Source organism: Streptopelia decaocto (genome assembly GCF_964273445.1).
Source record: "Streptopelia decaocto genome assembly, chromosome: 5".
In the NCBI taxonomy this organism is placed as follows: Eukaryota; Metazoa; Chordata; class Aves; order Columbiformes; family Columbidae; genus Streptopelia; species Streptopelia decaocto.
The window spans coordinates 17,966,121-18,209,913 of NC_138659.1; the positions used below are offsets into that span (position 1 = coordinate 17,966,121).

The 243,793-nt window shown below is 35.5% G+C and overlaps 1 protein-coding gene across 1 annotated transcript; it reads right to left on the minus strand.

Annotated features, from left to right (window-relative positions):
- Positions 1-110,930: 110,930 nt before the first annotated feature.
- KCNT2 (potassium sodium-activated channel subfamily T member 2) lies at positions 110,931-242,294 on the minus strand. Its single transcript, XM_082052817.1, has 29 exons — positions 242,121-242,294; positions 209,003-209,082; positions 203,067-203,166; positions 200,606-200,662; positions 199,683-199,731; positions 198,980-199,039; positions 194,650-194,724; positions 194,079-194,162; positions 193,385-193,479; positions 170,011-170,191; positions 167,676-167,840; positions 166,001-166,137; positions 162,902-162,965; positions 155,555-155,663; positions 148,764-148,872; positions 146,283-146,339; positions 144,997-145,146; positions 143,687-143,916; positions 142,762-142,978; positions 141,326-141,431; positions 140,879-141,051; positions 135,506-135,640; positions 130,320-130,431; positions 126,227-126,328; positions 123,257-123,340; positions 121,827-121,955; positions 120,884-121,184; positions 119,255-119,339; positions 110,931-114,478 (listed from the first exon to the last, which is right to left on the minus strand). Exons 1-29 carry the CDS (start codon positions 242,213-242,215, stop codon positions 114,367-114,369), a joined length of 3,453 nt encoding a protein of 1,150 aa, XP_081908943.1. The 5' UTR covers positions 242,216-242,294; the 3' UTR covers positions 110,931-114,366.
- Positions 242,295-243,793: the final 1,499 nt, after the last annotated feature.

Below are 243,793 nucleotides of genomic sequence, written 5' to 3' on the forward strand. Positions count from 1 at the left end.
ATCTTATTGGACTTCTACAGTAGATTCATATTTCTGATAAGCTAATATTTGGTGAGTCAATGGCTGTAGCATTTTGACAGCTTAAAAAGATGTTGGATAAAATACTGGATGTGTTAAAATCAATGACAACCTTCTCTGTTCCCAGATTTAATCAGTAGGGTCATCTGAGTTACTCCTTTGGGCACACTCAATACTGTAGGTACATCTGGATGCATCTGCTTGAGGGTGTCACCTTGTTGGTGTTTAACAAAGACCTGAAACAGAATGGAACAAGGCCAAACCGTAATAAGCATGGTAAAAAGAAGCGAGTTCCTACTTTGTTTCTTGTAACAATGAGGAAAGCTATGAAAAACCTTATCCAAGAAATTCACTAGTTCTAATCCTGCCCAAATAATCATGGAAGTTGAAATAGTAATGGATTTTATATTGTTGTAATACACTGGAAATAAGTATCAATTAGAATGACATTTCTTTACTTGCTTCACAGTGTGTATGATAGGAAATGCTTTACAATCTTATGTATTTTTACAAATAGGGATTGCAAGTGTATTTTCACGTTGATATGAATTAGAGGCTGTCCCACTGAAGTGTGTGAAAACCAGTGTATATCAAATGGGAATTAGTTTTGAACAACAGAATGAAAACCTTACAAAAGAGCCTGCTTACTTGCAGGTAATATGAAGCAGTAGGTTATTTTAATTACATTCCTTTTATATGGTCAGTGAGAGACAAGGGAAATTTTGCTGCCCACCCTCTGGAGTTGTTTCTGAGCTTCAGCAACCAGTCAGTTTTTAATAAATTGATATTGAAAAATTTTGCTTTTAACAAATATACAGTGACATAGAAATATTAACTTGTTTAAGATAAGCACATCAACAGAGCAACAATTTTCTCTTTGATCAACTTTCCATTCCTGTAAGTATATTAGGAATAGTTTTGTGTGATGTTAACTACTTTAGATTCAGATGTTTTGCTTTATTGTTTGGCTTATTTTGGAATATCACATTTGCCTTTGGTTGTCAATTTATTTGCACTTAAGAATATCAAGCAGTCCAGGTCACTTAGTTCTGAGCTGAAACAGGGCCAGACAGTAGCTATGACTATATATATGTTTTGCTGTTTTTTTGGTTTTTTTTGTTTTTTTTTCTAATCAGGGATATACTCCTTCTCCCCTTTCCTAAATAGGATAAAAGCTCAGTCACTACAATTCCAAATGTAAATTCGTGCATTCCGTTTCAATCTAGGGTAAATTAATGAGGATCCGGTGTTAACACTATTTATGAATCCTTAGTTCTCAACCTTCTTGGAGTTCAGACAAACTGAGTATACCCAAGGCTGTACTAAAGGGTATGACAAATTGAAGTCCTCACTAACAGCTCTTCCTCTGACAGTTTTCCCTTTGTTATTTTCTTAATGAAAGTAGAACTAGTTAAACTTTCTGAAAAATATCTTCGATTTAAACTGCATTTTTAATAAGAACAGGAGTTTACATCCTTGATATTCATGACTGAAAATGAGCAGTGAACAAGAATGGCTTAATCAAAAATTAATTTTTCATTGCATGTGACCAGATTTATCTCTTATTTTACAGTAACTATAACTAGCAGAAATTAGGGCAGGAAAAAAAGAAAAATGTATTTCCATAACACTTTGATGACTTAGCGATATATATGAACTTCTGAGTAGATTTTACTCAGTGAAGGACAGCTGTTCCTGAGTCAATCAGGCAAGTTGCATGTGTGACTTTTTGGAAGAAGAAAGTACACAAGCAAAATCCAGTGTTCGCTTACAATGTTACTTCTAATTTCATCTACTGCCAATCCATTGCTTTGACTGTGTACAAGCACTGACTTTCTCACTTCTGACCTTAGGTTGTCTTTATTGATTTTCTTTTGACTTGTCTGCTTAGTTGACTGTCACTCACTGCTGAGAAGAGAAGTGGTTTTTAAGAGCTTCTTTTAATCTTCAAAATAGTTACAATAGTAAATAAGTTATCACATCCTACAGATTAAAAAAAAAAACAAAACAAAAACACTCAAAAATCTTCAAGAGGGGCTAGTACTGTCTAAACGTCCATTAGCTCACAGAAATGTTATTGCATTGATAAAGGTAAGACTTGCCATTGACAAATAAAGCTTTCAGGGAGCTTCTAGTGTCCTTTCAACATCAAGAACAGTTGAATGAAAATTGTTTGCCGCCACATCCGAACATGCAATTTAGCAAAAAAGGTACATTTTTAGAATAAATTATTTTTATGTAAAATGCTTAGGTTTTTTGCTACTAATGTTAATGGTTTCCTAAGGTTCAGAACGATGAAGAACTTGGATCAGTGAATTAAAACTAAATATGAGTTCAGCTTTTGTTATGTAAATATTTAGTCTTTGCTTCACCATATGTGTGTATTCTTTGGCACTTTCTGTCAATGAAACAAAATGGTTGCAAAGCATTTGAAATGTGATTTAGCTTATTATTAGAAGAACGTTTTCGGAGAAAATCCTGCTAAATATGTCTGTAAGGACAGCTATAGAAATCTTAGGGAAAGTGTTGTCTGATAGGATCTGATGTTCCAACAAGTACAAAGACACATACTCCAGTGTTTGATTCTTAAATTTCAATTTGCCTTGCTTTATATAACTGACGTGATGTTCCTAATGACTTGCTAATGGCTAATGACTTGCTTTGTAAATGGGTTTCATATGTGTGTCTATACATCTCTATGTCTATATAGTATAGGAAAAAAAAAGTACAATCTCTTCCTTACAGATCTGTGCCTATCTCCCTTGCTGTCCAAATCCAACTATTGCAGCATTGTTACTGTACACTCTTTGCAGATTTACTTCTGTCAGCCCTCAAGAAAAAGGGTGGAGGGCAGGACGGTGTGGAGTCAAATTGTCACTGTGGTGCTGCTGATAGTAATTACTGAAGGGGATCAAAGAAGAAGGTCTCAGACAGCTCTTTACATTGTGTTTTTGTCTTCTGGGTTGTTTCTGTGATATTCTTATCAAGTTATTCAGGTGGACATACACCTCAGTTCAGAGCATCACTAGAGCTTTCGAACTGCTTGTTTCATAAACAGCTCTCATGACACTGCTGAACTAACTTCTTTTTGTTCCAAAACATTGTTAGAAATAAAAAGAATCAGCAATAAATCACATGTAATAACTATAACTTTTCTTTATAGCGCAGGTATCTAGTTTGTTTTGAGGAAAAAGTTTGGGAGGTGGCAATTTCCACAGCTAATCTTGCAAGATTTACTTTTAGATTCTTGGGATCAAATGTGTGAAGAAAAACCTGAGTTGACAGTTGCACACTTAACATGTGCATCTTACATTAGAGCCATTAATAGTCTATTTATGACTATTTCATGCCAAAAGGAATGTTGTTACTGTAGTCTGTGGCATCTGTGACTCACTTCTGTTTTTCTAAAACCTTCTTTATTCTGTTGCTCTCTGTACCTGTGTATCCTTGACTCTTCACTACTTTGTCAAGTTTCAGAGTTTCAAAGCACAAATGTGATACCTGAGTTAGATCTGTTGTCCCCTAACATAGTTTTGCTTTGAATATTGGCTAAGTATGTGATGATAACAACAATTGACTAGATTTTCAAGGTCCTGATGAATCAAAGGTTTTTGACAAACACTCATTAAATGATCCTGAAAATAAGCTTTAGGCTTGGATAACTGAATTTACAGTATTTGGTTTTGTACCTTAGTACTTCTCAAAGTTTCAGTTGAACATTTAAGTATGTAGCAAGAGCTTAAATCATAAAAGTCTGCAGAACAAACGCTTTGTTAACTAATGCTTAATTTGAGAAGTACCTTCTCAGTTAATGGCAAGTGAAATAAGCCTGAATGGTGCTATTTCATTCCACCAGAAGCCTGAATGGTCCATTTTCTCTGCACCTTACAGTAAATGACACAATTACTATTGCTAGCCCTGAACTAGTAGTACAGAGTGTTAGCAGCAATTTGCAAGCCTTAATAAAGCTCATGAATGTTCACAACAGTCCAGCCAAAGTCCCAAGACTACATTTGCAGTATTTATGCAATACAAATTGTTAAAGAGGAAGATTTTACTTCAGTCCATTGACAATTCTTTTGTTGCAGGGGGCCTTCTTGCTGGCAATGGAGCAAATTCACTATTTCCAAATGTGCTCTGTAGACATGTTTTGTTTAATCCAGGGGGCTTTAAAAAGAAGCTTCAGCATAATGGGGTGATATAAAATGGCAAGTCTATAGCTGGTATAGTTCTATTGCTGAATGTCAACTTGGAAATGTAGCAGTTGTATCACTGGAGAATATGGCACTAATACACTAAGGCCCTGAGTTGCAGTGAACATTAAATGTGTGATAATTCAACAGTCTATGTTCTCTACAGTTGGACAAGGCAGCAGGAAATAGAATTTGGGCCAGCTTTTCCTGTCAATTACACCAGTGTTTTATTGTCTTACGTATGCCTTAAGCCAGCTGACTTGTTACTATGGCCAAGTCTGAATTCTAAAAGGTTACAATAATCCACATGCCTTGTCTGTCCCTTTGTTAGGCTTACTCCTGTGGTAACAGAGCAGGCTTAGAGCATAATGTCTGTATCTGAGCTACTCTGATTCCATTTAGCATATTAACTCACAGTCATTGAAAGCATACACCTCTGTAGAATACGAAAAAGTGTGTTGTAATTTGCAGACTTGGGTAATGCAACAATAAAGAGCCAGGATCACTAATGCATTCTGTGACTGACTGTGAATGTGAGTCAACCTTCAGAATAGAACTTATCCACTATTCTACAAGTTACACAAATTTTGTTGCTATACAATCAAATGTTACAGAAGAATGGGATTTGATAGATGTCTAAACATCATTACAAAAAAGAGACAAGGAGAGATGAATGCTGGAAAACTGTACAAACAGGTGGAAAAGATTGAGATTGGAAACTAAAAGGTGCCATAGATGAATGAAGAAAAGAGCACTTGTAAGAATGGTGGAAATGAAATGAGAGAGGAAAAGGGATTTGGTAAACAATTACATGTGATTACTGTAAAGCTGGGCAGGTTATATTCTCTCAGATATGTAATGATATAAGAGTACTACTTCAGTGTATTCTGTTTACAAAGCACTAAACGTTGAAAAGATATACATATCTTCTAGGCAAATGTTCTAAAATGGCAGTAATGTAATCAAATAACAGCATGATGTGCTATAAGAAGCATCAATGATATACTAATCCCATGCATGAATTGTGATAATAAAATAATTTGTCTGAACTAGAGACTGACAATTGAAAGAAGAAAAAATATTATAGAACTTGAAGGTTCTATAAACTGTTCCAAGTTTCCAGTGAAAAGAAACAAGCTCCTCCCCCTGCTAATTGCCAAGTGACACCTAGTTTTCTCATAAGTAACAGCGTGGGGAAAAAGTACTCTAGTTTTGTAATAGTTTCACTCACAAGAATTCCAACTTTATAAACTCTAAGTATTTCTTTTCTTCCCCAAATTTATAGTTTGTGAAATGGATGCAAATACTGCTTATTGCTATTAGTTTACTTCTTCCTAGGTATTCCTGTGTCACATTTTGGTGAACATTGCTGCGTAATTCAGGTTTGTCACTGGTGATGGACTTCTTAGGCTCCCTCTAACCTCGATTGAATCTTGAATGGTTTATGTATGCAAATACTGTTCTTGCGTTTATAGTCTTTGTTTGAATTGAAGCTTTCCCCAAAGCTTACTCATGTCCTTTTTTTGTTGCTGGTGTTGGTCTTAATATGATTCATGAGTTTATTTTGCAAGAGTTCAATTACATTTCATGTCCACAGCTTACCTAACATTATGTGTAGTGAATTCACACCCGTTTGTCTTTTATTTCTGACTTAAGGATTTTTTCTTTTAGATTTCTCTCCAGCCCACCCCCCTGCTGCTACCACCCCAAATTTTGCAGTCTTAAAGAGCCAGACTGGTATTTCAAGCATTCTCCTTTCTTTTGCACTGCTTGTGTTGGTTGCCTTGCAAGCCTGCAGCAACATGAGATGTTCTGCATGAAGTTGTGAGCTGTGTTGTTCTGAGACTTTCTTCTTGTTCCACTAGTTGCATTTAGGTTCATGTGTTCAAACTGATCTTTCCTTGTGCAGTACAACCTGTGCTCCAGAATGAATATGCAGATTACTGTGCACAGTGTTTTTCTGTATTCTTGTTAGAGTTGTGATTTTAATGCTATTCTGCAAACTTTGTATGCAACAGATCAGTCCCTAATAAAAGCCTTACTATAATATGATAGTACATTATTAACTGGCTTTGAGGAAGTGGAATTCAGAGTACCTATGTAGTGGGCAAGTTACTTTTTAGAAATTTGTTTTATCTATGCAAAGTTTGAAAAACTTTGAGTGGGAACTGGAATCTGCATTCCATAGAGAAGATGCTATTAAAGCTGTCTAATAAGTTTTGATTCTCTTTTGTTGATAATTTCCACATTAACCAGTGTCTTAATTATCAAAATGGTGATTATTTGCCCCTTTTCTTCCACACCTGAACTCAAAATCAAGTTAGCACGTGTTCCAGAATGCAACCCAAAGAAAGTCTGAAGGTTGGGAGGCAATGCCATTTTTGAGAGGGCTTCTAAGGAAATGAAAATGCATAAGTTGTGAACCCCTGATGGAATAGCAAAATGCCCTGCAGTATTTTTTTTAAGCCAGCAGTGTGCTAAATACAGAATTTAATTATATCTTTGGCAGTCACAGTCACTTGATTTGAAATACCAACCTCCCAAAAGGCTTCTTCGAACTATATTTCTTTGGCCTTGTGTATTTTTTTGTTCTTCACTCAGAGTGAAGAAGGTACTGTATACATGATTCTCTTTTTGCCTCATAAATATTTTCATTCATTGAAAATGTATGTTAACTTGAACTATTTTATCTTTTTTTTTTTTTAATAATAATAGCACTTGCCTTTTGAAAGGTATAATTTTAGCATCTGTAGGGCTACAGAATTGCACTTACATTGCACCGAGTGCATAAATGAAAATTGTAAATTAATGAGATAGATAAATGGAGGACTAAGAGGAAAACCTGATGTGCAGTATGAGAAATGACCACTTAAAAAGATGGTTAAGAAATCTGTATTGTTTATTACATGCCTTGCAAACACATAGTATAGGGAATGTTACACTGATACACGAAAGAAATGAAGACATATTTTCATTTATACAGAGACAATGCATAAAAAAACAAGTTCTAATTTCACATGATTTATTTAAAACTCAAATGTAAAACTCTATAATCTGAACTATTTTGATTTTTTTTTTTTTTTGGAATGGTAGAAATTGTAAAACATAAAAAATAGGATATTAGGATGCAGAGTAAGTAATTCATGCAGACTGTTGAATTTTTCCAGTTCAAAACTTCTTTCCCCAAAACTTATCTGCCTTTTATGAATAGTCTACATCATGCAAAAATTAGTATTGTTGTCTCTTCATTTATCCTAACCTTCCCATTATCTTGTCTGTCCTTGCAGCACTTCTGAGAAATTACTAAAGCCTGTGAAGCACAGACTAGACTCCCACATCAGATTATTTTTATGTTAATTGTCTTTATTAGACAATCCCATTAGAGCCTTGCCAGTGACAAAGGAGAGAATGCTTAGAATGCTACACTCGCCAAAAGTTACTGGCATTAGTAAACTCATCTTACTGCCAAAACATTTTAAAACAGTCTACACAGTAATTTCATTGACTTATAGAACTATTTGTACTAAGCAATTCATTTTACGTTATGCACTGAGAAACAAATTCTACCTTACATTGAAGATGACTGCATTGCTGTGATACTACCCTGAGCTAACTTTCTGTCTATTTTTGTGCCCCATAAGGATCTCATTAACATAGTGGAGCAGTCTCAATCAAATATTCATAACCTGTAGTAAACTGAAGTCACATTCTCCTGTTCATTGTAGTTCGACACAGATGCATGTTCACAGCTGGCATCACACGCACAGATCCAAAAATTCCATTTTTACCAGTTGGAATTCTGCTTCATAATATTTCAGGTATCGCTGTTTTTTTCTAAATTTTTGCCTAATACAAAGACTCGGTTTTATAAAAACGAGCATCTTCCCAAACAGCAGCATGTGATTACATATATTCATACATATGTTTTCTGCACTTTCTTAACTATTTTTTTTCTATTCCAAGATCTTTGTGGAAATATAATGTCATATTACTTCACCTATAACTCAGGATTATTTGTCAGGGATACAGAAACCTATGATCTTGTGAGAAGTCCAGAAACATGAAAAATGACATGGTTATAAGAAATAGCCCCAAATAACCATACCTGGAACTTGAGTATAAGGCAGTACCTCTCTAGTGCTTCGTAAAGACAGTAAAAATCTGGAATTCAGTTGTGTACTCAACTACATTTCAGACTACAATTTCAGGAGTAGGCTCTTTGAAGTAGGTGTATCTGATTCTCATTTGCATTTTGTATATAAAGGTGACATAATGCAAATAAATCAAGCTGGCCTACTTCTATGTTTGAAGTTAGGTGGGTGTTCCTGCATCTTGCTTAGTAAGATCCTCACTCAGCAGTTCATTGACTTCAAAGCCCTTCTTCTGAATCACTCAGAGTTTTTCAGCTTCTGCACTGTTTTCAGCCTCTACCAGTTGTGAGTTGTGATCTGAGTTGTCATTGTATTCCTTCAGGTTTATGTTGTGACTCACCTGAACTCTAAAATGTGCTAGCACAGAACTTGAATAAGATGAGGAAGGACCATATGTTGTATAAATAGTTGGTTTCCAAATTGTCAGAATGTATTATACATTATAGTATGCGTGTCTCACAGAAGTTTACGATGATGTTTCTTTATAATATTTAGGATTTTCTCATTAAGAGTTATGGTTTGTTACATGAGAGCAGTGTTGCACCTGAGGCCAGAACCTCGGTCAGCTCAGTGTTTTTCAAAGAGCTGTACATATGTGAATGATAGGATAACTATCACCAAGAGAATTTAGTTTTGCTCCCAAGAATTAATGAAGAAATTTATATCTGTTTTTATTGTATTTAGATATTTCTATAACTTATTTACACTGTGCAGTATGCTATATCTGTTCAAAAACCTAGAGATGAAATGTGACTTGTGGAAACTGCCAAGTTAGCTCCTTTGAGTTATCCAGGAGACTAGCTGTAAAAGTGAAAATTAATGTAGGAAGAAAGGTTCAATATGTCGTATATAAATCAAAGTAAGCACTGTAGTATCCATAAAAACTACGTGCTTTCCAATAAACAGGTATTTTTAAGCTGTGCTTGTCTTGACTCATGACAAAATTGGTAGTGTGGAGACTAGATGTAGCTGACACAATGTTTTAATCCCAGGTATGCTTACACAGTATAATAAATAACTTCCCAGTTCTGCAGAGGGGATGGTGCACTTTGGAAGGAAGGTTAAGCAGGTCAGCAGTGGTTGCAGCTCTGCTACACAGAGACAGTGGGTTGCAGGGTTCCCTCTGTGTATACTCTGCTACTCAAGATCTCTCTTAGGGTCTCTTTTGAGTTTCTCTCAGAGTTACTCCTGAATACATCAGGTATAGGATGAGGTACAAAATACTAAATTCTGACTTGTTTATTTTTTTGCTCCTTAAATCTGAGACATAACTGATGGAGATGGTTGTAATGTTGATTGGTAAGATAACACATCTGTACTAAAAAAAAAAAAATAAATCCTCAAACCAGTCAACCAACAAAACTCCCAAACTGAAGCAGCATAAATAAATAACTGGCTAATTTCTGGCAGATTTGCAGTGCTTTTTTCCTTATTTCCTACATATTCTACACATGGTTAAATCCAAAGCACTGTAAAATGGTACAAATTTCAAATTTCTGTTTTATGCTGAATTATGAGATACCTACATAAGAAAATGCCTCTTATTTCTATCACAAATCAATATTTGCGTAAATATGCAGAGGATAATGTCCAAAGTCTTGAACTAAATGAACTCAACAGACATTTAGAGGGATGGCACATAGACTAAAGGAATTATATCTGTGTATAGAGACTGGAAAAAGGGTGGTGATTAATTGGAATGCATCGGAGAGTGTGGGACCTAGGCATGATGTAGATGGTATAGAATAAGGGGTGGATGCAGTCCTGGTTTTGGCTGTGATAGAGTTAATTTTCTTCCTAGTAGCTGGTATAGCGCTGTGTTTGGATTTAGTATGAGAACAATACATTGAAAATTACAAAATGTCCAAGTAGCAGAATTTAAATACCAGAAAGTAATTGTTGCTTACTTTAATAAAATAATAATAAATACTCCTATTATGGTAAAAAAAAAGTAATTGTTCTGCTTGTAGGCACAGGCAGTGTTGAGCTTTGTGACTGTTCACCCCAACGCTGCCCGTGTTTCGCTGAGCCGGTGACGGGCGGTGCCACTGGGCGGCAGGGGAGCAGCACGCAGGCAGGGCGGGAAGGAGCCCAAGGGCCGTTGTTACCACCTGTGACCGCTGGCAGCCATTTTCTGTGGGCTGGCAGTCTCGTCTGGGACCACTAACTTACGGAAGTGCTATTGACCCAACCTCCAAGGTGGAAGTTGGGGAAGGTATAAAACATCAGTTTACCCAAAAAGCTTTCGAAGTGGATTCAACAGCAGCTGGAGTGCTGCAATGAAAAAGAAATGGTGTGTAAGGAGAGCAGGAGAGATGCCTTTGTTTGTTTGCTTGTTTGTTGAGGAACACTGTTACAGGTTTGGGAATCACGGGGAGATGAAAGAATAACATATCAGGGTTTTGTAGGAAAACAGCTTTAAAGACATCTTACTAATAGGTGTACTTTATATACCAATGCAAGTGAAGTGCCTCAGGAATATAACATTGAAGATAGATATTGACTGTTCCATATATCATTTGCATCAGCAGTGACACAGATGTGCCTTGAATTAGGACTGATGCATTTTCTAGTTTTTCTACTGAACAGCTATCAGAAATAACATATGAGTCTGCCTTTTGAAATGAAGGCAATAAAAAGTGTCTTTATTTCAGAAACAATATGTTTCATTTAGGACAATACAGTAGTGTAAGGTTAATACTTATACTCTCCAGGGTTTCAGCATATGAAATATGCTCATCTGCTTATGCCCAGAGTCTCTAAAGCAGTGCTAGTGGGAGAATGGCAACAAGAAAGTGTGGCAGATGCTGTCTATTAACCCCCACCCTTCCCACTAAGGAAAGGGAATAGGAGGGAAAGAGAGACAAGTTGGAAAGTTAAACAAACACAAACAAACACACACACAAAAAAACACAACAAAAACACAAACCAAACAAACAAAAAAAAACAGACACCAAAACACATACACACAAACACACACACAAAACAAACAAACAAACAAAAAACTTGAGCCAACTATACACAAATAATGAAAGAAAATCATGCAAAATAGGGAAAACCAATATTGAATTTCCCAGAGTAGAGCGGTGGCTGTGGCAATCTCTGGAGCTAACACTGTCTGAAAAAAAAAAAACATGTAGCCAACTTCAAGGAAATGCAGTTACTTAGAAGAACCGAGGTGAAAGGAAAATCCACTAACAGATAATTGGCCCTGTTTTAGCCCAAACCAGGACAGGTAGTTTCATCAGTGTACCTTGAATGTTATTTTTACCATCTTCCATTTCACTTTTTCTGTCTTTTATGTTTGTTCCTGTAGCACTACTCTGTCTAATGACATCAAGACTATTGTTAAGTGTTAAGACCATCAAAGAAATTAGAATTGTGACTCAGAAAAACATGGGCCACTACTGCAGGAAAAATCCATCCCAAGTTAGTTGCCAAGAAGCAACTTGTTGGTTCTGGGCCCCAAACAAGAACTGTGTTTGTCACAAGCCTTGCCCAGTCTTCCCAGCTGTACCTCTGTGTGCTTGGAAATGGCTGGGTTCTTTGGGAAGACGGCAGTTGGAGTTCTGCCTGTTCTGTTTCCAGCACAGACCATTATTACTGCTTCAATTTCACTCCAGCTAACTGTGGCAACAACAGCCAGCCTTCCTCCTATGCAGAAACAAGACAAAAAGGGAAGAAAGGCAGCAGGATGAGACCACGTGTCAGTTGTACTTAACAAGTACTGCTTGCGAAAGCCTTCAGCTGTGAGGGTATTTGTGGTCTGTGGTACATTTTTCACCATGTTGTATCAGCACTTTTCCATTCATAATTACAAGTTATCCCAAATGTTGTTTCAAAGTGCTGGTTATTTAGACTAGTATCAGCTTTTAGGTTTAAAATGCTAAAAATCTTTTCTATTCAGAACTGCCTCTGCCTCTGGAAGGTTGAAATCTATCACTTGATAATTCCCACTCTCTAGCACACTCTATTCTCTTTAGGAGTAGTCACCAGCATACGACTTCCTGTAGATTAAAGAAAAAAAAAAAGGGTACAAAAATATAATTTTCTTCTTCTTTTCGTAGGTGCTCTGTACTTAATTTAGTAAATCTTTCTTCCTGGACATGCAAGTCTCCCCAGACTATCATAAGCTCTAATTATTGCCATCTATTATTCCTTTATTTTCATTGAAATTTCCTTTTCTATAGTAATAGTTGCACTGTACATACAGCTGCAAGATTATGGTGCTTATCTCTCTCTGTGGACCATGCAATTGCCACTTAAAGCATCTACTTTCAAGGAGACATCTGTGAGTGATACAGCCACCTCTCTCCTGAGTCTGCATACTTTGTCATTAAGAATCTCAGGGTTGATTTGCAATGTAATAGTAGTGAAGTCACTCGGTGTAATACACCTCTTCATTACATACAAGATTTTATCCCTACAAAATGTCTCAGTGTTGTTAGTATACTCATCTAAGAATACCAGAGTGTATTAAAGTGATGGAAAGAAAATAACAATCCATTTGATTATAGTATTCTGTCAGACATTGGGAATTTTGTAGGGGAGAAAAGAGTTGCCAAGTACTTCTGTGTACACAGAAACATCATAGAAAACTCAGAACACACTTTGACAGTATTTATGTTTTTTCTTGTACCTTATGTAAATTTTCCTCTTCCTAGGGCTTTAATGTATTTTTTTCCAATTCTGTTTGAAGAACTCAAAAAGGAGCAAAGTTATTTGACGTATATAAAACATGGGAGTGAAAAATATAATAATCCACCTATAGTATAGGAAAGTGGTGATATTCCCTTTACTGTTTTCTAATTATCTTTGCATAACTACATAGTCTATTACAAAATTATTTCCCTGGGAGAGCTGTTAGAGACAAAACAATGCAAGAGAAGGCCAGAAGCTCAGCAGTTACACTCTGAGCAACTTCATCAGTTTAAGTTTATGGCAACTTGTACACATTGGTGAAAAATACCAGCTTCTTTCTCCTTTTAACTTATGTCACATTAAACCTTCATCCATAGTGATTCTTTGAGTCTACTGAGAAATTGTTGCCCAATGGTTTGGACATGATCAGTCATAAATTTTAACTAAGATCCTAAAAGCAAAAGTTACTAGTAATAACTAAGGTGAAGGTCTCTGCATTACCTGTGTAGCTTAACTGTAGACACATTATCTTTGTTTTTCTCAGTTCTGTTAGTTTTCCAACAGTCAATGTCTTATGGATAGGGATTAGCTTTGATTTGTATTAAGTTAGGAGAACTAGTCTTTTGTATTCAGCAAATTGGGTAGATATCTTTGACTACAGAGTTTTAAAGCAAAAACAATCAAATAACAAACTGCGACCTAAGTCATAACTCTTGGAGATCTTAATCTAGAGGTAAATGCCTGGGCATTCCTAAATTAATGCTTCACTACATTTCTGAGTCGGATCCATAGAATACTAATGGATTAACCAGTCTTATTAACAGAGACAGATATGCTATTGTTATAGGTGATTTGGTCAGCCTTGTATCTGATCTTCTGTTATTTTGTCTTGTCAAGTTCATTTCTACTAAGTGGTACAAAAAGGTAGCAGTGTGATTTGGCAGCGTTTGTACTCATGGAGTTCTCATGTTAATGGCTTGGAAGATATAAGGAAACAGAGAAGGGGACTTAGTGTCTCTCCTCTTTCTTTGCTCTCTCTACTCTGTGCTTTACAATGCCCTTCTCTCTCTTTTATTTTTTTTTTGTTTTTTTTAAATCTCTTTTGGTCATTATGTGCCTACAAAGAAAATTGCACTCAGCATTATATGAAATGACACAAAGCATTAAAAAGTTAATAGAGAAATATTTTGTGCTATTGACAGTGACAGCAAATATGACACGTTGCAATACAGTATTGTAATGGATGTAAAACAAAGCAACAAAACAACAACTAAACAAAAAAAACCAAAACCCAGCACCACCAAAAAAAGCTTCTTCTTTTCTGGTGACCTCACTGACTATAGGATCCAATCCAAAGATTGTTAGACGCAGAGAATCTTCTGCCTGCCTGTGTAACCTCATCTAGGTGTTCCTGCTCCGGCAGGGGGATTGGACTAGATGATCTTTCGAGGTCCCTTCCAATCCTTAACATTCTGTGATTCTGTGTGATAAAACACAATTTTACAACAAACAACTGACAAATCCAACTGGCAGAGATGGAATACACATTCAGATTTTACTGGTCATAAGCACTTCCTATATTTCCCAGTTTACTTTTGTCTGCAAATTTTATCTATTTAGGACTCTCTGAAGCAAAAACTGCTAATCAACACTACTTCAGTTTCAGAAAACTTAACTAATGTTATTTTTAGTTTATGACCAGGAATGCCTTGTTGGGAAAGTAAAATGTCAAAGAGGTTCAGTAAACTTGGAATTTTACTTGACTGTTTTAAAATTACATGTGAAATTGTTTATCAAATTTTGGTTTCTCAGGCAACCTATTCAAGCCATTCTCATACCTCTAATATTTTTTTCCAACTATTAAGTGTAATTTTATAGCTATTTACATGCCATTCTCAGTGGAACACTTGAATACTTCCAACAGGTCCCTTAACAAATTTGTAGAATAAGTGTCATGAAATGCACAGCTTTTTGCCTGACATGTCCAAAATATTGTATTTTTGTGGATTAGAACTGTATATGAACTCTTAAGTATATCTCTCTCTCTTTTTTTTTTTTTAATTAATTTGTAATCTCACTTTTTTTTTTTTTTTTCAAACCACAGTCATTGGATATGTTCTTGAAGCAAACCTTCTGTGAGCTGAAGAATTAAAGCTCCATTCTCTTTGTTCTACTTATGAATCTAAATGCAAAAGTAGTTCAATGCTTGACATGCTCAAAAACACTTGAGAATTGATTGTCATATATGGAATATACGCACACAGAATATGTCTGGAACTACAAGTATATTCAGAGATAAATATAATGCAAGTTCTAATTTGGATAAATGATTCTCAAAGGAGATTGCTTAGATTGCTTGGAAATGTGCAGATATGGCTAAAACAAGTCAGAGGCAAGTAGATCATGTATTATGTAGATATCCATACTCTAGTCACGCAACACCAGTTAAGTCACACAGCAGTTTGCCCTTTTTTTTCAGGTCATTTTAAAAAAAAGCCCAACCAACCAAACAAAGGGTCAAAACGTGACACTTTATTTATCCATCAGTTTTGTTATTTGGTGGCTTGTCTTCAGGTCTGATGAGAGTACTGAGAGAAATGACAAAGATGCAGAGATTTGGCTCAGTTTAGATGGTTTGTTTAATGTACTCAGACTAAATTACTCAGCTTTTTCTTTTACGTATAGCTCCCCCATTTTTCACTGTGCTCTCTTTGCTGGTGCATATATATGCTGTATGTTTCAAAGGTAGCATAAAAAGCCTGTAATAAATCTGACCAATTAGTTCCTGTGTGTTGATGAACAGGAGATGTTTCCCCATTGTTAAAGGAAAATGTGAAAACATCTATATGGCTATGACAATGGTAATTTACTACTACTTATTAAAATGATCAAGTCCTCAATATATGTTCCTAACTTATTAACGAGGGCAGGAAGAATAACTGGGTGACTTGTTATACGGCTGGTCACAGCCTCATCAAAGCTGGGTTTTCTTTGGTTGGTTTTGGTTTGTGTGTGTGTGTGTGTTTTGGTTTTTTTGTAAGTGTTTCTGGACAGAATTACACATTTGATATTTTGAGTATTGGGCTTTTATCCTAGCTTTTACACCTTACCTTCTGATTTACTTGCCTAATTCATTGTAGATGAACATCATAACATTTCACTTTAAGATATACAGAAATTACTTTAGATATTTTCAAAAATACACACCCAACAGTTTAAATAAGGTGCTTCCATTTGCTTCTCTTAATCTGATTTTGCTTTCAATTTGACAGCTTTCAACTGTTACTTTCTACTGCAGTATACAGGCAGAGTTTCACGGTAGGCATAGCAAAAAAAAAAAGAAAAGAGTGGTGAAGTTGGATATGTGCATTATATTATGTTAAAATATAATTATAAGTGTGACTGACACATTTGCAATGTTCTGTATATTATTTGCTGAACATTTCCTATTTATTTAATCTGCAAATCTCAACACAAAAGTTTTTAGAAGTATTTTTTCTAAAGTGATATAATTTTCCTCCTTTTAAAGAAAGACAAGAAGTGCAAAAGCTATGCTGTTTAGCATGTCACAATATTTTCCAACAGTGCAGAAACAATTTGTCATACAGACTGTCAATATTCCTAACTCTGAAGGAGCATATTATACATTCCTCATATTGTGACTTTATTGATCTTTTGTCATTCCCATAGAGTGAAACTGATATTTTCTAACAAAATGTAATTTGCTGGAACAAACAAGCAGTCAAGTGCTGATGAAAAGAATTCTAGGAAACAGTCACTCTTTCTACAAATGAGTTATGTTGGCTGATTCTGCGTGGTTGACATCTGCTTTGTATGCACTTTCTGATGCTCATGGTCCTTAGTAGCACTGTGCCTTTTAATTAAAAATAACTACATTTACACTTATTAGCCTCAATGTTCCCCAGCTTGTTAGTTGGAATTTTCTGAAGTTCTGATAGGAATTAGTCACTAACTTCCACTGAATTTTAATGATCTTTTGATGCCTGCCTGCAGGCAACAAATATTTCCTGAGACTGTGAACTGATGGACCTGTTTGTGTCAAGTGTGTGAGTTCTTTGTGCTGCTCAGGCATGAACTGCATTAAGGACACTAGATTTTCAAATCTGATAGTGGACTATTAGTCCAAATAATTTATAAATTTCTGGTTTGTAGGAAAATTGGGGTATTTATTCTAAAAACTGAGACTGCATGCCTTTGACCTTTGCCTAACAGCTTAGTGAGAAAGATGCAAAACCCACACTGCTGGTTTTATATTAATAAGCTGGCACAGATCATACAAAATGTTTTCTTTGCATCAGTCTTTGCAGTACTAAACTGTCCTGTGCACTTCTTTTAGATTATCTTGCATGCATGATCAAAAGAGAGGGAAGGCACTGGATGTGGCATCCTGCTTTGCCCTTCTGCATGCAGCTCTGAGAACAGGAGGAAATGGCCACGCTGGGTTCTGGACAAAGGGGGTTTTTACCATAATTCATACATCATTTTAAATTTGTTTCTGAACTAGATCTGGTACAAATTGCTCTGATAGCTTTTTCCTGGCAAACTTGTTCTGCTGATGAGATGTCATAGGAATGAGAAGTAAGAAAACAGTAGGGAGAGGGTTATTTGATTCTTCTCTTGAAAGAAGTAAAAATGGAAAATGGCTGGTATGTCTTAAAATTGGTACAGATAAGATACGACAAAAGTTAAGATAGTATAAAGCTGAAAAAAAGTGCAAGTAATGAAAAAGTTTGCTCATTTAACTGCTATAACCTAAAGACCCAAATATTGAAGCCTGCCTTAAAAAAAAAAAAAAAAAAAGAAAGAGAGAGAGAAAAAAAAAAAAAAGTATTTTATGCTCATATTCATTAAGGGTTTTGAGTATTTAAGTCAAACTAAAGAGAGAGGGGAAAAAAAACCAAAACACCACAAACATTTTTACAGGAATAATTCCACTGGTTTCTGTAAAGTACTATAGTGTGATAACTCCTGTTAGTTGACTTGAAGAATATTGAGCAAATTTTCCATTTGCCCTGAACAGAAAAACTAAACAAATATAAGAGAAGAACATTTTTTTTTTGGCCTTTGGGCCCTTTTTATTAATTGTATTACTGTGTTTTATTCCATCATTACCTTTATTTGAGTCCTTTTCAGGCTTCTTTAGCATTATTAGTTTCATTTGTAGTCCTACATTATATTTGTATTGCCTTTTGTCATTTATCATGAAACACCTTGAATTTTTAGAAATGGCAACCGACTGGTTTCTCTGCTAGATTTTCTTGGTTCTCCTCCGTATCTACAACATTATTGTCTCTCTTAAAGATTTTAAATACCTGACAGCAGAAATAAGACCATTAAGCCTCATCTCTTTGTAACTGCTACTAAGCCCACTGTAATTGATGATAAGGTTTGATTTTACATTAGTTACTCATTAATCTAAGGTTAAAGAAGCCTCAGCTTTGCACAGGCAAACTCGAGACTCGCAGCCTGTTTCTGTTTTCATTTATCGCTGTTGGAGATCTCTGCAATGTTAAAAAAAATCTTGCCATCTTCTTTTCTTTCCATAAAATGACTGAGGATAAGAGGGGACCTAGGGAGGTCACCTGGTCTCCGTATGTCACTTGTTCAAGCCAAGCCTCTAACCATCTCTTCTTTCTTAGATCAAGTAGCCATTGCTCTTACCCTATGTAAGTTCTCTGTAAAGATAAATGTAAGGCCAGGTCTGGCATCCATTTGTGTCTGATGTCTTTGATGTAACTCTTGTAAACACAAAGGATCATGATGGAGAAGAATGTAAAACATTGACCTGTTGCTTGTACCTTCCTAAACTGAAAATTTGTGAGATTATATTCTTCCATATAAAATAGAAAGGAAGTAGGAATTTGTGGTTTGGTTTGGTTTGTTTTTTTTGGGGGGAGGGGTATTTATTTTTGTCTTACTTCCCTGTATATACCTGTTACATTTAATTTCATACAGTGGGGGCAAACAGGTATTGCTTTAGGCTTCTCTGAGACCACAGGTACCAGTTGGAACAAACAAAAATGAATTGTCACTTCCCATTTGTACTATCTCACCTACTCCCACATTTGCTTAGTTAATATTTACATATCATTCCAAAGCAGGTTGTGAGTTTTGCTGTTGTATTTCTACAGATTTCTCTATTTGATATGCAAGTTAAGCAATATCACTTTCAATAAACAAACATGTTTACTTCAGGCAAACTGCAGCAAGGAGATAAAAATCAGCTATGGCTTGATTAGATTTTGTTTTAAGCTGAAAGCTGAGATGTGATTGAGTCACAGCAGGGCCAACTTGAAGCATCACAGCACGCAAGGAAAATGTGGGGATTTGATTGGATTTTTAAATAAGTGTTATTCATGCAAAAGTGATTTAAATAATCCTCCTTTTCAGAGGTTAAAAGAGCTTTAATGACAAACAAAAATACCTACTTCCCCTCCCCCTCTCCCAAACACCTTGAAACCCCAGAAATAATCAGTGGGTATTTACTGTCAAGCCTAAAATCATTCTCTGGGCCAAGTACAGTGTGTCCTGCCATAAATATCATCCTTAGTGAGTTCTGAATGAAATATGCAATGGTGTCACCATGGTGTCCTGTCCCTTTCTACATTTTTCATCTTCTTGTCTTTGCTTCTTAGTGGTACATTCTAGAATCCAGTCCTGTTGCAGGTTGAACTAACGTATTACTGATGTATTTACTCAAATTTGAAGTTAAACAAAACAAAACAAACCACACACAACTTAAAATCTAAAGTTGATTTAAATTACTATTTATCTTGCAAATAATAAGAATTCCAGGAAAGACGACAACTATTTTAACTGACTCAACAAATGAAGTCAGCAATTTGCCACAGTGATTGCACTGTGAACTTAAGAAAAATCTCAAAAAAATCATACCCAAGAATTGTGTCACCAAGTCAGAGAAGTGCTGTTGAATTTCTTCAGTGAAGGATGGGGGGGGGAACCATAGTGCTTGCCTAACTATATCCCTGGTGGTCTGTTAAGTTAGGAATATGATTCTGATTTTGAAGCAATTAAAATCTGATGAACAGATTTTTATTTTTTTTTTTAAACTTAGACTTCCAGTAAAGCAAAACTTGAGGAAATTGTGACTCAAGTGGAAGTTTGTTTGTTTGGGTTTTTTTCCTACTTTCTAGGAAGCCATGAGTTCATCTTTAACCCTTTTTTTTTTTTTTTTAAGAGGAGCTCTACAAATGTTCTCATGTAATCTGTCTTCTCAGGCTTGTGTTTTTGTCAATACCCTAGCTATACAGAAACTGGAGAAGTGGAGAGAAAGCAGCTGGAATGAGGGCACATAGTCTGACTTAAGGATGTGGAGAAAGTGTTCAATAGGAAGTACCTGACAGGAAATACTCGAGAATGGAGAGAGATGGAATTTTCCAACGCGACCTAGTTCAGCAAGGGACAGGACTTTTTATGTTGTAGCAACTTGTTTTGACCAGAGAAAGACTAACATAGTGAAATGTTTTTGGTAGTATGGTACAAACTCGTTAAATGCTTTACAAGGATTACACACATCAGTATATTAGATATAGAGTTCTGTAACTTTTTTGTGATAAATACAGATCCTATCTTATAGTCTTTGTTGCTTTTTTTTTTTTTTGATTCACCCATCTGTTGTAGGACAACAATGTATGAAAATGTCAGCAGAAAGAGCAGAGTGTTGGTTTTGGCATGTTTATGAATTACAAACGCATGTTTGACTTGAAAGTGGTCAAAGTCATCTTTTACAAAGTTAATTAAGAAAAAAAAAAGCTCCCTAATGAATCAGAGACAAAGCATTAAAGCATTAAATTAAATTTGCATACTTTGTCACAGTTGGCATTCTCCACACAAGAAGGTGAAAAGGAGCATGTAGCTGCAAATATCCTCAGAAAGAAGAGTTCATACATTGCCACTTTTGCTGCTCCCGAGTGCAATACCACTAAACATAGATAAATGAAGTATCATTTGCATTCAGAGTAGTAGGAGTTCAGTCCAAGGTAGTCACCTACACTCTTTCTTCCCTTAGAGCACAATCCATACTAGAATTATGATAGCATAGCTTCAGCATAGGAACTTACTGGAAATTTAATCAAAAGAGGGTTTTCCCGTGTTGACCTCGGAGAAGGAGTGCCCTTGCCAAAAGCCTACCCAGCTTATGTGAACAGAAAAATAGAAGTCATATTCAAATGTAACAAGCAACAATGTCAAAACTGGACTTCTGTGGGGAAAAAAACAAAACCAAAAAAAACACAACACACACAAACCTCTCTATGCAGTACTTTCCTGATCCTCCAGTTCGGGAGTAAAAGGATCTGATTGGTTTCATAATAATGCAGCTTCATACGTGATAGGTCCTAATTTAATCAAAAATCTCAAAGTCTGTTGACCCCTTAAGTAATCCTGAATATTACTTTTTATTGACACTTCTTTTGGCAGCTCAATATTATATCTAACGCTTCTGGTAGAATACTTTCTTTCAGTGGTTCTGTGCTTTTTGTACGAGCTGTTATCTATTCAGAGCTCAATCTATTTCTATTAGAATTAAAAAAAAGATAGACTCAAAATTAATCCGTGTCTTATCAGTACAGTTTTATAGCCACAGGAAGGACTAAGTCTACTTAAAAACGTTCTGTTAGTTAATGCTTGAAATGGCAGTTGCAAAAAAATTGCTGCAGATAATTTGATTGCATGGGAATGGCTGCTATCTATATGAGCATACTGTGTCAGAAAGAGTAAATAAAAGAAATTTGTGACCAGATATGCCTTAATATGCATCAAGTTTGCCCCCTATGGAAATTTCAAATGCAACTGAATAGAAAAGGTTTTAAATATTGGACACTAAGACAACAGATGTTTCTGTACTTTTTATTAGAATAAGCAACATCAGCATTTCTTTAAAAAGTTGCCAAATGGTTTCAAATCCTGCATACAATAGAGACACCAAAAACTGGGTGCATTTGATGTATACATATTACAGGAATTATATTGTTTTAAAGAGTATTAGTCAGAAAAAAATTGAATCAATGCCCTGGTGATTCAGAGCTGCTTGTTCTCTTCATACATGTGCACAGATTTGTGTTCAGGCAGCGGAGGCACCAGTCTAGACATAATTCATTTATGCATACATTCCTGTTCAGCAAGACTTTAAAATATCTTAGAAGTCCTGGTGAAGATTTTTTTTTTTTTTTGTAACCATAAAGTGATCACTGCTCAATGTAGTGACTTTGAGTATAGTTGTTGTTTATAGATTGTAATTTTTTAATTCAGAATACAAAGCCCATACACTGGAGTTGTTGCCTAAGTTATTTGGCTACTGTTGTTTTCTTTATTACCTAAGTCTCAGTTATATTTACTTTATAATAATGTTATTTTTTTTGCTTTCTTAATACTGATTTTTAGGATCTTATTTTTAATAGAGCCTCGATTTCAAAGCATTCATAAGTGTATGTTTAATGTCTGATCTTTGAAACTTCTTCAGAGAAGTGTGGCACATTGCATATAATTTTCAGAATTTGCACTCATATTGGAAATCCGAGTCCGTTTTCTTTTGTTGTCAAATAAGGCATATAATTTTTTTTCTCTGTTTGTGACTGAAAAAAACTCTTCTCAGAGCTTGCATGATAATTTTTTTCACACCATAGAAACAGCTTCTAATCTATGATTGTGCACCTTACAATGAGAAAGATTTATTTATGAAAATCTGATGAAATACACTTTTATTACAGATTTTATAGAATAAAGACATGTAAAATTATCTTTGAATAGAAAAGATTTAATAAGCCATCATGTTGTCTGCTGTTAAGCCTTTAATGTTCTCTTTTGTAATCTGACTTGAAAAAATTTTCTATTCTGATTTGTTTTGTGAGCCTTACTAAATGTTGGGACATCAGATACAGCCTAGCATTTTTGGGGGGTATCTCATCAGTATTTATGTTTTACCTTCCGAATGAGAAAAAGATCCTGAGGTGTTTTCAGGAAATGCCCCTTCCCTTTTGCATGACTGAGCTGTGTTTGGTGCATTGTATGAATGCAAATGAAATGACATTTGGGAAAAGTGGATGACTGAACTGTGAAAGTTACCGAGAAAATCTATAGCACTTACATCTGACTTGCACTTGTGTGCCAGTTTATCAAAATGTTAGTGTCTGGTTTCATTCATGACTTAAGCATGAATTGCTTTCATTTAAAAAAAAAAATAAAATATTGTGTCTTTGACATTATTTGATAACTGAAAATGTAATTTCAGTCTTGGAATACAATTTTAAAAGGTAGCACTAGTAATTTTTCAGTAACAATGAAACAACATTCTTAATTCATAGGTGAAATGCCCCAAGGCCTCTAGTTTTTATGAACAGAAGTAAACAGAAAACCATAATTTATTTTTTTTTTCCTGCAAATTAATTATTAGAGAGACCTAGTTTCATGTTTTAGTATTCCATCAACTACAAGAATAAGCTTATGGCATGCTTTGCTGCAGCGCTAAAGGCCTATCGTTTAGTCAACTGATGATATTGTCTTTTGAGAAGAAGAGGTAAAACCTATTGATTGTGCTAGAGTGAAACCACTTTAAAAGGGTCTGAGAACACAGAAGTAACGTAAACAATGCAGCTTTCAGGAAAAAAATTTAAATGCATGAGTAGTTCTTATTTATGTGACTAGTTCAGCTGACTGCATTAATACTACCTATGTGAAAAAGAGTTATTTAAAGAATCTCAATAACTGAAGTAGTAAAACCTCATTCCATTAAAAGCATGTATTCTTTTCTGCTTTTTTTAGGTAGTCCATGAGTTATGCTTTTTGTTATAGTTCAATGCGATTCAGTCTCCTTAACAAACAGTCATTTTTCTATTGATGACTTGGGGTTGGAATCAGTACTTGAATTAACATATCTACTGGGTCCTTCTCTAAGCATCACATCAGCTTTATGGAAATTCACCAAAGTCCATGGAAATTTGATTATCTAGGCTTAGAAGAATGAGTCCCCCAGAACAGCTTGGCTGAGTAAGGAAACAGGAGGTCTGAACAGCAACTTCCTTACACTGGGGAGCACCCTAGATTTGAATGGCATGAGAAAGGATTGAGTGTAACTCAGCTTTTTACCGGATTGCATGCTTGCTCTGTGTTCTCTAATCCATGTGTATCATTTTTATTGTCTAAGACTTTTAAACTAGAGAAGGAGGAGAGAGGGGAAAAAAACAAGCCTTATCTAGAGGAAATCAGGAAATCACTTTTTAGGCAGCTTGGAACCATGAGTTTTGTCCTTGAGAGCAGTGGAGGTTTTTTGGACTGTAAAGACAAAATTACCTGTAACAGAAAGTGTTTTTAAACACATGTTATTCCAAGCTAGGCAGCTGCTCACTGCATGAGTCCTTCACTCACTGCTGTGCTCAGCAGTTAACTTTGACTACTTAAAGGCAGTAGGAAATGGAAGATAACTTCAACACATTGTTTTTCTGTTCTTCTTTACTCTCTACTCAGTATTATCAAAGTGACCATATTTTAATAGCAAGAAACCCAACATAATGTAACTGAGTGGATAAAGTTTAATCTCCAAGGAAACACTTATTTTGTAGATTAATGTTAATACAAACCACACTGGAAGAAAACTCAGGGGCTGTTATTTGGAACAAGAATGACCACCTTTCTGGGATATGTAACAGTATCCTTTTTTTAGTTAGTGTATTAACTTCCTTCTTTTAACATGCTCTTTCAGTTCCATGGAATGCCAACATACTGTTGTAATAATAACAAGTACATATTATTTCCAGTAACATTTCTAGTTACAGAATTCTAGTCTGGCAGTCTACTTGAATTTTCTTAACTAACAAAATAAGCACAATTTAAAATGCCATCTAAGCAGGGGTTAGTGAGGGAAATTCGGAATACTGAGACTGAGGGAACAGCTAAAAATATCTCTGAGGTAACAAAAAAAAATAGAAAACTAAGTATACTTTATAAATACCACATACCTATGTAAGCTACTGTGCACTCTTGTTAAATATGATTAAACTGCAGAGGTCAGCAGTCTTTTACTTTTTTCTATCTAAACTTAGAGGGAAAAAAGTGATTGTAAAAAATTTTCTCAAGTCAGTATTGTTTCCAAGTGATAAACTTGCAGCATTCTTCTTGGTATCATCTTCAGAAACCCACTATAGGTTGCTGACTTCTGTTCTAATTGCCAAGCCTTACATTTGATTGCCTAGTTCTTAGATTTACCAAAAATATATGGGTTTTGTATATTGAGTAATGCAGGTTTGTTCCCTTAAGGAAATTAAATAGATTTTTAATATATAAAATAATTTTGTAATCAACATGGTATCTTAAAATTTTACAAAAACATTCATATAGCATTCAAATTAAGAAACATGAAAAATTTTCAAGTAATATATTTATCACAATGTTGATGTCATGACCAAGACTCAGTTCCAGAGAAATGTTTCAGTCATTTAGTGGACAATGTATTATTGAATTGTATCATCACCCATTAATAATTGTAGTGTTTCTCATCTAGGAAGTTGAATGATCTCTTCAAGAAGTTTGTATGTTCATTTTAGAGAGCAAACAATATTTATTTTTTTTTTTTTTAATAAACTGTCTCTTAAAGACCAGGAATATGCTCTTGAATAAATCAATATCTTCTAAAATTTTTAGCACACCATCAGCCTGATTTCTGAGAACTTTCCAAACACTTATAAGTAAATATTATCTCATTTCTTTTCCAGTTTTAGATGTTGGTGGTTGTTTTTTTTTTGATTGAACAGTACAGAGTGCTCATAAGTAGCGTGTCTAATACAGTTTCTCAAGGGAAGGCCGAGTTCAAGAAATGTCTATGCATTCCATGGTTTCTGTGGTCATTCATAGTTCTTCCATAATTGAAACACTGAGCTTTAGTTTTGTCCAGTTTTCATCTCTTTGTGGCTGCTATGAATATTCCATCAGAAGTTAACAATCTTGTAAGTCATATGGAGTACACCTTCTTAAAGATCATGCTTACATAAGAGGTAATATTTAGTCCAGTGCAGCCTGCTCTAGGTGACTTTTCTTGAGCAGGAGGGTTGGACAGGATGACCTCCAGACGTCCCTTTCAACCCCAACTATTCTCCAATTTTGTGATTCTATTTAGAATTCTAAATAGAATCACAGAATTGTTTGGGTTAGAAAGGACCTTCAAAGCTCATCTTGTCCAACTTCCTGCAATAAGCAGGGACATCTTCAACACAACCAGGTTGCTCAGAGCCCTGTCCAGCCTGGCCCCTCAAATGTTTCCAGCGATGAGACATCTACCACCTCTCTGGGCAACCTGTTCCAGTGTTTCACCACCCACATCGCAAAAAAAAATCTTATATCTAGCCTGAATTTCCCCTCTTTTAGCTTAAAACCATCACCCCTTGTCCCATTGCAATGGGCCCTGCTAAAAAGTCTCTCCCCATTCTTATAAGCCCTGTTTAAGTACTTAAAGACCACAATAAGGTCTCCCTGGAGCCTTCTCCAGGCTGAACTGCAACTCTCTCAGCCAATCCTCACAGGAGAGCTGTTCCAGCCCTCTGATCATTTTTGTGGCCTGCTCTGGACCCTCTCCAACAGGTCCATGTCCTTCCTCTCCTGAGGGCTGGATGCAGTAGTCCAGGCGGGGTCTCATGCTCAGATCTAATTCACTTTACAAAAGTAAGATTCTTTTCCTGCCTCGCTTCTGCAGTGAGGCAAACAGCCATTTGACTTGAAGAAGAAAAATGATTGTGATTATTTTTAAAATTTCATCTTCAGTTATTTGTGAATTTTTTACTTAAAGATCTGGTAAATTAAGAAGTAATTAATTTTTATTTTAAAATAACCTGAATGATCAGTCTTCCAGAAGTGTGTTCTTGTTTTCTGGGAAATGTTGCATATTTACAAGAGAATTTGTTCTACTTGTTTACTGAGTAAGTTGGGAAAATATATTCTGTGTTCTTTTTTTTCTTTTTAATTGCAAGTCTGTAATACTTACAGCCTCAAGTTTGGAACAGTTAAAATACATGTGCTGTTGTATTTCTTTGTTTCTTTGATACTTACAAGAATGTTAAGTTAAATAGTATTTACATGTTCTTAGATTTTTATGCCAAGAGAACAAAAGGTGAAGGGGTGTCTAAAAACAGTTGAGCTGACTAAGAATGTAGTGAAGTCATGAAGTCAACACAAAAACACAAAAGAAAGTGCTAAAAATTACTTCTTTTTCATTTACATCTTTTGACTTCTGAAAGATTGTGAAACATTTTCGTTACAGAAATAATAAAAATGCTACACCTTTACCATCTCTGAATTAGAATACCTGAATTGACAGTCAGGCCATTTGAATTTTGGAGGTGACAGACTAAATGCTCAGCTGAATGAGTGCTTTGTCCAGTGTGCCCAGCATGCTCATTAAATAACTGTACATCTTTGTTTTTGGAAAGAATATATTTTCTCTATTTCTGAGTATAACAGAATAACATTAAAATTTTACCTCGCCTTGTCCATGCTGATAAGCACTACTTTTCTCAGTGGTAAACAGTGGAAAAGGAACAAATAGCTACTAAACCAGGAAAGCTTCAAACAGGCAGCTTGTAATATAAATGTATTTGGGTTTTACTAGTAGGAAAATGTTTGTTGTGAAGGAACTGACTAATTCTCAAGTGTAGTAAAGAATTCTGGAGGCTATGGAATTACTTAAATATGTGGTATGTCCCAGGCAAAGGAAAACACTTCATGTAAAACTTCTGTATGCTTAGGACCTGAAGCTTCCATCCATTCACAGGCAAAAGAAAGGTAGAAAGTTACGGGTGGCCAGATGAAGGTGATCCTAAGGTGGTGCCATAGACTTTGAAAAAGAAGAGATAAGTTTCTTAATGCAGGTACTTGTAAAACAGGATTAAAATAAGTAAATAAAAGTTCTACACACCTTTGATCTATAAGTGTAAGGTTAATTGGACAAGTGGGATTTTCAGGTAGTCTAAAAGTTATGGAACTCTCTCACCTGTTACACTCAACAATTTTAATTGATATGACTAAGAGAGTGGTCTAAGAGATGCTGAGAACCACTATTTTAACAATGCAGTAGCCTCCCAGCTTCTGATCTTTGAAGATGGCTTTTAAACAGCTTGCAAAGTATATATCATATTCTCATCAATTCTTTCATGTTTACCTAACATGCTACATATTTTGAAAGAAATTTAATACAAGCTATGGCTAGATATAAGGCAACAGGGCAAAGTTGAATTTCATCCTTATATTACAGTTAAACTTAAATTCCATAGATTGTGCCACAACTTTATTATAGCTCAGTGAAGCGCCTCTCCCCGACAGCAAAGCATCTAAATTATTACCTTTCAGATAATTTGTCAGACAAGTGGAAATTTCAGATTATAGTTTAGTGCAATTTTATCAAATCCTATATAATCAAAATAACCTCTTCTAATCAAAATATCTACTAGTCTTTTCAAGATTAATTTAGTCCTCATCAAAGATTTTGCATTGATAGCTATTGAAACACTCCTGCTCTCTTATTATTCAGTACAGTTTTTTCTAGAGCTTCTTCTAGTGCTTTTCTTTCTTGCTTCAGGTTGACCAAGTGAGATTAGCCCTGAGATAGGGAAGCATGGTGCATATAGGTGCTGAGACTTGGAGATTTGACTCACAAAGGTATTACACAGTATCTCAGTGACAGTTTGTATGAAACTGTCAAGGAATTTGCCTTGATACAAACGAAAAAAGTTTATACACAGTCACAATTTTATAAACTCTAGACTCTTTTTACAAGTGATTAAACCAGAAAGCATATTTTTCCTTTAGCTTTTTGACAACTCCAAAATTTATTTCATGTAAGCTATTGTCAATTTTTTAAGATTCAATGAGTTAAATTTTAGCTTTTATCAAAAAGTGAAAGGATCTGTGATGCTTTGTTTTGGGGGTTTTTGTTTGTTTGTAGTTTTTTGGTGTTTTGTTTGTTTTGTTGGTTTTAGTTTGGTTTTTTGGTGTGGGGTTTTTTTTGTTTTGTTTGTTTGTTTGTTTTCTTTTTTACTTCTCCCTTTCTGTGATACTGTTTGAAATTAATTACATAATTCAACAGGATGAATCATCTACTCTTAGCTTTATGATGTTAAAATTAGAGTTTTCTCATTTGATTAAATGTCTGTTAAATTTCCTTTTTTTGTATCAGTAGGCTTAGGTTGTGAAGTACATAATTTTTACAGGCTTACTGGAAACTTTAGATGTAGTTAATTCTCCTTGAAATAACAGTGACTGAAAAAGAACACAGACCTTCCTGAAGTTAGTAAAATATATTTTCTTATGGTAATACAAAATATTTCCTGAAAATGTTTACTGTTATTTTTTTCTGAAACTGTGTGTCACACATAGTCCAGCTAGAAAAATTTTATTTGTCGGCTTTGAAATGCCAATAATTTCTGCACTAGTGTCCTACATAATTGAGCATAGGACTATGAATAGTGGTACTGTCCTAAAATCTGTATTCTAAATATTTACAGTCAGGATTACGTTTGACATCTCAGAGGTAGATTATATAACCCTTACAACATAGCAGTTTCTTTTCCCACTAGTCCTACTGAGACACCTACTTGAGTTATTATACAATTAACATTCTTATAAAATCAGGCACTTTTTTTAGCTTTTCAAGTAATATATACAATGATTTTGCCTAGTACTAATGCAATAGGATGTGTACTTGAAATGTCATTAAAATTGATTGATTAAACAAGATATTAAACTTGTGAGCAGGTTTCTCATAATTTGATGTTTGTATTGCAGTAGCTATGGGAACTAAAACTCCAACCGAGATCTGATCCTTGTATCTCATCTCCACAAATAAATCTGCTAGGATCATAAGAGCCTTGACATTACCTACAACAAAATGCATTAGAAACAATCATAGGATATTGAGAGCTTGTGTCTCTCCATATAGTTGTAATTTCTGAATTTTGACTCCCACACATTTGCTGACAGCATTTTCCGGTGCTAGCTCTACGTACTACCTAGTACTTCATTGAGCTTTAAAAAAAAAAAAAAAAGGCATGAAAAATAGTTTTTACTGAAGTGTGTCTTTTTCTGCTGAGCTGTTTTTCAACCACTTATCCCTCATCATGGACTGGTGCACAGGGATATTTCTTGCTGGGTGCTGGACTTTGTATTTCTCTTTGACCTTTATGAGTTCCTGTTTGCCCCTTTCTCCAGATTGTTGAGGCCCTCTGAATGGCAGCATAACCATGTGGTGTATCAACCACTTCTCTCAATTTTGTTTCATCTACAAACTCCAAAGGTGCACTCCATCCCATTGTGTGGGCCATTACTGATTATTACACAGTACTGGATGCAATACTGGTGTACACCACTTGTGACTGGACTTCATGTCACTGGTCGCAACTGTTTGAGATCAGCAAGTCAGCCATTTTTTGGTCCACCTTACTCATATTTGAACCACAAATACCAGTGTCCGTGAAGCTGTGATAATGGATTTTATGTGATTTCAAACCCATAATGCATTTCCATGTCACAGGAAATAGGAGCTTATTTATTGTGGCTCTACAAGGGCAAGTCCTGCATCTGGTAGCACTGTGCACTCCAAGGGCTTACAGACACTGCATGTATTGTAGTTCCCTTTGGCTGCAACAAGTATTTGAATACCACAGTGTGCTTCTTCCAGCACGAGTCACACATAGGTTGTAACTGCAAAGCTATATGTATGTTACACAGTCTTTTTCACCCTTCATAGAGAATGCTGCATAGTCACTTTTGTAACTGCTTAGATGTGCATCTTCTTTACATGGAGAGGGTGCCTGAAAGAGAGGCAAATTTGACATACTTCCTATACACAGCTGAGTTTATAGTTGTTTGGATGTGAATCAGAGCATGTAAAAGTTGCTGGGGTTTCAGATTTATTTTTTCTGCCTCTGATTGTAAGCTCATGATTTTAATTAATTGCTTCTCTTTTCCTCAGTAATTAGTTCTTTCTCTTCATTTTATGACCTAAGAGTCTCATCCCCTATTTTTAGTTTCTTGTAGTACATATATAATTTTATCCTCTGCGATGTGCATACACAATTTGTAATTTTGGTACTGGTCCAAACCCTCAATTAGGTAAGCCATGTGTTCTGTAAAGCAGCTTCAGAGTACAACAGATTGAGAAATCAGAATCCTGAACTAGCATTAAGCATACACAGTTGTTGTTGCTGCCTGTCCTTCCTTTATTTGGATACAGTGAAGTCCAGGACAACTGTGGGTACCTGATAAATTCTTCTGCACAGTCCCAAAAACCTTAATCTCTGTAGCTAGTAAAACTGTGCACTCAGCCAATAGGCATTTATTATTATTTATTATTTGAAGGTTGTTACACGTACTTAACCAACTACAGTTATGTCTGTCTTGGTGGTGACTAACCCCCTGCATTGGAAGTCAGTTCCCTAAATACGAAACTGTCTGGACCGTTAAAAGTATTTTTAATATTTTTCTACATGATTCAATTTTCAGTAAAAAATTGTATGAACAAATGTTTATTTCCATGTATAACAAAGAACAGAAATGAGCCAGAGACCCGTGTACCTGAAATATCATTAAAATTGGTTGATTAAATAAGATATTAAACTTGTGAACAGGAAAACAGCTATTTTATCATTGCATGACAAAGTTTAACTTAATTAGCAGTCGGTCTTGGGTAAACGCTCTTAAAGAATCATTCCTTAGCATGGGTTATGTAAATTATTGGGTTTTTATTGCATAATTTCTGTTGTTCTTGTCAAAGTTGCTCTGACAAGCTTTTTTTACTGAAGTAATGGCCATCAATAAGTATTTCTGACATAGAAAAAGCAGAGAAACTCTTGTGGTGTGCTGAGCAGTTTCAGCTTCCTGGGACATCAGTAGCCTTGATTAAATATTTTACTGACTACCCAGATGTTGAATAACACCTCTCTTTTTAAAATGCAACAATATTACCTAGTATATAAGTGCCTTGTAAAACAGAGTGCTTGCCCTTTGATCTCCCACACTAGCATTGTGCATGGTAGAGAATACTTGGGCTCTCCTTGCTGCCAGAGATAACAGATGTATCACAGAGCCCAGTATATGGAGTGTAACTGGGATATATCTTAGCAGTGCTGACTCCATCCTTTGCAGTTTTCAGAACACGTAACTGAATGATGGATGTGATATCTTTATTATACACTCTGGTGGGTGACTGTCCAACAGCATAAAGATGGAAAATCTTATATATTGTCTGGTCTTATGTTGTTTCCTTGGGGAATTTTAATGAATAAAATGAATGTACAACCAAGAACAAATGGATATAACTAATCTCTCTTCCAATCCCAGAGCAGCAGTGATTTCTGTAATTTTTCAGAAACCAAGCTGAGGTTCTTTAGCAGAAATTTCACTATGTCCTGTCAATTAAATGAAAGAAAAGGCCTACATCTTGATATTTTACAGCTGTTATATCTGCTCAAAGTGTACAAACAATAGTACTATCTTCATTTTATTGCAAAAATGCATTCATTTTACACTCAAGTTATTGACTAAAATAAACAAGATAAAGAGAGAGTGAGTTTTAAGACACCATCTCATGAAGCAGGGAGCAGTTAGATTTTTCCAGCCAAGGGCAGACCCTTTTGCAGATTCTGCACATTTTTAATATGTTATATCTCCTTTAGTCTCCTGTCTGCCTTGTAAACTGAAGCAGAACTCTCACGATTGCAGTGATTTTGAGCAAGGTGACTGCTAATCTTTTTTTTTTTCTCTTCAGTTCATTTTTCATTGTCCCATCCACAGTTATCACAGGAGAGGAAAATGTGACTGCAAGTTGTCATACTACTGTTGTAATTTTGAACCGGTCCTCAGTACAGCGTTCTGATAATATTAAAACAGGACAGTGACGGAAGTTCTAAACTTAGGCTCATGAGAAAGCCTAATCAGCCTGACATCTCTCTGCCAAAGATGTGCAGCTGCAGAAGGTAATGCAGATCTTGACTGCAGAAAGAACTACGATCATCAGCTCTAAAATTTTGTTACCTATCCAAATGTAGTTGGACTGAAGGCAGCTCATACAACCTAAGTAGACCTTCACTTTCTCAGTGATCTCTAGATGTGGAATGAATCCAGTGGTGTTTCTGTGTGGATGAAGTATAATAATTATTAACTTGCTTATGTGTTAGGAGCTTTTCAGTAATGTGCAACACCATTTGGTCGCATGTAGTTTCTCTAGACGAATCAGCAAACAAAATGTTGGGGAATAAGTGTTCAATGAAAAAATATAGATTATGTGTGATGTGTTAAATCTCACAATTTAATAATTGCAGTTCTGACATAAAGACAAACAGAAGTCCAAAAAGCAGCTCTCTAAGGACACCTCTTTACCCATGAAAGAGAAGTCATATTTGAACTAAAGGGTGCCTCATTAGTATACTTAAATAGACAAAGAGGATAAATAAAGGCTGTACATAATATTACAGGACATTTCAGTTTATAAGGATATTAAGGGATCTTGAAGCATCTTTGGCTGTATTTGCATTGAAAACCAACAAGAAAACTTCAGGAAAAGGAGCAAAAGGTTATCCCTGTAAGAAACAGAATACTCTTAAGTTGCTCCCTGGAGTGTTATTATGGCTACTAAATGCCCTGGCAAGTTTCTGAATGGTGGCAAGGGCAAGAATTCGATTTAATGTTGGTTCCAGTTTTATTTACATATATTTTTCTTATATAATTTAGTTTCCAGTTTTGTAATCAAGAATCACAACCATTGTTTGATAGAATAAGATGTTAAATTTGTTCACAATTGGGACACTTGCACACGGTTTTCTACAGTTATGCATCTGCTACTCTAGAAAATGCTACTGAAGTAACTGGTGTTAAAGAAAACTTCTTGGGCAGTCTAAAGCCCATGGAAATCTTGGAAATCTTATGTATGGAAAAGGGGACGTGGAAGAGATGTTGATCTGCAAAGATCACTTTGGAAGTAATGGCATGAAGTGCCTGGACTAGTCTCCCTGGGTTCTTGGTTTCCGATAGGAAATGGAGAAAAACTTTCTTCACTGAAAGTGTTGTCAGGTGTTGGAACAGGCTGCCCAGGGAGGTGGTCGAGTCACCATCCCTGAAGGTATTTAAAAGACGTGTACATGTGACACTTAGAGACATGCTTTAGTGTGGTGGATTTGGCACTGTTAGGCTTACAGTTGTACTCCATGATCTTCGGGATCTTTTCCAACCTAAATGATTCCATGTGATTCTCTTATGCAGGACCAGTGTCATTGAGTCAGCGCAGGATTTTTATTACATGTTGCATAAAAGCATTCAACAGCATTTGTCTTCTACAGCATATCCTGTGCTTCACTTGCATTCTGTGTGAATATGCTATTTATGATTGTATATTCTAGAAAGAGATGTGGGGTTTTTCCCAGTACAACTGGATAAAGAAGATTATACTTATCTTTTTTGTGCAAACATAAAAGAATTTCTATTATTAATTCTATTTTTTGGGGGAGGAAGAAAAAGGACATTCTGTAGAGTGCAGCTTATGTCAGTAAACTAGAAAGGTAGAAGTTTGACTTCTTTATCTTATGGAGTATTTTAGATAATGACATTCTTTAAATTCCTCTAAAATTATGAGCTTTAAATGATCTATCAAATAATTTCTTTTCAGAAACAGTATTTTATATGTCTGCCTGGTATAATTTGTTCCTCTTTTAACCTCATTAAAATCCAAGGAGATCTTCTTTTTATGGCCAAGGGAATAGTTAGTGAAGGACAAAGTAATTTCTTATCTTTTCAATAAAGGAAAGCAAAAGAACCCTGCAAGTCATTTCTACTGGGAGATCTAATTGGTATATAGTAGGTGTCATGAGTTACCATTGTTGTGAGAATTAAAGGATATTGGATCAGCTAATTAGGATTTATACAAAAGTCTTTCTGACAGAATAACCCAAAAAATTAATTGGAAAAATATCTATACGATAATGTAATACTAGCATATTCACAGGTCTTCTACTTACTTCCTTCACTCACTTTTTTTTTCTTTTTTTTTTTTTTTTTTTTTTTTGCTTCCTCAGCAACGGAGTTTTCAATTGCGGTTTATTCGTGCCATTTCTAAAAGGTGCTGATGACATGGACACAGGTGTGTTGTATTCAGGATGGCCATATTTTACTGTTAAAATTTAAAATGTGAACTTCTTTTATAGGGAAGTTATATCCATTATTGGAATACAGAGATGGAACTTAAAACTCCTTGATATAAATGTTTTTGTGGATTAAAAATAAATATGCAAAGGTACTGTGCTTTATTTGGTTTTGGTTTTGTGCCTCATTGCATAATTTAAATTAAACTCTTAAACAACTTCAGAATTCAAACTCTTCATGTCTCTTCTATTTCTTTTAAAAGGAACCTAGTATTAATGAAAATGAAAAATACAACAGACAGTTAAAGTTGCTAAGTGAGAACAGTACACGTATTTGTCATATAAGCATAAGCACTTAAAAGAAAGACAAGTTTTTTATTATCAAGTATTTGAATTAATACTTTGTCAAAACACAGTAATCTTAACTTCAGCTTGCATTTTGCAGTTATTATTTATAGAATATTAATACAAATATATAGTGTTTGATACTGGATAGGACAAGCCAAAAAATCAATTAAGGTGTGTTTTTTTGGAGGGGAAAAAAAAAAAAAAAGCAAGCAGCTATATATACAGCATACCCATCAAGCTGTGTCAGTGTGTACTCCAAGCTTGAAGAAATCTGTGAGCAGGTTGAACTCGGGTATTTTACTGCCACCAAGAAATAAGGCAAATAATGCAGGATTGGTTGGTGATGGCAGCAAGGATTGACATTGAGATGGGAGAAGCTAATTGGAGAAGTAAAATGAGAGCAAATACAGAGTGCCCTGCACTTTTGCAGTTGGTATCACTACCTTTCCTAAAACAGTTTAACTTATTAACTTTTCTGTCAACTGTAACAGGTAATACTTGTTTTTATTTGTTTACAGGGATTGTTATGCTGTGCTCTTGGAAGAACTATGGCTGGCTGGCCAAGAGGGTGGGAACTGCCTCTGCATTGCTCTTGGTGCCTTCGTGGGAGAACCTGGAGACAGGCAGACTGCAAAGCTGCTGCCACGTGTGGTGTGGCTGGGTGAGTGAGCTGAAAAGGCAGATGAAGGAGGGAGCTTGCAGTGTGAGTTGTTGCATTCTGTCACAGAGTTGTTGCAACCTGCAACAACAGGGGTACACTGCAAGGACTTTCTGCAAGGACTTTCCTTGGTTCTTGGGTAGACTGTGTTGTTCTGCAATTCCAGTGTTAAATGAGGAAATCTGAAAGGAAGGGCTTGTTCCAGGGTCACAGCATTGCCAGAGTGTTTCCCTCCCCACCTTTTTGTTTCATTCCAGGTGGTTTGTGTCGAGTGTTTGTGTGTGTTTTTGTTGTTTGGTTGGTTTCTTTGTTTGCTTGTTATTTTTCTCTCTATTTCAAGAAGTTCATACCTCAAGTTTGTCATTGTGAAACTAAGCTTTAGATTTTCAGCTTTGGTTGCTCTTATATACTAAGGAGAAAAGTGAAGGCACAGAATATCAACATTAGAGATTACTTAAAGTTGCATCAGAGAGACTTTCTCCCATATTAATAATTGTTTGAAGTTACCTATAATTGTTGCTTTTTTATAAAGGTCAAGAGGTTGATTCAGCTTACAACAGTTTTTCATTTAGTACTGTTTACTGTGTATATATTTACAGAATCAATTTTAGAGTGTTAAACTGTGACCTCAGTCTAAAAGTGTAGCTGTGCACTTGCTTAATTTTAGCTGTGTAAGTACTTTTTAAGACTTAAGTGGCAATATATAGCCGTTTAAAGCATGCAATTAGGAATAATTAATGTAGCATAGTGATTAATGAAAAGTCTGCATCAGAAGCTTATAAATCTTATGAGACTTTAAAAAACAAAAGTTAATTTAACAAAAAAAAAAAAAAAACCACAAAATCCTACTAGGGAGATGGATTTCTAAGTATGCTTTGTCGATATGCTGCAGCTGGTTATTAGGGAACCTAACAAATTAAAAGGCTAATACAGTCTAAAAACATTGTGTGTGTTAGTCTGATAACATGTGAGGAAAAGAAAAGCAGAAAAAAAAAAACCAAAAACAACAAACAAACAAAACTACCAAAACCAACACAAAACACAACCAACCCTCCATCCTCTTAGCTCGGGGCCAATAGACTTATGTTGGGTCAGGTACTGTGTTTTTTTGGATTTTTTTCCAAAGTCTGACCTGCTGCCCACAGCTTTCTTACTGGTTTCTTTGACCCCGCATCACAGGCTGTGGGTTGGAGTAGTGTCTCTCTTAAATGAAGGTTTGCAGCCCAGTCTATGTACTTTCTCTTTGAATATTCTCTGCAACCGGATCTTTCTTTCCAAGCCATTGAGTCTGTATCCCATTGTGCATTTAGTGCTTCGAGTGCTTTAGACTTCCTTTCTTTAAATTGTTCTATGCCATTTTGCAGAAGGCTTCTGTCTCGGACCTTTGCCATGTCTTGCTGTGGCCGTGGCATCCAACTGCTGATGTGACAGCGTGATCCTGTCACCAAGCCTGAAACAGGCCTTAAGTCAAGTTGTGTAACTCTGTCACTCTCCCAGCACTTAGTTCTAGTGAACACTGGAGACACCCCAAATGTTCTTTGCATGTTGTTTCTCAGCCCAAAGCACTTATTAGGCCATTTATCCTAACATTCAGTTCCTTTCTGTTGTTTTAAGAAGTTTAAAAACATTGAAGGCATTTTTTGAAGTCTAGCATTCTGGCCTGGCCCTCCCTTTGGGAAGTTATTATTTCCTAAGAATCATCCATGCATTTGATTTTGCACAAGACGAGGGAGTTGATGATCATCTTGTTTAATGGTCAAGGAAATACAAAGCCTGATAGCTTCAGAAACCTGAGAAAAGCCCTGCGTCAGAGAACACATACTATTTTTCACTTGTTGAGCAGTAGGCATAGAACCCTTTTTTACTTTTTATTTTCTACCTGGTTTTTACATTGTCATATATTTGGACACTGCTGAAAGAACCTGTTTGGCATGTTCTGAAATGCACAGTAGTTTACACAAGATGCCATAATGCAATGGATTGTTTTGCAAAACTTAATTTCTGTGATCTCATTTATAATAGGAATCTTGCATGTTTGTTGTCCATGCAGGCTATTGGCATTTAAAGAATGGTCTAAGAAATTTGAATATTTATTTTCTTGGCAGTGCACTGATCTGTCACTTGTTGTCAGCTCGGGGAGCCATTTTGTGAGCTTGTGACAATTTTATCTGTTATACTTCAGTTGGCAAGAAGTCTTGCTGGGCCACATTATGATTCCCTTGTGTGTCACCTTGTCATCTTAGAGTATCACATAATAATGCAACTCCCCATGTTCTTTTCCTGTGACAGCCAGCTGAAAACTCCTTTAATCTGAAAGATGACTTCTACAGTGCAAACGGTCAGCTTAGTAGGCAAAACAGTTTGCATTTCCTTTAACAACTTTTTTGTTTTCTACTAATTTAAAATTTATTTTGTGTTTTGACTAGGAAAATATCCTGAGTAACAGTCACTGTTGAAACGTTTATACCATTTAACCTATGGAACCATATTTTAAGTAAGTTCACCAATTTATATTTGACTTTACTAAATGAATATTATTCAGTAATACAAGCTGGTACATGCTGCTTACAAAAAAAAAAAAAAAAAAAAAAAAAAAGAAAGTAGGTTTCTCAAAGCTTTCGAAGTATATCTGGGTGCCTGTGTACCTCTGTCCAGACTCTGAACTATGCCTCTAGACTCCTTGTATGTAAAAGGTAAGGGGAAAAGTGACTGAACTACCCTCACGTCACAACTTAAGTTGCACATAAAGCTTGCATATTGCCTTGTCCCAGCCTGCTGGGGTTTGGCTTTCAAGGCTGTTCGGATGATATGTTGAAAGATGTGAGAGACAGTGAAGACAACTCTGGTAATTGTCCTACAAGTGTCAGTGTTACGTGCTTCAAGGACAGATTGGGTTTCCATACAAAATTACAACCAAGAGAAGCACTGATGATTGTGTTCATCATGCACTTGCAGTACAGTTACTATTCCTGTACTGCTCCTGTGTGTAGAAGGTACCAATTATTCCACATTACCTAGAAGTGCAGAAGAACCAGTGTTGTTATTTTTGTGTAGTACGATGCAAAGCAGCAAAGCTTTCCATGTGCTCAGGAGGTGAAGGTTGTGCAAGTCTACTGGGTAATCTGAGTTCCTACCTGCCTGCCTGGCAGCCCTAAGAAAGAACGCTGATACTATACAAGCCAGTGTGAAGTATAGTGTGCTCTTGAAACAGTACTTCTGTATTCATATGAATAATAACAACTCTCATGAGCAAGGATTTATTGGATCAGAATTAAAAACTGCAGGTGTAACCTTTTTCGCTAGGGAACACCTATCTGTGTTATTCCCAAAACTAAATACGTTAATAATGTGATTTTTTTTTTTTTTTTATTTGCATCAACATATAAAGATGTGTCTACATCATTTCCAAGTAATACATAACAGATGGTCTTGATCTTTTAAATTGCTTGAGGCTAGAACATCCCTGTGTTTTTATACAAGCAATTGGTAGCTAGGGAGAAAGGAAGCCCATTTGGTTAGGAAATGCATCTCCAGATAAAACTAAATTGCATTTAACTTGGCTCCTTGAATGCCAGTAACAAACGAAACAAAAGACAACAATAAGAAATAGATTATTTGTGCACATATTTTTGGTGGAAAAGAGAGAAGGAAATGGTTTTGGAATTGTTCTTTATCTGCAGTGTTGCTGTAGCTCAATGGAGAGTAAAATCAGATACAACTTTAAGAGAACCTTCGTACTTGTAAAAGTTTTATTGAAGATGAATAGACAGAAAATGCTAATCAAAATACACAGTTTTTAGCAGAAACATGCCATAGCATGATTGTATACTGAAGTGCTATTGAGGAATTTTTTTCACATACCCCATAAAAAAAGTGATACCAGGTAACAAAAACCTCTGTTAAATTACTTCTCTGTCCTAGATACAGATTCTAGGAAAACAATTTTGGTCATTTCCAAACTAAGAATTAGGACACAAAGTGAGGGCAAAAGAACAATGGCTTCTATTCTCTCTCCTGCTGTGATTCAAAAAGATGTCACACCATTTCCCTATCACAGGTGTGAATCTAGTTTATTGAGACACAAGAGATGTCTACAAAAGAGGGACATATGTTTGACATCAATTTCCCAGTCTACAGTCAGGGGACACCAGGCACCAGTCTGATACAAAATAGCCACTGGATCAGGAAAACAAACTCAAAAGAACAAAAGTTTGCTAAAGTAATTTTTAAGTTTCAGCTTCTTAAATGATTGGAGCACTTCTCAGCAAGTCCCAAAGACTTGTTCTTCTCATTCTATTCCTAAATGAGGTAATTAAAAAAAAAAGAGCAAGAAGAGCAGATAATAACATGGTGCATTTTATATTTTTGTATTTCAGTTGAAATTCTGCACTGACCATTACCAGTCAGTGATAGTTTGGTTACATGCTGGTTTTTGAACACCAAAAAATAGTAGTTAAGTCCATACACATACTTTTACACTCTCTTAAGATCAGAATATATTTATTTCCAACAGTTATACCATGTTTTCCATTGTATAAATAAAGAATGACTCACTAAAGCTGGGATTTTTCAAAAATAATGAGTTAAAATCTCATGGAAATTCACTGAGTTGAGTACCAAACTCTTATATCTGTTTCTATATACATTACAGCCTGATTGACCAAACAGACCATAATAAACTTGGACTGTTACAGTGATTTGTTCCGATCAGGTATATCTTAGAGTCCCTGAATACTCCTTAGATATTAAATGTCTAAATGAAATTCCAGATTTGTATGGTAGGTTGGTATAGAGCTAAAGGAGATATTATAGCCTTTTTGTTGTTGTTAAGATTGGTTAATAGTACTTGCCTCTATAATTGAATGATTGACCATGTTATAGGAAGAGCCAATCAGCCCTGCATTTAGGCCTTGAAACAAGCCCTGTAGAAAGCTAAGAAAAAGACCTCTCAGTGACTTTTGTGGGCCTTCAGGTTCCTTTTCACTCTCAAACAATATGCAGAATGTTCTGAAATTCGATAGATGTATAATTATTTCTCATTTTGTGCCTCCAAAGTTAACCTGGGAGAAAGAAAATCATTTAATTCCTTCATATCACAATTGTGCTAGAAGATACACTTATAGGAATGTATTAATTGATGTAACAAAATAGATTTTTGGATGTATAAATATCTTCCAATATGCGTCTTGAGAGGTGCAGTTATTTCACAAAATTAGCCATGCGTAAGGCATTGCCTGTCCAGCCTTGGACTGAACTGGGTGAATTAAGAAGTGATTGTTGTGATGAACAGAGTCCTTACTTTCCCAGAGTTCAGAGAGAATACACTGTGGTACAATGCATATTTTCCTCAAATACACAGGTAATGAACCCTGAAGGAGCGATTACATATAAGCAGATACTCTATGGTTAGGTATGCCCATAACAGAGTACCAATTTTGTAAATTGTATGATAGTTTTGTTCTCTACATTACTGTGTACTTGACATTGAAAGGAGATAAAACATAATTTACTTGTTGCCTGAGGCAAATTCAGCTAAGCTCCCTATAAAGTAAAAATTCAGTACAATGTTGCCATTGTTCCTGTGCTTTAGATGTAATGAAGTATATTCACCTCTTAGAGTTCTGTTGTGGCAGACAAAGTCACTTCAATGCTTTGTTTCAAACTGATGATGCAGTATAAGCAGCTATTTTAATGGGTGTGGATATCTTCATACAGAACTGTTTCCCATATTGTTGAGGCTTCTTTTTTATTTAATATTTACATATATTCCATATATGGAGTTTCCTTGATTGTACCCAGGAGGGGAAAAATGTTTTCAGAGAAACTGATGGTCTTTTTTTGGTAATTTTATTCAAATTGATATTTTCTTCATCCTGAAACAGTGACAAGAACAGATATTGACAATAGGTACTGGGAAGTAGGACTATGAAAAAGGCAGAAGTATGAAGAAAAATAGGAGCACTGGTCAAAAAAGGTCAGCTGTCTCTTCCAGTTTTAATCATAACTCAAAGAACTAGATTGTAGATAATAACAAAACATGTACAGGGAACCTACTGCTAAGAGAATACTCTGTGTACCCAACAGGGCTGCTGCAAAATAGGGCGGCAGGTGAACTGATTTGTTATTGGGAAATAAGCCCTCTGAAGCAGTAGAGTTAGTCAGGGAGCTGGAATATAATGGACATTGGGGTACAGTAAAATCTGAGAAAACAGAACTTTCTAAAGTTAGAAATTAGTTTTCTCACTATGCCTGTTGTCAGGGTAAGACATGTTTCCCTAGTAAGGAAGAATATGCATGCAATCAAAAGGGTAATTTTCGCTTTTTCACTTCTGCTGAAACAAAGACTCAACCTCAAATTTCTATCCACAGAAAGTAACAAGGCAAGATTGGATTGTCCAGTCACCTTGAAGTTGGCTGCTCTTAATGTTCTTAGCTGTTCGACTTATCCTTTGTACCTCTACTACCTCTGGGACAATTAATTAACATCACCCAATATGCTACCCTGTTCTCTTCCTTCTCATGCTGTAGCTGGTTTCAGCCTAATTCAACAAAAGATTCATGACAGGATAGCTATCATTATATAAGGTCTGTGTCCAGTTTGAATGTAGTAGTTGGAAAACTGAAGCAGACTTAACAAAGTGCTGTGCCTTTTCTCTTGACAGCTGACTCCTGATTAAATGTTGCAGTCCTTATGCCAGGTAGCTTTGAGTCAGGCTAGGATGAAGGAAAAACCTAAATAATAAACATTAAACTTGAGTTCTTTTTCCTACTTGCAATGTCCACTGTATTTTTCACCATGCCTTAGAACATAGACAACATAGAAAGCAAGGTCATGATGCATTTTTCTCTACATTGAGTAATGTTTTTAAATGGTGTAATGACAAGAAAGTGGGGGGAATCAACTGACAAAAAACGAGTGACAAAAGTGCTTAGTGATATTCCTATAGTAAGGGCAAGTGCATCAGCAATACCATGAAAAATATTGCTGTCATTAACATCACAGTGTGGGAAGATACGAAAATGCTCAGAATCTTAGAGCTTTGGAAATAAATACATCATTGTGGCATTGGACTGATAATTCATTTTTTATTCACCAAGGAAAATTATTTTTTTATTGTTTAAATAATGAGACAAAAATTTCTCCCTTTAATCATAAAATCCTCATTCTAATCTGAAAAATTCTTGATGCTGTGCCAGGGTATAGTACCATCTCTCTGCAATCTGCAGTGCTGGATCTGATGGAACTTTGTGTGGTCACTTCCATAAGAAGGATTTCCCACACATCTTTATGTTAAATTAATATGCCTCAAATCAATTTGCATGCAACCAGCAAAGATACAGACGATCCACCTGATCCTTCCCAGTCCTGCCTGCTTTATGTAGCTATTTAGATAAACGTCCTGTCGCTGCATCTTTGTTCAACTTAGGGGCTAAATCTTTAAGTCTTTTAAATAATGAATTTTCTTTGAAAGGTGAACTGTGACTCCAAGGCCCAAAACTTGGGGATTGTTTAATACATTTCAGGAATTCATTTACAATAGTTATCTTTGTGTCCCATGTGCCCTAAATATATGAGCTTAAGCATAATGAGAGCTAAATGAAGAAAACAGAACTGAAATAAGCATACCTGTGAAACAGGATATACTAATTTGGTAATAGTAAATGTAATTCCTAAAGATGTACCTGCAGCAAGCTGGGGAGCACACATTTCAAAAGGAACGGGCTTCTTGTACATGAGGATGTTGAAAGACCACAGTGAAAAATGCTGTTGAAAGTATAAAGAAGTACATCTACAGTTAATTCTGCGTGGTGATACCATTAACTAATAAAAAAGCCCATAGTCTATTGATGATATATAATTATTAAATAACCCCTAGCATTGCTTGCATTCTTACTTTTGAGGAGATTCTGAAAGAAGGAAATACTGTATTTGTTTTTGTTTCATAAGTCACTGATAGAAAGAAACAGTCCTCAAATGATTAGGACCTAAGAAGGGAGTGGGAATTAGTTACTTCTTTTTTTTCCTTTGGATATAATAATAAATAACTAATGCTGAAAAGTTCTAATTTCTTGGATAGGTTTTATGGAGTTCTGATATAGAACTGGCAATATTTTAATCTGATTTTCTTGTATTGTGAATTCTTTATCTTCCTTGTTATTTTAAAATTCCAGGACATTCCTGAGAATCAAATGCCAACACCTTGATAAAGAAAGAGCTTCTGTGACCCAAAAATTATGATTTAACATGATTTGATGAGATGCTTTGCTGGTGTACTTTCAGTAGGAATGATTCTGCCTTGTTGATGCACAAAACTTTTGTACTCATCACTTCACAGTAGCAAATTTCAGCAGTATCTAGAGTGTTATAGCCCTGGAAGTAACAGTTGGGACATGCTGTTCCCAAGTAACTGATGCTTTTTGGCAAAAAGTTTCTCCATTGGTTTAGAGTAGCAAAGAACAGAGACAGAAATTGCTGTGGGCAAAACCCAGGAAGTTGTCAGAAAGGTTTTGGAAAAAAACAGAGAAGTGTCTGTATTGCCTTCAGGATGCTGCGACCATAGGGCAGATGTGACTGCAGAATGAAATGGATTAGTCACTTGCATCCCGGCTGCTTTCAAAAATTATGGTAATGCTTCCTCTGTCAACATGGAGGTGGAACAAAATAATTTGTTAGTATTTTTTTTTAATTATTCATTTCATAGTAAATATTTTCCAAATATTTTCTTAATGTGCAAGTTTTCAGGCCATTAGTCCTGATTCCTATAAATATATCCATTAATTCACTAGTTAGTTCAGACAAACATCAGGATAAAAATTACCTGTTACAATTTTCCTCAGCCATCAGTTACCCATGCAACTGAACTGGGTGGTGTTCTTGCTGTAAGCTCAGTGCAAGGCTGATAATGTTTTTAGGCAAAAATACCCCAGGCATTCACTTTATCAGAGAATGCTCAGATTATTTTATTCATTTACATAACTGAAAAGATACAAGATGGGCAAATATTTTCAGATACTACACAGGTAGCAGTATTCACAAACATTAAGTTATAGACAGTTTATTGTTTAGAGGTAAACACCGCACTCCCACAACAAAATATGTTATGTAGATATATTTACTGAAGATACAGTTTAAATTTTGTATTAATTTTAAGTCAAAAAATCTAAACTTTTAAAAATATCCTCTGAGCAACCTCTGTTATCAATTGAGTAGAAAGAAAATGTTTTCACTGCTTTCTGTTGCCAAGATTTTTGTAAAATTTTCTATAAGTGCTATTTCATGATCATTTGGGTGTTACCCCCTAGGCAGCAGATAGTAGTGTAGATAGTCTGGTTTTCGTTAACATTTTCAAGGCAGAGGCAGGAGGTAGATGGGGCTTGCAAAGGACTTCTCCCTAATAGTTAGATATATTACATTGTAATAAATACACTCAAAAAAGTAAATGAGTACCTTGCATGAAGGATGGAATGGAAGAGATGATTCCCGTAGGTTTTCTCTAAAGGAAAGGGAATTTTTTAGAGGTGAATTCGAATAAATATTTATATAGTCCGGATTGCAGTCTTGTAAAGACAAATATCTGACCAGGAGACAATGATTGTGCACATTGCACAATGATTAAACATCTTGGATATCCATCACAGTGAAGTATTCTTTTTCACTCTGATGCCTCTGTTCATCATCATTCAATTTATTGCTATTTTATTTATGAAAAAAAAATAGTGGTTTATGATGAGTCTTAAGATTTTGGTGGCTACAGTGTCTGTGTCTGCACGATCAGACAGAACAGTTATAGAATGTGCCTAAAAAGATGGAACATTAAAATAAGTATGAGGTTTGATTGTATGTTACATCAGAAAATATGACTGAAACGGGCATAAAACCAGCTGTGGCTGCTGGGCGTTCTACATGGGACTGAACTTCTTTCTTGTGCTGTTATCTCTGGAATTCTTTAGAGATTTGTATACAGTACTTTAACAGCTTGACAATAGGTTCTTTCCTTCTTTCTTCAATAGACTGATTTTTGACAAAGCTGGATCACTTTCTGTTTTCTGGTAACAGCTTTGTGCTACAATCAAAGACTGAACATTTACCTTCTCTAAGTTCTCTCAAAATACATTCTATTTAAAAACCTTAAAATCCTATAGCTTTGGTTAAGTTGTTTACACTGGTATTGCTATAAGTGATGTGCAGCCCGTCTGATCACAGGTGTTTCATTTACATTCACCTGACTTGCTTGCCTGTAGTATCTGTGGCTATCACACAGTTGTGTGCTGAAAAGCATTTACATTTTGAAGAGCTACATAGTGAAATTCTGCAGCTTTTTTTGTTGTTCTTACAAATTGCTACTCTATGAATAGATAATAATTTCTACAAGTAGGACAACCTGAAAACAAATGCTAAAATCTGTGCCTGAAGAAAAAGAGGTTCACTAGAAAGAAAAAAGAGACATAACCAAAATAATTACATCTGTGTCCACTTTTTGTAGTTAATACTAGGATGAGCTGGAAAAGACAAACTCCTGTTAAATATGCAGATCATCCAGAATTTTATTATTTTGGTGCTTAATTCACTATTCAAAACTGAGCAACAGCAAGTGCACCATCTGGATAGTTAATGATTATAATCTTTTCTGAGTTCTGTTACCATACTTCCCAGAGTATATTTTTCTCATTTATGTTCTGTTGTCAGTCAGTGTTAAAGTTGAACAGTCGTGTGGTTACTTAGGACTTCATTTTGGTGAGGAAAATTATAGATAACGTTGCTCACTTGCAGAAAATTTGTAAGGCTGTGTCTCTTCTGTCCATTGTTAACATTTCAGTATGTGCCACTTAAGTTTTTTCAAGATCTTCCAGAAACTATTGAAAAAATGAGAACAGAACTGGGCTATGTATGAATCTCTCATTGAAAGCTCTGGAAATGAGCTATGATGATTCCAGTACTGGTTCATGACCCGTTGTGTTGTGTTCACTTGGTTCAATTGCAGTGATATCTCTAATTTGCCGGGGGGAAAGGATAACTGGTAAACCTCACTGAGAGCACCACATGCAGAATATGATGCATTTTGATATATTTTCCTTGGCCAGAGGCAGGTTAAAATTGTTCTCTAACAGCAATGGTAAACAGCATAAGCCAGGTGACTGACACACTGAACAAATAAGAAATATGTAAAACAAAAAGATACATAATCAGAAGGTGGCATCTTTACCAGTGGCAGTGTCTTTTCAGACTTTATATATGACAACATAAAATAGATCTTGAAGATAAGGTCCATGACTTCTGGATGCTGCTTCCAGGATTGTGTGATTCACATTTAAAACTTCCCTAGAAATGGAACTCAAGTGTGCAAAGAAATCACAGTATCACAGTATGTTAGGGATTGGAAGGGACCTCACAAGATCTTCTAGTCCAATCCCCCTGCTGGAGCAGGAATGCCTGGGTGAGGTCGCACAGGAATATGTCCAGGCGGGTTTTGAGTGTCTCCAGAGAAGGAGACTCCACAACCTCCCTGGGCAGCCTGTTCCAGTGCTCTGTCACCCTTACTGAGAAGAAGTTTTTTCTCAAATTTAAGTGGAACTTCTTGTGTTCCAGCTTGATCCCATTACCCCTTGTCCTATCATTGTTTGCCATCAAGAAGAGCCTGGCTCCATCCTCGTGGCACTCACCCTTTATATATTTATAAACATTAATAAGATCACCCTGAAGTCTCCTCTTCTCCAAACTAAAGAGACCCAGCTCCCTCAGCCTTTCTTCATAAGGGAGGTGCTCTACTCCCTTGATCACCTTTGTTGCCCCAAATTGGATTGATTGGAGCCATAGGTAGAGATAGCATGGAGAATTAGATGCAAGGTTTGTCCTGGAGTCAATTCACATTTAAAGACTTTCTAAAAATGAGTTTCTGAAAGCATACCTTTTATGGTACTTTATTTTGTGTGGAGAATGGTATTCTGGATCGACCTGTGTAAGCCACTACACTTGACAGAATTATTCTGTGAATCTCATTTAGCTTTCCCTGATCTCTGAAGTGTTTGTGATCCATGTGCAGTACATTTTGGCTGCTGTGCAAACATTAAGACTGTTGCTTGCATACAGATTATGTATTGTATGTTACCTGCACACTGGGGTTTCCGTTGATCTCTGCTGGTTACTTGTTTGGGTGTGTTAGGAATGAAAATTTCCTTCATTCTCTGAGTACAGTTGTCAGTACTTTTTTACTAGTCTAGTCTATGGGTCTAATAATAATTCAAGAAGTTATGTTCTTTGGATTAAAGAGAAATTAATAGAAAGGTCTGACAGTTTATGTAATTTCAGTTTTTTAGGAAAGGAGCTTGCTCTGTCATTTCAGACCTATTAATTACTTTGGGTGCTAGCTCCTAGGCACTTAGATTGTTTGGCTCTGGAAGATTATGAGAATAAGAAAAATAAAGGATCTTTTCTGCCTACCAGTTGTAATTTTCTTTGCTTCAAGTAAGCAAACATTGTGAAATGTTTGAGCTAACTCTCTATTGTGCAGAAAGGTCACATGTGACTGATGGAGAGACAGGACTGATTATATCACAGTTTAAAAATATAATTAAAATTGAGGATTTTCAAGCCTGCTGGCATTTTACTGATACCTACAGAAGCAGAAAAAAACATATTTGCTGCTAACATGTAATTTTTACATGAGAAATTAAACCTGTTTGACTGTGGCCTCTGTCTGATTTTGCTAATATAATTTCAAGCTGAAGGAGGAAAAATCAATAATTGTTTCTTTTTTTTTTTTTTTTTTAAGATACATGTTTGCCAAAGCCTATGCAGGTATTTAACATATGGTGTTGTGGGCTTCCTTTTTTCTCTTTTTTTTCTTTAAGGCTTTTACCATTTCTGCTAATAGTAAATGTACAATCCCTTAGCCACCAATCCTTTAAATAAGTCAATAACCTGAAATTGAAACATCAGAGTGTACCTAATACTTTCAGCTACCATTATAATCTGCAAGATAGTAGTTTTCATGAAGAATCTTTCAGCAGGACCTAGTGCCCGAATCTGGTAACATTTCCTCTCCTGCATCTATGAACATCAACAAAAAAGTATGTGAAAACATGAAGGATTGTGAGAGTGTTGTTGCATGAGGTCCTCTTATTACAGAGTAGATTATATATTTATGTACACATATTCTGAAATATGTTACACCACAGCGTGTTTATGAAAGCCGGAAACACTGTAACATTCTAGAGGTAGAAGCAGAATTAAATATCATCAGATGTGATATGCGCAGTTTTGACTGAAAATATTGAGATGGTTGACTAACTGGACAAAATGCTGATTTAGACTGTCAGCCTTCTGTGAGATTTCAACTACTTAGTCATTTTTCTAGCTTGTATTGTTGGCTTTGCAGGCCTCTAGAGATTAACTAAATCAAAGACAAACTGAAGTCTCTGAAGTACTCTTCTATTTCTACTATCCCAGACTTATATAATAGTTTTACAAACAAGCCTTTTCTTTTTTTCTTTTTCTCTCTCCCCTTGAGGGAGGCATTGTTCAAGACTGTGTGGGGAATCTAGCTTTTCCAATTAAAGCTGTGTTTCCTCCAAACCATTTGACAGCTAGCCAGAGACTTGAACTGCTTTGCAGGATTTTACCAGTTCTAGCGATAACCCCTTTGCCTTTAATGTGAAAAGATCCATCAAAGTCTTTCGAAATATTAGGTGTTCTTAGAATCACCAGTATAGATTTCCTTCTACCAAATGACATGCACTATACGGACTTAAGCTTCAGTGAGGAAATCATAAGTTGCCATGCATTAATGAAAACCAGAGCAAGAAGCAAGGATGGAGGTTGTCAGCAGAAGTAGCAATAAAGTTCTCGAAAGAACTATAGTGGCCTTTTTTTTTTTTTTCTTCTATCCATAGTAGAGACACTCAGTTTTTCATGTAACCATTCATCCAGGTATGCAAACAAAACCTTGTATTGTACACATGGCTTAAGGCCAAGAATATAGGTAGGGCAGACTGCAGAAATACCAGGATTGTGTTCATGGGATATAAATTTGTTATCCTAAACTTGTGCTGACTCTTTATCGGGCAGCTCCGACACCAGCAGTCTGGGACAAGCTTGGAACTAATTCAAGCAATACAAAAATTTAAGATAATCTTCTAATGCCAAAATATGTATAATAGATCAGGGTTCTTCAAATGGTGGTACTCTGTATGCAGACCACCAGGACATTTTACCAGTGATTTCTGACATGTTTCTGAGGGGCTTTCTAATTTTTGGTGTTCCCCTGAGAAAACAGCTGCAGTACTGAGGAAAAGAGGCCATGCAGAATGCAAAGGTATGTTGATACAGGGTGACATGGAATGGGACTTCTTTATAAATCTTGGTAAAATTACTCTGTGGACCTTTGTAAAAGTGATCTTGGTAGCCTGATTTAAATGAAATGCCAACCATTTGAAATGCCTCTGAAGTAACTAATGGATTCAGTTGGTTACAGACTAAGAGTGAATAGTGGAGTAAGTTTGATTTGCTGTTCCCTGGTAGGTGCCTTGGAACGATCTGTGGGGAAAGACAAACTATGATACTGAGAGGCAGTCTAGAGCACATACTAGATTAATGAAATAAGCAGAACTTAATAAATGGAAAATTCTTCTGCTATTAGATAGAACTGACAGTTATTGGAATCATATAGTAAAGCTATTCAGTTGGAAAGAAAATCATAAATAGCCTACTGTTGCCTCTAGCATTTGTTGCATTGGATTGAAATGGTTCCTCAGAAAATTATAAAATATATTAAAGCATAGAAATGACCACACACAGAAACTATTTTACTTGGCATGCTGTTTATAGCCTGAAAAAAAAAGAAACTAATGAGTTTGGTGAGCTAAGTGACATCTGTATTTTAAATATTGTTGTTCCTGTAATTTTTTTCCATTTGCCACAATCCTTTGTTACTTAGGAGAAACTAGAAATGAATACTAATGAGGTACACAATGATTATTTCATGTGTACTATTCTTTTCCTTTTAAGACATCTTTGTGTGTTTTTTCTTTTTCCCAGATGTGATATTTTCTCACAATAGCTTATATTGTTTGTTATGACTAAAAGTAGTAGTATTTTTTGACAATACCTCCCTTAAAACCAGGCTAACACGTACTGTCATACTGAGCCTCATAAGCCCTCTTCCTTTTTTTTATAAGATATTTTGCCCCCCTGAAGGACACGTGAATCATCATAAAAGAAAAAAAAAATACACCAACACACCACAACATGCAAAACAAAACATCTGTAAAACATGTAAGAAAGTTAGTAGTGACAAATGAAAGGCAATGCACTTGAACAGGAGTAATCAGCTTCACAGATGCAGTTTGAGGAGGAACCATCTAGGTTGCTTTTCAACCTTGTTAGCTCCGTAGGATTTTTTTCCCATTCTTTAAAAGCCTAAAACATTGTAGCATCTGTCACAGGTTTTTATTGCCATGCTTTATTTTAACAATTGGAAAATTCAGAATCCATAGCATTATTATTAAAATTTTGGGAGGCAATGAAAAGAAGGATAGCAATTTTCACTAATAGTGTGTTAGCTAAGTTTTATGCTTAGGTTTCCATTACAAAACCTTTTAAAAAGTTTTATTCAGCCATGAAAATATTAGATGATGAAATTCTTTCTACATGCTCTCAGCCTAGGTTTATTTAAAAAATCTATTTAGCAATATTGCATGTTTGGTTTGGGGTTTTTTTGTTTGGTTGGTTGGGTTTTTTTTGTTTGTTTTTTATTTGTTTTGGTCTGGTTTTTTTTAGCAAAGCAACAATCATCATAAGCTGTAGTGTAGTATGCACTTTGTGATCTCATGACATCACTATTTTAAGAGAGGTTCAGTATTCTGTCAAATAGTATTCTGCTTGGAAAAACTGGTTGTAAAAAATTATCCATTTTTGCATATTCCCATAGAAAAGTGGGGGTTTGGTTTTGTTTTGTCTTGTTTTTTAATTACTTTGGTTTTACTCACTGACTGCTGTATGAGATGTGGGAAGGAAGCTGCTGTGCCTTTCTGGTAGGTATACTGAAATGCAAAAAAGAACTGTTAGTCTTCTTCATGTTTTTAACCTGAACTTGGTTAGGAAAATGGAAGAATATTGGCGCAAGCTGGAAATGACCTAAAAATGTATGAGCATTTTGGGCCTTCTAATTTTGGTAGTTACAAATATGAGCTTATTACACTTTCTTGCTCTGATTTGTGATATAAGCTTAAAGCAAGATCCATAGCTTGTGTTCTGGTGACTTCACTCTGTGCCGTCTTTGGAAATAAAAAGAGAAAAGGTAATGAATGAGGACAGCCTCACTTCAGATGAAGGATGACTAGTGCCTCTCCCCATCCCAGCGTACAGAACTGTGAAAGTCAGGGAAGTAAAAGGCATTTTTTGGACTATGTTGTGTCCAAGAATCACTTTCTTCACAGTCTCTATATCAGACTTGTTTATTTGCTTATAATTTAGAGTTGAATTCACCTTATCACTCTATACAATTACCTGAAAGGAGGTTATAGCAAGGTGGGTGTCAGTCTTTTTTCCCAAGTAACAAGTGACAGCATGAGAGGAAATGGCATCAAGTTGCAGCAGGGAGGTTTAGATTGGGTATTAGGAAAAATTTCTATGAGTTTATGTCTTTACACCTGAATATCTCTAAGTAATCCCTGCTAACCTATAAGGCAAACTTTCTCCTTGGCAGATGAAGAGGTTTGAGTGTTAATTTTATTTGGTAGTATACGTTTACTCTAAAGTTGTTAATAATACACTTTATGTAACCTTAAATTGCATGCAATTGCTCAGTGTGAGTGATTTTTTACAATAAAAACATTAGCAGGAGAACTTTCCAAGCGAGCTAGTTTTATGAGGTCAATAAATTCTTAACCTTGTCAGACTTTCCTTGGTAAAGTAAGGATTTCAGTACTTCACAGGAATATGTCTTGAGTGAGTTGAAAAAGCTGAGTTAACATTAAAGATTTGCAACACCATTTGTAGGAAGGAGAAATGTTGGGTAGCAAGTTTAAAAGATTTTTTTTTTCTCAAACAACAATATTTTTCTTCTATTTTTTAAAGAAAAACTTCTTTTTCACCCCCACTGTTTAAAAAAAAAAAAAAAAAAAAGCAATAACTACTGTTTCAGGTAACAGTTCACTTATTTCAAATTCCAGTTCTATCATTGATCAAAATATTGGTCAATGCGTATTACTTGGTATTAAAAATTAAAATGAAAAAATAGAAGAAAACTATGACAACTTCTGTTTATTTGAAAAGCTATTTTAGTTGAACAAAAGTGGTAAGTGCCTTCACTTAAGTGTCTGTAGAAATATGTAGTTTCCAATATATAATTTCTCAAGAACTTTAGTAGAGGCAAGTGATACAGTGAGGAAAGAGCTTAGAATTAGGTAAATATAACCTTTAAAATCACAGAATCATAGAATCATCTGAGAAATCTGAGCACAGACCAACCTTGCTTTGTCTGCTGTGTCACTGTTTTATTACAGCACCTGCTGATGAAGCCAGACTGTTCGGCAGGATCTGATAGAGTCTTTTTTCTTTGTTATTACACACTGGATTACTGTCACACTCCTCAGTAAGACCAAAAGGTTGTGTTAGAGTACTGCATTTTGAAAGGCCTAATCTATGAATTGTCCATCCTTGCAGGACAAAAGCACTGAGCAAAACCAAAATGTTCTAAAACTGACTTATACAACAAACAGGAGCAGCCTTGTGTGGAACCATGTGTAAGTGCTAAACCAGCCATAGTGACAATAAAGAACACAGGGCAGAATCAACTTTTCTTCAGGACAAACTTACAAGCTTTTTCTTTTGTTGAGCAGGTTTTTTCGTGGTAGCTATTGCTAATGCTGTGTTGCAGTGCTGCAACATACTTTTTCACCTAAACACGTGCTCCTCAGTCATATGTTAACTATGTCCCTACTAATTCTGCCACGGTATGTTGATATGTGGGCAAGTGCAGCTTTGATGGACCTGCCGTTACTCTGGGGACAATTGCTTATCATCCCATTTATCTTCAGATTGCTGTCCTGTAATAGGAAATGTAGCTTTGTTCTTGTGGAATCCTTGCCAGAAGAAATAAATTCTTCGTATTTCTCTGCTTCTTTGGGACACACTCTGTTAAATAAATAAAACTGTAGATAACAACTAATTACTGAAGTGTTTCAAGGCACATGTTTTATTTAACTATGGGCATTACTTGTTAAGTCCAATAGGAACAGTATTTCTCCCAGTTACATAAGAATAATCAAATAGTATCTACTTTAGATAATTAAGTCAAATCGTACCTGGGTGCTTGGGATCAAAATACTTCTATCAGTCTTTTCAACTTATATCATAAAATCTCACTTCTCTAGGAACTGCTGTCAGAAGTAAAATTTTTACAAGGCTGTTTCACTCAGGACCCTTACTTTTAAAGGGCATATGGAGGTCTGGTAGTAGAAGTGATTGCTACAGTTCTTCAAAATATAAAATCCCTAAAGCATAAGGAACAGAAAGTCTCCACCTTCTTGCAAACCTTTTTATGCAGTGTTCATAGGTAAAAAGGAGCCTTTAAAACCAAAAATAATGTACCTATTCTAAATGGCACACACATTTTTTTCCATTAAATTGTGTTCTGTATAATGGCATTTTCCAGTTGACGTTCAAGCTCATATTTTTATGAATTAATGCAAAAATCACATTATTGATTAAAAAACAATTGCCTTATATCTCATACTTTATCCAGTTTTAAGTTAAAATCTAAGTACAGAATGAAGAAAGAGGTGAAAAATTAATGGAAGAATGAACTACTGATTTAAGTTAATACATATGAAATTTCATGAAAGTAAAAATCAGTCTTACTGATTTGAGGAAGTACAGGACATTTGAACCAGCCTTTATTTCTGTCTCAAATTAGCATTATGTTGCCAATATTTTATGAAAAGTAAACTTCTGTCACATCTATATTTAACTCCACCAGTGAATCTTCGAGAATTTGTGAGAAATTATAGAAAAAATAACGAATATGATTCTTTAGTAATAGTAAGTCCTGCCCTGTTTTTATCTTCTGTCTCTTCTGGCTCTCTCCTGTGAAATTAAATATTTTGCTGTCACTGATACAACTATTTATTTTAAAATTGATAAATGCTACATATATTTACCAACATAGTGAATCCATAGAGATATATAGATAGATATATGTATTGTGTTGGTATGTATTTTCACTTAGGGCCAAGAACCATCCAGAATAATTAGGTGACTATTAGAAAACCATTAGTTCAAATTTGTGTGTCATACTATCACTTAAGCCTGAGTGTCCTAATTACAATATTTATGGGAAATAAATTCAACTGAATACAAAACCTGATGACCATGTCAGCTCCAAGCCATCATCTTAGTGCTTGTGTTCCTGCTAACTCTGATATTTGCTGTAAACCCAAAACAACCACTGCGTACATGTTAATCTAATTATATCACAAATAGGCAATTAAAGTGTAATTAAACACAGCTCGGCCCTGTGTTCACAATGCAATATTCACAGGCCTAGAATCAACTCCCGCAGCCAGAAGGAAAGGAGCTCAAAGTCAGTTCACTCTGCTTAATGTCTCTTCTGCTTTGTGTTTTCAGTTCTTACTGATATATTCACAGCAATACTGCTTAATTTGTGTTGAAGAAGTGTCCTGAAAATATCTTTCTTCTTAGATCTTCTTGGGTAGATCATGATAAGTCATGTGAGAGAAGTTTATTGCACTGAAGAGCTTACAATCTAGATAAAGATAACCTTTAAAATAATTCAGAGTATAAAACCTGGAGTCTATAGATCAGCTCCTTCTCTTCGTTCAGATCCTTATATTTTCAAGGAGAGTTGACAAAAGTGGTGGCTACCTTGTGTGATTAATAGGGAGCATGTTAAGTGTTTTGTTTATTTTGTGCTAAAGTCTTAGAATAGACAGATAAGAAAAGGTTGTTTACAAGCTGTTGGAGAATGGCCAAGAGAGAAAGGGCATGAGACCCTCTCTACGGAGAGGATCTCTTCTAGTTAGCATGAGTAGGCCTCAGTTAGCATAAGCTGAACAAGGGTGGGTGAGAAGGTATTGCCTGGGAAAGGCCTGCATAAACAAGTCTCACAGTCTCAGGAGGCAGCTCCTGGGAAAGGCCGTAATAAACAAGTCCCAGGAGGCAGCTCCGAGATAATGAGGGAATTCACATACCAGGGGGGCCACAGAAGGGGATGGACTCATTATGTATGTTGGGATGGGCTCATTACGTATGCTATCAAATTGGTGTTTGACGAGTAGGCATAATTAATAGAACCACTATAAAGGTCTGTGCTCTGTATCAATAAATTGAAGCATGTTTATCATCCGCATCGGATGGCCGCATTTCTTCCTCCGTCGCCGTAGGCCCGAACCCATGCTGGGGTCTTGACCCCCGACAACAAGCAACTTTATAACTTTGCTAATTTATGACGTATTCCCTTTTGGGTCTTAATAGTAGTGTCTTAAATTAGAGGTTTGAACATACAGCATTTGTTGAGCTATATCTAATTTCAGTTGAAATGGATGTGAAATTAATATATAGTCTTATTATAAGGGAAATGGAAAATTAAATTTTACATGGAATGGAAAACATCCTTGGAAGTAACTAGTATATCTTGATATGTGATTTCCTTTCTTCACTTTTCAGTTTTAGATTTCGATGTGATTTTATCTGTGTTATTGCTATGTTTATTGAGAGCATTATAATTTCATTTTTCACTTGGCTGATAAAGGTGTTACATCTCATCCTCCTTTATCGAATGTCTTGTATTCTCTTGGACATTTCATTCCAGTCTCTTTTTTAAAATGCCATACCTTTCATTTGTCACCTTTCTTACTAACTTCAGCATTATCCATCCCTTTGATGAAGTTTGTCAACAATTTAACTCTGTTTCCCTCACTTTTTGGTTTCCTGGTGGCTTTGATTCTTGTCTACTCAACCGCTTTTGATTATTTTCTTTTTATTATTCTGTATCCTCCTGCATCAACAGTGTCTTCCTCCTGTTTCGAACTCTATAGCTATTTGCAATATTGAATAATGACCTGTTGCAGGGACAGGTTCCTTTGAGATACTATTTTCAGCACTCTGGTGTTTTCTGTGTTTATTACAGATAATGGTTTGGTATTCCTGAGATCCAGATGATTTCTTTTTGCTAAGTATTGATCAATTGAGAATTTAGTGAAAAAATTCCCTTTTGTTACCATCTTACTGTAGTCACTACTGTGCTTTGCTCTTTGATTTTTCTGTAGCCTAAATCTTCAAGGTGATGAAAATCAGTGCAATAGGGAAGATCCATTGTGTCTTGTAGGAATGGAAACACTCCAGTCCTTTACAGGACAGTTTGATTGATTGTTCATATATTTTCAGTTACAGAATGGTGGAAAATCGAACTGTCCCTTTGTCATCATATGTGTGATAATGTTATGCATATGCCATTTTTGTTAGAAAAAATGAGCATAATATTTCCAACTGAAAGTCATTAGAGTTAATTGTTAATTGCCAATTGCCAATTATTACAGAGTCGTATTATTGTCTTTCCTACCCTGGGGCTGATTTTAAAATCTTGATTTTTATATACAGTGTATATTTCCTCGAGCACAGAAATCTCTCTTGGCAGTTGAGTGTTCCTCTTATTTATTTTCTTAACATATAGTGTGTGACACACTCACTGAAATGCATTCCTCCCTAGCGAATTCTTGTAAATTCCTGCCTTCACAAATAACAATATTATTTATACATTTGCTTATGCCAATGAACTTTATTATATTTTTCCATAAGGTGGAAAAATCATTATCAGTTTTCCATATCTTTTCACTCAGAAACTCTCTTGATGCTGGTTAAGTCCTTGAGATCTTAAAATGTGATGTATTTATTTGTAATAGACAGGTGTATGTTCTGTGCTGATCAGCCTATTTTTTTGCCTAGTCCTTATCAGTATCTGGGCTTTTCTCATGGGACAGGCAGGATTTAGGCTGATTAAAACACCTGATACTATAATATTTGTTTAGTACTTAAAGACAAAATATCAAGCGCTTCCATGTTGAGTAGATTCTATACTTATCTCTATTGATATACTTGAAAGTTTAAAAAAAAAAAGGTAAAACTGCAGGCATTTAATTTTAGAAGAGGAAAAAGCCTACTTAAAACTGTATTAGCAGCTATGCAAATCTGTGTTTCTTCAGAATAGGAAATTAATGGTTATTTCCAGAAAGGTCAGCAAATGCTGTGGAGATAAATAGGTAATGCATAGATTTTCCTGACTGACCAGAAGTCTGTCTGTTGCATCAGACTTCAAAGGACCGTTGCAAGGTTATCAATTCCTTATCCTTGGCACTACTTTTTCTCACTGTAGGGAGTGTCATTATGTCTTCTCATCCCTCTGCTCTACAGTGACCCCATGATGATGATGTTCCAAATTGAGGATGATACTATGAGGAATTATTAGACAAGGTTCATTCACGTAGCCCTTTGAACATATGGAACTTCATTTGTATGAGGATAACTCTTCCAAGCTGGTCTCAGCCCAGTTCTCAGTGGACAGGTGTCTGCAGTCTGTAAATAGCAATGACGGTGCTTAATAACCCATAGCAATAGTCTCAGCAAGATGACCTCATTTAATAAAGACAGTGAATCCATTGATTAGTTCATTGAAACTCATGCATATGATTGTGCTTGTTTTATGATTTTTTTCTATTTCTTATTTCCATTTGGGTTTTTCCCATGCCACTGCAATAATTTTCAGTTTAATCTTTTAAGTGGCAGCTGCCTTGCATTTTTAGAACTTAAGAATGACAAATTGTACAGCGTACAAAATTTTAGGATTGTGGTTTTCATCATATATGGGAAAGATATCTTTTAAAAGTACATTTTTCCTTGAAATAAAAATGATTATAGATATGCCCCCATACACAAAAATGCACCATAAACTAGTTATATAACTACTTGTTTGCTGCCTTTAACATAATGATAGATGGAAAAAAAAAAAACCAAAAACAACATAGGCGCAATATTTTAAAATGTTTTGTGCATATGCTTCTTTCCACTTAAGTAAGCCTACCTGTAAATCAGCAGTGCACTGTTGGAATTTTTTTGCATGAAGATGGTATCTTCTGCCCCAGATAATGAAATATTACCTTCTACCATCACAGGTAATTCATACCTAGCCCAGTGAGCTCCAGAGAACAGTAGTACATAGAGCAGCTATAGTAAGAGACCAAAAGCAGAGATGGGGGAGAGATGGACAATATAGCCAGGGAGATTAAGGAAGGTCTAGGACATTTTCAGTGTCCTGGCACCCTTTAGCAAGTACCTGGCTTGAACTACACCAGTTTCATCTGAAAATGTAGCCGTAGGTTTGTATCTTCTGGTGTTTATTTTCACCTAAAATAATGTGATTTGGTGTAGTGTTCACAAATAGTTGCTGGATGTGTACACTGCTTTGTGCATCATTTTATTTTGCATCCATGTGTGTGTTTAGAAGTACAGTTCAGTAGTAGTTTGTGACAGATGTCCTTTACAAGCAAAAGTAGTTTGCTGTTTTCAAAGATGATCTCAAATTTGCCTGTGGAATCATTTTTATTATTATTATTATTGTCTAGCAATCTGGATTTAATTGTTCTTTGGTTTTCCTGCTTCAGAGACTGAACTTAAATGTTTTTATGAAAATCAGTGAGGCTTTTAACTTGAGTAAAATATAGAACTATGATTAAATGTTTATAAGGTAAGTGAAACATTTTAATGAAAAAAATACCTCAGAGCTCATTTGGAAGGCTTATTTTCCAAATAAGAGGCCTAATTCTAAAATGTTTTATTTTTTTCCCCAAAAAAGTGGAATGCTTCTCTAAAAGCATTGGCTAGATTCAGGTAGAGTCTTTAGTTTGATATTAGGTATTTGCTTTTTAAGTGCTTTCAAAGTTTGTCTCCTTAGAGTAAAATTGGAAAAAAACACAGACTTTTTACTGAGCAGAAAACCACTGAGAAAGAATTAAAAAGAAGACTGTGAAGACTGAAATGTACTCTGTATCATGCCCCAGCAGGATGGCATCTGTTTCCAGTCATATTTTACGTCTAGAACTGTCTCCTGAAGGAGACACCTAAAAACAAGTTTGTCCTTTGAAGGGACTCTAGAAAAGTTACTCTTTTAAGCAATATGTTTGGAACTTCTTTATGAAGTAGGAGAGAATAATTGAACTGCAGTTCTTCTCTCCTATAGCTGTACACCTTGGAAGAGAAGAAAAGGAAAAAAGAAAAAAGATTCCTTCAGATGGAGATAATGGAAATGTGCAATCACATGTTGCCTAACTTTAGAGCCTTAATGTTTGAAACTGTCCCTTGAGTGGGAAGTTGCATGACTCCACCCCTACCCCAGCTTATCATGTCTTTTATTTAGTGATTGTTTAATGTAAAATACATTTTTTAAATTACTAGCAGAGGAACAGTGTCCTCATTCACAGAACAGTGTTCAGTCTGCTCATGCAAATGAGTCATAAATGTTTTTACTTGCCTACTGCTACTATTGAATAGATTTAAAGGAAGATGGAGAGTGTCACTTTTGCAGAATGGCCTAAAGAGTTTGTGATACTCTCAAGTCTCCTCGGAGATCTGTGGTTTTTTGTGCCTGGGTATGTGCATGAATGAAACCAAAGTACTCTGAGTATTATTTGTTTTATAGGACAGCTTTTACCTTTTCTTCTTACCTTTCTTTTCTATCCCCACACCGTGTATTTCTGAGAAAGAGTTGAGCAATTTAAGCAATTTTTTGAGCAATTAAAGAATTCTAGAGCAATTCAGTGTGACAGGTTGATAGAACCTGACCGGTCTTAAGCACTGAGTTATTTCGCCATGTCAAGATTTAAAGGTTACCGGGAAGTAGAATTTTAGTTGTTGGAAGATATTTAAGACATATTCCTGAAGTACTTTAGGTACCTCTGAGGCTTAAATGGCAGCTGAAGGAGGACTTGCAACAGTGGTTTTGAATTTAAGAGTTTAGATTCTTTTTTTAATCCCTTTTTAAGTGCTGAAATCCTATTTTTGCATTTAGCAGAATATGAAGATACGGGCTTGTATAATGCCTAGTTCTTACATTTATCCATTAACTATAAAAGCAGTAAAGCAATACTGACTGTATCCCATTCTACTGTTTAGATGATTTGTCCCTGAGCTAGAGACATTTGGTTTCTTGCTCTACTAGGAAAAATAATTTACTTCATTTTTATGGCCCTTTTATTTTTTTCACCAAATTGTATTCAATTTGTGAAAGCAGGATTTTTTTGTAATGTAGAGATCTATATTCAGTATGTATGTAGGACTTAAAATCCAGAGAAGGGTCCTTTTATTTTGACTTCTGCTGATTGCTTTTGATCTGGTGCAACTCTAAGAAAACACTAAAATTAATCAGGATTACATATTGGCAGCATTGAATTTGACAGGATTACACTAGTAATCCTAAAACATAAACTGCCTATTAAGAGAGACAGGATAATGTACAAATTCTCAGCTGAGGTGACTTTGTTGGTCTAACTGCAGCAGCACAGAGCATAGCGGTATAAATTAGCTCATAATGAGTTTCGTGCTGCCCTGACCCATTTATTGTCAGTGCCTGAAATAAATAATTGGAAATGTGCTTTCGATTAAAGCTTCTCTACAGTGTACTTCAGTCTCACTGACAGTATCTAACGTAGGCTAACTCGAATTTCTCCAGAAATGCATTGTCAAATACAGCCCCCCAAAAATACTTACATTTTGTGTGTTGCGGGGGTTCAATTCTGTGCCACCTCTGTTGCATTCTCATGCCTTTGAGTCTTGTGGCTCAACAGTGGTATTTTCACTAGAGCTACCACATAAATGGCTGCAGAAATTAGTTGCAGTTCAAATACCCGTTCTTCCACTTCTGCTTTCTCCACTTTCAAAATGAACTCCTTAAGCCATTATGATTATGAAACACTTCGTTTTATTCTGTTTGTTTAGTATATGTTCTTTTACTTGGTGGACAGGCTGGAGAGTTGGGCAGGGAAAAATTTATGTATAATATCCATAATTGTGATTTTCTCGGCAAGAGTGCTATCAAACTGTGTCTCTATAAAATGGATAATCTATTGAAAAATTTTATTTGTTGTCAAATTATATCTATTATATCTCTGCAATGTCATTTAATCACCATGTTATGTGTGTTAAATATATCATAGTTGCTCCTGCCCCTTTGGAGTGAATCTGTATTGGCAATAAGACTGAAATTCCTTTAAAACTGTAATGCTTAACCTGGAAAATCTCTATACTCCCCTGGGCATGATGCAGTGTCCTGAACAAAAGCATCTAGTGCCATTTTAGAAGTACTAGGCTGTATTACCTGTCTTGCAGCTATTACTGGAAAAAAGCGTTGTCTTCTACAGGTCATGTCATGTCCATCAGCTGCACCACTCAGTTCTTATGTTGGTGCATCTGAATTGACCCCTTCAGCATCAGATTTTATCTGACCAAAACAGTGTGCCTGCTTAAGATAGCTTTTGCCTCATGCCTAAGTCACGGAGTCTCTGTTGCACAATTGACTATCTGAGTAGCCTGAGGGTTTCATGACAGAGCAGAATACGTTGGGATGACACCAGCTTGGGCATGAAATTACTATATGTACAACTATATATACACTATATACATACTGAATCCAAGCTAATAACCAATGAGCCCCCATCAGTGCGATGTGGTTTTAATTTCTTTGGGTAGGTCTTTTACCATACAGAATAAAAGCCTACGTTCAGAATTTATGCATGAATTAACAGAATTGACTATTTGCTGTTTTAAGCCAGAGGGACTTTGGTCCCTACACCCCTGCAGACATATCAGATTTTCATCCCTTGAACTGAGGTTAGATTAGGCAGACTTAAAATCTTGGTATGCTTGGTTTTGCCTTGGTACTATCTGGCAGCAACTAGATGCCTACATGTCAGCTTCAGAGAAGTTTTCTGAGATTCATTAATGCTCTGTTTTCTACAAGATAAGAACAAAACTGTTGATGGTTTTCCATTACTGCTTTTTGAGGGTGAGGCTTCATTTTGAGATTAAATTTGATTGTTGCTTAAAAAAAAAAAAAAGTGTGATTGCAATATTTTAAAAAATATTTTAAGAATGTCACATCAGGTTAGTGTTCATTAACTTCAATGTTTAAGAGGGTTTTTTTTGGTAGAGCAAAGTTATATTTTACTGTCTCTTTTTTGATAGGTTTCTGTTCATTTAGCCTAAAATCATTTTCTTTAAACAAAAACAATCAATTTTGTACACTACATCTAATGCCCAGGCTAAGGTTATCTTGTCCTTCCTAAAGAGAGTATAGATCTTAGTGTGTCTCATTTCTGTAGGGCATTCCAATGTCATGTAATTTAAGATTCTTTTAATTAACCTATTGATTTGGGAGGATAAAGGGTAAACTATTTTTCTTTTTATTGTCTTTTTCCATGATCTTGCTTTATCCTCATGAGTAAAAGAAGACATAGAAGTTTCCAGTGTAATTTTTTTCAGTGCCTATTAATATTCAAATGGGTTCTTTTGCTCATTAGTAACAGTAGTTCATTTAAAAAAAAAAAAAAATAGATTGTAAACTGGTGAATCCTTAAATAGCTAATGAATTCAGTAGAAATATTTTTCATAAATACTGAGAATATGAAAGTATTATGCTATAACATGTATATTTAATGATCTATTGCCAAAAATTACAGAATTTCCTCTTCAGCATTAACAATGTGTTAGCAGCTTAGGGGGGGGTTTAACATGTTAATGGAAAGCCTCTGATGAAAAGAACCATTGTCTTATTTTGATTTGAAAAAAAGAATATTTACGTATATTAGCATTTACAAATGGAAATCATTGGTAGACCAATTCAGTATCCAAAACTGAAATGCTGACACTTTTATTTTAATTTCTTAGAAATAAAAAGTTTGATTTTCAGAATTGAAATTTAAAAATGCTGTCTAAAACATTTTTTGCTCCTTAATTTAAAATCTCTATTCTAGTGTATTGTCTCTGCTGTGCTATTATTAAAAAATGCTTTGTTCTTCATCAGTTATATTTTCATGTAAAATATTCTGGTCAGCACCATGACGCACTTCTTTCTCTGGAAGTTTCTGTGAAAAATAGGTTGTAATGCATCAAGTTTTGCACCTGTGCAAGGTGGGGATTTAGCTGGTTTGAAATTTTCCATAAGTGGAGTTGCTCTGCTTTGTAGCATGAGTTTGCTGGCTATTATTCAAACCTGAAGTATTTTGCTGCTGTTTGCCTAAAAACAGGAAGAAGTTTGTTGCTTGTAAAGAAGCTTCTAAACTCCTGTGCTTCAAGAATCATAAAACGGTGATAGGTTTTCATCTGTGTTTACTGTATGTCTGTGTTGACTAGGAAGAACTGTTTAGAACGAAGGTACAGACTATCATGCTTGCTGTTGAAATACCTGGACAGTAACTTTATTTATCAGAAATGCAAGATTGTTACAGAAGTAGTTGGAGTCACAGTATGTTTGTTCATGGGCAACCAGCTGGAAGGTAACTACAGGGAAAATGGCTTTTTTTTTTTCCATTTGTGTGCTGGTTATGCCTCACTGAATATCTTTGAATCCGCTGAAGCATAAGACAGGCAGACTCAGACAGGTAGACTTGACAGGCTGTCTAGCTCCAAGCCTCCATGATTTCCATGGAAGATACCTCAGTAGGTATCATTACTGAAAACTGAGCAAGTTCTTGGAAGATTGGAGGAAACTCTAAGTTCAAAATCTTGGCCGAGATTGCTACAGGGTCTGCTGTATTAAAATTCAGTTTGTAGGATCCAGACTCTTAGAAAATCTATGTAGATCTATAATGATAGGTATATGTTTTAAACACCATCTTCAGAGTCTCTGGAAATTGTAACTCTGCTGTACAGTAGATAAGTTGCATTATTTTTATAATTATGTGAAGCTTAGATCTAAGCAATATTTTCTTTTTAATTACTTAATCTGAATATTGTTCCTAAGTTATTTTCCCCATACAGAAATTGTAATTCAGAATACACCTAGAATACATCATATCCAGAATACAGTTATATTAATAGTAGAGTATATATTCAGAATTATTAGGAAGAAGCAGAATTAATATTTCTCAAAGTTTATTTAGAAAAATATTTATTTATAAATAATAATTTGATAATAAAAATATTTATTAAATATTAATTTAATAATAAAATAAATATTTATTAAATAATAATTTGTTTATAAAATTTTGCCTGATTATCAACATGTAGCAGAATAATTCAAGTATCAGTAACCCCGTATAAGCATGGTATAAATGAATATGGAAAACAAATTAATTAAACAGAACTAAAATGAAAAGGGTTGTTTGAATTTGTGGGATTTATTTTGTTTGCTTTTTAAGTAGAACAGAAGCATAGAAGAGTTTGTATAGGGGAGAGGGTAACAGGTGTAGGAATGGGCAGTAGTCATTTGTCAACATAAGAAAACCATAATGGTAACATCAAGACGAAAGTTTTGCTAATAGAAGTCATGCCTCATAGTACCATTATTACTTGCCTGTGATACATGAATGATAATGAGAATTACATCACTTCTTGAATTTCTAAATTGCTTTACAACCTGATTGTTTATACATTACATTCTGCTTCACAGCTGGTAGATTTTCAGTACTTTCCAAAGGGTTTAAATTGTAGCATTGTACATCCTTTGCCTTAATTATACATGCAGATGTTGCTTCATGTTTCCATAAAACTCATGAGCCTTTTCCCTGAGGTTTGTCCCCATTTGTTCAGCTAGAGGGGCCAGGAATTTCTGGTACAGAAAGGTGAGACCACCTTTCTGCCTGTGTGGAAAACTGACTTTCCCGCTCATTTTGTTCCTGTGCTTTTGTTTTCCTCATATGTGAGCCCAGCATTGGACCTAAACTGCACTTTTTTTTCTTGATAGGATTTGTAAACATTTTTTTCCTAATGCTATTTTAATTTCTGTTTCCAAATATACATTTTCTTTTATTTGTATCACAGCAAAAGAAGTGATAAGACATACATTTTGGAAACTTTGATTTCACAGCCTTGCAATTCCAAAGTAGTATGCACAAGATTTTGTTTAATCTAGACCTAATATGTAAATCCTACCCATCTGTTTCTCTGAGTTGTGTCACAAAAGATCCAAAATTATTTGAGGATGAGTTTAACAAGAGTAACATTTGGAAAACTGACAGATTCTATAATGATAATCTGTGTAATATCTGTATGCATAAATGCTCAATTTTTTTAAACCAAATAATTTCAATTAGCCTATTTTACTACAATTCTTGTAAAATATTTTCTCATTTTAATTAATCCTTTCCTTAACACTTACAATATATACATAACTGTCATCATTTCAGTGAGGCAATTCTAATGACTTACTCGAAATGTAGAGTAGCTGGTGGTCATTTCTGTCCTATCATATGGCATTCCTGGTTAATTCCAACACGAGAGTTTCGAGGTGATTTGCTTTTTCTTCTCAGAAACTAATACAAGTAATTTTTTTTTTTTTCCTCCCCTCCAAGCTCTTTTTTTCTGTCATGGTAAGTGCAGTGCTCATTGTTCTTCTCTTATCTAAACTGATTCTGGGATTGTAACTATGAGTTGTTCCATTTTTGTAGTTCCACATGACTATGAAATACTGTTTGTTGGTACTGACCGAAAAATAACATTATTTCTAGTGGAATCAGTGTCGATCTTCTGGATTTCTGGGACTGTGTCTTGGAGATCCTTGATTTTCCTCTTCGTTGCTTTACAATTTGGCCACTTGACCCTTTCCTTTTTCATTTTCTGAAATTGTCTGTCTATTTCAATGTGCGTGCTAGTGAAGCAAAACCACTTCAGCCTCTAAAACTTATAAATTATAATGGAGGACCTGGCAAGAACATTTACTGGCTTTACTCAGCTTCTGGAGAAGCTCACAATGGAAATTGCAGAAGGCCCAGACTATTTACCCAGAAAGTAAAAGGTGCTTTAAAGAAGAAAAGTCTACCAGTCTGCTGAGAAATGAAGTTACTTGAATAAGTTACATTTACCCTTTTGAAATTTACAAGATAAAAATGGCAAAAAAATATTAATGACCTGTCAGTCTCTTAGTAATTTTTTGCACCATACAAGGAGGATTAAAGTTAGGTTCTAGCACTTCTTTTCACTTCCTGTCATTCATAGATTAAATGATCTGTAATTTAAGAGGCATGGAAAACTTTCGCTTGCTGAGAGCAATCTGTTCCTCTCAGATCCTGACAAAACCTATATTTTAATTAAAAACCTTTCACACTGCATCTAATCAGTTGAATCATGCAGTTGAATAATTCATCCTGAACATGCTTAACATATGCAAACCCTGTCTTGAAACACAAAGTATTTACTAAACCAAAAGTAATAAAAAGGTCTTGGTATAGCTCAGAAATGATACAAAAGAATAAACAGGTCTCAAGGTAGATCCTTTCCTCATGTGAATTGGTGCAGGTCCATTTAGAGTCAATACAGTTTGATTGTAGGTGTCTCATTAGCCAAACTTGTGGAAAGGTATGAATTTGTAAAACAGTGATTTGGTGATACATGCAAGAAAATACCTACCTATAATGGATGGATATATTGCAATGAAAAAAGCATCTTAATTTTGAATCTACTTTTGTCTATGTTTTTCAAAGCATAACATATTCTTGCTGGAACATAATGCAGATCATGCAGTAACATTTTTTTAAGGTTTCTGTCCTGATACACAGATTCAGAGACAGGCATTTTGAATAATTAGAGTCACTTTGGAACTTCAGATGAAGTCTTGTCTGTGCAGAAACTGTACAGAGCCAGCTGTGAATTTACTATTCGCTGCATGGTCCTCAGTACTCCCTTGCAAATATTTTTAGTTTTTACCAAGAGTGCATTCTTGTGCTGCAGCTGTCTACACAAGTGAAATTAGTCAGCATATTATTAATTCATAGCCTGGCTTGTCACGTGTTATCTTGCTATGGACAATCCTGACTTCTTTTTTTTAAACTCTCTTCCGTTTCTGGAGTTAAAGTGAAACTGCTGAACTTTATTGCTGTACATATTGCAATAAGCAGTATTCTTTACCAACCTGGTTTATTAATTTATATTGTTCACCTGCATGTGAAGAGTTCTGGAAATGTACAACTGTTCAGCTTCACTTAAATTGCAAATAACAAATTTATGTTATTACGGCTTTATAAATCCTCAGTATCCTGTTAATTATGCTTTATGGGTCTCTTAGGTGTTTGATAATCCTTGATATAGCACCATATATTTTTTCTTTATTACAATATGTTGCTTAGTAATGCAGAAATCTCACTTAGAATGCAGCTGTTTGCTTTTTTTTTAATAGTTGTCTGTCTTTACTTAAAGGATGGCATCAGTACTATGCCTCTCTCTCTGTGCCAGCAATGAGGATGATAGTTTCATATCATACTTGTCAAAGTTGCCACCATTAAAAGGGTGATAGCTCTCTTTATATGTCTTTTCAGACAGTGGAATTCATGAATCAAAATGCCCTAATAGAAGAGGAGGAGGGGAAGCATATGCATTATCTAGGAAGCTAGCAAAAAAAAAAGTGGGGGGTGGTGGGAATAGGCAGAAGTGGAGAGAAATGATACATTGGTCTTTAATGATATGCAGCTGGATTCAGTCACCCTTCCAGGCTCAGCGCTGGTAAGCACTGGGCATTCTAGAGTGCAGTTTCACAGCTGGAACAAAACACTATGTCTCAGCAAGCCAAAACCATTAGGGGTGTGAGAAAGGACTGTTTTGGGTTTAGGGCTCAAATGCTCAGTTCACATCAAGATTTCAAAAATGCTAATTTCATCGATGAGTTCTATTAAAAAAATTAAACCATTATGTGATTTATTTTTTTTTTCTTTTTAACGGGGCCCCATGAACAAGTGAAATCACAAGCAATGCATCCACGTATAAGCTACTTACAGGAATGACTGGCAGTTTTAGTTTTCACATACAAATGAATCCCTTTTCCTCACTAAGAACCTTTGCACAGACTGAGCTCTTCTCCTCTGGATGTTATGTCTTATTGTAATTAGCACCTGAACTGGTACCTTGTAAGAGAAATACAATGCTGTTTTGAAGCACATTGACAATTTCTCTTTCTTGCTTTCAGAGATGGATAGCCAACTGATAAAGGGTGAGTACCAGAAACTCAACTTTTCATTCTGTGTTTGCAGAATAATTTATATTTTAAGAATAATGTCCCTCTTTGTTCACCTGCTTTTAAATCATGCTTGATACCTCAAAAAAGTGTTGAAAAATTACTCTACCCAGCTATTTCTACAGATAATATATTTAGATTCTGACTGAGATAACTCTATTTTCAAACTGCTGCTAGAAATCTATGTGGTAGTTTGTTGCCTGATTCTGCTAATAGATGTCTGACACAAATGAGCTGGGCTGACTGCTGTCACCTAAGCCATGGTTTCCTATGAGAACTACATTGCTGCTGCTGTGGGTGTTTCCACAGTAGCACTGGCATATCAGTATGACACTGGCTTAAAGCTCTTATGGTCTGAAACAAAGTTTGTAGAAAAAGGAAAGTGATGGCAGGGTGTGGGAGGAAGGTTGCTAAGTTAGGACAGAGAATGTGAAGTCTTTATTGCTTTGCTGTTCCCTAGAATAGGGGTGACAACTTAGCTAGGGAGGGTCTGTCATGTTTCTGTAAGGAGGGTCACCATTCCCTATAGCTCCTGATCTGTTCCTGCATAGTTATAGATGTACAAATGATTCAAGTCTGAGTAGTTTGTGAGAAAAAGCATTCACTAGTTTAGTTGTAGATTGTAAAAAGTTTGAGAGAGAATGGTTATAGACAATGGCATGAGTGAGTAGTAACATAAACTTATAAGCTGTCTGGCTAGGGAGAAGCTGCTTTTGCCTTAGACAAAAGAGGGAATATTTTCTTTGTGTACCTGATCAGCTGGCTCAAGTATGGTCGAGAGGGTCTTTTGGTTCCTTAATCACTAGCACAATAAATGGAAGGACTTCACAATGAAATCTTTTGTGTGGAAATATTCATAGTTTGAAAAGAATCTGTAACTATGACTCTGGTCAGGCTTTGGATATGTGATAAGGTCCATGAAGGTTTAGAGCACTAACTTTACATTTGTGTAATGCTTTCTTCAGTCACAGGTGGAACTGAGTTTGTTTATCCCAGAGTAGATAATAGCAAGAGGCAGTCTTTAATTTCATAGGTATTTCTGCAACAGTTGTCTGTGTTTGACAATAATCTGTGCCCTTGTGTTCATGGAAGGTAGGACAGGAAATAACAGACTTAATTGGCTAAGGCAAAAAAGATCTAGATTAAATTGTGAAAAAATTTCTAATGATAATGGTATTGAAACACTGTAATAGACAACACAGAAGAGTGGCAGAGGTTTCATTTCTGCAGCTTTTAAAGACAAATCACATCACTAGTTGGAATGAAAGGTATGAATTGCGTAGGTGGGAGAAATGTTTCCTCTTTGATTCTCTGTGTGTGGTTATTTTCTGAAAGTGTAGCCGTTTCAAAATAAAAATGACAAATTTGATCTACTTAAGGCTTTTGTATATGCAACTATCTCAAAAAATAATTTTAAAATTACCTTCCTGATAAAGTAGTTTAGAGGCAGCCTTATCTTAAAATCAGGAAGTTCAGAAAAAGGAAAAATCTGGAGGATTTGTGTTGGAGGGCAGTCAGTGAATATTTGTAAGTGTGTATGTAACGTGTAAACATCCATAACATGATGAAGGTTTTAAGTGTTTGTTAGAGGTGAGAGAGACTCGTGTAAGCATAGCTATCCTCAGGAAAAAAATGAAACAATTATTTGGAACTTGCAAGATGTTGTTGTCTGTCCTGTAGTTTTTATCAAAAGGTATGTGCTCATGTAGTATAACAAATTACTTGAAATTCCTATTTGGGCTAAAATGTTATTTTAAAACAATTATATGCAGTAATAGGAATGTGTGTCAGGTGCCATATTTAATTTCTACCTCATCAAAATTATATGCGATCATGAATAATTAAAATAAACAGAAGAAAAGCATTGATTTTGAAGGTTAAAATCATATTGTCTGCAAAAAGCTTTTTGAACTCCACTTTGAAACTGTGTTATGATGTAAAGAAAACATAAAATCAAGTCCATTTTTCCCCTTAAATTCAGAATAGAAAATACGCAACATACATTTAGTTCATGTTTAGACAAATTAACTTTGTAGTTCAGTGCAAGCTACAGGCCAAATTGGTAGAACTACATCAAGTTAATTGCTGTGAAATGAAAGCTTGTAGCTGTTCTCAAAGCCTTTACATTTCTACAGTTTCAATTTGTGCAAATCAGTTTAAATTTAAAAAGGCATTATTGTAATTGTGAACAATACTTCAATTTTTAACTATTTTCTTTTCCTTAGAAAACAATTACACCTCTGGAGTTATATAGCTCTCCAAAATCTTGCAGTGAAAAATGTTTCTCATGTGATTTTCCTCCTCCATTGTCATAGTATATGGAAACTATTCTTAATAGTTTTAGAAATTAATTCTATTATTTTCTGCCTTACATTAAGGTTTTCTTTATTGGTCTGACTTCTGTAAAAAAAGCTCACTTATGCAGATGTTGGATGTGAATCAATGTTAATGGAGGTAATGGATCTTGTGAAAACATGAGAAATACATCCACTAAATTTACGCTGTTTCTTCCTTCAACTGCAGGGTTTTCTACTATTAAAGTAAAAAAACAAAAAAAAACCAAACAAAACCAAAACAAACAAACAAACAAAAAAAACAAACACCACTGCCTTAAAGCTCTTAAAGATAAAAAAGCCATCGTTTAATAAAGCAGAAAAAATCTTTGGAATGACAATTCTCAGCCTGTCACTTGTTCTTCTCTTGCAGTACAGAATCTCCTTACTGGTACTTACCCAGTACTTATAGAAAGAAAAGGAGACAGGGATTCCCTGTGCAAAGGATTGGCTTAGCTTTGGAATACATAAGTACCATCTTCCTTATGGCTTAACTTTCCTTATAGGAAGTCAGAGCAGCAGGAGACTGAACTGTTGAAAATTGTTTCTGATGAATTCTGGAGAAGGATAAAAAGTAAAAGGAATAGCACATTCACTTTGTTGCTTCCCCTTCCATTACATTCTCTCTTAACCGATATTTTTAGATTTTCCCAAAAATGTTCAAAGTAAAACTGAAATCTTTACATTAGCCTTCAGGGAACAGCTATTTGTTTTTAACAAGGTTCAATATTTCTTATAATTTATTATTAATTTCTTTCAGTGATCATAACTTTTCAAGGTAGCCATAGAGAAAAAATTTCAAAAGAGGTTGAAACTACTTAGATCACATCAGAGGAGATGAGCAAATGGCTGAGTTAGCCTTTATTCCTCTTATCCTGAGTAACCATGTCTTTCAGGTGAACCAAAGTATAATTGTTTCGTATCAGAAAAAATATTATACTTTATTTTCTTCACAACATTGTGATCTAGATTCACTTTTACGATAAAAGGATATTTTTGAATGCTGCTCAGCTCTATTTTTCTGAGATCCAAAACATAAAGCATTGTCATACATTCTAGATTACTATAGCTCTCAGTGTATAAAATGCTTTAGATATGGGGAGAGGTATAAGCACACCTTTCAGATCTAAATGGATTTCAAAATGTTTTCCATCTTTCTTTAAAAATTTCTAAGGTGTTGGTCTAGAAAGATTCAGGGTTTGCTCCAAAGCTGACAAAGCTTGTGGGCATTTTCTCATTACAAGCTTGAAAGGGAGGAAGGGAGAAAAAATGCTTTCATCAGCCTAATTTTTTTTAATGTATGAAGGGGACCAATTATATGGTTTCAGGTAATGACAAACTTCATACCTATTGCTATCAAAGCTCACAGTGATTGGTTCCAGGCTTTTGAAATTATTTCCAATAGCAACATCAGAATATTTCTATTATTGTAAAAAAAATACTTTTTCCAATATTTTCAAGATAACAGCCTGCACTGGTAGCCGAGATGATGTTGGAAACTTTTGATAAGAGAATTCACAGTGACCACCCAAAAAAGAGGAACTTCCCTTCATCTTCCTTTTAAATTTGACCTCCAGCCTTGAAAATAAAAGCTGTTACAATTCTTTTCTGTAGGAATGGGACAAGGATCTCACTGCTTCTACAGCAGAATGTGGCAAAGAACAAGCTTTTTATCCTCACTGCACTTGTGTTTGGAGATCTTCACAAGGCTAGCAAATCCTGGCTTGAATTGGCCTATTCTGTTTCCTGTGCCTAGAATTCATAGATTTCATGCTTACTATGAAGCACATAAAACTGTGTTAGGAAATTTTACTGCAGCCACAGAAATGTTTTATCCTAAAGTAGTGTGTAGCAGAATAGTGAGGAATGAATCATACCTGATGCACCAGAGCAGGATCATGATCTATTTATATGTTTTTTCTTTATGCCTCAATGAATTTCAAGCCATTTCACTTAGTTGCTCAGCTTTACTTGTACTGCTCCACAATATTTACAATAGGTGTTCTTTTATTTATCAATAGAAAGCAGAAAAACACAAGGCCTCTACAAAAAAAAAAAAAAAGGTTTTTTTTTCCATCTTTCCATGATAATAAACTCTTGCTCTACCCAAAGTGACTGAACTCATGTTTAATATTTGATGGCATATTTTGTCTCATATCTTCTCTCACAGTTTATGAAGGAAGGTGAACTGCTAATGTGCTCTGCATAACGTTTTGGCATGAAAGCATCCGGTAATAATAATGCTTACTTTTCAACTCAAAAGGAGATTTCTAAAATACAAATATTCTATTTTAATGCAATGATAAAACACCATGAATACTTCGGACATGGGAGAAAAATATTACCTCTATTATGTCATCTTTGATTTTGAAGAGGAGTTGGAAGTTATAAAGAAGTTCCACTACCTAAAATACTGATTTAAAAAAATAGATATCTTAGTGCTAATTCCTTAATGTACCATTTTTTTTATATTAGAACTGTGTACTGTAAGAGTTCTTATTTTCCTAAGAAACAGAAAGCTTTTGATTGATAATGCTATTCTAAGTATAGCCTCTGGTTCACAGTAACTAACTCCAGAGGCGGGAAGAAGAGTTCCTTGTCTGCTAAGATATTGCTAACCTTTTTTTCATCAGGTGAGGGATGTTCTTAAATTCATGCTACTTGCCAGACCATATCCCACTACCTTAGTTGAGGCGAAGGGATATTGATGACGTATACTGGAAAGCCTCAGTAGCAATGTCCTTATGTATCTTCTATAACAGTGTGGAAGTGAATTACCAATAACTATATGAATTCAGTAGAGGAATTTTAGCTGTTCATACAAGCTGGAGATGCAGACCTAAGGTAATAAGGTTTGATATGGGTTATAATTAATATATGCACTGATTTTCAAAGTGCAAGAAAGATGTTCCTTTTGGGGATACTAAGAACACTGTTTTGAGACATGAAATACTGGTTAGTTAAGGTCTGAGATTACAGGATTAAGGGACAAAGTTAAATCTAGTTAAACAATTCTCGTGTTTTAAGATTCAAGAAAGACCTAAAAAAATGAAAGCGTGATTCAGTTGCTAGTGTTAAGAAATATGGGATCCTGCCCTCTTTGAGTCTTTAAGAAATTCTAAGGTTGAGGGAGTGGTGGAAGGAGGGGTAGACAAGTATGGAGATTTTCCCCCTCTGCCCTTTTAAAGGAAATGAGATAATGAACTTCGTATGAGAAACTGTCTTTCTCCCAGAAATGTAAGACTTACTTTGGCTAAGGCTAAAATTCATCCTGCCTCAATTAGCTTCCACTTAAAACAGTAGTTTAGTAATGTGCTTGAGACATCATAATTACCATGAGTTTGTGTGTCACTGAATGCCATACTCTGAGGTAGACAATGGTAACTTTTATTTGGTGTATTAAATATTAGAACTCTCATAAAAATACCATAGCAGCTGGGTTGCTTCTTAAGAGCATGAGTTTTATATATTTCTTGAACTTATGGGCTATTTTACAAATGCTGGCACCTTGGCAGCATTCCATTTGTTTGAGATTTGGATCAAGTTTGAGGGAAATCCTGAGCACCATTATTACTTCTTTCCTCTCTAGTTATGCTTGATTTCATGTCAGAAACAATAACATAGCTACTGACCAGAAGCTTTCTGGTTCCATATCCAATTTGTTTCCTTAAAAGACAAAAAGAAACTGATCATTCCTAGAAAAAGGTATTTTGTCTTATGAATTTGTTCTGAAATGTCAATTGTTACGGTGGCTGATTTCTACCATGAAAAGGCAGTCTGGTATAATAGAGCACAGCATATAGCACAAAAAGATTGTTTGGTGCACAGAAAGATTTTTTTTTTTTGTCCACATATTTTTCACACTCTACAGGCTGTGTCAAAATATGAACCCAACACGTTACAATTACACAAAAATTTACAAACAATTTAATGAGTTATCAAGTTTTAGTAGCCTTTTTATAATGCTGTATGTTCCCTCCACCTGATGTATGGACTGTAAGCATTTCATTCATGGGTGGTTCATGGTTGCAGAGACACAGTGACTTCAAATTGGATCCATCTTTTTGAAACACCCTCTATTATGTTAAGTCCTGCAAGTTTCGTTTTAGCTCTAACCTTTTTTTTTGTACAAGATTTTAATTGCTCATCCAATGATGAACCAGACCCAAGCATGCACACTAACCTGTGATTATTGGTAGACAACAATCAATGTATTGTCCTATGATGAGACTATTAAGTCCATCTTAAAATTCCATTTGTATCCTTATCTAACTTTCTACTAAGGTCTTATCATATTAGCTGAATGTACTGTGTCTGGTTAAGGAAATAGTTATCACCTGAACCCTGGTGCCTGAGCGAGCTTGAAGAAAAAAATACCTTTGGCTTGTATCCAGGAGGAAAGGAAAAGTATTTTTCTGTCTTTCTCTTTTACAGGAAGAATATCTCAGAGTTCTCTTTTGCTCACATCACATGAAAAGTCTCCGGGCACTTAATTCCAAGATTTGCTGCAATTCTGGGCAAAGGCTGTTACTGAAATACATTAGGAGGTACAGTCAGTAATTTTTTCTTTCTTTGATGTTGGCCACAGAAGCTATCCTACATAGGAGTTAGTATTAAAGACCTAGGAGGCAAACATCACAATCTGTATAGGTCTAATGCTATGATAGAAGAATGATGTTTGATAGATCATTGACTAGAGATTACAGGTTTTCTTATTAACTACATGGCTATATTTAGAGAAATATGTTTTGACCTAATATGAAGAAAGTATGTCTGTGTTGCTATATATGCACATCAAACCCTTTCTCCACTGTAATATTTAAGTCTATCCAGAATTAATGTTTGGTAGACATGAAAAAGAAAAATGAGAAGGGAAGCATACAACTACTCAAAGCTTGTTTTGCTGACATCTAATTAAAAGCTGTATTACCACACACTACCTCTTGAGGGTCTGTGAGGCTACTATACAGTCAAGTTCTGGTCCTCTTCTGATCTTGGAAGAACTCTTAAACAAAACAAAACAAAAAACAATACAAAACACACAAAAAAACCCAAACAAAACAAAACAAACCACACCACACTGAAGGTTTATTCCAGTAATGGTTGCAAGAATTTGTTTCTTAGATATCTCTGTATGATATTTTATTTAGGACCTCAAAAGCCTTTTTACTGCTTTTTGTGAGAACAAAACAACGGTAACGTAGAACAACTAGTTAAAGCGATCCATTCAGAAAACACACCTTTAAAATGATACTGTCTTTCCTGCAGCTCACAACTCAGGCAGCTGCACATGTATTTACCAGACATTGACTGCTTCTGTTACAGAGCCTTTTAGGGGAAGAAGCTGCTTTTTACACTAGCTCAAAAAGCATGGTGGTAAGATCAGCCAGGGTGCATTACAGTGCCCCTAAGACCATGTCACTGTTATTCATATCTTCCCATTCAATTTGATCCTTCTTTGTTATTCTACTGTATGCTTCAAGGGTCTTAACTGGGCATGTGTTTTATTTAATCAAAGTAAAAGGTCTATAAATCCAGTCAAAACAAGAATATTATAAAAAGAAAAAATGAAGTATTACAGGTTTACTTTCCTAACGCCTGACAAATATTCTCTGCTCTTCTCTTTCCCCAATGAGAGAAATAAAAATTAAAAAAAAAAAATAATATAAGCAGTGTTTATTTACTGGAATACATTCTGATTTTGCCTCCATTGGATTTCTAGTTCAGAATTGTATCAGATATTAGTGGTGGAATATAGCTACAAATTTTCTTAACTTTTTTTTAATCAGAATATAGCAGACCAAGCTTTATATATTAGTGTTTATATTTTAAAGTGATGACTGTTTACTGTATGTAGTCACTCTGATATCATTGAAACACACAGTAATGCTTTGATTATTAGAAGTCTGTATGTTCTGAGGTATCCCTGATGTCCACTTCCCAGGCACCAGATCTCATCATTTAGACCTGTTACAGTGTGACTGACTTCTAGAATACCTGAAGTTTGCAAAACATATTATCATATGAAAGATCAAGTTATGTAAAAGCTGGTAACTTCTGAAGAAAAGATTATGCTTAGTTTCTGTGGCTAAAATGGGCCAACATTGTACTATTCTTTCTAGAAGACTGGGGATAGTTGGGTTTTCGGGGTTGTTTTTGTTTGTTATTTAAGAGAGTTTTAAAGTATTTATGTTACAGATGAGATTTCCAGGTTCAAACCTCTGTATCCCAGTTCTGTTAATCTAGATACCTAAACATCTGCCCTCCAAGGAAATGCATCTGAAATATATTCAGCAACGTAGCTCACCTCAAAAGTCTTTGAAATTTAAAATAAAAAGTCACAATAGTGTTACCTGCTACTTGTTGGGAAATGCATATTTAAGTAGTTTTTGTAGTTGTTCATGAAGCTTTTAGACAGATGTTCCCTCAGGTATCTGTGAATTTCAGTGCAGTGTGTGATGATGTTGTTTATGCAGATCACATATTAGCATTCTTTACACTTCACTACTACTTTAGACATCTGGGACTTTGTATAATTGGTTCTGTAAACTTATTTCACTTGTTTGTGAACTTATTTCACTTGCCTTCAGTGTGGAAATGATTCTCTGCAATATACTGTCACACGTTACTATGGAATGAAGTAAAAGTTATGCAATGACAGCTTCCTGAAGCTTACAGTACCTCTTGCCATTGCTGGGCATGGCAAGTCATCTTGAAATTCAGAGGCTGATGCCAGAAGTTGTGTAAATTGACATGCCAGTAGTGATGTCCAAAATTATTTTGCTGATGAACATTTTTCTATTTCACTGATGTGAGAAGTCCAGTGAATTCCTTTGGTTTCACCTTGCACTAAGGTTTGAGCATACCTAATTTTATCCTTTTACATGTGATAAGAAAACATCATATTGGTCAAAAGAGATTCCTCATCTTTTATAAAGGTTGATGCTACCAAGTTCCTTGTCACCTTTCCACCTGACCTCTGATCCATTCGGAGTTACTGGTTCTGGAATGATTTTTTTTTTCTTTTTTTTTTTTTCAAAAAATAGGTTTGGGATTTTTATTAAGAGTAGTCTGAGCTACTCAAATTTTTTCACTGCTGGAAAGGAATCCACAGCTTCCACAGCTGACAGGTTGTTTGTTAAGGACTACACATCCCACGTGGTAACTCACCAGAAAAAAAAATATAGTCTGCAATTTTCTCTACAATCAAAAACTATCTATTTTACCTTTGAACATTGTATTTTGAGTAAAACTAAAGATGGCACCAACTGGTATGATTATCATGAGGTAATTGGACCCAAGGGATTAGAAGCATTTGGCTACAGGTTGTACCTGTAACAACCCAGAATGTAAATTATGATAATTACTTCACAGTAAAACTCCATATAACTGCACTTCATTTCCCAAGTAGCCTGAGGTTGGCAAAATATTTTTTGATACCTTCAGCAATTTCATTTCCTTTGTACCTTAAGTTTACTTCTATTAACATCAGTTTGATGAAGAAGTGAAATGAAAAAATGCAAATATACCTGAATTTTGTTCTACAACATAAATGCTGTTTTGTAAAGAAAATGTTTATGCCCAGTGTTGTGTCAGTATTCCTATTAAAAAAAAAAAAAAAAAAAAAAAAAAAAAACCAACATTTTGCTGATATCTTGTGTCTCACATGAGTGTTCAGTGGTTATTATCTGTAAAGTCACATTACACTGATATTTTTGAGCAAGCTAGAGAATTTTGAGGCATTACAGTCAGAAGCCAAAGAGGTTAGGAGGAATCTATGAGGTAGCTTTAAAAACTTAAGCTTTTTACCCTGAGCTTTAAACATCTTGGATATTTTATTTTAGTTAGTACTACTATGCTTGTCATACCTATGTAGCCTCAACTGCTGACTTTATGCACTACAAACTCTATGCATCACTTAGACTGGCAAATGTATAGTAGCCTGACCAGGGGAATGGAGAAATCTCTAGGGTCATAAAAATGAAAAGGGTGATTTATAGCTTATGTAATGAAGCAAGTAGTTCTAGCTCTGATTACACAGCCTGGTAGAAGAAAAGGACACATTGAAGTTTTGCGAATGTTCTCTTTCACTTCCATGTGTCAGAAGAACTTCCGTAGTAGCAAGTTAAGGAGCAAATGTCCTTAACCTGTCCAGGCATCTGTATGCTACTTATCATTAGTAAAAACTGTGTATGTTCTCTGCATTTTCAGGGCCTAAAAATGGAATAACCTCAAGACATGATTAAAAAAAAAAAATAATGGCTCTGTCTTTGGCATTTCTGGTACCTCTCTCACAGAGCTGAAGTTATCCATTGGATAACACTAGTACGGTACCCCAGACAAATCTCTGTATTTCTACACATCTCACAGTAAAATTTCCTATAGCTCTATCAACTCCAGTAGTGAGAAACACTAATGTAACAATTTCAGAGAATTTCAATCTCATAGTACTTTATCACCACTGATGTAATAATTCCACAGACACTACTAGCGGGAGAAGGACCTGTGTTTCTAAGACCATAACTCACAAACTTTACTTGCCACACTGAATTATGGTGGGGTGTTTGTATGCATATTAGCATATATATGTTAGACTGGCTGTTTCACAGTACCCACCTGCATTTGCCTCCTCTCTCTTTCATTTATTTTCCAGTAAGAAGCAAACTTAACTGAATGACTACCTTGAGTAAATTTGAACAGCCTGTCTTTTCATGGATTCTATTACTTCATAAACCTTGCCTTAGAACTGACTTGTCAGTGTACTTGGGATACTCAGTGTATCCAAGTTTAGTTTACCTTCAAGTATATATTTTATGTGTGAAAGTATCAATGGAAATATTTCACTTGTAAAGTAGTTTGAAAAACTAGGTGCCTGGAATAGTTGGTGGGTGACTGATTCCAGAGTGTGTCTACCTCCATGCTAAGCATAATGAAACTTACATTAGGGAATGTTTCTGCATGTATTCCGTTAGTAGGAGACCTTATAAAGAAAGGGATTTGGTGAGAATTCCTACTTTCATTAGATTTAAGGCTTCAGTGGAGCTAATGATACTGTAACTGATGGGGTGAAGGGGAAAATAACAATAAAAACAACCCTTTTTTTGGTGGTTGTACTTTTCTTCTGGTACTTAATAACGTCTTCATCCTGTTAATCTACTTTGCAGGATGCTGTTCAACTCCATAGATGACGACACTGTTTTACAGGAGTAGCTGTGAGTTAATGCACTTCTCTACCTTAATCTTTTGTTAGAAATTATGTACTTGTCTGACTGCACTTCCTTGTGACTAAAGGAAAAATTGAACCTAAAGTTTTTAAGCAAAACTGAAAAATAAAACTTCTGCTCTGATACAAGGCCTGCAAATATGCAGGATTTTTCTTTTTTCTTTCTGAAAATATGGATTGAATTTGATTTACCCTCTAAAACTTAAATATGTGTAAGAGTACAACTGAATAGTGTTTGCTAGCACAGTAGTGACCTAAGTTGTGCAGTCATTAATTATTTCCATCACAGAAATATATAATGCCTTTAGAACAAAAGCAGACTGTCTTTATAACTCTGGGAAATCAAACATCAGCCACCCAAAACTAATAGCCTGTCATTACGTTTCTATTTACCAGAGAATAAAATTTTGTTCTTGCTGATTTGAGAAGGTTCCCTGGAGTAAATGCTTCTGTAACATACATAAATCATATCCTCCATCTAGTAATCTAATGATGCTTTGGGGGTGGCATCATTAGGCTTCCACATAATATTTTGCCTGACAAGTGGTAAAAACTGTCTTCTAATTATCAAGGAACTGAACAACAAGGACAAATAAATAATATTAAATGAGACTATTATATTTTCCTGAAAAACAAACAAGGAGAAGAAAACATACCTTTCTGGGGTCTGATTTCACTAAAATCCTGGCACCAAAGAGTATGATCTTGCTTTCAATAGGAATAGAACTAGATTTTTCTCTATTTATTTATTTATTTACTTGCCATTATTATGTCTGCCCTCATAGATAGGGTGGATAAAATGCCTGAGGTTTGTCACTGCGGCTAGATCACTGATTTTTCTTCATGTTTCTTGAAAATTTCTTCAAGATATTGATCAAAATCTATTTGATTTTATGTGTACTGCATCTGCAATGTTGTTTCCTTGAAAACACTTTTGCTTTTCTTTTTTCTAGATGGGTAATGCAGTGTCTTTCATTTCAGGAAATGTAATAAGAGGCATTAATCGTTTCCATATTGTACTTCTGGAAATCAAAGCACCAAATGTTAAATGCTCTTAAAACAACCAGAACTGCTAATCCATATAAAATGTACTAATTAAATTTATTAAACACATAGTAAAAAACTGTTAAATAGGTCCTACCATGAGAGAACATAAACTAAATTTTGGATGTGAAAAGAATATGATTTTTCAAGTTGTGTCACAGAAATAAGGTTGCCAGACTTGCCATTTCTGCTCCAGCAAGGGAGGACAACAAAATATCACTTGATCATTTTAAGCTGCCCCATCACACTGGGGAGGAAATATTTCCTTGTAGGAAGGAACTTCCTAACTTCTGCTGCCTCTTTTAAGACTGATTTCCTTAGAATCTACCTGAAATTTGAATCCAGTGTCCTCTGAAATTCATGACTGAGATACCCATCTTAAGAAAGAAAGAAAAACTATGAACAGGTAAGCATCAGATCACTGTTCCAATGAAACCACTTTATACAGGCTGATTTACTCTCACATAGAGAAGGTGGGGATCAGGCAGGATAGAAAGTTTGGACTAATTATATGGGTCTCATATCTGAATTATTCATCTCTATTGGTAATGAATTAGTTCTTCATTTATAGTCTACCAAGCTGAACCTAACTCTACGAGTGCTGAAACATATTTCTGCTTAACCATAGTACTATTGTTATTTTTTTCCTGGTGAGTTTAATCTCTTGAAATCTACACTATATTCTCCTTTTAGGGTTTGAGCAAATTTAACAGTCTTCTTTAGAAAAGAATTGAAAATTAGAAAAGAAGTAGATTGTGGAATAAAGCCCTGCTAAAAGCACGTTAAGTATCTTGCATTATCGTGATAAATCTTTCTGTCCTATCTGTAAATCATATAGTCTGGGGAGTAGAATGAGCAGTCACAGTATCATGAATCATTTTCTCCAGTGTGCCTGATTGAGATTATTTGAGGATGTTACTAACTTGTACGTACACACTTCTGTGTTTCTGCGTGCACCTCCACGCCAACTAGTTTTATGAGATCAGAATCATCTAATGCTCTGTTAGCCTATAATGACAACCATTCATGGTTTGTTACCTTCTACTCTGCCAGTTTTCAATCTTCAGTTATAAAATTAATGAAATCTCTGACATTTAACTATCTTCTTATCCATACTCCTGATAATGACCTGTATATACTTTAATTATTTCCTCATACACTTCATGCAATTAAAGGCATAAGTAATTTGTCTTTCTTCTAATACCTTTTGAGGAAGCATACATCTTAGGGCTATTTGTGTCAAAATGTTATTTTGGCTGAATCGTTGTCCTCTGTAATTCAGAAAGTTTCCTAATATGATATCCTTGGAGTATCTGAGACTAATTTAACCATTAAAAAAAAAAGTTTAAATTTGCCTAAGTTTTCTTTTGAATTATGATTTTAATTGAAACTGTTCATCTATATCAATAGAGTGGCACATTTCTTCAAGCCTAGAAGGAAAATTTTAGATGTCTTTTGAGAGTAAGTAACTTGATAGATTTTTAGATATCTCCATCTAGACTCTAGTATTAAACAGAAGCTGTGTAGATATTTTGATGACTGTAACTTCAGATGTGAGTGACTTGGTTGTGCCAGAAGGCATATATTTTTTTGGGTCTCGCCCTGTGAGACTTCTTGAATGACAAATGACCTTGTTGTCTTTTTATAATTTTCTCCATCATGTACAATGGGTTTTTTTCATTGCATAACCTATCGTATTGCTTCTCGTCTTGGTTGTTGCTTGCCCACATCTTCTGTCACAGATGAGTGGCAATGCTGAAAAAAATTTTGGCATAGATAACCACGTGGTCAAAATTTGCACTAAGTTAGAATGAAGTTTAACTCGCTCTGGTACTGTCTGGTTTTTATGCCTAATATAATAGGTGCTGTTCTGGGCTGTAGGTCAGGACTTGGTAATAGGATTTCTGTAACGTCACTATTTGTTTTTTCTTTCTTTTAGAGAGATGGCTGAAATAGTAGTAAGAGCCATTAAATCAGATTCATTTATTTCACAGCCTTGTTACTTATAATGGACCAGTGTGACTAGGCAGGAAGCCAAGTAGATCACGTTCTTCTGCCTCCATTATAAGAGCATTCTTGTTCTATAGCTTAAGGCTAGTGGTTGATAATCACAGCTGTTTTAGCTTCAAGGTAATTCTTTTCTGATGATTGTTGTGTGCTAAATATTGTTCTACTACAGCAAATAGGAGCTATTAATAATAGAAGTTATTATTTTAAAATTTCCATTATAATTTCTTTCAAATCATATAAATCAAAATATTGCATATGCTTGCTTTTTTCTTGTTGTTGATATTTCGGTTTGTAGCTTTTGTTGTTGTTGGTTGGGGTTTGTGGTTTTGTTTTGTTTTTTTTCTTTAATTTCAAGTTCAAAGCTCATTAAACCTATGTTACTTCTATTAAAATTCATAGCAGGACTAATGGTCAATGGCTGTGATACTTAGTAGTGAGGACTGTCTGTTTTCTATCATGAATCAAGAGCCAACACTCATTCATTTCACAATGTCCGTCAAAGAGCCCCTGCATGGTCATAATGTTTTCCTCTATGAATTTTAAGCAGTAAGTTGAAGACTTTACATTTGAAATTTGTTTCCAGTCCCTTGAGCCATTAGGCTTCCTTATGCAAAATAAATTTTAGTGTCATCATATGTCTTGTTACCCTTGTTTGATATCTGTAATGAGACAAGCCTTCCTTAGATTGTTAGCTGGACAAGTTTCTAAAGCCAACCAGTCATCTTTGATCCTTCAGATAGGAACAGGAAATGTCAAAGGGGCTTACTTACTCTGATATTGGCACATAATCACAGAAAAAACCCACCCTTTTTTTCCCCCCTCCAATTCACATTCAGCTGGCTCATGTAACAAATTATACTAACATTTCTAAAGTACCTTGAAGTTATAAAATGTTCTAGAAGTGTGTTCAAATAGTTGTCACGCAATAGCCTTTTTGTTTCTACGATTTCAGATCCCATTGAAACACTTGCTTCTCACTTCGCAGTTTTCTCAGCTTCAGCTGTGCCCAGAAGCCATGAATATGGGGGCTGTGAATTTTTAGAAGTTTCAGAAATTTTCAGCAAAGGGTCATTTTGGGTTTCATGAAAATTGATAAAATGGTGGGTTTTCAAATGTTGTGTTTTAGACTAGACTGTAATCTGTGGTGTTACAGGAGTTCAATACTATCTAAATTCCTTCTACAGGAGATGTTGCCACTTGCAAGACAGACCTCTCCAGTTATTGCTAGGATCCTAAATTTGATTTAGTACTCACTCCTTTTTGAAAATTTGTATATGAGGCTGATATGTATGAAACTGGCTCAACGAGCAAGCCCAACGAGTGGTGGTGAATGGAGTTAAATCCAGTTGGCTGATGGTCACAAGCGGTGTTCCCCAGGGCTCAGTACTGGGGCCAGTTCTATTTAGTATCTTTATCAATGATCGGGATGAGGGGATTGAGTGCACCCTCAGTAAGTTTGCAGATTACACTAAGTTGGGTGTGCGTGTTGATCTGCTGGAGAGTAGGATGGCCATACCGAGGGATCTGGGCCAACTGGATTGATGGGCTGAGGTCAGTTGTATAAAGTTCAAAAATGCCAAGTACTACGTCCTCCGCTTGGATCAACAAGCCAACAGCATACATATTAGTTGTTAACATGCTTTGCAGTGCTTCTGGTAGTGAAAGATGTTACATGGCAACTCATTCACCCTCAGTTTATAGGAAGAAAGGTCTGTAGCACAACTTAGATAGTACTATGTACCAAATTATGTTACTTGAAATAATAAAGTCATCCTATTGATGTAAATTATTATTTGTTTACCAAGGCTCGTAGACACTTCTCTGGATTAAACACTTCTCTATTCATTTTGAAAAGCTATCACTCATCTAACGTACAAAAGTATTCAGTTTCTCTAATTGCAACTTGAACTGGCTGACAGGTTGTTAAGCTCTCTTCTGTTTAGATGCTGAAATCTTAGTGATGCCTTTGCCTTTCAGATGTAGCACTTCACTAGACTAGTAAAGTTGCTACTTTACGACAACTTTTTTGTTGTCAGATGTTTTTTTTCTATGAGTGACATGTCTGTTTTTTTCAGAGTACTATTTCCATTCAACCATCTTTGACATAAAATTACATAGCTAAATTATTGGGGAATGCAGTCCACTGTGTAAGATAAAGGATCACAAAATGATGCCATGTTTTCCCTCTACTGTCTAGTTTGGGGTTCGAATTCTGCATTACAGAATATGGTAAATTACAGAAGTTGTAACTAAATATTGCATGGTGCTATGGGGAAAAAAATAAAATCCTTGTAGACTACAGCACTTTTCAAGAAAGTATAGTCAAATATTATTTGCACCTCAGGAGATGTAAGCTGGCTCAGCTGGGACAGAGTTGACCTACTTCAGCCAGGGGGAATAATACTGCTTCACTTCTATAGTTTCTAATTATAGATGATATTTGAATTCATGACATTGAAATATAACTAATGGTGTGACATTTTTTTACAGATTTTTGCATTAAATAAATCAATGTACATTAGAAAAAAATTGCAAAAAATTGCTTTATTGAACACAGTATTACATAATGCAGTAATCTTGTGAATTTTCTGTGGAAGTTGCTCTCTGGAACATAAACAGCAAAATTATCTGCACTGCTATAAACAATTAACATTATGCCTTCGTGATGTGCTAAATAGATCACAAAGCTTTTAGCTGTTGAGAATCTTTTTATAGAAATGGTTTGACAGAAAGTTTTGAGGTTTTTTCAAAGTTAAGAGAAATAGAATTCACACAAAAAGGTTTGATTTCTCAAGTGCTGCTTTTGCAACTAGCTGATATAATAGGAAAACGGGAGGAGGGCCAGCTTTTAATGTCCTGGGAAATTAGGCACTGTTTAGCATTCAAAAAGTATCTCTAATGTAAAAAGTAGCTGCTACAACTTCTACATTTTTTTCACCAAGCCTAAAAGTTTCCATTTCCTTATTTGATGACATTGAAGAACGGCTTCTCTGCTGTCTTGGTGCAGCAAAGACAGCTCAGCTGGGAAAAAAAGGTGGAGTCTCCTTTGGCTTGTGCCTCAAAGGTATGAGTATGAGATCCAGTTCTGAAGTTCTGGTCAGGTTCATCACCTTCAGTGTCTTGGTTCCTCCTAAATATTCTTTGACATTGTGGGGACTTGTAAAACAATAAGCAGACATGATGACACTCATGACTCATGAGCACAACCTGCTTGAGACCAAATTGATTTTTAGGGCATGGATAAGGTCTTTGTTAAATGAGGAGTACTGCAAGTAAAAGGGGGACCTTTGTTATTCAACTTTGAATTTAAAACTTGCAAAACCAGACTCATTATAATGGCACATAGTTCTAGCTAATTTTGTTAAAAAGTCATAAATTGGGTAAAAAAAGTCCTATAACTCTTCAACAAAGTGGTAGAAAATGCAGGTTTTTGATTTGTAACTATGCATTTGTGGGAGACAAGCAGTGTAAAAGGTAGACATTCCGATGGAATCTGCTTCTAATAGTCAGCAATTATGCAGCAAAATGCTGCATCATTCAGATATAACCTTTCCACATCCTGTCTGGACATACCCTCTAATCTTAAAAACACGTTAGTCACTATATGTGGTAGGTCAGAGGATAATGTTAAACTCTAAATCAGTTTCTTCTCTAATCTTTCTATGCCTTTAATGCCTTCTTTCAGACAGAAACGCAATGGCTGAAAGGATTTTGTCAGTTTCAGAATTTGCAGGAATAGAATGGACAGTATCTTTTCACACTTTTTGCTTATAATCATTAAAGAAGAAATGTCTGTAACCATTTTTTTTCCAATCCAAATAGATTATTATACCCAATGAGAAAGCGCAAGTGGTATGTTGTGACCTCATTAGAAATACTTACTATCACTACCATGAATTGCATGTTTCTTACCACCAGCTTGCTAATAATAGTGTTTCATTAGCAGCTTTCATCTGTGGCTCTTTAAGAGGTTTAATTATTTAGTAATAGTCGTACATTAAATTAATTAGTTAAGCCTCATTATATACCTTTGTGAAAGAACCAAAACATTTTTAATCTTAGGTAGGGAGAAAAAGTGTCACAGAGACTTTAACACTTCTCTCATAAAGCATGTCTGATAAACCCAAATATGGGCACTTCAGATGACTGACCTGATTTTCATGGATGTTGCATATGTGAAATCTAAATTGACTGTCTGATTTACAGAAGAAAGACTTCTAAATGATTTGCCCACAGCTGCTCTATGACCCAGATCATTTAATTCTCAGTCCCTTGCTTTAATGATACAGCATGCTTCACTCTAATGTGAAAAGTCTGTTCTCCATTATGGTTAAGACCTTTCTGCCATATTGTATGTGATACTACCAGAAAAAAAAATCAGTAGTAACTCATATTGAAAGAAGAGAATCCAGCAGTATTTGGATGGAAAATCCAATCTACCATGCTCCACTGGTGAAATTGAATCAAAATAGGGAATTAATATAATGAAAATTTAAAAAATAGGAAGTATGGCTTTTCAACATCAGAATATATTGCTGAAAAATAATGGGCCAGATGGGAGGAAAAGAACCAGATTTTTGCCAGTCTCAGTTAAAACATAGGTGAATTTGGCTGAAGTTGATCGAGTAAAATGTGCTTTAGAATAAAATCACTGCTACTGAAAAAAATTCTCATTTTTTCACCACAGCTAATGAAAAAAAACCCTCTCAAATCAATGTGTCCTCTGTTTTATCTGCAGTTTTTGTACAGTGTAAGAAGACTATGAGAATAAAAACAGAACTGTGGTCATCAAGAGGTCTGATAGTGCAAATCAGAGGAAAACTGAATCACACTAATAGCAAACAGTGCAGTGAAATGCTCTTTCAGTTGTTTGGTATATTTTTACTCATTGGACTTGCAAATTCTGTGACTGGGTGCAGTAACTTAAAAATAGAAGTCATGTCTTCTGCAATTAGCATTGGACTCTCAAAGAAGTTTGGGCTGGGTTATTTTGGGGAAGGAATGGTGGGAGACCTTTAAGGATGTTTTTTGTTTTCTTCGGTAAAAGAAAGGGATGATGAATGGTTGTATCTATAATATCTTGAATATATAGCAGATGACACAGAGAAGCGTGGTTTATATCGGCAGTAGTATAAACCCAGAGCACCTCTACCCTTTTAATTACTTTGCCTGGCTTACAAGAGAAGCTCTTTTACTGCATCTTGTGAGAGGCTTTTCAATAATACATGACAAAATAACTAGAAGAAGGTTAACAAAACAGTATGTATCAGCACATAAACCTTTTCCATTAAGCACTAAGTGCATGAATTGCCCTCATTTCTTTTCTTTTAGAGATAAGAATAGATTCATTAAAGAATTCTAAATATTTTATCACCTTTAATGTACTCGTATAGACAAGACTTAGCAATACAGTCTCAGACATAATTTGTAAATGAGCTCTTCATAAAATCTTTCATTAATCTGTCTATAAAAAGATGGATGACTGTCTGCTCAACAAGTATTGTGAAACCTGGAATATGTTGGTTTATATGTAATAAAATAAGGTAGCCAAAACTATTTAGATAAAAACAGTGACACAAAATTATAATTCCCATAGCTAGCTGAAAACCTGCCTTGTTTTCTATGGAGAAATAAGATTCTTGTTTTTCAAGGTGATGAGAACCTCATTATTAAAATGAATGGCCATAGAGTGCACTCCTTGCCCTTTGGAAATAGAGGGAAATTCTCCTCCTGTTAGTGACATACTGCCATTCTGAATTTACTTCCAACTCCAAGGATGTAACAGATGAGCCATTGTCTTTGGAATGACTAATAACTATTTAGATTACAGGTGCTACATTGATAACTGAAAATTACCTTCTCTTTGAAAGACTTTGTCACATTGTGGCATCTTGTGGAACAAATCACTCCTACAAAAAAAAAAAACAGAGCATTGTTATTGTGCTTTCGAACAGAACTTGTGACTGAGATGGCTGGAAGGGTTAAACATCTTCAAAAGCAGCATTCAGTTCAGCTAGGAAGGCTAGCAGCGGAGATTGCCTCATATGAGTAGTACTTCGTACCCCTTCCCAAATGTCTTGGCGACTCATGAGACATGAATCTCACTTGGTTCTGAATGTTATTATTTTTTTCAGGAATGTTTGGGGGCAAAATAGGGGTTAAAGCAGTTGTGAGACCTAAATTTTGGAACATTTCAAGTATCTGCCCTTCAAAACAAAGTAGTTAAATTAAGTTTCAACTATCCTTCATTTCTAATTCCTCCTCAATAAGCAGGACTGCATTTTTCCCAACCAGCAGCACACCTGCACATCTTCTGCCTGCTCATGTTCACATGATACCCAATTAACAAAATTCTAAATTTTCACACCTAAAATACCTATATCCTTCAGGGCACTGCAATGTTAAAGTTCCGTCTGTGCTTCTATTGGGTGAAGCTACCACATCAGTAGGAATCTGGTAAATAACTGACTAAGATCACAGACTGACTTATCAGTCCACTATGGAACTAATAGGAAAAAGGAAAATGACAGAGGACAAGGTAAACACCGTATGTTTATTATACAAGTGGACTGAAGAATTAAGTGCACCTTTTCTGAAATGCATGAAACCCAGCTTCACTCTGACTCCCAGGTAGCTGAAATGGAAACACAACTGGAGCACTTCTCTCTTTCCTTACTCTTTTTCTTATCCAACAGGGGAGGAATGCAATTCAGCACTTGGCTGTACTAAGTCATAAACTAGATAACTGCACAGTCTGATGGTCCTCTGGTACTTGCTAGACATTAAAAAATAAGAATATTACATCTTACTTTGAATTGTGTGCCCTGTACACTGTCAACTGAAAATAAAACCAAGGTCAACAGCTGCCAAGAAGCTGTAGGAGCAATCCACTGTCAACTACCTGTTAGTAGTAAAGAACAAAGCAACCTCTATCTAAACCACTCTTTTTGGAAGCCCAGAAAGCCATAGTATCTCATAAGTATGTGTGCTCAGAAGTCAGCTCTGATATAGTTAATTACATCTTCCATCCAGTAAATGGACAGAAGTGGCTGTTCCACTTGAGACTGTATCTCACTGTCTCAAATACAGTGGTGTGTGGTTAAGTGGGTTGTTACATTTGTGAGACAGTGAAGGCTCTTTTCATCATAAATTATGAGTAAGCCAAACATGAAGTTATGTGCCAGGGGCATGTCTGCTCCTTAATACCCTTTTTCCATAGATTTGTATTGATGAATTTATAGAACTGAACTTGAGAATATATTTGTACTGATTGAAGGAAAATGGAAAGAAGTGGAAAAACAAACTTCTTCCGTGTTTTCAAACTTTACATCAATTTTTTTTAAATAAAACTTTTAATGTTAGAGAGTTAATTATGATATTTTTATAATGGAGGAAGTAGTCTGAAAAGCTTACTTTTTTTTTTTTTTCAAAAAAAATTAAACCTTAGCTTGTGCTGATAGTTTTAGTGGCTGTTTTTTAGTTTTCTTCAATTTTACAATTTACCAAATGAAAGGCGAACTGAACTGCTTTGGTTTGTGTATTTGTTTACTGCAACAAAAAATAGAAAATAAAAATAATTCAATTAAAAACATTCCCTTGCATCTGGAAGTAGAACAAGAGAGCAGCACAGATTTCCCTTTTTAGGATTACTCTTCTAAATATTTACCTATTTTGTGTAGAAATTAGTAACTCCCAAGAGAAATAACAACGTATACACCATGACATTGGAAGAGCTGATGTAAATCTCCAGTTCATTTCAAGGACAGAGTAGCTTTGGAGGGGAAAAGGCAGCACAAGATCTGAGGTGGGTGGCTTTAATGCTTAAGGCTTGTGATTGGCAGCTGTGGTGATCACTTTTACAGAGACTCAGCAAATGTGAACCAGACCCCCAGTGGTGGGTATCAGTAAAGTAGATGGAAGTCTATTTTATAGTCCTGCAGCAGGCCATAGAACACATTCTTGTTTTAAAGGATTTCTTGAGAATGGAGTCCAAACTGCACCCTCTTTCTCTTGGTTGTATTTCTTACAGTCACAGGTAGAAGTTACTGTAGAAGAAGATACAGCTAGAGGTTATTATGGCCAGATGTATGACTGAAGTTACTTCTAGGGAATGTTCCCACCATCAGTTCTCACAGCATCTGTTTTTTGCCTTGTTTGCAACAAAAAAGAAGCTCTAATGCACTGGGGAATCAAACCCATTAACTCTTACGAACAATAGTAACTTCTTGAAGTTACCCTTGAAGATGATCAGTGCACGTGGGAAGGATGTAATGGATCAGTGAAAAGACAGTCAGACATCCCCACATACATCCACAGCTTCCTGTAAAAGAATCAGAAGCCCTAATAGGAACCGTTGTATCAGACCTCAATCTCCCCACCTTGAGACCTCTCAATGTCTCACCCACAAAACTCAAACCTTCCTGATCCTGCTTCATGGCGTTGCTCTGCTGTTGCAGCAAAACTTGGCAAAGAAAGATTTCCTCAAGAATGAGAACAAGGTATTTTTCCCCTCTCATTCTTGATGAAGCAATAATGAAATACTGTACCTTGACCTTGTTCTCTTACTGGTGAGTCTTGAAAAGATAATTTCACTTTCCTGATCCCAGCACCTTACAGTGTTAATTTCATTGGGGGGTGAATGGTTTGTATGGAGATTCTTCATTTTCTCTCTTTAGGAAAAAAATTCACACATAGATGAAAACTCAGTCTCTAAGGATTTTTCAAGAGCAAGATGCCCATTGAACACAATAGTCAGAGTGTCTCATTAGATGGCTCAGTGCAATGTGGAACAGTCTTCAACCTTCTGCTGCATAGAGTAAGTGACTGACTAGTAGCAGGTTTTCAAACATTTTACTTAATCATGTCTCATAATGAGTGCTTAGTGATGGAAGAGGGAAGGGGAGAGATATTAATGTTCTTTCCATTTCCTCTTTAAAATACTTTTGACTGACCTTTCCTAAGCAACCCTCAGATTAAGTTCCTAATAACTTCTAATTAATATTTTCCATGTGATGCTCTGCACATGAAATCCAATGTCTGTCTTCTTTCTAATACCCAGCAATTATTGTATTCAGTCGTGGCTGTTTTATGAACTTGGCCTCAACAGTGCATGTGAGGTCTTCTAAAATTCATTTTTGTTGGAGTTGCAATATAAGTGCAAAATACTATTGTAGAAAAAAATGAAGATATAATACTACTCTTTGCTGTGACAGTGAGATTATTTTTAACAGATTTTTGCTGAACAATATTAAAGGTTATCATTAGAGTCACACTGCAAAATCTGTATAGATAGATCTCATGCTCTTTCATCATCATTGCATGTTAAGTTAAAAAAAAAAAAAAAAAGGTTAATGTTGGCAAAGCATTTCTGGTTAATCAGTAGCAACACTGGTTATTGCACAGCCATAATTATAACTTCATGTGGAACTGACATCTAAAAGTAGGTAACTTTGTAACAGCAAATTTTGTTTTCAAGATTTAAGCAAGAGACAAAGTTATATCTGGTTACGAAACAGGCCTTTTCCTCCCAAATTACTCTATGTGAGTGAACAGTTCCTGTTATTAACAGGAAAATCTATTATTTCATCTGCTCTGAGTTTTAGCTGTTTCCGATGCATCTTTTATTCTAAAATATATTATATATGTAGGTAGCTGAGGAACTGAGATATAATGATCTGTCATTTTCCTGGAATACACTGAGCAGTGGCATGAAAAAGCCCTCTAAGGCTGGACCAAGGTGTTTGACCAAAAAAAACCAAAACCCAAACCCAAACAAAACCACAACACACACAAAACCCAAGACTTAATTTGAAAGTGTGAGCTGGAACAAATTGACATTCACAACATTTGAATGCAGAAAGACTTAGATGAATAACTTTTAGCATGATGAGAAGTTTTAAAGAAATCTCTTCCTACAGTTCAGGCATTAAGAGTTTATTGTACATGACTCAAGAAGCTAGCAAGTTGGGTCGTTTTGTGATATTTTGTAATAAATAATGTTACTAAATGGTACTAATTTAATTCACAGTTATAGCAAAGCAACTGGTTTTTGGTTTGTTTGTTTTGTTTTGTTTTTCAGTATATTGAGAATACATTAATTCATCAACAGAATAAAAATTCTATATGAAGCTACCAAGCAACCTACTACTGACATGTTTCTACATGTGCTGCTTTGAGAGTTCAGAAATCCACAGTGCTTGTGCCAAAAGAAACATTTATAGCTTATTGGAGTAGGAGTCCCAAACTACTCAAATGCTTCCTTTTGTATTACAAAATGATTACTATTTTAACAGTAACTTTAAGCACATATTTCAGGAGTATCACTATTCATACCATTCTAGCAGGTGCTTGTATTTTTACATGCATGACAATAATGACAGCAGACTTTGGAACAAAATGCTTGCTTCAGATTTTGGTCAATTAATTTATTTTCACCGTTTGTCAATTGTGGGGATTTTTTTTTTATTTCAGCAATTGTGATCACAGTACTTCAGGAGCTCAGTTGAGTCACTGAAACCTTAGGCTAAGGCAAATGTGAATTACTTCTTTGTACTATTTTCTGTATTTCCAGTTTTTTTCTGAAAGTGTGGAAGGCAAGAAAATATCTCTTTATATGTGTATATATATTCAGAATTTCAGTAATATTTGGAGATATACAACTATCATATGAGCTCATGCTGAAGTAATTATTCAGAATAGCTTCTGAGTATATTTCTAACTTCCTGCTCTATAATATTATTCTATCCCAAAGATACAACTTAAGATTTCCCAGGAGTGTTAAACTACAAGTTGTGGTTTTTATACCATTTGAACAAGCAATTAAAACCCTCCTGTAACAGAAACCTATAACCCACATTTTCCAAAGTCACCAATGATTTTTTTATCTTTTTATGTTGTTGCAACAAACATATCTTATTTACATTGGGTATCTTCTTTGTTTTTCCAGAATTAGTAACACTTAGTTTTGGGAGAAGCAGTCCCATGTGTCTTGTGCTACCTATAGCAAAGTTTCTATTATCACAACCTCACAGGGAATGTCTAGTTCTTCATGCATTAGTTTCAAATGCAGCACACAAGAAATCAGTGACTCTTTCTGCCTTTATAGTATTATCACTGTGCTTATTATAAGTCTGCACTTCATTGACTTAATAAATACACTTTATCAATTATCTACATACTTAAATATGCTAATTTATATTTCTTTTTTTTTTTGTTTTTCTACACATATTGCTTTTTGGTTTAAGTATTAATTGTTTAGGTGTTTTTCAGTTATGCTGCTGATTATTGTATTTTCACATTTCATGCAGCTTCAGATCAAATACTTTCTGGAATGGTTTAATGGTTTAATGTCTTATCTTATTAGAAAACCTAAATAGCTTGCCATTCTGTGTCCAGTTCCATTTTTTTAGACAGTATGAACTGAACTGGTACGCTTTTCTCAGTTCTTAAATTTGAATTTTTCAGAGCAAACATCTGTGTAATTCTTTTTGGATACACATGCATAGGGCCCTAGTAGATATAATAGGCCTGAACACTACAAATGTAGTATCTCCAAATGACAAAGTTGCCAAAATTAAGTAAATCTCTAAGCATGGAGGAACCCTGTTTTGGATGGGGTGAAGGGATCACCCCCTTGGGAGACCCATAACTTCACTATGTGATACTTTCTCATAGAAAGCACAATAGATATTCCTTGGAGTAGGGAACTCTTCCTCTAATTTCAAGACACCCATTCAAGCTATGATAGCACTTACACGTCTTCTAAACAGTTCTGATAGTATTTTTTTATATATGGACAAAACATATTTTTCTCTGTATTTTGGGAATGGCTCATTAAATGGAAATATACACCTGTTGAGTATCTGCCAGAAATACTGTCATAGAAACATATCCACAAAAGCTACTTGCTAAGCAATAACATTCATACCGGGAATGCCTTTAGGTTTAATTAGACTAGTCATTGTAAGTTAATTCAATTCCAAATAATAATGAAAATTTCCAAGTTTTCAATTAAAGCTGTTTATAACATGCAGCTGAAGCAGGTAATTTGCAAAATCACAAGCAACAGATTAGAAAAAAAGTATTGCTGGCTATGCCTCACAGACAGAATTTCTGCTAAATCTCTGACCTTTGAAGTCCTCAATTACTTACTAGAACCTGAATTTTCACCTCTGAATTTCTTTACTGTGCTTCCTAAATAACTTAAAGCAATTCCTCAGCTAAAGGTCACAGTGTTGTTGGTGTTATCTGGAATTTTATTATTTCCTCATAAACTATGACATTTATAAAATGTCAGGATCTGAGGAAATCAGGCCTATATGAACATGGAGGAAGAACTGAACCTGCTTACTTTGGCAATTCCATCAGTGGTGGTTCAGAGTTATAAATGCAGTCACAACAAACAATACAGTGTTCTCTATTGTTTGTAGTTATTCTCGGTAGAGATGCAAATTAGTGCACTTCGAACTAAAAATTAAGCTGTATCATACTTTGTTTAGAGTGATTGTGCCATGCATGATCACAGCACTTTCTTGTCAGAACTAAAGATAAATTGGGTTCCTTAATTTTCTTCTTCCTGATTCTAACCTGGGGTGACCCACGCTCAAATAACTCCTATTGGTACCAAAGTTCAGAGAAAAGTAGATCTTCCCCATGCTCAAATAACCCACAGATTATTAGCGGGGTCGGGGGGAGGCAGGGGGAAGATAGTCATAATGATAGTAAGATAACAGAAGGTGGTATGTCAGATAACAAAAAAGAGACACTAGAAGGGCAGGAGTAAGCACTGTCCCCAGGCAAGCTGCTTTCTCAGACCTGCTGCTGTCACCAGTTTCTCACCCTGCTGCCCTTTCTGGCTTGATTGCTCATTGACCCTCCATCTGAAATGACAATTTATGTTTCTGTGAAGTGAAAGAAAATGCTAGTGTTTTCTATGAATGAAGTGATAGCCCACTGATACTCATGAGGCATTGGGTACTTGACACCAAACCCACCTGTATAAAGCAATGGAAATCCACTGTCTTCAATTTTATTTGGGTTTTTTTTTGTTTTGATTTATAGCAAGGTTGGGATAAGCTCAGATGGCTAACCTGTAATTGCTTTTCCAACTTTGGCTCAGCTGATTTACTCTAGTCTGCAATTCTGAATCTTCTGACCCTTCATAAATGCCCACTGAAATCAGAGGGATACAGCACGGGCAAAGAACATGTCTGGTTTTCCTTTTAATTTTTAAAAACAGTGTTTACTCACTTCCAGGAGTCACTTTGGGAAAGGAACAACAGTTGTTATACCCATACTTCTAATTTCTAAATTGCAGATACATGCACTGACTGCATACCTGGAGCAAGGCAGGAGCGTAAAAGGTTTTGGTTAGGAACCAGGCAGGGACCTGGGCTCAGCTGAGGGGAAAGCCTTGACAAGATAAGATTTGCATCTCCTTCAAACTTTCTGTTGTCATGATTTTCTGTGGGATTAAATATTAGGAAAAGTATGGATTTTGCTTTGATACTGATAAGGATGGTGCAGTTATGCACATTTCCCTAAATATGTGTTGTTTTTTTTTTTTTACTGTTTGAATGTAGTGGGCATGCTGGTATGTTTGAACAGTTTTCCATGGTTACTGCTAAATGCACTAGTTCTTTTATTGTTACAGCATTACCACGTTGTATCCATGAACTGATAAGGCAACTTCACCTTCAGAGAAAGCAGGTCCTGTAAAGAGTCTGTTGACTTCTGAAAGGAGCATTGATTTTCAGCCATTTCCTTACGTTAGTAGATGTGTATAGGAGAGGAAACAGCTCATTATTTTCAGTACTATAACAAGATTTAGAAACACTTTTCTTAACAGAAAAAGTGGTCATTAAACATGATGGAAATACTTCAATATTTATTACTAGTATCTGTGATCACTCTCAGCCTTTTTGGATTAGTAGTCAGGTTGCATTATTCTGGAACTTTTAGTTTATAGATTCTCTTTACATAGGTTATTTGCGACTTTGGACCTTATAGGATAAAGTGTTGATTTTGTGTCATGTAATTGATAGTGCACATCATATAGTGTTTTTTCTGCTCTCTGCTTCTGATGTTTTAAAACTGGAAAATAATAATATTCAGCCAAGTCGTGGTACTTCGAAGCAAAAAATGAAAGACCTGCTTTATATCCTGGATATGTCAGGAATCTGGACCTTTTACTGAATCAATGATATCACGTACATCACCAGGTTTAAGGATTCCCAATTTCACTCTGTGCATCACACTAAAATGACTGGCTCACTGCATCAGTGCTTGTCCTTTGAGACAGTTCTGCTGATTGCCTTGGCACAATGGCATTAGCATGAGTTTTAAAGAACCTACTGAAAATCAAAGAAAGTCTGCCTAGAAAGGTAGGTGCTTGGGATTTGTAGGGACCTGTATTATCACTTGGCTTAGGCTTTCAGTTATTTGGCTAGCACTGTGGAAAGAATCTGGACGAGTCCCACAGTTTCATATTTTTCCTTCGCAATGTAGCACATCATACTGCTGTTCTCATGCTATTATTCTCATGGCCTCACACCTGAAAATTCCAGTGGTTTTGTGGTAGTTCTCATGGGAAGTGATTGCTGCTGGTGTGAAACTCACTCCTCCTTTCCCTTTTTCCTGACCTTTTGATAGCATTTTGTTCTGCACTACAGGACTCGAAGATATGTGTGCACAAAGTTAAACAACAACCAGTGTGTGCAGCAACGGCCCCTTGTAAAAACATCCTTCGATCAGTGCTAAAAGCATTATAAGCAGGATCTGCCTATAGGGAATTTGAGTGGATCCTGACGAAAACTGTATAGCTACTGTGGGCAAAATATTATGGGGGAACCTGGCAGCAATAGATAAATGGATGGACTTGATGATCTTAGAAGTCTTTTACAGGCAAAATGATTCTATGCTGTGCTGTGGAGGATGCCCAGAGAGGACACTCACCTGAGGACCATATCACTTAAAACTTTGATTATGCAACCCAACAAAAGATATATAGATGTATATATATACCCCAAGTTGACATTCATCTTGACCCTTCAAATTCCTGTTTCTCCTGATGATCCAGGGCAAAGGATCAGAATCAAATCATGTTGTCTGAGGCTCTTCCATCATTATTCTATTTAAGTTAAGCTTGGATTTTTGACTACATCAGTTTAAGTAGCTGCAAAAACTATGCAGGCAGGTATTACTAATTCAAAATCTTTGATAAGCATTTTCATAAAATAGTATGGCTAAGGGAAGTTTATTTACAAACAATTAATGAACAAAATAAAATAATTTTGTTTGCTGTAAACTGTAGTAAAGTAAGAAGAAATATATATTATCACAGCATATAAAAATCTTTAGCTAATGCTCCTCAGAATTGGGATTTTGAATTGTTGAAATGTTGAATTAGAATTTGAAAGTGTCATTAAGGAGTTGAGATGTTCTTCAGTTGCTTTTCATACAAACATATTTGTTAACACGGAGCATATGTGACTTTAGTTCATAGCATGCCTACTGGTAGTGCTCTTTTTACCTTCAGTAATCACAGCTTTTAAAATAAATTGCACATAATTGTGAAGCCAACTAGAAATAAATGGTTGGAAAAATAAAACCTTCATGGTCTCACAAATAAAGAAATGAATTAATATCAGTTTTGTGCCTCCAGCCGTACAGCTCCTTAATTATGTGGAAAAGAAGTTGATAAACCTGCCATCTACCAGCACTTTTTCATCTGTGTCCCATTCTTGCTCATGCTACTTTACCTGTGAGCTGAATACTCATAAGCCGTCTTCTAGTGCTACATGACTATGTCCTCCTGCAACAGCAGGAACTTTTTGAAATCTGTTTTTCCAGCTTCTTAAAACATGCAAATATCTTTTAGCAGCTCAGACACTTTGTTAGGTTTTACTGAAATGATCCACTCTTGCTTTGATTCTCCTCAAAGCTGTTGAAATCTGATAAAATAGAGAAAATCCTCCCAGATAAACACAATGTCATAGAAAGACCTGGAAATGACAGAGCCACTGTCTCAAAACAAGGAACATGTCCTATAAAGTGTGTGAAAGTCAATAGAAAGAAAACTGAAGACATAATGCAGACTCCTTTGTGTGACTTAGATAAACTGCTATCAGAATATGAGTCATATACTTGTATAAAAATCTCAGAAATTAATGGGAACCCTGAATCTTTTCATTGAAGAGAATTAATTAACTTTGGGGGGCGGAAGGGGGTGGAATTCCTTTTGAAAAAAAGGCTACCAAGTGATTTGTGTATTAGTTGTTTGTTTCCCTCTTTTTTTAAGAGATCATAAATAACCTATTTATAAATGCGTATATTCTAGTAATTGCAGGAAAAAGGAGCAAAAAGGCACCTTCAGAGATCATCAGGGGAATTCCTATGCTCTGAAGCAGATTAATGCTCGAGGCTGAAGTTTATCTAATTTGTTCTTAAAGCTCTTCAGTGACAGGAGCTTCAAACACTTCCTGTGTAAATCTATTTCAATGCTTCATGTGTTCATTTGTCTCTTTTTTTTGTACTCTCTGGTAGAAATGCATGAGAAAAACCTAAGATATGTTCTCATTCTTGTAGTTTTTGTTTTCTTATTATTTTTTTTTTTGCTGATTCCCATAGCTCTAGTTAAGTGCGCCCAGATTTTCTCATGAGAGTAAAATCCAATACCGCTTGACTGAATGCAAAAGAGGATGCAAGTAGGAAGATCAAGCATGGAATTTGTATAAGATAAATCCCTGTATAGTTCTATGTAGTTAGAAGATCTAGCTAAGATGCACCTTTATAACGAAAACGGAGCTTTGGAAAAGCAAGTAATGGTTGGCAGCTACCTGAATGCTTTCAGTCAGACTCACTTTTTCCCATAACATCATAAGCATGATATAAGAAAATGAAAACTGAAGTTTGGCTTTAGACATTGTGCAAAAAGATGACAGGTATCAAATATTTTCTGAATTGCTTCTCACTGTTCTATTCTGAACCTTTTGTACAGTCCTGGACTTTCATCCTCCCCAGAAGTACCTTAAGAATATTTTTTAATTGATTTTCATTAAGCAAGGACACAACTATCCATATACCTGTTTGCCTTTTTTTTCCCAGGATGGGACTTGAATCATGCTGTCTGCCTTCCATCTATCAGGTACTGTCACCACAAGCTCAGAAGAGATGCAGAGGCAGTCAGTCCAGGTCAAGGTAGTCATGGACTTGACTTCTGCTTCTCTCTCCTTTCCTGCTTCATCATTCTTTGTAGCTTACCAAAAACCTGTGCTTCTGTTCTTTGGGCATAGCCTCTGTGACCACAGCCTTGCATTTATAAAACTATTTTAACCTCTTTCTTGCCTGTTACAGCAATTATTTGTTACTGCATTTTTCATATTATTATTGATATTATTATAGAAATTATTTAAGTTATGCATTATATGGGCTGTGGTGGTGTTGTTTGGTTGTTGGTTTTTGGTTTTGTGGTGTTTTTTGTTTGTTTGTTTTGTGGTTGTTGCTGTTGTTTTCCAAACTTATCTAACAGAGACGAATATAGTGCTTCTTTGGGACAGACAAATGCCTTTTGACATAATTTCTTAGCTGTAACCCCATGCTGACCTCCTGCACTCTTAAGCCTGTAAAGAACAAATAACAGTGTAACACTGACCACTCTCTCCACAGCAAGGGAACAGTAAAGAGCATGGGCAAAACTTCAGACCCTGTGACCTATGGTGAAATCTGTTGTTTTAAAACTTGTGATCCTTCTGTCCTTAGATTCTCGGAGAGGGATGCCTTTGATATATAGCTCTGATAAGAGGCTTATTCCATTAAGCTCTAGTGATTCTAGCTTTCATGCATCATTTGTCAGAGAAAATGAGAATTTGCAGAAGTGATAGCTAGTGTAAAGTATATTGGGTTGCAACACAGACAGGAAATGAAGTTTATGTATTATATTATAGAGGGGCTTTTGCATTTTATTGTATGTGAACAAGAGAGATCTTTTGGGGTTGTTTTTCCATATCAAATTTAAAAAATGAAAAGACCACTGTTTCTGAAGCAGGTTGTATCCTCTTAACAGGGGTTAGAATTTCTATTTCAAATAAATAATCTTATACAAGTCATAAAAGTTACATTGAAATTGGAAGAAAAGGAAAGCTGTAAGCAGCAGCGTGAGGAAAATAAAACAGTAATTGACTCAGATAAGAGTTTTACTAATTCTATATCCTACCTAATATCTTCAGACACAATCCTAATGCTTAAATAATGCTTTTTTCAGGGCTATTTCAAGACCTTGTCAAACTGTTTCTCATCCTACTTGCTTAAGTTCACCCTGAAGAGGGATTTCTTCACCATACTTTTTTACTTATTAGAAGGTGGGAGCAAAGCATTGTAAACATCAATAAAGTGCATGCAATTGCATTTTAATTGATGCCTTTGATATCTGAGGAAAGATTGGCAATAGTTAAATAATTTCTTGCACAGTGAGTTGTGAAAGTGACTTCCAGTGACAAAATATATTAAAGCCTATTAAAATATCCAAGTTTTTTGGACACATCATGAGCACTGAGGTGATAGTTATTTCATTTCTGCTGCACTTTAATGCATCCATAACTTGATGGCACTTGTAAGCAATTATCTGCATTGCTTATCAGAAGAACCAATTATTAAAAAACAACAATAGCAACAAAAAACAACAAAAACAAACAAGCAAACAAAACCCCTTAGGATATCACTCTTTCTATAAGGAAATAAAGCAACTATGGCAACTTCTATAGTGAAGGAAAGCATAAGCACTATTTTACATTGTGGTCTTTGTGTAGCTGTGCATAAGAAATGATTTTTCCTGTTAGCAAATGACTATCTCCCACATTTCAGAAACAAGTTGGGGGTTGGAAAAAGGAGGGACAAAACCTGCATTCTTTCATACTGCACCCTTGGAGGAAATTTGGCTTAACAGGATTTCATGAATAGACCTCAATTATTTTTACTAATGCTGACAGCTTCCTGGAAACATTATCCAATTTCACAATGTGTTTCAGCTGCACCAATTAATGATGAAAAGCTTTTGAATTTATTTGAATTTTTTTTTCCCGTATTCAGACCTGCAATAGAAGACAAAAAGCAGGAAAAAAACATTAAGAGTGTGTGTGTGTATCATTTCAGTAACTGAGGTGCTCCCCTGGGATGTGTGAAACCCAGGTTCATTTCACCACTCACTTTGTTTTGGAGGCAAAAGTTCTTCTCTAAGACCATGGAGCCAGTACCAAAAGAGACAAATTAAAGGACAGGCAAAGTGAATAGCCAGTATGTAAAAAGCTTCTTTCTTTAAAAGTTAGCATCAGAAACTTCCAATCAATTATTATTTTAGCCATATATAAAACAATAGAATACTTTTTTACTTCCATAAGGTGTTATTTACATCAATCCTAACCATAAAGAATAAACATGTTTGTATTAAAATGTTGCCTTAAATTTTCCAAAGGTCTTGGTCCTTTGTTTAGAATGACCTTCTTTCACCTTAGCACAGGCAAGTGTTTTCAGATCTCAGTTCTCTATCCCCTTTCCTACTACCACAGCATGTTGTATTTTGTCTGAGGTTAACAAAGAATGGTGGCTTTTTTTTTTCCCTTAGAAACTTGTGATCACAAGGGAAGTACAGAACAAAGTACTATTCTGGAAAGTGGTGAAGTCTATATGCAGTATTAATAAATTTTTCTTTCTACTGCTTTTGCTGCTGAGTGTAGGTTCCTTTTTGCTGCCATGTAAATGCTATATCTATGTGAAGAAAAAATAACTATGTCGGTTCAAAATTACATTTTAAGTATTCTGAAGTGCAAAACTGAATTCTAAATTCACAAGAAGTTATATGAGAGCTCAAAGAATGGTAGGAATTGGAAGAACATTAGAACTCAGTGAAAAAATTGTGCATCTCTAAATGCTTCTTTCTGTACTTGCCTTGAGGAGGTGATTCCTATTAAATAATTCAACTACTACATTATTTGCTGTAGAAAAAATCAGTAAGAGAAATGGGGAGAGTATAACTGAAGAAGAATGCAAACAATCCCAAAAGTAAGAGGTTACACCCACTTTCTGTACCATTTTCTAACATTACAGATATTATTGCTTTCCTAGTTCAGCTATATATATTGAATGTGTTTAAATATTCCTGTTACTGGCATAATTTCCCAGTAGCCATCACAATCTCATTTTTAAAACATTACAATATAATCCAGAACCGTGATGAAAATATTGGAGAATGTGACAAGGAGATAGTGGTTTAACTTTGTGTTTGAAAGGCCAATAATTTTAGTGGCTGAAGTCATCTGATCATTTGCTTTTCTATTTATTGTCTTCAGGACAAAATATTTTGTTTCAGGAGACTAGATTGCTATTTATCTTGATTTCACAGGTTCTTTCTGTTTTACATGGCACTGAAGTGTATCCAGTTTTTCAGGATTGTGACTGCTTGATATTTGCTTAGCTTCAGAAGCATAGAACCCAAGACAGTTAAAGAGTATAGGAACAACATATATAGTTCAACAGGCATTGAATCAGACTTCTAGATACAGCTAGAGAGATTTTTGCAGTTATACGTCTTGTGTTAGAGAAAACTGTGGATTAAACCCTCTTTATTTGTTCATAAAGTGTGTGAATTAACTACACTTTTACAAACAGGTTCACGTAATTCCTGTGGTGTGAATTCTGGTCCAGTCAAGAGGATTCTGTGATGCACACAGTCTGCTAGGAACACACTTCCACTGCAAATACTATGGCCTAAAGAAAAGGGTATCTTATCCTTCATTTCAAAATCCAGTCTCACAAATGATCAAAGAGATGAAAAATATCTTATTATTTTAGGTACACCGTACTGTGCACAGTGTCTTCATAAAGGTTAAGTCTATTAACTGTGGTATCTGTAACAACCAGAAAACTATTTTTTCTTTAAGCTTTGTAGAAATTATTTTGAAAATTTAGTTTCCCAACTCAGCAACTGTGTCCATAGGAGGTAAAACTTTGTATAAATCAGAAGTAATCATCACATCATTTCTGTGCAATCAGCTCAGTCATCGTAAACCGTTATTTAATACAGAAGACACGATTATATTTCTTGATATAATTTATGCATAAATTCATTATGTACTGATTAAGTTTATTAGTAAATACACTAAACATCAAGAACAGAATAAGACAATTTTAAAGTGCTACAAAAGTATGTACTGAAAAGGCTACTTGATACATTCTAAATCCTCTCACAACTTGTTTTCCCACAAAACTTTTTTTTAAAGATTGCTGACATAGGTAGTATTTGTTTAGCTAGCAGAGTAAAATGGCAGTTTTAATTTTTTCCTCTAAAGAAACATAAAAATTTCTTCATTTATTACAGTGGAGCGTTTTAAACCTGATCTGTGCAAGGGAATAACGGTTTGGCTGTCACAGCCAATAAGAATGCAAATTCAGATGGTGTAAACCAGAGAGTTTTCTGATAAAAGCTGAACCAGATCTACCAGCTAGTTCTGTGGAGACTGATAATGCATGGATTTTACGACTACTTGGTAATATGAGCTGGTATTGGCCAGTGATAAAAGTGACAATGCTCATATTCCATTATGCCTCATGCCATTATTAGTGGTATTACACTACCATCTAGAGGCCCAGCTAAGATTAAGCTACTACCTAGGAATACCTATTAAACCTATAGAAATTATTAGTTCTACTCTGAATTAGTTCCTTATAGCCACCAGTACAACTTCTAAAGCATTTCAACAAAGCTTTTCCATAGGAGTGAAAAATGTTTTCTATTCTGCGTAACCTGAACATTGGCATGAGGGTCAGAAAAGTGATTGTTGTTTATACTTATCATTCAATTAATGATGATTACTTTACTGAGTTATTATTATGATTATTTCAGTGCATACTTGGACTTCTGTAGTTTTTAGCCTAAGGGAGAATTTTAGAAATCTTAGTGCAAAATCTTGTTTCCCCTTGAAATGTGAAGTTAAAAGAAAAAATCAATTCAAGAGCGTATTTTAGTTTTAAGAAATTGCTGTTTCAAACTGCCTTTTGAATATCAAAATATTGGCCTTTTAGGTCCATTTTCTGACAGCTGTCAAGTCCTGACAGTGGAACTACCTGAGTACCCTATAACAACTTGCTGAATATCTTCTAAAAGAATCCTTCTTGACTGGCAGGACTGAGAGTAAATTCCTGGGTGTCTAGCAGAAGGTGAGGGTTTTGACAGAAGGGCATAGATGTCCTCACTCAGGAAGGTAAAGATGCTTTTTAAATTTTATTTAACTCTGCATTTCATTATGCTTATCATTTTGTATCTTCTCATTATTTTAAAACTTAAATGTGATTCTGTGTTTTTGAAACAATTATGCCATAGGACAAACACCTTTGCATCTGGATTTGCAGATGTCTTTGGTCAAGTTAGATGATGAGCAGTAAGTAGATCACTATTCTGGTATTTCTTTGGAATTGCCTAAACATGAGCATTTAATCTGGATGGAATTTGTGGCATAGTTTCCTAGGCAGGATGTAATTCTTTATACAGGTTAGTTTTTTGTAGCAAGCCCTAAATGAAGGTGATCTTTCTCTTGCATTTAAGGGGCCTTATCTGTAAAGGTTTAGAAAAGAACCACAAGCCTGAAAACCTGTGCCTGAATCAGATAGCTCCTGCTCAGCAATCCTGGGAGCTCCAGTGATCAACATCACTTTGGTCTCCTTGAAATACAATGTGGCTTCAGATAGTGAAAGTATTTTACCAAGTGCAACAGATCATGGACTGTATAAAGGAAGATAAGGGTGAAATTCAGACATACACAGTTAAAACTGCACACAGCTACACTGGTGAAGAAACATTTCTGATCCCTCCACTGAACAAGCCCTTTGAATTACAGCCAATGACTGCTGGACAGAAACACTCAACACTTCCCGTGTGTATGTACCCCTTTGGCAACAGAAAAAAAGGAGCTCATGTTTTAGCAAAGAATGAAGCTTTAAAAATGTCAATTTTAGCTGAATTAAATTATAAAAGTTCATGATTAACCAAGTGCAGGAAGGAAGAAAGACTTGAATATTCTGCAGCTTTTACAGGAATCCACATAAGACGTTAGGAGACACTAATCCTGAAGGCTAGTTGTTTGTGAACTAACCACACATAAACTCATAATTAAATTTATGTTAAGTTTTGTTGTAATTGATCTAAGTAACTCATTATTGTCAGAACTTTTAATTATAAAATATAAATTAGCCAAACATCTCTAATATAAATTGCTCTTCCAATTTATCCTAATTTGTATAAAAACCCAGCCATGTAATAAAGTTAATAAAGAAAACTGATGTAGTTTCGGTTTTGGTGCCCATCATAAATTTAGTTTAAGAATCCAGACACAGTTGCAACAAACAAGTGAAAGATAAATTTAATAAAATTAAATTTTAACTTAATATGTTATTTCTAACCTGTGTCTAAGCTGTTGTTTTTGTTTTTGTTTTTGTTTTTCCTGCATATTGTCCTAATATATTTAAGAAAACAATTGCATGAATATGTGAGTATGTAAAGTATAAAATAGCTGTCTCATTCATAATGGGGACACCTCTGGGTGGAGGATCAATGAAGGAAGTATGTTCTGCAAATGATTCCCATTAGGCTACTGGTAGCATCAGCTATTTTAAGATATAATCTTTCTCTGCTGATTCCAAATTTTGAGTTGAATTCCTCCTGCTCCCACTACCTTGTCTTCATGTCTTGTTATATACACTAGTAAATTCAGATAATAGTTGAGGTGGTTGTATGTAGTGAGGTAATATCCTTGCAGAGACCTAGGTTCCCTAAAGTTAAAATGGTATATTTAAATTCACAAATAAATCCAGATAGAAGGCTCTATGTGGGATACATAGGTTTTAAAGAAAATTCTAGTGCCAGTTCTATGTATGCAAAAAGTTTGTGGGGATTTGGGGGCTTTGTTTGTTTGTTTCACGTGTGGTGTTGTTTCTTGTTTGGGGTTTTTTTTCCAGTACTCATAAACTATTGGGAGTTGTGTTTGGCACCTTCTGCTTGGACTTTCTGTTGGAGACCCAGCCACATGATGAAAACCTAACCATGGGGACACAGTTTTAGGTCAAGTAAAGAAATGGGACAAAGACCCACTGCCATCACATTGATTCTAGCATTGTCTGTTCACTAGGTGCCTGAGCCTAAAAATACATGGAAAAAATTAAATGTTGCCGTAATTCTGGATAGAGTGTAATTTTCACCATGGTCACAAGATGGCATCATTACAAAATGCTTCACATCAAGTAAACTAGGAAAACTATTTTGTGTGTAAGAACATTTTATCTATTTTGCCACTGCTTAGACATATAAGAATAGCTATTAATATAATACAAACAAATCTATTTGCTTTTAAATTATTATATGAAGTTACCTGCTTATGTATATCTTTAAAGTGTCAAATATCTTATGTGATGTAGTATATAAATAAGAAATAATCAATAGGGTGGTTAATGCTCTGTCTATAGTCACAATGGTCACATGGATTTCTTAAGCCAAACTCAGAAAAGGGCCAAAGTGACTATAATGGCAACTAGAGTATTTCCATAATCTATGTAAAAGCATTGCAAACTTTCTGAAGATACTTATTGCTTTGTCAGAAATATGGGGAAAATATGCTCACATTTTTGGATAAGCAGCCAAGGCTTTAATGACAAGGTGCTTGTCGCTGTTGTAAGTGAGGCAGAAACACTGGATAAGCAGCTGTGGGGCAGATTAAACTACCATGAGGGGATTATACAGATGTCTCAAAGACTACTTTGCAGTCATTTCTTAGGAAAATGGAATTCTACATTGACCAAGGGCTTCTCAAGGAGCTTGGAATAATGTACTAAAATCATGACGTTGTGATTCATAAAGTGGAAATTATCTGAGATAACAAGAAACAAAGGTAGCATATTGGCTAAGCTCCCAGCCATGTGGAAGTGAGTCCCAGCACAGAGCAGGTCACAAGCTATACCTGTTACTGCAGTAGCAGATCATGTGCACCAACAATCTAATAGTTACAAAAAAGATTAATTTTTCCCAGAGTGTACGAAGAGGGAAAAAGCCTGGAGGACACATTAAGTAATCCTTCTATTGTACTCCCCCAGTGCTAAGCTTCACCTGAACTAATGAGTTCCCTTTGTCCTTTCTGGGAGATGTCAATCCATTGGAGAGAACTGAAGAGGAGGAATAAGAGTGGTTAGAAGTTCAGAAAACATGTCAGAACTGGTAATACAAGTGAAGCCTGAGAAAGGAACAAGGTAAAAGTTATCAAATGCTTTTTACGGAGAAAAAGAATATTTTTTTCAATGTAGTTAGCTGGGACCTATTATGCAGTCACTATAGGACCCTCTGAATACGAAATACATTTCCCTTCTTACGAGAATTCAGTCTTAAGCCTTTTGATTAATGAACATAATTACCTCTGTCAAGTATGTATCAGGGATATTTTTTCCACCTTAAATCAGTATACCTTTTCATCTGAACTCTCAAGACCTTTTTGCATTTATGCAGGGAAAAATACAACTAAAACATGGACAAAGGTCCCTTAGGGCTTTGCTGGACCCTCCACTATTTCTCTAAAATTTTAGTAAAAGTTCTACAGGATGTTGTGTTCTTGACATGATGATTTGTTAGTAACCATGGAAACTTGAATACCTGACACCTGTACCATTAAGTTAAACAATGTAATAAGCTGAACCCTGCAACTCTACTCCCTTTACGTGGGGAAGGAACACCACATTACGATTGTGCAGTAATAACCTGTGAAGCTGGGAGCAGGGGGGGGAAACAAAAAACAAAACCAAACCAATCCTTGAGGATGTTGTAGTAGATGTGCCCTTTCCAGATTCTGATCTTGAATTATATGTAGACAGGTCCTCGTATTATCTGTATGGTAGCCAAGTTACAAGTCATTCAGTAACTAATGCAGATAAAACAATGGAGGCTTCACCACTCCATGTGAAGCTGAGTGTGCAACCAGCAGAACTGATTGCATTAACAAAGACTTGCCAGCTGTTCAAAGAAAAGAGTACAAATATACTGATTCTTTGCATTTGGAGTCTGCTACACCACTGGACAGTTATGGAAGCTGTGAGGGTTTATAACTTCTAGTGGGAGTAAATACTGAACTGTTAAATGCTGTACAGTTGCCAAAGTAACTAGCTATCATTCATCAACCAGCCTATACTAGCAAGAAGACGAAATAGGAAATGATATAGAGAAGTTTTACTATTATAAGTAATTGGCAGTGTGGGTGTTCATGATTAATGAAATCATGTTGTACCTGAATGCTTTAAAGGTATACGAGCCCTACGTAGAGTCACATTCGGGGTGCTCCAGTTTGGCTGGTACACCTCATGAACATGAATATCTACTCTTTTAATTCCATACTTTGCATCACATCCTCTCTCCTCGGTTGGTATGAGCCAGTTGTGAATTTTTCTAACAGTATACAGAAAACCTCCATTTGTAGAAACTTCAGATGCTTTTATTTAACCTTATGAAGTGGAATTACTTGCTTTTTTAAGCTTCTTGGGAGGCCATGGGAGTTTATGCTTATGTTGAATTACCATTACTGACAGCGTTCTTCCATTAGTAGTGTAGGCAATAATGAGGTATATAACAAAATCATAATTAATATTTTGGATTAACTTCACAAGATGACCATAAGCAAAGCCTTGGTCATCTCTTGTAGCTTAATATGAATTAGTAACTCTTTACCTGTCTCCCTGCAATGCATATTCTGCATCAAGCACAAGGAACAGTGGCTGAAATTTGAAGTGCAGCTCTTTAGACATTTATTCAAGATATGTCTGTTTCAAAGTGGGGTGGGCTGTTTCTAATATAATATCAAGAATATGCAACAATATTTTACACAGATTGTTTTATTTTATAAATTCTGCATTTATATCAGTGCCTTGAAAAAGTATTTTTTACAACCTTGTACAACTTGATGTCACAACACAGTGCTGCTTGTTTTTTTATTAATTCATTTCCAGATAGTAGTGATTGATTTCCCTCAGATATCAAATGGAATTCAATGCAGCAAAACCTCATGCATCAGTGCTCCAAAATTACAGAATGGTTACTGTCAGCCCTAGCTTCCTAGAAAATGCAGAACTGTGTGTTACTTCTGGTGCACTTGATGTCATTTCCATTTTCCTCCACTGCTGAAGCCTGCAATCTATTCTTTAGTGTTTCATTGGTGCAGTGGTAAACAAAGATGTATAAGAAATATTCAGTAATATATATTTTTGTACTTTAAAGTTGTTAAAGAGTAGCTGTAGTAGGAAGTTGTTTGTGGGAGGGGAAATATATATGCTGGGAAACAATTTTATTGAATTTCCAAGTCAAAATGTCATGAAAACTTCACTAACTCATTCTGCTAGACATTTTAAAAACTCAAAACTGTATGCTTTTTACTTTGTGTGTGACTTTATGTATGTTCTGGAACTGGAGTGAAATAGTTAAGGAAACACACCACATTTCACTGAAAAACGTGTTATAAATTTTTATTGTAGACCAGGTAACACCTTTTCATAGGTAGGTCTCGCTTTGTTGGAGAATCCTCTTGTGAGAATGGATCAATTATTACTGGCTATCACTTTCTCCACCGGGATTGTGACATTGGGTACCGAACTGCTTGGTGTGTGTTAAGGTAGTGTTGGGGAACATGGATATCTCTGAGTTATTGGCAGAAGTGAGTCAGCAAGAAAAATAGACATACAGTTAAGCATAAACTGAAAAATTGAAATAATTTTTTTTTTTTAATTGAGAGAAACAAATATGGGTTATCTGACTTTTGACAACTGGTTGAGGATTACATCTGTTGCTTATTTTGGTGATCTAAATTTCTTTATCTACTGAGTGAACTATAACCAGACAAAACTTCTCTGTTCAACAGTCATTTGGAACTGCTGATTCTAGAAATTCATCATCTCTTCTCCAGCACCAAGCCCAGAGATTAATATTCCTCAGTCTGGTCTCCAGTCCAGCTAGACTTGTATTATGTTTCTTCTAATCATGGTGAGAAGAAAGCATGTGAAGATAAGATTGCCTGCAGGATGACCCTGGGGCAGAGAGTCCTTAAATCCGTGGTGGGTACAACAGGCCATGTACAGGAAATGCCTGTACCCAGTGTGTAAATCACACAGAAAGCAGAGTATCTAGCTTGCCAGCTGAAGGGTAGGCATGTTTCTGGAATCCTGTGCCTACTTGAGACTCCATTAGAAATGCCTTCAGTACAAAACAAAGGATCCATCTAATATTTTGGAGTCAATATTTTTAAGAAACTTGCTTTTTTTTTTTTTTTTTTTTTTAAACATTCAACTGAAATACAGTCTTCTTACTGAAGGCATTAAAAGTAGGAAGTTATTCACACTGCACAGGCAGTCTCTTTGGGGATAACTTCTATGCCAGATCTTGGACAAGATCCTGTACCATATACCATTTTTTTAAAAAACTGTAGGCTTTAGTCCATGCAGCTGGTCAGATTTTTTTTTTCCCCACAGGGAAACATTTGAAATACTTTGTCTTTACCTGTGAATAATCTGATAAATGACTATTGTATGTGGAAAAACACTGAACAGTTACGGACTCTATGCAGAATCACTGAAACCCTTTCGAACTTCAGTGTGTCAATATAAAAAAAAATGCTGAGAAACTCTGCTTTTTAGTTACCTTTTTCCTTTAAAAACTGGCACTCTTTGTCTTCTGACGGCTTCGGTTCACTCTGAAACCTCTGTGTTTTTTTATAATTGTGGCTGTAGGATTTCTGACTTACTATGGAACACATTAGTTAAGTTTTGGAAAAATTAAGAGTAAGGGAGAGAATAATAGCAGATTTACTGTCGTTCCATGTGACTTGATTTCAACATCCTTACAACACTGGTAAGTGTACTCACATCCATGAGTTGTTCGCTGGGCAACTTGGTATGTTATTTTTCAGAAGTAAATTGTAGTTTTTCTACCAAATAATATAGAAGAGAATATGAACAACTTTGACTGCTTTTTTGTACATGTAGGACATCAGCGAATTCAAAGAATTTGCTTGCCCAATTCCTTGTATATGGATAATTGTAACAGGAGTGGTTTACCTTAAGCATGTTCTTCCTGCTGTGTGACAGATGGCAAAGCAAGAATGTGATCTTGGAAGATCATGTATGAGCGTGCTTAATTCTGTAGAAAGCTTGACCAATTGCGGCATTCTCATCTGTGCAGACTGGAGATTCTGTAGCAGTTTCAGATGTTTCATACACTACCAGCTTCTTTCTTGAGTACTTAAAGCCAAAATTAAGTCTTGATATCCACGGTGCCTTTTCACATGACATGGTATTACATTAATTTTATCAAATGGGTTATAAATTTATATAATTTTTAATGTGATGCATACTTCTATATGAAAACGTATCATATTTGGGTAACCTGAATGACCGAGCATGTACATATTTTGGACAGTTGCAGTTCTGGCATATTCAGGAAAATGAGAAGGACTTATGGTTTGAATTGTTCCCTTGAAGGGTGCTCTTACTTTGTATCATAATCTATTTAGGCCTCTGTTGAAAAACTAAGTTTAAAAGGGTTATATTTCACCTGAGCTGCCATCATTTGCAGCTTTGCACACATAGTACCTTTGCAGTTTTTGCAAATGTGGGGGGTTGCCTGTGTGAGATGACAGGGACTTTCCTCCAGGTAGCCTCCTCTTAGCTACTCTTGCCGTGGATGTGTCTCAGATCTCAACCTCTAAGGTGTTACTAGGCCGTGTCGTTTAACCTGGTCTGCATAAATCCAGAGACCTAACACTCAAGTCCTGGAGGCTAAAATGGGACTGGAACTAGCCTGTTCTAATACAAATGGGTGACAAGCTGAGACAGAAAATTATTTCAAAGGCTGGATTCTTGACACGCAAAGCCTTGTTGGCAGCTTTAGGCGTTAACTTATTTTCTACTACAAATTATGCATGGTCTCTCTATGGGCATTAGATAATCTTTACAGATGTAGACCAGAAGCTTAGTCACTGACATGCTCTCACCTTGATTAATATGTTTGGAAGCATCTAAGCAAAATGCATGATGGAATCTGTCACTTTTTAAACCATTTGTTCATATTATTTAAATAGTAATAGGTGTCATAATTCTGTTAAGCTAACAAAGTTCAACTACCATACTGATCAGGCCACAAGCCTGACAATCCTTAAGTCAGAGTTTCTAGACAACACATTTCTCAGTTTGGTCACTTACCAACTGTCATTTTGTTTCCAAAATCTGAATAAAATGTACCACTCAGTTTTCAAAATTGTTAGTGGAAACAACATATGTATAAAATTGTCTCTTAATTTTGTGATGAGTTACGTATCAAAGTTGTGTTTCCTCCCTGGTGTCTTGTCCCACTGTATTGCAGAAGCTGTCTTTTCGGCTGGGTGCAGTATTTGGAACATAAGCCAACGGATCAGGTCGGATCAAGTATCTGTAAAAAGAAATTATGACTCTTATTAAAAAGACTTGGCATGAGCAAGGATAAAATAAGCACATAGAGTTGTAATGTTGAAACCATCTGAAGAAGCCTTATTTTGAGGGTCCTTAGTCTAGTTCCTGTTGGAGAAGTTGGACGCTTGAGTAACATCACTCATTTCAGATGCTAATAATAAAGATTTTCACATTTCATCTGCCTAGACATCATCTGTATGTACAAGGCACAGCTAAGCCTTAATTTTGACTGACAGCTCCTTTGCCAGTACCTCTGTATTTCTTTAGGCATCTCCTTTATTCATTATGCCTTAAAGAAGGGATAAGCAGACCACAGAGCCATTTTAAAAATAATTTTATGAGAAAACAATGAATAATTCTTGTCTCTGTGGTCAATAAATAAAAGGTATGATGTTGATAATCTCGATGTAGGCTGACGGTCTGGAGACGGACAAGGACTAAGAGCTTCTAGGACATCTGAATACTTGAGGAAAATGCCTCATGAGTTTGAATCTAAACTTGAGATGTTTAAAATAACTGCTTTTCTTAGGATAACGATGGAAGAGCTTCCCATTAATTCGTAAGTGTAAATTCTGCACTGTTTTGTCAGCTGTCCCAAGTGACAAACTATCTGATCTGGGACAGCTTTTGGCCCTGATGCAGTAGCAGATTTGTGCTGCTGTAGAACTAACATTTCAGTGTTCTATCAATCAATCAATCAATGCTTTCCAGTGCCACTGCACTCCCAAAGGAGCAGACAGCTCGATTCAATGCCAGTATCTTAAACTTGTCCGAAGATGAGAAGTGCTATTGAAGCCACTAAAAATTGTATTTCAAATCCTGGTTTTGACTGTTTGCAAAAAAAAAATGAAATACTAGAAAATGACATGAGAAAGAATCCTTTCTCTCATATCCTCAAAAATCTTAGTTCTATACGTCTATCTAGCCCTTCCTTCTCATCATCCACAGGAAAATGCTTAAATATACAAATAGAGACCATGTGCATGCTGTGTGGTGCTTTTAAAAATTTGCTGTATTACTTTGCAGTGGCCCTGAAGAAATTTCCTGTTTTAACAGGCCATTAACTTCTCCCATTCAGTTGTCGTGTTTTAACCTGAGCTAGCAATACAACCATGATAGCCGCTCGCTCCCCACTTCCCCAGACCCCCAAGAGAGGAGAGAATCAAAAGGGAAGAGAGAAACTTGGATTGAGATAAACACAGTTTAATAAAATAACAAAATACTAATACACTATTAGTAACTACACATATATATGTATATGTGTGTGTATATATATATATATATATAAAATAGAAATAAAAGATACTCAAGGCAATTCCTCACGAGCTCTGTCCACAACTGAGCAGCCAGTCTCAGCAAGCCACACCTGGTCCCACAGCTAATCCCAGAGAGAGAAAAGAGAGGAAAAAGGCAGAAAACAGCAAAAAGCCAAACTAACCATCCCACACCAAAAACTCCCCCAGCTCTGACAAAAAAGAGCAAAGAAGAAAAACAATGCACACAAGAGAAAGCGCCCGAGAAAGAGATAGCGGAAGAGCAAAAACCGGAAGGCCCTCACTTCTTAAATCTGGAGCATGATGCTAATGTGATGGAATACTCCTATTGATCAGTCTGGATGTCAGTCAAGCTCTGCCTATCTATGCCCCACTTCCTCGATGCCTCACAACCGTGGGCAGAGCGCTAAGAACATCCTTTACTCTCAGACCAGAGCAATTAAAAACACTAGCTCTGTGCTGGGATGTTATCTGCTTGTTCTCAAAGTAAGTCTACATAATGAACCTTCTAGCTATGAAAAAGAAAGGTTTCTAACTGCATGAAGAAAATTAACCCATCCTCTGTCAAACTAGCTCATCAGTATAATGAGTATGTTTTGCTTCACACTTAATTCTGAAAGACCCTGAAAAATTCTTCAAAGCAGCGTGAAATAAGTAAATCACAGCATCCCTTAAGTAAAAATGAACATACTGTTACAGCGATAAACCTCGATAAAATTGTAAGAAGCCTAAATATGTGATAAACAGCTGCTAGAGCCTCGCGGGTTTATAACTGGCCATGTGTCACAGGTGCCAAATCTCAGTGGTCACCTTCCTCTCATAGGCATGTCCAGAACACTGTTGCATAAGCCATTCCTGTGTGTGATCTTTGGATGTCACTGCAGATTGCTGAACTTTGGAACTGCCAATTGCAGTTCTTGGACCTGAAACTGCCAATGTCATGTTTTTATAGGGCATCATCAGCATCAACCCCAGACCAAATAAGGAGAGTTTTAATCTCCAGGAAAAGAAAAAATAAACATAAAAAATTACATATATATATATATATATATATATATATATATATATATATATATACAGGAACAAACATCCAGTAGTGGAGTTTTGTGGTGGTTTTTTGCTGTGTGTGTTTTGTTTTCAGTTTGGTTTTGTTTGTTTGTTGTTTGTTCGCTTTGTTTGGGGCGTTGGTTTGTGGGGGTTTTGTGAGTGTGTTTGTTGTTGTTGTTGTTTTAATTATTATTTTTTTAAATAAGGAAAGGGCCAGTGTTAGCAACAATACATGTACTAATTCTGGAATGAAGAATAAGGACCGTTATTGCAAGATCCATTTTCAAGTACTAAACTCTGATATAGAAAAGAACATAATGTTCTACTGAGACCCAAGATGTTAAATGTTTTGATACAAAAATCTCATGGCTATAAAATGAAAATGCTGCAATTCAGTACCTGTTTCTTAAGGCAAATAGGCTAGATGAAATATGGAGTTATTAAGACAAAGTCTGAACATACTAAATACTTTTGTCTTAATTGTTCGATAAAAAGAGATCATTGTCCTTTAAGCTCCATCAGGTCACAACACAAAACATTAGCTTGCAAAGCTAAGAAATGTAAAGACAAAAGAAAGATTTTTGAGCAATCAACTGCTGTAAATGCTGCTTTGGGTGCAACCTGTCTCTAAAAGCTGAGAAAACTTCCTCATATGGTGGTTCAGGGTTGTATGTTACATAAGATACTTACAGGGAATTACAAATATAATAGGATCATAGTGAATGTAAAACACTTAAAATTGTATAAGCATGTGAAATCAGAAAATGAAAGTTGCACCTATAGGACTTACAGTGAATGCAGATTTTGGCTTCTGTCACAGATATGCTTAGAAATATATGGTTTGTATAAGAATAAACCATGTTGGCATAAAAGTGCAGCTAACAAGTGTGATGAAAGAGTAACCAGCTGGAGGAAGTCTGTGAAACGAAGAAGGGGAGGAAGAAAACCCCAGAAGACTAGTCTTCCAGCTGTCAGCAGGAAGGACAAATAGAAAAAGCCTTTTAATTGCTCTGGGATTTGTGACTAAGAGAACTGTACAAAGAGAACAACCTCTTCTTCCTTGACTCTACACTAATAATCCCCCATTGCATGAAGGTGAACTGGCTGCCTTGTAAAGAGTACTACAATCAGATAATGATCTGTGGTATTGAAGCATTAACAGTTATCCAGATACAAAGATCATGATCCTTGTGTCAAGTTTGAAAAACAAATAAAACAAACAAATCTGAGCTTAAGCTGAGACACAGGCCCACTCATGAAGCATCACAAAACTGAATGTACATCAAACTAGGTAACTAGGTGCATTTACAGGCTAAATATGTGTAAGTAGCACACTACAAGTTCAGTACTACTCCAAAATTGTGCAATAATGGATTGTTGAGTATCTTTGGTTTTGCCAAGAAAGAAAAATGGAATGCAGGATAGACAGATTAGGTAACAGTATGTGAATTTACTGTTTAAATATTAGTATATATCATACCATGGAGTTCCATAAAAATGAAAATAGTATTCCAAATAATTTCAGTAAGTTTTATAATAATTGCCTCTGCAGTGTGATACAGTTAATATTATGCTGTGCTTTTCATATACTACAGTCTAACACAGCACTATGATGATTCTGTATCAGGAGGGCTAATAGTTCAAACAGTTTTTCTCCTTGTGAGCAAGCAGTAAGGTGGGTCGGCATTGATGTGGAGGACCTTGCACAACTGGGCTATGTGGTTTCTTTGGTGCGGAGCAGATGGGGCATGTCAGTAGAGCACGGCAGAGGCAGAAATGGCCCAGGACCTTAACACAGCAATCACTCTGGATTTCAATATGAGACAATGCCAGATAGTTATCTAAAATTCTGGACTTTCAAAACTTTCTTGACAGGTCAAATCTGTGTTCACATTTTTTTTTTTTCCTTCTATTTAGTTTGCAAAATTCCTGGAAAGCAAGTGAAAAGATTTCCTGTGTTAAGGCACTGCCATTTGTATTTGAATTATCTTAAGCATGAATTTGACATGATATTCAGGGGTAGACTGCTGTTTACTTTTATGATTTTTGAATCCCATTTGATAACACTGATTTCAAAGTGATGATCTTTCTATTAAGACTGGGTAGCTAAATTGCAGTCAAGAATTTAATAAGAATATGTATTCTGTGAATCTATCCAGTAGCTTGGTTAGATTATCTTTTAAACACAGAGTAAAAGAAGGATGAGTGAATATGCAAGAGCATAACCAACGTGTATATTTATGTGTGCACTTTAAATATACACATATACATGTATAATTAGGTAACTATTTAACTAGAAGTCTTAATATTTTGGTGCATGGGAAGGTTTAGGGTTCTTTTCCAGCAGAAAATAAAAAAATAAATTCAGGCAGAATGTACAAACAAGACACTTTGTAGATCTTGTGATTTTTCTTTGGATTTGTGCTTTAACTTACACTATATCATTCAGCTCTAATCTTGTATCTGGAGAAGGATTGATCAGGATGTAGGAAAGGGTGTTCTGATGATCATTCATTTCATCTAGAGGACCAAAAAATAAAAAAATTAATCATATTTACAAACAATCTGAAAAGTATGATTTCCGATAAACAAATGTGATACGAGATCATCTTTGGTTCATAGAGCTATCAAAAAGTGTCAGGGGTCAAAGTGATTTCAAGTAAGTTTAGCAACTTCTTTTCAACTGTATGTGGACTGTAACTACCTGATAGAGCATCGTTTGAGTTAACTCTCAAAGTATCGGTTTTCTTTCTGAATGTTCTAAAAATGTTCTTTTGTATTTTTTCAGTCAAAGCAATTCTGAATGCATCCCAGTTTAGTGTAATTTACCAATCTGTCATGTGGCTTATGTTAGTGTGTGGGAAGCAGGGAATTCCAGCCTCAGTTGGCACTGAGTTCAGGTGATAAGCAAGGTTGAAAGCAGGTGTACAGCATTTTCATCTATTTCCAGATTTAGTCAATATAAACCTTTTTTCCCTTTCCTTACTCAACTAGTAAGCATTTTCCTTTTATCACCTGTGCCAATGGGTTGAAATGTGAATGCTGTATAAACAGAAGTCAGTGTTTATTTCTTGCCTTTTAATTATTCTTCTAATGGTATGTTGCAAATGAAAGCTGACAGATTTTTCTTTTTTTTTTTTTTAAGGTTTTTGCCTAGTTGAGTCTTGCTACACTTTTGTAGGTGCCATTGCAGTGTTTTTCATACAGCTTTCTCTTGGCACTCTTCCCGGGGGGCTAGTGTTAATGTGGTAAGACGAAAAAGGAAAGGCATTGCTTCTGTGTTATTTTCCCTCTTTAGCATTTTACAGAAAATTATTTGTCAGAGAACAGCCTCATTCTAGTTTCAATGCAATTCCTAAATATGTTGTTAATGAAGTATTCTTAATATACTGTCTGTAGGCTGTAAATGACTATATTGGGTATTTTTAGTATGTATAACTTTTTTACATGCTTTGTACAACTTTGCACATATTTGCACCACTGTAAGTACTTCTGTCTAGAAAACAGTTAGATAAGCTCACACAGGCTCTTATATATACATTAATGTGACACCTTTTTAAAAATTGTAGGGAAAATCCAATATCCTTCATATATAAACAACTCTACACCTTGACATATGTGTGAACTTCACAACAGTTCTGTCTTCATCTATAGTTCAACATGTTTATGGAAATATGGTGCAGTTGTTCAATGACAGGGGAATGTTTATATATTCGGCATACACAGATTGTATGTGCTAAATATAAATGTAACTGACATGCTGCCTTCTGAGCTTTCCATCTGAAAACAGAAATGGGTCATAACAGAACTAATTAAAAACACTCCATAAAAACACTCCAGCAAGTTTATCTCAGTGGAAAAAAAAAAAAAAAAAAAACAACTTAAAAAAAAAAAAAAAAGAAAAACAAAGCAACAACAAAGGAAAAAAAAAAAACAGCCAAACAAAAACCCCCCACATTATCATACACTTAATATTTTGTTTATTTATGGCCCCCTCAGTTCTTAAAAATAAGTTCACCTTGCATAATATTAATGTTTATATTAAACTATTACAGTAATCATACCGTAACCTGCTGGAGAAAGGCCCAGATGCTTCATCCTGTTTTTCACAAGCTCAGCAAGCTCCTGTCTTTCTGACCTCCTGTAAAGGTTCATTCGTTGCTGGTTTATTTTTTCTGCTGTTTTACCCGAGTGTCTCGGTGCTCTTCTGCTCAGCCGTCGGGCCCACTGCATGCTTTTTCGTCGCAACAAGGGATGGTCAGACTGATCACTAGATGTTGAGTTACGATGATTACTACGATAACTAATCTGTTCTTTGGTGTCTCTAGTGTCTTCCCATTCTTCCACACTGATGGAGATTTGAGACTTGAAAGGAAAATGACAAGGGAGATTAAGGCAGCGATTAATTAGGAGAGGTTGCGTAAAAGAACAAGTCATTTGATTCTTGGAATCTGTAAATCCTTAGCTTGGACTTTTTAAACACTGGGATAAATGAGTTGAAGCCATAAATGAAGGTGATAAAGTTAAATATTTACTTAGGTGAGTATTCAGTTTCTGCAGTGGTCATTGAGAAAGGTGTGCAGAATGGCCCTTCCCTGTGTGCAGAATGAAAAAATTAAACTGCTTAAAGACAAAGCAAAACCAAAGAAACCCAAACCTTCTTTCAAAAGCAGCACAAAATCGTGCGCATCGCAGCCTGTCTGCGCCTGAGCTGCCCCGTGTTTTCCAGCAGCCAGGTCTCTGCAGCTGAGGACAGGAATGAAAGTCAGTAGGTAGGCTGGGTCTGGGTAGTCATGAAGTCTGGGCTGAATGTGAGCCATGAGTTAATGTGACCATATATGTGTCAGCAGAGGCAGACCTTCAGTGGGTTACTGGAATTCTGTGCATTTGCTGATATGGCATTCACAATATTCTTTAAATAAATGGTTCCCATTCTTATGAGGACTTAAGAATGTTGTATTCTCTGTAATCAAATCCCCCAAAAAAAAGTATAGTAATCTGACATACCTCGGATGTTGTAAGCTTTTGAGATTCTGTCCTATAGACTCCAATTGGAATGTCTCCTGTAGAAGAACAAAGTTTCTGATATAGTCTGGCATATGTCCTAATCCATAGATCCTCTTCTGTGATTTTCATCTGAACAAATAATAATACGAAGGAGGACTTTTAACTCTTGAGGGCTTAATGCTTGTTCACTATACTACTCTTGAAAAAGTTTTTAAACTAAACACTAGCTGGAAATGATCACATTGTAGTAGTATTGCACCTTTGCTCCACAACAAATCTGGAACTTCTATTGAGTTTGTAGACACTGTTTCTTTTGTTTTCTCCCTATTTGGGAGACATTGCAGTATGGTTCAGTATTATGAAAATACTTGTGTTCTTATTTTAAAATTACTTAAAAACATACATGGCATCTTTCATCCAGTCTTCATATCTGATGAAATTATATTAAAAAATGAACTAGACATTGGCAGCAGTAAGAAACTGGTGATGAAGGGACTGAGAATGCACAAGTATTTTGAATGCAGCCAGATACCTGTTCACTAGACTGTGGACTGGTATTGGGCAGAAGGGAGCAGGGGGAAAGTAATACACTAAGCATAAATGGCATAAGAAAGTCTTAAATTAATATCAAGTATTTAATTACTATTGCACTAGCTTCATTTCAAGATATGTGAGCCCTTTTCCAGAGATTCAACTGTCTTGCATTCACTTAACAAAGCTTAATTAATTGACCAACAAACTGATGATTGGATTCTTTTTTTGAGAACAACATCTTGCAATTCTTTATCATTTCCCAGAAGGCAACTGGTACATAACTTTTCTTTATCTGTTTGCCAACTGGGGTGCAATGGGTGTGGGAGAAATCTGAAAGCTGGGTTTGATTTTTAATAACAAACAATTTTTATGGGTTTTTTTTTTAATATGTGTATACATACATCTAAAAATAGATATAAAACTCTGCATTAGAGAATATTGACATAATAATAGCAAGATGACTTTTCAGCTTTGTCACCTAAGCTAAAGTAATTTAATACATCTTATCTTTACATAAAAGCGAGTTCTGCCCTTTATTGCCTATGATAGAAAAGGGTGTTGTGCAATAGCATTGTGTATGTGTTAGCCAGGCTGTACAATATAGGTAGTGCTTCCTTGGTTTTGTATACTTAATTTTTAAAACTGGTTGCTGAACTGTCATTGCTATTTCATATAAAATGCACTTTACCTGTGTTTTCCTGTCTTTCCTATTCTTCATTGTCCTTTATAGAGTATGTTTTTTGCTATGGAAGTAACTAAAAATGCATATGTTTTCTATCTAATGGGTGGCCTTTTTTGGACTTTACCAAGATAAAGTGCTGTACAAAGAAAGTGGAGGTATTTTGCAGGCAGTACAGAATTTTTCGGGTACTCTGTAACATTTTTAAATAACTTACAGAACAAAGAAACCCAGATCCTGGTGTGGTATCAAGTCCCAGCAGAAGTCTTGTGATAGAAATCATATAATCTTTCACAAATGACTGCAAGTTTTTTAACAGGAGAGACAGTAAAGAAAGAAAAAAGCTTTAATGAACAAATAAACCAACAAATGAACCATTAGCACCAACTGTGAATTTCAAAGAAATTGTACATCTGCGTTCATGATCAATCTCTTTAAGCATCTTAATCATTGTAGAATTAGCTATCCCTTCCTTTGTGCTAAATCTGCTTACATAAAGTAGGTTTTCTTATTTGGTTCTGCATACGAATTCAGTTACATACAGGATTCAAATAGACTAAGGCATAATAAGGCACTGTGAAAGCAAAGATGAACATTAGATGTAAGATCCATGGAAGTAAGGTGTTAGCCTTACTAGGTGTGAAGTTATAATAACGAGCTCTTGTGCAAAATAAATGCTGTTGTATGTTAGATGGAACTGCAGTACTGAGCAGCGGGCGATACTAAGGTGACACTGCTATTACGTTAATTCAAATTATTTTTTTAAGGGTTGATCTGCCTTATCTGAGGTCAGGCTTCTTGCTCTGCTAACTAAAGTGTTTTGCTGATGGATTAAAAGGTAAAAATAAAGATAAATGTAGAAGTGTAGACTAAGACGGGGAACAGACAGTACATCAGCTAAAATGAGAGGTATTTCTACTTCTTATGAGTTGGGCTGCTGGAATCAGAGGGCCATGTGAGTGCTCTGCTAACTGTGGCAGGACTGTTCATTGCCACCTCTTTTTAGGTGTGGTAGGGTGGCATTCAAGGCAGGCTATCAGTCTTTGTTGGAACACAATTAGCTCTTTTGTCTTAATGCAGATATGGAGCTAGAAAATGGGTTTTAATAAAGAAATACCTTACAAAAGTGTTATATAAATCCTTCAGAGTTCTGTCATCTGAATTTGTTTAAACTCAGAAGCTAGACAGATTTCCTCAATACATAATGATTCAACTATTTTAATTTTCGTACTGGTAATCTTCCAGTTGTGATGGGGTAAATGCCAATGATCACCTTCTTGAAAAGCACACATATTTTGTAACCTTATTAATTATCTTGGCTGCATCATTTATGCTATGGGATTATCACTAGATTACCAAATGTATTCAAAAGGATATGCTAGACCAAGTTTTCATTTTTCAATCAGTGTCCTAAAGATAACTCAAAGCTTTTGGGCCAAAATAGGAAGCACCAGATGAACCCTGCTGTTTCCCATGTCATTTACTATGTTCCTTGCATGCAGAAGAAAACGACGTCATACAGAAAAGGGTAGGACCATGAAAATGAACAGAGAGAACTAGCTGTTACAGTATTTGTAACTTTGAATAAGAAAGATAATTCTAGAAAAATAACAGTTCACCTGAGAAGTAGGAGTTCAAAGAAGGAATGTGTGGAAATTGAGTGAGAATTAGTGTAGGGGTTTTTTTTTGTTTTAAACACTTTCTGGTGAATGGTTTTACTCTGTCAAGTCATAGCATGACTGATCATGCCTAGGAGCAAATGTAAAATACTGAAGTTACTGATGACAGAAGAAAATACTGAAGTTGATGATGACAGATCTGTTTCTACCTAGGTGTCTTAATCTACTTCTTAAAAAAAAATTCCGTATGTGATGTTGATATTCTGGGACGTGATTAAAAATATGTTTTATAAGCAAATACATTAATTTCAAAAACATATATAATTTGCTAAATGGCTTTACATCTGTTGGCTTATCTGCTTTCAGTACCTGTTCATATACACAATTGTTTTATATATTAATGACGTTTTTAGAAAAGCTTAGCTCTGGGAATTTTTCTGTTTATGTTGAATTTGCTTTCAGAGAATTTATTTGGAAGTAGAATTGAGATGAAAGAACACCTTTAATGCACTAAATACCAACTAAACTAATTTTCCTGAAAGAATGTTTAGCACCTGAATACAAAAGCATCCACAGGCTACCTCTACACATAGGCAGAGCAGGTGGCTGCTTAGGTGAGCAGACTACATGGGTGACGGTGGTGTTGCTGCTTATTCTGCATAGCTAGATCCTTGAAGGCTAGTGCTAGTGCCAGGGGCTGCTGCTTGGGCATCCCAGTGTGTCAGGGTGTGCAGAAAGGTGATCATGGCTAAGGAGCGAGGGCAATATTCTCCTTTTTTCCACCCTGAAATCAGCAACTTCTACCTTCATTTGTACTGACCACATATTGTCTGATATATTGTTTCTTCAACTGCCTGAAGCCATTGCCCTTCCCTTATCCCCACTTACTGTCATCACTTCTTTTTCCATGAGGAGCTCTGTCCTGGATTCTTGGGCAACAAGGTTCAGCGCTGCCTTGTCTTCCCCCACTATCTCTTTGTAACCACTGCATGTATTTCTTTTTAGGGCTAGAACAGGTTACTTTAAGACAGGATGATTGGTCATGTGGTGGGCTAGTCAACATGAGTAAGAGGACAGGACACAATTAAGTAATAAAGGCCTCTATCAGCAAATGCAGATGACTGATAAATTACTCATGAAAGTAATTGTTGATTTTCACGGTTAGAGACACTACTTTGTGGGAATGGGCACTGCCTTTTTATTGCAGAGTAAAAGTGTTGTTAGTCTGTATAATTTGTATTTTATGTAGGCCTTATCAAAACTTACCCCTGTGCCAGTGAACGAGTGTCCACGTGCGCACTCCAGTGTCTCTATGCACATCCCCATTCACAAACAGTATTATACTGTTTAACAACAGAATTTGTGCAAGGATAAGGTGATTTTTGGGTTCATAACTGAGCTAGTACTGTTACGTGGAACACGCTCCATTACCGTTTGCCTTTGTTCCTGGTACAGACATGCACATTAATGGCTGGTACGTAGGAAAACAGGGTCATCTAACAGCTCAGTACAATGAAATAGGTGTTACATGTCTGTGTTAAAATAAGTCACATTGTTGTTCATAGTACCTGATAAAGCAGTGTATCCAACATACTGATGCTGAAAACCCTGCCGGCAGCAAATGGCAGTCGAAACATAAATGCCAGATTAGATCCCTTCTCCCGCTCTTTCTGTTAAGGAATGAAAAATGAGAAAATACTTTTAATGCTGGATTTGGAAAGACTATAACAAAAACATCAAATTATTAGTTTTCTTATTAGTTTTATTTTGAAATGGAAGTTTGGAGGTTTATTCTCCCCACTTTTAAAAATTTATTTTATTGTATCATTCTATCTCTTATTACAGGCTTGTGTGGGTTTTTTTCTTCTTCCTTAAAAGAGATTTGTCAGAAACACAATTTTTACTTTGCCCTGAGGTCTGCTTTATTACTTGCAGATTTATTCAATTCCCAGGGACTGCTGTAGATGTAGAAGCCAGAGTGCTCCAGCAGTTTTATTTCACGATAAGTGTGATGCCCAGCAAACACTTTTTGGATTAATGAGGAAGGAGATATAACTACTTAGATCATTTCTAGGAATGCAAATAAAAGATCATGGCATGAGTGCATCCTGTAGGACTTCACATACATAGATGACATTTTAAGACACAGCTATCATTAGATAGAGATCTTTACTTCACCCTGACTCTTCCTATGGTTGTTGCTTTGCTCAAGTAATGAAGTTCAGAATTTTTACAGCTTTCTTTCTAAGTAATAACAGGTGTACACACTTGTGGTTTTGAAAAGTTCTTAGTATATGCTTCCTCCATACAGGCCATTTCATTTGAAGTTAACTAATTATTCCTTTTGGGTTTGCATATTGTCAGACTACCAGAGAAAATATCTGTCCAGAGGACAAGTACATAAGCTTTTAAGTTTATTTCTCTCTTTTCTATCCCCATCTATATTTGTATCAAATCCTTTTTAGGGTTCATTATCCTTTTAATGTTTCTAAATAAATACCTGTTCCTTCAGAACAGTTAATTCTGATATGAATAAGAAAGTACCAACTCCAAACTAACCTGAAGCCTTGTTTTGGCCACTCCATCAGTGACTGAAAGAGACCTAGGGCCCATCGTGATTTAATATGTTCTACTCCAATATAGACAGTAATAAGGGAACTGCCATGATAGGCTCCAACTGTTGTGTACAAAAAATGCAAAGTTGCTTTAAGAAACACACAAGGATTTGGGGAGTGGGAGAGGCCCTGGAGGTCATGCTGAGAATATATAAAGGTGACAGAGGTAGTGGCTTATTACAGGGCCTAATCAGTGCACTGCTAGTTTTGGCAAATGTCATTTTTTGCCCATGTCAGATAAAAGACTGATCAGAAATCTGGGCATGGAAACCTATTTGCAGTACCTTTCTTGACGTCAGGGAGTTTGGATCAATAACACTTCGTCTCTAGAACAGTTTGCAATATTTTGGACTATGTGGTCTTAATTGATTCTGTTCTACCCTTTTTCCGAGAACAGATTCATTTTCTGTTGTTGATCTGGAACAGCTTTCTAAAAACCTGCCAAATGTGTACGTTAATTATTTATACAGTTTTAGAATTGTAGCTGATTAAATCATTAGAGATCCATCTAAAATAAGAAACCAATTAAGAGGTACCAATTTATATATCCCATTACTGTCTGCTATTACTTAATGTTACATCAAATCTGCTTAAAACATGAACAACATGAAAAACAAATGGAGGACAGCATGCCCTGTCCTTAATTGAAGGAGAAAAATGTTTGGCTTTGTGTGTATCACTGCAAATATACTGGGCTACCCCAGACAGATTTCTGCTAACCTAACAAGTACGTGCTTATCCCTGCAGAATATATGAAATCATAGTGTTGGTTTGATTAAAAGACATGAGTTTACATATATTTTACAATGATCACTTAAAGGTTTAGAATTTTTATCCTTCAGTTAAGACCTGAGATATTTAATTGCAAAATAAAAAAAAAAAAAAAAAATCATGGGAAACTAAAGTGTGAATCTTAGCCAAGATATTCTAAGACAAATGGAGAACATAATTTTTAAGTTTAGATCATGGGTATTTTGTTTTTCCTTTTCTCTGTTGTATAAGGGCCGTTGCTTCCTCTTACGTCAGTTCTGAGTTTGTGTTCAGATTTATTTATTTCTAAAATGAGGAAAGCTGCAGCTGCAACAGCAGATGGACTTCTCCCATTTGCATGTCTTTCTTCTGCAGCCCATTAGGTTGAAGTCAGTTTTGCACATGTGTTTCAGTGCTACCTGAAGACAACTTGCCCGACTTTTGTAGTCTTTCTCAAAGTGAGGTGCTTAATGCAGAAATAACAATCAACTGTACATTTGACTGCATTAGATAATTTTTACTCGAGTTTTTAATGGCCTTTCATTTTGCATGAGGGAGTTCTGAAACATCAAATGAACTACAGCACCACCTGTGAAGCACTCCCTGTAAATGTTAAGATGAAATGAGTGGGAAATATCACCAGCAGGCAACTTCAACAGCAATAGAGAAAATGTTCTTTCTTTAAGGTAATTTATCTACCTCTATTTTAGGATAGTGTAGTTTGGATAGGAAGTTAATTAACTGTTTAGCTTCCAACTGTATTGACAACTTTACATTTGCACAATAAATTAATAAAGTTAGGGAAGAAATGAAACTATTTCTAGTTATTTCCAGAACCTTTGCTTGAAAAATGAAGGAGCCTATGTAAAGCAAGAAAGAGAACTGAGATAAAAATCCTGGTTTCACTACATTGAAGCAGACTGCAGCCCATGGAGTATTCCAGAAGCAACTTTAGATACCACATGCGGGGAAAGCTCTTACTATTGTTATCTCCCCTTATCACTAAACTATTCAGATCAAGGGAACATATTGAAAAAAAGTAAATTGCTGACAGTTATAGTACACCAAGGAACTAAGTTAGTTTGGAACATAGCCTTGAATTAGATTCCTGTGTAAGGAAGTGGGAGATGGCCTACAAAGATATGTTTGTATGAAAAGGCTGGTTTTTATTGAATATATATTAAAATTATCTATGCGAATGTTATACAGTAAATACTGAAATATTTGAAATCCACAAAATCTCGGAAATCTACTCTACAGCTAGGAAATGGAAATTATATGCTAATTCTGTATAATGACAATGATTTCATCATATATTCAATTTTTCTAAGATATGCAAGATATCTGAGGTGAAGAGACTGGGAGCCTACATGAGAGAACCTAGCAGCAATAACTAGACTGATAGCAAGGGGAGAAAGAGATGACTGGAGTGAAAGATCCCTGAACACTGGCACAGTGATATTATCTGTCTCACTCTCATAAACTCAGAAAAGGGCCTGAAAGACCACGAAGGTGATACTGTAAGGTTTGTGGGCTGCAGAGGTAGGTAGATCAGATCACCAGCTAAGATCTGTGAAAAAGAGGCTTATCTTGGAATTTACCAAGTTAAACAGATGCACAAAATTAGTTTGTATATTCCATCTAATGTTTTAGTAATAGTATTTTGGACAAAGAAATGAAATTAAACTTATCTCTGTACAGCCTCCCTGTTCCATAGCTTGGAGATGCCAACACATGCACTAGAATATATAGAATATGAAGGTTTTATCTAGTATTTAAGTTGTGTTACTATCCTTATGGTCACTAGGACTGCCTTCGACCGAGAATAATTGATGTTCTCAAACTGTCACAGTATTGCAAATACTCCGTACAGATACCTGGAAATGTATACGCAATACGGAATAATAGTGCCTTTAAAGTGAATCACAATAAAAAAAAGGCATTATAATAAAACCTGTATACATTTTCAAGTGTTTAGTCAATTACAATATTTTCCATATTAATTGCCTGTGGCAGCATCTTAAAAACCATATTCTCTAAATATTCAGATATTCAAAAATATTCAGTTTTCCTTGAGCAAATTCTGTGTCCAACTCTGTCCAGAGGGTTGCTGGATTAATATTATGTTGTGAAGTGATGGAATGCAAATCAGATTCATTCTAATTTGGAAAAAATAATCTTTTACATTAGCTCTGCAACCATAGAATTATCTCACCATTTCCACTTGTTATAAAATCAGAAAGAGTGTTAAAATTATAACACTTAAATCGGGGGTTGGGGAGGCAAATCTCCTTACCTTTTCCAATTTGGACAGAGCAAGGGAATAGCAGTCTTTGGCTCTGAACTGCATGAATCTCATATTGGCTGGGTGAGTTAGTTCTGTGATAATGCTTAGGCTTGAGAACAACCTGTATTTTAAAAGAATGTAACAGTTACACCTCTGATTATAAAAATTCAGAAATATGAGGCTCTACATGATGCTATATAGCTTGTGCTCATGTTCATGCTTTTAATGAAGTGCCTGAAACCTGTGGTGGTTTTTGGCATAAATAAATGCTGGTATAATAGCAGAGGAAACTACAAAACATGATTGGTAGAACTCACAAAGAAGCAAACATACATTCAAAGGTTGAGCTTATAAAATATTTTAATGCTAGAAAGGAACCACTTAATTTCATTACCAGAGATTTTATTGAATAACTTCTAACATGACAAATGCAAACAACAAAAGATGCAAAACTATATAGCCTGCACTTGGTATCTGGTGTGTGTAAACTACTATTTTATTAGAACCCACTCATGTACTCTTTCCATTTTTTTTTCTGAGTTCTGTTTATATGCTCTATGTCCACAGACTGATCAATGCAGATGAAAATTGATACTTCTTTAGAGTTCAGCAATTTAAATTGCTGAGAAAATCTGTGCTTATGTATGCTTATATTGTCACTCTGAAATATTTACATATACAAAACATGTATAAGTTAACACTAATCAAGGCTTCCACTAACAATAAAAGAGTGAAGAAAGTTTAACTCTGATCTGGCTGAATTACATAGATTTTCATGAAGGAGACTAATGAGCCGCTCCCCATCCCTCAGGGCAACAAGAACTGGAAATAAATTTATAGTTTATGATAATAAATATTAAACAATGTGAAATAGAAATCAGATTATTTATTTTCTCTACAGATCGGTATCAGAAAATGAGATGTGCATTTGTAGTCTGTTCTGCAGATCCTGAAAGTACTTATCTACATGTGACAAGAGATAATTGTAGTGCTAATGACATCATTAATGAGTCTTCTGTTTAATTGAGATAAAAATTAAAGTGGTTTTCTTGAAAGCTGAATTTAGTAAGTTAGTGTCAAATGGAATGCGATGTACCTTTTTGCAAGTCTTTAGTCTTTTCCCCTCATTTTTGTAGGGAGGAACGTCACTGAAATGGCAATTCAAGCAGAGCCTAAGTGTGAGGAAACGTATGTAAAAGCTATCTGTCAGTAAGTGTTAATGCCATCTTATTGCAATAGTTTCCTAGGTGTGTTGATGTCCAAAGGTAGATTGCTAATGATCACACAATCCCAAACATGTTCTGATCATATGATGGTAGTAATGCCAGCCATCCTTATGCTAGCAGTTATCTTGTCCCCATGAGATCATATAAGGAAAAATGGACTTGGCAAACTGGCTGAGAATGTGAATCACTTAACAATGACCATTTGTGTGCACTGTAGTTTGAAAGGCATTGTGCATGCTTGGGAATTTCTGTACCTTTTTAGCTCTTGCAGTCAGAATTTGATACAAACTGAGTGGTGCGGTATTGTTATACAAAATCTACTTATGTCCTGCTAAAGATTAAGCCCTTAGGGAATTGAGTCTACACATATTGATTAAATACATGACAACCACACCCTTGAGATACAACTGTGGTATGTTTTCACTTTTATGCTGTTATAAAAACCTGTGAAGTGCTCATGTAAATTAAAAAAAAACCCTGATAATATCACACTTGCAGGTATGAACTTGTACTTACTAAGTAGCTTAACAAATGTGTTAAAGTTCTGAGGAAGGAGAACAACTTTCCTCTGCATTAATTCTGTATCATATAATTATTTAAGCTTCTACTGGCTGGAAATTTTCTTGTATTGCTGTATTAAGGGACAGGCATTCATGTTTGGAGACTAACAATATAACATGCAGAACTAAGAGCAACAGGAAATTATAAGCTGATCTGATGATAAAATATACACAACTTTCAGAAAAAAATGCAGGTTACTAGGTTTCTGTTAAAGATGGGTTTAATTTATCAGCAAGATATGAAAACCGATTTATAATAGGAAATCAGTTTCAAACACGGTATTGGTAAAATTCATATTTTACTTTGTGTGCCTTTTGGCAGGATTAGGGGAAATGAGTTCACGGCAGTCAGGGCCAGATTGCTTCCTGTCCTGGGTGTAAGGCACACTGCCCACAAGCTTTCAGCACCAGAGCAGGCTACTCCTGTGCAAAGATGCCTCTTTTCTATCCCATTCTGGTAAAAGAGGACTGAATGGGGTAGAAGAAGCCATAATCAGCCTGATGGAAGGAAGACTTGGGTTGCTGCTGACCCGGTATTTGGGAATCAGACAAGCAAAATGTACATTTAGTTCTTTCCTGAACCAAAAAGGATAAACTAAGAAAACAATGTAATGCCCCCACAACACCCCATTTGATTTATCTATATGTTGCTGCTGACTGCTAGATACCAGCCAAACTATTGACTTGTTAGGTGTGCTGCTGTCAAAGGGCTTCTTGAAGTACTTGAAACACAGCCTTCAAGACGTACGCTCATAAAAACTTAAAAACAGGGCCTCCCAAACACCAGCATTTAAACCCATTAATTAACAGAAGGCGAGAGTAAATATAAATACTCCTTGTAGTACAGAATTAGTACCTGATGGAACCCACTATTTTGTTAAAGTGGACTCACAACTGTCAAAAGGCACTCAATGGTTGGCTTTCATATTAAAAAGTGAAAAGCATGGCTAGGACACAGTCCAAAACCAGTAATTTCTCCTTGTTCTTTCCCATCCAACGGATTAAAGATTTCCTTTCTTAGTCAGTGTGATCATTTGAGTCACACTTCTTTACTCCTTTTAACTGTAATTAAGTCAGATAAGCTAGTTGTGTGTCACAGTTCTAATTGGTATGGCACAGTTTCTAGCCTTAAAGCTATAATAACCCTGTCATTATAAACAATGCATCTATCCTTAAAGTGTGTGTGTGGGGGCAACTCTTCTGGTAAAACAAGATTACTAATTTATGTAATCAGGAAATAATGCCAGAGCAGGTATATGAGAATTGCTAAGCGAGGCCAGACAGTACTGCAGCACACTTAGGTCACCTCCTCAGGCTTGTCCACAACCCTTGATGATCTGCGTCAATCAAATCAATGAGGTTTAGATTACCCTGTATCTTCTGATTTCACTTGGTGTGACTTAAGTGGAATCTTTTTCATTGATGTGTCTTCGAGAACGGTATGTATTAGCAAAACAGCAGTAGTTTAAAATCCTTTAACGCTATGGTTTGTGTTAAATGCTGTTGTTTCCCACTATGTCCCACCCCTTTTTCATTAGTTTCTGATATTATTAGCTATTATTAAGTAACAAAAAAATCTTTACACATATTTACCCTCGTGCAATGAATGTAGTTTATTGTGTAGAACAGGTAAATGCCTCTACCTTATGCCTCTTCCCAAAGCTTACTTATTTCTACAACTTTTAGATAAGATAAAAATGCAGTGAAATTATTGTATGTGTTCTAGGGAAAAAATAGAAAAAAATATAAAATACACTACCCGTGAAAGTTCACAAAGTTTTCTGTTAAGTGGCGAACCAAGATTATTTATTCAGAATTCTTTTGATATTTGTAAAAAGTATAATGCAGTCTTAAAATTATACTGAACCAGACATATAGTTAATACTTGATTTAAAGCTGCCACCTAGTTGTAAGCATTGTGCTAGACAACGGAATGATTATATGCTAAGTTGTAGTTGGATACCTATAGTACATAGTGTACTGCTATGATTTTTGTTTGTTTGATTTGTGTTTTTTTGTTTAGTAGCTTTTACGACATAGAACACAACTACAGAAAAAATCAACTGGTGCTTTGTGAGTTTTATTATTCAGCTAATCTTTCTGTTTTATATTTGGGAGTAAAATATATTTCTGAAAAACTGAGGTATGTCACAACCTCAGTGAGATACTCTAGCCCATTCCATTATTGTTTCTAAATTAAATTTAGGTGTGATTATGAAACACACACACACCTGTGTTAGTATTAGGTACAAATTCAAAAACTCAGAGTCAGAAAAAGACAGAACTAAAGTTTCTCACGTAAGATAGGTTTTCCTTCTTTTGAGCACATTCAGAAATGCAAAAAGCATTTAACTGCATTCTCATGTGGTTGCATTAGAAAAAAAAAATCTCTCCCTTCAAATAAAATTTTAATAAGTTGAGCTTTCTGAAACACAGATTCAGAAGACTTATACTATGCACCTCTCTCTGGTCTCATCTGGAAGGCTTTTGACACAGAAAATGTCAGCAATGCTGAATAATACGGCATCCCCTAGGGAAGGAACTCGTTTTGTCCAGGTCTTAATGGGATGAACAAAGGAAAGCATGAGGCTTAAGCCCCAAATCAGGGAGGCATTTCATACTTGACTGTATAGTGTGTCTGGGTTTTTTGTGTTTTGGTTTGGTTTTTAAGTAAGAACTTTTCAGTTTAAACAGACATGTATCTTTTAGTATTTGTTGGAACAAGTACCAAAACACAAGTGAGGCTTTCAACACAAAGTGAGGGTTTAATCAGGAGAGATTCTCAAAAGAACAGGAAATCTCAGTTAAGTTCTTCATCACAGCACTGCCTCATTTGCCTCTTTGCTAAACTGACCATTTTTTCACTCTGTATTCAGTTATTCCTTCATGACTCTTATTGATAGTATGTTGTTGTCATATGTAATGTTGCATACATGTGAGGTTTTTACCTCATTTTTGTTCAAAACTAAATATTCAAAATGTGAACACTTACTACTAACTTCATAGTGATGCATTCTTTACCTCTTAGAAGGATCTGCTTTTCATTCTGCCTTTGTTATTACTGTGAAAGACTGCTGCAGTGAGGAAAAATATATTTTCTCAGCTATCTTTGGTCCTAAGTCTTCAAGAGTAATTTTATTTTCCTTCCTGCAAACCTGACAGCTGACTTTTAAAATGATCACCCAGTTGTGGGATGCACAGAATTTAATCTGAGCTTTCAGGAGAATACCTCAGTACTCTGAGTGTACTGCTCAGCAGGGTGGGAAAAGGTTTGCCCATGTAAAACACAAATCCATGTAAGACAAAACTTAAATAGAAGAAAGGAAAAAAAAAATATATCTGAGTACAAAAGGCATCAAGTATTTCACAATTAATGAAGAGGTATAGATAGATTGCCAAAATGCCTTACCTAAAGAGTGTTTGAACATTTACAATAGTCTTTGCATCCGCCATGTAGTCTTCCTCAGCACTCATTGTACTTTCTTTGTCCACCACCACCATATTAGCTGCAAAGGTGACCCCACATCTTAATAAGTCATCTAGGCTTTTGTGAAGAGAAAGGGGGAGAAAGAAACAAACAACTTAAATATGGAACACTTAAATGATTAGGAATGGTTGGAATTTGCTGATCACAGGCTGAGTTGCTGGTTCCCTTCATCTCCATGTACATAAGTTCAAATCTATATCAAGCATAACATCTCAATTAATTGATAGAAAGGATATAAATTATTATTTTCCTTGAAGTCATACAGAATGCAGTAGGTTGTTACAGTCCCTCTCCTTTTGCTAAAATGATAAATTTATTTCAACTTTTAAAAATAAGCCTTTAACAGTTACTTGGGAAGACAGCCTGTGCTTACATGCTGCAGCAACTTGCTTCATTGCAGTTCATTTTGGCAATAAAAGGCCTGAAATAAATGCTTTGAGTTGCTCTTTCCCAAAATTATATTTCGGTTTCAAAATGCTAATAAATGTTCTGCAAGAACATTTAATACATTCCTCTTTTAGGTTGATCTGTGAATTGGAGGGTTGTCATGAGGTTTTTAGGAGCAGCTGTACGTCAGTAAAACTCTGCACTCTGCTGGGCGAAACTTGCTGTGAAGCCTGACCATAGAAAGTACTCACAGACCACAGAGTTACACTTCCAATTATAGCTTTGTTTCCAAAATGAAGCATGTTTGTTGTTTTAACAATAATATTTTCCCCAGGAACCAAGCACTTTTTTAAAAGTTTAGAAAACACTTTTCTGTAATGATAAAGACTGCTGGGAACCTAGTAATGTGAAATCCATTATTTCCAAGGGAAACTAAATTTTTTGCATCATTCTGTTTACTTTCTAAGGTGAAAAGCTGTTTTGGTATTATAATTGCTTCTCATTTGGCAATCTGTAATATTTATTAATTTTTAATTGTCCTGATACAGTTTTTCTTTCAGCAATTATCTTCTTAGGTTCCTACGGTTATGCAACCTATTACAAATTCTTTTTGAAATTTTGGATAAGGAAAACTCTAAAAATTAGTGGTATTTACTTTACACCTTATACATATTCTTCCAAAACAAATGCATAATGTAATTATTTTTGAATCCGTGCAGTATTATCAGTGGTTGACTACAAAACCAGAAAGGCTGTATTTTATATGGGCTACATTAACAACTTCAGTGTACAAGTAGAATTCTGACCTATAATTGAGTATGTCTGCTTTTTCTCTTTGAGTTGATCCCTGAAAGTAGAAGCATATTCTGAAATATCCAGATTTTCTGCATTTCAAAGTTTCATAAACTCAACAGTTATTCTCATTTTACCAGTTACATTCAACTGATTTGTGTTCTCAGGTAACTCTAGCTATAGCTTTCTTAATACTAAATAGATTTCTACACAGTTGGGAAATCTGTTCAGTTACAGATCTCTTATCATTTTTACCTGAAGACTGTAGAATACATTTCTACTGCTTGATGACATATTTTTATGAAGTTCATCCTAGCTACGAATTTTGGTAAAGCTATTTTTCTGCAGACCACCCTCTTCTAACAAAACGGAATGGTAAATGAGAGGAATTCCTTTGGTGTTTTTCTCTCGAAGATGATGACATTTCATGCCAGGTGGTCAAATGACAAATATCTTAGATACTTAAAACATAGTAGGTCACAGTTTGGGAATGTATTCTATACCTCTCAAATAAGAAAGGAAAATTTGTATATTTTAAATTGCAGTTCTTAACTCAAGATGATCAACTTCTATTAATTGTAGGATTTAAAAACATGTTTAGGAAAACACAGGGAATAATATGATATTTTATAACATTTTTTAAAGTCTTGTTATTGGTGAAAAGAGATGTCAAAAAAAAACCAACAAACAAACAACAACAAAAACCAAAACAAAACAAAACAAAAACCCAAAACAACAAACTACAAAATATAATTAGTTATTGCGCCAGGAATTAAAGCAATTGCATTGTCAGAAAAGATACAGAAGTTCATGCTAGCACTACTGTAAAGTGCACAATTCTGTATTATCACTTCTTTCAAAGACTATATACTTCTTTTGGTTTTTTAATGCACTCAGTTCTAAAAACAAAAGAACATCTTTAGGGAGGGATGTGGTGGCTTGCTTTTTCAAATAAACTCAGTAAATTAAATTAAAGCTTATTCTTCCATGTTAATAAAAACAGGTTAACATCTTTGAGGTATTAATTATTTCGGACACTTTGAGTCAATGCAATTATTCTGCTGGTATGAATTCTTTTTATAATTGTTGTGGAATTAAGAGTTACAGAAGTAATAGGTCGTAACAACCTGAGACAACTTTTTTGGCTTAGAGGAAGAAATGTAGCAATTGAAAAACATTTCTCTCGATGCTTGGCAAATCTCACAGTGACTGTGATATCACCAAGGTAAATCTTTAAGTAACTGTACCACTATTATAAGAAGTTTCAAAGCCCTTGTTACAACAGGTTGAGATAGAGAAACATTCAATCTCCAGAATTCTCACTGAGAAACTGGATTATGGTAATTCAGGGCAGGAAATGAGTATTATGGGTTTGTAGCCCCAGCTCAAAATTAGTTATGTAGTGAAGCAAATAATTTTCTTTTTTAAATTGACGCTCTACACACAGAAGTTTTACTAAAACGCCAATGAGCCATTGCTCTTCTCTTGTTTCTGCCGGATTTTCACATTAAATTTATGTTGCTAAACCTAGATATGCAAATATATATTAGCAGAGGTGAAGACAGAAATGTAGGAGTAGGTGATATATTAAGTAGTGGAAGATGAAGACTGTTGGACACATTCAAGACTGTCAGTACTGTCTGCATTCTGTAGCCATCTTTACAAAACACTAGTCAGTAAATCAAAACAAATTACAACTAAGTACAGAATGACACTAGAATCAGAGCTATAGTCTCACAATTTGTAGAAACATGTTGATGCATCTAAATAAGTGCTAATCTTACAGTTTTTGAAGATATTAATGTGTGCTCTCTGTCATACTTTTGACTAATTATATCCTTCATAAGTCATAAATTTGAAATCCCAAATTATAGCACACAGACACAAACCATGCATGCAAAAAGATCATCTCCAAATAGAAGACACTTAAACATGCAATGACAATACACACAACAAACCACTGAGCACTACAATGTTAAATTTTCTAACAGTTATTTCACCTACTTGTCGATAGAGCCCACCATGTAGTAAACCATTGGAAACCAACAGATTGCATCCAGAAAATGCATATCTGGCCTAAGCAGCAGATGGGATTACAAAATGAAACACAATATCACAACAGCAGTATCTTTTCTAAAACATTTTGATAAACTGGTAGCTTAAAACAAAACAAACTATTTTAAAATTTGGTAGTATAATACCACTTTAAACAGGAAATAGGATTCAGAAAGCTGTGAATCAACAGTTTGCTGTGATCATAAAGAATGATCAGATTTACCATGCTTATGTTAATAAGTGCACTTCTTAAATCAGAAATTTTATGGCACAGTACAATTGCAAATACAAGAATGAATGACTGATATCAAAGACACACTACCAACTTATACTACAATCTATGAGTTAGGAATACATGAAATAAGCAGTGAGAATTTTTAATTAAAATGTGGGAACCCAATCAACATTTATATTTTGTACTAAGACCTCCATTCAAGTCAATGAGACAATCTTAGATGAAACCTTATTTTTTAAATAGAATGTGAAAATGAAGATACTGTATTTTATTGCATTGTTTCTTTAATCATAAATTTTACTGTGTTTATTCTTATATACCAAGAAACATCAAAAATCTTAAAACATGAGATGTGTAGATAATGGAATAAGCATACTGTAATAAATTGTCTTGATAAATAGAGAAAATCGAATATAACAACAAAGCACAGAGAATTTCATTGAAGGTGGCTGATTTCATTCGTCCAGTGAAGTAAATTACAAAATTCTAATTGACTTGAATTGCAGCCTGAATTCCACCTCGTGCATGGATGAAAAGCACACTGGCTTTTTAGGTGGCTTCTGTCATCCCATGAATTCTTGCCTTTTAGAGGACTCATTGCAAATGTTTCATAGAGAGATACAACACTAAGGGTATTAGTTTAATTAGCAACCATAGCTTTTACTTTATGCTAACAAAAAGTGGTTTTAGCCATAAAATGTCACAACAGCATGAAAGTATGTAAACTCAGGCACTAAGCTGCAAAAGAGAATAAGCACTAGAGGACGCTGTGTGCTCACATTTGGAATCTTAAAAAAAAATCACAACTCAGAAATCCTTAAACCCAGTTTAGGCTTTTAGTAATCTGTATGATTCACTTTGTGTCATATGTACTTTAAAAAGCTTCTGGTTTGCAAACGCAGGTGTATACAGCTTCACTAAAGAGCTGTCTGAGGCAAAAGTGGGACACTTCACAGCAGGCCTTTGTATAACAGATCACTTCAACTAGAACATACATATGCAAAGGGAAGTGTCAGCCTGGAGTTGGAACCTGTAAGAAATTTCTGCTGCTGCCATTTCTTTGAGTTATAGTTTGATCTGATTTTATGTATATGGATAATCTCCATTTTTTTTGTCTTCCAAACTGTGATTTTAAGTACTTGAGCAGTACCAAAGTGTTGCAACAAAAAAAAAAGACCTTTCATTCATAGTCAGATTATAAATGAATCAATCTTGCCAGGGAAGAATTTGTCTTTAATGTCGAACAGCAAATGTAAGAAAGGCTAAGAATTTCAGTGATCTCTAGACAGATATGGTAGTAACAACAACATTGCAGGTTATAATTTTCTTCCATGAATTTATATAATTGTAGATAAAATGTGTGTGTGTGGAGGGGGGTCCTACTGGCTTAAAGAACTGATTACTTCAGTACCTAAAATTATTAAAAATATACCTATCTGGTCCAGGCCACTAAATGCCTTGTATTAAGTAGGTTACTGTTGTCTAAAGTGCTGTCATGTTGCTATAAAACTGTTACACAGTTTGCTTTTTACAGTGTTGATGAAGTTATTTAATTTTAGCGGTAACATTCACATAAGTTTGCATATATTTAAGAAATACTTAGCTGAAACACTGGCCATGAAGAACAAAGACATTCAAATTCACTATGGCCATTTGCAGTCAGTAAAAAGTCAAATTTCTATATGGCGGTGTCATCAACTTTTCTCAAAGATAAATGTGCCATAATGTTTTTGATTTTAAGCTGGCCATGTGAAGAGTGATCATTTATTGGAATAATGGTAAAATGAGTTTAAAACCTATCAGACACAAACAAAAGAAATACTTACGGGTTATCCAGGAGTAATACAATGGGATTTAGTTCTTTCTTTGGTCGATAATAGGCTCTGAGTGGAACAATAAAATTATATAAGCCATTTCCAGCAGTTTCTGCTGCAACTATAATCAATTTATTTTTGAATCCATAGGCTTTGGCGTCTTCATAGTAGTTATGTTGGCATCCCTAAAATCAAAATAAGAAACAAATTCTGAGAATATGAATAATTTAGCTGTGATATGAAAGGCTTTTACCCTTAGAAACAGAAAATTGTATCAGATTACCTGATATAGACCCGATTAGACATAAATAAATGCTTGGTGATGACAAGGACAAGAAAGTATTGCAGCTTAGCAAGTGCTGAACAAACCTCATTTCTCAGCAGAAACCAGAATTTAACTCTGTTCAGATGCAAGAGACAAATGAGAATGCAGTTTTATCCAACAGAAACTCCCTGTACCTTATCTAGTCTTAGACAACAGAAGGGTACTTTTTCATGCAGAAGATGACAAAATGTGGGAGAGCTTCCAATATATGGAGAGTACGGAGGATAGCCTTTGGCATACCTAGAACAGAACAAACATTTTTCAGTATAGCAAATTACTGAAACACAGTTGACTATATAACTACTGTATGCGACATTTATACCTATATCTAAGGTTTGCAGTTTTCTGTAGACTAGCAGAGTTAAGTATGTGAAATGAACTATGTTTAGTAAGGACTGAGGGAATATATTTTGTTGTTTCAACCAATTTGATATGATTTACTGAGAGCTATCTTGCTTTTGTGATCTAAAGGAATTTTGCTTGGGTTTTTTCATATAGACATGTTTGGAAATGAGCTCACATATCACAATGCGCTGTCCTAGTGCTTTGAATACGTGTACTGGAAACTTCTAAGGAAGGAAAGAAAACAGAAATACCTGTGGTACTTCCTCTCTTCCTTCTCCATCTTTCTTTCAAACACTTATCAAGAATGAGTGCGGTCACTACCTTCTTGCTTTAATAACATACTTTCAGCATGGTTGGAATAGATTTTAAATGTCAAATCCTCTTGCTGATGAGACGATCTTTCTAATTGCCATTAGTTTTTAATAAGAGGCCTTTTAAATCCTGGTATTTCAGTCTGCAGATTTAAGATGACCTGTTATTGGAGCTTTATGATCTTCCCTGGGGCATCTCATGCTTGCCACTGTTGGAGATGGGAGACTGGTAGGTGAGCCACTGGCTTAATTGTGTATTTCAGTTTTAACATCACTGTCAGTAATCCAAATAAACATAATTGCTTATGTGCATGGCAGTTACAGAATTGAATCTTCTGGTTTTGTCTGAGTAATGCATCATTACTTTCAGTAACATGCTAACAAGCATTTTAAATCACATCTAATACTTCTGTTTCATACTGTTGGATGGGGGGTGGGTGGCTGGGTTTGTTTGTCATTCCTACGTTTTGAAGTCAGACACTTATCCCCAGTGTTCACCTAGACTGTTGAATGATCTGATTATCAGTGCATTCTCAGAAGTACTTATCTGTTTACAAATTACTTGCTGCCTGTCTTTATGGAGTGTAAGAAAAAACAGGTCATAAAAATGCTATTAAAAATTGTGATACACAACTAGGTCCTTATAACTGAGTATAGAAAATCTCCAACAAATTGAAGAGTTAATATCTTTTTAATTATTTTTTCAAAATAGCCAAAATTACATTCTCCTAACAGACAAACCATTTCATAAAAGGGAATCACTCTGTAACTGGCTTTTATACATAACTTTGATAATTATGATTCATGCTTGCATTGATCTGTATGTAAAAAAATTATTCATGCTATTTATATAATTATTTATATAATAGTAGCTTTTCAAATTATGTGGTTTATTTTATACTTAATATACGTACTCAAAGCCTGCAGAGGCTTCATCATCTGATGGAGTAGTTTCATCTTCTGACTGGTCACTCAGCAGGTCACATGTCTGAAGGGAGGACGCATCTGCCACCTCCAAAACAGGCGCTATACTGGGCCGTCTGCCCTCTTTACCTCCCTCAGAAGGAAGAGCCAGCGTAGGTCCACTGGACGTCCGGCAGCCGGTGTCTTGCAAATCGATAGCCACTGTTCCTAAAGTAGTGTTGAAAGCATTTTCTCAGTGTGGTCGTCAAATCATTAGAATGAGATTCTCATATTTATTGGGGACTACCTGGCTATGTGGCCAAAGACTGAAAGCAATACTACATTGATTGCATTTATTACATTAAAATGTAACAAATATTTAAACCCGAGGAAGCATTTTCCTGCAAAGTAGCACTTCTTTTGACCAGTAATTTATATTTTCTTGTTAGCTACCTTTTTAAAATCACACCTTATATATTTAATTCATATTTAGATGCATCAACAATCTGTACATGTTTTATTAAGCAAGGGCAATTTTTAATTAAAGAAGCTTTTGAAAACTTATTACAAACTACCAGTTATGAACGACAAAGAAATTACCCATGTGATTTTTCCAGGTTTTTTGCCTTGCATACATTTTATTATGAGTTTTTTATACAACAGGCTTAAGCAGTTTAACTCCATATTGTCAAGTAAAAGAAAAACATAACCAAATTCCATTGGTTTGGGGGAGGGAGGGCTATGTCTGTTTTTTAAACATGAGGGCAAGTGTTTAGTATCTTTTCTTTCTGCATAATACTATAATTTCTTCTGTATTCATTTAAATTATAATTTTGTTTTAATACACTGATAAAAGCTTTAAAATGCACTATTAATTGAATGAGAATATATTGTGAACAGGTCGGTTGGTCTGCTGGTTTGTTTTTTTTTACTTACCCATGCTGGCTATTATACTGTGTACGGGTAATCTAGAAGCTCCATGATAAGATAATTTTGATTCATGGTTTTTTCTGTTATTTTCTTGCTTCTTAAAAGCAGAATTCTCTTCTTTGGTGATATTTATATAAAAGCATATATCTGTAGAACTCATGATATATCGAGGACCTGGATTCAGCAAAATGTTTTTGTTATCTTCCTTTCTAACACCAATCAGACAGACTCCAAACCTTAATTAGAAAAGGAAAGGCATGGTTCATTTTGCATAGTCCCGTATATACCAGAATCACCACTGTCAAAAATGAACCTCCAGTATATGTTTTGCAGATTATTAACATTTGCCAATTTTTGGACGACAAATATGTTTGAAAAATGTGATCTCCCAAAAGGCCACTTCTGATCAAATACTTCCATGAGCTTATGAATCCCTAGGCACTTGAATCCAGCGTTTTTCTTAATCTCCATGATATTCCTCTAATGCTCTTGATTTTTTTTTTTCTGTCAGATGAATAGTCCCTTCTGGGAAAATATTAGTAGAAGAATGGACATATAATATGAAAAAGTATTCATCATGTTAACTTGTTCCATTATTCATATGTAATGGAAACCATTTTCAGAATTCATTTTTGCAATTCACTCCTAGAAATGTGTTTGATTAGAGACAGAAAAATAAGGAATTAAAGCAAAAAATCTTTCTCTCACTTATTTATTATGAGAATAAACTCATTTTTCAGGGTTTTATATATATATATATATATTCATTTTGTTAAGTAGACACAACTATACATTATTTGTGTTCCATTTGTATGTTCTCATCGCAGAGCAGCACTGAATAAGTGATTGCATGACCTGGAACCCAAAGAAGATGTGTTATAGTCTAACAGAAAAACACGGTTTTAATTTGAACCATCACCGGAATATAGCATGTACCACCTCTAAATTGAAAATTTTGCATAAAATGAACGTGCCACAAAAGTGGTCAGATTTCCAGCTGACTCCTAAATTAAAAAAAATACACTGACGCCCTCCCAGCCACCCTTTTGTAGGTTGTTTTGGACAAGGAAATGGACTGGTATTCTCATATAATCTCTCTGGTTATCAGGTTTATCCTATATATCCTTCATATTCTATTCTTTCAAACTGAGCTGGCCAGATATTTATTATTACTTATTAATTATTAATGTATTTATTAATAAACGCAGAAGCAGAGTAATGTGTAATATTGCACCTTTGAATGCAGAGCTACACTGCAGGCAAAACAAATAATTATTTATTTGAACATTTAATTGTTGACAGGAAAATAAACATACTTTTTGTGTGCATGGAAAGAAGCATATGTGAAGCTTTTCCCTTCATACTCAGCAAAAAAAGTACTTTCTTCCAGGTTAATATGATACACTTCATTACCAGAGCATCTGCCATACATTTTCTGCCACTGTTCTGGTGATTGCTGACTCTCTCTGAAACATGTACAGATAAAGAGAATAATTTAAAACTTAATGTAAAATTCTTATTAATCAGAATGGTATTTCATGGCAATAGAAACTACGAATGTCTGTTAGAAAGCTCCCATAGGCTAATCTGAAATAAATACGTAAGATCAAAGCTTGGTAACACTGTAAGTACAGAGATTATTTTAATGAATTAAAGAGCATTTTTCTGCTAAGTATTCAGCATATAAGATTATGTACTTTAATATCAGGAGAGATATGGCAGAATTACTTTAAATTCACATCATAATAAGTAGATTCATTGCAATTTAAAGATGACGGGTGAAACCAACAGCATGCTCCTTCTGTTCATAAAGGTAGTCTCTTCAGGTGCTCCACGGCAGATTTTCTGGTTCCCATTTGAAGATAGGTAAAGAATCATTAAAATAATTTATGTAGGAAAGACCCATTTGGTTTAGGTCACTTTGTCTGTAAGAAAGACTTTTTTTCTGCATTTGCTTATCAGTTATCTTCAGCATTTACCCTGTGGATGTTTTCAGTTACTGTGCCTTGTATATATAACAAGTATATACCTTCTTTACTGCAAGAAAATAGATTATTACTTGAACTATATTAGGCATATAATCCTTTACTATACTCATCTAACATTCTTTATCTAAATGGACTATTAGTGGAAATGTTCCAAACTTCAGCTAACACCAAAACTTGAAGACTTGGGGCTTCTGTGAACTTCTTACTTTATTAAGTTTCATCTGGAAACAAGGTTCTGTCTGTATGAGTTCTTCTGGATATAACACTTGCATATATACACATATATATATATATACGCAAATAGTTCATAAAACTGACAAATGTTCTGGGTGTTTTGCCACTTGGGGCTAAGATATCAAGATATCAGGATACATTCCTTTGTGCTCATTTATACCATTTCAATATCTTAACACAATGTCTGGTTTTCTTCAATTTACGGTTCTCCATTCTCAGTGTAGAAACATTTTGCTTCAAGATGGAAATAAGTAAACCATTTTTATTGCAACACTATTAACAAACAGTGCACTAGATGTAGAATAGTGGAAGTAGAAATGTGATTGGAGGGAATTTTTTCCATCTTTCACCCCCCTCCCCCCAAAAAAAGAAATGTTCACCTGTTTAAAGTCTGCTTGGTTCCAGTTAGTTGTCTAAAAGCTTCCCATGGGGCTGCTCTGTAAAGATCACATTAAATTCAAGTCAGAAAGGCCATTTTCTTCCAATATTGTGTGTCATAATACAAACCCTAGTAAAGCTCTATTATTAAATTAGATAATTACGTAACATTTAAAGATAAATGTTGATATTAACAATTGAGATCAATAATAAGATTAGAAATAAGACTCAAAGTAGAATTTTGGTGTCTTACAGACTGAGGTTTTGAATTCCATAAACAGCTGAGAAGACAACGGGATTGTTTAGATCTAGTTTGTTTATTCTGAAGAGCAGCATTGAAGTCTAAAGCCAGACCACATAAACAGCAGCAAACTTCTTAATTTTAATAGCAAGTTGATCTGTCCAAAGTTGCTTAGAAAATGAACATTTTCACTAGTCTCCTCACAAATCAATACCAGAAGACAGGGTGTTTCTAACTTACATACATGTGTTTCTTTTAGTTTACTCTTTACTGTATTATCATTCAAAGATACCTTTGTTCTCACTTCCTAATTTTGAATGTGAGACTACTTGGTTAATTTTATAATACATTGAACAGATTTGTGTACTTGTACAAAACAATGAAAAATTAAAGTCACATTAAATTAGACTTTTTTAACATATTCCAGCATTTCCAAGGGATTTTTAAAAGTTGTAAGGAATAAAAAGGGGAAAAAAACATCACCAGTTTAGGAATTATGTAACTTTTTAGCAAAAATGAAACAAAGTAGTAAATATATTAAATTCAAAAGCTTAGAAAGTGATATTTTGGTAGAGAAATACTTGAATTTTGAGTGTTTTATTTTTTAGCACTGTGAAGGTCAAGACTACTCAAATCTGGAATAGTTTTGAAGGGTTTTTTTTTTTGTCCAATGTGTCTGTTTTAAACTTCCACAGATAATAGTGTGGTTTTAAAAAAGTCATATCTCTTCAACCATTTTGTCCAGTGTTAATACACATGCTCTCAGAGGTCCAAAGTTTGCCATTTTTCAGTATTTTGCAGCCCATCTGAGATTAAATGCTCTGATGAGTGCTGACTGAAGTAGAAGAATGACAACTAGTCGTTTTCACTTTTCCAGTTTTTCTGTATTTATATAGAAAGCTTGTAAGTTTCTGTACGGATCCAAAGTAATGCTGACAACTATTTGTGCAGAAAAATAAACAAAATTTTCTCCTAGTATACAATGACCAGACAAGAAATCAGTTACTTTAACAACCCTGACCACATCAATTAATTCTAATTGCAAAACAATTGCTTTTGAATTCTACTATAGTTACTTTGCCTCATAGTTGGGAATCTGTAGAAATGGTTTTGTGCTGACGGAAAATTCTCTGCTGGCTGTTAAGAGTACTACTCTTGTTTTATGTAAGTATATGAAATAACTAAAAAAGGCTCTGTACTGAGTGCATGTCAGATAATGACAGCTAGGCAGATGAAGAATGTATTTCACCATGATTCTTGGGAGGTAAGGAAAAACAGTATTTTGTTGTCATGTTATTAACAAATTCCAGTACAGATAGTGCCATTAAAATCATCTTGACATTTGTTGTTCTTGGTAGTAAAAGTTCTAGCAATAATTTCAGTTTTACGCATCCTGGGCACAGGGAAATACTACAAATGCCATATAGAAAGTTAAATAACTCTGCTTGTGAATATCAATGTATTACTGGGTCCATGGTTACTTGAAAAAGGTATGGATTTTTACTAAACTCTCAAATGTATTCTTGTGTAGTTTATATGTACACATTCTATTTCTACAGGATATATTTATATTTGGATGGTTATTCTTTAATGCTTCTCTCTGCCCACAACATTTTAATAAGAATACCTTATTATTCCAAGAACATAGCATAACAGAGACATACTAGATGTGGTAAAATTATTTTGGTAAATGTAGAGAAGTTCAGCTGTAACTAATGCAGTCTGTAGAGACACCGTAATTCCATATCCCTTCCAGCAGTGTGGTTATTTTAAAAAACACCTCTTCACGTGTATGTTTGCTTGCCTCTTAACATACAGGCACTGAATAGCAAATAATATTTTATAAAATAGGTGTTCTTGGGTCTTGTTGGTGTTTTACATAGAACGGTGTGATAGATCCACAATTTAATCTACTGAAATGGAAATATGATTTTTTCATATTTTCTTTTGTGGAAGTGGCACAACAGCATGCAACAGATGTCTAAATATTTGGGGGGTGTTTCTCCTTGAAGTTATAATATCTTAAGTAAAACTTCTTGCTATTTTTATCATGCAGAGAGTTCCAATTTCTTTTCAGAAACTGTAGTTGTCTGGGAGTCCAGGGTAAGCTATTTTCCAAAGAATATCAGCTATAATTTTATGAGGGGTTGTTGTGGGGGGTTTTTTTGTTTGTTTGTTTTTGTTTGTTTGTTTTGTTTTTTCTTTTTTGTGCATTTGTTTTTTAACGGTAGTATGTACTTACTGTCCCCTAGATGTATGAACCAGCAGTGTGATTAATGTAGAGGTAGCTGGGCATATACAATTTAGAGCTAGCATCGCATATTTGAATTCCTCTTCACACACAACGTGATCTGTAAAAAAAAAAATATATATATATATATATATATATGTATAAATTGGTTTACAAAAATATTTTCCATTGAATAAAACTATAATTTCTTTTCTTTGTCTAGGGAAATGATGAAGATGGAGACAATCAAAATTTGTTTCCAGATCTTCATCTTCTACTTGAACCCGGAGAGCAGCTGTTTATGATTTGCCCCATCTGTGCAGTCTCAGATTGTATGAGTAATTTTGCATCCAGTTCATACTTTCTGTCCTGCAGCTACACCTGGAGAGGATGCAATGGCTCTGTGAATCCCACTTCCACTCTCTTGCTGCACTAGTTGTATGAATAAGCCATGTAGGGTGGTCTAGTTTATATCACTTTCTGCAGTTTGTTTTGCTTTAGTTGTTCCACCCTCTGCAGTTTTGCAGGAACTGGTATAGAGACATGAAGCATTGTACAGAGATGTAATTTGTGTTCAGGAAATAGCCTACCTAGGATACTGCAATGCCGGGGTGCTGATCAATGACACAGGCTGAACTGGCTTGCAGACCAGTTATTTGGCAATGGCTCTGGGATTCTGCACTGCACTTCAGTGTGTGATGCAGTTTTGACTAATATGCCCCCAGGAACTGCTAACAGCTGCTGCTTCCTTGCAATCTGGTTGTTTTCCCTTTTCCATTTTATTACAATTTTGTATTATTTTTACTCTACTCCTTGTCTGCACATTAGTACTTGCCGTGATGGAGCAGCTCTATAGACATACCTATTTTTTTGTCTTAAAATTGAATTTAAGGGAGAGGAAGTGAGAAGAGAAAGCAACAGGGGCTTTACATCTAGTCCTCTATATTGGCTTGTACTTAAAACTGCCAGATTTTCTGCACGTGCTTTCAGTATTGTAGGAATTGTTATTCAACGTGGATGACTAGCGCTTAAAATTCAGATCAGAGTTTAATGGTCTCCAGTGCTGGTAAGGACATGAAAAGGAAATAGAAATCACTCTTTAATGTAATACACATAACCTGACAGTATTAAAATAGATATAAGAAAGGATAAGCGCAAAACTTACAATTTAACCTTCTTGTCAGTATAGAAACCTGAAGTAAAGAAGTTTTTTCCTACGGTCATGAAGGCATTTATTGCACAATAAGTAATTTTTTTTCTTCAGTCTACATTACTTTCATTTGATTCAGTCTACATTACTTTCAATGGGAAGAGAATTTGCTTCTGATGAGAAAGAATAATACAAGTAGTACAGCTGATGATCAAAACATAAGCCATTGCTGAGTGAAAGTAAGCAAATAATCTCCCCACCTAGATGTGAACGTACCTCTAGTTCTAGTTGCACTAATGTATCATTGAAATCCCTAGAACCACGTTACCTCTCTTACTGAGCTACATTCTAGTCAGAATTTGTATTACTAACATAGCTCTAAGCATGCCACTTGCTGAAAACAGAAGGTCATACTTTGTATTCCTTCTTTTGAGATTTCTAGAGGCTTCTCAGTATCAGAATCATTCACTGCTGAAAGGAGAAATTCATTCTCTCACTTTCTGAAGATCAAGGTCTATTTAAATGTGATAGAGAAGGAATGAATTTAGTTCTATAAAGACACTGTCAAATATAGAACAAAATGAGATTTTTCCTTCCCTAAATATATTTCAGTTAGAGCAATTAAATATTTCCTGCAGAAAACATTTCAGTCAGAAATGTGGTTTTGGCATTAATAAACCTATTTGAATTTTAAACTAGAGATTTTTGAGAGAGTAGGGTGTAGTCTACTACTTGGATAGAATATTTGCATACGATTACCATTAGTCACATGGCAAAGATTTATGAAAGTGAATACTGACTTCCTGGTATGGAAGGAATGAGAATTCTCCATATTTTTGAATTTGTATACAATTTTGCCAAATGAAGTCCCCTTATTTGTTTAGAACGTTGTTATATTATAAATAACACTTTTGAAAATAGGAGCAAGAAAAAACATAGAGGAGAATTATTCTGTCATCTGTTATTTCAGATCTTGTACTTACACCAAATTCTACATACTAACCTCAGTATATATAAATGACTATTCATAAATCATGGATGGCGCAATGCAAATCAAAAGTATAGCTCAGACTTAAATCCTCCATATGTTCTATACTCTCTAACAAATATGGTGGACTTTTTGAATGGATTTTAGGTAAAATATCATGTTAACAGAGAATATAGCAGACAGCAGAGATTGCTGTCCTATAGTAGTCATCTTGATCTCACATGTGTAAGAGATTCACATTGTGCTGTCAAGTGTTTGTACATCAAGAGCCATAGAGCTGGGACTTGTAGGACTATTTCCACTATTATTGTAGACTTTGACCTTATGTGAGCTACTTATGCCCTTCATTACTTTTTATGCATCTGTAAAATGGCTATATGAAAATAATATCCTACTTACTTCAGAAGTGTTTTGAAGCTTTTGAATTCTCAGAGGTACTTTGAGAACATCAGGTGAAAGATTCTTCAGTGATCTAATTACTATGATTAGAAATATTGTAGCCTTTTGAAACATGAGGAGAGGTACTATAAGTTTCTCCTCTTGGCTGGAGTTAATTTCTTGTATTAGACACAGATCAGGTCAAAAATAACTCATTTCTTCAATTATGTGACAGATTATAGCTTGACTATAACATTACTGTGTTTTATTCAGGACTTATTGTGGAGCTGTAGTGAGGGTTATACAGAATTTTATCTGGTGCTTTCTCTTCTAAAGTGAGTAGGGTGGCAGCTGGGTGGCCTCCCACTCATCAAGTCTGGAACATCAGGTCCTGTGTCAGTGGGTACTATAATCAACGAATTATTCATTCAGTGTGGCAGTGAAGCAGCAGAGGAAACTGCAATTTATCTTGAATTAAATATTAAATATGTCAAATCAGTTTACCGAACAGAAGTAGTTTGATTGCATTTATACTAAAAAAAAAACTTCATCTAGAATTTCCAGAAGCTGTAGTTTCTGTTGAAAATATATTTTGACAGAACATTTGTTGCTAAGTCTGTCTCAAATAGATGTAGTAATGCAGTGTGGTGAAGTATGACTCCTGTAATGTTCTTGAAGATAAAACATACTCAAAATACTGATTTATGCCTGCAGCATCAGCCATGTGGCAAGAATGTCCTAGACCCGACACAGTTATTCTGAGAAACTTTACTTTTATCAATTTGGTATGTTAACATGGACAGAACCAGACCAGATAGAGAAAAATGCCCATCCATTATCTCTAGACTATTTTTATCTGTAATTGGATAATCATCAGATGCATTCAATATCCATTTTGGTGAATCTGGACTATGTTCCTTTTGAATAAGCTACTGAAGGTTTAACGTCAGACTTCGCCAATTTGTGCTAATTCATTGGCACATTTTGAATAAATAGAGAATGTCAAAATGTATCCCCAGCCCCTGAAATTGTGATTGCACATAATTTACGAATATTGTAGCTAAAGGTGATTAATTTATTTTCTAGCTAATATACAGAAGTTCAACTCAGAAAACAGGCAATTTACTCCAGTTCCTGAGTTGCATAAAAATATTGTTCTGCTGTGGGCAATTTCCACTTTATTTCATGTTTGTGCTGAAATGCAAGGCCAGATGCATGTATTAAGGGTACGTGGCCTTTTGTAGCCCCATGTGTTTGAAGGGAAAGCAGGAAGATTAAGAAAACCGTAAGTAACCGCCAGTGAAGGAAAAGGCAGTGTTACTAAAAAAAAATGGGCATGTCAAGGCATTTGTATCTTGTAAATTACTAAGGAATTATCAAAGCACTTCAGCTTAAGACTTAAGATGGTTAACAATGGTGATACTGTGTTTCCTTGCCCATCTGGTAACTGTCATGTTGCAGTGACTGTATATTTATAGTGTTCACACCCTGAACTTGAAAAGGAGTTTGCTGGGACAAATACTTATGCCCTGTGCTTTGAACATTCCACTGAATAATCATTTTCAAGCACAGATAGATATTTCCACTGTACTAATATAGGCTTAAGTTACCATTTTAAACAAAGTACCTAAACTACACTGTAAAAAATACATGAGAAAACACAAGATGCAAGGGTGTGTGTCCGGCATCAGGTGAAAAGACAGGAAATATTCCTTTCTGACAGGCCATATTGCCCAGTGCCACTTGTCTCTGTTCTCTTGCTGTGATGACAAGAATAAGTTCTCGTACTCTCATTAAAGAGTGGAAGAATGTAAAAGTTTTGTCTACGAGATGGGAATAAATTACTTGTCCTGTATCACGTTTCTGAAGCCTTGGGCAGAAAATCTTCAGGATGATATTCTATGGGGAAATGCGGTCAGGGTCTCAATTTCAAGATCGTCTCATGCAATCTAGGATGACTGGTCACCCTATTATAAAGCTGCTGAGAAACTGGGCTTCTATTGCTTTATAAATTTTCAATATAGTTGAAAGTTAAACTTTTGTTAGGAGGACTATCCGGAACTCTTTGGTTTTTTTTTTTTCCTAAATTCAGAAACTTTCTTTTTGACAGTTATAGTCTCTAAACCTGTGCGTAAAGAAAAAAAAAAAAAAAAAGGAAAAAAAAATCCTATTACTGAGTATTTCAGGTTCATAAAAATGCACAATATTGTTTTGGGAAACCTCCAGAAGAAAGGAGTCATTTTTTAAAGGAATATAAAATTTAAAAGAAGCTTTTGCATCAAGGCAGTAATAAAGCAGCCCTGAATCATAATAGGAAAAGCACTTAGAAAAATCTTCCACATGGTTATGACAAATTTTATTCGTAAGCAGCCTGGACAGGGCTATAGTCTGCAGCCCCCACTGGGTAAGTATTTCAGAATGAAGAAGAGTTGGATGAGATTAATAACCAAAGTAGAGTCCTTGTTGGAAAAAGTATGCAAACAAATGTTCCCATGACTCTATCAGTGGCCTAACTATTTGCAGTAGGTAAGCATCCTGTGGTGGTGTTTATACCATGTTCATAACCTTACCGAATTTAAAACTGCATTAAAAATTTCCTGTGCTTCATATGAATAAGACTACACTAATCTTGAAGGAAAGCTTGTAATTCTCTGCTTTTGCTGCTGTGCAGCGTGTGTGGAAATGGATGCAGTGATCTCGGTGATCCACGTGAAATTCTTTGGGGATGTAAAGTGCTATATAAATATTTAGACTTCAATACAATACTACTGTAGTTAATATTAGAGACAGCTAATGAGGCACAGAATATACTAGGTCTACTCAAGCCCCTGAAGAAAGAACTACAGAACATGAAGGAAGGCACTAAGACACCAGATTGGTTAAGCTTAGTTGAAGGAAATATTACAAATGAAGTTTTGTTGTTTTGTTGTCGTTTGCTTTTTTTAAAAAAAATGGCCTGGATTCTCAATCTAAGACAGAACAGATACAAAAAAATACCTGTTTTGTATGCCTAGCTTCTACAGAGACAAGTCATTAAGAATAAAGAAATTCTCTTAAAAATACAATCAGGAACAACAAATTAACACAGTTACGATGAAGAAAAGTGGCCATGGCTAGGGAGAAGAGATTATGTTTGTGCTGTGTGCTTTCAAGGGGGAGATGAAAAAGCACTATCATTTTTGTCACAGCATGAGTCTTATTCCCTGCTGTGCCATCTCATAGTTTGAGATTACACTTTTATAACTTCAGAACTGCTATTGATGCTTTTTTCCTTCTTTCCAACCTAGTGGTAAATTCAGTAGCTTTTAAAATTACAGCTTTAACTGTTGCTCTGGAATTGTTCTGCACTGGAATTTACTTTTTCATCACATTCTGGGATGATGGAGGGGACTAATATTTTTCCATAGAGTTTTTTTTTGAGTTTTGTAGGAATCAGCAATCTTTTCTTCCTTAGAAACCCTTCAAGAAAACTGAATTTTCAAAATTACAGTTGAAAAGGAAAGCTTTGCTTCTACTTCAGAGGTATTTTTCCAAAGACAGGCAAAATTAGTTCAATATAAAACCATTTGCGTGGTTTTGCACATGAGCATATATATGTCTGTATGTAAATAGGTATATGCATATTTATATAGAGAGACCTACTTACATGGTGCAGAGAAGTAGTTTGTCAAATTAAAGCTGGTAATCTCTTCTTAAAAGAGAGGATTTTTTTTTGATTTCTTAATATCATTTTGCATTCATGTCATAGTTTCTAAGATATGCATTTTATTGGAAATAGAATTAAATTATATGTCTCTTTCAAAAATATTTGAAAGTAATTAAAAAAATGTTTTTCATACCACTTAGAAAAAAATCCAACGGGAAGATTTATTTTTCTTTCAGTTGTTCGTTGGATAAATTAGGCCTTTTCTGAGCAGATCTTCTCAAATACCCCTTTGTAACACTATGTTTCAGTAGACAGAAGTGATTTAAAGACACAAATATAGCAAGCTGGAATCTATATAATTAAGGATTCACAATCTGTTATATATCAAATCATTCTACTCTGTATATTATGTAATATAAAAGAGTAATAATCCTTAAAAGTGCTTTTAAATAAGACTTTAATGTAAAACATGGCATTTTAATACTGTTAGGATATATACAGCCCATGTTATTTTTAAATACTGCACTCTTAATCTGCTTCTAACCAGTAAAAATGCCTAGGGAATCTCACGTTGCTTGTGCCTATGAAACAAATTGCCAAGTACTAAGAAGTGTTTCAAATGGCTGAAATCTTACACTTACCTGCAAACTTGATGTGGAATTTATTCTCAGGTTTCAGTATTTGGACATACAAAGGACAATTTGGAGCAAAGTCTTTAACTGCCCATGCTCTCAGAATGGTTTGATGATCCTAGAATGAAGAGTATGAGATGATGACAACGAAATAGAAACAACCATGTTATATTAGGAAAAAAACTCTTATCAGACTGACTCCTCAAGAAAACTCATTTTAAGACTCTATAACACCAGCTGGTGTGGATGTTTACATACATGTTATATAAGTATTACGTATATTACATATATTTAAATACATAAATATATATACACAGGCACAGACAATGGGATGGCAGCGTACCCTAGTGGCAGAGGAGGCTGACAGCATTGTGGGCTGTTTTAACAGGAGCACAGAGAGTAGATGGAGGGCAGTGATTATCCTCTACTCAGACTGTATCTAGACACTGCATTCAGTTTTCAGGCCCTCAGCAGAGCAAAGACACATGGACTGAGTTCAGCAGAGGGCCACTGAGATGGTCAGGGACATAAGCTGAGGCCCTGTGAAGAGAGGCTGAGGGAATGGAACTAATTCAGCCTGCAGAAGAGAGGGCTTCAGGAGGTCTGACAGGCACTCACAGTACCTGTGGGATGAGTATTGAGCAGATGGAGCCAGGCTCTGCACAGTGATGCACAGCTGGAATACAAGAGACAATGGATGTCAGTTGAAAAGAGACAGGCAGGCAGTGGAACAGGATGTGCAGAAAGGCTGTGCTGTCTCCATCCTCGGACCCTTCACATCAGCCTAGATAAAGCCCTGGGCAACATGGTCTGTGATGATAACTGACCCCTGGCAGAATAGAGACCTCCTGAACTTCCTTCCTTCCTCCATTATCCTAAGATCCTAGTATAATATATTCTATTTGTTGGAAGAGGGTTTGTTCCCAGAAATGTTTTACCAATAAGGTACTTTGTCTCTCTCCTACCTTTCTGCACATGTTGAGCATCATATAATTTGGAGGGGGTGGCATTTGGATGTGGAAGAATTATGTGAAAGCTTAGATGGTAGTGACAAGTCATGTCTAATTAATCAAGAATGATGTATTAGATATATTCAAAGAGACTCGGAATTTAAATAACATGAGGACATCACAGATTAAGAGTTTAAAATTGTGGATAATTCTAAAAAAAATATAAACTCAATTAAAAGCAGATTTACATGTTTGTTCAACTAAAATATTTATATAACCAACACTAGATTTTACCCAGCTATTGACCAGGGGATTCCAGCAGATTTCCCAGCCTGTTAGTTTTGGTACTTGTTGCAACTTCTCAAGAGTGAGTTAACCACAGGATTAATTTTGTTTTCCCATAAAAGCAAAGTATGTGATAAGACATTCATATATTGAATTTCATGAAATATGGCTAATTTCAGTGTATCAGCCATCAGGTTTTATTTATTTCAGAACTAAAAAAAGGAATATTTGAGAGCTGCACACAGGAAGCAATTTGGGGGTTGAAATGCCTTGCCTAGTCATGAAATTGGTGGCATTAAAAGATAAAATATAAAGAATGATTCATTATGTTTGCAGCATCAGCAATAAGAAAATCAGACTCATGAACACAAGGGAAAATTCTCTGCCTGGAACAGAGTGTAATTGACATTTTCAAACCATAATATTTTAATGTCAACTGAGATGTTAGCAAGTAATTATTCTACTATAAATACTAGAATGGAGTCATAAGAGGAAGATCTTTTAAGGATGGCAAAATACATTATTTCATATTTTTCTTATTAACAGTTTCATAGGTGTAGAACTGCTGTGCCCCTTCAGGAGATTTCAGAACTTGGAAGTACACTGCTGTAAGTTTTCCTTGTATGCAGTCACTTTTTCTTCAATTTTTCTATAGCAACTTAACCTCCTTGGTTTTGGTTTGTGTGTTTGTTTTGTTGTGTTTTTTTTTTGTTTTTTGTTTTTTGTTTTTTTTTTGTTTTTTTGTATTTAGGGTTTCTTGCTGTTTGGTTTTAAGCGACTGAAATGCCAGCACACTTTAGAAGTAGCAAATGGCTGCCTAATGGGATGGATGGTGGTCATACAGATATACTACAGGAGAAATAAAGGGTTTGGGAGAGATTTTAAAAGCCTGTGTTGTTGAAGATGTTACCTAAACTTTTTAAGCAGAAGGTGCCAGGGAAACACATTCAGAGTCACTTGCAGTGATGGTGTGGCTTCACTGTATAAGGTTTGATATTGCTAGTATCCTCCCTTCCCTTCCATAGCAATCATTCACAGACCACACTGGCTTGCAAAAGTAGTGAGAAAAGGCTGTTTCTTGTGTGCCACATGCATAGAAATATAGTTTATATTCAGTGAAATTTAGATGATTTTTTTCTTCATTCTCAAGTACCACATATATGGGCTAAGATTACATTTACCATGGTAAACCAAAACTGTGGCAGTAAATACAGTTTCTGTTGTACATTTCAGATAAAGTTTACTCTTCCTCTTTTCTTCTCAATATTACATATTTTCTTAGATTTTTTAATAAATTATTTAGTCTAAAAAGCCTGCAAGAATTGTTAAAAATAAGAATGAAGAAGGCTTATTAAAAGGATTCAAGCAACACCATTTTATAAAATAAGCAAACCTAGACCCATGGAAGTGAGTGTTTTAAAACCAGAAGTCTGAATCTCAACATGAAATATTTTTAGAAAATTGTATAGGAAAGGGAAAGGCTCTTTAAAATTACAATCTCTTGATGATTATTTGGCACATTTGCATTTTTAACACTGCAAAATATATATTGCTTTCCATTTGCTAACTCTTTTTTTGAAGAAGCAGTCTACAAATATATATTAACTATAAAATGGTTACTTAAATGCCCTGTGTAGCTTCATAAGATCAGCTCAGTGTATATGTACTGTTAATATAATAACCTTGCATTGTTGTTCAGTTTTTCTCTTTTCTCTTGGTATATACATGTGTTTGTGTACAAAAGCTGGTTATTTGGGTTTCTGTTTTTTTTTGCTCAGTCACTCTCCCAAATTCCACTCTGGAGAAGCACTCCAGGGGAGAGAAATGAAAACACAGGTAGGCACTTTAATTCATTTCTTTGTTTTACAGATGTACAATTTCTATACTAGATTTCAGTTCACATTTCTCCCAAGTAAAAAGGAGGTGTATATGTACACACTATAAACAGAGATACCTGGAACAAAATTATGCTTCTGTTCACATTATAAAATATATGCTTCTTTGAGAGATGAAGGAAAACGTGTTCTCTTCTGTGTGCTTTTCCACACAATGAATGGCAGTCAGTGATCAAAAATTACCACTGATACCAATGGTGAATAATATACAGGTGATATTTAAGTTCATGTATCAAAAGCTGTAAGTTTTAAAGTGGGTGTAACAGGAATTTAAATCACCAGAACTCAAAGAAAGACCTTGATTTAATATCTATTTTAATTTAATTTAATATCTATGTTAATTTAATTTTTTTCTTGTCACACATGTTTGATAAATTAGTTATATCTCCCTATGCACTGTGTCCATCTTGTGATGCTGTTGAGGTAGTGTAACTTAGATTACCAGTATAGTAGTGTTGTACAATTTGATTAATGGAAGGGCGTAAAAAGAAGGTGCATGCTTGAATCCAACCCTCTCTGAATTTTCAGAAAGCATCAGAACAAAGCTGTCAGCAGTAGAAGTGATCTTTCTTATACAGCCTATTAAAGAGATATCAATAGGATAATTCAAAAGAAACTTCTCTTCCCACCCCTCCTTGGGTTAAAACAGCAGATGCATTGCACCTTAGTTTTGTGGAGCAATTTGATGTAGGCAGCCCATTTAAAGTCACTGGCCAACTTCATGGTGTGGCACAGAGTACTCTTCTATACTTGCCACTCAAATTTTTAAAAAAGTCACCCAGACTTGAGTACAATTTGAACTCTCTTTAAGAGCTCATCCTCCAGAATTAGAACAGATGTCTGTCCTGCTTGCTACAGCAGATGAGCAGCTTACATCTTCGTCTGAGATGTCAAAATAGCATTGGATAGAATAAAATTTGGCAGAGCTTTGTCTTGCTAGAGAAGAGAAAGTTTCTGGGAGGAGACTGGAAAGCTGGCAAATGCTCGATTAAGTCCCTATTCCTACAAGTGAAAAAGGAAGCAACTGACATTTTTTATAAAGTAACTGCATGTTATCTGTTATTGTGCTTTACTTCTGAGCTATAATTGAGATTCAAGGGTCAGAGGGCACACAGATTTTGCACTAACAATTATTAATTAATGAAATAGTAAGCAATAAACAGCCAGTGGTATCCATGGCAAATAAGTAGATCCTCTGCTGAGGACTGTAGCTGGAGAGATAAAAACCCTCATGCACTTTGAAAAATCACATGAGTTAACAACATCTGTTCTGGTTGGGAATCTCCTCAATGCATCTGTTAACTTTCATTTTGACACCTGTCAGATGTAGGAGAGGATCCAAGGCCCTCCTAACAGTTTGCCAGCTTCTCAAGTATAGCAGGGTGAAAAATCAGTTCTAGTTATAAAGACTGATACCAGGATGAAAACTGAACTTCCTTCAGCCCAGTGACAACTGAAATTTATGTACTACATTACTGAAGTTCTCAGTTGTGACTAGACCTGGAACAGTGTAGGAAATTAAATCCATTTCTTTTCAGAGCTCTAGAGGGCAGTCAAATAAAACAGACAAAAAATTAAAACAGTTGTCGTTTTCTACTTGCAGTACAAATAATTGCATTCCCTGTGAAAAGGAAATCTAAACAACAAAACCAGAGAGGTGACATCTTGTTTAAAAAAATTCAGATGACACTGCCCCTGAGTATCACTGCTAGAGTGGAGATACTGTGCCATTAGGACTAGCCAGTCACCCAACAGGGCTTTCTGTCCCAGAGGAAGGTAACAGGATTGTGTCTTTAGTGAGAATTGCCTGTATGCGCCAGATACAATGATAAATGAGCTTTGATAATAGACTGTACTGGAAGCTGAGATGTGCCAGGTATCATTTTGGTATTTCCTGGGGTATGCTGGGGGCAGAAAGGCTGCCTGGAGAGAGTTGTAGCTGGCCATGACTCTGAAACTAAAACTAGATAGTGCTGCCCAGAATGGCTGGAAGCACTGCAAGTTCACCGTCTGCCATGTAGGAATGTTCAGCAGTGCTGAAAATTGTCCTTTCTTTCTATAAATTCTGGAGAGGTTATGAGCCGAGATGAACAGCTTACCTCTAAGTGAATCCTGAGATGGTACAGCTGTCCTTAAAACTGCATAAACATACCAAGTGCAACGTAAATCACATGCTCTGCTTGTATGGGATTTCTTGTTTCTAACCATTTCACAACTGTCAAGTGTATTTTGTGAAATGAGATGTCATAGCTGATTTTTTCTGAACTTCAGGAAAGGCAATTTGGCTCTTTGATATTTTTCAGTCTCACAGAAGTTACTGGTATTTTCTCAGGTATTTGCAAGAACTGTTGCCTGTTCCTATCTTTAAGCACCCTAGCACCCCTGTCCTTTCCAAACATTGTGCTTGCCTTACTTGACTATTCCAGGATCACTTGCTGCCAATTCAGTGGCTTTCGCTAGTTTGTTTTCAGGAGTCTATTGTTGATTAATCAAGTTCAAAGCTCTTATTACAGTAAGCTTGAATATTATAGCAGGAACACAGATTTATTTCTCAGGGAGTTCAGTGGCTTTCTGCAAGTGATGGGTCCAGCATGGGTCTTTAGTTTTGAATAAAGCATGTTTTACAGCATGCTCATAGTCGACAAAAAAATTACTTTATTTTTGTTTACATTTGCTTCTGGGGGGCTTATTTGCTTAACAAGGAAATAATCATTTCTTCTTGCTAGCTGCAGCTTATGTTACTTTTTTGTTCTTTATTCTAATAAACCATATGTGTAGGTATGGAAACAACTAAGTTTAGATGACAGATGAAGAATTGTAGCAAGACAGAGAATATATTATTAAATACTATATATATAATGCAAACACCTTGTTTCTTATGTTTTACTCTGTTTTTAAAAATCAGAAAAATAATTGCTATTTGTTTTATTGTAGCAGCAAACCAGTATTTTTTAATTTAGATAGCTTAAAACATAATTGCTAGTTTGATCTTGTTAGGTGATCTGTAAGCATCTTAATTTGTGAATATTCAGACTTATTCCGATCTTCCTTTGGAGCTCAAGACTGAACCAAATAGGCAAGTGTGCAACAATACAGCATGCAGCACATGGTGTAAAATTTAAAGTTCTGTCCATAAATCCTTCCTCAGTTGACTTTTTTCCTGGATGCTTGTGACTAGTAGGTAATTTCATTAGTTTGAGGAGTTTTAGTTCATATTAAAGAGTTATTATTTAGAGTTTCAGTTCTTATTAAAATTGGTTTATTCTTTTATCACAGATACACTCAGTATTGTATCAGTGGTTTTCCTCTGTAGGCAGTAACTTACCTGACAGCAAATAACTAATAGCATGGGCAAAACCATAGTAAATTACTTGAAGAATCGTGCCTTTTTCCATATTTAAAATTGGTTAATATGAAAAATGGTCAAATGCTCTCAGATAAATTGGTTATTTGGTATTAGTCACAAATGTGTTAATTAATTTATTTATTTTAATTTATCCAGTCTTTAGTTTGTTAGTGGTAAACTTTCAATACTTCAGTAGTTTTGAATGGAAAAACCAATCTGTTGATATATGTCTCTTTTCTGATTTATTAAATATAACTCTTTGACTTGCATATCTAGAGCAAACATGGATATTAGTATTACCATTAGTAAACATGGATAAGTATTACCCTTCGGAGTGATTATTGACTGAGTTATCCATATATCTATAAGGTTTCATGATAGTGCTTACATGGTATTCTGCCGTTGTCCTTAACAAAGGAGAGAATGCATAAAAAATTATTTTATAATTATTTTATTCAGCAGGAAAATTGTCTTTTGAAAGTACTGTATTCTTACGGTACTTTATTTTTAAAGTTCTGTAAGAATGTATAAATTCACATATATAAAAAAATAATAAAATGTGCTGTTAAATCCTAACTTCTTTGGTAGGTGGGTCATGTAATTTATTTTCTAAATAAATTAGAAGTATGTATGTTATGTGAAATGAGCCACTACATCATGTTTCATAAGTTTCTGAAAACTGGCCTTATAGAATCCAATAGCAACCTTTTTGATATCTTAACTGAGACAAGAAGTTCATCCCACATGCAAAGTCTCTGTGTAAATCAGCTGATTTCAATCTTCTGTTCACAGAAGACGTCTGAGCCCCTGAGATGGAATAAGGGCAGTAAAAGTGTAAGTAGCATGCGCACTCATTTTTAGTTATTTCTTCAAAACTTACAGCTGCTGTCCGGTCCACCTCACAGCGGCTACTCAGAATGAAACAAGCTTCAGCATCATCCATTCTAGAAGTGGGGAGAGACAAGCCTGTTACATACCAACAAAATAGTTCAGTGGACTTGTCTTTCACAGTTTATAGTCTTGTACGCTTATAAAAAGAGAATACAGAGGAAGTTTAGTCTGTCTGTTCTCGTGCATTATCTGAATGTCAGCAGCAGTCACCTTGTGCACTAATTCATGGTGTACCAGGACTTCTTGACTAGGTTCCGGGAAACTTTCTTTCCCTGATGCCAGAAGCTGTGCCAAAGTAACAAAAGCAGAGTGGCCTCAAACCAAGTTGATTTGCACAATAAATATTTATCTGCCATGAGTATAAAAGGTGAATAAATAGTACTAGTCCTTATAGTGTGTAAGGGTATGACATGTACAAGTTGTTATTGATAAGAATGAATGACACGAGGCAGATAACATAAACTTGTCTTGCCTAGTGATAGTAGAAAGGTGGATAGATGTACTAGAATAGTGCATTTGGGATAAATAACAAACATTTCAGTGCAGGTATGCATTAAAGGAATTAACTGTTTTCAGTTTGTGGTCTCTTTGAGAACTTTTAATGCCCAGTTGTTCGCTAGTGGGTACGACTGGTTATGTAATAAAAAGAGTGGTTATGGAAGTGCAGAGAAAAACTGTCTGACTCAAGGTTTCATCTAAGTTTCCTTTTCCTCTCTTGTCTCAGATCTTTATATCCTTCTCCACTGAGTCCTAGTACATGGAAATAAAGAAATAAGGACTTGGTTGACCTCCTTGGGAAAAGCGGACTTTCTGGGCAAAGAGGCACAGGTATGATCAGAATGCATTTCCTGAGAAGGCAAAAAGTGAGACAGAAGCTGGGAAAAATGAACAGGCACTCTCTGCTCATTACAGCAACTCTGGAGTCTGGAATGGGACCTGAGATTCCTAAATCTTTGGTTTCTCTGCTGCTAGAAAGTGGAACTGATGGTTGTTTGTAACAGTTTAGACAATTGGGACCCTAGGCTGAGACTGAGAGCCCATTCTTTTAGGTATTATATAAACATAGAACAAAAATACAGTCCTTTTCATATAAGCTCCAAGTGACATGACAAAGGACAACAAAAGTATTTGCAAACATGGGAAGCAGGAAGAAATGGTGTGACAATACCTGAATATAAACATTATCATGGTAGAAAGCAGTCTCACTAGATATCAGAGCAGAGAGCTGTCTGAAGAGAGGATGTGATGGAGAATACTGGGCTTACTTTACAGATGTTTCTGAGAAATTCATCCTAGATTGAAGGGACAGCATGGGTGAAATCATGAGACTTGTATGCTGATGAGCAGTGTAAGTATCAATGTGATTCCTTGTGACAGAATTAGTTCTGTTTCTTTTGTTAAAGATGAGCACATGAACACTGTTCAGAGAACACCAAAAGTTTGCACAGTGAAGCTCTTGAAGGAAGCAAGACAAATATAATGTGTGTAAATTCAAATTGTGTACTAGGGTATATAAAGAAAAATACAGTATAAACTATTTACTACTTATGCAGTCAGCCAACTTTTGGTATTCCCTTACTTTTTGGTGTGACCTTTATCATGTTATTTTGACATTGCATTTCAGGTATAACATATGTATAATTTTTGATAATTAGACACTTGCATATTTTGGTGGTGGTGGTAGTAACCATTAGTTTATTTATAAGAAGAAGTTTACCACGTGCCTTGTTATCTTCTCAGTACACTATGTTCTCATTAAAAAGAAATACAGCAAATGTCTTAGGCACGGAGTTATATTTCATATTAAATGTCCTATTAAATTCCCACTATGCTTCTTCCCTCAGGAGAGGCTGAAAATTATTCTCTGACAGGTACATTCAATTATATGTGCTGCAGGAAAAAGCACAGGTCCACAGCTGACTACCTCCAGGTTATTATAAGTGAAATGGAAGATTATCTTTAGGGAACAGCCTAATTTTTCTCTTCTAATGTGTAGAACAAGCTACCAGCTATATCCCCACAGGAATTCCTTCTTGAAATCAGCAAGAAAGAAAGAAGAAAGAAAAAAAAACCAAAAACATCCAACCCAAACACCTCTCTCTAAAAGAAAATTCTTAATCCTGAAAAAAAGATTTATTGAATTTTCAAATTTTAAACAGATTTAGCAGTAACTGTTTATTCAGTGGCAGAAATCTGAGAAAGTAACACTGTTCACTAGACTGCTCACAGATTAAGTTATTGGAAATAACTCCCCTGGGGTGAAGAAGGCTGAATGACACAAATACTCAGACAGGCATTGGCTTAATTTTAGGTATCTATATTAGTTGCTAAATAAATTCTTATAAAGAACAACACATATAGTGAAATCAGTTATTTGCCAAGAATCACCTTTCTCTCTCTTTGGAGAGTTTAAAGAGACAATCTTTCTACATTAATTCCACTGTGAATTCCATCACACCTTCTAGTGATTGAGCAATAGTGGGGGGAGTGGGGTGCAGTTAGCAACTGTGACTGAAGTGTTTTGATTAATGTCATTCACTATTAACTGGCAGAGTGGATTTTGTAGAAGTAGTGAAAGTATGTGGTAAGAGGAAGGTCCTGAAAGAAAAGTATATGGAGGTATAGTAGAGGAGTTGATTATACTACCAGGCTGAACTTAGAAAGAAAACAAAACTGTACAAGGGGTTCAAACTGTGACAGTTAATTTTGTTTACTTTTTTTCCCCTTCAGTTCGTCAGGAGAACTAGCATCACATTTACCATCTTTGCTCAATGGACAAAAACAAATTCTAGCAGTTTTGGAATTTACAGTGCTGCTTTTTCAGAAGAAATCACAGGCACACTGTTTCAATACCTTTAAAAATTGAGAAGTAAAGACAGTGAAGAAAATTTAGGTCAAATGAAAGAATTTACAAATATTTTCCTTTAATAATTTCAGATATTAAGAAAAACAAATTATATCACAAAGAGCCTTGCCTTCTAAATACACATGCTTTCATTGTAGCACAACTTTTGTTTGTCAAACTTATTTATAGAACAGTATGAGTTGAAACAAAAGTAAAAATCAAGATTGATCAGTTTTTGCCTACTTAGCTCTCAACAGGTCTTGATCTTTTAGTGCTGAGCCTTGCAGATAGATAACTCTTTGGGACCACATTGGGATTTGTAACACCCTTCGGACCTGAGCATCCATCTCAGTAGGACACAAAATAACGACATAATAGTCCTGTCAAAAACATAAGGGGGAATAGTCATGTTATTTTTTTTTTATGTTACCATCTTCTGCTGCTAGAGAATGAGTCAACAGAGACTCAGGATGTTCAAAAATGTCGCTGATAATTCCCAAATTTAACTGACAAAAATTATTTCAATACATATTTAAAATGTTGAGTTATTTAATAAAAATGGCTGGACAGTTGTCAACTGCTCACAAAAGACTCCAGGGTGACAACTAAAGTCCATTTAGGAATTTTTTGCTCCCACATGAGCATGTTTTTGGTTTTTTTTTTTTTTAAGAGATCACTTAGATTTCTGTCATTCTAGCTGGAAAATGTAGGAAGTTTTTCACAAAATGGATTTTTTTCCTTTTCCTTAATGGTCAGATCCAAACTCTTGTTTCCTGTGCTACAGAAAGTCCTTGTTAGGAAAAATAAGGTTGCTCTGAAGTATACTTGTGTGTACATGTGAAAAGGAAAGATAAATGGAACATGAGAGGAGAGGCTTGTCATTGAAGTCTTCCTTAGTGCATACAGACTTTTACAGAAAGCTTGGTGCATTGGATCCAGTGCACCATCTGTATCTTTCACCTTCCCATTTCAACTGTGAAGGGAATGTATATAAGCTCTTTTAGGCTACAGAAGCAGCATTAGGACTTTTCTTCTTTGTCTCCAGTGTATCACAGGGCCTGACCTGTTCTTCAGGCTAGTTAACTAAATTTTGGATTTCAATGTGTTTGAATCCAGAAAGAACTGGATTTCTTTGTGTTTTTGCTTATGCCTCTTACTAGCTAATTATTTTGGTGAGTATTTTGGATTTGGGATTTGTCAATTGCTGCTCAGCAACTTGTAGATTGTATTTTTGTGATTTTTTTGCACTAGTTAATGAAACATGGTACCACAGGTAACTTAGTAAGAGACATAAAGATATAATAAAAGAAATGGTCTGTAGCAAAGCTAATTATAATTAATCAAAATTGCTATCCCATATAAATAAGCTTTTATATGATCAAAACAAGTGATATGACATCTGTTTGCATTAGCTAGGGAATATATGTACACTAAAAAAAATCTCTTGTGTGTAATCTTTCAGGGTCTTTGTCCTTTTAAGCATGCCTATTTATTTCTTAATGTCGACAACTTCAAAAGGATCTCATCTTCCTAATGGTGACAAAAAAAATAAAGCAAAATGCAAAACCCAAAGGATGCATTGACTTGTGAGGACTTTTAGATCTAGTCCCAAAACAACAGGAAAAAATAATGTGAGGAGTTTGGGGTAGAATATAAGGAATTTGTGTGAAAATATCTGTTTCTGAAAGATCTGGCATAATTCAACAAGACAGTATTTAAATCTATTTAGTCTGTTTACCTCAATTTAAAATTAATGTCTCCATACTGTATCTCAGCTTCTTATTGCAATTATAGATTCCCAATTCAGTCAGCTATTCCCAAATTCAGTGTTACAAATTAACGACTATTTCAGAAGCTGTCTACAAAAAATCAGTGGTTTGAGGTTTTGTTGTTGTTTTTTTTTTTCCACTCTAAGTACCTGCAATCTGGGATGAGCATAGAATTCATTTAAGAAATCCATAAGTAAGTCAATCTTCAGAGAGCTTACACACAGCACAACATGTTTTTCTGTCTGAGCTCTGTGTCGACTGTAGTTACCACCGGACTTTTGTCTCTCCATCCACAAATACGCCAGCTGTTCAAACTGCAAGAGATGACAATTGTCAGTGAAATACAGACAAGCTGATGTGCAGCACAACTGTACCAGCTTAACAACTGTATCAACTTAACAATGCATCATTCATCTCATGCCTCTATGAAAAGCTGCCCTTAGCCCACAATGTCTTTTTCTTTGTAAAAAGTTCTCTAGTAAGTGGACAAGAAGAGTGTAGAGTGATAGAAAAACATGGCGTAGAGCCAGTCTCTACCACACACAACTAGCAGGGTAAATCCATTAAAATATAATGAGATTGCAGTAAATCTCAAGATTCAAGAAAAGAATGGAGGCTGTACCTTATTTCCTTTATTTATTTTATACCTCTGACCTCTCTTTTTCCAGTGCCATGTGATATAAATGCTTCCCCCAAATATAAGATTAAATTTTCACACAATTAAATGTATACTGTAAGTACAGATACTTGGATAGAAGCACTATTTTGCTTAGTTTAGGCAACAACTCAGAAATTCTATGATGTTCTGAAGGTGACCTTCTGTATACTCTCTTATCTGTCTCATAAATTTAGATACAACTTAAATACACAGCAGCTGTTAATACAGTAAATTTGCCTTTCCCAGCTGAACAATATATCCAAGCTAACAGTAAACATTGCTTTATTAGTCTGAATCCTTTGAAGAGCATTCAACAATCGGTGCCATTGTAACGTGTAATCAAACATACAAACACCATTTCAAAACTTCTTCTAAGTAATATGCATTTAATACTGGGTTCAATTTAACTATATATCTGTGTGATAGCTGCTTTTTCTCCCCCCTTTTCAACTAATGGAGAGACTGAATCATGAATAATAATTGATTGCATATCATAGCAGGACAAAAGCTCAGGAGAGAATGCCTCCCACATTCTGTGTATGGAAAACTATATTAAACCTCATTATCACCACAAAGCTATAAAATAAAGTAGCTAATAATAGATAAATGTATGTGAAAGGGCAGTAGATTCCAGGTTCTTTACTGCAGCACTCTTATGCCTGAAGTGTCTATCAAAACTACCTGAAAGATGCAATTTCTATTTCCTAGGAAATTCCAGATTTCTTAAACAAAGCATATTTTAGTTTTTGCTAGAATATATATTTTACTAAATTTCCACTGAATGGGAATGTAATTCTGGTAGTGCATGTGTCTGCGTATGCAGCCATTAAATATTTAGGCATAACTAAAATGTTCAAATACTTTCAAGAAAATTAATGCTGAAAGCTTGAGCTTCCAGCCTCACGAGGTTTCTGTGTTGCCTGTTCACAGAGAGATTCAGTTCCCTGTTAAAGAGGCAGAGTCTGGATACCACAGCTGTGCAAGAACCTTCAGAGCTTCTTCGTCTAGCAGCTCTGCTGTGAGCTTTGATAAGCATGGACGATGCCTCCCCACATCCCTTTTTGTGGCAGAAGGTCTGGGTGATCACCAAGTGTGGAACAGCTAATAACTTGGCAGGGCTTCCTATGTAATCTCAGGGTTTCTGTCATCAAGCCTCACCTAATGAGCTGAGAAATGTTTGGTACAAATTTAATGAAACTGATTGACTCCTTGAAATACTTGGATTTTCATAAATCAGCCTTTTACTGTTGAAACCATTAGAAATCCTAAACTTAAGTAGGTATCAAAAATTCCCGCCTGTGCTGTTGGCTCTGTGTGTGTGTACTGCCATACACAGCTGTGAAGTCAATTTGCTTGAGTTGCAGATTTAATGAGATTTTTTCAAGTTAGCACTGAGCTGTAAGAGTGAGAGAGGAAGTGGAGAGACCAAGATTAGAAACAGGGAGAGCCTGCAGAGGAAATACTATACTCATAAAGAAAGTGCTGGCTACTGTTGTTTGGTGGTTTTTGGGTTTTTTTGTTTGTTTTCTAAATTGCTCCATTAATAACAAACCCATCTCTCAGGATGAAGGAAGGGGTCTGTGCTACACGACAGGAACAGAAAGCTTTCAACAGCACTTGAAAACTGTTATTAGTGTTCTGGTTTTTAGTAAAAATCTAGACTATAGGAGAACAAAGAAAAAGGAAGGAAAAAAACAGAATAGGAGTTACAGAACATGGTTATTTCTTCTGACATTTTATATGCAATAATAATAGCAACAATAAATTATTTCAGTTATTATTTTCTTTTAAAAACAGTTCTAAAGAGAAGAAAAATCCACATTTACCTGTATGGGCAACACCACAAGAGCAACACAGATCATAATGACAACAAGCAGCTTTGAAGGCCATATCCTGGGTGTAACATCCCCAAAGCCCACAGTGGAAAATGTCACTATGCAGAAATAAAGGGAGTCAAAGAGAGTCAGCCTGTTTCCTGCTCGTTCCAGATGCTGAATTCCACAAATACTATATAGAAAAGAATGAATAAAGACATGAAAAATAAAAACTGTACTTTGGGTCAGTTCAAGTTTGATTATTATATGTGCAAAGAACTACGTATTTTCAAAATTCATAAATTACTTAGCAAAGACATTTTTTCAAAGAGTAAAAATTAGTATCAAACCAGAAGTGTATTATTAATATAATTTTCAAATGTCATTTGTAATAATAGAAACTCATATTTTGATTATTTCAACATGATAGTCACTACTTTGTTGCTAGCTTTTCCTTAATGGCTGTTGTGAGGGAGAGCTAGTATATAGAACATCATGGATTGATGCAATTCCTTTCTAAACCAGAACAAAACAGATGGTGTATAGTTGCCACCATTCAGAATTTTTTATAAACGTTTTAACTTTTTCAGGGAGAGTTTGCTTGTATGGCCAAGAAAATGTACATACGGCTTTCTTTAAATCTATTGCTCTTTATGGTGGTCTCTGTCCCTTTCTGTGGCAAGAGTTACTAGCATGAACTAGTTATGAGCGTACGTGTTGCATATTAGAAGGATGACGTTGGTACAAATAGGTACTGACTGTCTAGAATAAACTGAATGTGAGAATTGCAGACTATCGAATTGTCAGCGGAATAAGCATCCAGGGTCAGCCTTCAGTGGAAGATGCCAACTGATATGAAGATTCAGCTGGCTAAAAGTACAGAACACAAATATAAGGCTTGGTAGCAGATAGCAAAACAAATGAAGTTAATTCCTTCTAGTCACACACTCCTGTGCACAAGTAAATGGTAGCCCAGTTTAACTGGTAATTTCTCTTGTAATCAGCATGATGTGCTTTCGGTTTTGAGCAGCAGTATGAGAATCTGTGCACAGGTCTTACTGCTACTTCATATGTCGCAGATTTTAAAAATATTTCACTTTGAAAAAATACACTATGATAGAGCATCCCAAGCTTAAAATACAATCTTCCCTGATACAGCAGAATTACTTAGGTCAGTTCAGGCTTTTAAATTGTATTCACCTGCATGAAGAAAATCAATGTGTGAAACACCCTGAATAGTGTTTTTTCCCCTTGGAGTTAGTGCAATGATTTCTCCTTGGAGAATTAGAGAGATAATTGATAAATAATATCACATTCCATAGTAATTATTCTAGAACATACCAAAGATGATTTCTTCATATATAGTATCCAGAAGGTAATATTCACTCATTAATATCTACCAAGGTAAGATCTTTGCATCACCAGGGAGACCCTGTGTTTATAACAGCTTTAACAGTTGTTCTTCTGTTCTCTGTTCTGTTCTCCAAAAATAATTTAGCTGTGGGCAGTGGCATTTCCAGAACATATGGATCAAATTCCCAGTTTCCTTTTCACAGTTCTAGCATTTGTAGTTTTCACACATCTCAAAATGTTCTAAAAAAAATGTTTTTAAAAGGATAGAGGGTTTTTTTTCCCCCTGTTGTTTGCATAAGTTTCATACTTCAGTCAGAACTGATTTTTCTACATTCTACCCAATTTGTCCCACATTTTTCACTGGAGTTGTAATCTAGATCTTCCATAATTTCACTATGTTCCCAAGTTGCTGCTTTTTTTTTTTCATTTTTTTTCCTTTTTTTGACAAAAACAGTAATTATATTTTTGACCCTGAGAATATTAACAGAAGGACTGAAAGGAAGTTTTCTCTGGTCTCAGACATGGAGTATACTGTAGAGGCATCCAAGTATGGAAAAAGAAGCTATTTTAATATCATTATTCACCTAAGTTATATGTAATTTAAAAGCAGAATGGTGATGGGTTTTTAATTCTTCATTGTTATTATTCCTGATCATCTTGATGCAATTTCTCCTCTTCAGTTTTCTTTTGTGGGTACATCTCACATAACCTTGACTTCAGGAATTAAGGTCATAAGGGCCAGGAAAGCAGCAATATACAGTGATATGGCTCCTACAGAGCAGAACTATTACACCACTGCAGTGTGTGTTAAACCTCTGCAGATGGGTTTGTACTGAAGCATAGTGCATGATCCTATCATTGGTAGAAATGTATTTTCTCTGATGCTGGTGCTTGTGAAATTGCTTGGTGTTTGTATATGCAAAAGGGTCAGTTATACCCTTTGTATTTAACTGGATGGATTAAAATGTAAAAAAAAAAAAAAAAAAAAAAAAAGGTACCCTAGGAGTTTTTTCACATTTTTAAGGCATAAGAATTTTTTCTACACTTTTTGTTGGCTTCTTTTTTTTTTTTTTTGTGTGTGTGTGTAAAACCTTAGCAAAATTTTTGATAGTTTGCTGGTAGGAAATCTCAAATCTTGATGAAGGAGATATTTTATTTATTATTATTTTATTTATTATTATTTTATTTATTATTATTTTATCTATTATTATTTTTTTAATGAACTTTCTGTAGCCAGCCCACCCAATCATACTTTAGCTTAACTAAAACAAGTTCACATATTGCAAACCATTTCAGCCTTTTCTAAGTGAACAGTAACATTGCCATTGAATTTAGCGAGACCAAGATTTCATTTTATCAGATGTACTCCTTATAGTCATATATATTCCTATTCCTTGAAGCCATCAAAATAATTTTGTGCCTGATCCAAAATGTTGTGGATTTAAGCTGTTTCTTGTTGAACTTGGTGGGCATGAGCCAGAGCTTCTCACATTTAGTTAACAGTATTAAAGTCAGTAAGATATGAGAGCTATTTCCTCTCTGCCAAAGCAGAAACTTGGCTCTTCTAACAACTCATTGAACAAATCAATTTATTTCCTTAAAATTATTTGCACCTTACTTGCAGTTCTACCAAACTGTACTTGAAGCCCTAACCCTGAAAACAAAGGAATGATAAACCCAAAATTAGGTTACCAAGTCTAAATTTTACCAGGTGCTTTGCTGCTCTGCCTTCTGTTTTTATTAGAGCCAGAGATCACAAAACTGCACACAAACTTGGCTTTCAAGAGACAACTTTATGGGAGTCTAATTACCAAATGAAATATTACCTCTTTTACTCTTCCCTGAAGAATATTATACTTTAATCTCATAACCAGTGTCTGTAAAAAACATTGTTCAGCATCTACAGCATGTTCCTATTGATTTGGGCTACCTGATTGCACCACATAGTATATGCAGTGTAACATTACTGGCTGTCTGTGAAGTCAAGTCTACACGGATTAGTTACTCCACTCCCCACAACTTACTGACATCTTTTAATATAACCCAATTCTTTATATGAATAGTAGTATCAAGTTCTTTTTTGTCTTGTAAATTAAGTGTTAAGCATTGTTTATAAAAGATGCATAAATACTGCATGTACCAGTACAGATAGCATACATTTTTGCCTGCTTTCTCATATTTCTTATAAGGCAACAAAGATGATGAAGGGAGTGGAGCATCTCCCTTATAAGGAAAGGCTGAGGGAGCTGGGGCTCTTTAGTTTGGAGGAGACTGAGGAGTGACCTCATTAATGTTTACAGATATATAAAGGCTGAGTGTCACGTGGATGTAGCCAGGCTCTTCTCAGTGACAACCAGTGACAGGACAAGGGGTAATGGATTCAAACTGGAACACAAAAGGCTCCACTTAAATTTGAGAAGAAACTTCTTCTCAGTGAGGGTGACAGAGCACTGGAACAGGCTGCCCAGGGAGGTTGTGGAGTCTCCTTCTCTGCAGACATTCAAAACCCACTTGGTCACATTCCTGTGTAACCTCATCTGGGTGTTCCTGCTCGGGCAGGGGGATTGGACTGGATGATCTTTCGAGATCCCTTCCAATCCCTAACATTCTGTCATTCTGTGATTTCCTGACATAATGAAATATATGGTAACTTAGACTTCATCTTTTAGCTGTTTTGATATTTTACAATGGTATTTTTGTTTCCTAATTCTTGTTTGCTTCCTCCTCCTCTTTCATCCCATGAAGAATCAGTAATTTACCTGGTCATCCCTGGACAAACATGATGATTTCAAGTAGGAGAGGAATGTTCAGCAAAGGCAATGCTCACACCAACTTGTTCATGTGGAGAAAATAAACCACTGTAATAATAAGTACACAGAAACTGCCTAATTAAAGCTTAGGGCCCAACTCAGCACCTTCTATACCAATTTTAGGTTTCCTGTAAATCCAGCAAATGTGTCTTTTCATAGCAGATCTAAGTGAGCAGTTACAGTAACACAAAATTGGTTTAATGGAGTAGATTAGTGTTTAAAAAAGCCACGGAAAACCAAACCACAGGTCTGCTAAAGCAAAAGTAGTATCGGAAAATTTATCACAAGCTTATGGAGAACAGAAGTGTGTTTTTAAACACTCTGCTACCACTCCACTTATAAAAACAAAAAGTGAAGATAGTAACACGTAATCTCTGAAGACTAGTCATGTTTAGTTTAGGTAGCATTTCAACTTTTGAGAGTTCAATCTTTGTTTTACTGGAAGTCGTCTTTCTAATTCCAGGAATCTTTGTTTGTTTGACTATTTTATGTGCCAAAACTAACTTCTCTTTGTAAATAATCTATCTCCACATGCCGTACAGAAGTAAACGCTGTGGAGTAAAATAACCCCTGAGATTGTCGGATTGTCATGTTTCAGTAGCATATTGATAGCAATTTGCAAGTATTGTATATTACCTGTCCTTGATCAGAATCTTATATTGGTTAATTTCATATTGATTTGTATTTTAATTTGTCATTGTTGCCAAACATGTTTGATTTCTACCTTTTTTTTTTTTTTTTACTTTTAGACAAAATTATTGTTTAGGGTTACAACCTCTTGAGGTCTAAAATGTACCAGAGGCTGACGCCAAAAATTGGAGATACTTAGTTGTCTTCTGAATTAGCTAGCATCTAATAGCATTTTAATTGGACTTTAACTTTGAGCTTCAACTTGTATAAATACTTTGTTGTGTTTTAAGTAGCTAGCTGCAGGGACTAGCTAATTAATATGTTGAAATCAATGGGGATTAATTTTGTTGGGTTCAGTGATATTCTGTGGTACAGGTTCAGTGCTTATGCGATACAGAAGTTACATCTGAAATAACTCAGAAATATAGCAATTCTGCATATTAAGTGTTCCCAGTAGTTTTTCACACCACAACTCTTCAAAGTTTCCACATATGGTGATGTTGGAACAAATTACATATTAAATTACAATTATTTGATTGGTCTGTACTGCCAATTGCTGTCTGTATTATTTTAAAAATCTTCTGATGCTACTGTCAGTGACCTTTTTTTCTTTATGAGAAAAATTAGAATGAACCATCAGTCAGCAAAATTTTTGATAGACCATCAGGTGTAGCAAATATCATTGGGTAAAATTGAAACACCATGAAATACTGAAGACGACGACCATGTTAACTTTTCAGGAAATACATGGTCAGGCATTTGTGAAATATTTTACCACTACAGTGGCTGTAACTATCTGCTTAAGGAAATAAAGATTTGGAAGAGTTCACCCAAGATGGTTAAAGAAATTTCCTCAGTATTTACACCAAAAATAAAATGTGGCTATAGAACCGTTCATACTTAAGTCTCACTCTGGGCAGTACATATTATCTCTTAGAAGTCTGATAAATGCATAAAAGTTCTGCTTGAAATTGGCAAAAGGTGCACACAATTTGCCGAAGTTGTTAATATTAAGCTGGTGCCAGTCTTAATTCCTTGAAACAGAAGTGATGTTAGGGCTAATGCTGTACCTGGAGAATGCCGTGCTTTGTACAGAGGCAAACAGTTTTTCCTACTGGAAGTTGTCTCTGTGGGATGTTCTGTCTTCTTTAGGGCACGAATGTAGAGCCAGATGCAGTTTTGTCTGATATTTTAAAACTAGACATTATTGGAAAAGCAGTTCTCAGTGCTTGTAGAATTAGATAATAGAATCATAAAACACTCAGTTTACACCTCACAAAACTCTGTGTTGAATACTGATATAACAAGAATGACATTAAAAGGGCTTTTTTTTTTTTCATTCACTATACCAGATACATATGGAAATATTGCATCTTGGTTTCTGAATGATAATATATGTCTTCTGAATTTTAATTATCTTCTTCCTATGAGACACTACTGACCCGTGTAGTCTTGGCCTACAAAAGGTGAAGGTGTTGCTGAGCACTTTACCCATGACCTAGAAACCTAATGATCTCTGGCAGAACCTCAGGTTCTTATGTAAATAATGAAGAATAGGCAAAGAACAAAGGATGAGCGAAGAGACAATAAAAAAATACTCTGACCAATAATAAAATGTCTATCCTGTTCAAATGCCCTGAAGCTGAGGTTCTAAGTTGATGAAAACCAAATGCTTCCATTTTTTTCAAACCCTGTGATGCTTTCTCAGGTCTTTTCTAATACATGTTTTATTCTAAACATTTATTTTCTGGAAATCAATTTTCTGTAAACAGCATTAAAATAGAAAAAAAAATGACTAGTTTAAGTAAATATGCCATTTCCAAAATGTTAAAATGACTGAATCTGATACAATATATCATGTATCATATATCAAATTTAAGAATTACAATGAGAAGTTCCAATTTGCTCCTTTCATTCCATATAGGTGGCCTAAATCTGCGGAAATAATTGAATTCCAGGACATACAAATGATTCATTGCATATAAGGCAGTGAAAGGAATGAGGGAGAAATACTGATTGGAAAGATGAAGGTTTTTATGCTGCCTTTAAAGTAAGTCAGTAGAGAAATACACTTGTTATTCTTCGTTGGTAACAAATGATCCTATGAATACAGTAGATCATGCTAACATGTTTTCAGTGACTGGACAAAAAAAAAAAAAAAAAAAGATACTGGTGGACATTGTGGCTTTTTAATATTCAAGGACAAAGTTAATGTTACAACAAGTATCTCAGGTATTTTTGTAACTCTAATGCCTCTTCATCAGACAGTCCAATGTAAATCTTTCTGTTTTTCCAGGATATTTCCTTTTCAGAGGCTGGCATATGTTGTCATATAACACTTTCCATTTTTTTCAGAATCAAGTGTAGGGAAGGAAAGGACTCAGATTACTTCACCAGGCTTTGAATCAAGCTCTTCGGCTCTGTGGGACTTTGAATAAAGCTGAGGTAGGGGTGCAGAACTCTTTCTTTCACTACACAACAATCCTAACATATCAGAAATGAATTCTGAATTTCTCTTCAGCTGGAAAGGTCACCTCTTCCTGTATTACATTGCATAGTTATCCTAAATAGTGGTGTTTGATGATATCATTAATGTGTACCCATAGTGTCTAATATAAGCATTTTCCTTCCCCAAAGTTCAGCATGTTATATGCAGCTCATGTTTGCAAAATCTCAACTTATAAAAATAAACTTCCACTAGTAAGCCATGTGACTTCCAGAAACTGCAGAACATCTTGATAAGCAGAACGGGATATTATGAAATGACCAACTGTATATAAATATTTGTTGAAACTGAGTGAGAACCTTTCTACTTCTGCTACTGAGTTTTGTGAAATAAGAAGTGGAGCTGCAATAAACCGACTGTGGTCATTGAGACTGCACAAGTAGAGTCACACTGTGGGGAGCATTCAGCTCAGTGTATTTCCATAAAGGCGTCTGTGCATACTTCAGTCCAAAGAACTGTCTGTATTTTTGTATGCCTTCAGTCTGGCCCAGAGCTTTGATGGTAAACAAGGTAACCCTTGGCATTCCAACTCCAGTGCATCAGTACTGGTTCAGATGAGAGCATGCTGGGTCTGAGGTTTTGGACTGCTCACAGGAATCAGTGATTATTCAGAAAAAGAATCATGCAGTCAGTACTTCAAACACCAGATACTCTTCACCTGCAGGGTGTTACAGAATAAGGTAATATTACATACCTGTCCTTTTGTAGAAAAAATAACTAAGTAATCCATTTATAGTATTCAGAAATTATATGTGTTGTGCTGGAAAATTCAAATGCTAAATTCTTATTTAATACACCCGATATATTATGCTTTGGAACATTATGCTTAATGTTTCTTACAATGGTTTTGAAACACTCCTCAGGGTATAACAGTTGTTAGGCAAACCACCCACAGTCCCTCGATCAAACTGAATTAACAACTGAAAGATTCATTATCTGAGTATTTGTTAAATGTGCGTAAGAAGCAACTAACCCACTGTGTAGAATCAGGATAGGAATTAAAGACAGAGGTATTGATTTATGACCAGATAGACATATATTTCATTTTCTAGTGACAGAACGCAGTCCACAGTATCCTCTTAGCACAAGTAATAAAAATCCCTATAAATATGAAGGAAACTTAAAAAACATAACCTAGCTCAATGACTGTGTTTGGATATCTGTCTGAACCTAAGTTTGTTTTGAGGTAACACATAAAAAATTATATTGAATTTCCAAAGCCTGGTATCGTACCACTGCCACTACAGAAGTAAATTATGTACTTGCCAGATTTTAATCATGCTAAACTTGGATTTTAATCATCAGATTTGTCAGAAAAAAAAAAAACCTGAATCATAGCAGGTTGGCTAAGAGAAGCCAACAGTAATCAAGAAATTTAAACTTGATCTTTTAAAACTCTGAGATCAGGTATACCTACTATGGAAGCATTACTTTTTGTCTTTTTTATTAGTTGCTCCTTTTTGAAGGAAGTAATCATTATTGGTCAGATTGCTACTGGAGAGAAGGAAGATCTAACTTTATAATCATCCTCTATGACTGTGAATTCTAACCCACATCCTGTTTCTTTCCTCTTTAGGATAGTGGTAGAGATTGTAAGAAGAGGCAAAAGATTCTCAAGTTGGATGAAGTTTCTAAAAGGACCGACATGGAAAAAATGGCCAGCATCCATATTGGATTAGGCAGAAGACTCCTCTAATTCAGTGTCCTGCTTCTACTGAGTGAGGTAACAGATTTTAATGAAAGAATAAACAAAAACAGTATGGAAAGATTCTCCCCTGAAATGCTCTGCCTGCAAAAGAACTTGTAATAATAATTCAGTATGCATACCTTAGTTGTGGCCCAAGAGCAGACTTTCTCTGATGGAGGCTCAGTCAGCTCTGTGTCCATCCCAGCCTTGGTATGCTTTCTCTCACACACATTTATTTGCTATAAACAAGCCTGCAGTTCCTGACCCTACAGAATCCTCTCTAATGTTCACATATATTCTGTACTAAAGCCTTCTATGGTAAGAGCATTTCCAGATCTCACTGAAATGTGTAGTGTCTTTCAATGCCTGGAAAATCTCAGACACCAATATTCCTTTATGGCAGCTTATTCAGTTTCTGCAGCTCTCTGTGTGCATCTACAGTGGTAGAACACTTTAGCTTCAGGCTATTTGGGTAGCTTGTCCGTAACATATCTAGTTTACTAAATTTTTTATTCCCATATAACTAGGTCATGGAATTAAATAATGTTTAGGAAGAGAGTCGATTAAATACAATTTTACAAACACTCAAGGCAGGATCAGTCTTAAATGATTTACAACCTTACAACTGATACAGCATTATGATATAGTCTATAAACTACTGATAACATGATTTTATTTTCAACCTAACTCAAGTCATAGCATATTTTAGTGACAAATTGATTTAATTTTATTATATTATTAAATATTCATTTTGATCTATCTTACACTCAAAACTTGACAAGTTCTCCTTTCCTAGTTCCTTTCTTTTAGGACAGGCTTTTTGTGGAACAAGATTTTGGAATTTTCCTCCTAGTTTTCCTTCAGTTCTGGTGGTGAAAGTTCTCTCCTTATTGGATTTTTTTTTTTTTTTTTTTTTTTACACTTCCATCCATTTTTACATCCCCTTGACAACTTCTCATTTGTTTGCATTGTGAGCGCAACTCTCTTTTGCTACCCTTATTGCTTTTATTAAAACAACTGCTTTGGGACAACACAAATTACTTTCCTCCAGTTGTAAAGTTATCTTGTTAATAGCATCATAAAAAAAAGATTAATTTCTCAGAAATTTACAGATAAGTAATATTAAGAAAGAATGGTCTTTGTTGCACTGCTTATCCTGCTGTGAAACTCAGACCAATAGTAAATACAGGCTAGAGAAAAACAATAGAACATGCACTTGGAAGACTAAAGGGTGAATAAACAGAAGACCCAGACATGTAGGCTACAAACTGATGAGAAATAACTGTTTCTCATGGCATCTGCTTGCTCTGCTTTAAATAATCTTTCTGAAAAAAAAGAGAGGGTCGCAGATATGAAGAGAAGACAGGTGGAACATGATGGACTGGCTTGAACATTTTGAGAAGCCCAAATGAAGACCACTGTGAAATGCTGCAATTATGTAGGAACACAGAGATAGCGATCTGTTGTGCTCCTTCTATTGCACAATGTTTACACTTAAAATTAGGAGTTCATTTTGCAGGTGAATATGTATAGGTCAGTGAATGCCAAAGCTTGGTGATAACCTAAATGAAAATGTAATCTGCTTTGGTTTGGATTTTATTATTGCACTAATCTTTACCTTTCAAGTAGATGTGTGTATTCTTATGAATTAAAGATGGATATTTTAAATAATAGTTCAAGATGCTGAAAAATTAATGTAAGCACATTCTCTAGTATTTTTAACAATAATTGAAACTAACAATGAAAATAACAGCATTGCATATTATTTAAATTATCACAGAATCATAGAATAGATTGGGTTGGAAGGGATCTTCAAAGCTCATTTAGTGCAACCCTCCTGCCATAAGCAGGGACATCTTCACCCAGCTTAGGTTGCTCAGAGCCCCGTCCAGCCTGGCCTGGGATGTCTCCAGGAATGGGGCATCCACTAACTTTCTGGGCAACCTGGCCCAGTGTTCTACACCCCTCACTGTAAAAATTTTCTTCCTCGTTATGAAGTTGTGTTTTAAAACTCCTTTATATAAATAATTATATAAACACATTATTATATTATTTTACATTACATTATATATTACATTATATATTACAGAAGTGGCTCCTTTATGGTTTGAGTTTCTGCTTGGAAACCTAGTAATTCTTCTATTAATAGCAATGAGCCAGAAGACTTGCACACCTCAGAATATCTGTGTCTTGTTTGGTCTGATGAGCAAGCTCCATGATTTCATCATCATTCTTCTCCTGCTCCTCACTGTTAACACTACTGGAGTCCTAATGTTGTTCTCAATTAAATGTTTTGGTTGAGCGAAAAAGCCTGAACTTTACTGTAACTACAGATCTTTCTGAAAGTCATGGAAGTTTTTATTATTCCATGTGAGTTTTCTTCTTTGGGCCACCTGCTTGGACCAAATGTTTGCTTGAAGAAAAGCCTTTAAATCTAATTTGTTTGGCGAGAAATTCAAATGAGTCTGTGTATATAACTCTTTCTAAAAATCAATGAAATCCAAAACCTCACAGGACTGTTCTGATGTGTGAGGTGTGATTGTAAAAATAATTTTGATTGTTAAATAATGGTTTGTGGTAAAATCCCAACCAGTTGCATTCTCAAAATTGCGTACTTGATTACACTCATCATTTAAAGGAAGAGCACAGCTTATATCAGGATGGCCAAAAAACAGCAGATGTATGAGTGAAGAGGGGACCTGATTCAAGTAGGCAGCAAAATAATATGGGATTAATGATCATAATACTGGAAAGATGAAGGCAGGGAGGGTGAAGAAAGAAGATCACCATGACTACCAGGACTGACAGCACACTACACGGACGGTTAGTCTTTGCTATGTTTTTTCTGGCATATTTTCCCCTTGATTGCTTAGCTGATTGAAAATATTCAGTAGGATTTTATTCTTCCTACATACTCACAGCCCTTAAAATTAGACTTCCACTCTGAATATTCAAGATGAAGTATTTCATGTTTGCCCTAAGGGTGACTGAAACTTTATTTGCTGCATTTTTTTCTATTTTTAGTTTTAGAATATTAGCTTAGTGAACAAAAAAAAATTGAGTGAAGGAGCACAGCTGAAACATGACTCCCAGTCACTCTTTTTGCCATATTTATCCAATTCTACTAAACGTACATACCTGCCCACATGTAGCTGTGGCCTCTCATCAGTAATTTTATTCTGAACTTCTTCGCGTAAAATATTTGCATTTACTTTGTTTTCACTGCTCATCATTAATGATAACAAACTTGCAAAATATAGGGCTGTATTTAATTTGTTAATATCATCACACTGCAAACTCAAAACAAATTAACTACAAGTGCTCATTCTCAGCAGTTGTCTTAGGTTTGTCATAAATGTAAGCCAGTAATAACAGATGTCCTGAAAATATGAAAAGGTAACTCAAAAGTTTACTGGAATGCCATGAAGAGTTTTGTTGTTATACTGCAGAGTTAAGCAATGTAGCAGAAAGCATGCGATTACGAGAGGCCATAATGTACTGGATACCTTTAAACAGCCTCATCTCTTATATCATCTCCTTCTCCTTTTGCAATATATTAGTAAACATACTGCTTTGCTGTGGAATGTAATTATATATGGTATTCTGTGCCCAAAGGAATGGACAATTTGATTTCATGCCTGTTGTTAAGTTTTCAGTCTGTAAAGTCAACCCACAGTTTGTACTTAAGTGTCTACTAAGTGAATACCAATTATTTTTTCTTATTGCTGTGACTCAGGCACTGCCACACTAATATACAGTATATATAATTTTTCATAGATATTGCAGAAATGTACAACTTTCACAAACATAAAAAATAGAGCTGTGTTTTTGCAAAGATTGGGAGCATATATTCAACTTTAAGCTTATGTTCTAGTTTCTTTGTAAGTATACAGTTGGACATTATACTGAGGTTGAGAGATAACAAAACTCAATAAAATTCACTATTTTTAACTTTTTTAGGATAAGTTTCTAATTGCAATGGAAGTACAGAAAACATTAATCAGAGGGCTGTTTATTTGATTTATACCCTAAATGGATTTTATTAACAGAGTTCTGCTTTTTCGGGAACTCCAGGAGAATGGAAAGCAATATCTTCTAACAGTGCTAGAAATACAAATTTATTGGAGCTGAGATGCCATTTAGAGATTAATCTAACACTCTTTGACATCAATTTGATATTAAGTTACTGTGACCAGGTCAAACAATTGACAGAACTGTGTGTTTCGGTAAAAAATTGTTTTGAATTCCCATTAAATAATCAGAGATTGAATTTACAAGTAACTTTTTTGTAATGAATCGTACTGTTAAGTCTTTACTTCCTCTGTTTAAGCTCAGTAACTGATTTTGGCATGTGACAGCAAGGGGGATGGGGTCTGTACTGCTCATGGAAAGAATATGAAACACAAAGGTGAGTTAGAGGAATCCATGGACATTTAAATTTTAAATGCATTTATCACCCAAATGTGATACTATGTGTGAATGACTGTCTATGCCTCTAGTCTTCACCTGTTCAAAAAACATCTGTCTAAACATTATAGTAATTTCCAATGTATACAGAAGTATACAGAAGAGAAAAATTAGATTTTTTTTAAAATTATTTTTAAATCTATTGTAAATGCACTAAAATCCATCTTCTTTTTAGATCATCTCATAACATCTTCCTAGCTCTGCCAAAGCCACTGTCCTTTCAATATTCCATAAAGTTATGCCTCATACAAATAGAGTGTGAGTGAATAATTCCTGGTGTCTAGTGCCAGCTTCTATTAGTATGGCCAAAGTTTTATCAACATCTTTCTTTACTCTTTCTGATTTCAGAAATACTAACTTTGCTAAACTTCACACCCTTAAAATACAGTTGGAATATGAAACAGACAATAAAAGTGAACAAATCACTGAAGAGTTGTGCTGATCACAAATCAGCATAATGAGTTACTGCTCATCGGAGAACCAGAATAACTGATGGTATCTAATAATACAGTTAAATGTGTTAGCATAAATCACCATAAACGCCAAATTTTAGAAAAGTAAAATAAATAGTTTGTCAGCCTAATGAATCAGTCAATGAAATATATATATATATATATATATATATAAAGTCTGCATGCTAATGACAACTTCATTTTTGAGCCAGGAATTGTGAGTGATGATGGTTTGCTGCCAGGCATTGAATTTTAAATGGTGAAGTAACATCCTCAACATAATTAGTCATCTGTTGTTACACATGGCATTCTATTTGCTACTGCCTAAAATGATACAACATTCTCAACGACAGCATGCGAGTATCTGTTATTACTGCAAAGATAAAATGAAATATGTGAAAGGTAATGCCTTCCTGTAATGAAAGAGATGGAAGACAAAGGTTTGTGATATTTTATATATCAAAGTGCCCCTCTAAGGGGACCTTCACCTGCTTTTATGATATCCTCCCAAAACCAAAGCAAAACTTAAGATTTTTGCTACCAATATCATGATAAAGTATTTCACAATACGCAGGCTCTGGTTGGATTCCAGATCTACTTTTATTCTAGCATTTTATTTTACCGAAGTTATTCTTGTCATCCCTTTTCTGAAGGTAACATGCATATTTTGCATATGTAACATATGCATTTTCACACAATATATCTAGTTACAAGCCTGTGATTCAGCAGCAGGTATATGTGTGTGTGTTCAGGCTTACTGAAGGACCCACATCCTAATGACTTGCATGCCCATTGAGTTTACCTCCATCACCCCCTGTGTCTCAATCTTAAAAATCTTTTCTCTAATTGCATTTTTTCTGTGGATCTTTTTCAAGTGCTGATACTTTTAAGACGTACATAGCTCTAAAGCATATTGCACAGATTAAAATATGGTAATTGATTTTTGGTAATGGAATATGGCGTTCTGTTTCTCTTTGACATTCCTTATTTGTCCTTGCTCTTTGGATTATCACTTCTAGATTTTCACCAAATCCCCCTTTATTATGTCATGAGGTTCACGTGACAAATACAGAATTATACGTTGTGGCCCCAGTTTTGTCCTTATGTACATCAGTGTGACACAGAAAATTAAAGCAGGCTTTTCTAATTTAATTTTTAATTTCACTAAGACTTACAGTCATTCCATCTTCTACTATGTCCCTGCAAAAGAACAAGGACAGGACTGCAGTTAGATTAACTTTGAAGAATCCTATGTGTTGCTTTACATGTGTTGGCAGGCTATAATTAGTTAATACTAGCAGTAGCTTATCATGGTTTCAGGTAATGTTATTACTGTATTACAAGATGTCATGATAATAAAAGCAAAAAAAAAATGTTCTCTCAATGGCATACTCAGAGGGCATAATGTTTTGCAAAATATTGTGTAACCCTCCTAAATATTCTCAGTGTATCATTATTGTAAATAATAGCATCGTTTGATATCTGTGAGAGATTTTTACATCACGTGAAATTTATTGGGGAAATATTGAGAAAGAACCTGAGCGACATTTTAACTCCTTCTTGGGCAGAAGTTTGGTTTCGAATCTATTTTTACACCTTACTTAAATATGGATATTCTGAATACTGAATTTTCAGTACCTTCACAGAGAAAAATAACATTATTAGAAGAGAATGATCATAACTGATTCCCAGACAGAGGCTGGAACTTTTAGAATGGAAAGTAATTTAATGTCTAACTCCCACCAAGAGTAAATGTCTTGCAATCCATGCTGAAAATTCTTCCTAGTATAAATTAAAAATATTGATTTAAACACCACACTACTAGACTGTTGAAATTGCCACTGCATTAATTCTCAAAGGATTATTTATCTGACCTATAACATTGAGTTACATACCATATGAAATATTAAATATTGTGTGATACAAACATAGAGAACAAAAAAATGTACATAAGTCTAATTTGTCTTTCAAATTTTTTCAATTTAACTTTGCCTACCTTTATCTAAATTCACTTTGGACCTGCTGATTTTCAGGTTAATAAATGATCTGCAACCTGTGCTAGAAAGTCACAAAGCTTTGAATGTAACTTGGAAAGATCGCAAGTACCTGAAGCCCCAGATCACCTTCCAGGGCGCAATAGAACAGAAGACATATCTCCATCATATTATTTTTTCCTTAAGGAAGAAGGGTTTTCTTGTAAATAATCTGTTGTTGACACTCCATTTTACCAAGGCTTTGTGAAGGGCAGCTTTCTGAGCTACTGTTTAGCCTTTCTGATTACTTTTGATTTTCAAAAGAAGACAGGATGACTACAAATGTATCTCTTACACTCAGAAGACAATTTAGACTGAACTCTCTATCCTTTATGACATTGTTTCACAGACCACAGTAAATAAGCTATTCAAATTATTATTAATTTCACTGGTCTCTGTGTTCAGTTTTAAATGTTCCATTACATCAGTTGTGCAAAGAATTCCCTGCATGTAGCATGGGAAAGATGCTGACCTGATTATTTTAGAAATAACTATGTAGAAACATCTAAAAGGATTAACAAAGGAAATATTATGTCACTACCAAATTAATAACTAAAATAGCATGAAAATCATTGTATAATTTTGTAGGTTTCCATAGAAACCATGTTTGACGGGTAGCCAAAAAGACTTCTGATTAGGCAACCATACTTCTGCTCTCCCTATGATAAACATGAATTCTGTTCTGCTTTTCACAAATAACCAGTTTTTCAGTAGCGTAAGTCCTTATCCTATACTCTATATGCAGCACTGTTTAACGGCACAAATCACTCATATGCTTTTCTAAGATCTGAACTCTTCAACTTAAACATAAAAATATTTTTTAAAATGTATTATGACAAATACCACACTATCAATCAAACATGGTAATATTTCTGTGTTTTCACAATACAATAGTTGTATAAAAATAAGCAAAGGCATTAATCCAATAAACAAGTTGGATTTTTTGTTACAGTTTTATCATTGTAATATTTCATCACATTTTCTCATCAAGCCTTCTCTAAGGCTTTAGCGCCTAAGTACTAATAACACAGATGTAAGCAAATGATCCTCAGTGCTAGCTAATGTGACAGGGGTGTGGCCCATCCCATAAAACTATATTCCATTAGAAAAGGTAGGAGTTTTATCTGAATTTGCAATCTAAATTGACAACTATTTGTGGCAACAGTGTTTTCACAGGCTTCTTATACAGCAGATTTTAGCAAAGCCACCTTAGAAATTTCTATACCTAAGAAAAAATAAACTCTGCATACAATTATGTTTTTCTCCTACCAAAGTTGATGAAAATATTGTCCTTGTGTTCGCGCACACGGTTTTTCCTATAAGTAAATAGTTCAGATAAAATTTAATTAAATGTATAGATTATTTGTTCACAAATAACAAATGGATATTTTATCAAATATTTTGTTATTGACTTCCCAGAGGCTGCACAATCTGTCAAATTTTCCATAACTTAAAGAAGAGTTAAGCTAGTGTCTGCATTAGACCTCAATTCTAACTGCATATATTTAGGGAAAACTAGGGATACATGCTGCCCTGATTCCAGCAGTTGAGAAGCAGGACAAGGGTAGGGTGGTAGTTGGTACAAGAGATTTGGAAGGTACAACATGCTACCTGGCATACTTCTAGATATATTTGTTTATGTTTGGAGAGCACTGCATGGGAATATTTCCTAACAGAAAATAGAGATTCTTCGTTTGTAACAAAGAAGGCCCTGACAGATCTGCTTTATTTCAGAGAAAGAAAATTGCAACCACTATTATTTTTATACTTTGCAGGATTCTTGAACAGTTGAATAATTTATCTTGTATTATTTACGGTTACTTAGAACTTTCAATAATGTTCTACAATATTCTGGGATTTAAATTCTCCATCTCCTGTTTAGTCTGTTAGATGCTGAGACTTTGTGTGCTATACCACTTTAGAATCTTTGGATTTGATCAAATGAAATAACAAAATTACAGTTTAAGTGTGTGCTTTTTTTGAATGCAGAAAATCTCTCTGAGCCATAAACTGAGGTTGGGCCGAGCACTGAGAGTCCTGTACAACAAAACATAACATCGCAGAAAGAACTGTAGACCCAAAAAAACATGTTTTATTCTACATTACATAATCCACCAACACTCTTCAAGTTCATCCTACTAAATGCTAGGCATCTTTCTTGGAGAGCTGCCATTGTAGGCTTCTGATATAATCAACAGAGAAGGGCAGAGAAGCACAGACCTCCATGTGGCAATTTATTTCCCTGCAGATCTGCATCGCCCTCTCAGGTGCCTGTCTGTACTTATGGATTGTAAATGGAACTGGAGCACTGAGATGCCTTGCTTTCTCTAACACTGCATAGGATTAATACTTTTTTGTTTGGTGTTTGTTTTGGTTTGGTTTTTGTATGTTTGTTTGTTTTCAGTAACATAGAGTTCCCAGTCTAAAGATCTTGATTTGTCTTGTTTGGACTAGATCATTGTCTGGATCTGTTTTCATCCCTACAAGCAATTTATTCGTACTGTTTCCTTCAGATGAGAATTTTGACTGTGTAATTGATATTTAGGCTACAAAATAGGCATACTACATTTATTAGAATCTGTAAGTCAGTGTGTAGAAGCATCCTAATCTGGTGTTGAAAGCACTGAAGGGTAAAAAAATGTTAGGATTAACCTCAGTGACCTTTCAATGAAGACATAAGCAAAGTTAGTGCAGGCTTCTTAGTCTTCAGTATGAAAAAAATAAATGTCCATTTCTAACAGTTTGTAGCCACCTTTTTTTCACAAGCTAATCATTCTACACTGGTGATATATGACTAACACTGATTTAAAAAGCAAAATAACTCTTAATAGATGATTCACTGTGTCACAGAAAGATGCCTGAAATAGTCATTCACTGTTATGTCTTCTTGTACAGTTTACAGAAATAATTAGTATTTCATTTGACAAACAAGTGCAAACACCATTAGCTAAATGACACAACATATACTTTGACTATGTCTGTAACTTTCACTAGAACTCTATCAATAGTAACTGCTGAACGGTCTGTCATATAGGAGTACACATCTTTTTGTGTATGTGTAATTGCTCTGGTTAGAAGGGTACTGAGGTATTTAAAGAAAGAAAAAGTCATGGATAGCCTAATCTGACTTTGAAACCAGAAGAAAAGCAACAAATCCCTTTATGCAATCTGTCAGCTACAGATACATGGAGTTAGTCTTAGGAATTTATTTATCTGCAAATGAGTTCTACCCCCAGATCCATAAACAATTACAATAAAAACTAAAAGAGTAGAACAAGACAAAAATTCTGTTATGTGATTACCGTTCTGTAATAACATTGAAAATTGTCAGCTGTACACAAAAATACAGAAGGAGCTTTTTCCCACTATATTCTGAGGGTAAAGGACAGCTTGAATCATGACATCTAAAATTTGTGAGATTAGCCAATTAGCTGTAAACTTTTTTAACTTTTCATCTGAAAGCTTACACCTGAGTTATAAGACATAAGTTGGAATGCACCTACATTTTTAACCACCACTTACAAGGTTCTGTTGTGGAAATGTAACTGATGGGTTTGTTGATGATGCATGAGGCAGAACTTAATTATTTATCTGTGGGTTTTCTGCAGGTTTTCTGCTAGCTATGGGAGAAGTTATTTTGAAAATACTTGCTACATGCAGACAGGAGCAAAGTTGATGAGGAAGAGCTCCTTTTATGCATTTATAATTTGAAATAAAGTTTTCTATAAATATACTGTTTTCTTGCAGGTATTGTACATAATATAGATCCCCCAAACAGAACTCTAAACTAAATTGCTGTTGAGAAAGGCCACCAGTCCAATGGTAACAAATGCAATGCTGTTGCCTACAGACTAGAAGAAAAAGCAAAAATGTACTGGGCTTAGACATATAAAATTTTCCTCCCTCCATTGTAAACCACTGGGAGACCAGGAGGTTCAGCCAGCTTCTTGCCCAGGGTCCTGGGTGTGCTGAGGCACCTCTAATGACCGGGACTGAACAGTTCCTCCAGATCTGAGAGATCAGAATTTCAGTTCCAGCTAGACAGACAGACAGCAAAGGCATGTTCCTGCTCACTGAACTTGCACCCATACAAAGATCAGATATAAGTATCTTCTCATATAAATATCCTCTTACTCTGTAAACTCAGGAGCTTTCAGAAAAGGTCCTGTAATATACATTCTTCAGCAAAATTGTACTTTCAGAATTATCAGTGGAGACACGTCAGCTCCAATATGCTTGTATGTATACAGCTACTTTGTACTCTTTTCAGAACTACCGGTTTCTGTTGTTTGCACAAGGAAGTAAAGAAAGCATCTCTTTCACACATCAGCAAAAACTCACTTTTTAAAAAGTAAAAATATACCCAAAATTCTGGAAAAAATTATTAAGGAGCATATCTTTTAGATATAAACTAATTGCTGGAAAGTAGTTATGTTTCAGTATTTGTTTTCAACTTTCTTACAGAAATTGCTATCAAAAGACTTACAAAAGGTTTCAGTCTCACTCGAAGCAGAAAAAAAGCACTTTTCTGCAGTTTCTCAGTACACCAGTCTAACTGAACAAGTAAAAAATGAAAGTGGAAAGAGAAGTCCTTCTGAGCTTCATACCATCTTGGACTTCTTATAAAGCATTGTAATCCCCATACAAAGCTATGTGCGGTCTCTTTCTATGTGTCTGATGAAAAAAATCGTGGTTTTGAACAGAACCCTGTGTTGTAAAGTTATATTGACTTCAGAAATGCTGAGAAGCCAATGTTCCTATTGAAGCAGATGGTAAAAGCAAGCCTGTCAACCAGGAACTAAGGGTGGCTGTGGTGTTACTATTTAATCCATACAGTGCCTGAAAGTGGTTATTTCATCAACCTTAAAGGTCATTAGGGAGGCACAGTGAGTGCAGTTATCAGTAGTGCCAAAAGCACACCATGAACACGTCCCCACAGTACTGAATTTAGTCTAAGGGGAAAGTGCTCTGAATTGTATTCAAGCTACTAATATAGGATTATTAATTTTGCATTACTGAAGCTATAGTACTTCATGGACCAAGGCAGTATCTCTACATGTAACCAAAACAATGTCATGAAAACAAATCAGTGCTAGCTTAAAAGTTTTTTGTGCTGTGCTCCATTACATGTATGGATAAGTCTAGTGCTGGCTCCCATATGTGTTTGGGAGGAATATGCTTGGTTACTACTTGCTGTTGCAGAAAATGTGAAAGATCAGCCTGGTGAAAGCCATCCTTAAGTGGAGAGATTCCAGAAATGGACTTTGCTTCATGTAAGTTCTAAACTATATATCTTAACATGAAATGCTGTCTCAAATTCACCATAGATGTAACATAAAGACATTAAGCTAATTGATTTTGACTGTTTATAGAGAATTTTTTAGATATTTAAAAAATATACTCTGTAATATAAAATCATACACAGATGTGTAAAAATGTGCAAATATGCCATTATGTGTATTCATGTAAGCAATACTAACAATTGCCTTAATAGAACTCCAGGCTCAGGCAAGCTGCAGGTGCTTGAACAGCTATTTTTAGTCATTCAAAAAATGCTTCATTTCCTTATTTATTGCATTACTGGGTGTTTTCTTCCTATCTTATTTTGTAGTCCAGCAGGGTCAGTATTAGGCCAGTATGTAATGATCTATAATGAGCTGGTATCTGTGACTGTTGAGACCAGACATAATTACTGCACGTGAGCTTGCCAGTTTCTGCATGTTTTACTGTCAGTTATCAAAATGCCTGCTGGTGAGCAGGATGTTCTGTTTAGCGGCAGCTTCTATACCTTATTCAACCAGGGACCATCACAGCGATTTCTCAGGAAACATTCTTGTTACTAGCTTACTTCAGTGAGAACTGGATACATATTTTGTTCAGCAATTCAGTAAAATATTGAAGTAGCTTAGTAAAAAAAGGTGAAGGCATATTTACTCAAGAAAGCTTTATATTAAAAAAATTAAAAAGCAAAATTAGAGCAAATTTAAAATGTCAAAGTGCTACAATGATAGAATTTGATGCATTTTGGTTCAAGTATTGTAGTCCTTATTAATATAAAATTTCCTTTTAAAGGGCCATAATATTCAGTAGGAAATTTAACATCACAAAATTTTGTTACTGTTTAGAACTGGAAGAATTTGTTATTATGCAGTTGTGTGGCCATAAGACAAAGGGTAAAATTGGACCATTCACTTAGCCACCGGTTAGAAGAAATTCCTCTTCTTATAAAGAAAAGAGAGGGACAAGACTGGAAAAGGCCTTGTGTTATTTTACACTGTTATTACCAGAAGAATTAGGCAGCATGTAACAGTGGCTATAAGAAAAACAAGCTAGAGAAATAAAGTAATAGAAAATCAATTGGTGTCTCCAAAATGACAGACCAAACTTCATCAGTGTGCTGACCCAAAGGCACCCTGTCTGGCAAAATAAATCCAGGTGATTTAGCCTTTTCACATAGAATCATCTTCTCTGTTCACTGCCCCCTTGTACACAGTCTTGTAACACACACATTCTTCCTCTATTTTTTGTTTTCCTGTATACGATATTCACTTCTCAGGCACTACTGCTGAGAAAACTCTCTATGTTAAGTAAACTACCCAGATACACTGTAACTAACTCCATTTATATGAAGGTAAGCATGACCATCCTGGGCAAGACCAAAGACTCAGGTAGTCTTATTTGTCTCCAGGCAAGGACAACAGCAGATCCACAGGGCATAATATAAAAATGGGGCAATCAAGTGATGTTTCCTTTGGATCTTTTCCTAGGGTCCAATGATCTGCAGCTCATGAATGCCATTAACTGCATATGTTTTTATTTAATACCCTCAACAGATTTTTGCCCATACTTCCCAAACTCCTGTAAATTAAGTTTTCAAGGTCTTGGCAGAAAAAACTTCCTCAGAGTAACACATTTTGGTTGTTTGAACCTACCGTCCACCACTTTCTGCAGTCTAGATTCATAAAATCTGAACTTTCTGCAATCTACGTTATTAACAGCTGTCCCCTGTACTCCTCATGGGAAACTGACTTGGTCATCAGAGAAATAAAGCTGAGATCATTCATATTTTTCTCTTGTTCTCACCAGTCAGAGGAAGGTGACCTTAGTATGGGTACTTCTGTTAATACTCTTCAAATTTGAGTGACTTTTCTGCTGAGATTCCGCTCTTGGTACATATGTAAATATGGTAATATGTAAATTTACCCTCACTCCTTTCTCCTGTGCTTTTGCATCATCTGTATTTCCTTCCTTAGAGTGAGAATTATTTCCTTTCCCATGCATGCACATTCTGTCTCCAAACCCCGTGTTATGAGGACCCCAGTAGTAGCAGGTGCTAGTTAACACTTTCACTGCAATGCATGATTTCCACAATGCCTGTTTTATCACCATGTAGTAAAGGAAGAAAAGTCAATATATATAATAAAAACAAAGGAGTTTTGGTGACTTACCAAGTGAAGATAAGACATAGTAAGGTAGATATTAAAATGAGGACTTGGTTAAACATTGCAGACTGTGTGCGTTGAATGGCTCTATGAAGATCATTCTATATTAATGGAAAATAGGTATTATTTTTAGTTTTGAATTAATAAGGCATGAACTGATTCTTTGGAGGAATTATATAGTGCTCTGATAAAACGCAGTCATTCAAATGCACTTAGAATTTGCTGATCATATAGAAGGGTGCAAAACAGCCAGCTGTGATTCTGTGATTATTCAACTAACTCTTTGTTCATCCTGGCACAACTCTGATACTATTGCAAACTGCGTTAAGGTCTGTCTGCTCACGTCTAGCTTACAAATTACAGGCTGCAAGGACCAATTAAGGCACAGAAGCTGAATTCCTTACAACTGTGTATAAATGGAAGAGTAGCAAAAAAAAACAGCCATTACAACTTTCCCTTACCATCAAAGTAACAATTTATACTAATTGAGATTTCACTTGAAGTCTTTTTTTTTTCTGATTTTGATGCAGAAAGCAGCTTAGCAATGCTTGACCATTTGTATAATCTACATACAGATCTGGTTAGCTTCCTATTAAAGCTGGACAGTGGACTGTACTGCCAAAATCCCACTAAAGACAATATGCTAAAAAAAAAAAAAAAGTAGAAACTCTAAAATAGTTATTTATTTTGTCATACTTACAATCATATTCTCTAAAGCATGTTTTGCCAGCCAACAATTTAAAAACACAGGAATAAACAGGTTTCTTAAGCCTGGCCAGAAAATCTGAAAGAAAAATTAACAAATTCATTGAAAGCTTTTCTCTTCAAGCAGCAATGAAACACTTGGGGAAAAATACTTATTATTAATGTGTGAGATATGGCTTTAAAAAACATTTTAAATAACTTTTTTTTTCTTTGTCATGAACTGTACATAAGATAATTTGATAAAATAAGGACAGTCAGTTTTTAGTTTAGACATCAGAGATTCTTATATTTTAACATCTAGCTGGTTTATTTTATTGATTGTGCTGTATTTTGAGTGAGAGTGTTTTGCTTTTCTTTGTCCCCTATCAGGGAAGAAGGGGAAAGTTATCTGTATTATTACTTCATGCAAGTAGCAAACAATATTCTTGTTGTTGACAGATTTCTGTTCTCACAGGCACAAATTTGCCATCCACATATAAGTTCCAAATTTACTTCAATTAAAATTAAAAGTGTTTGTGCAGCTATAAAAGAGCAGTGTGTAAATGTATTAATTCAAATATGTTTACCGTGATGATGAAAGGGACAGCATTAATTATTTCCAGGAGAAAGGGTATTCTCAGAATTTGCTCCCAGATATTTCCCTTCAAAGAAAAGGAAAAAAAAATCATGTTACAGTAGGGTTACGTCTAGTTCTGATGAGAAATATATGTGATATTCTAATGCCACTTATAGATTCTCTCCCATTAACCGTATTTCAGGAAGATCATTCATTTGAGATTTAAACACATATGTCAAATGTGGATATAGATTACAGGCCACTTTGGACTATTTTTCTTACTGTTTATCATTATGTACCTCATAGACAAAAATACATACTTTTAAATCTATATTTTTACTAGAGCAGTTCTCTGTTTCAGTATGACCATATATTTCCTTGATATGACCTAGTAAGTAAGACAGCTCAAATGAAGAATTCTAATTGCATTAACTAGTCAACTCATTCTCTCAGCTAATTAAGAGCTTCATTAAATTAAGTTTGCATTTTTTTCAGAGAATAATATGCTCCTGTTTCCTTCTATTGCATTTTTAGGTACCTTGGAATCATACACAGACATATTGTCTCTGCTTTTTCATTCTTCAAAAGTTAGTTTACTTCCATTTTTTACATGCACACTTACACACGGATAAAGATGTAAGGTTCCTGTCCTAAGGAATTTATCTTTTCAATAATTCTTTTTCAGTGACTCCTCATACAAGTAACAGACTACCTTGCTGGCAAATTATTTTATCTGCAACTATTTCTACTTCTTTTTCTTAGAAGCCTCTATGTCTTTAAAATCCTGCATTGTAATGTTTTAGCTTTTCACTGTGCTAGTTTTTCTTACCTTAATGCTTATCATCTAAGAGTGTCTAAAAATCAGAGACAAAGTCCTAGTACAGCATAAGAGTTGCAGAGACATATATCTAAAGGATATGCCTTGCTCAGAAGACTTTACCATCAAATCAACTGTTCTGATTACCCCTATGCACAGGTGACTGCCCTGTAGTCCATATTAACGCTTATTGTGAAGGATGAGCCACTCTGTACATCCTTCTGATAGAACTTCATAGCAAAATATAAAGCAAAAGAGGAATCAAATATGTTGTATTTTCCAAAGAAAAAATACCAGCTCATTCTCCCTTAATCATGTTTTATTATGCTCTGCATGTTAGTCACAGAAGTCTCTTTATTAATTCTAATCCTGCTATTAAGATATTAACTTATTAAGAAGTAAGTATTAAAAATATTAATGAAAATAAGTTGGGGAAAGATAACAATATTCTATAGTGAGTCCTTCCTTCCTGTATCTTCTTTTATCTCTATTTTGTATTTTCTCATTTCCAACTGTTTCAGAGAGAGAAGTAAGGAAGACAATCTAATGTTTAATATTTTAATTAGGACTACAAGATCAAAGTTCTGTATTTCTGTCACAAACACTTCGTTACATTTCAGGGTTTCTTGGAAACTGGTCCTGCTTACATGATATTAGAAGCCTTCCCACATATTTCAATGGAAGTGGTACTGAACTTTTCATTCGCTTACTGATAAATACAGGATGGGAATAATACTACTTCTGTTCTACATCTGAGTAGTGATTGTGAATGATTAAATGTTGGGATGAAAATCCATACATTTAAAAAAGAAGGTATTGAAAATTCAATGACTTACAGCTTTACAAACTCTGTATATCAAGACTTCATCATACGTAATGCAATAACAATGTAGCTTATATTATGGAAATATTGCAAGAATTTGCAGTCAAGCATTATCTTTTCAGTTGCAATTACATAATAATCTTTGCTGTTAAAATAATAATCAGATATAACCACTGAAAATTAAATCAAGTTCTATAGCATATGATATTCTTTTTCCATTGTTAACTTTTCACATCTGGAAGCCATTGGACCTACGGGGCAAGGATCATTGTCTTCCATGTAATTGTAATTAGTAGGAGTTAAGACACATTTGAATAATCTTAAACATTTCATGTGATAAGCAATTCTGTAAACAGAAGTGAAATTATGAGACCATAAACTGAGGTTTAATTTGTAGAAATAATAAAATCGAAAGAAATTTGATTTTCCCAACTAACCCATCCTAGGTTTTCACCAGTTTCTTCATTTTTAATGTTAAGAGCTTTCTTTTCTGTGTTATAGAAATGTCACATAATTTACTTGTGCAGGCAAAATGCCTGTGCAGATGTGCTCCAGGTACTTAGCGATGTCTGCAGCTCTAAGATTCTGGCTTCCACATTCAAAGGCGTCATGTCTTCTGCAAAATTGCCTTTTGCAGTGAGAATGTATGCTACTGGCACAAGCAGCTAAGACTGCCTGTGTGCCAGTGATACAGTAGGATTGCCAGATATCTATGACAAGTTTTGGAAATCAAAATTTCTAATGTAGACATCTCTCAGAATTTTGGCCAACGGTAAACCCTTGTGTAATGGATTAAGATGTGAGAATGCAGATTGTAAACCATTCATTCTCAGATCCAAGTGATCAGCAGTGCAATACAGTGCTACATTCTTTGCATTCCTTCCCACGTAAAAGCAATCAAAAACGAAAAATTACTGTAACCTAGTAGCATCACATACTATTATGTCCTCATTCTTCTTCATGTTGAATCATTTCTCATATGTCATTAATCAAGTATTAGAAAGGCAAATTCCTTGGAGTATTCTCTCAAATGACTGCTTTATTTATTTTACAGGTTATTTGTGGAATCCCAGGAATGTGCACACAAATGCAAACACAGTCAACTTTTTTCTTGTTTCTTCCTGGCTTTTCCTCTGACTTGTTCCTAAATTGTAAAAGCTTTGGAAGTGTTGGCATGAAGAAATGTCACAGATTTACATGAACCAAGTCTCCTTCGGTCATCCTGGCTGTATAGAAAGGGCTTACAATGGGTGAAATAACAACTGCCTTGGCTTCCTGAGACTGCTGTAAAACTGGGGTAAGTGGCTCTATCATAACATTTCCAGGACCAGAGGGAAGGAGGTGTTTGCATCAGGTGGATTGCCAAAGTGCATTTCAGTACTATCATTTTTCCTTACATTACTCTTATTCCCTCATGGAGACTGGAAATATAGCCATCATAAAATTGTCTCAACTTCTGTGACAGGTATATGCAGCAAATCAAGACAGCAAAGCTTTAAGCCCATTGCACGCTAATAAGTAACTTCTCATGGGAGCTGACTTGCCACTATCTCTCTCAACTTCTGTACTCACTAAAATTGTTGCAGACCACAAGCCAAATGGATACGGATAAAATTCTGCCCAATAAACTCAGGAACACTACAAATTGTGATTGCTCTTTACTGTTTGGGCACTAGATTTGTTAATTTTGGATTGTTTCTGCCTATAATTGATTTGCATTTGTAACCAGCAACACCTTCATAGTATACACTACAAGGATTAAGAAGTAAAGTTTCAAGCCTCTTTGCATTATTGGGCGCTATGGAAAACATTTATGCCATAATCACTGATAAACACACTAAAGTACAACTCTCTAACTTCAGTGGTGGCTCTGATAGCTACTGAATGTCAGTAAATCAAAAATTACAAAAAAAAAAAAGAAAGAAAAAGAGTGCTCCAAGATATTTTCAGCTTCAGAAACACCTCTTTTCATATTTACTTTGATTAATTATTTTATTAATAGTATTTTTCTCCTGAAGATACTAAAAATGCAGAGTACCTAAAATTGATTAGGCTAGCACATAAAATATAATGACGAAAATTGAATAAAAATATTAGGAAAGTATTATAACTTTTTAAGAAGAATGCAAACACAAAAATATACTGTATCCGCATCAGATGATTTCAAGGCATTTTGAAAAATGTATCAAAACCATCAGAGAGATGGATAACACAAGTATGTAGGTATCCATAATTAAAAAAAAGAAAAAAGAGTACTGTCTTGGCCTAGTTTTTTGGTATGTAGTTTCAGAGGCCTGAAATTTGAGTTATAGATACTGAATAGCTACAGTTTTGAGATCAATTACAATCATGTCCATTGCAATATGCATAGACATATAAGACTGTGCACTTGGAAAATCCATATCCAAAAATTAAGGTCACTTTTGAGAATCTGTTTTCAAATTACAATGTGTAAGTGAACAATGAAAACAACTACAATTTCATTTCTGACTTCCACTCTAGATATTACTGTCATAAATTCAGGAAACATGAGCAGGGCTTCCTGTGACAATATGCTGTCCCGTATATGTGTGTTTTTCTCACCTTCCTGCTTGTGTATCAGTGTGGGCACAAATGGGGGCACATGAATTTTAGAATGAAAAATTTAACTCGGTTGATTTTTGTGATGAAATATGCCTAAAAGTAACTAACAGTACTTACCTTGTAGCTTAGATAACTCAGCAGCAGAGTTTCAAAGAGACTTATTACAGCCACAGAAACCTTAAGTGAAGTGACAAAATATGTGTATTAATATTGACTTTGAAACAATATATGAATTAACTATTACAATGAAAAATAAAAGATAATAAAAAGCAGCTTTTGTATGCATTCTCTGAAGCCATCTTGGCTAGGAGCATTTAGCATTAAGCTTAAATATTGTTATTTTTCTGACTAAAGCACAGGCTGTGACATGAGTCTCATTGCTCTTTTCCAAGAATACCACCACAGGGAGCCTGCAGGGTGGCCTTTCCATGGTTTTTAGAGAGCTCCATACACGGTCTGCCAGTATGTTTCTCAAGTTTCAGTTGTCAAAAGCTATTCATAAGCAGCTTATGAAAGTTAAGCTCATCATAAGAGCAAACAGTGACTCAACAGAGCTTGATAATTCTAGGAGAAAAACTTATCTAATTCTACAATACTTAGATATGGCTTTAATACTTTGTAAATATATTTTAAAGCTATATAAATTTGAAACAGTTTGCTCAGATCAGCTTATCTTTATGCTTTTATTGTACTTAGTCAAGTAGATTTCTTTGTTAACATCAACTTTTCCAAGTTTCCTTCAACTTCACTAAAATGTTATAAGTCATTGTTGTCTACCGTTATTAAATTAAAATAGGTAAAATGGCCATTTGCATATTACCTGTAATCCCCATAAAGGCAAGCTTCTATTCACCCAAATAATAGGAGACCTGTTCATTAAAATAAGAACAAAAAAAAAAAAAAAAAAAAACAAACCTATAAAAATCTGGTTACTGTTTTGAACAAAATCAAGAGAAAAAAAATTGTACATGTGAATGGAAATTAGAGAAGCCTTATTTTTTAGAAACATTCCCAGTAATAAAAATTTTAAATCAGTAGTTATCTACTGAGTACTGACATTGCTTGTATTGCTAATCCAGAGCCAACCATTGAGTTCCCATGGGAGTAATCCAACACCCAGTGACACCAAAATCTTTCAATGGATTCAGTGGTGCTAGTTAATCCCCTATAATTCCAGAAAGAAAAAATAAATTTGCACAGATGCGAAGCAATAATATTTATGGTGGAAAAAGAAACTTGTCAATTCTTTTGTGTGAACCTTTTGCTACCTATGTAATGATATAAATGGTATCTAACTCATAGGGGATGACATCTTGGAAAAATCTCATATTGTCATAGTATTTACTAAGCACAATGGTAACAGGCACTTGATACAGTACCACTGGAATCTGGCATACTCGATGGTACAATAGCTTACTGTTAGTCATTTACTGCTAGTCATAATTATGTTTTAAATAAGGACATCCAGTTTTTTTCAGCAAGGTATAAAAGTTGATGGAATTCAGACCTTACAAGAGCATCCAATCCAGCAGTTCACTTATGCAATCAGAGAAACAATTAAAATATTAAAGGCAGTTTTGAATATTCAGGAACACAGAAGTAATTGCTTGACAGTTATGGAAACATCACTATTATATGTTAAAATGTCACCATTCCAGATGGAAATGGATTTGTCTTCCTGTTTCCCTCCCTTCCCCAGTATTACGTGGACTTCTGGTTTGCCTTTTTAAATTAGGAACTCACCAATCAATTGTTCCAGGTGTGTAGTTTTGATTGGAACAACTCCAGTTTAATTCCTTACTGATATTTGTCATCCCATCCATGCAAAGTCCATTTTCATTGGCAAATGTATATGGGTACATGATTGTAAAAACATATGGGAGGAAAGGGATATTAGTTACATTATTAACTGTTATGTAAAATGCATGCAATAGTTTGAAATTCTAGGCAATGGATATAGACATTTTAATAAGTAAAATAACTTTTAGAAAGTAGTTCTGTATGTGTTATGTATCTGTAGATAAAGGTCTATGAAGCATTTCAGGTTACATTTTTTAAAGATTTTCAAACATGTTCCAATTTAAAAACAAAAGTACTGAAATTATACTTTCAAAAGCAGAACTAAGTGCACAATAAATACTGAAGATCCAGAGATACTAGAAACCCTATCACATGGATAGGCTGAGATAGAAAGAGCATATATACCTCCCATACTCTCAACAGGAAAGATTGCATCAAACTACACTTTGTATCCTCTTGTGACGATGTGAGGAGGGCTGGAGATTCATGAGTGGAAGTAAGAAACTGGTGATATCTATGTAAAATAATAGCTGCTAGGTACATGTGATGTTATCCTGCCTTGAATTGCTGGCACAAATCCTCCCTTCAAATGGTCATGTAAGGATGTGGGAATATATATTTGTGTAAATGACGAAATACATGCTTGTTTATCCTTGGCAAGCAAGGTCAGCAGAAAAGAATTCTCAGACCACAGAATAGTCATAGCTGTATTTTTACCAACTGAGTGGGACAGGTGATAAATGGTACCCATTAATAAGGATGCTTTACGTCTTAAGCTCTTCCCTGTACACCCGGTGTGCCTGAAGGAGTAAATGAAAGATACTAACTTGTGCAGGCATTTCTGAAAAGCAGGAAATAAATATGCAGGGAGGGTCTGTGATGAAAGGCATTCCTCCCAGAATTGTCACTTTAAAAACAACCAGATGATAACGTTTTCTGTGGCTGTGCTCTCAACACATTGAGTAATTTCTTTCATCAGGCTGTGACACAATATCTAGAAAGAACATTTTTCCATAACACTGCATTTGTAATAATGCATTGTGGCAGCAGTTCAGGTATCAAGCCCTCAAGATTTCTATGGCCAAAACCATTGACATTAATCGGGTACTATTTGGTCACAGGGCTGGTTTATCTGGCATGGCTTCTACGACTGGGGTCTTAGTGAGCATGCAGAAGTGACTTACCTGAAAGAGATATAACAAACTAACGAATCTCTTAAATGTACCACAACAGAATATAAGGGAATTATGTATATAGAAAAGACAAATACACTCTCTGGCTGGTGAGTTGTTAAACATTTACATTGAAGGAACAAATATGTCAGGAAAGGTCTGGGGAACTAAGCAGTTTCCAAGATGCAGAAAAATATTTGCATATGAATACAAAAACATGGAAGTATGACTGTGGCAGAAGTGCTAATGTTCTAATCTGTTCTGTATACCTAGACATAACTTTGCAGTATAATATGTTCATCTGGGCTCACTAGAGTTCTCATAACAAAACAACACCAGCAGCTTCTTCATGCCAGAAACTATCATTAGCTGTAAAATTTTAAGTCCTTGCGTTGCTGTGGTACTATGTCCAAATTTCCCTTATCCATCACTGTTACAGGTTTTGCAAAATCTGTACTGCTTGTTTCCTCCCTACACATTTCCTCTCCTTGAAGAGACACTTTCTAAGACACATGTGGAGTCAAGAAATAGTTTTTGCAGTTCTTGTTTTTCCAGGGAGATTTTTTTCTGGCCCTTTTTCAAATGTTCTAATTTCTTACAATAAATTTCCACCAAAATAAAAAAATCTCAAATGCATCTTCTGTACTTCCCATTCACACATTCTTCTCTCATGCACTTCTGAGTAAAGCTAATGTACTTTTGGTCTCCCTTCTAAGTGTCTAGAGAAAGCAGAGGGCTAGAAAATTGTCATCAATGTCATCTGCATGAAAGGTCAGTTTCATGTATTTGTCTGTTTCGGGGTCTGGGGTTTTAAGTAAAGTTATTTAAGTAAAATCCTGAAATTGTTGTTGCATAAACTGGCAACCAGATATTTTTAATTTTATTTTTATAAATATAAACATTAAAATTATAAATAAAAATGTTATGTAAAAATACAACTACAAATATAAGTTTGCACAACTATATCTGATGCACAGTTTCTGAGAGAATAGCCAGAATGATTTTAGCAGTAAAATGAAAAAATAATAGTTTTTTTAGATCCTATTTCCATTCACAATGTAAAAGTAGCTTTATAATTCTTTCAAAATACCTTTTATGTCTTTCAAAAGACATAAAAGCAAATCCCTGTTCACAGAATATCAAAGATTTATAAATTAAATTCATTTGTTTCTTAGAAATTAAACAATGTTTTGAGAGCAGAAATAACAAACCAAACAAACAAAACACATTACCATCCAAGTCCTTGCTTCGGATCATCCAGGAGCACACGAATTATGTATAAGAAACAGCTTAGTAGCTTGAGAGAAAAATTGAATAATCTTATTCTCAGACCTATTTTAAAAAGAAAAGAAAATACAAAAATAAATTTAGGTTCTTTTCTGTTTTAACCACTTTTAAAGTAAAACTAAAAGGAACTAGAATAGCCATGCTGCAACAGACCAATGGTTGATCTAGCCAGTAACTTGTCCCAAATATGGGCAAGTAGCATATCATACAGAAGAATTGTAAGAATTGTAAGAATTGTAAGCCTGTCAGATACACATAGAATACACCTTTCCAGCTTCCAGAAATCTCTGAGTTAAGACTCCACCTGTTTCAATGTAAAGAACTACTCAGTCATTTGTTTGCAAGCTGTTCTATGCCATTCATCATTCCTGATGCCATTCTTTGGGTCTTTTGACAAGTTCACTTTTTTCAAGGGGAACCAAAACTACACATGCTATTTGAGATGAGAGATATAGTGACATGAAGAAGACATACTTTCAACAATAGGCAGAGGAGATACAACGGCAAGCATTTAAATATTAATATCTGAAAGTCTTCATGCAGTAGCTTCTCATACAGAATATATTAATACTATCCCAACTTATAAAATATTAAACTGTAGTCATTTAACGTTGAAGTTGTGTAATTATGCATCCAAGGATCAGGATATATGAAAGTCATGCTGAATGCACAACTGAACCGAACCAACAACTACTACAGACCATGTAAATATTGAAATGTTCTAGCTGAAAGGATATATCACAAATACGATCGCAAAATATTACAGTATTTCCCACAAACATAGGTCGACTGCACAAAGACAAGATTCCTTCAAAAAGGTCCACATGGACACTTGCTTCTACCACACGGGAAATTTATTTCAGTGCTAATTGAAGCCTTTGTCTACTACAGGGGAACTTAGCTTTATTTTAATCAGATTTTGCAGTAATTAAAGGATTAGAGTTTAAATTCTCAGTCTTGTTATTACATATGTTATATATATTATATATATGTTATTATATTCAATAGTCTTTAAATTTTGCCAGTGTAAATATTTTTATCTATTTCTTGGTTTTTTCATTCAGGTAAAACTGTTGGTTCACTACAGTTAAGTGAGGGTAGGTCACTTGTGAACACTTCTGTCCAAAGCACAATACCATTAACTGAGTCTTACTTCATTTGCACCTAGTCATAGTAAAGAAGGTATCTTATATCATTGTGTTGCAAACATGTTAGCAGGTCTGCTGAACTCAATGTAATTACTTCTGTGATTTAAGACCTACAGCTTCATTATGCATACCCAAATCTGTGAGTATACATTCCCTTTTAAATAAAGAAACATAATTATCTTATGGTGATATTACATACTTTTTTGACTTCACTCAGTTGTAAGTTCAAAATGAACACCTTACAGAGAAAACTAATAAATCACCCTTTGTATCTACTAGTTCCCTTCCCATTAAAACACGGTGTACAGCAAACATAGAAAATAGATTCTTAAATATTCGGCCATACAATTGCTAAAAGAAATCTTAAGATTTATTACACAACACTGCTTACTACTTTTACCTATGAAGTTGCTGTTGTCACATTAGAACTGGATGGACTTTTACAGCACCTTGTCATCTGTAAACTAGGGGTTAAAATCCTGTGGTCCCAACCATAAAAAGTACTGCAGCTGTTATCAGCAATTAGGTTTGTGAACATTAACCTAATGATTCTTGCAGTCCAATCAAGAGTAATTAGCCACAGATTATTTATTCTCCAACATGAGTGAAGAGATTGAAGCAGTAAATGGATTGAGAGGCTGTAAAAGGTAGCTAAGTGTGCTCTTGTGCTATTATTTGACTAGGAGGAATCCCAGTACTTTTCTTGGACAATGCTAAGGGTTTTTTTTTTCCGCATTCTTTTAAAACTGTTGCTGAAGAAAACAAGAATTGTCTGTACTAACCCTTTTGTGGAATTCTGCTGGGGTATGAATAGTTGCCACAACAACTCGGCTATTAAGCAAGAAGAGCAGATAATGTTTAAAACAAACAAATAAAAACTAATCTCAAACAAAGAAGTCCACCAGGATTTCTTTTCCATACGTATTTTGTGTTGTCTAACTTTCTTAGGTAACTGCAAAAGTCTGTTGTTTGTTTCTGCTGTTTTTTAGTTCTTTAAACACTAAACTCAGTGTGAAACACTCCTGCACTGATAATGGACTAATTTCTAATCATAATTTGAAATTATATGTTGGTTTAAATGCCAAAAGAAAGTGGTGCTTTTTTGATTAACAACTACATCAGTACCAGGGATCCATGCTCCTGCCTGCTGCCTTAAACTCTTAACTCTCAAATATCAGTCCTGAAATATCAAGAACTACCTATGTATTCAAATCTTTAAGTTCCATAGCTCTATTCCAGGCTATGCCTAAAAGTGCTTCTGGTTCTGGGCATCTCCACAGGAATGTCTGTTTCCCACAGAACATAAGCCAGGGTTTTCACACCGGACATGCTTTTGTCTAAGGGTTCTCCTTAGCATAGAGTGCATATCATGGACTGGGTTATCTATAAAGCAAGGCAATAGGATACCTCTTGTACCATATGTGATTGGGTCACTTATTACAATATAAATAAGGAAGACTTCAGATCTATCCTGTTTCAGAAGGTCCCAATTCTGTATGCTTCAGCCTTTAGAAACAGGATGCACTGTCAGAGGGAGCATATTTAGTCTCATTCTGGCTAAAGCTTTAATAATTAATGTAGGACTACCAAGTGAGTATACTCTGTGGTCGAAATTTTCTGTAGCCTGATAGTTGGTGCTGTCACCTCTGAGTGAGAATAAATGCATTTATTCCACTGTCATGGAGATCTAGGATTTCAAATATGGGACGGGAGGGGACAGTCACTATAGAAGGTATTTAAAATAGTGTTAATTTATTACTATGTTACAAAGAAAATATTTCATACTTTGGTTTGCTGGCTGATTATTTTTGTCTTCTATTTTACATGCTGCCAGTGGATCAACATGGTGTGCTACACTTAATTTCTTTTTTTCCATTCACAGCTAGATTGTTCAAGTAGCAGGGCCATTTGCACAGAGTACCTCTGTTCTGACACTGGTGCCTGAAATTTGTGTTCAGTTATATCAATCATACACTGTTATCCAGTTATGTTATCCACTTCAATAAGATTGTAATTTCACTCTGTCCATGTAACCATGGTGTTATATCCTTTGTCTTATTTAAAATAATAAATTGATAATAACAGTTAAAAATGTTTGTTTTGTGGAAGAAATATAATGTTAGTGTTTCCTTCTCAGTCTGAACATGTATTTGCTACTTTTTGCAGGCGTTTTTAAGTACAGAGTGCTTAAGTACATTATGCTTCATTAGTACTGGCTCTAACTTTCTTTCATTTTCATTATAAATTCTTGATGTTTCCCTTGTAAGCATTTTTAGAGATTAAACCTCTGATTTAAAGAACTGATCTAAATCAAAATGAGAGTGATGAATACAGCAGTTGAAGATTTCACTATCACCTTCCATTATTCTTTTATTCACACACACTATTCTAAGTCTCTAACTTATTTTGGGGAATTTTTAGCAAAATCATCTCAGTAGCAGCCAGCCTTAGGAGCTGGATCAAAATATACTGTTATTAACGTATATCGTGATGATGGTTATCTTCTATTCCCACTCCACTGAATTGAAACTTCACTTATTTTTTCCTTTGAGACTTATTTTAGGTTGTGATAATGTAGTCTGTGAGCCTGGCAAGTACAAGCAAGACATACTGATATGTCATCTTCTCTTTTTCATTTTTCCTTTTTTTGGCAGGGACTCAGGCATGCTGGCTGATGCATTTGTAAAATGCTTTTCCTGTATTGGTTGAACTTGATTAGACATTTACTTGCAGAATTTTGAGTGGAAGCTAGGTTGACAGATTAAGTCTTTTTTTATCAGTTTATAGAAATACTTTCAGAACCAGAATAATGAATGAACCAGTTGATATTTCATGCTACTGGTCTGCGTGTGATTTAGCTCAATTAGTAGTCTGTAGAAAATCCATATAAATTCTAGAGTTGATTGCTCTAGTTGACAAAAACCATGTGTTATTTTACTCTGTGTTAAATTCACTTGCAACGTCTTAAGGATTAGCAAAAACTGTTTGAACGTGTGTAGTTTGATTTAGTTACACAATCTGAAAATTTGCTGATACTACTGACAATTATTTTCTCGATAGCAATTACAACTTCAGTATGTGAAGGAAAGTTTTCAGTGCTCTCACTGAACACTAAGATCTGTATATATGGGGTTTTGTTTAAATCTTGTTAAGATTGAAGTAGGGAAAAAAGTTCTTTCATTTATCTCAAGCAAGAACGTACTATTCAGAATCTCACCAGTGAAAAGAGATTTACAGTGAATCAGGTCATAAATTTATAGACGTTCTTAGTAAGTAAACAAAAGTGCAACAAATCCCTGTTTTGTGGACTAGGTTAGGAACAAAAGGGCTATTTATTGCTTACAGCTTCTCAGACTGCCCTTCTAGCCAGTAGGAATATTCTTTTCTAGTTTAGGATGTTTTTTCTGTTTTGTCTCTTAGTGCATTTACACACTGCATCAGGCACCTGAATGAAGATGACTTTTCCCCTGTGTGTCTATGTAAGTGTAACAAATAAAGCTTTCCCCATGAATGAACTTCCAGCAGCTTTGTTAAACCTGTTTCTCCAGCTAGACACTGTCAAATAACTCCAAAGCTCAAATTGAAAAGATCAGTTATTCACAGTACAGTGCTTTATCTTTATCTTTTTTTTTTTGGTTTAGGGAAATATTTTGCTTATCACAAAATGGAAAGTTAGAAAACCTTAGGCAATAAAAGATCATATTCTGTGATGTAAAACTAGTAGTTAATACTAGCTGTTACAGATAAAAATATTATGGTCTGCATTATTTTTAAAAACTCCCCAGATTTTGTTTGTCTGAGCTTTTTTTAGATAGGGACACCAAAAAAATAAAGTTATTTCTTTTCTCCTAACTGTCCTTTCCTAGACACAAAGCCATGGAACCATCTTAACTGTATTACAACGGCCAAGATGTATTCTTTCTATTCTAAAAGCTTTCTGTATTAAGGTATTGTAATTTTAGTTCCTTACAGTTGTAGGGCAAACGGAGGTAAATTCGACCCTGCTACACAGAGGAGAATTGAGGTCAGTCACTGCTCTTCTCAGCTATGAAATTCACTGATAATATGCAATGCTTCCATCCCCTTGGACTTGCTACATGGATGTAGATAAAGAGATTATTATCTTAGTTCCTCCACATTATTCTCTTCTATGACGGTCTATAAATTTAAGTGTATATGTCAATGAAGACAGTGTTAAATCAGACTAAAGACAAGGAATACATTTCCAAGGTACCACACTCAGGAGAAAGAGGTATGTCCGTCCTCCCCACTAGTTTTCTTTCAATTTTTTTTTTTCTTTTTTTTAGTATAGGTCAAGTTTGAAATTTATTTAGGAATACTTAACAGAACTAAACACTTCAAAAAGCTAGGTACTTCTGCAGCTTTTTTTCTCCAGCATCTTAGAGGCTCTTTGCTTTCCTAGACATAGTGTCATGGCTTGTCAATTAGCATTGCAATGTCAGATTCATACAACTTAGTCAGCTTGATCATGATACAGAAATAAAATCATGCCACTAAGTACTTGATCCTACAAAATAAGTATGATGTTGTCTTTAAGTTTAAATAATACTTTCTGAATTTATTTTGGATATTATGTAAAACTGACTCCTCTACTGGGTAAAATTTTAGCTCAGAACAAAACTAATGATAATTTTTTTTGTTGCCTTCAATGGAACTGAATTCTACTCAAAGTATCACAATTATGCTTAACAGAAATGAATCCAATTGCTTACTTGATCTTTGGTTTTTGATGAAGAAGAGCTTTAGTCTCTCTTTAAATGTGTTTTCATTCATATAGAATTCAACTTGCACCCTGAAATATAAAAGGAAGTATTAGAATTGAATATGAAAGATAATAGATTATTTTTTCAAAATTATTTGTTCCCCTAATCATCTGTTCTTTATGTATAACTGCAGGAATACATACAGGGTGTTTGGCCAAAAGCTCCCTTGGATTTGAATGACTAATGTTTAAAGATTAAAAGCAAAACAAACAAACAAACACAATTTATTTAGTTTGTCCCCTTTACATGCAGAATCATTTTCATACTACTTGGACACTCTACACTGCAGAATCAGAAGTGTCTATAGCTTTGGTATTTTCATTGGAAAACTGTTCTCATATCTGCATCTTTGTAAGGAAGATTTCCTTGATATTCAGGTTAAACCTTCCATCTCAGTTTAATTCCCTTCCTGTAACATTGACATTTTAATGATTCTTCTGTTTTCTGTCTTGTTCATGTCTCTGTTAAGCATTTACATCTCAGTCTTCTTGTCTGTGTTCACCTTTAATCAAATGCTCATTCACCAAACAAACCACCCCCTCCGAACTTTGCTTTTGTCACAATGGAATACCAAGACCCAAAAGCAAAATTATATTGCAAACATACAATACCACACACAAAATAACTCCCCTTCCTGATTATATTAGAGCAATAGTAACCTCTTTTTTTTCCTCCCTTGCCCCCAAATTTGCCAGGATGTATTTCATGTTTCTGTCCCTCAGTTCCGTCCAAGCACAACTCTGCAATAGTTCTACAGACCAGAAGAGGCATTGCAGGGGCTGGAAAGGGGAAAAGAACGCGTGTATTCACTGTATAGCAAAACTTAGACTACTCCAGAGTTGTGGAGCTGGACTGCTTGCAGTAGGATGAGTGCAGCCTTTCCACTGAAGGCTCTGCTCTACCCAGCTGACTGGATCTCCCTGTCCTATCCCATTTCTACTCCAACAATGAATCACTTCACCTCGGCACAGTTTCTGTGCCGCCTTGAGAAGTCAATTCTCAGTTTGAGAACTGTTCTGTTATCATGTGACATCATAAGTGAGATACTTCCTTCTCACTTTCTCTGTACACCATCATGTGTTACAAAATTGCATATCCTTTTTCTGTTCAGAGGCATACTTGATCTTTATTTGAGTATTCATTTTCAGCAGTCTTTCTTTCATCAAATGACTGTACTTCAATTACTTGTTCTTAAATGTAGTCATGTTTTTTCCAGCAGGATCCTGACTTCAGTTTTTCCTTTCTTCCATGTGAAGCCTTTGCTGAAACAATTTTTATCTAATCTATTTTATCTATATAATCTATGTTTTCTATAGTTTCTCTCTTCCCCTCAAATACTTGCCTAATAACATATATATATTTATGGAATTGGAAGATTATTTAGTTATGGGCTCCAAAATGGATGGCATCTTAGGTAATGTGACTTTTTCATGCTTGCTTACTTACTACCAGAAATTGAGGCTTATCACTTTGTAGGACAGCATCAGCACATCATAAGAAGTCTCCCTATGATTCACTTAGTGAAGTCACTTAATTTTAGCTAATCACTTAGCTTTTGTGTGGATTATTGTAACTGTTCCTTGTAGAATGGAGAATTACACTGCTTCCTATACAGAGGAACCAAAACCATAACCTTATTTTTAAGAATCTGTATTGTAACTAAGCTCTATAACTAACAGAATTTTGAATTTATTTCTATTCAATGACACATTTGACACAGCAGTAAGAGCAAGCTCTACTCTGCACCACCTTTTCTGCACTATCTGCTTTACCCCTTCTGCGGTAAGATCTTTAATTTGTTGGAGCTAAAGAACCCACCTGCCCTCTGTTTTTTAAACTAAGAGTACCTGCAACTGCATATTTCAAAGAGCTAGGGCCCAGAGGAATGCCCTAGAACTGACACCAAATTAGAGGAAATGGTGAAAAGCAACTTGTTTCTGGGCTTCTATTGAGCTTAAACATAGACTAAGTGGTGTGTTGTTCAAGACTGTGGGAGTCATTGCCATTAACATAAGTACAATTTAGACAGTTGGTAACCTTAAGGCAAGGCAAGGAAGCATGTCTAGGGGTTAAGTAGTAGGTAAGCAGGTTTCTGGGGGCCTGAGCTCTGCTTCAGTTCTTTTCTGCACATTTCCCAAGATACTTACTATCATTAATGCAGTGACAGTTTTAGTAAGAAACACTTCCCATGATTTGGCAGCTGCCACAAGCTAAGTGTATATACTTAATCTTCAAGGACATATTTCAGTAGGTAAACAAAGTGGCATAAGCTATTGAAGTAAGGGATGTTATTTAAAAGGAGCACAGTATCAGTGATCTTTTTACACATTTTAAACTAATCTCAGATTTTGCAGTAGGAAAATTACAGTAGTCACTTATCATGAAAGAACAACATATTAACAGTAAGCTGTGATTTAATGATAATGAGGAAAGAGGATGTGGGAGCTAATCACCCTCCTATCACTACCATTATGAATTGCTCTGATAGCCTTCTAACAGCTGTCTACTTCTCTTTCCTTAGCAACCTGTGCTCACAGCAGACTGGGATTCCACAGTGAAGCAGTTTCTATGGCAAAATGGATTACAAATGCTGCTAACACCAGTTCTGTGGCTCAACTCCTCCTTCCCCTGACTTTTTGTAAATGTAAGTAAAAACTATATTGGCCTTCTACCTTTTCAGGAAATACATTATGTCTCTGTAATTATGTATCTTTCCTGATACTCTGGCTACCAGACAGAGAATATTTCACTTGGTTTCTTAAGGGTTACTATTTACTAAGTAAAGCTAAGAATGAAGGGTTGAAGGAGCCACTGGCATGGGTAAGGGCAGAAACTTTCAGGTACTGAAACCTTTTTTGTAATCTTTTAACAATTAAAATTTTACCTCAAGTATTTGCTCTTTCTGTCTTTTTCCAACTATGAAGTGTAACCTAGAAAAAGAGTATTTCAGGAACACAAATTCTGATCCTTACTTGCAATATTAAGATCATTCAGGAGTAGTGAAGGGTTTGAACAAGCTTTTTCTGGACTCAATTAAGTATGAGTTAGTAAGGATGTTTCAAGTGAGTGAGTGAAATTCCATGCTACATCCTTCCATAAAACTTGATTATTCTGTTGCAGGAAAAATACTACTAGGAATTTGATTCCAGGCAAATAGTTTTGATGAAGTGGCACACATGCAATACAAGGCGATACTGTATGTGTATGCAGATCATCCAGCCTATGGATTAGCTTAGGTTTTGTTCTATATTTCTAGTGTAAGTAATTTAAAAGTGTAGTTTTAAAAATCTGTGCTTCACGTTTTATCTTCCTGTAAAAGACAGTTGTAGTTCAGTTTACCCTGACCAAAAGAAAATCAAGCTGAAGGATTAAAACACTGTTCCTTGCGGATGGTTACTAGGACAGAAATGTTTAATGAACATAAGATTTTGTGTGTGCAGTCAGTTAATTGCTTCTGACTTTTTCTGCGTATGTGGTAGGCATTGAATATTCCATGCTGCTTTCAGAAGTTAAAGACCAGGTCTTATGCTTTACTGCCTCTTTCTTCAGTTCTACTGAAAATGCACAAATATGTAGTTGACATACCTGTGGCAAAAACAACTGAAGTTATATGATTCTCTTAAAAACAGTGTGGTTGTGTGTTGTGGGGTTTTGTCGTTGTTGTTTAACCTTCTTTTTAAAATTAAATACTGTTAATAGTGGTCTTCCCTAGTTTAAACTCAACAAACAGTGATGTCGGCGGAATCCTTCAGTTTGTAAGAATCATCTTGAAGTACCCGAAGTATACATTGCACTCTTCTAATTCAGTCAAGATGTAATCTGAGTAGTGCATTTTAACGTAATACAAAGTATAGCAGGAAAATACTAATTCATGCCAAGGACACTAATGCAAAGCACTTACTCTCATGACGGTAAATCACTGGGACCAATCTGTCTGTACTTCGGTTACTTAACTGATTTTGTCTGTATTTTTCCATTGCTATTTACAATGTAATTCTAACTCTATAGCCACACTTGGCTATAGTAACAAGATTGCTTTGCACCCCCAAATCTACAGGTTGTCTTTCTTTTGTGTTAAAAAATAGCAGATTTGGTAGAAATAATCCCTTCAAAAATGGAAGTTTCAGTTGGATTTATCACTATGTGCATGCTGATAGCTGTAAATGTTTATGCTTACTACTTCTTGACATTGGAACCAAGAAAAGGTGTTAACTGTAATAATTGGACCAATCTGAAGAAAACTATATCAATTTATTTAAATCCATCTTTATAGGAAGGGACATTTCATGTTTTTCCTATGGAAAGAACCTTCTAATATAGACACAGTATGCTTTTATTAGGATTTGCCAATCCAGTATATGTGAAATCATGTTAGACTTCAAACCTGAAAGTTTAGTATGTAGTGTTTAGATAAGTGCTTAAAAATGAAGCATTTGAAGTGCTAAAGTGAACCGCTATTGTCAGAGCTTATTTTACCAGAGGTAAGGAAAAAAAAAAGGTCATTTTCTTTTTCTTAGAGCTTTTAATAAAAGATTAGTGTATTTTAATGATTACTATCTTGGGTAGCAGCTCTCTTCTTTTTGAAGTTATGCAAGTTCTGATATACTCAGAACTCTGATTTCTTCAGAACTTCACAGAGAAATGGTCATTTGACTTTCCAGGCCTGCTTGTTCCATCAGAATCAATATGAGAGATCAAGACTGCTTGTTGAACGATACCTCATCTTGTGCTCAAGGAAATGTCAGTAAGACAAGTAGTTTTCCATTACTGGTTCTTAACTTGGGGGAGGCCTTCCACTTGTTTCTGGTAGGAAACTGGTCATCAGTTGCACAGGTCATGATGAACACTGAACAGATAAAGTTTTGAGTTTTTCATTTCCTCTCCATGCTGAATGACAGCACCCCAAAACAAATGGTAGTAACTGGGGGAAGCAGGGTGCTCATTTCCTCACATTTATTGGAAAGACAGAAAAGATGCTCTGTCTTTTGCAGTCTCCTAATTAAGTAGTCCATTCTCCCAGTGTGAGCATGATATGAGAGCTGTGGAGATCAGAGCCCCAACATTTTTCTGGGTACTTTAGGACATAATCTTTGAAAGTTATGAAGTTACTATAGCCGTTTGCTATGCGCTACGCTGATCATTTTTTTTCAAGATGACTTCTAACAAGTGTAGAATAATTAAAGATGACATGTATAAGGTATTTTTCTGATAGGGGAGCTTATTCATGGACTATAAATAAACCAATGAATATTTTCAAGATCTCTGCAAAATTACATTCATGTAATACTGTCATGTAGATTCTTTATAATATCTAACATTGTGAATGTACATGATAGAACACAGGTTCCACACCTTCTAATAATTGCCTTGTAGTATGCAGTATTACTTATTCACTCTTTATTTTTTCAAACTAAATTCTTGCAGTACTGCTCTAGAACAACTTATGCAGTATAATTGTATGGTTCAAATTTGAACTGTCATGTAACAAAGACAAGTTTGGTCATCTTAATACTTGAAGTGTCTGCTATGACATCTGTTTCTTTGTTCTTTTCTTTCCACAAATATATTTCTTTAGAAGTTACCTTCTGAATCAGTGAATCTGAGTTAATCTATCTAGTGAAGTTTTTCCAGACTTACCTACATTCACTTGACTGTGTAACTGGATGTTACCATAGCTAATGGATTTACAGAGATCAGGTGTTATCAGTGTCACTGTAAAAATTCCCTGTATTATTGAAGACAGAAATAGCATCAACTGAGTTCACCTTAATCACAAGTTACAGAATAAAGGATCAATGATGCATAAATAACCTTGTAGCTTATAACTGTATCTGTTCTCAAACCCTTTTTACTGTATCTTTCCAATAACTGTTGCTTGTTTCAGTTGAAACAAATCCAAGACAGAAAAATTAGAAAATAGGACCAACAAAAATTTTCAGATTGCAGAGTAAAAATTTTCCCCTGCAAGCACAAGAAAATGTAAAAGTTAACTTTTTCTCTACTTAATGGTTCAAAAGCCAAAATTCTAAAAATGTCAGCTTTTAATAAATATGTTCTTCCTTACAATTTAAATAGTATATGTGTATCTATATTTTTATGTATATAAATACTAATGTATTATAAAACCTGACTGTGATGCAGCCTCATGTTCCTTTTTTACAATCAGCTAGCCTCAGATACATAAAATTATCTTTGAAACCTATACAGGTCTGTGGCAATAATTTAATATTACCACAACAGAGATGTGAAATGACATTGACATTGTTTTCCAAGCTTTTCTGTGCAAAATACCTTCCCTTTTTTTCCATTCCTTTGAGGGGAAGACTGATAGCAAGTGACTGAGACTCGGTGGTGAACAGTATGCATGCTTTTCAGTCTAATAATAATATGTCTTTTAAAATTCCCCATTCACAATCAGCCTTACAAATTCAAAAAGAAAATTATCATCCTAGTCCTGCACCCATGAAAACCAGTGACAAATTCACCATTCTAGTAATGGTGCAGTAATAAAAAATGCATTTGCAATTTGTATTCTTCATCATTAGAAACTTCTTTTTTAATCAGAAAGTACTATGATGTTTTACTATGGGGAATAGATAGAGCAATCTCTCTCTCTCCATTTTAGTGGCTCTGCGAATACCAGATGCTTGACTTTTTACTGCAAATACACTTTCCTTTTGCAAGTCTATTACCTAAGTTCAGAAAGTTAATAGATGAAATGTGAATGATGCATTAAGAAATAGTGCACTTTCAAGCTGAATTTTGCAAGAAAATCACATAAAATACTTGAAGTTCAGTAAAACTTCAGGTTGTTTGTTTTGTTTTTTTTTTTAATTCCCAAAGCATACACATTTTGAAGTGAATTTTTTGCATGTGAATATAGCTCTTTTTAGGCCCTGGACAAAAATACTTCACATTTAGGATATATAGAGCACAGAGCTACTGCAATGAAAATCTATTATGCAAGGCTTTTTAACTGCGTAAATCTAAATACCAGAGAACTCTGAGTAATAGGGAGCTTGATTTCAGATGTTGTTCAATTCTATGTAGTTGTGCCAATCAACCATACCTAAATAGCAGGAATGTTTCTTGGGTTTTTTGTTTTTGTTTTTACAATGTTGGCAACTACTTGGCAAAAAGAGACTTGAAACAAACTTGTTGAGTATCAAGCATACTGTGATAAAACCTTTCCATTGCTGTCAGCCTGGTTTTAACTCGATATTAAAGTGCTAGGAGCAAAAGACATAGTAACTCATTACCAGCTACCATATCTTTTTTTTTTTTCTGCTCAAATTTTACTTTCTTTTCAGCAGGACAATTTCTCTATTGCTTTCCTGAAATTATTTTTCTGTACTAACTTTCCTCTTTGCCATTCAAAAAACGTTTAATTTTTGTTTCAAGGGAAAGGTTGCTTTGCTATGAAAGGCAACAGGACAGCTGGTGATTCATGAGTAATGAAACTGCATTAGGAGCGAGACGATTAATGTGCTTAACATGCTCGATTCCTCTGTATCACAACTGTGATGTCCCTACCCCCTGTTGATGTTCTAAAATCAAAGTTAGATGACCGATCCTCCTCCTACAACTACAGTGGTCAATTCATTCAATACGTCCCCTCTGTGAGGGGTACCCTGTATACGTGGTATAAATGAATTAGAAATTACTATTCTTAGAGTAACAATATATGGCTCAAGTTGTTGATTTACAGTTTAACAGTATTTTCTACTACAGTATTTTAATACTAATCATTGCAAACCTTCCATTTGAAGATATTTATTCATGCTTCCCAAACTTGTTTGTTGTAACATTGCCAACTAATTGTTACCTTAGTATCTCGTTCTCTCAAAAAAACCCTTATTTTCCCAAGTAGAAACACTTTCGTCTGCACTAAAGACAGTCTGTAGGGTCAGGGGTAGTTTTAGGAGTCATTTGTAGCCCTTCACCTATTTACCGCCTTGCCCCCAACCTCTTTCTTTGGTCCTCTGAGAACCCTCTCCTGCTACTCCCTGTTTAGCTCACAATTTACTCTCCACCATCCCCTCATTCCAACTCCTTCTCCTTCCTGTTCTTCCATCCAAATTTTAAGAATATATCCAATCCCTTCTTCAACAGTTCCTTTCCCTTGCAGAATTCACCCTGCCTTGCCTTCCTCTATGCACTACAGAATTTCACTATTTCACTTGAAAACACTGAGGAAATGGCACACTGTCCCTCCTGTAGTTTCTTCACTCTAATTCCCTACATTGACCTTTGCTTTCAACACTTCTTTACACTCTCACTGCCTGGAACTGTAACTCAGGACTGTTTTTCTTCCTTTCGTGTCCTTTTCTGTTCTCCTTTGGAAACTTCCTACCATGGTCAAAGTCTCAGTCTCTTATTTTAGCTCCTGCTTTTGCAGGAAGAACTCATTCTCTCCCACTGTACCACCACCTCTAACTCTAACCACAATTAAAACAGAATGTATAGCCTTCTCTGTAGGCTTCCTTCTATGCCACTGTTAACAACGTATTTGTCACCGAGTGTCATTAATTGAGTGTTACATCTGGCAACTTCTCCCTTTTCATCTTCCATCTCTTCCAGTCACTTTATCTTTCAGCTTAATAGTAAACTAAAGGTCATTCCTGTCCTGAATTCCTAGTGTTCAAAATCTTGGTCTGTGCCACAGGTACCTCTGGACTTTACTAATATTTAAGTTATTATTCTGTGACCTTGAGAAATCTCAGTCCTTTGAGATGCTTGGCTTTCCTCCCCTCTACAATTATTTCATTAATTTTCAGCCTACTTCCAGTATTGCGCATTAGGATAGCCCACAAATATCAAGGCTTTAATAAATAAACTTAATGGTGACCACGTATTACAATATCCACTGTACGTTCAAAAACATGGATGGTAGTGATGGAATTGTATCATTCCTACTCCAACACTTAACATGTGATGTTAGTTCTCTGTAGATTTAATTTTAATAAGTTTGGAATCAGTTTGCATGCTCCCCATTTAATGCTTTTCTCTTACAAACCAAGCAGCTAAACACTATGAGGGGCATTGTCATGGAGATTATCCAGATAAAGATATAAACAGGTGTTCAGATAAATAGCCTTAAACTATTCTGGTAGATTTTGTCATCTCTAGAATATTAAATAAAAAATAATATTGAAGACTCATCGCTCACTTTAGATATTAGAGTTTACAGGTACACACACTTGTACTACATATAAAAAACCCCAAATACTTGTGAACGAAATATGTCATCTTTGTTTAGGCATAGGAATTACTTATTACTTGTATTTTCTTTCTCTTTTTCTTGTGTGGGTATAGTAGTCCAGGGTTTAAAACAGCAAAAAACACTGTGTGTGTGCACAGGTCTCATGTCTAATGAGAGAAAGGATGAGCCCAACATGTCCTGACTTTAAAAAAAATGCTGAGCAAACTCTCTTCTTCAATTTGGTCCCTTGCAAGCAATTCAAGTTAGCCTCCGATTACCAGAGAAATCCAAAACACTATTCATTTAAACTCTGCTTCTCACACGTAGGACAACTGCATCTGACTATTCTGTTACTGTCCTCCTGTAATTTGTTTTTATCTTCCTTCTTATTTTTCAAGATTGCATTTTTCTTCAAAAACAGCAAGTATTAAACAAAGCTGAGAGCTGTTTGTACATGGTATCTTCACAGATTAGATCATTTACCTCTGTTTTATTTTTACTTTAAAAAATAAGAAAATAAGATTCAGTTTTCTGAAAATGCAGCAGAAGGGAAAAGAAAAAAAGAGCAGATGGACAGGAAAAAAAAAATCAAAAAAAAAGGAACAAAAAAATTTGTGGATGAATCCAAAACTGTCATTTTTTCAGTATCACATGACCAAGTGTAAAATACAATTTTTAAATACGACTCATTAATATGTTACCTGAAACAAAGAACCAGCCTCCTATTCGGTCTGATCCAAAGCCCACTTAGATAAATGGAAAGATTCTATTCACTTAGAGTTCCACAGCTTGCTTTATTTTTACTTCTGCTTGGGTTTTTTTTGTTGGTGGTAGTGATTTTTTTGCTGTTATTATGCTAGTTATATCAAGTCAGAAAAACAAATTCTGAATTTTTTTCCATAATGACATATTGGGATTCAGTAACTTAACCTACAGTTTTATCAAAGACATAATAAATTATAGGGAAGTATTAGCCGCACCTACACATAAGGAAATAGAAGCTTATGAAAAATACAGCATTCAGTGTAAACAGATTAATTTACATTATCTTTCTATGGAGTCTTACTGATTCACATTTTATAAGGAGAACAGAACACCTGAAATTTCATAAGTCTTCGTAGCCTTAAATTTATTTCCTGTACAAATACGGTTACTATGCCAGACATTATGCTGCCTTTTTTTACCACATTGACCTGGTGGGATGTTATCTATATACTGTGTCCTTCCTTTTGGGAGTTGTATTCTTCTCGTATTTCTCTGCTCAAACTTAGTTGTCATGATTGCTTTCTGAACAACTGTATGGAGATGATAATACAATTCTTAGTTGTTAAACAGCTTCCCACAGAGTTCAGCAGTAAAAATGGCAAAAATAAGGCCATCTTTACTGAAAATACTAAGTTTTATAAGAAGCGTCAGATGAACTGGGATAGCCTGCAGTTTCAGAAAACATTGTTTGTCCTTCAAACATGGAAGACTTTCTTCCCAAAGTTAACCTAAAAATGAGTACATTTACACGTAAGATCCTACTTTTCTTTAAATTGACCACCAACCAAATAGATAGATCTAAGCAATCTGAATTCATTGACCCCATTCAGACTGACCTGGGTTGTTGTTTTGTTTTTTTTTTTTTCATCTCCTAGAGCTGCTTCCTTTAAGACCCACAAAATGTCTATATTATGGATATTTGGAGGAGAAACAAAGCCTGAAATTTAGCATATTTCTCTGAAACAATTATATACCTGAAGCATATATAACTATTAACCTATTAATTTAACAAGGGCAAGTGTAGAGTCCTGCATCTGGGCAGGAACAACCCCAGGTTCCAGTATAGGTTGGGAGATTACATATTAGAGAGCAGTGTAGGGGAAAGGGACCTGGGGGTCCTGGTGGACAACAGGATGACCATGAGCCAGCACTGTGCCCTTGTGGCCAGGAAGGCCAATGGCATCCTGGGCTGTATTAGAAGGGGGGTGGTTAGTAGATCGAGAGACGTCCTCCTTCCGCTCTACTCCACCCTGGTGAAACCACATCTGGAATATTGTGCCCAGTTCTGGGCCCCTCAGTTCAAGAAGGACAGGGAACTGCTGGAGAGGGTCCAGCGTAGGGCAACGAAGATGATTAAGGGAGTGGAGCACCTCCCTTATGAAGAAAGGCTGAGGGAGCTGGGTCTCTTTAGTTTGGAGAAGAGGAGACTAAGGGGGGACCTTATTAATGTTTATAAATATATAAAGGGTGAGTGCCATGAGGATGGAGCCAGGCTCTTCTCGGTGGCAAACAATGATAGGACAAGGGGTAATGGGATCAAGCTGGAACACAAGAGGTTCCACTTAAATTTGAGAAGAAACTTCTTCTCAGTGAGGGTGACAGAGCACTGGAACAGGCTGCCCAGGGAAGTTGTGGAGTCTCCTTCTCTGGAGACATTCAAAACCCGCCTGGACATGTTCCTGTGCGACCTCACCTAGGTGTTCCTGCTCCAGCAAGGGGATTGGACTAGATGATCTTTTGAGGTCCCTTCCAATCCCAAACATACTGTGATACTGTGATACTGTGAACCTTGAGAAAATAACATCTGAACATATTGCAACTGCTGGATCTAAAAATCCAGCTTCAAAATGAAGCCAGTGAAATGTCTTCTGTATTTCCTTTGATCTGATACTAACACGATGCCTTACAACTTGAATCAACACAATTCCCTCAAAAAATATTTTGTCTGCTATAGAAAAAACCTTGCACGTAAAATTGATCTCTATTCAATGAAAGTTTGGCACTCAGTCTACAATTCACATGTGCCTATTCTGCATTAGCAATCCAGGTATAAACTACATTTTCAGAAACTAGTGGACTTTCCTGCCAAGTCATGGGAAAGTAAGCAGAAAAATTCTTGAGACACTATAACCATCAAGTATGTAGACCTCTACTTCACCAGAATGAAGTTTCTAATTTTAGTCTCCAGTGAGGTCATCTGTAGTCTGTATGTACATCTCTATATACCTGTGATACATCTGTCTTTGATTCCTTGATTATTTGAGCTCTTGCCTGTTTACTTCAGCAAAACTGTAGAATGTTTCTTCAGGTTAGGAGAGATGAAGGAAGAAAAGCACTCAGTTTCACTTTCTGTTACCACTGTTGCCATTTACTCCCTTCTTTCCACCTTTAATCCTCACAACTTCCTCTTGCCGCCCCCAGCTGTCACCACAGTTTTCTTTGTCACCTCCTAATCCCCTCCAGAGAAGGATATGATGAGCGTGGAATAAGTGCCAAAACTGCTCTCCAGGGCCCTGCGCAGCAGACTCGAAGCAATTTATACAGCTTGAAGAAGGCTGGCTTAGTTTTATGCTATGTGGAAGGTAAATCCACGTACACAAAATACCTGGGTGGGACTGGCAAGATAAGACATTATATATTCAGACAAGTTACCCAAAACCTTTTTTTGACAGGTGACATATAGTGCAATAGAGCTTAAATAAAAGTCAGATAGCCAAAATCACTATTGCAGTAGTAATCCACAAAGGCCAAATCATAAAACTTATTGTTTCTTCAGTTGTGTGTTAGAAAAAACAAACAAAAAGCAAGCTGTACACCCCCACCGCCCCCCCCCCCAAAAAAAAAAAAAAAATAGAAAAGAGAAACAACTGTTACGATGGAGACATATAAAAGAGACTCACAAAGCAGCATACAATGTGGCAAATAAAAGGAGCTGCCCAGACACTGTGGAGAGAAGCTACTTTACACAGAATCTTGGGCTCAGACTGACGGAACAGAGGGGCCCTTACTTTTGCAGCCTGCAGTGGAGGGGGAATAGCAGCCCCGAAAAGAGGAGAGGCCCAAGCCTTAGCTTTTGACTTGAGCTTGCTATTACCTGCACTACGGAGAAAGAGCTGCTGCCAGGTGCCTGGCAATGCAGAGGTGTTTATGACATGAGGCTATACTTAGACTGCACTTCTATGTCTACCAGTTTCAGTTTGAACTAGATGAACTCTTTAATGTTGTGATATGTAAGGGATAAACTTGCAGTCAAGTGTATACACAATATGGAAAATATGTATGTGTTCAGTGTGGAGTCCTTTACTAGTCAGATTTGGGATCTCTCTACAGAAGCAGCAAAATAATTAAGGAACATTCAGATGCATGTCCTCACTGAATCATCTATTTGGTATTTATCGGCTTACTACTGGCTTTCAGGAAAGTCATATATGCAGATTTTAGTTTTCAGATGCTGTTTGTCTTATATTTGGAACTAGACAGTTGTTTATTTATCAACATGTAGTTCAGTGCTTTCTCTGCTGCTCTCAACAGTGCAATTTCTTGCCAACTATCCTTAAATCTATCAGTACTGACACTTGATTTGCTTAGTACCAGATAAGCCAGTGGTATAGACTAGTGTATGAATTAGATGTAAACACAAAATCATTTATCTGTCAACCACATAAAACAGGCTTGTGCTGACTGCTGGCAGACAGCAGTAGATGCCTTGTCAAGTTAGGATCTTGTTTAATGACCAGTGTAAGGACCTGCCATCTCCACTCATGTCACCCTTAAAAAGGTGTGATTTCCAGATCAGTCTAGAGAATTCGGTCTAACTGAAGACTATTTATAGTCTTTCCTTTGGAGAGAGAGAGTTTTCAATTGTATCAGTTTGTTGATCAGACTCCTGAGCTGTGATTGTCACAGCTAATGCAAAGGCATAGTAGGAGCAAACACTTTGGCATAGGGGAAAATGCAGGATCTTAGTGGAACTGCAGTGTTTGACTGACTTACAGTGATTATGAACTACCTTTTTGTATTGGTGCAAAAGACAGCACAAATTTGCTGCCACAAAGTTAATGGACCAATTCTTCAGTTGCCCAGATAATTAAAATAATGAGAGAAAAGGATAGGTGCGGAGATGACAGCTAAAAACTCTTTTCTAAGATTGTTCAGTGTGATGTTCATGGAATTGCATTCATAAATATGATTTATGTATCTGGGTTTATGTTGCTATCAAGTCTTTTTTAAAAAATTGGTGTTATCCATAACTGTTTAAAACTAAACCTAAAAATAAACTGTTGTGCATACATTACCAGTGAGACTTTTACTGGCTATGCATACTTCCATCACTGGTTCTTAGCTAGCAAGCCTTTTAGGAAAGGCCTTCCACTGATCCTGTAAAACATCTATGCTATACATAATACAGTAATAATAGCTGTCATAGTTCTACTATACATTCACTCCAAATTTTTGCAACTGGCAAATTTATACATTTATAAACAGCATTTTGAAAATAAATTAGTTCATTTTTGTCTCCTTCAAATCTGGAAAAATGTTATTATCTTATCTTTAAAATTAATCCTGTAAAATGAGACAGTATTTTTATAGGCCAAATCCTTAAACAGTGTTCTTAAAGTGCTAAATATTTCCAAGTGGTTTATGAAAAATTCATATCTGTCACTATTTGGATATCACAGCTCCTGTGGGGTAGTTTAAACGGAATATATCACTAATAGCCATCCACCAAAAGCCCATTTGACAAACACGAGTTACTTCTGTCCAAGATAGTACAGATGTTTCTCTGTAACCTTTCCTTAAACACACTACCTGTATGAGGCTGTCTAATAACGTTTTGTAAATGGTAACTAATACAAAAGTTCCAAAGCACATTTTAGCACTTCAGAACACAGCACCAGAGACACTTTTGTATAAGTAGGAAAATGTTGATAATTTGTTTCAATAATAACTATATTGATGGTAAGAGCAAAATTGAGAGAATATGGGAATATATGTGGGAATGCCCAGGGAGGTTGTGGAGTCTCCTACTCTGGAGGCATTCAAGACCTGCCTGGACGCCTTCCTGTGTAACCTCATCTAGGTGTTCCTGCTCTGGCAGGGCGATTGGACTAGATGATCTTTCGAGGTCCCTTCCAACCCCTGACATTCTGTGATTCTGTGAATGGGATGAGTGTTGACGGAGGAAAAAGATATAAAAGAGGGTATACCAGAATGAGGCTATATTACAATAAGCATGAGTGTGTTACTTGCTCTGCTTTTACATTGTCTCCTCTTATCACTTACCACTGTCTACTAAATAACTGATCAAACAGACCAGTTTAATCTGCTAAATAAGAGACTAAATAGTCTGCCTCAGTGTAGACATTCTTCGATTTTAAAAGAAACCTATTTGAGCTAAAACAAGTATGACTTGCAAAAAAAATAATATTGCAAGAGATTTCACTCTTTCAAAAATGGGAGTTACAAAACTTTACAGTCTTAACTTTCAGCTGTATAAATTTTCGCAGTCAACTGAAGCAGCTTTATACACTGCTAGCTTACTAAAGTAAAGTATGATATAGTTCCCTGTTTCAATTTGTAATGTTCATAAAATCGATCCTTTTACAGGCATAGTCAGAACTGTGTTTGAAAGAATTACAAGAAATAAGATGCATAAACACAGTATTCCCAAATGGAGGTCTTTATGGGTTATGGTTTTTGTGCTAAACTGATTCTGGAGAAGCAGTAGTTACCTGCAGCCAAGAGCTGAATCCCCTGTCCTACTCTAATGCACAAATATGTATCTACACATGAAGGTTATCAAGCCACAGTTCTGTCTAGAGGAAGGCTGTGTTTCATTTACTGCTGGAACCTCATTTATTTACTTTTCCTTCAGTCATTCTTTCATCTTCATGTTTGCTGTCTTAAAATGTTCTTGTCTCTAAAAGTGCCTCTCCAGTATCAGTCTTTTATATGTCCTCAGGATTAGGGGTAGTTCAGTACCCTGAGTTCTTCACTGTTTGATTAATATTTGATCTATGTCCTGTTCTCCATCTATTTGCTGCACATCACTTGATTTCCACCACATTATTTTCAAAATGGGAATCATGTGCTCCTCTGTTTCCCTACAGTACTTTTCTACAATGGACTGACCTTGATTCAAGGTCTCTGAATTGTATCAAAATACAAGTAATAATAAAAATGTAAGGCATGTATAAAGTTCAAAATCAGATTTTTGTATATCACAGTGCTTTCCTTCCAATGTTCTTTTGTTCCTCACGTTTTTCTCTTTATGAACTCCTAAGAATGCTTTGTCTTAATTAAAATGTAAGAGTCTCAAGAATCCAGTTCTGTAGCCACTTAAGTTGGAGAGCACGTTAATGTTTTAAATGGATAGGAACTAATGTTCAATGTGGATTGATTTCAACTTCTGCGGAGCTGCATAAGCCATGTTCTTAGGACAAACATTTCCCCACAATTCCTAATTGGACGTGAACAACAAGCATGGGTATAGTAATCTCAGATATATGGTTAATATTATTCGGTGAGTATCATAATTCTGCTTAGTTGTATATATATCATACTCGTAAATTTGCTACGATATTAGGAGTTTCCAGGCACAGAGACTAGGCTACAATGTCAGACACTGAATTGACATATTTTGTAACCACAATATTAGAGATAAGAGCAAAGAGTTAAAAAAAGCAATTAAATAAAATCATGGCAAAAGGCAAACAAAAATATTCTTATAATGTACATTAGGGATTATTAAAATGTAAGTACTGGTTAGAATGTCAACAAGAGATGAAAAAGAATAAATGCTACCCTTGCCAAGACCTACAAGTTGGATTTAGCTTGGGAACAAACTAAGAATGAAGCAAATGACAGATATAAATAGAGTATGAGCTGTAGCACTCTGCTCCATTATGAGATAATTGGAAGAGATAGATAAGGGGGAAGTCTGAAGTGAACATCATGTACTTAAATTTTTATAAGGCATTTGAAAAAGTTCTCTGGAGATTGACACTGAAGGTAGAAAATCAAATGTTTATAATAAGAAAAAGTAAACAACCCAAAAAGTAAATAAACAGGGTTGGTGTAACACAAAGTGAATGCCTATCTTCAGAGAAGACATTTTCTTTTGTAAAGAATGTCTAGTACAAATGCTCTCATGGCTACGGGAACATACTGTATCTTTTTTACATTTTTAATATAGTAAATTAGGTTGAAAGTCAAACAAGAAAAGAACCTACAAAATAGGAAGATGACTTGAAAAATAAAATAGTAAAAAAATCCTTTTTCATAAAGGAACACATAGTGTTTCTGTAGATAGAACAGAGCGAATCCTAATAGAATAAGCCAGATAACTTCTTATAGACTTAGCAAAGAGGAGGCTGATTGCACCTATGAAGCAGACTAAGCAAGACAAAGTTAATTTTTACACTAAAATAACCAACAGCTATTAATAAGTATTTTGTAACTTGTATACATATATTCAGTTGCAACACAGAAGAACTATAAATCCATATACTTCAACCCTCTTCCTATGGTGTGAATATATTGATCATTTAGGCAGCAATGTGTTCATCAGCATTCATTAAACAGACTGACTTCTGTACATCTGGAGGAGATAAAAATGATTTGTGGTCAAATGGGACAGACATATACTTCAGGTATAGAAAAAAAGCAGTTGAAACAGGCTGTTAGAACACTGCATATCCCTAGGTATATCTGTTAGATGTGTTTTGAAATATACATTATAATCACTAATGTGAAGGAAACCACCTCAGTTAAAATGACCAAGTGTAAAATGTCTTGTCTTTGAAAAGGTCCAGATTCTTATCATTAATGAAGCTATGAGATAATGACTGGTTTGGGGAAGTTTGCTGAGGAAGCTGTAGCCTGACTTCAGTCTAGACTCAGAGATCAAATAAACTGGTTGACCCAGAGTTTTGGGATTTTTTTCTCAGATTTTTTTTTTTCTTTTTGCAATTCTGCACAGTTGAAAAGAAAATTAATATAATTTGTCAATATAATAACTTTGTTCCAGTTGACTGTGTTGAACTATTTCTCCACTGGAATTGGAGAATTGCGTCTCAGATATATTCAACTATACTGTTAAACAGTGTTCTTACTCCACTGATGGAGTCTACTTATGTCAGTATTTCAGCATTTAGCCACCAATCCTTCTTATGCTACCATATTCTGGGTGAGATGATCAAATACTAATGGGAAATTCTCTATACCACCCTGGCTTTTCTCCTTGATGCCTTTGAAAGTCACCAAACTTTAAATGAATTTACCAAATTAACTTTAAACACAACTACATTTTTTTATTCTGAATATCAACTTGACAGTGTAATTTTATTTTTTATGTTTATCTGTGTAACATCTTATCAAAACCTCAGACTTCAGAGTAAGATTTAGATCATCTGTTTATTGTTGGAGAGCTATCCAGTAATTTAGAAGAGCTTGCTTTGTAATGTTAATGAGAGCAAAACACCCTCTTAGCTACCACCCCAATGCCACTTACTTAAAATGTTAGCTTAGCTCTGATTCCAGATATTTACATCATGATATAAAGCTTTACACACAAAAGAAATGTTGAAAGTTTCAGATCATTATTTGACACTAATCTTCAGCCTGAGGTACCTTCCAAATTAAAATAAATTAAATTAAAAGAAATACTGGACATGCTTTGCTTCATAATATAACTAAATTTTCCAGACTCCTGCTATTCCATATTAGCCAGTTTACATTCTTTTAGACAAAGGGCAAGACCAAGTGCTAGAATGTCCAGTTGTCATTTTCATATCTGCTCCTTGTTTAGCATTGGACTTATAGAGCAATTACATTTTCAAAAGTGCCCAAAGAATCTCCATTCTTAAAATACTGAATAACAAGAAATTAACATTTATTTTCCGTATTTTGACAGACAGACTTATCTGTGAACTTATCAATCTTCTATAATATTCTTAGATTGTCAAACACTGGTCATTAAGATGTTACCAGCAATATTCTCTTTAGGACCTAAGAGCACGTACTGGTAGCACCACCATTTAAATGTATTATATTACGTAACATAAAAGAGAGGGGTTAACTGGCATAATGCTTCATGAACCTTAATACAGAGTAGCATAGAATGGGGCCAGTAATTACTAGCTTACACACATCCCAACTTTGTAGGGGGTGAAAATGTACACATATGTGTCATTTATCAAAAGGAGACTTTAAATAGAACAATAAACTATTATTTCACATTTTATAATAAAAATATCAGCATATGAATTCATAGGACATTTGTTTAGTTGTGTTTATTTTTTACCTATTATACCTATATTTATGCTAGTGATAAGGGGAACTGAAGCTAACTTTGAGTTTTCCATATATTCAGAAATCTGTGTAGTTATATCTGGTGCCTTAGTAAGTTACACTGGGTCAAGGTGCAATGAGTAAAGTTGTTCATAAACCTCAATACCGTATTGCCTGGTGTGCTTTCTCTGCAACAGAAAATAACCTCTTCTACTCAGACTAAGATTCACAAATATTTCCATTGAAATAAATAGAACTAGTTGTAGTAGAAGATTATATTTAATGTAAAAAGATTAAAATCTCTCTGCGAGTTATTTAAAAAGTTCTGGGTCATGTGTATGTGTGTCTCATTTCTCCATAACTGTCAAAACATTTTTTGCCTAACGGTCTTCATGTGGCTTTAGTGTCTTTACAGTATTTTGATGAATACTTAATGATACACAGGGAATGAAACTGTGGCCAAAACAATGTTGTACAATACTGATGTGGTATTCTATAGTCTTGCTCCATGGATCAGAATTTTTACAAATCCACTTAAGACAGCATGGTAATCTGATGGCTAAAACGTTGGTGCTTTGCTTCTACAAAATATAATGCCAACTCTAAATCTGTTGGAGGTGAAGGAGCAATAATGAGAAGAGGGCAACATGGCAAATAAGGAATAGAGTTGGTGTTTGGGTTGTTTTCCATTTGTGCATAATTCCTAAAGAACAATGCCTTTTACAGGTTATCCACATTAGGTTTTGCAACAGGAAATAAATGCTGAAATCTTTTTTTTTTTTTGGTCCTATGACGGAAAGTGAAAATTGATACAGAACTTTGTGGAGCGTGAATCTTGATCAGAGAAGCAGAAAAGCACTTGAAAAAGATCTTTCAGCTTAGAAGAGATTAGCCTTCCAATTAAAATCGAGGTTTGTGCTAATTCTCATTAAACCACTATTCTGTATAATAATTTAGACTTTCTTCATTTTATTTTGTGGGAAAGATTAAAATAGCTTCTTCAGAGATACTGGAAATTTATTTACCAAGTTGTGTGGTAAATGCTCGCAGTCCTTTTCATCTAAAATAAATGTCTAGGTAATATTGATCACTCGTCACCTTCATATAAACTCTATGAGGAAGAAAACTTCCACAAAAATACACAATGAAGTCTAGTTTTTATAGTTCCTTCTTTACTCTTGTCATAGCCAGCAGTATTCCCAAAAGAGAAATATCACTAGTTTATAACAGTCCTCTTAAAAATAATACTAGATTTGCTATTTTTAGAATTTTTAGGAACTATTAATAAAAATATTACCCCATTATCTTTTGGATTGTATTCCAGAAATGTGTACTGGTCATTGTCACAAAACACACTGGAGCATGGAATAACACTTATATCAGACTGTTCAAACTAATTTTTTATTGTGCAAACATTTATTTCTACTGCAAGGTACATTTTCCTTCTACTAATAGAAGTAATACTATATTAGGTAGGATGCAAGAATATGACATCCAAAACGATACAATATAGTTAGTTAAAGTGTTTCATTCATTTTTTTCTGTGCTTTGCTTAATTCCTTACTTGTCTACAGCTTTATTTAGATTAGCAATATTTGTTTATTACAGAGTAAGAAATTATGGGAACCATGCCTGATCTGAAAATAAAAAAATAGTAAAAAGTCAAATTAAATTTGTCGGGAACTTCCCACAGATACTTTAACAAGCCTAGAAAGAACTTATCTGAGATTCTATATATAGTTGAAGTGTTAAGAAGTGAAGAAAAAAAAAAAAAAGGCATATCGCACATGCTTTTTACACATGCTCAAGACCAGGGTAACTTTGGAAAAAAGATTGTCTTTTTTTCTTTTTTAAAAGTTATATATTCAAACAGTCCAGACTTGCAATCTGGAAACACATAATGCTCCAAAAGTTGCCATTAGAATGCCAACAACTCTGAGAAATAAATATAGAGCTGAATCTGAGATTGTCACAATTTCCCTGCAATTATGGGAGCTGTATACTTTTTCAGTCTCCCACGATTGTGTGTTTAACAGCTACACAAAGGAAAAAGGCAAATATTTAATAAATAAATACAAAGAGGAATAGTATTCAGGCAAAGACTCAGAACAAGGTATAAAACAAAAGCCCAAGACTGATAGTAGGTGTCTTGTCTGTTGTTTCCCACAGAGGAAAGTTGGTCAGAGATTCCGTTTACTCTACCAAATCAACAGGAGAAGAGTGCTGATGACATTTCTTCCTGATGACACTTCCTAAAAGAATTGTGCATTGATAGATATGTATCTTCATTCTCTAGTATTTAAAGATGCTTTGGCTCCTATGATAGGATTCCTGAATACTTGCAGCTTAACATATGTAGGTAGTGTAATATATCTAACAGTGGTTTGGCATTGCTTTCTCCCTTTCAAATGCAGCTTGCTGCGCACTACAACCATAGTATATTATTATTGTTTTACATTTAAAAAAATAACAAAATTCTAATACAAATTGTAAATGTCTCTTTAAGGAGTGCAAATTATTCAAGAACTTTGAACACATAATAGAACAATTATTTTAAAAAGTCATTATTATCTCTGAAGTGTCACCTGTCTGATATGTTCTCTCCATGGCTAATAGGGTACATATAATTACAGAGCTCATATAAATCTCAGTCTTCTTACTCAGACTGAGCTATTACACTTCCTGATTAATCAGAAGGCATGGTTTTGTCTTTTCATTAGGCTTTAAAAAAAAATAAATTAAAACATCAATTTTCACAATATTTTAAAAGTTTAATTCATCTTGATTCATATTAAACACCACTTAACATCTCAGTACTCTGTGAAGTTCTGCTCATCAGTAGTATGGCTGGTAGAACAGTATGCCCAATATTTAATTTTTCAAAATAATAACTTCAAACTTCCATAATATGCCTTGTTTGTGTTTAGAAAATAATTTAGCAGGTGCCTGTTCAATGCAAACACTATTTTTTTTTCTTTAAATGTGACTTCCCAAATGAATGCAGAAATTTCAGAGTTTACTGGCTTTGGTGGGAGTCAAATTATTTAAAATCTCTTTAGGTAACTGTATTGGTGTGGTGGGTTAAGACAGGTATTGTTCTGTCATCTGCTTTTGAAGTTCTCTATAGATCTTGCTGCTGATCAGACTTAGGTGGAATATATGGATACAATGAGGAGAGATTTGTGTTTATGGACTGGACTGGCAGCATTGGTATGAGGATGTCTGATAACCAATCGTCTAATGTCTAGGGCGATACAAGAAGGCACAGTAGTACCTCCAGCTCTTCCGTCTCTCCATATGACCATTTCTATCACTGTAAAGTGGCACTGCCATCTAAGAAAATAATTTCTAAATGCTCAGTTCACTTTAGCCTGAAATCAAGTAGCAGCAGGTTGCTAGACAACTCTACATTTGTGTCATTTCTGTCTTGGAAGAAGACATTCACCTCATAATTTTTTATAATGGTGATCTTCTAACAGCTCGTTTTTGTCTGAAATTAAGAGCAAAACCTGAGGTCTTCCGCAACAGTCTCAGACTAGCCCACCAAGGGCTAGTATGTCAGAAGTCTACCTGTTAGAGGCTCACCACAGTTTCCTCTCCTGCACCCTCAGAGATACTTCCCCTATACTCTGAAGCATCTCTGAAACAAGTAGCCAGCCTTGTTCTTCCCACCACATGCAATGCTCTGCCAACATTACACTAAAATCCCAACATTCCAAATGACCAATTGAGCTAGTCACAAATACATAAAAATAACAGCACTTGAGTTTTCATAAACAGTAACTGCCACAATTAATTGTATTAAATGAATTCATAATGTCAGCGCAAATGTAACTTTGTTGTTTTTTCTGGACTCAAAACTATGATCTGTGAACTGCCAAGTAAGAGGAAAAATGGGAAGCAAAAACTAATGAAGCCTTAAAAATTAATTCAGTGCATTTTGAATGTTTCTATCATTTTAGCTAAATTGTAATTTTTTTGCAATCTGTGGTCAGTCTCATTACAAAAACAAATGATCATGTGGGTCACAGTTTGAATACAGTTTGTAAATTAATTCCTCAGTGTCAGTAAGATACATGGTACCAGAAACTACTCTTATGAGATAAGCTCCACTTTTATGATACTCTTAGATTTCGATAGTCTTTATAAACTGTGTTGACTAGTCAATATCTGCTAATTACAGAATATCTTGTTCCACTTTTTAAAACATTGAACAATATCTACAAAAATGTCTTTTAAAATGTTATTTAACTGATTAAACCCCATTTGAAGAAGTGATCAAATGCAACATTTTTGTACACAGTGAAAACATAGCTTGCTCACTTTTCAAAAGGGTACATTCAACCAAATACAGACCTCAGCCTTTAGACCATCTCTGTTATAGCTGTCCGTGCTTGATAATGAGAATTATACAGCAATAGTGATTAAGTGACTTGCGCCTTTAGCTTCTTTTGAATTTGGTGTGAAGATGGGACACTGAATCCCCTTCCATAGTCAGGGAAGGTTGTGTATTAACAAGTGCTGTCACATAAGGAACAAATATAACCACAGGCTTCCATTTGCAACTCAGCTTGTTGTTTTTCCCATCTGTATTTGTTTCACATTTGGTTTGGCAGCACTGCTTTTATCTGTGCTGCAGTTTTCTCTAGTCACAAGGGGAAGAGAAAACAAAGTGAGAAAAACGTAAAACCTCTAAAACATTTTTGGCTATTTAGAACAATAAAAAAAGTGAAGCTATTCTACAGTGTTTACTCCTTATTAAATATTTTAACAATCACTACATTTTGAAGGAGCTCTGTAACTTAGAGCTGCTGGAAGTATGGTAAATGCTATTAACTTAATATCTTTAAAAGGTAAAGGACAAACACTTTTATTTGCAAGAAGCTGAAGCGCTTTGACTCGGGGTTTAGAATTTAGGAGGCAGGGCAGGACTTTCCTGGCAGAGCTAATCCGTAGTGAGGACTGCTGTTCACATCTTGTAATTGCCTCTGCCAGGCATATGATCCTTGTGCTAAGCTGTTAGATCTGCAGTTATTAACGGCTGAAGCGAGCCGAGACTTGTAAGACCCAGGTAGAGGGGTAGGCAGTTTTCTTCTTTTTGCTAACTCAGTAGGTAAATTGCACTTATGTTAACCTAATGCGTTCCCTCCCGATCTACCACAGCTTGTTATTCAGTGAGTCAAGCACAATCATGTCAGACTTAGCAACCTGCTTTCTACCACAAAAATACAGCACTTCCTAACATTTCTTTCTAAGTGGAGCCAGGATTTGTCCCTCAAGAGATACTTCAGAGTAAATAATAATATCACTGTTTTTATCTGTGAGTATAAACACTGGTTTTTGTCTCATAATGAGTGTTTCTGTTTTACTGCTACTTCCCACCAGGAAGCTGACTGCTAACATAATTAACAGATGATTGCATGGGGGAGGCTGAAATCTTTAACAGCTGTTTTCGGGCATTCTGTACTAAATCTTCTGTGCTGAAGAACATTTACAGTTTTTTAATGGCATTCTGTCCAGTGGCACAGAGATTATGGGACCATGGTGTGTGTGCCTACAGGAAGACTTAACTTGTTCACTTACTTGAAAAAATAGGAAGAATCCACTTTTAAAGCACGTAGTGGATTGGTACAAGTACTTGAGCATACATATCAGAATTCAGTACAAAAGATCAGCTTTAACTGTGAACTCTAAAAACTGAATGTGTAGTGCTGAAATGGTTGGCAGATTTATTTTACAATAAAAGTATTTTGAAGCTTTAGTAATTTCTGATGCTCCAGGTGATCTATTGCTTCGTTGCAGGATAAAAGGGAGACAATGTGAATCCATGTTACTATTTGTTAATTAATAGAAGAGTCATTCTGAGAGTAATGCATAGCGCAGCACAAAAGTTTCCTGTTATAAAATAGAGTAATTGTTGTCTGTGATAGAATAATCATTATAAAATTGAGAGAGAAATCATTTGGGAAAGAACTGCTTCAGTTCTCCAAGGAGTATTATAGTGTCTGCCAGAAGTCAGGTAGCATGCATCAAATTCTAGATAGAAAAATAAGAGCTTTAGAGTAATAAGGGTATAATTAAGTAATGATGGAAGTACGAGTCACATTTACAAACTGTGTATCATGTTGTCCCAGAGAAAGAAGACTACTTGATCTGTGGGAGTTTTTAAGCTGAGACACTGAAACATTTTCTGCGCTAGTAAGCTTTTGCTGGGGCATACCACCGAAGTCTTCCTCTGCCAGAGTTATAACAGCACTGAGATGTTCTTCTTCTCTTTTCATGACCCTCTCCCAATTCCAGTGTGTGCTAGTTTAAGTAGAATATAGAAACAAAGCATTTTTGCTTCCATTGTTGTTGCAAGGATGATGCTAAAACAGAAATTAGCAGGAGGCTGACAGAACTACTTTCTACAAAGCATTACCTCCTCTTCCTTCCACACAAGTAAATTGATTCCCTCTTTTATCTATAAGAGGGACCCAATCCTAAAATAAATTCAGAAGAAAGGTGAGTATAGAGGTATATTAACAATTTACTTACGTGGAACTGTGTGCCTAAACCTGCCACAAAAGTGTAAATTTGAACCTCTTGGTATAGCTGATGCAGTGGTTTTATAAATGTTAATTTTTTTCTTTAATGCTTTTTTAATTTATGGTGGTTTTGCACAGTGAGAAAGGGCTTGGCATGTACATGCAGCAATTTTTTTTCACAGCTTAGAGCAACTCAAACTTTCCAACTACTATGCGGGTCTCACTGCAGATGTGAAAACACTTGCTCCCTTAGTGAACTAGACCATTAAGATCTTGAGCAGTTTCAATCGAAATCAAGCTTTTAAAATAGAATTTAGGCTTCTAAATCACTTATTTTGGAAATTTACTTACAAGGACAAATCAAGATAAATTTGACAATATTTGCTTAAGTTCTTTTCTTTTGTAGCCTCTGTTAAATTGAAGAACTCATAAAATTTAACACATTTTCTAAAATGAGGAGGCCAAAATGACGAAAGTATTTCTTGAGGAAAAGAGGAGGATTATTTTAAAGAAATCTTTATAGAATTTTCTTTTGAGGAAATTGTAATAGAATTTTTTTGTACAAGTTGAATCTAGACTCAGATATTTTAAATCAATTGATTCAGAAATGTGTGGGCTTTTTATCCCCGTTTTAGATTAACAGTCTCAGGTGATTTCCAAAAGGAAAGGCAAAAGAAGGGCTTTACTCACTAATTCACACTGTGACAAATGCCTATTAAAGTGCCTTCTGAGATGTACAGTAGGGAGTTGTTCCTTTAAAGTCACCAGTCAACATGACAGCCAGAAGTATACAATTGTCCAAGTGATGTGTGGAGGTGTTCTGAATTATGTGAATCTCTTTCCAGATAGGTGGTGATGTTCATTTATGCAGTAAGCACATTAGAAGGGAAAGCTGATTTTAATTTATTCCTTTAAATACCCAATGTAAGAACAGTTCTTGCACAAAAGTAATATTTAGCTCTATAGTTTCATCATGAAAGTACATACTGTAGCAAAATTACTCCAATGTTCATCTCAGTACAGGAGCAGGATTTGAAATGTATTTTCAGTACCAGTTAATGTGTCATTATTGGCATTGGAACTGGTATGTTCCAGTACCAGTTATGTGTATACATACATACAGAAAAAGATTATAGACTTGGAAAACGTAAATTTTTGTTCCTTTAGTGTGAAATTGTAAACACTTACTGCAACAGCTTATATAAAAGTTATGAAATCCGATGCTTTGAGGGTGGGGATTGGAAAATATATTTGGTTTCTCTGTTGATTTTTTGTTCTCTCCATTCCATTTGTTGTATGTGATTCTGAAGTGGCACAGTAATAGTGATTTTTTTTTTCCTAGAACGTATACATACATATACAGTGCTAAACTTCAACAGGCAGTAGAATGAAATAGCAGTATAAATAGATATTTATGACTGTCAAATGGCTTGTTCATATGACAGACTGTATTAATTTAGCAATTCAATGGTGGAATGTATACTTCAGGGTCTCTTAATATTGCTAGAAATATTCAGCATTGATAAAATCTACCTTGCTGTGCAAGGTTCAAAGAAAGCCGAACATACTGCTTAATCTTACCTAAACCCAAAGGGACTTAAAGTGTAAAAGGTATATAAATCAAAAAATAGTATATACATTTTTATGCAGTCAATAAAATGAATCTCGCTCTGCATATTTTAAAAACATCCATATGTTTGTTTGTTTCTTTCTTTCTCTAAAATGTTGTGTGGAAAGAATTATTCCAGTAAATCAAAGTTCTCTAACAGCAAGTTGTTGGTTTGGGTTTGTGTTTTTTCATTTTTCAAAGACTCCCGGATACAGCACACTTATTGCCTATGTATAAGCGCTATACTGCATATTTCAGGAAGGAAGGCACCAAGGCTAAGCAGGTCTGTACTTTACAAATGGATCTCTCTGCACCACAGTCCACCATATATGCATTATCTGAATGTGTGACTGTGCAGAAAATATAGGAGACCAGAAAGAGAGGAACTAGCAGTACAAATGGGAGAAGCAACGTATTATATTAAAGTGTAGAGATTACCTTCACAGTGACTTTGACCTTCTCTGGGCACCTCTTTAAGAAAGTTAAATTTGCCCAGGCACTGACGTTAAATGGCAAAACAGCCTCCATATATATCTGGAAACTGTTGCAGCTTCCCATATTGGGTGACTCTCTGCAACTTGTCTGCACAGAGCATTTCCTTGGATGCTCAACTACCAAATCATTCCTTGGCTATGGCCAAAGCATGCAAGTGAAAATTTGAACAGTTGTATAAGCAGTTGTGCCTCAATGGTGGGAAATACTCCTGGCTTGCTTGCTTAAATTTACTAAAACAAATGCAGCTTTTATCTGTTTATAAGTTTATAAAGAATGGACTACACATCTGTACATAACTGGTTTAAGAAATACGAGGTAAGTTGTGCTCTGAAAGATACTCAAGCACTGAATTTACATGACTGATCTTACTAAAAAAAGCAGTGATATCATCAGAACATAAATGCTTTTTTTTTAAATTTTTAACTTAGAATTCTTTCTTTACATCTCTAATATCCTGTGGTTTTGATACTGTGAAGTACACAGTAACTATATATGTACACAAGAAAACATTTTTTGTGAATAACCTCTTCACAGTATCTTGCCAAGGATTACAAGGGAACCTAAAATAAATAGCCTCTTTTCTCCCATCTTCTGAAGCAAATTATTTATCAGCTTTGAGCGTGTCAGGGCTTCTTGAGTAGGTAGGATATTTTTTGCTTTTATTTGCATTGCTCTTCAACACAACTGGTAGCACTAAGGACTGGTGATCAGTAAGTTTATGAAATATTTTATTACATAATTTACTGCTACAATCCTGATTCAGTAAAACTTCACTGAATTAACAGGTGAATAACTTGTGTTGATCAGTAAATTCCCCCTTTATTTCTGCACCCTTTCCTAGCAGCCAAATTGAAAGACAAATTGCATTATGATGGTCAAGAAACACCTCAGTATATCCAGCAAATCAAAGGTTTATTTCAGTTTCAGATACTTTCAATAACGAAAGCAAAATGTGAGATTCACGAAAGGAATCAGTGATACTTACAAAATTAGTGAAAAAGTCAATGACTGAATCTTCTTTTTACCCTCAGAGCAGTGACTGGGATATTCACATGGCCAGAAGAAAACTGGTACGTTACCCTCCCTGCCACAGAAATCACCCATTTGACACACACACAGTCTGGATACAGGGCTGATTGTTCACATGCTATCCTGTGGCAGATTTTCAGATTGATCTAGGCAATATTTAAATATTTCACATAGTGACAGGAAAACAGGTGAGTTTTTCTCAGAGTCATCTCTCTGAGTAAATGAATATTTAACTATTCCATATAAAATGTGTGTACTGTAAGCATCAAGCTTCAACTGCACAGTTTTCAAAGGGAACCAGGTCCTTTGAAAATCTAGTCTTTCAGAAACTGAAACTGGTTTTAAGATCCATTTTTTTCAGAAAAAAAAAAATCGCTCAGCAGATTCATGAATGTTAATAAATTATTCAGAATAGTTTATTTACTGAACAAACGCATTTGCCAAAGACTCACCATGTTCTTCTGCACAGAGCAGCTTCTTTTATGAAAAATAATATACAATCCAATTTGGCAGTTTGTGGGATATGAGAGACCAGAACCCATCTGTTACTGAACCCAACTGCTTGGTTAGGAATCTAAGCTATGCAAGTAGAATTATTTGTCTCAGAGAGAAATGCAAAAGCAGTGAGATGGACATTACTGTACTGCAGAAGTATAGGTAAGAAATGGACCACAAGCTAGACACCAGAAGAAAGAAGCTTGAGTGAAGTTCCACCATAGTAGAAGTTCTCAAGAAAATGAAGATTAGAAAACTGTCTCCAAACAGGTACAAATCTAAGAACCAGATTCCTGAAATTAGAGTCCTGTTATATTGAGCTAAGCATTTTAGCATGTGAGCATTTTATAAATGAACAGGATCATTTAAAAGAAATAGCTGATTCTTCTCCTAAAGAAACATAATCAGTAAGGTTTTGAAATGGTATAGTATGCATATATTACAAATCCATCTGTCAGCAAAAAAAAAAGAGGAAAGGTCTATATAATTTCTATCATATTTATTATTAAATACTATCATATGACTTAGTGGCAAACTATGTTATCAAAACTGTGATTTGATGATGCAGGGTGGTTCGTGGCAGATGAGAGGAATAATTCCATCTCCTCTCCACTTTGAAGAATCAACAAGCATCTGAAAACCCAGAGATGGAACATATGCCTCCCAACCAGCAAAAAGTGAGCATCTTTTCAGAAAGGGCATAATGGAAGGAGAAAAGAGAGAACTCAAGGATGAACAGACTAGAAGATCAAAAAGGGAATGGGACTAAGAAGACAGAGTTCAGCTGGTAACAGACCTGAAGTTCACAGACCTCACAGACGGAAAACCCTTGATATAAATCAGACTTCTGGAGCTGAAAACCTGTGGAAGTAAGAAGTTGCAGTGAACTGGAAATATGCCAAAAAATATTTCTGTATCTCAGTCAAGGGCAAACAATCTCCTAAAATGAACTATCTTGATCACTTGCCGTTATATAGCCATACTATGAGGCTACTTCAACTGTATTTTACTGCTCAGATATTCCATTCATAGTTAATATCCATTCAAATGAAGGGGGTGCAAGCAACACCTCTGGCAGTATCTGTATTGCACACTAAATACAACAGAATACAAAAGATATGCTTCATCAAAACCAAATTTGAACCATTTACATAATGGTGCAAAGAAAAGACAAAAAAGCAAACAATTAAAAATAAGATATACTTATGTAATACTAATCGTTATGAATTAATAAGCAATTGATCTCAGGGTCCTCACAGGTCTGCAGCCTTTCTCATTAAATATTTCCTGAAAGTATGTCTAATATTCTAAATATTCCATTTGACAGTATTTCTATGCAGAATATATATGCTTTTTCTATAATGGACTGTAGCAAAGTACAAGCAACATAGGATTGGATTAAAGTGATATCCTCCAGTACAGAAAAACAAGAATCTGGACAGGCCCGTATTCTAAGGTGGACAAACAAAAGAAAATACTCAAGATTTTTTAAGAATGGACTTTGTTCATTTACTGGAAAGTCAGCATCAGAAGAGACTGCTATGGTAACTTGCAGAGCTGGAGGAGAGAGTGCTGCTAAAACAGCCTCACGTAAAGTACAATACTGATTGCGTTGTGGGGAAACACCTGCACAGCCTTTCTGCCACAGTGCACCTGAGTCCAGCCTCACCACAGGACAAGACCTGAAGACCTAGAATGTAATTTCCAGCAGCCATTTTCAGACCTGGGTTCATATTTTTTATTTCAGATTTGCCAAAGATCTGTCTTGTAATGCTTCTATGAATATTAATAAAAAGAATTAAAAGTAGCTATTCATTTTCCACTAGTCATTTGCTGCAATTTTCCAACAATTACCATACTCTGTAATAGTGTTATGCTGTAATTCTGCTGTCAATATTTTGTAAAGATTATTTGTTTGCATTTTGTTAAGTGCACACAAACTTGAAATAGACATTTCTATAGCTAAATGGATGCTATGGCTTGTGCAGTTGCTTATACACTGTTTCCTATCTGAGATCAGATCATGCTATGGAAGAAGTTCCATAGAAGATAACTTCATAAAGTTCAAGTCAAACAACTGGTATCAGTGAAGTGCTTGACGGAAGCTTCAGACTAGAGCTGGTGAAAGTGTTAAGCCACAGTGTGGTCCAAAAAGAAGTAAAAAGAATATTTCATTTATTTTAGCCATCAAAACCCTAGCTAAATAAATAAAATTGATAAAATAAGACAGGCTGCAGGGTCTTTTCCTATTCCAGTAGAAAAGAAAATGTAGGTATAAGATGCTAAGATCTACATTTTCTAAAATCTCAAAGAATACTGCAATCAGAAGTTATGAATACAGAAAATGCTTGTGGTTTAATTATTTTTTAAACTATAAAACTATGCTTTGATAAATATACTCTTTAACTCTCCATCATGTTATTTACAATGCTGCCATTTCCAACCGACAGCATTCATATTTGTAACTATCTTAAGATGTTATTCACCATTTCATAACTCTCTGAATAAATGTTTAACTGCTTCAATGTACAGCATATTCTTCTAAACAAAGGTAATAATTAGTAATGTGCATGATCTTGTGATTACCAATAAATGAGAATCCATCTTTCTTTAGGAAAGTAGCTAAAATCTAAAATATGTAGACCAGCATTAAAATCAAAGTTTCTCACTGTCGCGTTGAAGACTCATTCTGACAACATAAATACATTGAATTTAAATCAATCAATATGCTCTTATACATGACCAGATAATTTTGCTTTTGTGTCATTTGACCACAATAAATTGTTACTACAAAGCAGACCTCACACATAATTTTGCAAGATGGGATCGTGTAATAGCCTATTGACACACTAGGCTGTATGGTAAAATAGTGGCATGATGCTGTTGGCGTTCATGAACGCTGTTCATTTAGCATTTTGAAGTTAAACACACATTCCTGGTTGGTTTGTTTGTTTTAACATAAGGGGGTTTTGTCTTTTAAATATAGTATTTGACTTGACGCAAACAAATACTTTTTTCTATCGGATTGTAATTACTTATTCTGATAGTCCTTCAAATACTTCATAAAGGAATAAATCAATGGTAGTTACATACAAGCCTAGGATCTAGCATGAAAAGAAACTGCATGTAAAGAAGCACGCATACTGGATAATAAAAACAGTCTGTGACCCTGGCAGTTAGCTTTTCGACAAGCGACAAAAGCGTATTTTGTTTGGGGTTTCCGCTCAGTGCATGTTATCCTCCGGAGATGGTATTGTGCCTCTTCTACTCTTCCTCCTACTGTAGCCGTAGAGAAGAGAAAGGTACTGCCCTTCTGCCGAGGCAGCAGTGCCCGAAGGCTGCGGGATGCCCCGTGCTTTGCCGAGGGGCGCCGGCCGCGACTCACCTGCGGCTGCGGGGCGGGGCGGGCGGCGCATCCCTTTCGCACCAAAGTTTCTCACCGGGGCTGGCCTCCCGCGGGCGGTGTGCGCCGCTGACCCGCCAGCAGCGGGGCCGAGCAGAGCGCCCCGCCGCCGCCCCGACCCTCCGCAGGGCCCGCGCCGCCGGGCCGCCCGTCTCAGGCGGGCTGGCCAAGGGGCAACGGGCGTCTTTGGCGGAGCACCCTTCGCTGCCTCTCGGGCTGTCACCGCGACCCCCCGCGTACCGCGCAGTCACCTGTCGTCGCTCTGCCAGCCTTGGTCGCCCAGCAGCAAGTCCCGAAACCGGTACCGCGGGGGCAGCGGAGGCACCTCGCTGTCCAGGTCCACCATCCTTCCCGGAGGAGGGGAGCACCCGCCGCCGCCGCCGCTCCCCTCCGGAGGGGCGGTCACCCCCCACCCACCCAACCGGGCGGGGGGAAAAGCCCAGCGCGGCAGGAGGGACGGGAGCGGCACGGAGCAGTCGCCCCCAGCCGCGCGCGGGCGCTGCGCGCACCAAGGCGTTCGGAGCGCGCGGCGGAGCCGTCTCCCGGCAGCTGTGGGGAGCGCCCCGGCGCGCGAGCGGCCGTTAACGGACCGCGGTTGAGAGTTCCCGTCCCGGGGGAGCCAAGTGCCGGGGGCGGCGGCCTCGGCGGCGCGCGCCCGCCCGCCCACTCACCCGGCACGAGCGCGCGCGCGCCGCAGCTGACAACAAAGAGCCGTTCAGTGCTATGCAAGTGGTGTTTGAGCCGCCGCGGGCCGGCGAGCCAATGGCAGGGGCGCGTATTAGCATATTGGAGTGACGGCGCGGGAACCCCCGCCTGCCGGCTAATGGCAGCTCCGCATCAGCGGCCGGGCACGGGCTGTTCGCTCCGCACGGAGCGGGTAGGGGCGGCCGCTTCGAGCCGCCGCGCAGACGCCCCCGCGGCTCTGCCACGCTGGCCTGGCGGGCTGAGTGGGGCGCGCCGGTCCCTTCGGGGTGGCGGTTCGGCCGACCTTGCCGGGCGTCGCCGGGACTCGGGTGGCCCCGCGGCAGGGCAGGGGGCTCCGCGGGGGAGTATCGTGCAGCACCCGTTTCTGGTATGCACAATAGCACTTGTCTGGAAGAGCCCCCGAGCACCAGGTCAGCCCCAGCTCCTCCTTTGGGGGTGTTATAGTGGCTTCCTCGCAAGTCTGTCTCCTCTAGCCAGCAACCTCCTCGTCTACCGCTTCCTCAGAAGTGCTTTTCTGTAAGCCCCGAAATTGAAAAAATGAGGTGTCTTATCTTTGCGAGCTATAGGTGGCCCCTGTGCAGAGCCCGTATTAATGGTAGCGAGTCATCTGAGTTTACTCGGGTCTTTCTTCCCTTTGCTTCTTGCTCAGCTTCAGTCAATCAGTCACAGGTTTTTAGTGCCGCCTCTTCTGAGCTCCCAGGTGCAAACGGGAACGCCCTTGGTCAATTTCCACTCAATTAATTGGGCGCTGTAAATATCAGGAGTGGTGGCTCAGGTTCTGTAAAAACTCAGGAAAGTTGGATTCTTCCAATGGTTGGAATTCGTAGGCGATACCTGAAAGTGGGAGACACTGATATGATTTGCTTGAATTCACTGTCACCAAACCGAAATAGTGAATAATTATTTTTTAGCTTTGGTGTTAAAGGTCCACTGTAATCTAGTGGACTAACTGTCATACTTAGTATCTAATGCCACAGTTCTGGCAAACATAAATATTACTACATTTTTGCAGCCTCTCATGATTTGTCTTCCTGGGTTAGGTCATCACCTAAACTATTCAGTCATAGCATTCCTTTCCTAGAATGAAGTCGTGCACAGTCTTAACACTGGTGCCATTTTTAAGTGTGGATGGGGTTTTTGGATTTTGCTGGATCAGGGGCTAAGTGATAAACAAGAAGTGATTTTCTAAATGTAGTTCCTATACCACGTATTTAATTAG

Bases quoted from the DNA above. Each gene is read 5' to 3' on its own strand.
- KCNT2 (XM_082052817.1), bottom strand. From the start codon at position 242,215: ATGGTGGACCTGGACAGCGAGGTGCCTCCGCTGCCCCCGCGGTACCGG. The intron at 203,167-209,002 runs GTAAGCAATTGG...TTTTTAAAATAG, and splicing joins CATCAAAAACCAAAGATCAA to GTCTGAGAATAAGATTATTC. The intron at 155,664-162,901 runs GTAAGTTTTGAA...TCTTCATTCTAG, and splicing joins AGGTGGACCGGACAGCAGCT to GATCATCAAACCATTCTGAG.